Genomic DNA, 242026 nt, shown 5'->3' with positions numbered 1-242026 from the left:
TGCCTGGAGTTTGCATGTTCTGCCTGTGTGTGTGTGTTTTCTCCAGGTACTCTGGTTTCCTCCCACAATCCAAAGACATGCAGGTGGGTTAATTGTCTGTCCAAAATCAGCCCTAGTATATGAATGGGGACCTTGGATTATGGGCTTCTTGAGGGTAGGGACCAATGTGAGTGTGCAATGTACAGGGATAGGGACAATTGTAGACACTCACTCAGGATGGACTGATGTCTTTATTCAACCTTGCTAACTATGTAACCATTGCCAATATCCTGTAGTTTTTAAGATCAAAGATACAACTATGTTGGTGTCCCTTATCAATTTTACATTGTATTTTTTTTAAATGTAATTGCCTACTCCCAAACTGGCATTTTAAGTAAAACACATAGTCAAGTATTATTCTACCCTTTTTTATTTTTTGTGTATTAAAAAAAAGAAAACAAATACAATTAGACATGTTATCTGCTAACAGAACTTAACTAAAAAGTGCATTCTATGCATCCAAAAATGTAGAAAATATACCAAATCAAATCATTATTATTCAACCAAAAAATAAAATAAACGCCTCATGCATGTGTCCTGCTTCTTGATATAGGGGGTCAACAATGCCAAGAGTTGGTGAAAGCAGGGCTCCGTCGTCCGGAGATAATTCCGAAAATCATCAATTTAAATAGTTTCATGAAAAGTTTTGTTTTTTGTTTTTAATGATGGTTCTGTCCCTATTGGAGAGATATCTATTGATTCCCGTCAGCAAACCAGGCAACAATAGGTCCTAAAGAATTCCTAAGATGTCCCCACTTCATCCAGGAAAATAAAAACATTTTTTAGCTGGACTTAGGCTTTTCAGAAAAGCAATACCAGCATTGGGATGATCTGTTCTTTGTATTATCATTGTGTAGTTCTAAGTTGCAGGTTATTGGCTCTTGCATGCTGTTCCATGTGTGTGCAGAACAAGTACCCAGTGGTTGGGCGCACATTGTATGACATAGCCGGCTTGAATAGAGCTATGGGTATTTGTGTAATTCTACTGCAGGAACATAGATGTGTAGTTGATACAGTACCACTCCTGCAGAGAGCCATAGGTAACCTGACTTTTAGCTTAAAGAGGAAGTAAACCCTGATGGGTTTACTTCCTCTTTGATTCCCTGCAAAGGTAAAGAATAATGGACTACTATGCATTGCATAGTAGTCCATTATGTGTCACTTACCTGACACAGGAGCCAGCGAAATTACCGCTGTCCCCTGTAGTCCGGAGCCTCCATCTTCTTGGTGGGTCTTGCTGCTCCGGTGCTGTCATTCATCGAAGCCGCGATGACGTCACTCCCGCGCATGCGCACGGGAGCCACCATTTGCGGCATACCACCGTTGACTGCGGCGCGCTCAGTGCACCTGTAGATAGCACTGCCTGTCTTTCAGTAAATATCTCCTAAACCGTGTAGGTTTAGGAGATATTTCTTAGACCTACAGGTAAGCCTTAATCTAGGCTTACATGTAGGTCAAAGTGTGTTGTAAGGGTTTACAACCACTTTAACACTGATATGGTGAGGTGGGCATGGGCCCCTGGGACATTTGGGCACTGGTGGCTGCCCCATCCACTCATAAAGTAATTTACCACTGGGTACACATGCACAACTGTTTTATTTAAAATTAAAATAAATACTGTTAGCAGTTCATTCCTGCCCCCACAGCTTCTTACTTCTATAAATATCTTGTTGGAATATCCATCTAATTCTATAGCTCATTTTATAAACTCTTCCTTGATATCCACAAGATTTGAGAAGAGAGCAATATAATTTTCTGACGATCTTATTTTTAAGGTTTGATACGGAGACATGCAAGGAAAACATCTGAGTTGTGCTGGACAATAGACTGGGATTAATTCATAATTAGCTGAGTTTCTCTGTCTAGCGGTCAGATGTAACAATGTCCCATTTTAACATTTGAATATACACTGTACTAAACTGTACTGACACATCAGATTTGAGGCAGTGCCATGTTAGATGGCAGGGTCGGACAAGGGGTGGGTAGGAGGGACAGCTGCCCCAGGCACTGTGTTATCATGTGAGGTGGGGGGAAGGGGGCGCCACAAGGAGATGGGGGGAGGGGATTTGTGTTGGAAGGGGGAATTTGGGAGGCAACAGGGGGTAACTATTATTGTAGGAGGGAAAATTTGGGGGGAGGAAGGGTGCTAAGAGTGAGGATTTAGGGGGGTTTGTTTAGGGGGGTTTATGTAGGGGGGCGGGGGGAAGAAGATTTGTGTGAGTAGGGGTATTAGGGGGAAATTTGTGCTGGCAGGGGGGTATTTGAAGTGGGGGGATGTGTATTGGGAGGGGAAATTTTATGAGTAGAGGACTTGCGTTAGGAGGGGTGAATTTTTTTTTTGGGAGGGGGACATTTGAGCTGGGGGGATTTGGGGTATGGGAGTGCAGAGATTTGTGCTGAGGGGGGATTGCAGCAGGGGGTGGATTTGTACTGGGAGGAGGGGTAATATATGCTTAGGGGGTAAGCATGCAGATTAGTGCTATGTATGCTCGGAGTTTTTTGTGCTCATACATCTTGGTTGTGCTTGGTTGGGCTTGGCGCAGTTTGCCATGTTGGCCTTGGCTCTAGATGATCTTGTCCCATCACTGTTAGATGGTGTGCAGTGTCGTTGCTTTGTTCATGTAAAGCCTTTAGTATATTTTTAAGTCTTGTTTTTTTTCTGACCAGAACCAAAATACTACACCTTTCCACATATCCTGTAATGAATTGTAATGAAGTCCTATGACATTCTTTAGAGAGAGAAAAGAACATAGGTAGAATACATATAACTAAATGGAAACAATGTTTTAAATGTAATTATTAGTAATAAACAAAAATTACATCATGGCAATATATGGGAAAATTTTATTGCTTGGCAGAAAATCAGACACCTGCTTCTTTTCACTTGACATAGATACTATCCACTATTGGATTTATCTTCTTATTACTGCCTATAAAACAATAATTTGAAGCATTGATTCAGTACTGGGAAAGGTTTGTTCAACACCCTTGGCAAGGATGCAGAACTGAGCCCTATCCCCCACTCCTAGTGCATGCTGTAGAATGGGTGTACTGCCTTGTGCCCATTCATTGCCCCCTTGCACCAGCTATCCATAGTTGGCATTGAGTGTGCACTGCACATTTGTGGCCATTTTCTTGATTTTTACAGCTGTCAAAACAGACATAAAGCTACAGCCTACCCCAGTTTATAAACCACTGTTCTAGAGCTTGGTTGCAGGAAGGGTTACCCTCCTACTGCAGCACCCAGGGCGGCTGCCCCTCCTGCCCACACCTTGTCAAGGCCCTGCATAGATTTATCTACATTGATATTGCTGTGGCTGAGTGTACGTCAAGGCGGCTGCAGCTTAATCACAGGCTGTGTTATGGGCAAGCGCACATGGGACGGAGACACAATACCAGCTTTGGGGTCAATCATAGTCGCAACGTGAGGAGCAGAAATACAATAAACCATGTACAACAACGAGCAAATAAAAACAGAATTTGTAAGATGATTGATGAAAAGAAAAAGAATTTGTACACTACAGATATTAAAATCATGGAGCCTGCACTTAAGGTTTATTAAACCCTAACATTTTGGGACCTCATCGTATCTTCTAAATTCACAAACTGGCCAAGAACATAAAGCGGTATTAAAACTAATGTCATGACCGGTTTTCCCAGAGGAATAAACACTGAAGGTTTTTCCGACTCAAGCTCAAGCTGTCTTACGTACACACGGTCACACTAAAATCCAACCGTCAAGAACGCGGTGACGTACAACACATACGACGGGACTAGAAAAAGGAAGTTTAATACCCAGTAGCCAATAGCTTCCATCTCGTACTTACTTCAGTGCATGAGTCATTTTTGGTACGTCAGAACAGCATACAGATGAGCGATTTTCCCAATAGGAATTGGTTCCATCGGAAAAATATAGAGGATGTTCTCTTTCTAAGTCCGTCAGAATTTTCAACGTAAAAAGTCCGATGGGGCATACACACGGTCAGAATATACGATAAAAAGCTCCCGTCTGACTTTTTCTGTCTGCAAATTCCAACTGTGTGTACGGGGCATTAGAACAAACAAAAATATATGATAGTGCAGCATTACCAACCCTTAGGTCGACCATAGATCTTCTTCAATTATCTTTCCTGCAACCTGGCTGTGTTGATGGGAGAATCCCTCCCTGCCTCCTGGAACGGGAGCCATACCCACCAGGAGAACACAGTGATTACTTCTAGTGGCTATAATAGCCGCTAGCAATAATCATACATAAAATGTGACAGGCTGGTTGTACCCAAGTTGATTGATCAATCAAGTTAGGTAAATTTAGCCTGCCCATACATGATTTGAATCTTGGCCGCTCCCTGCTAAACTGGCCAAAAATCAAACGATCTATTGCCGGCTTTAGACATACTGGCTGCATTCGTTTTAGTTTTTATGTTGTTTTTTTCCTTTTAGTTTCACCTGCTGATCCAGCCAGTAAATCTGTTTTGTTTTTTCCATCTCCTTTAACAGACCAGGCTGTCCAGCAAAAGTGCCAGTAAGAAAGGCTGAGACAAGCCATCTAACATTGATAAGGGTGCTTACAATGATCACCTTTTTTTAAATTTTTAACCACCTCCGGACTGCCGAACGCCGTTATACGTCCTCACTTTGAGGACGGATATCATAACCTCCGGTATCCTCGTGTTTGGCTGGCGGTCCGCTACAAGATAAAAGTGGTCTCTGCTTATCGGAACCATCAGCAGTGGCGGAGGCGATCCGGTCCTCTCAGTGGCTGTGCATGGAGATGAGTGAAGGGAAGATGGCCTCCACCCTTCTCCATGACATTGCAGAACAGAAGCGACATCAAAACATCACTTCCGCCCATAGCTCATAAAGGGGCATTTTTTAAAATCGTTATTTTAAATGACAAATTATTTTTTTAATTTTTTTTTGCATTTTAGCGTAAATATGAGATCTGAGGTCTTTTTGACCCCAAATCTCATATTTAAGAGGTCCTGTCATGCTTTTTTACATTCTTTGTAATAGGAATAAAAGCGACACCATTTTTTGTGTAAAAATAAAAAATAAAAGGTAAAATAATTATTATTTTTTTAAATGCGTCCCATCCCACTGAGTTCACGTGCAGAAGTGAACGCATACGTGAGTAGCGCCCGCATATGAAAACGGTGGTCAAACTACACATGTGAGGTATCACCATGATCGGTAGAGCTAGAGCAATAATTCTAGCGCTAGACCTCCTCTGCAACTCAAAACATGCAACCTATAGAATTTTTTAAACGTCACCTATGGAGATTTTTAAGGGTAAAAGTTTGTCACCATTCCACGAGCGGGCACAATTTTGAAACATGACATGTTGCTTATCACTTATTTACTCTGCACATAACATTATCTTTCACAATATAAAAAAAATTGGGCTAACTTTACTGTTGTCTTATTATTAATTCAATAAAGTGTATTTTCTCCCAAAAAAAGTGCGCTTGTAAGACCGCTGAGCAAATACGGTGTGACAGAAAGTGTTGCAACGACCACCATTTTATTCTCTAGGGTGTTAGAAAAAAAGCATAATGTTTGGGGGTTCTAAGTCATTTTCTATTTAAAAAAAAAAAAAGTTTTTAACTTGTAAACAACACATCTAACAAAGTAAAACTCCTATTCCAAGAGGAAAAAAACTGTTGCTGTAACTGCTTAAAAAATGTTAGCTGGAGTTTGACTTTAACTTGTTAGTAAAGTTCATCTAAATATGCTAGGTTAGTAAATTTAACACTACCCTCTCCCCAGACTGGCATTGCTGTTGTCCAAGGGTGGCTTGGCTGCTCCTCCATCCACAATTAAATCACCCCGAAGACATAAAGTGTGTTACTGACCAGATCATCAGGTGAGAATAAAGAAGAAGAAAAAAGACAAAAATAGTTTTGGGGGGGAGGAACCAAATCCTGTTATAAAAGAGGCATTTGTATAAGGTGGTGAATGAACAGTTTGATAAGCATTCTCTGTTTTTCAGCAACCTGTTTGCCATTGGAAGATGACAAAACCCTTAAGAAAAAACCCTTTGCTGGCTACAATCGCATACATGCTTTCACCAGATGAAGCTTCTTTCTTCACTGTTCGCCCAACATCTGGATTAAGCAAAATTAATAAAATATGCCAATCTGACACCTGACTTTTGCCCTAGGTGCTCAGGCAAGAAAGACAATGCTTGTGGCAAGATCCTTGTAAAAATGATCACAAATCTGACAAGAAGAAGCTTCTATACTTTTTTGTAGCATCTTATCCTGAGATTTGGGATACTCAGCTTTCCATAAATCTCACAGAAAAGGTCACCCTCACTTAAGTGTCACGGGTGAAAGCTAAGTGTAAAGTGTAAAGGCCCGTACGCATGATCAGAAAATCGGATGCAAAATATGCCTTTCAAATCAATCGTAATCTGATGGTTAGTACACAGCTTTTGAGAGGCATTCACAACATTCATACTATATTATCCGAAAGGACAAACACAAAATGTTTTCTTGTACGATACCAGATCCTACTATTTTCATTTAAATCAGTACAGTCTTTGTCCAAAAATACAATACATACATTACATCACTTCTGCATTTTTATTCTGTCATATGAAAATTTTCTGAACTTTAGTAACCTCTTCATTTTTGATATAGAGACTAGCATGTAAAAAAATGGACGGTCATTCGCCTGATAATCTCATTGTCTGTCCGAGGTAAGTATATTTTCTGATTTTCCACCACAGATTATTTTTTACAGGTATATTATAGCAGACTAATTTCTGTTAACTGTATTATTATTATAGAAAATTAGTAGAGTGTATTGGTATTTTTTCAGCAGTTTTCATGATTAGAGAATGGACAAAAATGAATATTTATAACTTTTAAACAAAGTGAACTAAATATCTGCATGACTTTATCCAATGTACCCACAAGATGGAGACGGTGAGCTCTCTTTTACATTTGCATACAGTATGTGTATTTAGTTGTGTCAATGTGTTCCAATCTGTTAAAACCTACACATTTTAAAGTGGAGGGCCACTCTAAAAAAGAAAAATTGCATAAAAATTTTCCTAAGGTGAATTATAGGTGTATTTTAAATGATAGAGGGAGAATATCAACCAAAAATCCAGAAAAAATACATGATACAAATGTTATAAATTGAGTTGCAGTTCAGTAGCATAAATATTTGATCCCCAAGCAAAACATGACTTAGTACTTGGTGGATAAACCCTTGTTGGTCAGTCTGGTATCATGGGGTGAATGTGTCTGTTAGGTATTGGAAGGAGGCAACCAATTATCCAAAGACATTAGTGAGTACAGACTGGTGAGAGAAATCTTAGAGACTGCATACTGTTGCCATCCCTCTTATGCTAGAGTCAGCAAGTTTAAAGGGGACATTGTGTCTGGTGTCCTAAAGAGCTCAGTCTATTTAATTCCTAATTAAAGGAATTGCTCAGATTTCCAAAAGGAAGATTCATTTCCTCAGGTTGCTGCTACAAAGCTCAGTCCTTCATTTACTTGTGCAAGGACTGGGCTCATAGTTCTAAAGAAGAAAGTTCAGTGTCCTCAAACCGTTACTAATTGTTACTGGAGTACCTTACAATTACTCACTAACTATCCAAGTTTAAGTTCTCATTAAAGCATTAAAAACATACCCCTAGACTGGTTAATGAGTCTGAAGACTAATCAGAATTGTGTCCAAACAAAGAGGAATATAGGAATCCTGCTAAAATAATTATATATGGAGGACTTACCTAGTGATGCTAGGAGGGAGTAAACAAAATTGAGTATAGACAAAGGACACAAAAACAACAACAAATTACATTATCCATTCCCATGCAGAGTAACCTATCAAAATGTATTCAATAAAAACATTAGATGATCAGCTTGGAGGCACCGGGCTACCCTTTCTAAAACACTATACCACTTCCCCACCCAACATATGACCTCCCATGTACCACCCTCCCCAAAACCAACCCTATAAGAAACACCCCCACACCAAGTGTGGGTGAGCAGGGTGGGGGATGCAACCTCACAAGGAAGCTGAGCCTACCCTCTCTAATGAAAGACCCCCTATGCCTTATCAATCACCTCAACGGGAGCAGGTTGGCCCTACTGTAGATGGTGTCACACCTTAAAGCCACGGTGGGCGAATGGGGCACCTCACTACAGTGTGGTAAGACCCACCAATGCCAGACACCCACCCGCCTTAACCGCTAAAAGCAAACAACAGTGATTCATGACCCTCCAACAATCAGAGGATTGGTGCAGTTGTACATCCATAAATATCCCTGGGGATAAACTCCAAAATAAATATTACTGTGGTATCAAGTGGGTGTAGCAAACGCTACTAGTCCACTCTGAAGAATGAATCGTATGGAGCTAATAAACAGGCAGATGTTGGGAGTAACTAGTCCATGTGTAGAAATCAACAGCAATCAACAGAATATGCAGTACTGTATGGAAAGGCATATGGTAAATCCTAGTGATAGGCTTATAGGAGTACTGGGGGGACTACCACCTGATGAATACCACTGCTTGCATGTATAGGGATGGTCCCAAGTCAATTAGGTACCTCTCCACCTGTTCACAATGCAGTTGAGTGTACAGTGTCAGGTATTGTGGTGTCAGCAGTACTCACAACCCTCCGTCCATGCCTACCAGCATGTCTTTGGAGTGTTGTAGAAAACCAGAGCACCCGGAGGAAACCCAGGCAGGCACAGAGAGAACATGCATCAAATAATTAAAAAAAAAAGTCTGTATACACAGCATTCATAAACCTTTATTTTACTGATACATATAAATAAAATTTCAAACATTTAAAAATCTCATATATATACATCTATATTTTATAATATATGTAATATTTTGTGCACATAAATCTAACTGAAACATTCAGGAATAAGGTTTTTGCATAGTGATGCTTAAAAACCCATATAAAGTACATACCATAATTATAATGGTCCGGCCAGCATGTGTACTGCTAGTGGCCTCTCCTCTTCTGCAAAGGCAGAAGCTCAGGACAGAAGAGCTGCGAGGGATATTGGCCCTGTGAAAGCCACTTGGGCTGTTGCCATTATAGAGGCACTGACCATAGGAAGACAGAGCAGCCAGTTCTAATTTGCAAAACCAGGAAACATTTGTAAAATGGACCGCGGCACTCTGATGATGTCACAAAACTCGCTGCTTTATTCCACAGGGAATCACAAGATGTTGTCCCTTCCCACAATGTATAATGTGGTTCAGCCAATAGAGCTTAGTCATATTGTGTTGTATGAATAAGTGTTACATTTTGTATATTACAAAACCAGGAAATATTTGTGGTTAAAAGCAAATTGAATACAACAAACATGGCATGTGTATAAACTGAATTTCAGTATAATAATGTAAAATTTGTCAGTTACTGAACAAGCCAGCCCCCAAATGACACCACACTGGAAATGTAAAGTGAGTGCCAAGATATGGTGGAAATGGCTTTAAGCAAAGGACAAAAGTGATGATACACATTATACAAAAGCAGACAAAGGTGATGGATAGCACAGTAGCTTAGGGGTTAGCACTTCTGCCTTTAAAAAAAACAGGGTCCACAGTTCAATTCCCAATCAGCACAAGCTGCATGGAGCTTTTATGGGTTTGCACCGGGTACTCCAGTTATTCGACCACTCCAAAGGCATGCCAGTAGGCTAATTGGCTTTTCTTTCCCCCACTTCCCTCCCTTTTCTTTGCCTACCATGTCTTTTCACACCCTCCCTGCAACTACTGTCTTTCTATGTGTGTAGCTTATCCACCTAATTTGTCTTATCCCTACTTATTCAGATACAAGTCCATTGTTTGCACGTCCCCCGTAGCTGCCACGGGGGGAACCTCCTGTGGTGCATTTTGAACTGTTTGGACCTGAGGTACGGGTAAACAGCATTGCTCGTTTTTTCCCCCTATGTACATATATTTTCTTTGTTGCTAACCTAATACATTTTGTGTATTTTGTAAAATGTTTTGATATTGATCACCTGTCAATCAAATTGCAGATAATCTCCTGACGAAGTGGCATTCAGACCAATTTGATCCCCCCCCCTTTGGGGACCATTATACTAGTGATATACATGGATTGTTACCATGCATTTTAATATGTATCTGACAATATGTTGTTTTATATTCATTTTATATTAATAAACATTATTTTTTTAATCATACAATTTTAATTTATGCTGACTTAACTTGTACCGCGATAGTCCACTTCTCCCTTGCTTTGGGGGTTTGGTTGGGGACCAACCTCCTTATTTTTCTATTTCTCATGTATTGGATGATGGTTCACCCTCTTTCCCCTTCTTACTGAACTAATGGTTCTAGAGGCTATATACTTCTCCTGACTACAATGGTCATAATAAGAGAGGGTTAACATTTCCTGACTAAGGGCCCCTCCTTTACTGGAATTGACCTGTTGTCCCTGAGCCTCTGGCAGGATCCTTGATTTAAAGGTGGTGGAGCCTATGAGGCAAATGAGTTGTTGTGTACCTTGGACAGGGGGAATGTAGCAGAAGGCTGAAGTGCCTTATTCATCTTGACAATGTTTGGAAGTGTAGCACTCTCATAGTTAGGCTGTTAGATAAAGTTAGTTTTTGTCTCCTGCTGCAACCAGAGGATCAGTGATTGCTTATTTTGGTCTGCTCAGGGCTGCACTGGCTGGGAGTTTATTTGCTCCCTCCTGCCCTAGAAGAAATTTCTAGAGTTTAGGGAGGCAAAATTTAAAGGCCCAGTCTGAATATTGAGCAGGTCTGAGCCAATCCTTGTGGCGGTATGCCCAGCTGGTGGTAGAGCTGTTAAATATTTTGGAGCCTTGAGGAGGTCTTTTCTCCTTCCCTAAGGGGATGCATCACTAAGCTGAAAGGAAGAGGGAGTTGCTCACCCCTTGCACCCCTGGAACTGCGTGCTGAGCTATCTGCCAGAGACTGCACCTATGTTCAAGGGTTCCGTGAGTAGAGCCTCATATCTGTTCTGTAAGCCACTTCATGGTCCCCAGTCGTGAACCTATATACTGTCCCAGTCTAGCTTATCTGTTCTGTAAGATACTTAATGGTCCCCAGCCTTGAACCTAAAGATCGCTCCAGTCTTGCTGCATCTGACTTACCAAATATGTCATGGTGCCCAGCTGTGACTGAAAAGAAACAGTTTCCAAGCGTTTTGGAGTATTCCACACCACCCAAAATCCCTTCCCCAGTTCCTTTGAGCAATAAAATACAGAAAAAGACAAACTAGATTGATCAGAGTCAGAATGAATGAACTGTTGCTGTATACATGGCTGCCTCTGCACTGTAGTAGACAGAATCAGTTCATCTAAGCGGCTCTAAAGGGGGAATTGATATAGAAGTATACAGATATTATAGTTTGCTTATGGCTGGAGTGATTATTCAAGAGGATGCCTAACACCTGGATAGAAGTATGTAAGATAGGCTAGTAAACATTTAGGCTGCAGGCCGCTGAACAGGTGTAATTCATCAAACACTATAGTGGTGCTGGTGAAAAGGGTCATGGGTACGAAGTACAAAGTATAAAACAGGTTAGGTTGAGAAGGGAAAAAAGCCAATCTCCTGATGGTGAAGAAAAGACCCCCCTTATGGACCCCCATGTGACATGGGCCCCAATGTTCGTCTGGACTGTATTAGCCTTGACCTGAAACCACAGAAAAAGCAGGGACTTGCAATGTGAGCACCGCTAGCCACTTATGGGTTGGTGCTTTGGAGGACCAGGAGGATAGAGTAGTGTAGGGTTTTTAACCCACCATCCATACACGAGTTGGTGGACATAACAATCTGCATGGGCTAAAATGTTAGGCTCCTGGCTAGGGACCTGCTAACATCTGTACTCATGTGAGGCAGGGTCCTTAGATTGTAACTTTCTTGAGGACAGGAACTGATGTGAAAGTAAAGCATTGCATAAACGTGTACTGTACTGCTGTATTAACAGAGGTGTTAGCCAGGAAAAGCCCTATTTACTAAAGCAGGTACTTTACCCAGACAGTCAAATAGTTGCCCTGGTTAAAAGGAAAGCAACAAACAACTTTTTTAAATTAGTAAATGAGCTGTAATAGTTTAGTGGTGGATTTTGAGTGGTATTAAGGCAGGCCGTAGACAGAGCAAATTTATTTCCTGCAACCAAGGGATGCAGGAAAAACAAGTGATCGATTCCTCTATCAACACAGACAGTGTTGACAGGGGAATCCCTCCTGTCAAGCAATTGTCTTCTCTCGGGGGATAGCCAGTTATTATTGCTAGCAGCTTTAACAGCTGCTTGCAATAATCACATGTAAAATCCGGCAGGCTGGTTGTACCGAATTTGATCAATCGATCAACTTGGGTACATTTAGCCATACATGATTTGAATCTCGACCGGTTCCTTCAATCATCTATGGCTTGTTTAAGTCAACCCTTTACTGAAATATTGCGTTTAAAGTGATTAGAAAGGTAAAAAAAAACTTTCAAATGTTGTTTCCCACAGCCCCCTTAAACATTTACCTGAGCCCAATCTCAAACCAGCACTGTGCCCGTCTACAGCAGTTCTCCTCCCCGCTCTCTCCTCACAGGACATGGAGGCAGCAGCGGGAGCCACTAGTCAAATGCTAGTGCTAGTCAAATCCTATGAGGAGGGAGCAGGGGCCAGGGTCGAGCTGCGCTATGTGTGTCTGTGGACGCACACAGCTGGGCTTGAGATCAAGCTGGTACATCTGCCCCTGTAGCAAGGGGTTTGCAATGGGGTAGATAGAGAAGAGGAGGAGAAGATAGCGCCACTCCTTGTAAAACAATTGCAAAACGCAGGTAGGTATGACATGTTTATTATTGAAAAAACAACAACTTTAAGCTTTACAATCATTTTTTTTTCCAGTGGGATTGTCTTAGTTGTCTGTGTTTGAATAAACTTTTTTATTTTTATGATGCCATCCAGGTGAATTTCTAGAAAGAAGCAGCCTACAAATAAAAATAGCTTTTAACCAAGAAGTGGTGATATTGAAGGCTTTTGTGGTAGGAATTTTAAAACTTTGCCTGTAACATAGGAATGTCTTTGCCTACAATAATATTAGGGCAGTATGCCCAATGCCACCCTTGGTAGGCAAAAATGAAATCCTGTATTGCAATCACCCTGCAGGTTGTGAGGGACCAGAGAAAAGGAGGATCTGTGCTGCTCTGTGCAAAACCACTACACAGAGCAGGTAAGTATGACATGTTTGTTTTTTTAAAAGGAAAACAAAAATGATACTTTAGTTCATTTTTAAGGTTGATTTAGGTTAAAGGTTCTGTCCAGCCAAAACAAATATTCCAGTTTTTAGTAAATGTTAAATCATTTCTTACATATTATAGGAACTCTGTTAGTGACATTTGTGTGCTTGAGTTCCTTTATTGCAGCTTCCGTCCTGCCAAACAATGTACACATAAAGGGAACTCAACCCCGGAAGCTGCATCCAACAAAAGCCAAGTAGAGGTAAAAAGGACTGGTCACCAGTATTGCCTGTGGTCTCTCTACAGCTGATCTTTCCTTGCTCTGCACTGTTTGTGTACAGGCCGCCATCTTGGCAGAGGCGCTTGGCTTTTCTTTCTCATGTCAGAGGCTCTAGAAATGAAAACAGTGAGCAACACAGCAGTGACTTCAGAAAATTCTCCCTCCAGATGTGCTAACACCAATAGGAAGCAACAGTGCCTTAAAGCGGAGTTCCACCCACAAGTTAAACTTTACACGTGACAGCTTTTCGTGATAGCTTTCTAATCTCTCATGGGACATTATTTTTTCAAGTAATCGAAGGATCTTATTTGCACGGCGAATGCTGCACTTCTGCTGTACCTCGCCTCGAGGTACGTCATTTCCGGCTACTCATTGACTCCTGGGATATGAGTTTCATTAATCCCAGGAGTCAATGATCCTCCTCCGTTTGATTGTGCGCCACACTTTGGAAGATATGTGCATGCGTGAGATTGGGAGGTGCATGCTGGGGAGCCAGCGGTGTTATATTCCGGAAGAAGAGACAAGTCAGTTTTACATGACAACACTGAAAATGGGAGCACGCTCCCTGGGGAGAGCTGAGTAAGAAAAATAACATATACATTAAATAATCATATCGCTATGTATATGATTAGATGCGACCATCACATGGGGTTTAAAAAAAAAAAAAAGCTGGAACTCCATTTTAAATCTCATGCTGCAGATATATAGATGTCTGCCTGTTGGCACAGACGTGCCTAGGCACACTTACATACCAGGAAGTCATTAATATTTTTCTGAAGGAATTCAAGACAAAATGCAAACCATTCAGGTACTGCTTAGCCACAATTAACATTTCTAGATGTTCCCTATTACTGATTGAGTTCAGTTCCACTTTAGTCAAATAGAGTTAAAACCTTGTGGACTTTACTGGTACCAGAAATGGGCGGTAAAAACAAAATTGAGTAAAAAGTAATTTTATTACAAAAATGGTTTAAAAGACATTCATAAAAACATGAAATGAGTGCTAAATTGGATAATACAGGCCATACTCTCGGAGCTACAGCAATATCTAATTACCATATACTGCTAGAGGTTGACGTGTTTCACAAACACTGCTTCCTCAGGACCTCATTGTCTTGGCAGCAAAGAGCATTGGTCTATCCAAGAAAAAGAAGCACAACAATCAATAACATTTAGCTAACAAGCATCATCAGCTATATCAACATAATGTACCTATCGCTGCAGTTTAACCTATGGCTAGGCTTTGATGTACTATCTGGCACATAATAGTCGCATAATTGATAGTAAGTTTTTGTCTGGCCGGGTTATTATAATACATTTCCTCATCTAAAACCATTGTTTTACACATGCTGTTTTACAAAGAGTAGTAAAATGCTCAAATATCTTGTCACCTTCCTCAGACAGTTGTTCATGTTGGTCAGCCCCATTGTTGATATATATACCTTCTGTATCTGAATGATTAGTATCCGGAGAAATGGATACGGATTCTTATGACCCACCCCATATGACTTGGTTGTGTTGAGATGGTGTGTTGTTCTAATCTGGATATTTTTGGTACTATAGGTTGTGCTATCTATGGGAGGATTGGTTATCCGGATTTGTTGCTTGTTTTTTTATCTTGTGTTGATTTTTCCTGGGAATTACTAAGTAAGTGCTAGACTGTCTGACAGTTTCTTTCTGATGTTGGCCATGTGCTTATTGGCAGGTTAACTGTTTAACCATCTTGCTCTTCCTATGTAGGGTAATTAACCTTAACCATCCCCATCTTTAATCGGGACCTAAGGAGTGCTTGTAAGTGGACTTGATAGGTACAGTATGTTGATATAACTGATGCCTGTTATCTACATGTTATTGAATGTTGTGCTTCTTTTTCTTGGATAGGCCAATGCTCTTTGCTGCTAAGAAAATTAGGTCCCGAGGAAGCAGTGTTTGTGAAACGCGTCATCCCCTAGCAGTATATAGTAATTCGATATTGCTGTAGCTCCGAGAGTATAGCCTGTATTATCCAACTTAGCACTCATTTCATGGATGTACTGGAAATGGAGCGAGTACAAAGAAGGGCAACAAAGCTAATAAAGGGTCTGGAGGATATTAGTTATGAAGAAAGGTTACGAGCACTGAATTTATTCTCTCTGGAGAAGAGACGCTTGAGAGGGGATATGATTAAAATTTACAAATACCATACTGGTGGTGACCCCACAATAATCTTTTTTGCAGAAGGGAGACAAGACACGTGGCCACTGATTAAGATTAGAAGAAAAGAGGTTTAACCTTAAACCATGTAGAGGGTTCTTTACTGTAAGAGCATAAAGGATGTGGAATTCCTTTCCACAGGCGGTGGTCTCAGCGGGGGCATTGATAGTTTCATGAAACTATTATATAAGCATCTGAACGAACGCAACATACATGGATATACAAGGTAATACTGACATATAATCACACACATAGGTTGGACTTGATTGACTTGTGTCTTTTTTCGACCTCACCTACTATGTAACTATGTACTTATTGTTTTTATGGATGTCTTTTAAACTATTTTTGTAATAAATATACTTTTTATTCAATTTTGTTTTACCGTTCTTTTCTGGTAGCAGTAAAGTCCACAAGTTTCTAACGCTATTCTTTGACTATACTAATTACAGATGAGGTACCCATATATAGCCTGTTAAGCTTTATATTCAGTTCTACTTTAAATGTGTACTGCATAGCATACAATCATTCTTATAACAGTATACCTTTGATGTTTTTAGTTAATTTAAATCTTCAATATGTGTCATCTTTAGTTTAGCACATAATCATTAATACCAGTAATTCTATTGTTTACTAAGGCCTGACATGTCACATAATACATAATCAGGTCTGTTGAATTACAGTCATTGCCTAAGATGACTTTTTTGATTTATTTGTTGTCAACATATCTTAATCAGATCAACTCTGACATGAAACAGCACAGAAGCCCTACACGGACATTTTGTATTTCTCTATAACTTAAATCTCAGTATAAAAAGATTTGTAACTCTTCCTTTGCTGTCATTACTTCTCAAAATCAGAAGAGTAAATATAACAGGTGCGGCAATCATCATTGAAGGCACATCATGATCATCATTTTTGGGGCAGTTTTTGTTTCCCCATAGACATGCTAATCTTACACAGCCCTGCTAAAACTGCAGATGGGATGGGCAACTAATGTCTGTGGGTATCTGAAAAACACCATATAGTTCCAACCACCAAATCCATTACCGACTGCTGTTTATATGAATACTTTGTATATAAATATGGCAAATGGTTTCAAGCATAAGGGAATTCAAGAGTTTCTATAATATACAGATGCTCATTTGTGTATATTGGTAATAAAATGATTATAAAGAGTATTGCAAGAGATGCAAAGTCATTCTGCCTAAAATCAGCCGGCAAACAGAAACAGTATTTAACTTACACATAATATCCAATAAATAATACTAGATTCTTTATATTGAGTACCTGAGTGTGGGTTTGATATGAATTATTCTAATTGTGACTCTGAGAAAATATCTAAGAAACATCTAAAAGGCATTTCAGAAAATAGATCTCTACAAAGCAAACTCTGCACCAAGGATTGGTCCCAATCTGTGCGTACAATTTTTCACAGTTATATACAGTGAAATTTAGCACTGCATTATCTACAGGTATTATTATTTCCAGCTGTAGTGGTAGGAAAGCTTCTATATTACCGTTCCTCCTAACCGTTTTGGCAACCATAAAGTACACGCCCACGAGGATGCATTGATGAAGTAAAGAGCAGAGCCAAAGACAGTTGGCTCCATCGGTGATAAAGACGACAAGAAATCCCCATGACGTTGCCTTCCACAAAGTCCTCATTCATCTTTCACGTTTCTAATCTGAGATATTTCCTTCTTTATTTATATCGTTTTTTCGCCTTTTTTGAATAATAAGTGATCATGAAGACTGTGATTATGAAGATAAAACATATAAAAGCCACAAAAGCTAACAAGTATTTTCTAGTCTGAAAAAAATTACAGTCTGCACATTCAAAAATCTCTTCTATACAGGGGACAGGAGTGGCTTCGACACCTGGAAATCCATTATTGTCTATGATTTTTCTGTATAAGATCTTGGAATCTTTAGCCTCGTACTTATTTGCTACATATTTGAACAAGCCAAACTGAGGGTCCATCTTGTCGGTGAAAGCATAAGCAAAGTAGCCACGGAGATTCACTCCATCTATTAGAGTTGCTGAAAGAGATAAACATGGTATATCCATGTATTAGAATTGATTCATCTGCACGTAGTACAATATACATAAAATGTTGCTTCCATCACAATGTAGGACGACAGCATTCATGGGTCCTAACGTTCATAGATGTGTCCGTATATCTTTATAGCAATAGATTCATGTACTAGTAATGAGATGTTACAATAGTACAGGATATGATGGGGGTGGGTAAAAGATCACAAATCCACAAATATACAGCAACGTGCATAACTCCCAACTGTCCCTGGTTTGGAGCAATGTCCCTCTGTCCCTCTTTCCTTCTCATTTGTCCCTGATTTTGGTCTGATCTATACAGTTGTATATAAAATGCACTTTTTATCTTTCAAAAAGTATTTCCCAGCGCCTTTCATCGAAAATCTAAATTGTAAATTTTAAAAGCCAATATAAAGGAATAGTAGTGGTAAAAAAAAAGCCCTTGTGGGTTTAACTGATCTCTTTTTTAGGTTAATTCTCCTTTAAGGGGGCATGGCAGGGGGCTATGCCTACACACTTTTGCTAGTAGGTGTCCCTCATTCCCATCTCAAAAAGTTGGGAGGTATGCAACATGCAGCAATACCTTGTTAAAACAAAGGGTTTTAACATTCATCACACACTTTATATCTCTTCTAATGACCAGTTTTCTGGTGGCAGAATTACCACAAAGGCATAATAGGAAGATCTCTGTGGTGGCAATTTTCAAAACAGCAATATGGCCTTTCCGCAAACATACTGCTGCTTTTAAAAGAACAAATGGCACACTTATAAAGCATAGCAGAGTGTTTTGCCAATTTGCCCTCCAGTTCACTTGCTTCAATTAATAAAAGAAGAAATAAATCCGTGAGGGGGAGAGCCTGGTCACATGATCTGTCAAAGTCATGTGGCCAGCCTCTCCTCCAATCAAACAGTGCCCTTTGCAGCGACACGCAGAGAATACCCTATGGAACAATGTAAGTTTCACATTGCGTTGTGCATTTTATGGATAAGTAGCATAGATGCCAAGTGTCGTGAATTTTTTGACACAGTGTCTGTGTCCTACGTGATTCAGTACATTGAGCAGTAGATGCATATATACATATATATCCTTAAAGCTGAACTTCAGTAATTTTTTTAACTTACCATCTATTAAATCTTCTGCCCTTGTTGTTTTAACTTTGCATAGTAAAATATTTTTTTTTTCTGCCAGTAAATACCTTATACAGCCTGCTTCCTGTTTCTTGTCTGGTAAAAAGCCTAGGTCAGGCATGCCCAAAGTCTGGCCCGCGGACCAAGTGCAGCCCTTGTACCTTTTAATAAGGCCCCACTGGTAATTTGGATATATATTTCTTTTGTGGCCCCCAACGAATCCCGGGTGCTTCTCAGGACTAAGGATGAGCTTGAGCATGTTCACAACTCCACGTGCCCAATCATAGGCACTGAGACAATTCCCGGTCCGCAGCTGAAACAGATCGGGAAATGTCTTAGTGCCTGTGATTTCACTGCACACTCTCAGCTTCCTGGCGGGTTCGGGCACGTGGAGTTGTGAACATGCACAAGCTCATCCTTAGTCCTGAGCAGCGCTCAGGGATTCTTTGGGACCACAAAAGATATATATATCCAAATAACACTCCCAATCTCATCTTTAGATGACCACACACAGCCACAAAGGCAAGAGAATTCTTGTTGGGCAGTGTATTAGTGCTCGGATGAACACACTAATGCTGCGTACTCACGACCGGAATTTTCGATGTCTGGCAGACAATCCGACAGACTTTGCAGCTGAGGTCTGCTGGACTTTAAAACAAACGGACTTGGCCATACACGATCACTCCAAAAGTCAGACGGATTCAAACGTGATGACGCAGAATAAGGAAGTTCATAGCCAGTAGCTCATAACTATCCTAGCGTTGGTTTTAGTCCGTCCGTCGGACTAGCACACAGGCGAACGGATTGTCCGCTAAAAGCCAAGTCCAGGAAGGAGGAAGGGTTCTTTGAATGCGTTTTTGTTTTAATGTTTTCGTATCTTTGAAACATTGTCAGTATTATTTCTATTTTAATAAATTCATTATTAGTACGGTATCACGCTATTGTCCTCTGATTTATATGGTCCATGCTGTTATGAACTACATGAATTATTCTACACTTATGAACTAAAAATATTATAGTGCAACTATTGTTTATTGTTTATTTCAACACCATCAAATTACTGAGACTTTCACTGGTTTGCACAGTATTTGCCCTCACTATTTTTTGGGCATTCAGTATTATTACTATTGATTTTATTTTAAATTTTGTGGTGCAGTTATCTATGTTAATATAAAATATATAATAATAGTGGTTGGAGGGAAGCTTCAGAATGGAAAAGATGTTCTTATTGCAAATTATGTGAGCAGACGGCTGTACCTCTTTACATGCCAAAAATAATCCGGAGAGGCACTACAGCAGACAGTCCTCACTGAATAGAGTCTGACAATATATTAGTAAAAAAAAAATGATATGGAACTTGACAGGTGCAAATTCTTTGTACATTGACGTGCATTGATAGTCCGTTCCCCAAAAAATGGGCTGCCTAACACAGCGTATCTCAATGCTAATAAATGCATGTATAAAAGTGCCTGCGTTGTTTCATGAATGTGTATGTATCAGACATATAAAGGTTGTCTTGAATATTCCCTATTCCACACAGACTTATTCTGTACACTGCACTGTACATTCCTCTTTCCCGTGCACTGTGCTTTACATTTCACATTCACATCACTTCACTCTGTATGATGTGTTGTACTTTCTCTTTTTGGTGCTATTTATCCCCCAATCTAAAATTCTCCCTTCCCCTCATTTTCCTGCTGCTGATCTCAATTATGCATATTTTACTCACACTGATACAAATAATGTGGTTTATTTTATCTCACTGACACCAACAATGGTACCAATATGAAGCTGGGTACACACATCTGTATGTCAGTCTGTCTGACTGACTCTGTCCAAAACCAGCATCCAACCAAGTCCCGATCAGCACTCTCCGCCAATGGCGGAGAGCCACTGGCAAGTAATGCAAACATGACTTGGAAACCATTTACATTTACTTTTACTTTGCACACAGAAAAACAATACAGAAAATTCTGTTTTTTGTTTTACCTTTTAAGGCCTCATTAATATAGTGCTGCATGTAGTAGACCCGTAACTTATCTTCTAGGTGACCATCGTCAATCCCATTTGCTAGGATATATATTGGAACATCTCCATATTTGGATTTTACCCAGTTTAAGGTTTTTCTCAATCCCCATGGAACCACAGCATTATTGTGTGCTGACTGCAGAAAGGTTCTATCCATAATAAATTGCACTTCCAGACCATGGTCATATCTCGCTAGGTCCTCCACCTCCCAATGCACGAGCTCCGTTGTATAATGAGTCAAAGCAAAGAAGTCATACGTCCCTCGGATCATATGTTTCTCTTCTTTTGTAAAAGTGGGCAAGTGAAAATCGAAGACATTATGATTGTTCCTCCGGCTGTACCATTCACGCATGACTTTGGGGTAATCCCCACTGAGAAATATTGGCTCTGCTAGTCGACCAATCTCAAACTCTAAAAACCTCTCGCTGGTGTTGTTGTCATTCTTAGAAAATAGAGATGCTGGTTCTACCCAGTCTGCATGAAGAGCGATTGAAATGATCCCCTTCTGTGATTTTCTGAATTCTCGGTCATATAAATGCCACACCAATGCATGGGCCTTCAGCAGGTTGTGCCCAGCCCTTGAGGTGAGATTTCTCACGGGGGGCTCATGCATGGTTATCCACATGTTTACAAATTTTCCAAGTTCTTTAAAACAGAGTCTGGCATACTCAAGGAATGCCTGGACAGTGGTTAAATTCTCCCACGCTCCCATTTTATATAACGCAAAAGGAATTCCTTGGTGTTCAGCCATAGACTGCCATAAAGCAACTACTGGTGTAATATTGACCCGGACAAGTTCACTGAGGAAACAACGGTAGTAGTGTAGAACGGTGTGGTTAACTTGAGAAACATTCTCTTTAGAAACTACTGAGGTCCATTCCAGGGCAAAATAGAAGTGGGAGATGTGAGTTGAGCGTAGCATGGATATCTGAAGCCTAATAGATGCATAATCAGCACAATGGATTTTTCTTTTAGGAAGTTTGAGGCCTTCCACTTTTGTGAGACCATTTCCCTTTGTCCTATACATGTCCCATATGTAGACACTTGGGTCATTAAACTGGGATGGCATTGCGTCAATCTAGCAAAAGAGAGAAATAAAAAGCATTGTTAAAATTTAGTGAATCCTCATGACAAAATCCTGCCTACAGTTGCTTTAGATTAGAGATTTTCATACACTGAAACATGTAATATATCTTTTACTGTCTGATGCCTCATTGCTAGTGTTGGAAGGTGAGTGTCTGCATTGTGTGCAAATGGCTGAAATGGTTGGAAAGTATTGTCAAAATTCATCATTTTTTTCCTGCTGCTCTAGGCTGTACTCATGGGTAGTAAGAGTGAGATTGAACAGCGAATGAACCGGATAGATCTGCGTATGATGTCAGTTAACCACTGTCAGACCGGACCATTTTGCTGGCTTAAGACCAGATCACTTTTTGCGATTTGGCACTGCGTCGCTTTAACTGCCACGTGCGACGTGGCTCCCAAACAAAATTGATGTCCTTTTTTCCCACAAATAGAGCTTTCTTTTGGTGGTATTTGATCACCTCTGCGTTTTTTATTTTTTGCGCAATAAACAAAAATAGAGCGACAATTATTTTTTACTTTTTGTTATAATAAATATCCCCCAAAAATATATATATAAAAAAATTTCCCTCAGTATAGGCCGATACATATTCTTCTAGATCTTTTTGGTAAAAAAAATCGCAATAAGTGATTATTGATTGGTTTGCGCAAAAGTTATAGCGTTTACAAAATAGGGGATAGTTTTATGGCCTTTTTATTAATCTTTTTTTTTTTTTTTACTAGTAATGGCGGTGATCAGCAATTTTTATTGTGACTGCAACATTATGGCGGACACATCGGACATTTTTGACACATTTTTGGGACCATTGTCATTTATACAGCAATCACTGCTATACAAATGCAGTGATTACTGTGTAAATGACACTGGCAGTGAAGGGGTTAACCAGTGGGTGGCAGTATAGGGGTTAAGTGTTCCTAGGGGTGTGTTACTAACTGTGGGGGGCTGGGCTTTGTTTTAGTGAACACTGATCTCTGCTCCAATCACATGGAGCAGAGATCAGCGTCACTTGTTGCTAGATAGAACGCGAGCGTGCCACCGGATGGCAGGGTGGCATTTAAAACTGGGCGTACCTGTACGCCAATATGCCTGCCCGTGCCATTCTGCCGACGTACATCAGAGTGCGCCAGTCGGGAAGTGGTTAAACAAATCGACAAATTTAAAAAGGTTAGCTCCTATTTAACCATTTACTAATCTTTCAGCTTACCCTAATGAGCCCTAAGTAACGCCTTCATCTCCTTCTCCCCGAAGCTATTATTTTAATGATGATTTTTTTGTTTATTTTTATATTCCTATTATTATTATTATTAATAATAATATTTAAAAAAAATGATATTACCCTCTGACTAGCTTATTGTTTATTGTATAAGTGTACTTTGGGTTTTATATTGGTTGTACGGGTCACTTTCTGGGGCCTAGCTGTATGGGACCATTGAATATCTTTGTTATTAATCTGTTATTATACGGCTTTGTGGCTGTATTCAAAAAAGTCTCCATTTAAAATATAAATAAATATTTTTTATATATAAGCCTTTTGTGTTTTTATTGCTTTGTTTGTTACTTTTATAGTGTTGCATCAAAAAAGCACAAAATGTAAAAAATAAAAAAAACTTTAATTTATTTGTAAATAAATTTGCAATGCTTTATACCAGGATCATATTTTGGTGTAATTTTACAAATAAATATTTTAAACAAATTATAAAAAAAAAGTTCACTTCGTATCTACCATGAGACAATTTTTTAACACTGATTAAAGTTGAACATTTTTAAGTTTGTTTGTTTTTTTATTTTGTTACGATTTTTGTCTATGGATTGCTTAAAGCGGGAGTCCGCCGGGACTCCGCGTTTTTTTTTTTTTAAAAGCCAGCAGCTACAAATACTGCAGCTGCTGACTTTTAAAATAGTGACACTTACCTGTCCAGCGCGCCCGCGATGTCGGCACCCGAAGCCGATCTCTTGATCGTCTCTCGGGTGCTGCCGCCGCCATCTTGGGTATGGGAATCAGGAAGTGGAGCCTTTCGGCTTCATTTGCCGGTTCCCTACTGCGCATGCGCGAGTCCCGCTGCGCAATGAGGATGGACCCGCTGCCTCTGGGATCTGTGTGTTTCCCAGCAGGCAGCGGGGGACTTTCGGAAAGGGGCGTAATCTACGCCCCTTTCCGCAGAGAGCTATCCCGGAAGTGGGTGCAGATACCTGTACTGCACAGGTATCTGCACCCCCCTCCCCCATGAAAGGTGCCAATTGTGGCGCCGGAGGGGGGGAGGGTTCCGATGAGCAGAAGGTCCACTTTAGGGTGGACCTCCGCTTTAAAGAAATAAATTTATTTTTTAAATGAAAGCCTTTTTTGTCCTTAAATTATATATGTATTACTTTGTTATCTTAAGTAATGAAATAAACAGGCCCATTGCAGAAATAAAAAAACTGCCCTGGTCCATAGGCTAATGGCTGACAAAGCTTTTCTAGAACACAATGGGGGTTATTTACTAAAGGCAAATCCACTTTGCACTACAAGTGCGCTGAAAGTGACCTTGGAAGTAAAGTCGCTGTAGATCTGAGGGGGACATGCAAGGAAAATAAAAAACAGCATTTTAGCTTGCACATGATTGGATGATAAAATCAGCAGAGCTTCCACCCATTTCAGATCTACCCCTTAGATTTAAAGCGACTGCACTTCCAAGTGCACTTGTACTGCAAAGTGGAGTTGCCTTTAGTAAATAATCCCCAATTAATTAATTTAAGAAACAGCACATTAGTAGTTGGATGGTTTTCTGTCAATGAAGCTTTGGACTGAACTGTGCAGTAAGATATGCAAAAGAAGCCTAACGCTCCACCTGCTTTCTTAAAAAATAATCGGAAATATTTTATATTAACCATAATAAAAAAACACAGTTTATTTTTTTGTCCCCGACTATATTAACTGCTTTCTGACCAGCCCCCACAGTTTTACTGCGGCAGAATGGCACAGGTGGGCGAAGCGTCGCCATGTTGCATCACTTCGCCCCGTGGCCACTAGGGGCGCGCGTGTGCTGCCAGAGGCGCACGCGCTTATCGCCCCCGAAGCTGATGTGAGTGCCCAGCGGGCAAAATTATTAAACACACAGATCCCAGTTCTCTGAGGGGAGAAGAGACAGAGCGTCTGATCGTCTGTTCATCATCTGTCATCTCCCCTAGTGAGTCCCCACCCCTCTTCAGTTAGAACACACATGAGGGAACACAATTAACCCCTTGATTGCCCCCTAGTATTAACCCCTTCCCTGCCAGTGCCATTTTTACAGTAATCAATGCATTTTTATAGCACTGATCGCTGTATAAATGCCAATGGTCCCAAAAATTTGTCAAAAGTGTCCGATGTGTCCACCATAATGTCGCAGTCTGGATAAAAATCGCAGAGAGCCGCCATTACTAGTTAAAAAAATAAAATAATAAGAAAAAGGCTATAACTCTATCCCCCTATTTTGCAGATGCTATATCTTTTGCGCAAACCAATCAATATATGCTTATTGTGTTTTTTTGTTTTTTTTTAACAAAAATATGTAGAAGAATATATATTGGCCTAAACTGAGAAACAATGTACTTAAAAAAAAAAATGGGGATATTTAGCAAAAAGTCCAAAATATAGTGTTTTTTTCAAAATTGTCGCTCTTTTTTTGTTTATAGCACAGAAAAAAAACGCAGAGATGATCAAATACCAGCAAAAGAAAGCTCTATTTGTGGGGAAAAAAGGACATCAATTTTGGTGCAGCGTTACACGCAATTGTCAGTTAAAGCGACGCAGTGCCGAATCGCAAAAAATGGCCTGGCCGTTCAGCAGCCAAATCTTCCGGGGCTTAAGCAGTTAAATAAAGAAATAAGCAATCCATGCCTATTTTGTGGATCTGCTGCTTTACTCTTCTGCCATGTCATTTTGCCGTGAAATGTTTTTGGTTGTATTGTAAACCTTGCTAATAAAAAAATTCAAAAGAAAAAAAAGAAATCTATACATTCTTTGTAAGAACAGGATTTCCCTTTGTTCATTTGAGTACTGTACTCTGTGCATGTACTTTAAAATCTTCTCAAATCTTCTCAAACCATTGAATTGACTTAGAAGCAGAATCTGTATCTCTGTGCAATTAGCAGACCCAATGAAGTTACAATTCCTAATCAGTAGCATTTTTGAAGCTGTAAACCCGATAATCGAATTAAAATAGTAATACCTTATTATTACTATTTTATTTCGTAACTAATATGAAAACACTTTTATATATTAACTGGTATAGAAAAATTGTCTTTTTTTTATTGTTAAAGGTCCTTTCATTTGCAAGGCAGCAGCTGGTTGGGACATAAATAATCAATCATTGATTAGTTTACGTGTATTTATAACATTTCCATGGTTTAGTCGTCTCCCATAACACAAAATACAACATACAGTACATAGCTAAACAAACAGCATTCCAGAGTAAAGAGTGGCATTTTTTGAACTGCGTGAGCACTTTGATCAAATGGAAAATAGTACTAATTATTATTATAACGAGAACCAGTTTAAAAGGTCAGGCATTTGACAAGGTAGCAAGACGCCAGGTGACCTCCAACCCCAGATTTTCTGAAGAGTCATGAACAACCTAATGAAAACAGAACTAAAGTCAAAACCTTTTTCATTTTGGATAAAGTAAGGGAGGGCTATGCCCCCTGTCAGGCTTTTTGTCATCCATGTCCCATCAGGGAGATTTCCCAGCACTTCCTGGCCAATAGCCAAATCTAGAATGAAAGGAAATCCTTCCAAAGTGAGGGAATCTCTGGTTGTCACCAGGGTCACCAGAACGAGTGTCCCCAATTCTCCTCAATTACTGTTCTAGTGACAGACAAAAATTTGGGATTTTCTTTCACTTTCGATGATAATTGTAAATAGGACAATTAGAGAGGGTGAATCTACCTGGCAGGACGCAGACAGCGATAAAAAACAGACAGGTGTTCTAATCCATTTCCACTCCATTCGAATCGAAAAAAAAGTGTTGATTAAGTTATAAGTTAGACTAAGCAAAATAAAAGACAAATATAAATTGATAACAAATAATTTTGTTTAATTTAACCACCTCGCGCCCGCCCTATAGCCGAATGACGGCCGTAGAGCAAGCGCGTTCGTCCGGCAGGCCGTCCCTGGACGTCCTAATGTTTACTTCCGCAATGCACGCCGCCGCGGGCGTGCATCGCGGAAGTTCTGTGTTTGCTGTGTCCCCCGGGGACAGGCAAACACAGATCGCTGTAAACGGCCAATCACAGCGGCCGTTTACAGCGTGATCGGCGTGTCCAATGGGAGATGATCTCATATGTAAACATATGAGATCATCTCTCAGCGCCGCTCTCCCTCCTCACACAGACAGTGTGAGAGGGGAGAGATGAACGGCTGCAGCGGCAGCCGTTCTGCCTTGAGTTGATAAAAAAAAAAGTAAAAAAAAAGTGCCATCCTCCCCCAGCAGTGCCATCCTCCCCCAGCAGTGCCATCCGCCCCAGTGCCATCTGCCCCAGTGCCATCCACCCCAGTGCCATCCACCCCAGTGCTACCTGCCCCCAGTGCCATCCACCCCAGTGCTACCTGCCCCCAGTGCTACCTGCCCCCAGTGCCACCTGTTGTCAGTGCCATTTGTCCCCAGTGCCATCTGTCATCAGTGCCACGTATAAGTGCCATCTGTCATCAGTGCCACATGTCATCAGTGCCACATAGTGCCATCTGTCATCAGTGCCACGTATTAGTGCCATCTGTCATCAGTGCCATGTATCAGTGCCATTTGTCATCAGTGCCACCTGTCAGTGTCACGGGCCATCTGTTGTCAGTGTCACGTGTCATCAATGCCACTTATCAGTGCCATCTGTCATCAGTGTCACGCGTCATCGGTGCCATGTATTAGTGCCATCTGTCATCGGTGGCACGTATTAGTGCCACGTATTAGTGCCATCTGTCATCAGTGTCATGTATTAGTGACACGTGTCTTCAGTGCCACGTATAAGTGCCACGTGTCATCAGTGCCACATATTAGTGCCATCTGTCACCAGTGCCACGTGTCATCAGTGCCACATATAAGTGTCATCATTGCCACGTATCAGTGCCATCTGTCATCAGTGTCACGTGTCATTGTCCTGGTGCTTCAAAAGTGTAATAAATAGTCAACAAGTTAGATGTGTAATTTATGTTCCTAGAACACATGATGGCGCTACCTGCATGTTGGGCCTCTCTATGTGGCCAGGCTGTGAAAAAGTCCCACACATGTGAGAGAAATTTTGTGGAGAAAAAACATTTTTTAAATCTTAATTTTGCAAAGAATTGTGGGAAAAAAATGACAACATCAAAAAGCTCACTATGCCTCTTACTAAATACCTTGGAATGTCTACTTTCCAAAAAGGGGTCATTTGGGGGGTATTTGTACTTTCCTGACTTGTTCGGGTCTCAAGAAGCGAGATAGGCCACCAGTACATCAGATGTGATCAATTTTGTGCGATTCGCACCACAGCTTGTAGACTCTCTAACTTTCACAAAGACCAAATAATATCCACTAATTTGGGTTATTTTTACCAAAGATATGTAGCAGTATAAATTGTGGCCAAAATTTATGAAGAAAAATTAATAATTTGCATAATTCTGTCACAGAAACAAAGAAATATGCGTTTTTTTTCAAAATTTTCGGTCTTTTTTCATTTATAGCGCAAAAAATAAAAACCCCAGCAGTGATCAAATACCACCAAAAGAAAGCTCTATTTGTGGGAAAAAAAGGACAAAAGATTCATTTGGGTACAGTATTGCATGACTGAGTAATTGTCATTCAAAATGTGAGAGCACCGAAAGCTGAAAATTGGTCTGGGCAGGAAGGGTGTATAAGTGCCCAGTAAGCAAGTGGTTAAAAAGAAATGACTTACATTTATTCTGCATGCAGTAATTCCCCATGCAAAATTGCAGGGAAACGTTCCTTGGATTGGCTGATATTCTGGCTGTGGAGGGAATCCATTTTTCTTAATCAGCTGCTTATAAAACAAGGCAGAGGATTTAGGTAGCAGCTTTTTGTTATGACTTCTAAAGTCCACATAGAACAATCCACGTCGAATCATGTACCCTCTATGCCACTCAAATCCATCCATTAGAGCCCAGGCTGTGTAGCCAATGACATTCACTCCATCTGTCCTGATGGCTGAAAAATAATAAAGGAAGAAAATACCATCTTAATTTCAACAATCAAGTTTTCTCTTAATAGTAATAAATACTGACATTTTATTTTTTAAGACGCACATTTAGTGTAAAAAAAATGTAATAATACACCTATAACATACATTGAATTACAGTTTTTTTCACGTGAAAAATGTTTTTGATTTTTTAAATATTTTTAGATGAAATAGCTTTGGTCTGGATTCCCCGCTCACCATTCTAGCCTATTAGTGCTTCCCCAGAAGTGGTTCACCAAGAGGAGACTGCCTCTATTTACATCGGTACATGGGTACGCAAGTAATGAGTGCTTCTGGTCAACAGAGTGCATTAGAAGGTTGGAGGTGTAAGACTGGAAACCCCATTCCAAGCTCACAATTGGATACCACTTTTTTCTCTACGAGTGGAGAGCTTTATTAAACACCTGTATATAATCCAACCCCATTTCAGATTTTAGCAATTTGTAACCAGAGCAAGATGCCATCTTGAAGGAATTGCACCAACAGCTTCAACTCTTAGAACTACGGGGTTAATTTACTAAAGGCAACTAGACTGTGACTGTCACTTTGCAAAGTGGAGTTGCAGTCTGCAAGTGCAATTGCCCCAGAGCTTAATAAATGAGCCAAAGCTTTACTTTGCAAAGAATATATATCCAATCACATACAAGGAAAATTAAAAAAAATGAATTTTTGCTTGCACATGATTGGATGATGTAAGTCAGCAGAGCTCCAGATCCTTTACTAAGCTCTGGAGCAACTGCTCTTGCAGCGTGCGTGCAACCGCACTTTGAAAAGTGCACAGTCTTTTTGCTTTAAGTAAATCAACCCTATTGTGTTATATTCATTATAGCATAGAGTGGGGTTGATTTACTAAAGGCAAATAGACAATGGGGTTGATTTACTAAAACCGGAGAGTGCAAACTCTGGTGCAGCTGTGCATAGAAACCAATCAGCTTTAAGGTTTTTTTTTCAAAGTTTCATCGAACAAGCTGAATTTAGAAGCTGATTGGCTACCATGCACAGCTGCACCAGAGTTTGCACTCTCCAGTTTTAGTAAATCAACCCCTGTGCACTTTACATGTCCAGTTGCAACCCGCGAGGGCATTTAATTCAGAGCTTAGCAAATGAGGTGAGACTTCACTTTGCAAAGAATAACCAATCACATGCAAGGAAACAGCATTTTTGGATGTTGGCAGCCAGAAGAGCTTCCCCCCATTTACTAAGCTCTGGAGAAAATGGCCAAGTGCACAGTCTATTTGCCTTTGGTAAATCAACCCCAATATATTCAGACAAATATTTCTATTTAACTTGGTTCTATAAAAGTTATCTGCCAGTATGGTTGCCACCTTTTCTTCAGGCCAAACCCGAACTCTTTGGCGGCCTGTGACACCTTTGGGTGCCCCAAGGAGAGTAGTAACGTGGCATGCATAGCAAAATGTAGGTGTGGCCAAATTGAACTTGCTGACATCATCACCCTGCCCCCTCCCCCCAGAGTAATGCGGAACCTGCCCCTAGACAGCCACCCACAGCTCCTGGATGGCAACAGATTTGTGTGCGACTGGCTTGGTTACTTGGGGAGTCATCGCTCGGTCTGAATAATGTGTCTGGATTTCAGTCCACCTGAAACCTTGACACATGATTCAAAACCCGGATTGTCCAGGTGAATCTCGGACAGGTGGCAACCCTACCTGCCAGACATGGAAGCTTGTCAAAGTGTATAGATAAACATACATTTTTTTGTTTTGTCTGGATAGCAAAGGAAAGGGTTAAACCCCCTACAAGGTTATTTTTTTGGTCATCTGTGTCCCACTGGAGATGTTTCCTTTCACTTCCTGTCTTGGAGACATAACAAGACATCTCCCTCTCCCTACTGGAGAGGAGCCATTTTCCTGCTTGCAAACTTCTGCATTCTTTTTTTAACTTGAGTCCATGTGAGTGCCAATCTTTTACCTTTAATAAACATCTTGTATGTAAGCTTACTACACCATGACAGGACTTTAGTTCTTATCTTGGGATATATGTCTTTGGGAGACTACTTGTGACCGTTTCTGCTTGGAAGAGATTTAGCCAAGCCTGCCAATTAACCTCCCTGGCGGTATGATTCATTCTGGTTTTAGGTGCTGAAAGCGGTACAATTATTTTGCATGCATATTTGCCGTTTTATATTGTAGTCCTGTAATTCTTAGGAATATCTCACTTAAATCTGTTCAAACCAGCAGTCTAGCAGACATCCCGGGTATGATAAAGTTTATAATATAATAAAGAATAATAAAAATTATTCAATAATGTAATCAAATCCTAAAACACTGAAAAAGGGAGACTTTCTGGTTGCTATGGACAATCTCCAAATTTCAGGCAGAAAAAACAGTATTTATAATATAAAAGAGCATGCAGGGCACTGCACAGACCACTAGGGACAAATGGTGTGTGTAATTTTTTAACCACTTCCCACCCGGCCAATGCATATATACGGCCGGGTGGGAGCCGTCTACTCCTGATAGGACGTTCAGGAACGTCATTCAGGAGTAGCGGGATTGCGCGCGCGCGTGCCCGCGCAGCGGCGCGATCCCGATGTGCTCGTGTCACCCGGACACGGCACATCTCAGATCGGCAGGAGGGCTCTGTGATTGGCCCTCCTGATCACATGACGGCCGTGTCCAATCACGGCCGTCATGTGATGTAAACAAACAGCCGGTTGCTAGGCAATCGGCTCTCCTCTCCTCACACGGAAGTCACCGCTGAGGAGAGGAGAGCAGAACGCTGCAGTCGGCTGATGATCAGTGAGTATGGGCTGCTTTTTACAGCTTTTTACTCACTGATCATCAGTGTAGTGTAAACACACAACACACCACACAGTACAAACACAGTCCCCACATATGTCCCCAAAACACACATGTCCCCAAAACATACATGTCCCCAAATAATAAAAACACATGTCCCTAATAATAAAAACATGTCCCCCACATATGTCCCACTAAAATCACATGTCCCAATGATTATCTGCACACATATGTACGTGATCACCTGCACACATATGTACATGATCATTTGCGTACATATGTCCGTGATCACACAAACCAATTATTATACACTTAACGGAATTTTTTTTACCAAAAACATGTAGCAGAATACATTTTGGCTTAAATTTATGACAAAATTTGATTTTATTGGATTTCTTTTCAAATAGAAAAAAGAAAATATTGTTTTTTTTCCAAATTTCCGCTTTTTTTGCGCTTATATCGCAAAAAAAAAAAAACGGAGTCGTGAATAAATACCACCAAAATAAAGCTCTATTTGTGCGAACAAAATGATAACAATTTCATTTGGGTACAGTGTAGCATGACCGCGCAATTGTCACTGAAAGCGCTAGAGCGCTGAAAGCTGAAAATTGGGCTGGGAAGGAAGGGGGTGAAAGTGCCCTGTATTGTACTGGTTAATATAGTACTGTAATCTGTAAGATTACAGTACTGTGTGTGTTTTGTGTGTTTTTACTTTTTTGAATTTGGCGCCGATCTCCCCTCCCGTGTGCCGTAACGTCACAGGGAACGGAACGGAGCTCGGCGGCATTCGGGCACTGTGTGAATCGAGCAGAGGTCAGCTCGATCACACAGCGCGGAGGACATCACTGGATCCAGGGGACAAGGTAAGTAACTCTCCCTGTGTCCTCCCTGCATCCAGCGTTGCGATCCCGAGTCTGGCTCTGGGTTACCGCTTATGTTAGTAAAATCCCAACCTGAGCCAGACTCGGGATTACCGCCAGGGAGGTTAATGAACTTGACTGTTTGTGAGCCATACTTGAAACCTTTGTTTGCGTGTTTTGACCTCCTGTAATAGGGATCAATTTTATCTGGTAAGAGGTTGTGTGTGCTACTGCAGGAGGTGGGTCACATTTTGATCTTATCGATCACTGCATGTGGATAAGGAATGAACTTTATACTCACATTGGTGTAATTTTACTTAGTAGAGCTACACTTTTTCATTTTTTTTCAAATTTGAATGACAGTTGTACAGTGCCTTGAAAAAGTATTCATACCCGTTGAAATTTTCCACATTTTGTCATGTTACAACCAAAAACGTGGCACAAGTGAAAGGAAAATGATAAATAATTTTCAAAATTGTTTGCAAATAAATATCTGAAAAGTGTGGGAGCACTCTGATACCCCTAACTAAAATCTAGTGGAACCAATCGCCTTCAGAAGTCACCTACTTAGTAGAGTTCACCTGTGTGTAGTTTAATGTCAGTATAAATACAGCTGTTCTGTGAAGGTTTGTTAGAGAACCTTAGGCAGGCCATACATGGGTCGAATTTCGAAATAATTTTCTTTTGAAAATCTCCCTCATCAATAGCGACTTAAAAATCCTTACCAAACTCCTTGCAAATCGTCTAGTTTACTTCATTAACCGATATGTTCATAAGGATCAAGTGGGGTTCATCCCAGGCAGACAGGGCCCTGATCAGATCAGAAGAGCCATAGACATAGTCTCCATCCTAAAGACAAACTGGCCAAATCAGGCATGCTTTTATCACTGGACCTTCAAAAGGCCTTCGATTCGGTCTCCTGGCCATACATCTTTACAATCCTTGAACGTTGGGGCTTTGGCGACAAATTTATGGGCCTGTTCTGAGTTCTTTATTCAAATCCTAAAGCCTATATTAGGCTTCAAGGCCACTACTCCAAACCAATACATATAGCCAAAGGCACCAGACAAGGCTTTATCTCCGCTAATCTTTGCAATAGCAATTGAGACACTAGCCATCTCCATTCACCGGGACCCCAACATACAAGGCATCAATTTGGCTCTCAGGTTCACAAATGTGGCCTGTTTGCAGACGACAAACACTAATGCCTAGTCATGGATTCCTATCTTGGGGAAAAAGACATATGGTCATTTCCGTCCCTCTCCTTACATTCACACCTAGGGGTCGGTGGTTAAGTTCCTCCTCTCGGGCACAGCTAGACATGTGCATTTCATTTCGTTCCGAATCAAAATTCGGATGAATTTTCATTATTCGGACATTCGGATGCATCCGAATTACAATGCTAACGAATTCAAACGAAATTCGAATCAAATTCGAAAAATGACATTTTGCGACACGACTTTGGGGTCATGTATCTCAGGGCCACTTATAGCTAGAAACCCCAAATTTGGTATGGTGACCAAGTTGTGGATTGTCCACTTGCCACGTCACCTGCCACCAAGCGACCCCAGATATGGGCAATATGAAAGTACTTTTCTGCAGCAGAGAATGACATTTTGCGACCCGAATTTGGGGCCACATATCTCGGGGTCACTTATAGCTAGAAACACCAAATTTGGTATGCAAACACAATAGACTAGCACTACAACATATCCAAATTTGGGGTTTCTAGTACCAAGTGACCCCGAGTTACGGGGCCCCAAAGTCGGGTCGCAAAATGTCATTCTCTGCTGCAGAAAAGTGCTTGACATTTTGTGACCCGACTTTGGGGCCCCATAACTCGGGGTCACTATGTTGTAGTGCTAGTTCTGCTGTGTTTGCATACTAGACATGTGCATTTCGTTTCGTTCCGAATCAAAATTCGGACGAATTTTCATTATTCAGACATTCGGATGCATCCGAATTACCGAATTACAATGCTAACGAATTCAAATGAAATTCGAATCAAATTAGAAAAATTAAATTTTTCGACCCGAATTTGGGGCCACGTATCTCGGGGCCACTTGCAACTAGAAACCCCAAATTTAGTATGCAAACACAGTAGAACTAGCACTACAAACTCTCCAAATTTGGAGTTTCTAGCTCCAAGTGCCCCGAGTTACGAGGCCCCAAAGTCGGGTCGCAAAATGTCAAGCATTTTTCTGCAGCAGAGAATGACATTTTGTGACCCGACTTTGGGGCCAGGTATCTCGGGGTCACTTATAGCTAGAAACCGCAAATTTGGTATGCGAACACAATAGAACTAGCACTACAGCATCTCCAAATTTGGGGTTTCTAGCACCAAGTGACCCCGAGATACATGGACCTAAATTCGGGTTGCAAAATATTTTTGAATCCGGTTGAAATAGTTTCCAATGCAGTTGAAATAATTTCGAATCATGTTGAAATCATTTCGAATGCAGTAGAAATATTTTCGAATTTGGTTGAAATATTTTCGAAATGATTTCAACATGATTCGAAATTATTTCAACTGCATTGGAATCTATTTCAACTGGATTCGAAAATATTTTGCGACCCAACGTTAGGGCCATGTATCTTGGGGTCACTTGGTGCTAGAAACCCCAAATTTGGAGATGTTGTAGTGCTAGGTCTACTGTGCTTGCATACCTAATTTGGGGTTTCTAGCTATAAGTGGCCCCGAGATACATGGCCCCAAAGTCAGGTCGCAAAATTCTCATCTGCAGAAATGTACTTGGCATATTGCCCATATCTGGGGTCACTTGGTGGCAGGTGACGTGGCAAGTGGAAAATCCACAACTTGGCCATGTGGCACTCATGGCCAGCCACGTGGCACTCGTGGCAGGTCATGCGGCACTCGTGGCAGGTCACGTGGCACTCGTGGCCGACCATGTGGCACTCGTGGCAGGTCACGTGGCACTTGTGGCAGGTGTTGTGGCAAGTGGACATTACACAACTTGTGGCAGGTGACGTGGCAAGTGGACAATACACAACTTGTGGTAGGTGATGTGACAAGTGGACAAATACAATACACAACTTGTGGCAAGTGGACAATGACACATCAAACCCCAAATTTGGAGATGTTGTAGTGCTAGTTCTATTGTGTTTGTATACCAAATTTGGTGTTTCTAGCTATAAGTGACCCCGAGATACGTGGCCCCAAAGTCGAGTCACAAAATGTCATTCTCTGCTGCAGAAAAATGCTTGACATTTTGCGACCCGACTTTGGGGCCCCGTAACTCGCGGTCACTTAGAGCTAGAAACCCCAAATTTGGAGATGTTGTAGTGCAGAATAGAATATAGATACTATCTATTTCATTTTTAATTTCTTTTGCAGATTACTATTTGTTACTATTAGACTATTAGCATCTATTTCATTTTTTGCAGATCTCCTGCAGACTATTGGTATCTATTTTGTTTTCAACATGATTTCAACATGATTCGAAATTATTTCAACTGCATTGGAAATTATTTCAACCGGATTCGAAAATATTTTGCAACCCGACTTTAGGGCCATGTATCTCGGGGTCACTTGGTGCTAGAAACCCCAAATTTGGAGATGTTGTAGTGTTGTGTTTGCATACCAAAATTGGGGTTTCTAGCTCTAAGTGACCCCGAGTTACGGGGCCCCAAAGTCGGGTCTCAAAATGTCAAGCACTTTTCTGCAGCAGAGAATGACATTTTGTGACCCGACTTTGGGGCCACGTATCTCGGGGTCACTTATAGCTAGAAACCCCAAATTAGGTATGCAAACACAGTAGACCTAGCACTACATCTCCAAATTTGGGGTTTCTATCACCAAGTGACCCCGAGATACATGGCCCTAAATTTGGGTCACAAAATATTTTCGAATCCGGTTGAAATAGTTTCCAATGCAGTTGAAATAATTTCGAATCATGTTGAAATCATTTCGAATCCGGTAGAAATATTTTCGAATTTGGTTGAAATATTTTCGAATGCGATCGATTTTTCGAATTCAGTAGAAAACTAAATGAAATCCAAAAATGAATTAAACTAATTTAACTAATATAACTAAACGAAATTAATTAATTAACGAATTAAAACGAAACAAAACTAAACAAATTTTTTCCTTTTGCACATGTCTATTGCATACCAAATTTGGGGTTCCTAGCTATAAGTGGCCCTGATATACGTGGCCCCAAAGTCGGGTCGCAAAATGTCATTCTCTTCTGCAGAAAAGTAATATAAATGAAATAAGATGTGTGTGTTTTTTTGCACTGGCACACTGCAAGTATGAGAAGTTGATGTGACAGATGTATATAAGTAAGTAACTAACCATCTTCCAAGATTTCTAATTCAAATAGAAAAGATTAGAAAAAAATATAATTTAATAGAATAAAATAGAAAGAATATACAACAATCTGAAATTCAAATTTCAAATAGAATAATTTTGAATTTCAAATAGTATGAATTCAAAATTTTTAATTAATTAATTTTAAATTTGGATAGAAAAGATTATAATAAAATAGAAAATAGACTAGAAAAATGATAGAACAGAACAGAATAGAATATATTATATTTTATTCTGTTCTGTTCTATTGTTTTTCTAGTCTATTCTTTTATATTCTATTAAAATCTTTTCTATTAAAATCAAAATCATTATATACTAAATTCGAATTTCAGAAGACGGTGGTTTTATAATATATATATATATATATATTTCTTTCCGACATTCGAATTTCATATAGAATGAATTTGAATTTGAATAGAAAAGATTAGAATGGAAATAGAGAATAGACTAGAAAAACAATAGAACAGAATAGAATATAGATACTATCTATTTCATTTTTAATTTCTTTTGAAGATTACTATTTGTTTCCATAAGATCTCCTGCAGACTATTAGCATCTATTTAATTTTTTTGCAGATCTCCTTCATTCTATACAAAATTCAAATGTCAGAAATATATATATAACCATCTTCTGAAATTCGAATTTAGTATATAATGATTTCGATTTTAATAGAAAAGTTTTTAATAGAATATAAAAGAATAGACTAGAAAAACAATAGAACAGAACAGAATAAAATATAATATATTCTATTCTGTTCTGTTCTATCGTTTTTCTAGTCTAATTTCTATTTTATTATAATCTTTTCTATCCAAATTTAAAATGAATTCATTTAAAAATTTGAATTCATACTATTCGAAATTTATTCTATTCAAATTTGAATTTCAGAAGATGGTTGTATATTCTTTCTATTTTATTCTATTCTATTATTTTTTTCTATTCTGTTCTAATCTTTTCGATTTGAATTAGAAATTTTGGAAGATGGTTAGTTACTTATACTTACTTATATATATCTGTCACATCAACTTTTCGTACTTGCAGTGTACCAGTGCAAAAAAAAACACACACATCTTATTTCATTTATATTTATGGTATACATGAAGTTGTCAGCATGCCTGATTGAAGAAGTCACAGATGTCGATCGCAAGGCAAGTGCATATGCTGTATGTCATTGTCCACTTGCCAAAAGTTGTGTATTGTATTTGTCCACTTGCCACGTCACCTGCCACAAGTTGTGTATTGTCCACTTGCCACGTCACCTGCAACAAGTTGTGTATTGTCCACTTGCCACGACACCTGCCAGGAGTGCCACGTGGCTGGTCACGAGTGCCACGTGGCCTGACACGTGTGCCACGTGACCTGCCAAGAGTGCCACGTGGCCTGACACGAGTGCCACATGACCTGACACAAATTCCATGTGACCAAGTTGTGGATTGTCCACTTGCCACGTCATCTGCCACCAAGCGACCCCAGATATGGGCAATATGAAAGTACTTTTCTGCAGCAGAGAATGACATTTTGCGACCCGAATTTGGGGCCACATATCTCGGGGTCACTTATAGCTAGAAACACCAAATTTGGTATGCAAACACAATAGACTAGCACTACAACATATCCAAATTTGGGGTTTCTAGTACCAAGTGACCCCGAGTTACGGGGCCCCAAAGTCGGGTCGCAAAATGTCATTCTCTGCTGCAGAAAAGTGCTTGACATTTTGTGACCCGACTTTGGGGCCCCATAACTCGGGGTCACTATGTTGTAGTGCTAGTTCTGCTGTGTTCGCATACTAGACATGTGCATTTCGTTTCATTCCGAATCAAAATTCGGACGAATTTTCATTATTCAGACATTCGGATGCATCCGAATTACCGAATTACAATGCTAACGAATTCAAACGAAATTCGAATCAAATTCGAAAAATTACATTTTTCGACCCGAATTTGGGGCCACGTATCTTGGGGCCACTTGCAGCTAGAAACCCCAAATTTAGTATGCAAACACAGTAGAACTAGCACTACAACCTCTCCAAATTTGGGGTTTCTAGCTCCAAGTGCCCTGAGTTACGAGGCCCCAAAGTCGGGTCGCAAAATGTCAAGCATTTTTCTGCAGCAGAGAATGACATTTTGTGACTCGACTTTGGGGCCACGTATCTCGGGGTCACTTATAGCTAGAAACCGCAAATTTGGTATGCAAACACAATAGAACTAGCACTACAGCATCTCCAAATTTGGGGTTTCTAGCACCAAGTGACCCCGAGATACATGGCCCGAAATTCGGGTTGCAAAATATTTTTGAATCCGGTTGAAATAGTTTCCAATGCAGTTGAAATAATTTCGAATCATGTTGAAATCATTTCGAATGCAGTAGAAATATTTTCGAATTTGGTTGAAATATTTTCGAAATGATTTCAACATGATTCGAAATTATTTCAACTGCATTGGAATCTATTTCAACTGGATTCGAAAATATTTTGCGACCCAAAGTTAGGGCCATGTATCTCGGGGGTCACTTGGTACTAGAAACCCCAAATTTGGAGATGTTGTAGTGCTAGGTCTACTGTGTTTGCATACCTAATTTGGGGTTTCTAGCTATAAGTGGCCCCGAGATACATGGCCCCAAAGTCAGGTCGCAAAATTCATTCGCTGCTGCAGAAAAGTACTTGGCATATTGCCCATATCTGGGGTCACTTGGTGGCAGGTGACGTGGCAAGTAGACAATCCACAACTTGGCCATGTGGCACTCATGGCCAGCCACATGGCACTCGTGGCAGGTCATGTGGCACTCGTGGCAGGTCACGTGGCACTTGTGGCCGACCATGTGGCACTCGTGGCAGGTCACGTGGCACTTGTGGCAGGTGTTGTGGCAAGTGGACAATACACAACTTGTGGCAGGTGACGTGGCAAGTGGACAATACACAACTTGTGGTAGGTGACGTGACAAGTGGACAAATACAATACACAACTTGTGGCAAGTGGACAATGACACATCAAACCCCAAATTTGGAGATGTTGTAGTGCTAGTTCTATTGTGTTTGTATACCAAATTTGGTGTTTCTAGCTATAAGTGACCCCGAGATACGTGGCCCCAAAGTCGTGTCACAAAATGTCATTCTCTGCTGCAGAAAAATGCTTGACATTTTGCGACCCGACTTTGGGGCCCCGTAACTCTGGGTCACTTAGAGCTAGAAACCCCAAATTTGGAGATGTTGTAGTGCAGAATAGAATATAGATACTATCTATTTCATTTTTAATTTCTTTTGCAGATTACCATTTGTTACTATTAGACTATTAGCATCTATTTCATTTTTTGCAGATCTCCTGCAGACTATTGGTATCTATTTCGTTTTCTCACCAGATCTTCTGCAGACTATTAGCATCTATTTCTTTTTTTAGTGTTGAAAATATATTTATTGAACATTTCAAGTAAAAACAATAATAGACAGTAACCTTCATGAAGCAAATACAAGCAGGAACAGTAACAGGACTACATTTATGAATGGACGGCTAACGACTATCAACCACAGTCGGCCCCGTCGGAAAGTTTGGAAAACAGGGAAAACAGCCTGTTCCCGATCCACAAGGCCACAGTAGGGAAAAAATACTCATGGGTTACTACATGAGACAACGTGTAATTAGCATTACGAAGAAGACAGAAAGAAAGAGAGAAAAGAAAGGGAAGAGAGGAGCAAAAGAAAGAGGAACAGAGTGATACAGGGAAAAATGAATATCAAGATGAGAGGAGAGGGAAAAGGGGGGAAGGGGGAGGGATACGGGTAGGGGGGGGGAAGGGTAGGAGAGAGCCCACAGCGTCCTTATGCATTCAAAATTTGTTCCATTAAGGTGTCAGAGGAAGAGAAGCGGAGCCAGATCGACCATTGAGATATAAACTTGGTGTAAGTGTCATTGTCCAGTGCCAACATCTCCTCCATTCTCATGGTGTCATTCATAATGGATACCCACCGTGACAATGGGGGGGTAGTCGTCGTCTTCCAATAAGCAGGTATCAGCTGCCTAGCAGAGGACATAAAAAAACGAAGCAATCTTTGTCTCTGCGATTTAATAGACCCGGGCAATATTGAGAGTAATGCAATTTTCGGAGAGATAGGAACTGGAGTATCAGCTAGAAGATTATAACATTCAAAAACCTGTGTCCAGAAGGGGCGGATCCTCTCACAGTCCCACCAGACATGTAGATAGGTTCCGACTGAGGCTTCACAGCGCCAGCAGGTGGCTGGCGTAGACGGGAAGATTTTGTGTAAAGTAGCAGGGTCTCTGTACCATCTGGACAGCAGCTTATAGTTCTTCTCTTGAGAGTAGCAGGAGATGGTCGACTTGTGTGTGAAGTGGAAAGAAGTTTGCCAGTCCGGCACAGTGATGTCTTCACCCAAATCCGCAGACCACAGCCTAGTATAAGGTGGGAGCTGATCATGCGCTAAAGTCTGTAGTAAGTTATATAAGGAGGATAGCAGGTGTTTGGGGGCTTCTGGGAGCGAGCACAACACCTCAAAGTCGGTAAGCTTGCGGTGTATTTGAGAGGAGGAGTGTAGGCGTTTGGTAAATGCGGACACCTGTAGGGCCGTGAGCCAATCTCCAGAGTCTGCCAGGGGGACCGGGGTCCCCTGAGAGGGATGCACAAATGTGTGAGCTTGCGGCCACTCCGCACGCCGAAAGGGTCCTAGGGAGGCTGCCCCTGTACTTTGTGGTAAAGCAGGATGGTCAAAGAGGGACGTCAGGGGGCCCGGATCAGAGGAAAGGGTGGTGTTTAGCCCTGTCTTATACCATAATTTCAAGGAGGCCAAGGTCAATGGGGATAAGGATGTCATACTAGAGTAGTCCTGATTGTATCCCCATAGAAGAGCTCGGAGATCCACAGGAGAAAGGTCCTGTTCAACGGCCACCGAGGCCTTGCAAGGAGGACGGGGGAACCATTCTATGATGCGAGTCATATGAGCAGCTGCATGGTAAGTCTCAAAGTCAGGGAGGCCTGTTCCCCCCATAGTCTTCGGGAGTGTAAGCAGTTTAAATTTAACTCTGGGGAGGCCCCTGTTCCACATGAATCTGATGGCTATCGAACGCAGGGAGATGAAAAATGATTTGGGGACTTGGATGGGGATGGTTTGAAATAAATACAGGAGCTTGGGCAGGATGTCCATCTTTAGGATATTAATCCTTCCGAACCAGGGCAAGGGAGACCCCCCCCATTCCTCAAGGTCCTTCCGTATACGGTTAAGCAGGGGAATATAGTTCAGGGAAAACAGGTTAGCTAGGTTGGAGGGTATAATAACCCCTAGATAAGAAATCCCCTTGGTCTGCCATTTAAATGAGAAATTGGATTTTAGAAGGGACAGTGTGGAGGGGGTGAGGGATATGTTAAGGGCTTCAGTCTTAGTAATGTTGATCTTGAAGTTACTATGGGTACCAAAACGTTTAAATTCTCTGAGTAGGGATGGTAGGGAGGTGTGCGGATTCTGAAGGTACACAAGGAGGTCATCAGCATACAGGGAAAGTTTGTGATGCGCAGACGGAGTGTGGATACCTAGAATGGAGGGGTTTTGTCGTATGGCACAGGCTAAATGTTCAATAATAATGACAAAGAGGAGGGGGGACAGGGGGCAGCCCTGGCGGGTACCGTTTGCAATGTCAAAGGGCGCTGATGTGGTACCGTTGACTAGGACCGTAGCCGAGGGTCGTGAATATAGGGACATAACTTTAGAGATGAAGGGAGTTCCGATGCCAAGTTGTTGTAGAGACAGCTGTAGGAACCTCCAGCTGACCCTATCGAAGGCCTTTTCAGCGTCAAAAGATAAAAGGCAAGCTTTCAGGCCTTTACGTTGGATCAGGGAGATAAGATGTATCGTCTTGGAGGTGTTGTCCCTCGCTTCTCTGCCAGGGACAAAACCCACTTGATCGTTGTGAATAATTTTAGGCAATAAAGGGGACAGACGGGTAGCCAGAACTTTCGCAAATAGCTTAATATCTATGTTGAGCAGGGATATGGGTCGATAGCTGCTGCATTGGGATGGGTCCTTGCCTGGTTTAGGGATAATAGAGATGTTGGCAGATAAAGATTCCTTGGAGGGGAGGTTAAGACTGTCTACCGAATTAAAGGCCTTTGTCAGAAGGGGTGCAAGTTGTGGGGCAAATGTCTTGTAGAACCGGGGTGTAAAGCCGTCAGGACCCGGGCATTTGCCCACTTTAAGGGCTTTGATGGCCTGCAGAAATTCAGAAGTAGTTAGGGGCTCATCTAGGGATGTCGCGTCTGCATCATCAATAGTGGGTAGAGCAGTTTCCATAATATAATCCTGTGTGGGGTCGGGAGAGGGGGGGGACCGATCGGAGGGGTTTGCACGCGGGAGGTTATAAAGCTGTGAATAATATTGCCGGAAGGATTCAGATATCCCGGAGGTGTTAAACGTTTTCCTAAGGTCCGATTGGACGATAAAGGGGATAGAATGTCTTGGGGGTCTAGGGTGAATAGTTCTGGCCAGGTGTTTACCACATTTATTCGCCAGGGAGTAGAAGTGATTCCGCGCTTTATCCCGGGCAATGAGGGAGTGCGCGTCTAAGAGCTGTAGCAAGTCTCTGCGGGCGTTGGAAAGCCGGACAAAAACCGTAGGGTCCAGGTCTTTTTTATGAAGGGATTCAAGGTCCGCTATGGTAGAAAGGAGTTTGCGTATATCATGAGCGCGGGCCTTCTTAAGGCGGGAGCCGTGTTGTATGAGGGTACCCCGGATCACACATTTGAGTGTGTCCCACTGGTTCAAAGGGGAGGTTGTGTCCGCGGAGTGGTCACCTATGAAATTTTTAATGACTTTGGAGACATCCGCCACGCACACGGTGTCCCGCAGCAGATTGTCATTAAGCCTCCAGCTCGCCCCCCGGCGGGCAACAGGGGGGCGGACTAGAGTCAGATAGACGGGGGCATGATCGGACCATAGGAGGTTACCGATCGCCGTTTGGAGAGGCGTGTCTAGAAGTGATTGCGATATGAGAAAGTGGTCCAATCTACTGTAGGAGTTGTGTGAGACTGAAAAATAACTGTAATCCCTTTCCGTGGGATGCTGGACTCGCCAGGCATCCACCAGATGGGAGGAATGGAGGAGTGATTTAATACGTGTCAAGGTGGAGCAAGGTACAGAAGACTTACCCGAGGATGTGTCTGCGGATGGGGAGAGGGCAACATTGAGATCACCTCCAACAATAAAAGCCGACCCTCCAAAGGAGGATAGTCTGGTGAGGACTGAAGAGAGGAACCGAGCCTGGCCCACGTTCGGCACGTAAACGTTAGCTACTGTAAAGAGAAAATCGTTTAGTTTCAATTTCAAAAATACATAGCGGCCTGAATCGTCTATGAGAGAGTCCAGGACCTCCGGGTTAAAAGATTTATGAAAGGCAACAGACACCCCCTTGGATTTGGCCTGCGGATTAACACTGTGGAACCATTGAGGGTAGTACCTATTGCGCAGTGCCGGAATAGCTCCAGCTCGAAAATGTGTTTCCTGGAGCAACAGAATTTTCGCGTGCTTTTTGTGAAAATGGTAAAGTGTCTGGCTCCGCTTCTCGGGAGTGTTGAAACCCCTACAATTAAAGGAAGCAAAAGTTATCGAATCGTCACTAGCCATGGGGGATCATTAGGGTGGAGCTCGGGATCAATAGGATAAGTGACACTATGGGCAAACCCCATTGGGGTAAGGAACAGGAATAGAGGATGTACAGGGGAGGTAATGGAGGGGGGGAGGGGTGGGAGGGTAAAGGCAGAGAGAAGGTGAAGGGGAGAAGAGAAGAAAGAATAGAGAGAAAGAACAGTATGACAACCTTGCATAAGTAGTAACAACAGTGGCAGGTATGGTAACCCGTTCCCAGCACAATAAGCAGGGGGACATGAAACAGGGCATTTAGAAACATCAGTGATAGGAGACGGGCCCAGTAGGTCAGGCAGAAAAGAGGAGTAGGCAAGAAAAGTAAAATAAAAATAAAAATAAAAAAGGCCACTAGGTGGCTCCAAAAGGCAAACATTACAAAGAAAAGAAGCCTGTCATAAAGGCACAAATCAGTGCATCGCACAGTGATCATAGGATCACCGTGGGGCGCACAAAAGAGAAAAAAAAAAAAAAAAAAAAAAACCCGTAAAGGGGGGGGGGGGGTAGTGTGGGATAAAAACACAGAGTCGGGCAGCTCCCAGCACCCCGGCCCCATGGGTAAACCAGTATCAGTTGCGACCTAAAGAGTAAACTAAAGAACATAGTAAGCATAAACATCTTAGTGGTCATCAATAAATGCAATTGTAAACCGGCATAAAATAGAGAACATCTATGAGTCATAGGGGGAAGAACATGCAATAGGCCCAACAAAGGGATCAGATTAAACAAAACAATAATCATAAAGTATGTCAAGGGCAACACGGAGGGGACCGTTGTATACAGTGGGTTGCAAAGACAAGTCTTGAGATCAGTCCAGGAACTATCAGCACAACGGATAACCCCAACTATAGGGAAAGGGGGGAGGGGAACACAGCAACGGGGGTTGTAAAAGATATGCAAAAAACCTGTAAACAAAAGGGTTAATCAACATGTGAGATATTCGACCCATACGGGTCCAAGGCCATCACAGGGGAAGGCCCCAGCGGCGGGAGGAGAAAACAGGCCCGGGGGGCCCACTGGATCGGGTCAGTCGTTGGGATCCTGAAGCTGCGGGGACCGAGTGGTGCGCTTGCGTCCTTGCTTCTGCCATTGCGGGGTGAAGGGTAGACCTGGAGTGGTCGGTGCAAACGGCCAGTCAGGCAGGGCAACTTGGGGCAGTTCAAGCGTACTAAGAAATGTAGGCAGGTCCCCCAACGTACGAAATACAGCGGTTTTACCCGCGTGGTGCACTCGAAGATGGAACGGGAAACGCCATTGGTATTTGATCTGTCTTGCTTGCAGGAGTTGCGTGAGGGGTCGTAGGGATTTCCGCAAAGCCAGTGTTTGGCGAGAGAGATCAGGAAGGAGCATGATGGGTGCGTCATTAAAGAGGATCGACTGCTGCGTGCTGGCGGCCCTCATAATGTTCTCCTTTATTTTGTAGAAATGGACACGGCACAACGTGTCACGAATGAAGGAGGGGTCAGGGGTACGGGGACCCGATGTACGGTGCACCCGGTCCAATTCGATCGGGTCATCCTTGGGTCGTTGGAGCAGTTGGTTGAAGATAGTCGTCACAGCTGCAGGCAGGTTTTTGGGGTCAACCGACTCGGGTATCCCCCGTATACGGATGTTGTTGCGGCGACTGCGATTTTCGAGGTCGTCCTGTTGGTATGAGAGCTGCTGAAGCAGGACAGTGTGGGTATTGAGGATCCGATCATGTGATTGTACAGTGTCCCGCAGGCTATCTACTGTGCTATCCACATCATCAAAGCGCACCCCCACATCTTTTCTCAAGTCAGAGATTTCCTTGCGGTATGTTTCCTCGATCCGGAGTACACAGTGTTCAAAGTCAGCTTTGGTGGGTAGAGACCTCATGTAGCTGTGCAGAGATCTAATCTGCGATTCCATGTCCCATCCATCCCCCGATCCTAGGGAGGCATTAGAGCGGCTTCTGGTAAGCCTGGGGGAGAGGGCAGTGTCCTCAGAGTGTGAGAGCAGGCTGTGGGGACGCACCTGAGACTGCAGAGCTGATTCAGAGCGTGCCGGGGATGGAGGGGCCGGCGTCCCTTTGGATGCCGGTCGGTGCTGAGAGGACGACCGTCCATGGCCAAAATAATCATCGAGATCCCCTCCCGGGTGACGGTTATTGCCACTCTTGTGTGCTTTGGGCTTGTCTTTCCCCATGGTGCTGTGTATAGTCCGGTTTACTGTCCGAAAGAAGGGCCGGGGGAGCCAGGAGCTGAGTATAGGCCCGACCTACCTCTCCATACGTGGGGGCAGGTCCTTAGAGGTGAAAGTCCAGATCATTCAGGGGGGCTTGCATATAAAGCAGAACGTGGTTCTATAGGTACAATCTTGAGATAGATCAAGGTGACCCCCGCCGTAGCAATTCTGTGGGGTATAGTGGCTGATTATCTGAGAGGATTAAAGGATCATCCAGGTAGAAGGAATGTAAAGTGGTCAGTCAGTCCCCTGCTGCAGTAGAGTAAATGAATAGACAAGGGAGCCAGAGCAGAGTCTGTGTGCAGAGGGCTGCAGGGGATGCCTGGAGTAGTGGACCAGGAGAGCAGGCTGGGGTCACAATCAAAGGTGGATGGGGGACCACAAGCAGAGAGATAAGTCTACTAAAGCAATCCTCCGTGAGGGGGGGTATTCAAGCAGGCAGACCGCAGATGCGAGCCAAAACATCCGCGGAGCACGTTTCTGGGCAGCAGTTGCAGGAAACCCTGGGGATCCTCAGGCCTCAGTAGGCCGCATTAGGCCGGGGCCGGCCGCGGGCCCCCCGAGGGCCGCGGAAGCTCGAAACCACCCCAAATAGGATCCGGGCGGGGGGGGGAGACAACTGGAGGGGACCGATGACAGCCCCTTACCTCACCCGCCGGCGTGGCTCCGATGGCTTCAGGCGATCCCGGAGGCCCAAGATGGCGGCGGCCGGCGGAGAAACTAGTGGCAGGTCCGGGCGGCTGGAGGCCTCAATTCCGAGGGAAAATCGTCCAGGACCCCGTGGCGGCACAGCGCGGACCGGGCGCAACAATTTTCTGGGCAGATTGTGCTCGTTGGCAGGTGGATGGCGACGGATTGCTCCGTGACCGGCGGGAGCTCCTTAACTACACGTCCGCCGCCATTCGCGTCAGGCCACGCTCTATTTCTTTTTTTAGCAGATCTCCTGTAGACTATTAACAGCCATTTCACTTTTTTTGCAGATCTCCTGCAGACTGTTAGAATCAATTTCATTTTTTTTTGCAGATTACTATTTATTTCCATCAGATCTCCTGCAGTATATTAACATCTATTTCATTTTTCTTTTGCAGATCTCCTGCAGACTATTAGCATCTATTTCATTTTCTTTTCTTATTTTGCATTAGAGCAGCCATTTCCTTTATTTCAGCAGATCTCCTGCAGACTATTAGCATCTATTTCATTTATGAATGGAGGAACGGCATGAGGAAGAGACAACAAGAAAGACATCACCGCTTATATCTCTATACACAGGGAAATGGCTGCTAATAGTCGGCAGGAGACCATCAAAAAATAAATAGATGCTTATAGTCTGCAGATCTGATGAGAAAATTAAATAGATACTAATAGTCTGCAGGAGATCTGCAAAAAAATATATATAAATGCTAATAGTCTGCAGGAGATCTGATGGAAATTAATAGTAATCTGCAAAAAAATGAAATAGATGCTAATAGTCTGCAGGAGATCTGCTGAACTAAAGGAAATGGCTGTTCTAATGCAAAAAATAAAAATGAAATAGATGCTAATAGTCTGCAGGAGATCTGCAAAAAATGAAATAGATGTTAATATACTGCAGGAGATCTGATGGAAATAAATAGTAATCTAAAAAAAAAAAAAATTAAATTGATTCTAACAGTCTGCAGGAGATCTGCAAAAAAAGAAGTGAAATGGCTGTTAATAGTCTACAGGAGATCTGCTAAAAAAAGAAATAGATGCTAATAGTCTACATGAGATCTGGTGAGAAAACAAAATAGATACTAATAGTCTGCAGGAGATCTGCAAAAAAAATGAAATAGATGCTAATAGTCTGCAGGAGATCTGTTGAAAAATGAAATAGATGCTAATAGTCTGCAGGAGATCTTGTTAAAACAAATGGTAATCTGCAAAAAAATGTAAAATGAAATAGATAGTATCTATATTCTATTCTGTTCTATTGTTCTAGTCTATTCTCTATTTCTATTCTAATCTTTCTTATTCAAATTCCAATTCATTCTATACGAAATTCGAATTTAGTATATAATGATTTCGATTTTAATAGAAAACATTTTAATAGAATATAAAAGAATAGACTAGAAAAATAGTAGAACAGAACAGAATAAAGTATAATATATTCTATTCTGTTCTGTTCTATTGTTTTTCTAGTCTATTTTCTATTTTATTATCATCTTTTCTATCCAAATTTAAAATTCAAATTTCAGAAGATGGTTGTATATTCTTTCTATTTTAGTCTATTAAATTATATATATTATATATATATTTTTTTTATTCTGTTCTAATTTTTTCTATTTGAATTAGAAATTTTGGAAGATGGTTAGTTACTCACTTATATATATATCTGTCACATCAACTTTTCATACTTGTCATTGTCCACTTGCCACAAGTTGTGTATTGTATTTGTCCACTTGCCACGTCACCTACCACAAGTTGTGTATTGTCCACTTGCCACGTGACCTGCCACAAGTGCCACTTGACCTGCCACGAGTGCCACGTGACCTGCCACGAGTGCCACATGGTCGGCCACGAGTGCCACGTGACCTGCCACGAGTGCCACATGACCTGCCACGAGTGCCATGTGGCCGGTCACAAGTGCCACATGGCCAAGTTGTGGATTGTCCACTTGCCACGTCACCTGCCACCAAGTGACCCCAGATATGGGCAATATGCCAAGTACTTTTCTGCAGCAGAGAATGAATTTTGCTAAATGACTTTGGGGCCACGTATCTCGGGGCCACTTATAGCTAGAAACCCCAAATTAGGTATGCAAACACAGTAGACCTAGCACTACAACATCTCCAAATTTGGGGTTTCTAGCACCAAGTGACCCCGAGACACATGGCCCTAAAGTCGGGTCGCAAAATATTTTCGAATCCGGTTGAAATAGATTCCAATGCAGTTGAAATAATTTCGAATCATGTTGAAATCATTTCGAAAATATTTCAACCAAATTGGAAACTATTTCAACCGGATTCGAAAATATTTGGTGTCGTGGCAAGTGGACAATACACAACTTGTGGTAGGTGATGTGGCAAGTGGACAATAGACAACTTGTGGTAGGTGACGTGGCAAGTGGACAAATAAAAATACACAACTTGTGGCAAGTGGACAATGACACATCAAACCCCAAATTTGGAGATGTTGTAGTGCTAGTTCTATTGTGTTTGTATACCAAATTTGGTGTTTCTAGCTATAAGTGACCCCGAGATACGTGGCCCCAAAGTCGAGTCACAAAATGTCATTCTCTGCTGCAGAAAAATGCTTGACATTTTGCGACCCGACTTTGGGGCTCCGTAACTCGGGGTCACTTGGAGCTAGAAACCCCAAATTTGGAGATGTTGTAGTGCAGAATAGAATATAGATACTATCTATTTCATTTTTAATTTCTTTTGCAGATTACTATTTGTTACTATTAGACTATTAGCATCTATTTCATTTTTTGCAGATCTCCTGCAGACTATTGGTATCTATTTTGTTTTCAACATGATTTCAACATGATTCGAAATTATTTATTTATTTATTATTTCAACTGCATTGGAAATTATTTCAACCGGATTCTAAAATATTTTGCAACCCGACTTTAGGGCCATGTATCTCGGGGTCACTTGGTGCTAGAAACCCCAAATTTGGAGATGTTGTAGTGCTAGAACACAGAACACAGCAGAGCTTCCCCTAGCGTACTGTGGAGGAGGATTCATCCAGTAACAGCACCAGCGAAAGGGAACAGTGATTTGACTATCAAACGGAGGACAATAATAATTATGGATGTAAGTGAGACTTTTATTAATTGTATAAAATAAATGCCCTTTTTACTGATTTGGCGCTTTTCTATATATTCCTTTACCAAGCATTCAACAGTCTGTTGTTCCATGTCCCTCCACAACTCCTGCGCGGTGTGGGGTTTTTCCCCCAAACAGGAAAGTTTTAAAACTGCCTGCTGTCGTTTACCCCTGGCTGTGCTGAAGTTGGTGGTGAAGGTGTTACGCTGACCAGATGAGGAGGCGGTAGAGGATGAGGAAGCGGAGTAGGAGTTAGCAACAGGAGGCAAACTGAAGTGTCCTGCAATCCTCATGGTGGAATAACATGCGCCAAACTGCTATCCGCCTCAGGCCCAGCCGCCACTGCATTTACCCAGTGTGCTGTTAGGGAGATATAATGTCCCTGACCGTGCTTACTGGTCCACTTATCCGTAGTTAGGTGGACCTTGCCACAGATGGCGTTGCGCAGTGCACACCTGATTTTGTCCCCCAGTTGGTTGTGCAGGAAATGGATGGCTCACCTGAAAAAGTAGTGGCGGCTGGGCACGACATACTGTGGGACAGCCACTGCCATCAGGCTTTTAAAACTCTGCATCTCCACCAGACGGAATGACAGCATTTCAAAGTCCAGGAATTTTGAAATGCTGGTATTCAGGGCCAGGGATCGCGGGTGGGTAGGGGGGTACTTCCTCTTCCGCTCCGGTGTTTGGGAGATAGAGAGCTGAACGCTTCCATGGGATATTGTGGAGATGGTTGGTGACCCAGGTGGTAGTGTTGCTGGCAGATCCTCTGTTTGTGGGTTGGCAGGTGCCACTGTCACTACAGAGGTGGATGAAGAGGCCGAGACTGCAGCAGAAGAGGAAGCAGGGGGAGCCAGAGACCTTTCTTGGTTTTTGAGGGGTCTACTCCACTGCAGCTCGTGCTTTGCACTTAGATGCCTGGTCATGCAGGTTGTGCTCAGGTTGAGAACGTTTATGCCTCGCTTCAGGCTCTGATTGCACAGCGTGCAACCCACTCGTGTCTTGTCATCAGCACATAGTCTGAAGAACTGCCATGCTAGGGGACGGACGCTCCACTTTTGCACCCTGCTCCCTCTTCTGCTGTGCTGGTGGCTCTGTGCAACCACCGCCTCTTCCTCCAAACTACACAGGTCACCTGCATGATGTTGATTCCATGTGGGGTCGAGGACCTCATCGTCCTCCACATCATTTTCCACCCAGTCTTCACCCCTGCCCTCCTTGAGGGTCCGCACAATTGCAAAAGTAGCAGCAGTTGGCACCTGTGTTTCGTCATCATCCGAGACGTGCTGCGATGGTCCTCCCATGTACTCATCTTCAAACATAAGTGGTTGGGCATCAGTGCACTCAATCTCTTCCACTTCAGGGGCAGGGCTAGGTGGATGGTCCTGGAAAACCCTGCTAACAGAGTCATCAAAAAGGAGAAGAGACTGCTGCATGATTTGGGGCTCAGACTGCTTGGCTGATTTGCAAGGGGGTGAGGTGAAAGACTAATGGGCATCGGCTGCAGGGGCCAACTCTGATCTTTCAGCAGTAGACTGGGTGGGAGACAATGTGAAGGAACTGGAGGCACTGTCAGCAACCCAATCTACTATCGCCTGTACTTGTCCTGGCCTCAACATTCGTAGAGCCGCATTAGGCCCAACCAAATACCGCTGCAGGCTCTGTCGCCTACCTGAGGAAGGTGTTTCACTTGTGCGTGTAGCTGGCACAGATCGACCACATCCTCTCCCTGCAACAGGAGCTCCACCAGCAGCACCACGACCAGGGCCATGTCCCTTAGTTGACGTTCTCTTCATATTTCTCAAATTGAGGATCTTGCCCTAAATGGGTGTTTTTTGAATAGCAGAATAGAGCAACAGTATCTAAGCAGTGTATCTCACACGTACAGTACAGATATGAAGAAAATGCTATTCAAACAAAAACATTTTTTGCCCTAAATTTTTTTTTTTTTTTAATAGCACAATAGAAGAACAGTATCTAAAGTGTGTATCTCACACATACAGATATGCAGAAAACACTCTAAAATATATTTTTTGCCCTAAATGTTTTTTTTTAGAATAGCAGAATAGAGAAACAGTATCTAAAAGGTGTATCTCACAGTAACATATGCAGTGCTGGTGCACTGAGCGTGCATAAAATTCCCGCCGACTCCAACCTAACTAACAGACGGATAAAAGTTATATTTTCTCTGGCACTGGGCTCAGGGCAGTGTAAAAATATTGTGCACTGCACCCACACAACTAAATAAAGGTAGATTGTTGAGTAATTAGATTTCTGAAGCAGGACTCCTATCTAATTCTCTCCCTCAAAACAGCAGCAGCAACCTTTCCCTACACTATCTATCTTTTCTCTGGCACTGGGCTCAGGGCAGTGTAAAAAGATTGTGCACTGCACCCACACAAGAAAATCAAGGAAGATCGCTGAGTAATTACATTTCTGAAGCAGGACTCCTATCTAATTCTCTCCCTCAAACCAGCAGCAGCAGTCTTTCCCTACACTGTCTAAAGCAGAGTGACGTGCTGTGCTGTGTGCCTCTAGCTTATATAGAGGCTGGGTCACATGCTGCACTGGCCATGGCTGTGATGGCTTCTAAGGGCACACAAGTTAAATTAATGTTAATTGGCTGCCCTGCAGCTGTTAAAAAAGCGCCATTACATTACCGAACACTGAACCCCAACCCGAACATACAGTAAATTGTTCGGGTTCGGGTCAGGGACCCAAAAACCCAAAAGTCCGGTACGAACCCGAACTTTACAGTTCGGGTTCGCTCAACCCTAATGAGGAGGATAGAAAGGAGGAAAAGTATAAAAATTTGAAGATGAAAGAGGACAGAAAGAAGCAGCTGAAGTAGTGCACAGAGAAGAGGGAGGAGGACAGAAAGGAGGAGGACCCAAAGGGCCTCTACCAAGAAGATAGTGACCTGTGCTACACATAGACTCTTGTTCATTCATAAACCGAAGCATAGTAAACACAGTTTACAGAGTAGTGTGGGGGGGAGTTGGGCACACACGGGGGCCCAGGAAGCAGGGGGGAATTTGATAGTGATCAGTGTAGCTGGTGGGGGAAATAGCTGTAATAGATTTATTTTGACTTTGCAGCAGCTGAAAGCCAGTAGGAGGGAGGAGGGGAATGCTGACTATCAGCTGCTGCAGTGAAAGCCACAAAAGATCAGTTCCAGATCTTTAGCCCACCCACTGTACTGATCACCAGCTCCAGGAGAAAGGGTGAACTACAGAGGCCCTCCATGCACCTGGGCAGCACCCAAGGGTGCCTGTACGATAATGGGAAAGGGAAGAAAGGGAAGAGGGGCAGCAACATCTGATAAGGGGGTTAGGAATGAAGGATCAGTAAAGGGGAGCAGCAGAGGATACATTGTTGCTGCTCCCCCCACTACTTACACCCTCATCAGATGCTTCTACCTACAGATACATCATCACTATTCCCAACCACTCCTTACCCTGCGTTAAATGTTTCTGGGGTAGCAGCTCCATCTGATCTAGAGCTGAGCAGTGGAGGAAAGGGTGGGTGGGGGGGCAGCAACATCTGATGAGGGGGTTAGGAATGGGAGGTCATATATGCACACCCTCCCAAATCAATGCTGCCCCTATCTCACCGTTTTAATGCAGTGGCAGTATGGAAAGTGATTAAAAAAAACATTAAATTGCTTGAAAAATGAGGGGGGCCTCCTAGAGCATTCAGTGGTGTGCTCTGAGATCGCTGTGTCCCTCGGACACAGCTGATCATAGAGTAGGTTACAGGGTCAAAATTGGCCCTGTACAATGCAATTGCTATGTTTAAGGCTGCGTGCATTCCTGCAGCCTTTGAGCTGTTTCCCTTCACAGCAATTAACTGTGAAGCAATATAGATTGCTTGCTACTCCTTTAACCCCTTGGACCCTGCACAAGCATCCCTATTCACTTGAATGGGTCAGGACTGGCAGATGCTATGCCTGCCAGAAGTGACAGCGGTTGAATTCTTGCCATTGCCATTGCCATTCTTGCCATTCTTGCAAAGCGAAGCATCGCAGCCGCAGCATATATACACAATTGGCTGCTGCCTCTGCAGCTAAAGGGGTAGCTTGGGTAAAACCTTGCGTTTGAGCCATGGTTTTACCACCCCCTACCCTTACATGTGAACAAGCCCTAATAGTGCAGCCAGTCATAGTGTCCATAAATGTTTTAGGTAACCAGGAAATTAATTGTGTAATGCTCCTAGCCTGAAGATGCCCCTGGATTTTGGGACCATCTTATGTGACTATGACTTATGTTGCATTTTGCAGAGAAGAGTAGGGACTGGCCAGAAAGGGATTACTTTGACACAGTTGGCCAACTTAAACGTGTATTGAGATGTATGTGAACAAAAATCCTTGTTTTTGTGCAAAATTTGCTAAAAAGGGTATGAAGCAGTGTGCAGAGGGTCCATTCAGAAATTTTAGTGATAAGATGTGGTCACAACCCTTTAGCACCTGATGAGTTATATATATATGTATATGATATTGGTATTTGAGGACAAGTATATATTTTTTCTATTGCATAGCAGGTCAGTGACCTGACCTGAAACCTGTAGCTCTTCTACAAGTCGTGTCTATTTTCCCCATATTGACATGCATTTTGCAGAGTAGGGACTTGCCAGAGAGAGATTGCTTTGATGTAGTTGGCCAGTTTATACATGTATTGCAATGTAATGTGAGCAAAAAAATCCTGTTTTTGTGCAAAGTTTGCTAGGAAGGGTAGATAAACAGGGAGTATTCAGTATTCGGAAATATTCAGAATTTTTTGCTTCAATGAACAGAAGATTTTATGGTATGTACAAACATCTAGCTTTCTTTTTTAAATTCATTGAAGGATACATTCATATATTCATCCAGATCAGGGACATCCTAAAACAGTGCCAGGGATAAGGGTGGGTCAGAACAAGTGACCAATGGGCAGGAACCATACCCAACAGAAATACCCAACACCTCCTTCACATCTCATGTGTTGTATATATGAAGCTGTTTAGGATCTGAACACTCATATCTCCATTTCTTCTGCATGGTGCTGGTAGGTAACTGAAAAAAGGGCAGAGATGCTTGAAGTTGCTATATTAATGACCATAAATTTAAGGTTAGTGAGCCCCTGAGAGTTATAAAATGTTACTCTTCATACAGGATCACAGTATTTATGTACTATTTTATTAGGCATAGAAGAAATATACGTTTAGATTTTGTATGTGTTTGTCATTGGCTCCCACTGCTGTCAATCAAATCCAGTGACACAGGAGTCAGGGGGCTGGGCAGAGTTCTGCTGTCTGCGTCAATGGACGCAGCAGCAGGATTTGGGAGCGTGCCTGGACGAGTGCCCCTCTGGTAATCGGCTCTCTTAGGGGGCACTCGAGAATAGAAAAAAAATAAAAAACCTTTTCAATTACTTTAAGTTAAAAAACCTTTTACCTTTACAACCACTTTAGGAACAAAGCAAATTTGTTCCAAGATCATACGCAGTAAAGTCTGTACAATCTGGACATTTATGCTGAGCCAAAAACTTTTTTCTAGCACTGGCCAGAGTTACAGCTGCTGTTTGGGGTGAGGGGAAATGTGCAATAGGGACACAGACAGGATGAGAAAGTTTACAAGAGTTCTAGCGTGAGGAAAGTCTGACTGGCCGCACTTCCAAAAAATCACTTTTATTGATGTAGAAAATTCACAATGACAATCCACAATGCATAAATGAGGGATACATAGCTAATGCGTTTCACACCTTTGCTTCTCCTGGAAATGGGAAGAGGTCTGACAGAGACTGCACTGTTGCCCCTCACTGTTTAAGAATCAGTTCACGCTGGGACGACTTGTCAGGCGACTTAGCCGCCTGACAAGTCACGTCCTGTTCTGTACAATGGAACCGTTCTAATCGGAGCGACACAAGTCGCTCCGACTTAGAAAAAGGTTCCTGTACGACATTGGGGGCGACTTCAGGTGACTTGTATTAACTTCTATAGAGAAGTCGCTTTGCAAGTTGCCGCAGCGGTCGTGTCCAAGTTGCCTGAGGCAGTCGCTCTGCAAGTCGTGCTGCCTCAGTGTCAACCGGACCTAAGTCTTCTTTTGACTAAATATTTAATTTGGAACAAGCTGGTTTAAGCACAATATATGCTGCAGGTGTGTCTCCCCTATTCCCACCGCCACTGTACACTGATGGGTGCTGGGGGCCCTGTATATCACCCTGTTGCATGCATGCATATTTGAGCTGCAATGTCGCAGTCCTGCTAAAAATAAATAATAAAAATGCCATAAATATATCCCCTATTTTGTAGACGCTAAAACTTTTACGCAAACCAATCATATACGCTTCTTGCGATTTTTTTTTAACCAAAAATATGTTGAAGAATACATATCGGCCTTAAGTGATTAAGACATTATTTTTTGGATATTTAATATAGCAAAAAGTAAAAAATATTGTTTTTTTTCTTCTTTTTTTTAAATTGCCCGTCTTTTTTTGTTTAAAGCTCAAAAAAAAATAAAAATTCAGAGGTGATCAAATACCACCAAAAGAAAGCTCTATTTGTGGGAAAAAATTACGTCAATTTTGTTTGGGTACAGCGCCACATGACCGCGCACTTGTCAGTTAGCGACGTAGTGTTGTATCGCAAAAAATGGCCTAGTCGTTAGGGGGAAAATCCTTCCAGTCCTCAAATGGTTAAACAAACTAAACTATCCTAAATATACCTAAACACACCACATACCACCCTATGATGCATATACCAAGTGATGTTGTAAGTAATGTAGGTTTTTTTCATCCATTGTGGTATAACAGCAGCCCATTCATAACATATGGACTGCCTTAACGCAACTCACAATAATGCATGCTATAATCTGCAGTAACAACCTGCATTAACATACTGGAATGGAACACTTAAACATGAATGGGCCTTTTCTGCCAAAATAAATTTGCTTATTATTGTGGTGGGGAGATCATCCTAAATTAAAGTTCAGGCTACCATATAACCTACAGCTGACTTTGGGCCATAGGAAATCTTTGTGTTTGGGACGATGCACACCTCTAGTAGGTAGCTGGAGTCAGTGTTAATTTCGTCGACTAAAACCTACTAAAACATTTTAGTCAACTAACTTAATACCATTTCAGTTGAATAAAATATGACTAAAACTAAAACAATTGAGATGACTAAAATACAACTAAAATGAAAATGGTATTTTAGTCAAAAGACTAAGATGGGACTAAAACTAAAATGCCATTTTAGTCAAAAGACTTTTGCCCTGTACACACGATCGGATTTTCTGACAACAAATGTTAGATGTGAGCTTGTTGGCTGAAATTCCGACCGCGTATATGTTCCATTGAACATTTGTTGCCAGACTTTCCACCAACAAATATTAGCTAGCAGGTTCTTAATTTTTCTGGCAACAAAACTTTGTTGTCGGAATTTCCGATCGTGTGTACACAAGTCCGTCGTACAAAAGTTCACGCATGCTCGGAATCAAGCAGAAGGAGCCGCACTGGCTATTGAACTTCCTTTTTCTCAGCTCATCATACGTCTTGTACCTCACCGCGTTCCCATGTTCGTAATTATTGACCAACATTTGTGTGACCTTGTGTATGCAAGACAAGTTGGAGCCAACAACCTTCGTACAAAATTCAGCAGTTTTGTTGTCGGAAAGTCCGATCGTGTGTACGGGGGATAAGACTAAAACTAAATCGAAATTTGCTGTCAAAGTTAACACTGGTCCGTAGTGCATGTTCATACCTCAATACCATAAATAATAACATATTCGATTTTTCACTCCAGCAGTATATAATGAGTTTGGAAATTGTAGAGAAATGCTTAAATAATGCATTACAATTTAACTCTACCCGTTAGATTTTAGTTAACTATAATGTACTGGAGATTTAGTCAACTAAATACGACTAAGACTAAAACAATTGCAGAAGACTAAAATGGGAGTAAAACTAAAATGCCATTTTTGTTCTAAGACTAAAACTAAAAATAGTCCTAAGCCAAAATTAACACTGGCTGGAGTGTACCTTGGAGTGTAGCAATAAAGTATAAAACTAACATATGCAGCACTCAGCTAACAGCAGACAGCATAAACTGTGATTGCATATCTTTCTTTTCACGATCTGTCAGTGCAGTGCATCTCAGAGCCCTCCTCCAGCACTATCTACAATAAGTATACTCTGTGGCTGAATCCCACAGTACAATTTCCACTGTCTCAGCAACCTATCACCCAGCCACAGCATTGCTACATGGAAAGCATGGGAAATAGTAACAGCATACTCTATGTTGGCCAATTGTCCATTTTTATTTTATTTTTTAGATCTCACCTTAAAAATTAACTAATAGGCATCCAATAAGTCTTAAGTTAAAACTCCAGAAAACCTCTAATAAAATTATCGGTTTGGAAAATGTATTTTTATTACTTTATTTAACGTTACCCTTTAGCGTTTCCATGACAAACTTCTTGAGATAATACATAAACTTTGCATCCTCTTGCTTTGTGATTTCAGCAAGGAGCCAACCATTCTCCACAATAAATATCGGCGGTTGGTTGTATTCCATATTTATCCAATATAAAAGCCTCCGAAGGTTAAGAGATTCCGCCTGCCGGAACATCATGTCCACATCCAGCAGCTGGAAACTTAAGGCTGGCCCAAAGGAAAGGGCGAAGAAATCGGCCGTCCCTTTATTGAACTTCTTCTCCTTCTCTGTGAACTCAGGCAGTAAAGAGGAAAGGTTGCTCTTCATTGACAGAGGATAATCCCCATCGAGAAATATTGGTTTTGCAAACCATCCCAGTACAAAATCTAAGGATTTCCGACATTGGCGGACATTATCTTCTGTTATGTTGTCTTTGTCTGGGTCTATCCAATGAGAAGAAAGTGCAATTGACACCAGACCTTTTTGCGTGGAACGGAATTCTTTGTTGTAGAGATGCCACGCACGGGCATGAGCCTGTTATAAAAAGAGATATATTTTGTAATTAGATTCCGCAATTGCTATCTTAGGCGTCAAGTTCCTTATTTATCACAGTCTATTAGTGGTAAAGGAAAAAGGCAACAACCCACCATGGTTTATCATAATCATGCATAGCACAGGGTTTAAAGGAAACGCATATTTAAAGTTGACATAAAAAAAATATTGATATAATGGATGTTTTTTTCTCCCGTACTTCAACAATGCACTGTTAAATTTAAACTGTAACTCCTCTTTTGTTGAGAAAAAAAAACATCCCCCTCTGGATGTTCTATGTACATTGCAAGGATTTAAAAAAAAAAATTTCTTTACTTTTTGCTATAATAAATATCCCCCAAAAATATATGAAAAAAAATTTTTTTTCCTCAGTTTAGGCCGATACGTATTCTTCTACATATTTTTGGTAAGCAAAATAGCAATAAGCGTTTATTGATTGGTTTGTGCAAAAGTTATAGTGTCTACAAAATAGGGGATAGTTTTATGGCATTTTTATTATTAATTATTATTTTTACTAGTAATGGCGGTGATCATCGATTTTTATCGGGCCTGCGACATTATGGCAAACACGTCAGACACTTTTGGCGTGATTTTGGGACCATTCACATTTATACAGCGATCAGTGCAATTAAAAATGCATTGATTACTGTGTAAATGTGACTGTCAGTGAAGGGGTTAATTACTAGGTGGCGCTGTAGGGGTTAAGTCTGTCCTAGGGAGTGCTTCTTATGGCGCGCACACACATAGCAGACTATCTGGCGGACTTAGTCTGGCGGACTTTCCGCCGGACTGTCCGCCGGACTTTCCGAACGAGCTACCTGCCCACACACGGCACTTTTGCGGCGGACTAATACGGCGTACTAAGTCCGCCGGACTATCCGCCGTACTTTTGAAATGAACGGACTCGCCCACACACGCGGAGGAAATTCCGCTCATTTTGAGTGCGGCCCCCCTTCCCCAAGGCACCCCCCTCATGTTGAGGGCATGCGGCCTAGTATGCTCGCTCATCCCCACACCCTTTCCTGGCCTGCTGGGTAGCGTGCTCGGATAAGGGTCTGATATGGACCTGGGGGGTACCCCCACGCCGATTTTTTGGCGTAGGGATTCCCCTTTAAATCCATACCAGGTGACGGGGCCAGCAACGCCTCCTTAGCTGGCCCCGGCTACCTGGAGAGGAAAAGTCCATTCATTTCAAAAGTATGGCACACTGGCACACACAAGGCCATACTGTCCGCCGAAATGCGAGTCCAGTGGACAGATTGGAGTGCAAAAATACTGTCTTAGTCCGCCGGACTTTTGGGTAAAAAAAGTCCGCCGGAGCCTACACACGACCGGATTGTCCGGCGGACTTGAGTCCGCCGGACTTTTCCACCAGATTGTTTGATCGTGTGTACGAGGCATAACTGTGGGGTGGAGGGGGCTGTGTGTGACATGACACTGATCACTGCTCCTGATCACAGGGAGCGGGGATCAGTGTCAGTGTTATTAGGCAGAACGGGGAAATGCTTGTTTACATAAGCATTTCCCCGTTCTTGCTCTCCGAGAGACGATCGTGGGTATCCCTGCGGACATCGAGTCCGTGGGACACGCGCTCACGGAGCTCCCGGCAGGCACACGTGCCCGCAAGCTGCCTCTTAAAGGGCAACGTACAGGTACGTGATTCTGCCTGTACGTGCCCTTCTGCTGAAGTATATCTGCACGAGGCAGTCGGAAAGCGGTTAACAAACGCTGTTACAAATTTCTACCTTTTGTTATTCTGAACAAATTGCTGTTTGCCTGTGTTCAAGTGCAGAGTAAATCTAATGGGAGATACTTTATAATTATAAAGCAGCTGCCTCAACTGCAGGGCTCTAATAAGGAAAGTGGCAGGGTCTGCGTCCCTTTAGACTTTCTCTTTGGGTGTATCCCACTAAAAATTAAATTTTTGTTGCATGGAATGCCAAAAATCGGACTTGAATCCTAGTGCAGAATTCTGGAAAAATCAGTAAGCCAATCACATGAAATTACATTTTCTGGGGATGTCATGTACACTGTGTAGAGCAGTGGTTCTCAACCTCAGTCCTCAAGTACCCTCTACGGGCCATGTTTTGGGAACTTTCTTTAAATAAAATAGCTCTTATCAATACCATGTCATTGATATTGATTTAAAGCAGCTGTGCAAAGTAAAGGTAAAATTGAAAACATGGCCCGCTAGGGGTACTTCAGGGCTGAGGTTCGAGAACCCCTGGTGTAGAGAACACCTCCAGGTAGCCATATTGCATTTAATTTAACAGAAAATTACAGCACTGCAGATTGAAAAGGAAAGCTAATTTTTAATAACATTCAATTACAATATGACTTGAGTCGCAATTGTATACGCTATATAGTATTTTTTTTATTTCTTTTGCTATTTTTTTTCCAACGGAAAAGGAGTTACTCTTTAAATGCTGAATAACCCCATTTATATACACATGTATTTATTCCATAAGAATGCCTTTGCATGCATGGAGTGACTGTGGCAGCATTCTTATCTTACCGTGTATAACAGTAAACAATTATATTCTTGGCTGGAAATGGAAACCTTGCTTTAGCAAACGCAGCTTTATCCTGCCAGGAATGCTTAAATCCCAGTTCCAGTTAATTATTATTATTATTTTTTAAATACACAGCTAAGCATTGGTTAAAATAAAAAAATAAAACATGTAGCTTTTTGTTCACATCTTTTCTGGAGCTGGCCCTTTGAAGACTCACTGCTTCGTGGTGCTCTTCCAGGTGAATGAAACTATCTGTGGGCCTAGTGAGTCTTGAACCTGCCCCCTCGGGCCACATCATCCTATTGCCCCAGGCAATCATAATGTTTGTGTGGCTCTCTGTATTACTTTTTTTTAAAGTCTGTACCTTTTGCCATACCCGATCAAGTAGACATTCTTGATTGTGGTGGAGATTGGATTAAGATCCTACTCCATTTATGAGCAAAGAGGGTTCCTTGGGACCCTACCCTTACCCTTTTACTTTGGCCTAAATACTTTCACTCCCCCTTGTCTTAATTTTTTTGTATTTTGGAGGTATTTCCTCCCAATAAATCCCCTTAAGTGATTGATCAATGTGGTCACTTCTGGGTGGATTGAGTAACCATTGGCCCTTGTTGTCATTTCTTTCAGTACCCTTGTAATTAAGGATACTATTTAATCTTTGTGATGAGGGTTGATCAAAATGTGATCCCCCCACACTTTTCTTGGATGGCCAGACTCTTTTTCCCTCAATCATAGGAGTAAGTTACAATAATTCATCCACTAATTTTTTAAGTGTTTATTTAAAATTCATTAACTTATAATTCTTTTACATTCACTCAATCTCCACCATAGGCATATTAGCTTTGGATTTCCCATGTAATTTTCTTTTCTGGCTATCACATCCTTCACGCTTATTGACCTTTCACAAATTATTTGGTTTTTATACAACCACTTTAACACTAGGTTTTTTTTTTCTCCCCTACACTTTATCACTCTTGACATTTTCTGTGTCATCACTCACCACTCTACTGTTAGAGTTGAAAGTTAAGGCCAATTTTAGCTTATTTACATCAGTCATCACATTTCTAATTTAATATTATTATGAATGTAATATATATTTTTTATATATATTTAATTACCATAGTATATAATAGATCACTGTAGCAGTGTCTGACCGTTCAATATATAAATTGAATAAACTATAATTGATATGGGTTTGCCCATGAGCTAAAGCTCTGGTAATTGCCGTAGGTTCTGGCCCCGCCCCCTCTGGGACGCTTTGGTGGACCCTTGTCCTCCTCTTGGTGTTTCATTGTGGCATGGGGGAGCGCAGAATTATCTGACATCTGTGTGGGGAGGTTCTGACCGAGGGGTATCTCCAAATGCAGTGTTAATTATGTGCAACGTGTTACCAAACATTTTTGCATATATTATATCTTGTTTTTACATACATTTGATACATTATTATAAATTTTCTTTTTTTTTTTAGCAAACTCATCCTCTGAAGAGACCCCAAACACCATGGGTCGAAACGCATCAGGCTGTTATGCAATAGTCATTATTATATTCTGTGTGTCAGGAACGGTGTTGTTGCTGGGGTCGCCTGCTGGTGTCACTGTTTCTTTTGCCATCAAAGGTTGCAGTTCTGGTGGTCACCAGCGGGTGTCCCCCAGCAAACAGACATTCTAATAATCCAGCTGCACCTGAAGTGGTATGGCTTGGAAGTATATAAGCCCGCCCTTCACTGAGGCTCATTGCTTCAGAATCCTTCCTGCTAGCCTTGTCCCTGCCTGACCTGTTGCCTGAGACCTGTTCCTGATTTGCTTCCTGATTTGCTTCCTGATTTGCTTCCTGTCCTGGACTCTGTTCCCTATACCTGTGACTTGTCCCCTGATTCCTGCCTTGGCTCCCCTTACTTCCGCTTCCTCCACCTGGCCTCCTGTTTCCCTTGTCTCTCATCCCTGCCTTGTTATATATGTGTTCCCTTTCCATGTATATAGTTAGTTAGTTAGTTTAGGGTTTTGGGGTTTGCTGTGTATTATTTGTGTTCTTGCTTGTTTATGGTTTGCTGTGTATTATTTGTGCTCTTGCTTGTTTATGGTTGCTGTGTATTATTTGTGTTCTTGCTTGTTTATGGTTTGCTGTGTTTGGTTTGCACGTGTGTCTTTTTCCTTAATAAATATTTATATCTTCACTTACCTTTCGAGCCTCATTCCTTAGTGCAGCCCATTGATCTGCTTACTTTGTGCTGGATGCCTGTGTTAGGCATCCCTTCCATGACAGAATTCTGAAGCCATACTAACAGATCGGCTGCACTTGGGAATAGGATCTGGACACTTGCTATTGCCAAGAAAAATGCATCTGGAAGATATCCTGTATCTTTCGCTTCTGGCAACAGATGACAGAGATTTTTGTCATCAGACATTAGGTGAATACACTAGAGAGCAACTGCTGGAATGTATCCGTATAGCCCATGTTTTTGTTGATCAGGGCAGTTTTCTGTTTGAGGATGTGCAGCCATTGATTCGGATCTGTACAGAGTTGGCCCTGTCTGATGTCCCTAGTGGAGGTGATGACTATACACCCCCTTTTAGTGCAGCTCAGGTAGAGTCTTTGGTGTGGCTATTGGAAGATGACTCGGCCTTTTTCTTTGAGCAGTACTCAGCTTGTCCTCAACAGGTGCTTCTCCGGAGGCCACTCCTTAGGGGGGGGAACTGTCAGGAACGGTGTTGTTGCTGGGGTCGCCTGCTGGTGTCACTGTTTCTTTTGCCATCAAAGGTTGCAGTTCTGGTGGTCACCAGCGGGTGTCCCCCAGCAAACAGACATTCTAATAATCCAGTTGCACCTGAAGTGGTATGGCTTGGAAGTATATAAGCCCGCCCTTCACTGAGGCTCATTGCTTCAGAATCCTTCCTGCTAGCCTTGTCCCTGCCTGACCTGTTGCCTGAGACCTGTTCCTGATTTGCTTCCTGATTTGCTTCCTGTCCTGGACTCTGTTCCCTATACCTGTGACTTGTCCCCTGATTCCTGCCTTGGCTCCCCTTACTTCCGCTTCCTCCACCTGGCCTCCTGTTTCCCTTGTCTCTCATCCCTGCCTTGATATATATGTGTTCCCTTTCCATGTATATAGTTAGTTAGTTAGTTTAGGGTTTTGGGGTTTGCTGTGTATTATTTGTGTTCTTGCTTGTTTATGGTTTGCTGTGTATTATTTGTGCTCTTGCTTGTTTATGGTTTGCTGTGTATTATTTGTGTTCTTGCTTGTTTATGGTTTGCTGTGTTTGTTTGGTTTGCACGTGTGTCTTTTTCCTTAATAAATATTTATATCTTCACTTACCTTTCGAGCCTCATTCCTTAGTGCAGCCCATTGATCTGCTTACTTTGTGCTGGATGCCTGTGTTAGGCATCCCTTCCATGACACTGTGTATAACCCTTATGTTTGCTACCTCTTGTATTTGGCATGGGTACATCCCCATTCAAGCTCATATTTTGACACTCATGTAATAACCCAACCTATCTTCCAATAAAGATTTGTGTTCTTTACTCAATGGTTATTTTTCTTATCATCTATATATAGCTGCCGAAACCCCCCCCCCCCCCCCCCCCGGGACTGTTTCCATTTTTTCTGCCCATATTGGGGTGAGCAGCACCTGTATCTCTCCCTAGTGTGTCTTCCCTTTGCTCTGTATTACTAACTACCTCCCACAGCTGGGGTAAGGGGGCAGGAACAGAATTTGCTAAACAATCCAGTGTGAGCATGACCTTCATTGAAAACAGTGAAATTTCAATGTCAAGGGATCAGTAGATCGAGAGGTATTAGTAGCTGACTTTGTATTCAAATCATAACTCCTATATAAGTGATTGTTTTCCTATACATCTCCAAGCTCTGTTGTTGATCTTAAATACTATGTGAAATGTACAAAAATGGATTGGCGACCATACTTGGCCCAGATTGACCCATACCAGTATATCCATACCCCATCCATATAATGATTGGCATTCCTTTTTTATGCAATCCCTGTGAGCACCATCTGCACAGTGTTGGGCATCATACATCTGACAATTTTTTTACTCATTCCACTGGTCTATGGGCATTGTTCATTGTCATTTGATATTCCAGCTGCGGACAAAATGCAGTGGGGCACGTTCTTGTGGGACAACCACTATTCTATTTGACATAGCCATACATCACCATTGTACCTTGCTCTCACCCTTCCCTGAAGAAGGTATTTATCTATATTCCAAAGCATGTCATGAATTCCTACTTTGGTCTGGTCTCCACATACATGAGACCAACCTCGGGTTCCAAACATGAGCTTAGGGTACTGTACCTCTATTACTGTATGGGGATTTTGAAATGTTCTTAAATTTGTACCTGTGATTTTAATCACTGTTTTATTACACTTGAATAAAATGTATTGATTATACATTGTATCTTACTACCTCTGTCACTTACTGCCTTTAAAGTTCCAATGGGTTTTTTTCTCTTGTTTCACATTTAGCAGTTAGGGATGTGGCAGTTAGTCTTCAGACTTACACACTAAACTAAACTGTTTGTATCTTAAATACTATGGGTGACTTCAATAAGCAACAAGGGGCTCTAATGGCACCAGGGTGTAGCTCAAATTTCACAGTTAAAATCAAGATTTGCGCATTACTTCTGCTGCCTATATATCTGAATAAACTGATCATCCTGACATGACATTTTTACTGAAAGTGACACTAAAATCTGTTTAAAAAAATCTATTCAAGAAGGTATTCTCAACTTGAAAAGGTACCTTTACCTTATATTCTCAGCTTCCTCCAAATCCCGAACTTCCTTTTTGTTGCTGCTGTGATCTGACTTCCTGTTAGCCCTTGTACACACGGTCGGACATTCCGACAACCAAATCCATTGGATTTTGTCCGAAACTGGTGTTGCATACACACGGTCGGACAAAGTTGTCGGACAATCCGATCATTCAGAACCTGATGACATTATGTCGTTACGATGGGACTACGTTCAGGTTAGTAGCCTATAGCTTTGGTCTAGGAATTTGATCTGAGCATGCGTGGCACTTTGTTCGATCGGAATGCTCTACAAACGATTGGACAAAGTCCGATCGGATCATGTTGTCGGAAAATTTTATAGCCCAGCTCTAAAACTTTGTCGGTCGGATATTCCGACGGAAACAGTCCAATGGAGCCCACACACAGTCGGATTATCCGACAACGCGGTTCGATCGGACATTTTCCATCGGAATGTTCCGACCGTGTGTACAAGGGCTTAGAGAGTGGCTACGTCCATTCTCCCACTGTATTTAGGATGGTAGCCACCCTTTCTGGTTTGCTCTTGAGATAGGCTATGGGATTTATAGTGTGCATAGAGCAGTGCACATCACTGCACTGCCAATTCCAAACAAACAGAAATGGAGGGAAGTAGGAGTGAAAGCAGAAAAGCACAGTAGGAAATTATTTATTGAATAAAGGATTACTGGGCCATTAAAGTGGTTGTAAAGGCAGAAGGTTTTTTTTTCACCTTAATGCACTCTATGCATTAAGATAAAAAAAATCTATGTGCAGCAGCCCCCTTAATACTTACCTGAGCCCCATCTCCATCCAGCGATGTAGCACGAGAGTCTTGGCTGCCCGGGACTCTCCCTCCTCATTGGCTGAGAAAGCAACGGGCATCATTGGCTCCCACTGCTGTCAATCAAAGTCTGCAAGCCTTTCTTTCTGTTCTCTCTGTGAGCCAAATAGAAAGAGAAGGGAGTGGGGCCAGGCCATGGCTCTGTTTCTGAATGGACACATGGATTTGTTACTCGGCTCAGGTGCCCCCATACAGTGGCGTCAGGAGGGGGGCTAACTGGGGCTATAGCCCCGAGTGGGCCCCCAAATAGCCTCGGGTCTCGTATTGCCCATTCAAAATTATTAGCCCTGAGTCCCAAGGCCTGGGGTTGGCCGGGAACTTGGGGGGCTACATACCTCAGCATTGTAAACATCTATTCAGCACATCCAGTGATTGGTGTGCAAGCCAGGGGTGTACAGCCGCAAGGAGAGTGAGAATGAATGGAGCTGTCAAATCGAAGATCTGATGTTGGGGATGGGCGGGGCTGATATGTAGGGCTCATTTTTAGAAAGCCTGTGCATAGACAAGCAGCTGGCATGTATACATTGCTGGCCAGGGAGGAAGGTGGCAGGGGCAGGACCAATTGTATCTACTGTATGTGTACCCACAGCGTGTATAAGTCAGGTTTATTATAATTCAGGTGTATTATACACCGCTGAGGGTGTACATGCAGTAGTTACAATTGGTCCTGCCCCCTGCCACCTTCCTCCCTGTCCTGACGATATAGCGCATGTGCATGTAAATACACTAGCGTCTGTGAGAAATCTTGGTCAGCTTGACATGGCACCGCTCTCGGTTTTTCACATTGGCGTCTATGGGAAACCTTGGTCAGCCTGACATGGCACTGCTCCCTTTTTTTAACATTGGTGTCTATGGGAGACCTTGGTCAGACTAACATAGCACTGCTCCCAGTTTTTAACAATGGCGTCTATGGGAAATGTTGGTAAGTTTGACATGGCACTGCTCCCAGTTTTTAACATTTAATATTGGTGTCTATGGGAAATCTTGGTCAGCTTGACATGGTACTGCTCCCGAACCATAAGTGACAGGGACACCAAACTTGGGGAGCATGTTAAAGGGACCCAGGAATTTGTAATGGGAGATTACCTAAGCATGCTGGCTGACCCCAAAATCTGACATGTTGTAGTCCTAGGTCCCCTCTCAGTGCTCCCCAAGTTGTCCATGTCACTTATAGGACAGAGGGGCGGGGGGGGCTGTGTAATGCAAAAGGGGTCCAAAGGTGTGTGGCGGGGGTGCTGTGTAATGTAAAGGGGTCCAGAGGTTTGGGTGGGCCCTGTGTAATGTAAAGGGATCCAGAAGTGTGGGGGGCCCTGTGTAATGTAAAGGGATCCAGAAGTGTGGAGCTGTGTAATGTAAAGGGGTCCAGAGGTGTTGGGGGGCACTGTGTAATGTAAAGGAGTCCAGAGGTGTGGGGGCCTTGTGTAATGCAAAGGGGACCAGAGGTGAGGGGGTCAGAGCCGCAACCGGGGGCGCTGCTGACTCCCCCTGCCGACTGCTGCGGTATGTCTCAGGATGGAGAGCGAGGAAAGGGGCCAGTAAATATGTCATTTACCGGCCCCTTCCTCTTTTAAAAGTGTGAGTGATCTGTACTGATCACTCACTGTTTATTAAAAAATTAAGCATGGTAAACTGTGTTGTGAATGAACAGGAATCTGATCAGTACAGAGTACTTCCCATTCATTTAGTCGAGGCTGCAGAGAAAGGAATCGAGGAACCAGTGTCCTCAATTTCTTTCTCTGTCTGTTTAGACCCCTGATATTTCACCAAATCTCCCCAACAGGCTCCATAAAAATTTAAAAAAAACAAAACATATTGTGAAAATAATAAAAAATAAAAATAATAAAAATAAAAAAAACTACTTACGCCGTCCACTGCCCTATCGTCACCGTTCACTGCTCTACTGACACCATTCACTGCTCTAGTGACTGACACCATCCACTGCCTTACTGATGGCAACCTCTGCCCTACTGACACAATCAACTGTCCCACTGACACCGTCCACTGCTCTAACAACATCCACTGATCTACTACTGACACCATCCACTGATCTACATATACACTGTCCACTGCGCTACTGACACCAAACTCTCCCTTACTGACACCGTCCACTGCTCTACTTACACTGTCCACTGGTCTTCTGATACCATTCCCTGCCTTTTTTTTACACCAACCTCTGCCCTACTGACATTGTCCACTACTGTTCTGACACCATCCACTGACCTACTGACACCATCCACTGCCCTACTGATAACATTCTCTCCCCTACTGACACCTTCCACTGCTCTACTGACACCATCCACTGCTACACTGATACCGTGCACTGCCCTACTGACAACAACCTCTCCCGACACGCTGTCCCCTGATCTACTAAGTGACACTGTAAACTCATAAGATAAGTGAAGTTAATATTTTTACAGTGACATTTGGTTTAGTTATCGTAGTATATTTTATAAGAATGCTTTTGTTTTACATAACCATGCCTCTTTAAGCCCCTCCAATTTTAAACTCAATTTGGTACGCTAGGCACGCCACATTGCTGCTCTCCTTGGGGCACCTAAAGGTGTCCCAGGTCTTTTATAATCCTATAGTGTATACTACAAAAAAATAAAAATTGGTGTGTGTCGCTAAAATGTTCGAGATTGGCTTGACACAGCCACACCAGAAAAAATCAGCAGTGCTTTATGTGGAGGTTTCAAGCGTCACCCCCACAGCGGATTGGGAGGGGCACTACTGAGAAGGAAGAAGAGCACACAGAAGCAGGACTTAATAAAGACCAGCTTCTTGGCTTTCTTCTTTCTTGGTGGTGCCCATCCCAATCTGCTACAGTAAGGCTTGAAATCACTATTACCAAAACTTTTAATAATATTACCATCCTATGGCTTATATACTGTATTTATTATGCTTCCCTCTCTGGGCAGGGGTCTGGGAGTATATGGATGGAGAACTTCTCTCTGGGATGGGGGTGCCAAACTGAGTCCCCAAGGTGAAAGAAAGTCTAGCTTGGTGGGGGGCGCTATGTAATCCAAAGGAGTCCAGAGGTGTCGCCAGGCACCCGCGATCGCTCGTGACAGAACAAGAACCAGGATCTGTGTATGTAAACACACAAATCCTGGTTCATTCAGGGGAGAGGAGACAGATCGTGTGTTCATACTAAGTATGAACACCGATCTGTCTCCTCCTCTAGCCAGTCCCAGCCTCCCTACAGTTAGGACACACCTAGGGAACACAGTTAACTCCTTGACCGTCCCCTAGTGTTAAGCCCTTCTCTGCCAGTGACATTTATTCAGTAATCCACAAATATGCAGAAGAATACATATCGGCCTAAACTGAGGGAAAAAATATATATATATTTTTTAAACTCTGGATATTTATTATAGCAAAAACTAGATAGAAAATTGCTGTTTTTTTTTTTTGTTTATAGCGAAAAATAAAAACCACAGAAGTGATCAAATACCACCAAAAGAAAGCTTTATTTGTGGGGGAAAAAGGACATAAATTTTGTTTGGGTTGCATCGTCGCATGACCGCGCAATTGTCAGGTAAAGCGACGCTGTGCAGTATTGCAAAAAATGGCCTGGCCAAGAAGGGGGCAAATCCTTCCGGGGCTGAAGTGGTTAATCCAGCGCCGGGTAAAGCTCCCCAGAGCTGATCTTCCAATTAGCAACACGCCTGCCAGCTTTCTGTGGCGAAACTCAACAGGAGGGAGGGGCCAGGAGCACGAAGAGGGACCCGAGAAGAGGAGGATCCAGGCTGCTCTGCAAAACCACTGCAACAGAGCAGGTAAATATAACATATTTGTTATTTTTAACTAAAAAACGAAGACTTTACAATCATTTTAAGTAGGTGATGTGCAAGGATAATTTTTTGGGGAATAAGGATATCCTTTAGCCCTCATTCACATTGAGGCTTTAAAATTGTACAACATCACTTGAGACTGCACAATTTCAAAGCCGCATGTTAGTGTGCGTTCAGGTGCCGCTTGGCTTACATCTGTGTGTACTCATGTAGATGTCTATGCAACTCGCACCTGAAATTACCAAAAGTAGTACAGGAACTCAAATTGGCGCAGCACCTGAAAGTTGGCGCCGCACCAATTTGCACAGTTCCATTGCTGAAAATAGGGTCTGAGTTGTCATGTGATTTAGACCTGTCAAATCGTATGGCAAGTCCCACCGGTGTGAATGGGGGCTTAATGTCATTTGAAGATAAACTCAGCTTTTGCATCCTATAATCATATGCCCAGTTTCAATTGCCTGTGTTTATAGCATTATAAGCTTAATGTAAATTGGTTTTGGTTTTGTGGCATAAATTTTAATCCTGAGATGGGAGGGGGTTGTGAGGTAGTATCAAATGGTATGGTATTAACATGATAATTAAAACAAGTTTCCAAAGATTGTACTCCAAGAACAATAAAACAAATGTTTACAAAAATACTAAATTTGTGTTGCGCAACTGGATGCCTAAATCTTTATATACAGTGTGTCTCACAAAAGCAAATTTCAGTAGAGCTCAGTATAACATTAACCTGATAAATAGAAATGAGTCCAGAACACATTTTGATTTAGTTTTCTACAAGGTTGCTGTTCAAAGGGCATCATGTCTTTGACACAAAGCCAACTGTTTTTGTATCTGTTACAAACGGCATGGCATTATGTCTTCAAACTTTTGTAGTTGTCTAGACGGTGTCAGAAACATTGAAGAAAAAGTTGAGGCTGAAATCTCCCAGAACTGAGCAGTGTTAATTTTGTCAATGAAAATGTTTTAGTCAAAGTTTTCATCAGCGGCAATTTTACAGTAACGAAAACAAAATGAAAAGTACAGTACATTTTCGTCCACTGAGGAAAACTGACCAAAACACAAATCCGTTTTTGTTAACAAAACAAAACGGGACAAAAATGTGAGGCAGGGACGTTTTCACTCATGAACTAACTTCTGTTTTTTCACCGAGCTCTGTCTGCTTTCGCAATCCGCTCCCAGCAAGCAAGCCCGTTCGACTGTATACATTATGATGACTGCCAGAGACCAGAGAGAGCAGCACTGTGCATTACAGGACAGCCAGGCCTCCCAAGTCCTGACGAGACTCTGTTCCCCTCCCGGGTCTTGAATCACGCGATGACTAGTGATGGACGAACTTCCGACGGGACGTTTCGCCAACGCGAACTGCGAACGCGGCCAAAAGTTCGATAACCCCAAAGGTCGCGGCGGACCCCATTGACTTTAATGGCAGGCGAACCTTAAAAACCTCCAGGTCATATTTTCAGCCACAAAATACTTACTAGCTGTGCACACATAGTGCCACAACATGGACACTGACATAACAAAAGTATTAAGTGAATCTGGGATCGACAACGTCAAGCATTATTTTTATAAATTTTGACAATTCAGGAGTGCATGAAGGCCATGGAGGAGAGGCAAGGTCAGGCCAGGCTATGAAGGGGGTGCAGGAGATTATCAGTGCCACAGTCAGGGCAGCGCAGTCCTGTGCCAGTGTCCCAGTGTGCAAACCTGTGGTTGAGCCCCTCCCTCTGCCTGGCCCTTACCCCCACCTATGCAGGGCTCCACTGCAGTGGTCCGGAAGTGCCAATCCAGTGCTGATCCTCAGCCATGGTGCTGCCACTGCCTGCTGATTGGCTTCTCTGCTGCTATCTCCCTCACTGTCTGAAACCAGCACCATGATAGAGACTGAGCACTGACACCAGCGCCGTGATAGAGAGCACTGACACCAGCACTGTGATAGAGAGCACTGACACCAGCACCGAGATAGAGAGCACTGACACCAGCACTGAGATAGAGTGCAGTGACATCAGCACCGAGATAGAGAGCACTGAAACCAGCACCGTGATAGAGAGCACTGACACCAGCACCGAGATAGGGAGCACTGACACCAGCACCATGATAGAGAGCACTGACACCAGCACCGTGAGAGCACTGGCACCAGCACCATGATAGAGAGCACTCAGACCACACCAGCACCGTGATAGAGAGCACTGACACCAGCACCGAGATAGAGAGCACTGACACCAGCACCATGATAGAGAGCACTGACACCAGCACTGAGATAGAGAGCACTGACACCAGCTCTGTGAGAGCACTGACACCAGCAGCGAGATAGAGAGCACTGGCACCAGCAATGTAATAGAGAGCACTGACACCAGCACCGAGATAGAGAGCACTGGCACCAGCACCATGATAGAGAGCACTGACACCAGCACTGATACCAGCAACTCGCTGCCGGACCCAAAAATATGACACCGCTCAACCTCTTCAAACAGGAGGGCACAGGCATATAGTACGGTGTGCTTTTTTTGTACAAGGAAGTGAGCCAAAGGTAGAAAAAAGGTCCGTGTGTTAGATTAAATAAATCATTTATAGAGTTATGCATATACATGGTCTACTGGTCACATGTGTTGAATTCCTTCGAGATCCATGCCTCATTAATTTTTATAAATGTGAGGTAGTCAACACTGTCGTGAGCTAGGCGAGTGCGCTTATCGGTCACGACCCTCTCCGCTGCGCTGAACATCCTTTTGGACAGGACAATGGATGAGGGGCAAGCCAACAGTTCCATTGCAAATTGGGCAAGCTCTGGCCAGAGGTCAAGCCTGCCCACCCAGTAGTCCAGGGGTTCATCACTTCTCAGAGCATCCACATCGGCCGTTAACCCGATATAGTCGGATACCTGTCGGTCTAGGCATTCCCTGATGCTGGATCCGGATGAGACCTGTTGATGGGTCGGCTGAAAGAGTGACCTCATATCAAAAGTCACCAACACATCTTCAAACTGCCCTCTTCTTGCAGGCGCTTTTGGATTGGTACCCGCAACTCTTTCTCTTGGAGTGGGAATTCCTCCTCTGCCAGCGCACGCAAAAGCAGAATGCAGCATTTCTCGAAGCAAGGCCTGTAAGTGCTCCATTCTGACAGCCCTCTGTGATGGTGGTAACATTTCCACCATTTTGTGTTTGTACCCGGGGTCTAAGTAGGTTGCCACCCAGTACTGGTCCTTGACCTTTATGCTTTTTATACGGGGGTCCCTGTTAAAACACTGGAGCATGAAGGCCCCCATTTGCACTAAACTGGAAGCGGTGTGGTGGCCTGGCTCCTGCTCCTCATCCAGGATAATGTCGTCCTCCTCGTTCTCCTCTCCCCATCCACGCACAACAACAGGGATCCCAGAAAGGTTTAAAGCATGCTCTTGCTCCTCCTCATCTGCCCTGGCACCATCCTCCTCTGACTCCTCTTCAAACTTCTCTTGTCTCAGATAGAGTAGCCCCCCTGGGAATTCATCCAGCATTGCGACTTCCTCATCTTCCTGCTCCTCCGCGGCTTGATCAATGACACGACGCAATGCACGCTCCATAAAGAAGGCTTAAGGTACAATGTCACTGATGGTGCCATGTCTGCGACTGACCAGTTTGGTGATCTCATCAAATGGCCGCAGAAGTCTGCATGTGTCGCGCATGAGCAGCCACTGGCATGGTGAAAAAAACCAAGCTCCCAGAACCTGTTCTGCCTCAGAGTTTGTACAGGTAGTCGTTAACTTCACGTTTCTGCTGGAGCAGCCTATCAAGCATATAGAAGGTTGAGTTCCATCGCATTGGGCAATCGCAAATAAGACGTCTGACAGGCAGATTGTGTTGCCGCTGAATGTCAGCAAGGCGAGCCATGGCTGTATAAGATCTTCTGAAATGCCTGCTGCAAGATGTCCTGGACCCCAGGGTATTTGACAACGAATCGCTGCACGACCAAGTTTAAGACATGTGACATGCATGGCACGTGTGTAATTTTGCCCTGTTTCAATGTGCTAAGCAGATTAGCACCGTTGTAGCACACCACTTTACCAACTGTCAAATTAAGCGGTGTTAGCCACTGACCTGCCTGTGAACACAAAGCTGAAAAGAGTGCAGGGCCAGTGTGGCTCTTGGCTTCCAGGCACAACAGATGCAGCACAGCATGGCAACGTCTCACCTGGCATGTCAAATAGGTTCTGGGGATCTTGGGCGGCGCAGCGGAAAAGACGCTAGCAGCGGAAAAGGAGGAGTCAGCTGAGGAGGAGAGGGAGGAGGATGGAGTAGGAGGAGGAGAAGAAGAGCCAGGCCTGCATGCAATCCGTGGCGGTAAAACCAAATCTACACAGGTGCCACGGGTTACATGCTTGACAGCCGTCAGAAGGTTCACCCAGTGGGCAGTAAAAGTTATATACCTTCCCTGCCCTTGTTTGCTAGACCACGTGTCTGTGGTCAGATGTATCTTGGCACCAACACTGTGTGCCAGAGATACATTCACTTGCCGCTGAACATGGCCATATAGCTCTGGGATGCCCTTCTGTGAGAAATACTTCCTTCCTGGGACCTTCTATTGTGGTGTTCCAATGGCCACAAATTTTCGAAAGGCCTCCGAGTCCACCAGTTTATATGGCAGTAGTTGGCGGGCTATCAGTTCTGACAAGCCAGCCATCAACCGTTGGGCAAGAGGGTTATCTGGCATCATCATTTTTTTTTAAGCTCGAACATTTGGCCCACGGAAGCCTGCCTTTTTCCAGAAAAACGTGAGGGCGGCATGATGGAAGGTGGAGTGGAGGACAATTATGAGGAGAGAGGAGAAGGAGAAGTAGAATACGAGGCTGGACGATGAGAGCCTGGAGTGTGGCTTAGTGGGTTCCGTAGCTCCCACTGGGCTCGGTGATGGCAGCTCATGTGCCTTCTTAAGGCGGTCATCCCTAGGTGAGTGTTGGGCTTACCGCGACTTATGCTTTGACTGCAAAGATTGCAAATGGCAACACTATTGTCAGCAGCGGACACGTTAAAAAAAAAACACACTGCGGAGCCATGTGCCGGCGTCCTGGGAGCACCAGATGTGACCGTACATGGTTGATGCCTTGCTCCTGATACATTAGCAGTCTGCTTTGTCCCTCCTGTGCAATCTAAGTTCCGCCTGCTTCTCCTCCCTATCTGCTGGTCCATATCTCCCTCTGAACTCCCCTCCTCTTCCTTTCTTGTAGGCACCCACGTGACATAACTAGACACGTCATCATCGACGTCACCTTCCCCACCGCTATAATTAGAGATCTCCGAGTAGGCAGCAACACCGGGGACCAACCTCCTCCTTGGGCTGATCTGGGTACTGTCGTCAGACTGCTGAGTGGCGGTTGTTGCTACCTCCTCTTCCTGATCCATTGCCAAGAGTGGCTGCGGATCGGCAATGTCTTGTGATGGATCAGAAAATAATTCCTGTGACTCAAGCGGAGGGTAGGAGGGTATATGGTGGTGGTGGTGGTGGTGTTGGTGGTAGTGTATTTGGGGGTGCACACAGCAGAGAGTGAAGAAGAGGGTGGAGATCGAGAGGATGAGGAGGAGCAGAAGAGTAAGCCCCTGTACACACGGTCGGAGATTTCCACAACCAAATCCGTCGGATTTTGCCCGTCGGATTTTGTCAGTCGGATCTTGTCCGAAACTGTTGCATACACACGGTCGGACAAAGTTGGCGAAAAATCCGATCTTTCAGAACGTGATGACGTAATTTCGTTATGATGGGACTACATTCAGGCTAGTAGCCAATAGCTTTGATCTAAGCATGCGTGGCACTTGGTCCGATCAAAATTCTCTACACATGATCGGAGTATGTCCGATCGGCCCAGTTGGTCGGGAAATACTTCCAACATGTTGGAAAATTGGGTCCGACGGATATTCAGACAAAATCAGTCCGATGCATACCACACACAGTCGGATTATCCGACGACACGGTCCGATAGGACACATTCCGACAGATTCTCCGACCGTGTGTACAAGGGCTAAGGCTGAGTGAGCCACTCAACCAAGTCTGGTGCATCCTTCGACATAATCGAACGCACCTTCTGCAATTTGCCACTTTGGCTCAAGCCTGTTGCTCCTGCCATACCCCTACCACTGCTGCGGAAGGGCCTGACTCTTCCTCTGCCTGTCATTTTTTAAATGACCCTGTGACAAAAGTCTCTAGAGAAGTGCAGTATGTATGTGGAAGAAGGTATATAACACCCCGCTTCAATCGGTCGTTTTGGGGGCCACTGGTCTATCACACCAGTTATAATACTTTTTTTTTATTGCGTTTGTCACTCTTTGTAGTATCGCTGCAGAACCGCTCAGCAGTCACAATGCTGCACAGTGGAAATGCACTATACTATGCTTTCTATATTTGCAAGTATTTAATAAGTGTATTACACCCCTATATACTGCACACCAAATAGTACACCTATACCAGTCCTTAAAATTACCTTTGTGGACCTAATAGTAGCTAGGAAGTAGCTAGTGAATTGCAGACTGTCCCTGCTCCAAACACCAAACTGTCCCTCCCTACACTGAGCAACGACAGCTGCAGAATCGGTCAGCAGAACAGCAGTGCAGTGCACTATAATATGCTTTCTATATTTGAAAGAAAGTATTTTATACGTGTACAACCCTATATACTGTACACCTATACCCGTCCTTAAAAGGACCTTTGTGGACCTAGTAGCTAGTGATTTGTAGACTGTCCCTGCTACAAAACACCAAACTGTCCCTCAGTCCCTACACTGATAAAAGACAGCTGCAGAATTGGTCAGCACTCAGCAGCACAGCAGTCAGCAGTGCACCATAATATACTTTGTATATTTGAAAGAAAGTATATTATACGTGTACAACCCTATATACTGTACACCTATACCAGTCCTTAAAAGGACCTTTGTGGACCTAATAGTAATAGCTAGTGATTAAACTGACTGTTCCTGCTCCACACAGCGTCCTTTCCCTACACTGACAAAAGACAGAATGTAAAATGGCCGCCAGATCGGGTCTATTTATAAGGTAGGGGGTATGTCCAATTGTCCATGCGCTGAAATGTCTCAATTGGCTGTCCTGTACCCCATGATGGATGTGTCATGGGTCAAAGTTCTTCACAATGTAAACGCATATGTCCGCCGCGCGAACAGCACCAGAAGTCCGCCGGTTGGCGAATCGCAAACTACCAAAATTCGCCGTAAACCGACCACCGGGCGAACTGCAAGGCCATCTCTAGCGATGACCACCAGGCGCCCAGGGCAGAGAGTAGAGCAGACTATGAGTGTGTAGTACATTACATTACAGCAGGCCTGAGACCTTCCCTCAGACCACCATCTCTCCAGAGCACCGTGTGTGTGCATTACAGGCCTTCTCTGACCACTGGCAGTGGCATCCAGGGCACTGTGCATTACAGGCTATCCCTCAGACCACCATCCATCACTGTGGAGCATTACAGACCTCCTCAGACCAGTGACCACTGGCAGTGCACTGCATGGTTGGCACTGGCATCATCACAATCACGCAAAGAGTTTTTAATTTTTTTGTATTTTGTGCTATTTTTACTTTACATAACGACTAGATCTGTGTCTGTAGTGCATGTTCACATCTTAATACCATAAATAATAACATATTCAATTTTTCACTCCAGCAGTATTTAATGAATTTGTAAATTGTAGCGAAATGCTTAAATAATGCATTACAATTTAAAGTGGAAGTAAACCCATTGATTTAAACAGTTTAAAAAAACGGCATGCCGGGAATGCTAACTGCACATTGGCTGTGCTCTCAACCAAACTGTCAAACCACCCAATGGCTGGTGTCATAACGGATCACATGTGCAGCACCGTGGCAGCTGAAGATTAAACAGAGGCAAAGATGGCAGCTTCCGTGGATGAAAACGATAGGGGAGTTTACTTCCACTTTAACTACACCCATTCGATTTTAGACGACTAAAATTCGTTTTAGTCTACCAAAATGTACTGGAGATACAGTCAACTAAGACTAAAACACTTGCAGAAGACTAAAATGTGACTAAAACTAAAATGTCATTTAAGTTTTTAAGACTAAGAGCCCTTTCACAGGTTTTAGCAGTGCTTTACCACTGTTATAGCAGCACTTTTCGGCTGCTAGCGAGGCGCTTTTAAATCCCGCAAGCAGCTGAAGAAAGGGTTAATAGTACCCCTGTTGCAGCACTGCAGAAGCACTTTGCAAGCACTTCGGCAGTGCTTCCCAATCATTTCAATGGGCAGGGGTGGTGCAGTGGTGTATACACTGCTCCCGCACCGCCCAAAGATGTGTATATGGAATTGTATTTTTATTTTTGGTTGAATCTTCAATCCGAAGGTACCTGGTAACCAATGTATGGGCTCATTTAAGAGAATTGTACTAAGTGATCTTAAGAAGTTAGAAAAGAGAAAGTCCAAGAATCGAAATATAAGGAAACTCATTAAAGTGGTTGTAAACCCTTTACAATGACTTTAAACTACAGGCAAACCTATAATTAGGCTTACCTGTAGCTGCACTGGCTATCTCCTAAACCTGCAAGGTTTAGGATATATCCCTGTATTTGCATGTGCCGACGTCATGCGGCACATGCGCACTTAAGCCAACTGAAGCAATGGCACGTACGTGCCGCTGCTTCAGTTGTACTGTGCCATTCCTGGTGGCTCCCGCGCATTCGCAGGAGTGACGTCACAGTGATTGGCCGGAGCCGCGATAACTGGAAGTAACCTCTGGAATAGATGTCGCCGGCTGGAGGGGAAGACAAGGACGTCTGCAGGGGCTTCGTTCTTCGGTAAGTAATTCATAATGAGCTAGTATGCTATGCATACTAGCTCATTATGCCTTTATCTCGCAGGATGTTTTTTTTTATAAAGAGGGTTTGCAACCACTTTAAGAATATAGGAAAATAAAGAGATGTGGTTATATGTTCGGCAGATAAGGGGGCGGATTAGTTATTCTAAGTAAAGATGAATAAGAGGAAGAAATGGAAAATCTGCTTAAAGTGGAGAACACCTATAAGAAATTAAAAGGCAACCCTAAACAACAGTATGAAAAAAAGTAAAAAAAAAATAATTGTGACTAAAGGAAGAGATATAGGAATTTGGAACAAAAAAGAGACAAAGTATTCGATCCCGGGATCTGCAAGAACACCGGTGATATACTATTTACCGAAAATTCACAAAATAATTGAGAAACCTCCAGGCAGACCTATTATAAGTGTAATCAATTCAATTTTTTCCAGATTAGGAGAATATTTAGACCAGTTTTTGAAACTCCTGGTATTGAAAGGGAAAACATACCTCAGGGACAGTGTCCAACTGATAAACAAACTTCAGAATGTTACAGGGGCTGCAAACTGTCTCCTTGCTACTATAGATGTTAATTCCCAATGCACTAGTATAGTACAAGAGGATGGTTTAAAAAGAGCAGAGAAAGCATTACAAGAAAATACTGGACTCAGGCAAGAACAGATTGGTTTTATCCTTGAAGGTCTCAAAATGGCAACGGAAAGCAACAATATTTGGTACAAAAAGAGCTATTATGTCCAGAAGAAGGGTGTGGCCATGGGGGCACGTTATGCCCCTAGCATGGCCAACCTCTTTATGAACATGTGGGAAGAAAAATATATCTATAGAAAAATGCGTTCAGAAATCAAATTCTATCGGAGGTATAAAGACGATGTGATTATATTGTGGGAAGGGACGACCGAATCCTTCCAAAAATTTCTGAGTGAAATTAACCAGAATAAGTATGGGATCTCTTTTACCGGTAACAGTGATCAACAGAAGATAGATTATCTAGATTTACAAATTTTCAAGAGGAATGATGAGTTACAAACTCAAACATTCTTCAAACCGACAGACCGTAACGGTTACATACCGATCACAAGTTGTCATCACCCACAATGGAAAGAAAATGTTCCCAAGGGTCAGCTGATGAGACTACAGAGAAACTGTAGAAGATTTTGATGTACAAGCTAACACATTAATTGAAAAATTTGAAGATAAGGGTTACCGGAGAGAGACCTTGATGAATCTGAAGACTGAAGTAATAAATATGAACCAAAATGTTTTATTGACGAAGAAGAATAAGAAAGAGAATTCCCACATGGATGTAGCCTTTGTTACTGGTTTTAATAGCCAATGGCAATCGATTGAATATATTATCAGGAAATATTAGCCTATTCTCAAATCCGATAGGGTTTTCTCTAAAGTCTTTCCCAAGAAACCTAAATTTGTATATAAAAAAGGTCTGACTCTCAGAGATCAACTTGTTCATAACGTTATTGACCCTCCAAAAAACAATTATTCTGTGAAATGAAAGGGTTTTACAAATGACAAAAATGCCTACCTTGCAGTGTAAGCAAGAAGCAACCAAGGGAGAAAGAATCATTCAGGTTTAGGATAAAGACTATCAAATTAGGGAGCACGCATGTGACATATGTCATTGAATGTCCCTGCCGCTCACAGTATGTAGGCAGGACCACCAGACCTCTTTGTGTAAGGTGCAGAGAACGCATTAATAATATAAAGAATGGTTTCCCTAAACATAATCTGTCAAGGCATTTTAAGGAGGTACACCAAAGTGACCCCGCAGGTTTGATTTTTTTTATGGGATAGATTTAATTAAGGATCACTGGAGGGGATGATAACAAAAGGATACGGAAATCACAAAATGAGACGAAATGGATATATCGATTGGGGCCTTTAGTGCCTGGGGGGCTTAATGTTGACATTGACATTGACATTGACATTGACATTTTTTTATTAAATTTTTTGTAGTTTCTTGATTTAAGTCTTTTAATATCAGATCTCCTTTTAGGATAATACATGATCCTCCACTAGTTAGAGAGTTAGTTAATGGTGGGTTATTATGAGTGAGTTGTGATCAGCATTGACACCCCTAGAATAGTTTGGTTCACTTGCATTTATTATAGCTGATCATCACATTACTAGAATACCTTGGCTTATGTGTATACATATTATATGTATTTTTTATACTCATATTAATAATATTTTTTTTATCATGTTCCGGATTTTTATATACTTATATATTTTTTTTAGGTAATTACGAAGTAAATATAATTTATATGATTGTAATCTCTTAAGAATATAACCCTATATACTCTCTTGATATATTCAATCAAATAATGTTCATCTCGTTTAAAATAACGTTTTTTAAATTATGTTTTTATATGTTTGGTTTTACCTTGTAATATCTGGCTTGCAATGTGGTGAGTGGAGTTGTACTGCTGCATGTAATATTAACCTAGACCATTATGGGGAAATGCCGGTTTTCTTACACATTTGGCTGTCTGTGAGGCTTAATTGTCGGTAGGATTATAATGTACATGGTTAATCTCTCAGGAGTAATATCAATCCTTCATTGGATTCTATGTGGTAACTTACGATTTACAATACAAACCCTTGGTTTGGTAATTGTTAGTTACAGGATTTAGCCAAATTGGAAACAGTTGTGGCGGTACCTCCACTCGCTATATAATGACGTGGGGTGTACCAAGATAACTAAGCCTCAGACGACATCCAATTACGAAACGTATAAGGCGGGATTTTGTACACGTCAACGTAATTTCCGGAAACTTCAGTTTTTCTAGTCGTGGTCTGTGGAATGCACGCTGCCCAGACCCAGGAAATTGCCTGTATGCTCATATGAATCGGGATAATTGGAGCCCCTTCTTTTTATGGAAAGATTCCTTACTCTTGGCAAATAAATTTAAATTTTCAGATTTGCAATACGAGTGCCCGCTTTTATTAATTTCATATGGATATAAAATTGCATAAAATACGCCACGGAGCAGGCGTTCATACTGATTTTTGAGACACCAGAATCGGAGGCTTATCTGACTACATGCTCTTTACCCCTGCAAGAGTAGGAGTTTCTGGTGAGTGCATTTACCTAAGGAGGAGCACAGAAAAGTCACCTCACTTATTTTCTGCACAGAAGTTGTGATAAATTGTATCACTTGTAAATCAGGACAAGTCACTTTGTGGGAATATGGGCATTTGGAATCTATTTCTCTACCCCTTAGCTCACTCTCTGTCTTCTCATGTATCACTAATTTACTATCAGATATATCAGTCTGGATGTCACACCACCACCACTCAATCTATCGAAAACTGAATTTCCTCCCCCATATGCCCCTTCCCCTGATCTCTCTTTCAAAATCGATGGCACAACTAACTATAAGCCCATCCCTGCACGCCAAGGTTCTAGGTGTAGTCCTGGACTCTGAACAGTCCTTTAAGCAACACGTCCAATCACTGTCCAAATCCTGCCGCCTCAACCTCCACAACATCTCCAAAATACGCCCCTTTCTAACCAATGACACAACAAAGAACTTAATTCACTCGCTGGTCATCTCTCGCCTCGACTACTGCAACTCCCTTCTCATTGGCTAACCTTTGCATAGTCTATCACCTCTTCAATCCATCATGAATGCTCCTGCCAGACTCATCCACCTTACCAATTGCTTTGTGTCTGCTACTCCTCTCTGTCAATCCCCCCACTGGCTTCCGCTCAGCCAAAGAATTAAATTCAAAACACTAAAAACTATGTACAAAGCCATCCACGATTTAGCCCCCAGCTACATCACTAGAATAGTCTCTAAATACCAACCTACTTATTCTCTTCATTCCTCTCAAGACCTTCTGCTCTCTTGCTTCCTCATCACCTTCCCCATGCTCGCCTCCAGGACTTTTCCAAAGCCTCTCCAATCCTATGCAACGCCTTGCCCCAATCTGTCCACTTATCGCCTACTTTATTAGCTTTTAGATGATCCCTGAAAACCCTGCCTCTTCAGAGAAGCCTACCCTACCCACACTTAAAGCGGAGGTCCACCCTAAAGTGGACTTCCGCTCATCGGAACCCTCCCCCCCTCCGGCGCCACAATTGGCACCTTTCAGGGGGGAGGGGGGTGCAGATACCTGTACAGTACAGGTATTCTGCACCCACTTCCGGGATAGCTCTCTGCGGAAAGGGGCGTAGATTACGCCCCTTTCCGCAAGTGCCCGCCCCTTTCCGCAAGTGCCCCGCTGCCTGCTGGGAAACACACAGATCCCAGAGGCAGCGGGGACCATCCTCATTGTGCAGCGCGATTCGCGCATGCGCAGTAGGGAACCGGGAAATTAAGCCGAAAGGCTCCATTTCCTGATTCCCATACCCAAGATGGCGGCGGCAGCACCTTACAGACGATCTAGAGATCGGCTTCGGGTGCCGACATCGCCGGCGCGCTGGACAGGTAAGTGTCACTATTTTAAAAGTCAGCAGCTGCAGTATTTGTAGCTGCTGGCTTTTAAAAAAAAAAAAAAAACGCGGAGTCCCGGTGGACTCCCGCTTTAACAACTGTTTTTTTAATTTTCTCCATCATCTCATCCCCCACAGTTATTACCTTTTGTTTCAACTTGACCCTCCCTTATAGATTGTAAGCTCTAATGAGCAGGGCCCTTTGATACCGCCTGCATTGATTTGTATTGTAAGTGTACTGTCTGCCCTCATGTTTTAAAGCGCTGCGCAAACTGTTGGCGCTATAAAAATCCTGTGTAATAATAATAATAATAATTTGATGTGGATAGATTTTTATTTTTATTTAATATTTTTTCAGAAGTAGACTCAATATTGATTTAATTTACTATTATTATTTTTATACATTTATATTCTAGATTACGAGCAATAGTTTACAAGACCAAACTCTTCCCAGTCATTCCTTGATTGCGAGCATACTGTTTGTACTTTTGACTTTTGTGTGATGATTTCTGTACTGACCATCCGAAAATCAGATGTTGAGTATGCATCCGACAAAAATTTCATAGCCTGCACATCCAGATTTTGTCTGATGGAAAAGTCAAATCAGCTTTCAAAAGCACTGCACCAATAACCCGAAAATCCGCAGACACCACGTCTTACGAATTTACCCTTCTGATTTTCGTAACGTGTGTACGAGGCCTTAGACTGGGATGCCATTAAAGCTCATGTGCGTGTAAAGGCAGCTGTCCCAATACTTCTGGTATATAAATATATATACATATGCATGTGTGTTTGAGCTTTGGGGTGCAGACCCTAATGCAATAGTCTGTGCATGTCTATGCATGCAGCCCATCTTTCTTCAAGTGCCTCCTTATTGTGCATCTTGAAATGTGCCACACCATGTTTTCAGAGTGTCCTGTATTTCACCTGAAGTTATTTGTGGGTTTTTCTTTGCATCCCGAACAATTTTCCTGGCAGTTGTTGCTGACATTTTAGTTGCTCTACCTTACAGTGGTTTGGTTTCAACAGAATCCCTCATTTTCCACTTCTTGATTAGAGTTTGAACACTGATGATTGGCATTCTCAATTCCTTGGATATCTTTTTAGATCCCTTTCCTTTTTTATACAGTTCAACTACCTTTTCCCGTAGATCCTTTGACAATTCTTTTTCTTTCCCCATGACTCAGAATCCAGAAACGTCAGCGTAGCACTGGATAAAAGATGCAAGGGTCTTTCAGGAGTCCAGAAACTCCATTGAACTTTTATACACACACAAATTACAAGCAAACAGATCACAGGTGAGGATGGTTATCTTTAATAGCCATTCAAACCCATTTATATCCACTTGTGTGCATGTTATCAGGCCAAAATCACCAGGGTATGTAAACTTTTGATCAGGGTCATTTGGGTAGTTTCTATTGTCATTATGATTTAAAAAGTGTAAACACAGTTGATTGATAATAAATGGCTTCAGCCAAACACTAACCATGAGTGAAAGAAAAGTTTTTGTGTTATCATCCATATTCTCTGAAAAATAGCCAAGAAATCATAAATTCTGCCAGGGTATGTAAACTTATGAGCACAACTGTACTTTAACCACTTGCTTACTTGGCACTTTCACCCCCTTCCTGACCAGGCCAATATTCAGCCTTCATCACTATGAATGACAATTTCGTGGTCATGCAACACTGTACTCATATGACATTTTTATAATTTTTAGTTTAGACAAATAGAGCTTTCTTTTGGTGGTATTTAATCACCACTGGGTTTTTTTATTTTTTTGCTAAAAAAAACAGAAGCTTTTCCTGAGCTTCTGTTATATAATTTTGCAAATAAGTAATTTTTCTCCTTCGCTGATATGCACTGATTAATCTGCACTAATGGGCACCGATAGGCTACACTGATGGGCACTGATAAGGTGGCACTGATGGGGCTGCACGGATATGCGACACTGATAGGCAGCACTGACGAGAAAGAACTGATGGGCGCTGATGGACAAAATTGATGGCACTGATTGCCACTGATGGGGCTGCAATGATATGTGGCACTGATGAAGAAGCACTGATGAGCAGCACTGAAGGGCAGCATTGATGGCACTGATAAGTTCCTTGATTATCTGTGAGCATGTCCCCTGTCAGGATTGCCAGTTACTGTCTCTCCTCTCCTCACGCTGTGACAGCCCATAACTAGCAATTCTATTTACACTGTGATCAGCTGTGGTTGGACACAGCTGATGACGTGGTAAAGAGCTGCTTTGATTGGCCCTTTACCACAATCTGTGATCGGCTGTGTCCAAGGAACACAGCGATCACAGAACACGCTGGATGCCCTGCTTAGGGGGTACATGAGGGGCGTTGCTCCAGGGAGGACTCCCCCTGGAACAACAGCTGGCTATGGCGTGGTTAGGAAGTGGTTAATTAGGGGCATGGCATTCATAAAGTGAGTGTAGTTTAACCACTTGAGCCCCGGACCATTTTGCTGGCCAAAGACCAGACCACTTTTTGAGATTTGGCACTGCGTCGCTTTAACTGACAATTACGCGGTCATGCGACTTGGCTCCCAAACAAAATTGACGTCCTTTTTTTCCCACAAATAGAGCTTTCTTTTGGTGGTATTTGATCACCCCTGCGTTTTTTATTTTTTGCGCTATAAACAAAAATAGAGCGACAATTTTGAAAAAAACGCATTATTTTTTACTTTATGTTATAATAAATATCCCCAAAAAATATATAAAAAAACATTTTTTTCCCTCAGTTTAGGCCGATACGTATTCTTCTACATATTTTTGGTAAAAAAATCGCAATAAGCGATTATTGATTAGTTTGCCCAAAAGTTATAGCGTTTACAAAATAGGGGATAGTTTTATGGCATTTTCATTCATATTTTTTTTTACTAGTAATGGCGGCGATCAGTGATTTTTATTGTGACTGCGACTTTATAGCGGACACATCGGACATTTTTGACACATTTGTGGGACCATTGTCATTTATACAGCAATCACTGCTATACAAATGCAGTGATTCCTGTTTAAATGGCACTGGCAGTGAAGGGGTTAACCAGTGGGTGGCAGTGTAGGGGTTAAGTGTTCCTAGGAGTGTGCTACTAACTGTGGGGGGCTGGGCTTTCATTTAGTGAACACTGATCTCTGCTCCAATCACATGGAGCAGAGATCAGCGTCACTTGTTGCTAGGCAGAACGGGGAGATGCTGTTTACAATGGCATCTCTCCGTTCAGCCGCCCCGTGAGACGATCGCAGGTATGCGCCCGGCGATCGAGTCCGCGGGACCTGCGACCAGACTCACGGGGGTCCAGTGAGGGGTCGCGATGGCAGGGCAGCATTAAAGATTGGACGTACCTGTACGCCAATATGCCTGCCCGTGCCATTCTGCCGATGTACATCAGCCTGCACTGGTCGGGAACTGGTTAACCAGAGGTGTATTGTTTCCCTTTCATACAATTGAATGTTAAAATACTTTACATACAGACAGATTTATTATTAAAAGAACAGAAACACAGCCAAGAAAGTATTGTTCATTAGTAAAATTATTTATGTATTTATTTAGCTAGCTACAACTTTGTCTATTTATTGTGCAGCTGCCCGACAGCTCCTGCAAAGAATACAGTGATAAATACCAAGCAGACTGCAAATACATTTAGCATAAAATATTTAAAAATATCTATTTTTTTCATGAGATTGCAGACTGCCACTGCCCAAAACCAAACAATGTTCCCCAAATACAACCATAAATAAAGACAGTACACACTTGAATAATGGCGATATAATTGCTGTGGCACTTCAATGGTTTTAAAGTGATGTTAAAATCTTAGTTTTTTTGTTTAAAAATAACAAACGTGTTATGCTTACCTGCTCTGTGTAGTGGTTTTGCACAGAACGGCCTGGATCCTCTTCTTCTCAGGTCCCTCGCTGGCATTCCTTGTCCCTCCCTCTTGCCAAGTGCCCCCACAACAAGCAGCTTGCTATGGGGGCATCTGAGCCAAGCCGCTGCTCTGTGTGTCCATTCAGACTCGGAGCTGCGGCACAGCCCTGTCTGCTTTCTCTCAACTCTCTGTCTCAGCCAATAAGGTGGGAGAGTCCCGGGCAGTCGAGACTCTCATGCACCATTGCTGGATCAAGATGGGGCTCGGGTAAGTATTAGGGGGCTAAGGGGGCTGCTTCACACAGAGGTGCTCAGGAGGAAGTCGCTGTACTATCCAATGTTAGTACAGCAATCTCCCCGCTGAGCTATTGTGTTCTGACACACTCCTTAACCCTGCATTCTGGTTTTGGAGATATTTACTGTATACGCCGCCGATTATGTCATTGGCGCATGTGCTCTGAAGGAACAACCGCCCTTGCTGTTTCTTCAGAGCCCTGTGCCGTGACCCACGTAACCTGCGTGCATGCACAGGAGTGACATCATCCCAGTTTTGGCCACTCACAGCACCGTAGCCAGGGAACCTGGAAGAAACACTGGGGAAGGAGTCAGCCGTCTCAGCAGTGTGTGCAGGCACCACTGGAGGGCTTCGTTCTAAGGTACAGTAAGTATTTCATAATGAATTAATATGCGATGTATACTAGCTCATTATGCCTTTGTCTTACAGTTTTTTTGCTTTGTTTTTTTTGGGGGGGTTTACAACCTCTTTAACCCTTTGATTGCCCCTGATGTTAACCTCTTCCTGGCCAGTCTCATTAGTACAGTGACAGTGCATATTTTTAGCACTGATCACTGTATTAGTGTCACTGGTTCCCAAAAAGTGCGTTAGGTGTCTGATTTGTCCGCCGGTCTCAGTCATGCTGATCGCCGCTTTTACTAGTAAAAATAAATAAATAAAAATTCCATAAATATATCCCATAGTTTGTAGATGCTATAACTTTTGTGCAATCCAATCTATATATGCTTATTGAGTTTTTTATTATTTTTTTGGGATATGTTTTAGAGCAGAAAGTAAAAAATATTGTTTTATTTTTCAAAATTGTCTGTCTTTTTCTGTTTGTAGCGCATAAAATAAGAAACACAGAGGTGATCAAATACCACCAAAAGAAAGCTCTGTTTGTGGGGAAAAAATACATACATTTTATTTGGGTACAGCGTGGCATAACCGCGCAATTGCCAGGTAAAGTAATGCAGTGCCATATCTTAATATTCCGGAGGTGAAGTGGATTTGACAACTCATGTATATGTATTTTATGTGCATTTATGGGCTGTTAAGGTTATACTTAAACAACCCTGTCAGCCGCCTAATGCCACGTACACACGATCAGACATTCCAACAACAAAATCCATGGGATGTTTTCCGATGGATGTTGGCTCAAACTTGTCTTTCGTACACACGATCAAACAATGTTGTTGGAAATTCCGAACATCAAGAGCGCGGTGACGCACGGCGAGCCGAGAAAATTTAAGTTCAATAGCCAGTGCGGATCTTCTGCTTGATTCTGAGCATACGTAGAACTTTGTGCTTCGGAATTGTGTATACACGATCAGAATTTACGACAACGGATTTTGTTGATGGAAAATTGGAGAACCAGATATCAAATTTTGTGCGACAGAAATTCCGATGGAAAATGTCCGATGGAGCCTACACACGGTCGGAATTTCCAACAAAAACCTCCCATCGAACATTTTCAGTTGGAAAATCCAACCGTGTGTATGGGGCATAATAGATTCAAGAAGAATTGAACTATTATTGTTAACTCTCGACCCCCCAGCCTACTTTCCCCTGCAATGCTGCAGCCTCTAGCAAAGTCCTCAGCATTAGACAATTCCACTACAGGGCATATCAGTAATGTAGGGATCAAAATCACAGTGTACAGAAGAGAACACAGATATCTGACCCTCCAGTAAGTGTCAAATGTTGAAGATTCTGATGGAGGCTGTAGCTCTGAAACAAAGCACATTTTAATTTGTAGAGCTGTATGGAAATTGACTGGGTCGCTTTAAGACTTCTGAATATAATGACATATGTCATATTAAGAAACACAAAAAATCACTTGCATGAAACACTTAGCACCATCAAGAAATAGCAAGAAGAGGTAATAAAGCCATAACTTTGACCTAATTTTGAAGCCACACAATAATAAATGGTAAGGGCATAAAAACATCAATAAAAAGCCTAAATGAAGATAAATTCTGAACAAATGGCAGATAATGTAGATACTGTATGCATGATACAGTACAATTGATGTCAAATGTCAGACAAAATTTTGAGAATTACACATTTTATACATACTACATTCACCAGTGAAAGTTGCTATCACTGTTAACCAAAAAAATCACATAATGTACAATAGAGCTTTAGAATTAGCTTTTGACCTTGCCAGTGAGCTGGCTCTGTCAAAGTGGCATTCCCACATTGTGTAGATGACGATCATATAAATAAAGTGTCATGATTTCTCTATATATCAGGGATTTATGCAGGAAGATCTGATACCATCTATTCCAGCATGCTCTCTTATCTCTGGATTATGTATTCATATTTTTATTTAGCAGTTTTAGAAAATTCCACAACTCCTCACTTTAGTTTGCAGTGACTATGCTGAAGCAGGGTCAGGAAATCGCAAAGAGACTTGAAAACTCAAGATAAATAGGAAGCCAGCTGGTGATCAGCCAAAATAAAAATACCAGTTTTTGATGGGCTTAGCCTTTTCTGCCAAATCCTTTTCTAGCTATGGATAGAGAGAAAGGGGGGGGGGACCCCATTAGTTATTCATTCCTGCCTTTGTCCCCACTAGGGAAATTCACACTTTCTAATTGTCTCGGTGACCATTGTCAGTGCAACTGTAATGCCGTGTACACACCATTGGAATTCCGGCCAGAAAAAGACAGATGAGAGATTTTCATCGGAAAATGCGACCGTGTGTATGCTCCATCTGAATTTAGCTGTCTGAATTTCCGCCAGCCAAAAATTGATAGCATGTTCTCAATTTTCCAGACGGAAAAACTTTCTGTAATCTGTAATTCCGATCGTGTGTATGCAATTCCGACATGCCAAAAATCACACATGCTCAGATTCAACTACGAGACAGAAGCTATTGGCTACTGGCTAATGAAATTCCTTTTTCTAGTCACGTCGTACGCGTTGTACGTCACCACGTTATTAATGATCGGAATTTGATGTGACCGTGTGTAGGCAAGACAGCTTGAGCCGAATTCCATCGGAATTCCGTCAAGAAAACCATCAGAGCTTTTCCCGACGAGAATTCCGATCGTGTGTACGTGGCATAAGTGAAGAAATATCCGAAAGGTTGAGGGGGTCACCAGAACAGAACATGAACAGAGGAAAACTTTCCAATGAGGACACTTGTTTTGGTGACAACTGTTTAAGATAATATATCCTTGCTTTGGAGAGATTTCCCCTTAGGACTATTTCTAATGGGTGGCATAAGGATGGTAAAAACAGGTGCTTGATCAGTGTTTCTACCCCCCCCCCCCCATCCTGCCCCCTCCACCCTGACCAGCCAATGAAATCCTAACATCACAGCCAGATAGTGTAGTACACATGTCACTGCTGTAATTCTTTTCTTCACAGCTGCAGAAGATTTAACTCTATATGCAGAGTTTGACAGGTGGCATCGCTTGTCAAGTTCGCCCTTTGAGGTCAATGCGACCAAGAGGCAAGCCAGCTGCTTGGTATTTCAATAACAAAAAACCCTTGGGATTTAAAAAAAAAAAACATTCAGAAAGTGGCAGGATCATTTCCGCCCGCTGTCAGGTTATGTCAGACATAGTGGTGCCCACTCATGCAGGGCGCAGGGGCACCGCCCCCCTAAATCCATGTGTCCAGCCCCTAATCTACATGCAGGGCAGTTGTATGGATACCAATGTTTTTTTTTTTTTCATTTTTAGAAGAACATGATTGGCTTCAAAAAGGGTGGGCTCGGGGGGGCGCAGAGGACTGTGCCCAGAGCACACCCAGTTGTGTGATATTAGCAAATTATTATTCACTAATGTCTTCCTGTTTCTTCTTCCAGCCAATCAGGAAGTGGGTCTTGGGACCCAATTGGCTGAAATTCCTAAGACCCGATTGGCCGCAGGTCCAAAGTCCTGATTAGCCAGGAGGAGACGCAGGGGGGAAGCTGCCACCTGGATGGGGTAAGTGCAGGGGCTGGTGGGGGGCCAGGCGGGCGATGGGCCAACGATGCAGCATTTGAGAGAGTGGCGGGGGGGTTGGTTGGCTGGCTGGCTGGCTGGGGGGGTGGTTGGCTGGCTGGGGAGGCCATGCCAGGCTGGGGAAAGATCATGACCCTATGGTTGGGATTGCCCCAGGAGCCTGGGCCTGGCACCTGGCTGAACCCCTCAATGAGCCACTGAGAGCCTGAGCGTGGAGGGGGGCAGAGCAGACAGCGGTGTATTATAGTCACAAGCTCTCTCCTCATGAGAAGCTCTGAGAACCAAGCGATCAGCTGTGTTTGATTTCTCAGTTCTCAGTCATAGATGCAGCAGGAGACAGATGCAGCATCGGACTGATGCCGCATCCACCTAGGTAATTATGATTTTTTTTTTTTTAAAACAACCCATACATCTCTTTTAAGGAGAGGAATTATATTCAGTAGTAACTTAAACAGGAAGTAGCAAGCTGGGAAGTGGCACAATGTCTGCTCAAATACATATTCTAAAACATGCCTCTTACAGTACGCTGCCTTTTTTCTTAAGTGGAGATTTCCCGACATATACATGCCCATAAGGTAATCTTGGCACATGATGAAAGGTATCTTGTTTATAAAACATTGTAACCAGACTCAACTTGTTTATTGATTGTGTTCGTGGAAAATAATAAAAATTGAATTAATCGCATTAGCATACTTATGGTGGAATGTGTTAAAACTCTTGCATTATTGCACTGTGCAAGGCTGCCTTTTCAGATTAACTAGATAAGTAAATGATCAAATCAGCCAAGCACAAGGGTTGTTATTTAAAATTAGAAAAAGAGAACAAAATGAGGCTTTCACAACTGTTTAAAGCTTTAAAGTGAATTTTGGCCGTCCTAAGGAAATTCAACTATTTACATATCCATTACATCAGGGGTTGGCAATCCACGGTCCGGCCCATCGGTGCCTGTGATTAATACATGGGCAACTGGCCCGTGGACATTTTTGCCACTGTCCTCTTCATTGGACAGTGGCGAGCGGCCGGTATCACAGGGCTGGATGAGGGCGAGAACCGATGGAGTTAACTCTTTACATTAAACAGCTAGTGATTGGTTGAGATCCTAGCAACCAATCACCAGCCTGTTAATGTGAAAAGTTAACTTCAGCAGTTCCCACCCCCATTCAGACCAGTGATACCAATCTTTGCTCTGCTGTACACCTGTGTAAGGTAGGAAAGCTCTATCTACACAGTGTGTATTTGTGTGTGTGTGTGGGGGGGTGGGATTCAAGGGGGCAGAGGACACTACAGTGGAGGGGGGTGCAAGGGACAGAACACACTGCTTTGGGGGGCACAAACTTGCTATGGGGAGGGGGGCATAAGACACTATAGGAGTGATGTTAAGGGGGACAAAGGGCACTGCTATAGGGGTACAGAGCACACTGCAATAAGGGGGAACCCTATTAGGGACCCCTTCTCCCCTGGGGACAAGGACCCTTTCTCACCTCAGGACAGGGACCCTTTCTCACCTGGGGACAATGACCCCTTCTCACCTGGGGACAGGGACCCCAGCTTCCCTAGGAAGAGAGACCCCATCTCCCCTGCAGACAGTCCCCATCTCCCCTGCAGACAGTGATCCCTTCTCACTTGGGGACAGGGAACCCATCACCCCTGGGAACAGGGCCCCCATCTCTCCTAGGGATGGGAACAGGGACCCCATCTCTCCTAAGGACAGGAACCCATTTTCCCTAGGGAAAGGAACCCCATCTCCAGACCATGCTGCCTGGCAGGGCTGGCACCTTGGGTGCCAGGATGGAGGAGGGGGCAGTAAAATCCGAATCCCCAGCCACATGCTCCCTGAGGGTGAACTGGCTTTGTATTAGTGAAGCACCTTAAAGTGAGGTAAACCTGTACTGGTATTATTACTATGCTAGGATTATTATTATCTTCATTTATTAGCAGGTGAATACGGCTCTCCACGTATTTACATACATTGAATCCGGCCCTTAAGTGGAAAAAGGTTGCTGACCTCTGCATTACATGCAGTAAACTGGCTTTAAAACAAGCCCTTGCTGCCCCCTTAAGCTGCAGACACTAAGGTTCAATTCATCCAAGTTCACAGCAGAAGCATTGAAATCACTGTAAAATACAATGATATTCTCGCGCTACCAAATGTGTGCGTTTTTAAACAATATGCTGCAACACTGAAGGAAATATCAGAACCCAGGGAATATATAAAGTGAAGGTAGTGCTGCGCTATGAACCTAAATACTGTTTGTAATAAAGTGCAAAGGTGTTCAATGAAAGAGGCAATGTTCAAAGGTCAATATATATCCAGTCCTAGGCAGTATAAAAATGTGTCGCATTCCCTGCGATTTCTTCGGATAAAACAATAAAAGTGTATCAATAAGACAATAAAAGTACATCAAACACTCAAATGATTCAACGTAGAACAGTTATAGGAAATATATCCATAGGAAATCGCATGCACTGCGACTTCTTCGGATAAAACAATAAAAGTGTATCAATAAGACAATAAAAGTATATCAAACACTCAAAAAATTATTCGTAGAACAGTGATAGGAAATATATCCATATGGTGTGCACATGAAGTGAAAAAACGGTGCTCAAAAAGAAGGTGCACTACTATTGCAATAAATCCTGAAGGAATAGGTAAAATCCTAAAAGGCATATAAAAGCATACAAAAAAGTTTCCTCCATATAGGTACAGTGGTGTGAAAAAGCGTTTGCCCCCTTCCTCATTTCCTGTTCCTTTGCATGTTTGTCACACTTAAGTGTTTCGGAACATCAAACCAATTTAAACAATAGTCAAGGACAACACAAGTAAACACAAAATGCAATTTGTAAATAAAGGTGTTTATTATTAAAGGTAAAAAAAAATCCAAACCATCATGGCCCTGTGTGAAAAAGTGATTGCCCCCTAAACCTAATAACTGGTTGGACCACCCTTAGCAGCAACAACTGCAACCAAGCGTTTGCGATAACGTGCAATGAGGCTTTTACAGCGTCCTGGAGGAATTTTGGCCCACTCATGTTTGCAGAATTGTCCTAATTCAGTTACATTAGAGGGTTTTCGAGCATGAACGGCCTTTTTAAGGTCATACCACAACATCTCAATAGGATTCAGGTCAGGACTTTGGCTAGGCCACTCCAAAGTCTTCATTTTGTTTTTCTTCAGCCATTCGGTGGTGGACTTGCTGGTGTGTTTAGGATCATTGTCCTGCTGCAGAACCCAACTTCGTTTCAGCTTGAGTACACGAACAGATGGTCGGACATTCTCCTTCAGGATCTCTTGGTAGACAGCAGAATTCATAGTTCCTTTTATCACGGCAAGTCTTCCAGGTCCTGAAGCAGCAAAACAGCCCCAGACCATCACACTACCACCACCATATTTTACTGTTGGTATAATGTTCTTTTTATGAAATGCAGTGTTCCTTCTACGCCAGATATACTTGGACACACACCTTCCAAAGAGTTCCACTTTTGTCTCATCGGTCCACAGAATGTTGTCCCAAAAGTCTTGGGGATCATCAAGATGTGTTGTGGAGAAATTGAGACGAGCTTTGATGTTCTTTTTGCTCAGCAGTGGTTTTCTCCTTGGAACTCTGCCATGCAGGCCATTTTTGCCCAGTCTTTTCCTGATGATGGAGGCATGAACGCTGACCTTAACTGAGGCAAGTGAGACCTGCAGTTCCTTGGACGTTGTTGTGGGGTCTTTTGTGACCTCTTGGATGAGTCGTCGCTGCGCTCTTGGGGTAATTTTGGGCGGCCGGCCACTCCTGGGAAGGTTCACCACTGTTCCATGTCTTCGCCATTTGTGGATAATGGCTCTCACTGTGGTTCGCTGGATTCCCAAAGCTTTGGAAATGGCTTTATAACCCTTTCCAGACTGATAGATCTCAATTACTTTCTTTCTCAATTGTTCCTGAATTTCTTTGGGTCTCGGCATGATGTGTAGCTTTTAAGGATCTTCTGGTGGACCTTACTGTGTCAAGCAGCTCCTATTTAAGTGATGCCTTGATTGTGAACAGGTGTGGCAATAATCAGGCCTGGGTGTGGCTAGAAAAATTGAACTCAGGTGTGGACAACCACAGTTATAGTATGTTTTAACAAGGGGGGCAATCACTTTTTCACACAGGGCCATGATGGTTTGGATTTTTTTTCACCTTTAATAATAAACACCTTCATTTACAAATTGCATTTTGTGTTTACTTGTGTTGTCCTTGACTATTGTTTAAATTGGTTTGATGTTCCGAAACACTTAAGTGTGACAAACATGCAAAGAAACAGGAAATGAGGAAGGGGGCAAACACTTTTTCACACCACTGTATATACTGCAAATGTTCTTATAGGTGAAAGTAAAAAAGTAGTTGTAGTGTCCATATAAGGTGCAAGGTAGATAAGTGGCTGTATATTAGCAGTGTCCGCATAAAATGACAAAGTGCTGGTGACAATCATCTGGCATAAACTGCTGATGATAGGTGACTTCCTGGTTCCTGTGCAGAGTAACGTATAGATGTACCCTTACCTTACCGCTGTAAGGTAACAGCATGTGGGTATATCTCAATGTGTTTCTTGGCAGCCTCCCAGTGTGACGTATCCGGCTCCACTGATGCGTGTCTCTAATCTGGAATCAGAGTCTCCCTATTGTCCCTGGTGTGTTCGCATCCAATGAACCTCTCAATGGGGCATAGGAGGATGTCAAGAGGGATGCACAATAGTGTAGTATTTCCAAATGTTTATTGACAAAACAGTAAAAGTAAAATCAAGGTACTCACAATAAGAAGTATCAAGCAGGCATATAACAAACGAGCTGCGAGCTCGCCCACGTCACTTCCGGTGCCTCATGTTTCTGTGCTTCGTGAACACGAGGCACTGGAAGTATACACCTGAAGCTACCCCTTATTGCTGGTGTTGTTCTGTTTCTGTAACACAGGCATCTGCAGCATTTACAGTGGGTGTAGTGTGCCTCCTGCACAGTATACACCTGAAGCTACCCCTTATTACTGGTGTTTTTCCGTTTCTGTAACATAGGCATCTGCAGCATTTACAGTGGGTGTAGTGTGCCTCCTGCACAGTATACACCTGAAGCTACCCCTTATTGCTGGTGTTGTTCTGTTTCTATACCACTGGCATCTGCAGCAGTTACAGTCAATGTATTGGGCCACCTGCACAGTATACACCTGAAGCTACCCCCAATTGCTGGTGTTGTTCCGTTTCTATACCACAGGCATCTGGAGCAGTTACAGTCTGTGTATTGTGCCACCTGCACAGTATACACCTGAAGCTACCCCCAATTGCCGGTGTTGTTCCCTTTATATACCACAGGCATCTGGCACAGTTACAGTCGGTGTATTGGGCCTCCTGCACAGTATACACCTGAAGCTACCCCCAATTGCTGGTGTTCTCATCTCCCTGCAGGCCATTAGTATGTCTGGAAGGCCAACAAGGAGAGGCAGACAGTCACAAGCCAATAAAAGAGGGCAAGCAGGCTCTGTGTCTAGAGGCAACAGTGCTGGTCGTGGACGCGGTGCATCTTCATCAGCACGTGGCCATGGGACACGCTTGTCCTTATTCTCGGCAGCTGGAGGTGTTGAGCCGCAACATGCCGAAGACTTGGTAGAGTGTATGACCAAGCCCTCCTTGTCCTCATCATCCTCTCTTACCCAGGCTCAGGGTACTGGCAAAGCAGCTGCCAATGAGTTCTCTTCCCTCGTCTCAAAGGCATCAGTCACTCTTTCCCTAGACTCACCAAGTCCTCCTGAGGAGTCCCCGAAACTGTTTGAGCACAGGGTTGGGTGCATGCTCTAGGAGGATCCCCAACATTTTGAAGGCTCTGATGATGATACCCAGCTAGATGAAGGCAGTAGCGTGAGCCCAGAGAGAGGGGATGCTCAAGAAGGACAGCAATCTGGCAGTCATGTTCCACCAGCTGCAGCATTCTGCCAGGTTTGGAGGAAGAGGAGGAGGCACATCTCCAACGAGGCAGGATGCCCTCCGGGGGCCAGCTAAAGGGCAGCACACCGACTGAATCACACCGCAGAGCTCCGCCTGTGCAGGGCGCTGCCTCTGCGCGTTATTCCAAAAGTTCTTTGGTGTGGGCTTTTTTTTGAGACGAGTGCATTAGATCGCACTGCTGCTATTTGCAACATATGTCTCAAGCGTATCTTGCGTGGCCAAAACATCAGCCGCTTGGGCACCACATGCTTGACCAGACATATGTTGACCTGCCATGCAGCTCATTGGCAAGCGTACCTTAAAGACCCACACCAAAGAACAAAGCGGACCTCTCCTTGCTCCTCATCAGCTGGGATCTCCAACCCCACTATACCTTCAGTCCTCTCTGAAACCTGCACTGAGAGGAATGAAGGTGTAGAATTAGGTGTGTCACATCCAAGTACTTGCGGGCACTCGGCTAGCAGTACACTGACATCCGATTGTACCAGGCAAATTTTCCTGCCCCAGCTGCTGGACCGTCAAAAGAAGTTCACTCCCAGCCATCCACATGCCCAGCGGTTGAATGCTAGCTTGGTTAACTTGCTTTTCAGTTGGTAGTCTCGGCCCCCTTCCATGAGTTTGTGCAATGTGCGGTTCCTCAGTGGCAGGTTCCCAAACACCACTTTTTCTCAGGGAAGGCGATTCCGGCTCTCTACCGGCATGTGGAAGGCAATGTCCATGCCTCGCTGGACAAGGCGGTCAGCGGTAAGGTGCATATTACCGCTGACTCATGGTCCAGCAGGCATGGACAGGGACGTTACCTATCTTTCACGGCGCATTAGGTCACTCTTCTGGCAGCTGGGAAGGATGCAGGACAAGGTGCAGTAGTGTTGAAGGTTGTTCCGCCACCACACCTCCAAAATGCTACTACTGGTTGTGACACACTTCTCTCCTCCACCCCCTCCTCTTCTTCCTCCATGGCCTCTTCCCATGCTTTGTCCCCGGAACCAGCGGTGCTACATAGGCGTTCAAGGGGCTATGCAAGTACACAGGCAAAAAGATGCCATGCCGTGCTTGCGCTGGTGTGTTTGGGGGACAGGAGCCACACTGGGGCAGATATTTTGTCAGCTCTGCAGGGGCAGGCCGAGAGGTGGTTGACACCACGCCAGCTTAAGCCAGGAATGGTGGTTTGCGACAATGGCACCAACCTCCTCTCCGCCCTCCGACAGGGACAACTGACCCATGTGCCCTGTGTGGCTCACGTCCTTAACCTGGTGGTGCAGCAGTTCTTGGGCAGGTACCCGGGCTTACAGGATGTCCTGAGGCAGGCCAGGAAAGTCTGTGTGCATTTCCGCCGATCATATAATGGCAGTGCTCGGCTGGCTGTGCTCCAAAAGGAGGGATGCATGCACTGTCCTGTCACCATTTGAGGAGGCCACAAGGATGGTGAGCAGTGACAGTGCATGCATCAGTGACACTGTACCTCTTGTCCACCTGTTGGAGCATATGCTGCGTGGAATAATGGACTGGGCACTTGAGGCAGAACAGAGGCAGGAAGAGGAGGACTTCCTTGCCTCTCAAGGTCCCCTTTATCCAGACAGTGTTCCTGCTGTCCCACCCATCACACAGGAAGAGGACGAGGAGGAGGATTGTGTCAGCATGGAGGTGGAGCCTGGCACTCAGCATCAGCAGAAGCAGTCTTTTAGGGATGATTTACAGTCCCAAGAAACCCGTGGACTTGTACGTGGCTGGGAGGTGGCTGCGGATCATGTCGTCCTTAGTGACCCAGAGCACTCCGGACCGAATGCCTCAGCTAACCTATGCTGCATAGCCTCCCTGGTCCTGCAAAGCCTGCGGAAGGATCCTCGTATTATTCGGATCAAGGAGAGGGATCATTACTGGCTGGCAACTCTCCTTGATCCATAGTACAAGGGTAAGATTGCGGACCTTATCTTGACGTTGCAGAGGGAGCAGAGGATGAGACATCTCCGGGAGGCCTTGCAGAAAGATCTGTGCAACGTGTTCCCAGAGACTGGGAGGTTACAAACTCCTGGTCCTGGACACTGTGTTGCTGAGGCTTCAGTCAGTCACAGAAGGAACAGTGGAGAAGGTGGCCGTCTGACCAATGCCTTCAGAAATTTTTTTAGTCTGCAACCCCAAGGTATGATCGGTTCCAGCAACCATCGCCAACGTCTGATTTACATGGTGCAGGAATACCTAGGGCAAGGTCAGACTTGGACACCTTTCCCACTGAAAATCCTCTGGCTTACTGGGTCTTGAGGAGGGATTACTGGCCAGAGCTTGCACAGTATGCAATTGAGCTACTGGCCTGTCCTGCATCCAGCTTTCTTTCGGAACGCACATTCAGTGCTGCTGGAGGCTTTGTAACCGATCACAGGGTGCGCCTGTCCCCCGACTCGGTTGACCTTCATAAAGATGAATCAGTCTTGGATCGCCACCAGCTACCAAGCACCTGAAGCTGATGTAACCGAATAATTTATTTTGAAATGTCACATCCCTTCAAGACTGCCTATGATGATGCTGAGTGACTGTCCTGTTATGTTGACTGACTATCCTCTTCCTCCTCAATGATCCTGCTGATAGCTTGGAAGAACATTTTTGGCTCTGGGTGCCCAATTTTTCAGCCCCTGTTTAACAGGGACGTGTAATTACAATTTTTCATGCAATGATTTGCAGCAGAGCTCATTCCTGCACTCCAAGTAGAGTATCTGGGAGAGGTTGCAGTGTCGTGGCACCAGCACCAGTGCCTAAGGCCCAATTTTTGAGGTCCCTGTTTAACAGGAGCATGTAATTACAATTTTTGATGCAATGCTTTGCAGCAGGGCTCATTCTTGCACTCCAACTAGAGTATCTGGGAGAGGTTGCAGTGTCGTGGCACCAGCACCAGTGCCTAAGGCCCAATTTTTCAGTCCCTGTTTAACAGGGGCATGTAATTACAATTTTTCATGCAATGATTTGCAGCAGAGCTCATTCCTGCACTCCAACTAGAGTATCTGGGAGAGGTTGCAGTGTCGTGGCACCAGCACCAGTGCCTAAGGCCCAATTTTTCAGTCCCTGTTTAAAAGGAGCATGTAATTACAATTTCTGATGCAATGCTTTGCAGCAGGGCTCATTCCTGTACTCCAACTAGAGTATCTGGGAGAGGTTGCAGTGTCGTGGCACCAGCACCAGTGCCTAAGGCCCAATTATTCAGTCCCTGTTTAACAGGGGCATGTAATTACAATTTTTCATGCAATGATTTGCAGCAGAGCTCATTCCTGCACTCCAACTAGAGTATCTGGGAGAGGTTGCAGTGTCGTGGCACCAGCACCAGTGCCTAAGGCCCAATTTTTCAGTCCCTGTTTAACAGGAGCATGTAATTACAATTTTTGATGCAATGCTTTGCAGCAGGGCTCATTCCTGCACTCTAACTAGAGTATCTGGGAGAGGTTGAAGTGTCGTGGCACCAGTGCCTAAGGCCCAATGTTTCTGCCCCTGTTTAACAGGGACATGTAATTACAATTTTTGATGCAATGCTTTGCAGCAGGGCTCATTCCTGCACTCCAACTAGAGTATCTGGGAGAGGTTGCAGTGTCGTGGTACCAGTGCCTAAGGCCCAATTTTTCTGCCCCTGTTTAACAGGGGCATGTAATTACAATTTTTTATGCAATTGTTTGCAGCAGGGCTCATTCCTGTTCTCCAACTAGAGTTTCTGCTTCTGTTTAACAGCTGCATGTAATTACAATTCTTGATATAATATTTCATAGCAGAGCCCATTCCTGCACCCACCAAGAGTAACTGTGAGGACTTACAGTGTTGTGGCACCACCACCACCACCACCACAACCACCAAAGGCCCAATTTTTCCTACCACTGTTCAACAATGGCATGTAATTATAATTCTTGATATAATAGTTCACAGCAGGGTGCTCCAGAGCTCCAGAGCCCACCAAGAGTCGCTTTGAGGGCTTACAGTGTTAACTTGTGGCAACACGAACACCTTAGGGCCAAATCTCTGCAGAGCATATAGGGCAGGCTCCTACTTTCAAACATCCAACTTACAAACGTCCAGGGGTCAAGTCCTGGGGAAAAAAAGTGGGGGAACTCCCACCCAGGATCCACTCGCCCACCAAAAAAAAAAAATAATACGCTCATATGCACAGATGCTTCAAAAGTGGTATTTTTCATCCAATTTTCGTATTGTGTGTATGAAGCTTAACTGTTAGTACATAAAAAAAAACAATCCTCAATAAACATAAATATGGTAATTCTCTGAATAATCAGCATTCATTCAATTGTGCTGCCATGCAAATGTGAACATCATGTTCCGATCTTTATTGGGGAATTTTATTTTGTATATAGTTTATGTGGTGAGTTTACACTTTTCATTGAACAGAGTTTGGATAACACAGGGTTAAATGGAAAGGTCATAAATTAACTGCACATTATCTGGACAGAATGCTTTGGGAGATAGTGATGTGTTCCTGCTTAGAAGATGTATGTTAGCTTGGGGGGCTGAAAACTATGCAGGGCAAGAGAATATGTGTAAATTCCATTATATATCAAGAGATCTTACTCCAGCGTTTCAACTAACCCAGAGGACGACTGTTTGGTTGAAACACGTCGGGTGGACCCCCTTACAGACATCACTACTTTCTGATCATGTTATTACGATTGAACCAAATGTGAGTGTCATTTTATTATTATTTTTTAATAAATTGGATGTTAAAACGGTATCACGCTATGCTAGTTTTCTACTTCCATGGTCTTTGATACCTGAGCCCCCATTTTCGTGGGATGAGCACTATAGGAGAATCGCTACGGATGATTTCACGACCTGAAGACTTGCTAGAGATTACACACTAGAAGTATGATTGTCTGGTTTGTTAACCTACAGGCCCATATGACTCGAGAGGCGTAAGCCTTCCTCTGAGTCCACGTCATTTGGTAAGCCTCCTCTCCCCTTTCTTATCACGGTAGGGGTTGGTGGTATTATTCTACACATCAGAAGTTGAATTTCACCTTTTTTACGTCACCTCAAGTTTGGAATTGTGATTGATATTACACATTTCAAGGACTGTTAGACGTTCACTTGATGGACTGTATATGTATAATTAATTTTATTTATTTTAACCTTTTGTGTGGATGAGGTCCATGCACTCTTTCACTTGGGAGTAAGATCTCTTGATATATAACGGAATTTACACATATTCTCTTCTTGTTTTGAAGTGTATGTAACTTTCTTTGCTTGAATTAGTGTCTTACTGGTTCATGTGGTTTGTTGCCACCTAAGCGCCACACTTTTTTGTTTTAATTACATTAAAACCGCAAGCAGTTTTAAATGACTTTTTTTTTCTGTTAAATGTCATTTTGTGTAGGGACTGTTCTAAACACGGGAAACATGTGCCACTTCACAGGCATACTATTGACACCCCCAGGCACGATATTTAAAGGGATATTTCACTTTTTTTTCCACTTTAATTGTCACTGAAATCAGTGCTCCCGAAAAATTGGGCGTTTTAAAAAAAAAATTGCATTGATCCATATCCCCAAACCCTTTTTAGGACAATATCTTGCATATTAGCCTTTAAAACTAGCACTTTTTATTTCGAACGTTCGAGTCCCATAGACTTTAATGGGGTTCTAAAGTTCGTATGAATTTTCGGTCCGTTTCGAAGGTTCTGGTGTGAACCGAACCAGGGGGTGTTCGGCTCAACCTTAGTTGTCAGATGGAGATCACTTTGTCTGAAAGATCTGGCTTCTTTCAATGCCATATGCTGAAACACAGAGTTCAAGCATCTGGCATATTGCTGCCACTCTGCATGTCACTGCCACCGGGGAGACTGTGGGAGACATTTGTCTGCCAGGGATAGAACCTTCAGAAGAAGGACTATCTCTTGAAACAGACAAATGATAGCCATAGCTTGAACACATTCACAGGAAGTTTATAAAAGGAGTCTACAGGATAAGCAGAGCACAATGTGAGGAAAAATGAACAAAATATGGGGAAACCTGTGTTTTTTAAGAAAACAAAATGTTGTTTTGTGAGAGTATAGCTGGATAGGATTGGTCATCTGTTCTTTGCCTCGACCTCCTCAAGCACCTCAACTCTAATGCAACAGGTTGAATGTACAAACATACAATATTACAGAGGATCAATAAAAGTAATACTTAGTACCCAGTAGTAGTGCTATCTCTAAGAATACAGACACCAAACCAAGTAGAAAATGCAAACTTAATATACTGTCACTCAGTATGGTTGGAAAGTAGGCAAGCATAAAATGGATTAACAACGGTAGTAACACAATTTAGTATACAAAGGGGGCTATTTACTAAAGGAAAATACACCTTGTACTGCAAGAGCACTTGGAAGTGCAGTTGCTGTAGATCTGAGGTAAACATGCAAGGAAAATAAAAAAACAGCATTTTAGCTTGCACATGATTGGATGATAAAATCAGCAGAGCTTCCCCTCATTTCAGATCTACCCCTCAGATTTACAGCGACTGCACTTCAAAGTGCATTTTCAAGCGCACTTGCAATGCACTTGTAGTGCAAAGTGGATTTGCCTTTCATAAATAACCCCCAAAGTGATTACCAATAAGGACTAGGCATAAGATGACATTTAGTGCTCAGATCAGCATAAACAATGGCACTGCATCACTTTAACTAACAATTGCGCGGTTGTGCAACTTTCTCCCAAACAAAATAGACGTCCTTTTTTTCCCACAAATAGAGCTTTCTTTTGGTGGTATTTGATCACCTATAATCCAACTGGATACACAAAGTAGTGGTGATATGTACATGTAGCACTGATATTTTTGCCTACTAATGCTTTAATATGTAAACCTATGGACAATGTTATAACTTAGTATTTGGCGCCATCTAGTGGCCAAAAACAGGAAATGGACTTGGATGATTTTCCTTCTTTTATTGCACTAGAATTATAACAGGAAGTGACTGTTATTTACATCTTGGCTGTGACCTTTCTATCCAGAATGCCAGGTGACCTACCCATGGTCACCCTGTACTGAACTGCATGCTAGGTAGGATATAAAAGGGCCCTGCATGGGCCTTCTTAGGTGTCTTCTGGTCTCCTCTTCTGGACGCATGGCCTGCCTATGAGGACCTGTGAGGAGGTCCCCAGAAAGCACAGCCTATAGCCACTGCGGAGCGCAGCACATACAGACTATGCTATTCACCTCATTGCCGGAGGGACTGAGTGACCGGATTGGGAAGGATCCAGAGACACCTGTTGGAGCCATCAGAGGGAGTGCATTCTGCAGTACAGAGCGGTGTGACGGAGCTGTTTGGCTAGAAGCAAGACACAGTGCACCGGAGCGGAACTATTGCATTTCATCAGATCCAGTTGGTGAGCGGGCTGTGGCCCACAGTTTATTATGCACTTGCATACAGTTAGACTTCTATACAGAGGTGCTGGGACCTGTAGTCCCACGGTGGAGGATCTAACAAAGACTGACATTAGGGAGGTCTAAAGCCTACTCCTCATTGCACTTTAGTACTGTGTCATACCAGAGGTAATAACCATTGGAGTACCTCCAGAAACAGTTCCAGGATCCCTTCTACGTTAACCCTTATTATTTCACTTTGTTGGATTACAAATCACTAAAGGCCTTTATAGCTAGCAGAAGAAAGAAGATCAAAGACTGTGAGGGTTATTTACTAAAGGAAAATCCACTTTGCACTACAAGTGCACTTGAAAGTAAAATAAAGTAAAAAACAGCATTTTAGCTTGCACATGATTAGATGATAAAATCAGTAGAGCTTCCACTGATTTCAGATATACCCCTTAGATTTAGAGCGCCTTCACTTCCAAGTGCACTTTCAGTGCACTTTCAAGTGCAAGTGCAGTGCAAAGTGGATTTGCCTTTTGTAAATAACCCCGTGTGTTATTGCAAGGCCTTGCACTTAGAACATAAAGTAGGGGAAGCTCCCTTGTATTTGTGCTATATTTATCTGTTGTTTAGAGTCACTGTATTGCTCTTATCAGAATCTGGAAGCCCCCTTTAACCACTTGCTTACTGGGCACTTAAACCCCCCTCAGTCCCAGACCAATTTTCAGCTTTCAGCGCTGATGCACTTTGAATGATAATTGCGCGGGCATACAACACTGTACCCAAATGAAATTTTTATCATTTTTTTCCCACAAATAGAGCTTTCTTTTGGTGGTATTTAGTTACAGCTCGGAGTTTTATTTTTTGCTAAACAAACAAAAAAAGATGCAAAAAAAAAATCATGTTTTAATAGTTTGTTATAAAATTTTGCAAACGGGTCATTTTTCTCCTTCATTGAAGTGCACTGATAAGGCGGCACTGATAGGCTGCATTGGTGGGCACTGATGGGCTGCATTGGTGGGCACTGATAGGCTGCATTGGTGGGCACTGATAGGCTGCACTGGTGGGCACTGATAGGCATAGTTAAGGCGGCACTAATAGGCACAGATAAGGCGGCACCGATGGGCACAGATAAGGCGGCACTGATGGGCAAAGATGGGCACAGATAAGATGGCACGGATGGGTGGCACGGATAAGTGGCACGGATGGGTGGCACGGATGGGCACTGATAGGTACCACAGATAGATGGGACTGATGGGCACTGATAGGTGGCACTGATAGGTGGCTCTGATAGGTGGCACTGCTGGGCACTGATGGGTGGCACTGCTGGGCACTGATGGGCGGCACTGCTGGGCACTGATGGGCGGCACTGGGGTGCAGCACCTTTGAGGCAGATTGGGTGGCACTGTGGGTGGCACTGTGGGTGGCACTGTGGGTGGCACTGTGGGCACTATGGGCACAGACGGGGGGCACTTACTTTTACTTTTAGTTATACTTCAGGATGGCACTGCGGGAGGCAGGTGGGCACTGGCAGGTGGCATGTGGTGCCTTGCATTGCTGGCCGTGATCGGGACTGACAGCGCTGTCAGTCCCGATCACGGCCCTCCGCTGTCAGCGCGAGGAGGAATAATAGCCGATTACCGGCTCCGTTCTATCACATGATCAGCTGTCATTGGCTGACAGCTGATCACGTGATAAGGGGTCGGGATCGACCCCTTGCACGGATCGGTGATCAGGCGAGTCTCATAGACTCGCCGATCACAGAGCGCGCGGCGCACGCGCCCCTCAGGGGGCGCGCAGGCCGCTCGTAACCGGGACGACGTCAATAGACGTAGTCCCGGAAATCTAGGTCCGCGCTAATGCCGTCATTCGGCAATAGCGCGGTACCCAAGTGGTTAACAAAGGGACCCCCAGATCATGGCCTCCCCCCCATGTGAAAAGGTAACAGGGTACAAATGTACCCCTACCATTTCACAAAAAAAGTGTGAAAATTGTAAAAATTACATGACACGGCTTGGGGACAAATCCTTTATTTAAAAAAAAAAAATATGGGGAGCCTCACATGGAGGCGGGTCGGTCGTGGTTTTTTTTTCAGTCTGCTGGCGGAGCAAGAGAATAAGAAGTCTTCGTGGGACAGGTTTATTTTTTTATTTTTTAATAAAGGACTTGTCCCCAAGCCATGTCATGTAATTTTTACCATTTTCACACTTTTTTTTTTAAATGTTAGGGGTACATTTGTACCTGTTATCATTTCACACAGAGGGGAGGCAGATTCCGATAAGCCCCCCACCTGCAGACCCCTACAACCACCGGGCAAGGATTGTGGGTATGAGGCCCTTGTCCCCATCAACATGGAGACACGGTGCTTTGGCTACCCCAAAGCACCCTCCCCATGTTGAGGGTATGTGGCCTGGTATGGTTCAGGAGGGGGGGCTCTCTCTCATCCCCCCTCATTTTCTGCGGCCTGCCAGGTTGCCTGCTCAGATAAGGGTCTGGTATGGATTTTTGGTGGGACCCCACACCATTTTTTTTTAAATTTGGCGTGGGGTTCCCCTTAAAATCCATACCAGACCTGAAGGGTAGGGATGAGCCGAACACCCCCCGGTTCGGTTCGCACCAGAACTTGCGAACGACCCCCGCGTTCGGTACGAACGTTAGAACCCCATTGAAGTCTATGGGACTCGAACGTTCGAATTGGAAAGTGCTAATTTTAACGGCTAATATGCAAGATAGTGTCCTAAAAAGGGTTTGGCGACCTGCCTCCTGCCTCAGGGGACATGGGTCACTGCAAAAAAAAGTTTTAAAAACTACCGTTTTGGCGGGAGCACTGATTTTAATGACGATTAAAGTGAAAAAAAAAAAGTGAAATATTCCTTTAAATATGGTGCCTGGTGGGTGTCTGTAGTATGCCTGTGAAGTGCCACGTGTTTCCCGTGTTTAGAACAGTCCCTGCACAAAATGACATTAAGCGGAAATAACACCATTTAAAACTGCTTGCGGTTTTAATGTTATATCTGGTTCCTGCAATATGGTTGAAAATCATTCAGAAAAATGGCATGGGTAGCCCTCCCTGCCCATTACCAGCCTATTTGGGTCTTGTACGCATATTAAGGGGAACCTGTACCCATATTAAAAAAAGGAAATGCGTGTGGCCCCCAGGCCCTATATACTCAGAACAGAAGTATACAGGCGGTGCAAACAAGACAGGGACTGTGTAGGTTTGTTGTGTTAAGTTGAATCTGTTTGTAATTTTCAACTGGTACATTTTTAAAGTGTAGCTCCAGTCAAAAAAAATATTTTTAAGCTTTTTGGAAAACATAGGGAAGGGTTATCACCCCTGTATAATTTGTTTTGTCGTCCATCTTTTTTCATCTCACTTGCTGTTGTCTCCTTCCGTTTGCAAGTAGGAGATGTTTGTAAATTGGATGTTTGAAAGTAGGGGCCTGCCCTATATGCTCTGCAGAAATGGCAGAACAAGGTGTTGGTTTTGCAACAACATTGTAAGCCCTCAAAGTGACTCTTGGTGGGCGCTGGAGCGCCCTGCTGTGAACGATTATATCAAGAATTGTAATTACATGCCATTGTTGAACAGTGGTAGAAAAATTGACCTTTGGTGGTTGTGGTGCTGGTGCCACAACACTATAAGTCCTCACAGTTACTCTGGGTGGGCACAGGAAGGGGCCCTCCTGTGAAATATTATATCAAGAATTGTAATTACATGTCCCTGTTAAACAGGGGCAGAAAAATTGGGCCTTAGGCACTGGTGCCATCACACTGCAACCTCTGCCATACACTCTAGTTTTATTGCAGGAATTAGCCCTGCTGCAAAGCATTGCATCAAAAATTGTACTTAAACGCCCCTGTTAAACAGGGGCAGAAAAATTGGGCCTTAGGCACTGGTGCCATCACACTGCAACCTCTGCCATATACTCTAGTTTTATTGCAGGAATTAGCCCTGCTGCAAAGCATTGCATCAAAAATTGTACTTAAACGCCCCTGTTAAACAGGGGCAGAAAAATTGGGCCTTAGGCACTGGTGCCATCACACTGCAACCTCTGCCATATACTCTAGTTTTATTGCAGGAATTAGCCCTGCTGCAAAGCATTGCATCAAAAATTGTACTTAAACGCCCCTGTTAAACAGGGGCAGAAAAATTGGGCTGCTGGCATCACCCAGAACCAAAAATGTTCTTCCAACATATCAGCGGAGGAGGAAGAGGATAGACAATCAACATAACAGGACAGTCACTCAGCATCAGCATAGGCAGTCTTGAAGGGATGTGGTATTTCAAAAAAAATTATTCGGTTACATCAGCTTCAGGTGCTTGGTAGCTGTGGGTGATCCAAGACTGATTCATCTTGATGAAGGTCAGTCGATCAACTGATTCGGTGGACAGGCGCACCCTGTGATCGGTAACGAAGCCACCAGCAGCACTGAAGGTGCGTTCCGAAAGAACGCTGGATGCAGGACAGGCCAGTAGCTCAATTGCATACTGTGCAAGCTCTGGCCAGTGATCCATCCTCAAGACCCAGTAAGCCAGAGGATTTTCAGTGGGAAAGGTGTCCAAGTCTGACCTTGCCCCTAGGTATTCCTGCACCATGTAAATTAGACGCTGGCGATGGGTGCTGGAACCAATCATACCTTGGGGCTGCGGACTAAAAAATTGTCTGAAAGCATCAGTCAGACGGCCACCTTCTCCACCGCTCCTTCTGACTGATGCCTCAGCAACACGTTGTCCAGGACCAGGAGTTTGTGACCTCCCAGTCTCTGGGAACGCGTTGCACAGAGCTTTCTGCAAGGCCTCCCGGAGATGTCTCATCCTCTGCTCCCTCTGCGATGGCAAGATAAGGTCGGCAACCTTACCCTTGTACCGTGGATCAAGGAGAGTGGCCAGCCAGTAATGGTCCCTCTCCTTGATCCGAAGAATACGAGGATCCTTCCGCAGGCTTTGCAGGATCAGGGAGGCCATGCAGCGTAGGTTAGCTGAGGCATTCGGTCCGGAGTCCTCTGGGTCACTAAGGACAACATGATCCGCAGCTACCTCCTCCCAGCCACGTACAAGTCCACGTGTTTCTTGGGACTGTAAATCATCCCTATAAGACTGCTGCTGCTGATGCTGAGTGCCAGCCTCCACCTCCATGCTGACACAATCATCCTCCTCCTCCTCTTCCTCCTCCTCACCCTCTTCCTGTGTGATGGGTGGCACAGCAGGAACACTGTCTGGATAAAGGGGGCCTTGAGAGGCAAGGAAGTCCTCCTCTTCCTGCCTCTGTTCTGCCTCAAGTGCCCTGTCCATTATTCCACGCAGCATATGCTCCAAGAGGTGGACAAGAGGTATAGTGTCACTGATGCATGCACTGTCACTGCTCACCATCCTTGTGGCCTCCTCAAACGGTGACAGGACAGTGCATGCATCCCTGATCATGCCCCACTGGCGTGGTGAAAAAAAACCAAGCTCCCCTGACCCTGTCCTGGTGCCGTAGTCGCACAGGTACTCATTGATGGCCCTCTGCTGCGTGTGCAGCCGCTGCAGCATGGCCAATGTTGAGTTCCATCTGGTGGGCATGTCACATATAAGGCGGTTCTTGGGCAGGTTCAACTCCTTTTGGAGCTCAGCCAGCCGAGCACAGGCATTAAATGATCGGCGGAAATGCACACAGACTCTCCTGGCCTGTTTCAGGACATCCTGTAAGCCGGGGTACCTGCCCAAGAACCGCTGCACCACCAGGTTAAGGACGTGAGCTACACAGGGCACATGGGTCAGTTGTCCCTGTCGGAGGGCGGAGAGGAGGTTGGTGCCATTGTCGCAAACCACCATTCCTGGCTTAAGCTGGCGTGGCATCAACCACCTCTCGGCCTGCCCCTGCAGAGCTGACAAGACATCCGCCCCAGTGTGGCTCCTGTCCCCCAAACAAACCAGCGCAAGCACGGCATGGCATCGTTTTGCCTGCGTACTTGCGTAGCCCCTGCAACGCCTACGGAGCACCGCTGGTTCTGAGGACAGAGCACTGGAAGAGGCCATGGAGGAAGAAGAAGAGGAGGGGGTGGAGGAGAGAGGTGTGTCACAACCAATAGTAGCATTTTGGAGGCGTGGTGGCGGAACAACCTCCAACACTACTGCACCTTGTCCTGCATCCTTCCCAGCAGCCAGGAGAGTGACCCAATGGGCCGTGAAAGACAGGTAACGTCCCTGTCCATGCCTGCTGGACCATGAGTCAGCGGTAATATGCACCTTACCGCTGACCGCCCTGTCCAGCGAGGCAAGGACATTGCCTTCCACATGCCGGTAGAGAGCCGGAATCGCCTTCCGTGAGAAAAAGTGGCATTTGGGGACCTGCCACTGAGGAACCGCACATTGTACAAACTCACGGAAGGGGGCCGAGTCTACCAACTGAAAAGGCAGCAGTTGAAGTGCTAGCAATTTAGCCAAGCTAGCATTCAACCGCTGGGCATGTGGATGGCTGGGAGTAAATTTCTTCCGCCGGTCCAGCAGCTGGGGCAGGGACATTTGTCTGCTATAATCGGACGTGGATGTACCACTAGCAGAGTTCCCGGAAGCACTTGGCTGTGACACACCTAATTCTACACCTTCATTCCTCTCAGAGCAGGTTTCAGAGAGGACTGAAGGTCTAGTGGGGTTGGAGATGCCAGCTGATGAGGAGCAAGGAGAGGTCCGCTTTGTTCTTTGGTGTGGGCCTTTGAGGTATGCTTGCCAACGAGCTGCATGGCAGGTCAACATATGTCTGGTCAAGCATGTGGTGCCCAAGCGGCTGATGTTTTGGCCACGTGAGATACGCTTGAGACATATGTTGCAAATAGCAGCGGTGCGATCTGATGCACTCGTCTCAAAAAAGGCCCACACCAAAGAACTTTTAGAATAACGCGTAGAGGAAGCGCTCTGCGCAGAGGAAGCGCTCTGCGCAGGCGGAGCTCTGCGGTGTGATTCAGTCGGTGTGCTGCCCCTAAGCTGGCCCCCGGAGGGCATCCTGCCTCGTTGGACATGTGCCTCCTCCTCCTCCCTCCTTCCAGGCACCCACGTGGAGTCAGTGCCCTCATCATCCCCTCCCTCTTCATCGCTGTAGCAAACCTGGCAGTATGCTGCAGCTTGTGGAACATGACTGCCAGATTGCTGTCCTTCTTGAGCATCCCCTCTCTCTGTGCTCACTCTACTGCCTTCCTCTAGCTGAGTGTCATCATCAGAGCCCACCAAACACTGGGCATCCTCCTGGAGCATGTACCCAACACTGTGCTCAAAGAGTTCAGGAGACTCCTCAGGAGGACGTGGTGGGTCTAGGGAAGGAGTCACTGATGATGACATTGAAAGGAGGGACGACGATGTGTTGGCAGCTGCTTTTCTACTACCCTGAGACTGGGTGAGAGAGGATGAGGAGGATGAAGAGGGCTTGGTCATCCACTCTACCAAGTCGTTGGCATGTTGCGGTTCAACATGTCCAGCTGCAGAAAAGAAGGACAAGCATGTCCCATGGCCACGTGCTGATGACAATGCACCGCGTCCACGACCAGCACTGTTGTCTCTAGACACAGAGCCTGCTTGCCCTCTTTTATCGGCTCGCGCCTGTCTGCCTCTCCTTGCTGGCCTTCCAGACATGGTAATGGCCTGAAGGGAGTTGGGTAAAACAGTAGTTGGGTAGTTTATATTGTGCTGGAGGCACACAACACCCACTAACTCCTGCAGATGCCTTTTTTATAGAACAGCAGAGTTAAAGGGGTATATACAGATGTATACTGTGCTGTGCTGGAGGCACGTACAACTTCCAATAACTCCCGCAGATGCCAATCGGGCCCAAATAGAGAACAGCTATGTAGGTGGATAATAGCGGTATGTACTGGGTACAGAGCAGGCACACAGCACGCACTATCTCCTGAGTGACACTACTGACTGCAAGCTCTATTGTTAAAGATGGACCACTAGCTATATAGGTGAGGTGAATATCACTGTGTATACTGCGGTCAGGGCACGCAGACAATAACAAGAAAACAGCAGAGTTAAAGGGGTATATACAGATGTATACTGTGCTGTGCTGGAAGCACACACAACTTCCAATAACTCCCGCAGATGCCAATCGGGCCCAAATAGAGAACAGCTATGTAGGTGGATAATAGCGGTATGTACTGGGTACAGAGCAGGCACACAGCACGCACTATCTCCTGAGTGACACTACTGACTGCAAGCTCTATTGTTAAAGATGGACCACTAGCTATATAGGTGAGGTCAATATCACGGTGTATACTGCGGTCAGGGCACGCAGACAATAACCAGAAAACAGCAGAGTTAAAGGGGTATATACAGATGTATACTGTGCTGTGCTGGAGGCACACACAACTTCCAATAACTCCCGCAGATGCCAATCGGGCCCAAATAGAGAACAGCTATGTAGGTGGATAATAGCGGTATGTACTGGGTACAGAGCAGGCACACAGCACGCACTATCTCCTGAGTGACACTACTGACTGCAAGCTCTATTGTTAAAGATGGACCACTAGCTATATAGGTGAGGTGAATATCACGGTGTATACTGCGGTCAGGGCACGCAGACAATAACCAGAAAACAGCAGAGTTAAAGGGGTATATACAGATGTATACTGTGCTGTGCTGGAGGCACACACAACTTCCAATAACTCCCGCAGATGCCAATCGGGCCCAAATAGAGAACAGCTATGTAGGTGGATAATAGCGGTATGTACTGGGTACAGAGCAGGCACACAGCACGCACTATCTCCTGAGTGACACTACTGACTGCAAGCTCTATTGTTAAAGATGGACCACTAGCTATATAGGTGAGGTGAATATCACGGTGTATACTGCGGTCAGGGCACGCAGACAATAACAAGAAAACAGCAGAGTTAAAGGGGTATATACAGATGTATACTGTGCTGTGCTGGAAGCACACACAACTTCCAATAACTCCCGCAGATGCCAATCGGGCCCAAATAGAGAACAGCTATGTAGGTGGATAATAGCGGTATGTACTGGGTACAGAGCAGGCACACAGCACGCACTATCTCCTGAGTGACACTACTGACTGCAAGCTCTATTGTTAAAGATGGACCACTAGCTATATAGGTGAGGTGAATATCACGGTGTATACTGCGGTCAGGGCACGCAGACAATAACAAGAAAACAGCAGAGTTAAAGGGGTATATACAGATGTATACTGTGCTGTGCTGGAAGCACACACAACTTCCAATAACTCCCGCAGATGCCAATCGGGCCCAAATAGAGAACAGCTATGTAGGTGGATAATAGCGGTATGTACTGGGTACAGAGCAGGCACACAGCACGCACTATCTCCTGAGTGACACTACTGACTGCAAGCTCTATTGTTAAAGATGGACCACTAGCTATATAGGTGAGGTGAATATCACGGTGTATACTGCGGTCAGGGCACGCAGACAATAACCAGAAAACAGCAGAGTTAAAGGGGTATATACAGATGTATACTGTGCTGTGCTGGAGGCACACACAACTTCCAATAACTCCCGCAGATGCCAATCGGGCCCAAATAGAGAACAGCTATGTAGGTGGATAATAGCGGTATGTACTGGGTACAGAGCAGGCACACAGCACGCACTATCTCCTGAGTGACACTACTGACTGCAAGCTCTATTGTTAAAGATGGACCACTAGCTATATAGGTGAGGTGAATATCACGGTGTATACTGCGGTCAGGGCACGCAGACAATAACCAGAAAACAGCAGAGTTAAAGGGGTATATACAGATGTATACTGTGCTGTGCTGGAGGCACACACAACTTCCAATAACTCCCGCAGATGCCAATCGGGCCCAAATAGAGAACAGCTATGTAGGTGGATAATAGCGGTATGTACTGGGTACAGAGCAGGCACACAGCACGCACTATCTCCTGAGTGACACTACTGACTGCAAGCTCTATTGTTAAAGATGGACCACTAGCTATATAGGTGAGGTGAATATCACGGTGTATACTGCGGTCAGGGCACGCAGACAATAACCAGAAAACAGCAGAGTTAAAGGGGTATATACAGATGTATACTGTGCTGTGCTGGAGGCACACACAACTTCCAATAACTCCAGCAAATGACAATCGGGCTCAAATAGAGAACAGCTATGTAGGTGTATATAGTGGTATGTACTGGGTACAGAGCACGCAGACAGCACACACTAACACTACTGACTGCAAGCTCTATTATTAAAGCTAGATCACTAGCTATATAGGTGAGGTGAATATAGTGGTGTATACTGCGGTCAGGGCACAGACAGTAACCACTACACAAGAGCAAAATAGTAAATCAGCCAAAAACGATTGGTGTGTAACTGTGTTGAAGGTACACAGAACACCCACTGCTTCAGATGCTAACAAACACTACACGAGGCCGCCTGAAAGGCAGCTTTATATAGTGTGGGGCGTGCACTACACAGCCTGAGCTATGATTGGCCACAGGCAGGATGCCTGTGGCCAACCATTGCTCTCCTCGCTACTGGCGCTGCGATTGGCCAAGCATGCGGGGTCACAGTGCATGCTTGGCCAATCGTGAGACAGCAATGCATTGCGCCATCGCAATGCATTGTGGGCCACACGAATTTTGCCGCGAACGGCCCAAACGTTCGGAATTCGGCGAACGCACGAACGACCGATGTTCGAGTCGAACATGCGTTCGACTCGAACACGAAGCTCATCCCTACTGAAGGGTCTGGTATGGATTTTGAGGGGGACCCCCATGCATTTTTTTTTCATTTTGGCGCGGGGTTCCCCTTAATATTAATACCAGACCTAAAGGGCCTGGTAATGGACTTTGGGGGAAACCCATGCCGTTTTTTTCCAATTACTTTTATGTGTATTGCTAGGACCGACACTTTGTTATAGCCGTGAGTACTTTTAACCACTTCAATACAATGCACTTTCGCCCCTTCCTGCCCAGGACAAGTTTCAGCTTTCAGCACTGTCGCATTTTGAATGGCAATTACGAGGTCATACAACACTGTACCGAAACTAAATTTTTATAATTTTCTTCCCACAAATAGAGCTTTCTTTTGGTGGTATTTAATCCCCACTGGGGTTTTTATTTTTTGCTAAACAAGCTAAAATAGCCATTTTGAAAAAAAAAATCTTCTTTGTTTTCGGTTATTACATTTTGTTTTCTCCTTCCCAGACGGACACTGATGAGGCGGCACTGATGGGCACTGATAAGGAGGCACCAATGGGCAGCACTGATGAGGAGCCACTGATATGTAGAATTGATGGGCACTGATAGGTGGCACTGATATACAGCACTGATGGGCACCAATAGGCGACACTGATATGCAGCACTGATGGACACTGATAGGCGGCACTGATGGGCACTCACAGGCGGCTGTGATGGGCACTGACAGGCAGCTGTGATGGGCACTGACAGGCAGCTGTGCTTGGCACTGATAGGTGGTACTGATTGGCACTGACAGGTGGCACTGATGGGCAGGTACTGATTAGTTACTGAATGGTGTAAGTGATGGGCACTGAAATAGGCAATGATTGGCACTGTGGTGGGCTCTGATTAGCACTGTGGTGGGTACTGATTGGCACTTTATTGGGCACACACAGGGGGTTATGATGGGGCACTGACTGCGCACTGATTGGCAGCTTTTAATTACATCTGATGGGGCTGTGCTGATAATCAATGTGCTGATTATCAGCGCAGACCCCCCCTCTGACAGGGAGAGCCGCTGATCGGCTCCAATTGGCTTTGCCTGTCAGCGCGAACCAAGGAATGTCGTTTACCAGCACTTCCTGGTTCACGCTGTGATCAGCTGTGATTAGTCACAGCTGATCACGAGGTAAAAAGCCTCTGACAGAGGCTTCTTATCACAATCGGAGATGCGGCATGTCAGATTGAAACGCTGCACTCCCGATCGTCGTGATGCGTGCCCCCATGGGCGCGTGCCAGCATGTTATCCTGCTGGACATCATATGACACCCAGGCAGGATAACAGAACCACTTCCCGGATGTCAATCTGCTATTGACCGGGCGGGAAGTGGTTAAATTACTTTTTTTACTTTAAAAATGACACTTTGTGCAGGAACTGTTGTAAACACGGGAAACATGCGCCCCTTTACAGGCATACTATAGACACCCCCAGATATGAAAATGAAAGGAATATTTAACTTTTAATGTTTCACTTTAAGCATTATTAAAATCACTGCTCCCGAAAAAAACTGCCATTTTTAAAACTTTTTTTGTATTGATGCATGTCCCCTGCGGCAGGACCCAGGTCCCCAAACATGTTTTATGACAATAACTTGCATATAAGCCTTTAAAATTAGCATTTTTCATTTTTCGTGTTCATGTCCCATAGACTTTAACAGTGTTCGCACGTTCAAACTAATTTTTTGCCTGTTCACATGTTCTGCTGCGAACCGAACCGGGGGGTGTTAGGCTCATCCCTAGAAACCAGCTTCCAAGTTTTTTTGTCCAAGCATAATTAAAAAAGCTAAAATTAGAAGCTGATTGGTTACTGTACACAGCTGCACCAGATTCTGAGTGTTATAGTTTTAGCAACTTTCCCCCATTATGTCACACCTACCCCCTGCTGTCCTCCAGCAATCATAGATCCAGAATTCTGTCACTGCTCCACCTGCTTCTTCAGGTTCCAAAAAAGATCCCCTTTGACCATTTGACAGGGGACTTCCATCTGACAGCCTTACAGACCACTTCTGCCAGCACTTTGGGATCACTTTTGATATCCCTTCAGGGGGGGAAAGATCTGAAGCCACATAAGCCTGCTTAATGGCCTGGACTATCAATAAGGAGAGAACCCTTGGCGAGGCTTCCTGACCTCTCCTAGAACCTTCAGGTAAGATGAACAAATTCTCAACCAATCTGAACCCCTCTGTTTTCTGCAGATATGTGGAAATGACCTGGAACAGCTCTACCCTAGCCCAATCTTCCTGCACTGATATACCCTGAGTTTTAGTTAAGTAGTGTAGAACTACTTCCCAGTTGAATTGAAAGGTACAAAAGACCTTCATGAGAAAAGATGGCACTGGATGCAAAATCACCTTGTCCTGAAAAATCTCACAACATGGAGGCCTGTAAGAAAAAGCCTTGATTTCTGTCACCTGCCTGGCGAAGACACTGCTGTTAAGGACAACAAGATGCTTTCATCTCTCCAAAAAGGGTCATTCATCAATGCTACAAAAGGAAAGCCCGATTTAACAGGAAGCCTTACCTTTGAGACTACCCTCAAAAATTCTGCCACCAAAGTATCCTACACGCATTGAACCTCTGTTAGCGCTGAGAGAACGGAAACCTGCACATCGACTGAGCTGTAATTCAAACCCTTGTCTAGGGCAGACTGTAAAAACTCTAAACGATAATTCAGAGAGGGAGATTCAGGATTGAAATCCTTAAATGCTGCCACTTCAAATAACTTTTTCCACACCCTTTAATATGTTGTATTTGTGGAGAACCTTCAAAACCTGAGTAGAGTGTTCTGGACATCTTCTACTACCCTCAACTCGGTTAACCGTTCAAGATCTTGGCCGTCAAACTGAGATGTGTCAGATTGGGGTGATATTTGCAGCCCTGGAGGAGATCTCTGGACTGCAAAATGATGTTGGAGGAGCTAATGACATATGCTTTAACAGCAGGAACCATGGCTGGTTGGGCCAGAAGGGAGCAATTACAATGGGCTGAGGGTTAGAGATGTCAGCGAGAAATTATACACCAGTTGAAAATCTCAGCACCAGGCTAGCACATTTTGGTCCCCTGCCTCTGGAAGAAAGTAGCTGGAGAAGAACACTGGTAGATGGGCATCGTCATCAAGTACCCCACTCTGCAAACAGATGCCGGAGATATCTCCCATTCAGCATCCATTCATTCTGATGCTAAAAACATTGGCTCATATCATCCACCAGTGAATTCTCTACTCCTGAAAGGTAAGAAGCTGTCAGTGACAAAAGATTTTTCTCTGACCAATGAAAATTTAGTGACACAATCTTCAGAACGAGCAGGCTTCTTTTTCCTCCTGGACTCGATACTGCTGTCTTGTTGTCTATCTGTACATTTATATGGTGGCAAAGGAGAGTAGCAAAGGTTTTCAATGCCTCCCCTGTCGCCAGTAACTCTTGGCAATTTGAGGAATGAGGAACACTTCCTCTCCATCTTCCTTGGGCAAACTGATCTGCGCAATGTGCCCCCAACCCAACAGTAGTAAGTATGGTCACTTCTGTGGCAGAAAGCGGCAATCCCTGACTCAAGTTAACTGTGCTCTTTCACCAAGTCAATGCTTGTATTACAAATTGGAGTAAAATTAGCTCCTGGCTCAGTGGCTGTCTGTTCCACTGCTAAAGAAACGTAAAGTGGAGGTGCCTAAGATGCACTGAGCCTAGGCCACTGTAGGAACAGTTGAGTTCACCAGCCAGAAATCTTCACACAACATCTTGCTGAAACCTGAAACAGAATGATCCATCTTCAGAGACTGGACTGTCTTCAGACATCAAGAGGGATATATGCTCCCTCTTAATGTCGAAAGTCACGCCTAAATACACCAACCTCTGAGAGAGAGACAACTGGCTTTTGTTGATATTGATTATCCAAAGCTCTACAGCATCTTTAGAGCCTTTGCTTAATGGGTCATCAACTTCTGCTCGGAATCTGCTAGAAGTAGGACATTGTCCAGATAATGGTAAAATCTTAAATCCTCCATCTGAAGCAATCACAGACAATAACAGCCAGAAGGAGCTTCGAGAATGTATAAGGGGCAGTACTGAGACCATCAGGAGACACACAAACTTGTACTGAGCTTCCCTGACAGCAATTCTAATATACTGATGAAATGCTGGATGAATTGGAACATGGAGGTATGCTTCTGATAGATCTATGGATAGCATCCAGTTCAAAGGATGGACTATTAAGATGATGGTTAGAAAAGATTTAATTTGAAACGTTAACAAAAAATATGTGAAAAGTTGCGCTACAAGTGAGTCAAAGTAAAATCGAGTACAAATCAGCAGCTAGCATCAACAACGTGATAAGTTGCTTAAGAAGAAAAAGAAAATATAAAATGCAGCACTTTTGAAACCTCAGCACCCCAGGATCACCTATGGGAGTGGACGTTCAACTAGTGAGTCAAAAATAGTGAAAACGGTGATATGCAAATAAACACTGAGAGTAATATGTGCATAAATACTGACAAGAAGACTCATATGTGTGTGACATAAACGCATGGGAAAATCACACGTGCAAGTGATATACAAATGAAAAATATAAATAATAATAAATCTATGGTAAACAAAGACCACATCTGATGCCACGTATACACAATTGGAATACTTGACGGAAAAGCTCTGATGGTTTTCCCGATTGAATTCCGACGGAATTCGGCTCAAGCTGTCTTGCCTACACATGGCCACATCAAATTCCGATCGTTTATAACGCGGTGATGTACATCACGTACGGCGTGACTAGAAAAAGGAAGTTCAATAGCCAGTAGCCAATAGTCTCGTAGTTGAATCTGAGCATGTCTGATTTTTGGCGTGTCGGAATTGCATACACACGATCGGAATTACTGATAGAAAGTTTTTCCGTCTGGAAAATTGAGAACATGCTATCAATTTTTGGCCGGCGGAAATTCGGACAGCTAAATTCTGATGGAGCATACACACGGTCGCATTTTCCAATGAAAAGCTCTCATCTGTCTTTTTCTGGCCGGAATTCCGATCGTGTGTACGCGGCATAAGAGTTCCTCTGTGGTGCTGGATAGTCTATTCAGCAATTTTTTTTTTTTTAATGTTTCTTCTGGTGTTGACAAATATGAGGAAGTGGACTTCTCCATGTAGTAACCACAGGTGTGTATATGGGACAACAGAGGGAATGGATACTCTTACCCTAAAATGTGGAAACACGAACAGTACGGCAGTGGGTCAAACGGGCATCAAACAGTCGTCTCCAGCAGACTTTTGATGAACAAGTTTACATAGTCCACTTAGACCTAGACTCATGAAAAAAGAGACAATCTTGCTCCCCCTGTAGAATATGGTCAAGTAGACCTTCAGAAGGACCTGCCTTCGGGCGTGGATCACTGAGAAGACTTCTGGTTCTTGCCTGAAGGCTGATAACTTCTTGCCAGCTACTCGGTGTATGGCTTCCTCAAAGGTCTTGTCAAACAGGACTTTGCCAACATAAGGAACCAAGCTCAAACCCTGCTTTGATGCACTGTCTGCTGTGCAATGCTTGAGTCACTGAGCCCTCTTGGCCACCAATAAATGAGCCATACCCTGGTTGATAATCGGATGAGGTTCACTGCTGCCTCAACTACAAAATCTGCCACTGACTTCAGCTTCCCCATTGCCGAAAGGAAAGACTTCTGCCAACCCTCCATCTCCACTGATTCACATAATAGCACATAGGCCCCCATTGCCCTGGCTATCAATGTTAAATCACTGGCTTACAAGCTGCCCCAGCTGTGAGTTGGATTCTCTTCAACTCTACATCTAACCTTCTATCCATTACATCATAGAATGCAACCAAATCATCAAGGGGTAACGTGACATGCTGCACCAGTCTCTGAAGAGGTGCATCCACTCTCAGTGCTCTATCCCATGTGCTGGAATCTTCAGAAAAGGGAGGACAGAGCTTGAACAGCATGTTTTAGAGACATGCTTTCTTGTTCGGCCTTGACCACTCTTCTTCCATCATTTCTTCCATTTCAAACATCACAGGGAAGGTAGGCATAACATTTTTCAAATTAGGGAAACATTTTGTTATTTTATGCAGAGGTTTAGATGGTTCCTACTCCCAGGAAATCTCCTTTTTCACCGCTGTTATAAAAGATGGCACTGAAGAAAAATCAGAACCATAAGAATCGCTCTGATCCTCCTTATCTGAAGAAGACGTCTCCCTCTGGGCAGGGTCCGGAGAGGAAGAAATATCCTGCACCTTAGCTGAACTATTTGGTCTTTTTGAACATTCTGATTATGCTGAGATGTCCTTTAAGCTTTCAGACACTGACTGGAGTATGAAATCTATGGGGGAGAAAGTACAAAGGCGCCATTTTAAGTGCAGTATAGCAAAGAGTTTTAATGAGCAAAATGTGCATACATACTCACAAGAGTAGATTTAAAACAGGCATGTCAAATGTGGATAGACAAAAAGTCTAGGAAGGAAGTTTTTATTTTTATTATGGATACATCCTTATTCTAATATATATCCTTCATGCTTGTGCATACGTAGTGATGTTAGTATGGGCGTTATGCACTAGCCTCAAATAAGGAAAAAGCAGCTACATAAAAATGTGAAGAACATATAAAACATAAATGTTATGCCGCATACACACGACCGGACTTTTCGATGGACTAGGTCCGACGGTCTTCCCGACGGACTTTCAGCGGAGGTCCGACGGACTTTCCGAACTAACTCACTTGGCCACATACGAACGGACTAAGTCCGGTTGAAAGTCTGTTCATTTTGAACGTGATGACGTAAATGGGACTAAACAAGGAAGTTCAATAGTCAGTAGTCAATAGCTGCCCTAGCGTCATATTTTGGTCCGTCGGACTAGCACACAGATGAATGTATTTTTTGACCGGACTCGAAAGATATGAAACATGTTTTATTTCTAGGTATGTCGGACTAGCCCACACACGAGTAAACACAAAATATAGTTTTTAAATGATAGTTTAATTTATTAAGGCAAAAAAGGTGTCCAAACCCGCATGGCTTATGTGAAAAAGTAATTGCCCCCTAAACCTAATAACTGGTTGTGCCACCCTTGGCGGCAACAACTGCAATCAAGTGTTTGCAATAACTGCCAATGAGTCTTTTACATTGCTGTGGAGCAATTTTGGCCCACTCTTTGCAGAATTGTTTTAATTCAGCCACATTGGAGGGTTTTACAGAATGAGCAGCCAGTGTAAGGTCAAAATACAGCATCTCAGTTGGATTTAGGCCCTGGCTTTGACTAGGCCTCTCCAAAACCTAAATTTTGCTTTGTTTGAACCGTCTGGAGGTGGACTTGCTGTTGTGTATCGACTCGGTGTCCTGCTGCATAACCCAAGTGCACTTGAGGTTGAGGTCACGAAATGATGGTCAAACATTCTTCTTTAGGATTTTCTGGTAGAGCTCAGAATTAATGTTTCCATCAATTTTACGCTACCACCACCATGTCTGACTGTTGGTATGATGTTCTTGTTATGAAATGCTGTATTCGTTTTATGCCATATGTAACTGGATGCACACCTTCCAAAAAGTAGCATTTTTGTCTCATCAGTCCACATAATATTTTCCTAAAAGTCTTGGGGATAATTAGGATGTTTTTTGGTAAATGTGAGATGAGCCTTTGTGTTCTTTTTGGTCAGCAGTGGCTTTGGCCTTGGAACTCTCCCATGGATGCTGTTTTTGCCCAGTCTCTTTCTTATTGTTGAATCATGAACAATGATCTTACCTGAGACAAGTGAGGCCTGCAGTTCTTTAGATGTTGTTCTGTTTTCTCCTGGGTGACCTCCTGGATGAGTCATCATCATGCTCTTGGAGTAATTTTTGTAGGTCGGCCACTCCTGGGAAGATTCACCAGTGTTCCAAGTTATCTCCATTTGTGGATAATGGCTCTCACCGTGATTCACTGGAGTTACAAAGCCTAATGCCACGTACACACGACCGGACTTTCCAGCAGACTAGGTCCGAAGGGATTAGTCCGTCGGACAATCAGATCGTGTGTGGACTAGTCCGATAGTTTTTTTCGAAAAATAAATCCGACAGACCTAGAAATAGAACATGTTTGAAATCTATCTGACTGACTCAACTCCGACAGACTAAAATCAGGAAAACCGTTTGTCTGTGTGCTGGTTCGACGGACCAAATACAACGCAAGGGAAACTATTGGCTACTGAACTTCCTTGTTTAGTCCAGTTTACGTCATCACATTTAAAACGAACTGACTTACTAACATACTTAGTTTGTTCGGAAAGTCCGTCGGAACTCCGCTGAAAGTCCATCGGGAAGACCGTTGCACCTAGTCTGCTGGAAAGTCCGGTCGTGTGTAAGTGGCATTAGAAATGGCTTTGAAACCCTTCCTAGACCAATACATGTACATTACTTTGTTTCTAATCTGTTCTTGATTTTTTTAGATTGTGGCATGATGTATGGCTTTTTGTGATCTGTTAGCATGCTTCACTTTGTCAGACAGCTTCTTGTTCTTTTTACCAGCACTGTATATATATATATATATATATATATATATATATATATATATATTGTGGCAGCAGGCAGGTAAAATCACCTGGTTGTATCCAGGATGGAAAATATGTATGCCTTAGATTCAGGCTTTATGCGGACTTGTACTACTAGAGGGGAGTGCTGGGAGTCCTATAGGGGAAGAGTTAATGAGCCCAGCTGAAATAAGTGGGCTCATTAAGACCTCTACAAAAAAAAACAGCATGCTAAGGGAGATGCTCCATCCTGGAACCAGTTTTGTGTTTGTATAGACTGGGGAGTGTGACACCTGTTCTGTGTGGTGAGTTAACGCCTGTGTGGCAAACCTCTACAACAGAGACAGGGACTGGTGCAGCACAAGGCTGCACTCAGTTGTTAGACAGGGAATCTATGTGTATAATTAGAGGTCAAGCTGACCAGGATTTATTTTCATGTTTTTATTTTGTTTGGCTGTTATATTTTTCACTGCATGTAGCATAAATAAACCGCACCTTTTGTTTTTTCTGCCTACAACGCTGTCTGCTGTGCCTGATTTTGTGTTGTGAACCCATCCAGGGGGTCACACACACCCACTGCCGAGCTAACCCCTCACAGTTGGTGGAGAATTTGGGCAGTTTTTTTTGTTTTTTTTTAAGGCCAGCATGGAGGAGATACTGAGACAGCTGGCTCTAGCAAATGCAAATCAGCAGCAAACAAATGCGGGTTTACAAAAGAGCCTTGCAGCCCAGCAGCAGGCAAATGCAAATCAGCAGCAGACAAATGCAACTTTGCAGCAGAGTCTGGAAGCTCAGCAGAAAGCTCACCAGCAGAGTCTGGAAGCTCAGCAGAAAGCTCACCTGCAGAGTCTGGAAGCTCAGCAACAAGCCCAGCAGCAATCTGAAGCCTGCTTCATAGACCTGTTGCAGAAGCAAGAGCAGAGTTTTCAACAGCAAATAGAAACATTAATACAGCAACGTCCGCAGACCAATGAAGCAAGTGGTTACACTAATACCGCATCCTTTGGTGTGAGCCGTTTACTGACAAAAATGACTGGAGAAGATGATCCGGAGGTGTTTTTGACCACATTTGAAAGGACTGCTGAAAGGGAAAAGTGGCCTAAGGAGCAGTGGGCTGGATTGGTGGCCCCTCTGTTAACTGGGGAATCGCAGAAAGCTTATTATGACCTAGAGCCTGACTAAGCAAAAGACTATGGGGTGCTAAAAACAGAAATATTGGCACGGCTGGGTGTCACCCTGGCCGTCCGGGCTCAGCGTGTGCATAATTGGACTTTTCAGGTTGGAAAACCCCCCAGGTCTCAAATGTATGATCTCATTCACCTGAGCAGGAAGTGGCTGCAGCCAGAGACTTTGACCGCACCAAACATTGTGAAACGTGTTGTTATGGATCGTTTCCTGAGAGCTCTTCCTACTGCCATCCAAAAATGGGTAAGCCATGGAGACCCAGAAAATGCAGATAAACTTGTGGATCTGGTTGAGAGGTACTTGGCTACAGAGAACCTGATCACCTCTTCCAGGGACTCACAGACTTTCCACCCTAAGACCAGATCATCCCCAGTGGCGGGTAAGATGACTCGAAGGAGTGAGGGTAGAGAGAGTCAGAGGGTGGGAGTTCTACCTAAGGTCTGGCGGGAGCAGCCCGGGAAGCCCAGGCTGCAAGAGGCAGCGAAAAAGATTATTTGCTACCTCTGCCGGCAAGAGGGACATATTGCAGCCAATTGCCCAGTTGTGGATGAGCCTATGCAATGTGACTTTATAAGGGAGAGACGTCAGTCGCTGTTTGCGACAGTGGCATGCACTGCCATTCGGGGACCTGAGAAACATTTATGTAAAATGTGTATTAATGGTAGAAATGTTGATGTGTTGCTGGATTTAGGTAGCCTGGTAACATTGATAAAAGCTGAACTAGTTACTACAGAGGTCTCTGGGAAGAACAGGGTGGCTGTTATTTGTGTGCATGGGGACACCCGAGAGTATCCTGTAACTTCAGTGTTTTTTGAGACCCCCAAAGGTAACCTCTCTCATCAGGTGGGGTTAGTGTCTCACTTACCACATGATGCTATTGTGGGAAAGGATTTAACAAAATTCTGGGAACTCTGGGATTGTCCTGAGCCCCCCCACTGGTGCCCCTATAGACCAGGAAGATGACCAGAATTCCTCTGGGAGTGGTGAGGACGCTCCTGAATTTCCCTTGTCGGTATTGGCAAGTGAAACTCGAGAAACTGGGGAGGAGCCAACATCCTCAGATGAAAACATGCCGTCTGTGAAGTTTTCGGATCTTGAGGTTCCCAGGGAAAATTTTGCCACAGAACAGTTAAAAGACCCCACCCTAATAAAGGCACGGGAAAATGTGGTGAAAATAGATGGCGAGTTAGTGAACCCAGATAAGACTTGCACTTACCCGTACTTCACTATGGAAAGGGACCTGCTGTATCGAGTAGCTCAAAGGGCAGAAGAAACCATTGAGCAATTTGTGGTGCCCAAACCTTACAGGAAGTTGGTGTTAGAATTGGCCCATGGGCACATTCTGGGAGGTCATCTGGGGACCGAGAAAACCAGAGAGAGGATATTGCAGAGATTCTATTGGCCTGGGGTCATGAAGGAAACAGAAAATTATTGTTCCTCCTGCCCTGTGTGTCAGAAGTCGGCACCTATGCCACATTTCCGTAACCCGCTGGTACCTCTTCCTATCATTGAGGTCCCCTTTGAGAGGATTGCAATGGATTTGGTAGGTCCGATAATGAAGTCCGCTAGGGGGCATCAGTACATTTTGGTTATATTGGACTATGCCACCCGTTATCCGGAAGCAATTCCTCTTCGAAATACCTCGGCCAAAACCATAGCCAAAGAGCTGTCTCTTGTTTTTAGCCGCGTGTGTATTTGTAAGGAACTGCTTAAGGACCAAGGTACACCCTTTATGTCCCGTGTTATGAAAAAACTATGCAAGCTGTTCAAAGTGACACAATTGCGTACATCTGTGTATCACCCCCAAACAGATGGGTTGGTTGAAAGATTCAACAAAACCCTAAAACAAATGTTAAAGAAGGTGGTGGATAGAGATGGAAAGAATTGGGACTGTTTAATACCCTATCTGATGTTTGCCATTAGGGAGGTACCCCAATCCTCTACGGGTTTCTCACCCTTCGAGTTGCTCTATGGGAGACACCCAAGAGGGCTGCTGGTTATCGCCAAGGAAACTTGGGAAAATGAGAGTTCTCCTCACAGGAGTGTGATTGAACATGTCGCCCTGATGCAAGATAGAATTGCACAGGTAATGCCAATCGTAAAGGAACATTTGACCCAAGCGCAGTTAGTACAGCAGAGAGTGTACGACCGTGGGGCCAAGACCCGTACTTTTTCCCCGGGGGATAGGGTCTTGGTGCTAGTCCCTACGGTTGAAAGCAAATTTCTGGCCAAATGGCAAGGTCCATACGAAGTAATTGAAAAAATTAGTGAGGTGAACTACAGGGTTAGAGAGCCAGGAAGGCGAAAGCCGGAACAGATCTATCACGTCAATCTGCTGAAAGCCTGGAGGGATAAGGAGTCCCTAGTCGCAGAGACTTTGTCACAAGCCCAGTCTGATTGCTTAGTTCCTGAGGTTGGAATAGCAGTCACCTTATCGAAACCCCAACAACAGGAGGTTAAAGAGTTTGTACTTCGTAATAAAGAGATTTTCTCTGAGCGGCCGGGACAAACATCTGGCGTAGAGCATGACATTATCACCCCGCCAGGAGAAAGGGTAAAACTAAAACCTTATAGAATAACAGAGGCCCGGCGGGAGGCAATACGTGGGGAGGTTCAAAGGATGCTGGAATTGGGTGTGATAGAGGAGTCCCAGAGTGACTGGTCCAGTCCTATCGTACTAGTGCCCAAACCTGATGGGAGCTGGCGGTTTTGTAACGATTTTCGACAATTGAATAAAGTTACAAAATTTGACACCTACCCCATGCCGCGTATAGATGAGTTGATTGACCGGCTGGGAACAGCCCGATATATGACAACTCTTGATCTCACCAAAGGGTATTGGCAAATTCCCCTGGCCGAGTCGGCCAAGGAGAAAACTGCGTTTGTAACCCCAGATGGGGCATTCCAATATAAGAGAATGCCGTTTGGGTTACAGAATGCACCGGCAACATTCCAGTGGAAAATGGTTAAGATTCTGAGGCCCCATCAGAAATATGCTGCAGCTTACCTGGATGATGTGATTATCCATAGCACAGACTGGGTCTCACATTTGCCAAAAGTACAAGCAGTCCTAGACTCTATCCGGGAAGCTGGATTTACGGCCAATCCAAAGAAGTGTACCATTGGACAGGAGGAGGCCAAATATCTTGGGTACACTATTGGGAGGGGGGTGATAAAACCCCAAGTCAATAAAGTCGAGGCCATACAGTGTTGGCCACGTCCCAACAGCAAGAAACAAGGTATGAGCCTTTCTGGGAATCGCTGGCTATTATCGACGAGTCATTCCCCATTTTGCTTCTCAGGCTGTGCCCCTCACCAACCTGACAAAAGGGAAAGAGTCTGTCATGGTTAAATGGTCCCCAGAGGCTGAAGAAGCATTTCAGTCCTTAAAATTAGCCTTATGTAGCCAGCCAGTGTTGTACTCACCAGACTTCTCTAAGGACTTCGTTGTACAAACTGATGCATCAGACGTTGGGCTAGGAGCAGTGTTATCCCAGGTCTGGAACGGGGAAGAGCACCCAGTCATTTACCTCAGCAGGAAGTTGAAGTCCCATGAGGTAAATTACGCCACGATTGAGAAGGAATGTTTAGCAGTGAAGTGGGCTCTAGATTCCCTTCGGTACCATCTGCTAGGTAGGCACTTTGACCTGGTGACTGATCACGCTCCTTTAAAGTGGATGGCTCAAAAAAAGGAGACCAATAGAAGGGTAAATAGGTGGTTCCTGGTCCTACAGGAATTTAACTTTACAGTTAAGCATCGCCCTGGTGTTAAAAGGGGGAATGTGGATGCTTTGTCTCGGATACATGCGTGTCTGACTGCTTGTGTTACAACCCCAAGGTTGAAACAAGAGGGTGGGGGGGGGGGGTATGTGGCAGCAGGCAGGTAAAATCACCTGGTTGTATCCAGGATGGAAAATATGTATGCCCTAGATTCAGGCTTTATGCGGACTTGTACAACTAGAGGGGAGTTCTGGGAGTCCTATAGGGGAAGAGTTAATGAGCCCAGCTGAAGTAAGTGGGCTCATTAAGACCTCTACAAAAAACTCCAGCATGCTAAGGGAGATGCTCCATCCTGGAACCAGTTTTGTGTTTGTATAGACTGGGGAGTGTGACACCTGTTCTGTGCGGTGAGTTAACGCCTGTGTGGCAAACCTCTACAACAGAGACAGGGACTGGTGCAGCACAAGGCTGCACTCAGTTGTTAGACAGGGAATCTATGTGTGTAATTAGAGGTCAAGCTGACCAGGATTTATTTTCATGTTTTTTTTTTTTTGGCTGTTATATTTTTCACTGCATGTAGCATAAATAAACCGCACCTTTTGATTTTTCCACCTACAACGCTGTCTGCTGTGCCTGATTTTGTGTTGTGAACCCATCCAGGGGGTCACACACACCCGCTGCTGAGCTAACCCCTCACAATATATATATATATATGTATATATATATATATATATATATATATATATATATATATATATATATATATATATATATATATATATATATATATATATGTATGTATGTATATATATATATATATATATATATATATATATATATATATATACACACACAGTATATCTTTTTTTTCTGTGTTTATTATGGTTTCCTGTTATATGGAATGCCATATTATGTCCTAGCTACTTCTAGTTGTTCTTTATGTTTTCACAGAGATACACCCTGGAAAATAGCTTTAAGGCAGAAGTTTATTGCTGTCTGTAGTGGGAAAAGCAACAGGAAGCGACAGTAGTTCTAACAGCAAGTGATTGCACTAGTGGCAGATACCATAACAAGGTCCATCTGCAGTTTACCGCCTGAAAACAGTGTAATTAAATCATTTTATTTGTCCAAATGACCTCGAACATATGTAATAAAAGCTGTTTATACCACTATACCATAGCTAGTTCACGACTCAGACAGCCAGCAAGATCTGTCTTTCTGTGTTACTCATCCACTTTTCTTTTAAAGCTGAACAGGCGGCAGATATTAAAAACACAAATTTATGTAGCAATATATTATTTTTTGTTCATTAAATTTCATTAAGGTACTGGGAGAAGGTGGAACCACGCTGATCACCTTATTTATCTGTTGCTAAACCTTTACTGTCTAATCCACCCCCATCAAATCATTCTCTGCAGCTATTACCTTTTATACCACCACGCCCTCCCTTTAGAATGTAAGCTCTACGAGCAGGGCCCTCCTGTACCTTTTGTATTGTACTGTAATTGTGTTGTCCCCCCTATACATTGTAAAGCACTGCGTAAACTGTTGGCGCTATATAAATCGTGAATAATAATAATAATCACAGACTGGGGAGGTAACTATAAACTATGTTGCTTGAAGTGTTATTTAAGGAAACATTAAAAAAATAAAAATAAATAACAAACATGTCATATCTGCTCTGTGTAATGGGTTTGCACAGAGCATCCCTGATCCTCCTTTTCAGGGGTCCCCCGTCTGTGTTTCTGGCCCCTTCTTCTCATTGAGTGCCCCCAGAGCTTGCAATGGGGGCACCTGAGCAGGCTTGTGTCCATTCAAACACAGAGCCACAACTGGGCACTGCCCCCTCTTTCTCCTCATTGGCTCACTGGCCGTAACTGACAGCAGTGGGAGCCAATGAGGAGGTAAAGTCTCCAGAGAGCCAAGGCTCTCGTGCACATTAAACGATTGCAATGGAGCTCAGGTAAGTATTAGCCCTTGTACACACGGTCGGACATTCCGACAACAAAATCCGTCAGATTTTGTCCGACGGATTTTGTCCGAAACTTGTGTTGCATACACATGGTCGGACAAAGTTGTCGGAAAATCCAATTGTAAGTAACGTGATGACGTTATTTTGTTACGATAGGACTACATTCAGGCTAGTAGCCAATAGCTTTGGTCTAGGAATTTGATCTGAGCATGCGTGGCACTTTGTCCGATCTGAATTTTCTACACACAATCGGACAAAGTCCGATCGAATCATGTTGTCGGAAAGTTTTATAGCCCAGCTCTAAAACTTTGTCTGTTGGATATTCCAACAGAAACAGTCCGATGGAGCCCACACAGTCGGATTATCCAACAACACGGTCTGTTTGGACATTTTCCGTCGGAATATCCGACCTTGTGTACAAGGGCTTAGGGGGGCTGGGGGCGCTGCTGCAGACAGAAGGTTTTTTACCTTCATGTATAGAATGCATGAAGGTAAAACACCTTGAGTCTTTAGAACTACTTTAATTCTAGCTGACAAGATCCTGTTCCTTTAAGGCATGCTGTATAGCACAGTGCTCGTGCTATATAAGTTTGCCCTTCCTATATTGTAAAATAGCTGGTTGATGCTGCCAGTTCCTGTATCCCCCTGTCTGTACTGACCACGGTAATCATGGCTGCTGATCCATTATTACTGTGGTCATATATGGTATAGAACAAAGGGAAGGGGATTATTTTGGTGCCAGCAATATTATTATTATTACAGTGATTAAAAACATTTAGCACATTATGTTAAACCACATACAAGTTGGAGCACTTTACAATATTCTGTTGACCAAAAGAGAGGATGATACATATGAGCAGCCGGTCAATCCTTCCCTACTAGTTTTGCCAAGGCATTGGCTTCATCAGGGGAATAGAATATAACAGAAAAAGTAGCTCCTGGCAGCCCAATGCGACAAGGTCAGTGCGCTAAGATGTCACAGGGCAGCAGCCCAACACTGCAAAGTAATTGGCTGCAGAGGGCCAAAGGCAGGCCTGATAAGAGCAGAAACAGATGATCTAACGTAACAGTGCATTCCATTGAAGGTCTATATACGCTGTTGCTAATTTTTCTGTTATATTGCTGAATAACTTGAATCAGAGAGAGGTTCTGGCGATCAGGATACTCGAACAATAGCAATAATAACAGAAGGACAGCTTCTCACTAATATTTTCTAAGCAGCCTTTCCTGGAAGTAAGAGGGGATGGCCAGTATATCTAGGACTCTAAAGGAGCAGTCCTAGTATCATATTCAGTGAACTTTGACTGCACAGGACTACTGCACTGATGAAAGCAATCTGCTCTGAAAATAAGCAACCGGTGTTTTGGTCGGCCTGTGTGGGGCACACTTAGTGGACTTTGCTAAGTATTGGATTACAGCGCTTACGATATGCCCACTGAGCGAGTTCTGAACGGCTGGATTCTTCTATTCCAAAAGAGAATCAGACAATGGTTTCTGACATACAGCCATCTGCAGGAGTTAGTGGGAGTTGTGTGCCTCCAGCACAGCACAGTATACACCTGTATCTACCATTTATTGCTGGTGTTCTATAATAAAGGCATCTGCAGGAGTTAGTGGGTGTTTTGTGCCTCCAGCACAGCACAGTATACATCTGTATCTACCCTTTAATCGCTGGTGTTCTATAATAAAGGCATCTGCAGGAGTTAGTGGGTGTTGTGTGCCTCCAGCACAGCACAATATACACCTGTATCTACCCTTTATTGCTGGTGTTCTCTAATACAGCCATCTGCAGGAGTTAGTGGGTGTTGTGTGCCTCCAGCGCAGTATACACCTGTATCTACCCTTTATTGCTGGTGTTCTATCATACAGGCATCTGCAGGAATTAGTGGGTGTTGTTTGCCTCCAGCACAATATACTCTACCCAATTGCTGGTTTTCCCATCTCCCTCCAGGCCATTACCATGTCTGGAAGGCCAACAAGGAGAGGCAGACAGGCACTGGCCAATAGAAGAGGGCAAGCAGGCTCTGTGTCTAGAGACAACAGTGCTGGTCATGGGACACGCTTCTTATTTTCGGCAGCTGGACATGTTGAGTCACATCATGCCAAAGACTTGGTAGAGTGGATGACTAAGCCCTCTTCATCCTCCTCATCCTCTCTCACGCAGGCTCAGGGTACTAGCAAAGCAGCTGCTAATGCATCCTCTTCCCTCGTCTCAATGCCATCATCAGTCACTTCTTCCCTAGACCCACCATGTCCTCCTGAGGAGTCCCCCGAACAGTTTGAGCACAGTGTTGGGTATATGCTCCACGAGGATGCCCAGTGTTTTGAAGGCTCTGATGATGATACTCAGCTAGAGGAAGGCAGTAGCGTGAGTGCAGAGAGAGGGGATGCTCAAGAAGGACAGCAATCTGGCAGTCATGTTCCACAAGCTGCAGCATACTGACAGGTTTGCTCCAGTGATTAAGAGGGAGGGGATGATGAGGTCACTGACTCCACGTAGGAGAGAGAAGGCACATCTCCAACGAGGCAGGATGCCCTCTGGGGGCCAGCTTAGGGACAGCACACCGACTGAATCACACCGCAGAGCTCCGCCTGTCCAGGGCGCTGCGTCTGCGCGTAATTCCAAAAGTTCTTTGGTGTGGGCTTTTTTGAGACAAGTGCATCAGATCGCACCGCTGCTATTTGCAACATATATCTCCAGTGTATCTCGCGTGGCCAAAACATCAGCCGCTTGGGCACCACATGCTTGACTAGACATATGTTGACCTGCCATGCATCTCGTTGGCAAGCGTACCTTAAAGACCCACACCAAAGAACAAAGCGGACCTCTCCTTGCTCCTCATCAGATGGGATCTCCAACCCCACTAGACCTTCAGTCCTCTCTAAAATCTGCACTGAGAGGAATGAATGTGTAGAATTAGGTGTGTCACAGCCAAGTGTTTGCGGGCACTCTGCTAGCAGTACACCCACATCTGATTGTAGCAGGCAAATTTCCCAGCCCCAGCTGCTGGACCGTAGAAAGAAGTTCACTCCCAGCCATCAACATGCCCAGCATGGCTAAAATGCTAGCACTTCAACTGCTGCCTTTTCAGTTGGTAGACTCGGCCCCTTTCCGTGAGTTTGTGCAATGTGCGATTCCTCAGTGGCAGGTCCCCAAACGCCACTTTTTCTCATGGAAGGCGATTCCGGCTTTCTACCGGCATGTGGAAGGCAATGTCTTTGCCTCGCTGGACAGGGCGGTCAGCGGTAAGGTGCATATTACTGCTGACTCATGGTCCAGCAGGCATGGACAGGGATGTTACCTGTCTTTCACGGCCCATTGGGTCACTCTTCTGGCAGCTGGGAAGGATACAGGACAAGGTGCAGTAGTGTTGGAGGTTGTTCCACCACCACACCTCCAAAATGCTACTACTGGTTGTGACACACGTCTCTCCTCCACCCTCTCCTCTTCTTCTTCCTCCATGGCCTCTTCCAGTGCTCTGTCCTCGGAACCAGCGGTGCTCCGTAGGCATTCAAGGGGCTACGCAAGTACACAGGCAAAAAGATGCCATGCTGTGCTTGCGCTGGTTTGTTTGGGGGACAGGAGCCACACTGGGGCAGATATTTTGTCAGCTCTGCAGGGGCAGGCCGAGAGGTGGTTGACACCATGCCAGCTTAAGCCAGGAATGGTGGTTTGCAACAATGGCACCAACCTCCTCTCCGCCCTCCGACAGGGACAACTGACCCATGTGCCCTGTGTTGCTCATGTCCTTAACCTGGTGGTGAAGCGGTTCTTGGGCAGATACCCAGGCTTACAGGATGTCCTGAAGCAGGCTAGGAAAGTCTGTGTGCATTTCTGCTGATCATTTAATGCCAGTGCTCGGCTGGCTGTGCTCCAAAAGGAGTTGAACCTGCCCAAGAACCGCCTTATATGTGACATGCCCACCAGGTGGAACTCAACGTTGACCATGCTGCAGCAGCAGCAGAGGGCCATCAATGAGTACTTGTGCGACTACAGCACCAGGACAGGGTCAGGGGAGCTGAGTTTTTTTCTCACCACGCCAGTGGGGCATGATCAGGGATGCATGCACTGTCCTGTCACTGTCTGAGGAGGCCACAAGGATGGTGAGCAGTGACAGTGCATGCATCAGTGACACTGTACCTCTTGTCCACCTGTTGGAGCATACGCTGTGTGGAATAATGGACAGGGCACTTGAGGCACTTGAGGCAGAACAGAGGCAGGAAGAAGAGGACTTCCTTGCCTCTCAAGGCCCCCTTTATCCAGACAGTGTTCCTGCTGTCCCACCCATCACACAGGAAGAGGATGAGGAGGAGGATGATTGTATCAGCATGGAGGTGGAGCCTGGCACTCAGCATCAGCAGCAGCAGTCTTTTAGGGATGATTTACAGTCCCAAGAAACCCGTGCACTTCTATGTGGCAGGGAGGAGGTGGCTGCGGATCATGTTGTCCTTAGTGACCCAGAGGACTCCGGACCGAATGCCTCAGCTAACCTACGCTGCATGGCCTCCCTGATCCTGCAAAGCCTGCGGAAGGATCCTCGTATTCTTCGGATCAAGGAGAGGGACCATTACTGGCTGGCCACTCTCCTTGATCCACGGTACAAGGGTAAGGTTGCGGACCTTATCTTGCCGTCGCAGAGGGAGCAGAGGATGAGACATCTCCAGGAGGCCTTGCAGAAAGGTCTGTGCAACGCATTCCCAGAGACTGGGAGGTTACAAACTCCTGTTGCTGAGGCTTCAGTCAGAAGGAGCAGTGGAGAAGGTGGCCGTCTGACCGATGCCTTCAGACAATTTTTTAGTCCGCAGCCCCAAGGTATGATCGGTTCCAGCAACCATCGCCAGCGTCTGATTTACATGTTGCAGGAATACCTAGGGGCAAGGTCAGACTTGGACAGCTTTCCCACCGAAAATCCACGGGGTTACTGGGTCTTGAGGATGGATCACTGACCAGAGCTTGCACAGTATGCAATTGAGCTACTGGCCTGTCCTGCATCCAGTGTATTTTCGGAACGCACCTTCAGTGCTGCTGGTGGCTTTGCAACTGATCACAGGGTGCACCTGTCCACCGACTCGGTTGATTGACTGACCTTCATAAAGATGAATCAGTCTTGGATCACCACCAGCTACCAAGCACCTGCAGCTGATGTAACCAAATATTTTTTTTGAAATAACACATCCTCTTCCTCCTCCGCTGATATCTTGGAAGAACATTTTTGGTTCTGGGTGTTTAACAGGGGCGTGTAATTACAGTTTTTGATGCAATGCTTTGCAGCAGGGCTCATTCCTGCACTACAAATAGAGTATATGGGAGAGGTTGCATTGTCGTGGCACCAGCACCAGTGCCTAAGGCCCAATTTTTCAGCCCCTGTTTAACAGGGGCATGTAATTACAATTTTTGATGCAATGCTTTGCAGCCGGGCTCATTTCTGCACTACAAATAGAGTATATGGGAGAGGTTGCAGTGTCATGGCACTAGCACCAGTGCCTAAGGCTCAATTTTTCAGCCCCAGTTTAACAGGGGCATGTAATTACAATTTTTGATGCAATGCTTTCCAGCAGGGCTCATTCCTGCACTCCAAATAGAGTATATGGAAGAGGTTGCAGTGTCATGGCACCAGCATCAGTGCCTAAGGCCCAATATTTCAGCCCCTGTTTAAGAGGGGCATGTAATTACAATTTTTGATGCAATGTTTTGCAGCAGGGCTCATTCCTGCATTCCAACTAGAATATATTGTAGAGGTTGCAGCGTATAGGCCCAATTTTTCTGCCCCTGTTTAACAGGGGCATGTAATACAATTTTTGATGCAATGCTTTGCAGCAGGGCTCATTCCTGCACTCCAACTAGAGTATCTGGGAGAGGTTGCAGTGTTGTGGCACCAGCAAGCAGTGCCTAAGGCCCAATTTTTCAGCCCCTGTTTAACAGGGGCATGTAATTACAATTCTTGATATAATATTTCACAGCAGGGCCAGTTCCTGTGCCCACCGAGGGTAACTGTGAGGACTTATAGTGTTGTGGCACCAGCACCACCACCACAACCACCAAAGGCCCAATTTTTCTACCACTGTTTAACAATGGCATGTAATTACAATTCTTTATATAATCGTTCACAGCAGGGTGCTCCAGCGCCCACTAAGAGTCGCTTTGAGGGCTTACAGTGTTGTGGCAACACCAACACTTTAGGCCCCCATTTCTGCAGAGCATATAGGGCAGGTCCCTACTTTCAAACATCCAACTTACAAACGTCTCCTACTTGCAAACGGAAGGAGACAACAGGAAGTGAGATGAAAAAAGACGGACGGCAAAAACAATTATACAGGGGTGATAACCCTTCCCAATGTTTTCCTAAAAGCTTAAAAATAGATTTTTTGACTGGAGCTACACTTTAAAAATGTACCAGTTCAAAATTAAAAACAGATTCTACTTAACCAGGGGTCAAGTCCTGGGGAAAAAAGTGTAGGAACTCCCACCCAAGATCTACTCCCCCACCAAAATAAATAAATGATACGCTCGTGTAGCTGCCATAACCCGTTGCAGGGCGGGTTGGCCTGCTCCTCCGCGCCTAGGGGTTCCCAGGGTTGATACCCAACGACTTGTACACTGACACAGATAAAGTCCTTTCAAAAGGTTTTATTTTGCAGTAGAACTCTCACAAAACACAGTCTCTTTGGGAACAGAGGGTACGGGTGAAGAACTCAGGTACCTTGAACTGCAGGTTTAACAAAGTCTCTACTTCCACCCAGAGAGTAGCCACTCACAGCTGGGTACTTCAAGGCTGAACAGACCTCTAGCCAGAGGTCATGGCAGTCAGCACATTGACTCAAAACTTGAACAATCAACTGAAGATGAACAGGAACCGTTTTCCAACTGTACCTGGAACGTTTCCGGCTTCCTTTGAGGTACTGGAAAAGTGTGGACTCGTCAATGTCCTTCCCAACTCAGTAACCAGGCACTTCTCAGGATACCACTTGCCGACCCTCCTCCGAAGAGTCCTCCCCCGGTCACTTGTATGAGCTGTGGTGCCCCTCCAAGCCGAGAGCACACCCAGACACTTTGAATCCTCCCTCTGTTACTGCGCTTCGGTCCAGCAGGTTCCGAGACTCGGGAACAGACGGATCCCTACCCCAGACCAGTCGGGTCTATCAGAGGCCACTGACAGGAACATGCTGCGGGATGTCGAACACCGACTGACCGCGACCCCTCACGGAGCTACCCCAGTCCTGGAACCAGAACAGACCACATAGGTCTCACGAACAACTCCGGGACCCCGAACACGTGACCCACACCTGCTTAAGTACCCAGCGGACCCAGCACTCCCGCTAATTGGCTCAGGGAGGGCCATACCTAAACATCCAACCAGGCCTGGTTCTAGCCTGTCATGTGCACCTCGCCGTTCACATGACCAGGCAGAACATCAATCATGGCCTGGCCAGACTGGTGTTAAGGCTTACCTACATAATTAACCCTCAGTACCGTAGGATCCTGAAGCAAAAACTAAATTTACAATGCATGTGACATTTGATCCCAAATGTCATCCGCTACACTCATATGCACGAACGCTTGGTATTTTTCATCCAATGTTCGTATTGTGTGTATGAAGCTTAACTGTTAGTACATAAAAACAATCCTCAATAAACATAAATACGGCAATTCTCTGAATAATCAGCATTCATTCAATTGTGCTTCCATGCAAATGTTAACATCATGTTTTGATCTTTATTGGGGAATTTTATTTTGTATATAGAGTGTTTATGTGGCGAGTTTACACTTTTCATTGAACAGAGTTTGGATAACATGGGGTTAAACGGAAAGGTCATAAATTAACTGCACATTATCTGGACAGAATGCTTGGGGAGATGTGTTCCTGATTAGGAGATGTATGTTAGCTGGGGGGTGCAAACTCTGCAGGGCTCCAACACACACTTGCTGCTATTCCAACCCTTCACATATTTCCACACAAACTTTCCTCCTGGCATTAAACTTTGCCAGGTATTGTGCTCAGCTTCCCACCCCAAACTGATGTTCCTCCGTCAGCTCACCTCTCTCCCTGCATGTCCTGTGAGCAGAATAGCTGATCTACCCGTCAGCTAGACCTAGACCTGATCTACCCGTCAGCTAGCTGTGATTGACAGGTAGATCGAAGCGGATGCTGTCATGGGGCCCCCAACTGGCAATGCCTGTGTCGGCAGCTACTGGTGTAGCACCTGCCACACAGCACGCATACTTCAAAGTCTTGCAGGACACAGCTGCTAATGGGAATTGAGTTCCCGTTGTGGAAAAAGTACAGGAACTCCGTTCCCATGCGTTCCCGCAGGACTTGAGCGCTGTACTTAACACAACAAACCTACACAGTCCCTGTCTTGTTTGCACCGCCTGTATACTCCTGTTCTGAATATATAGGGCCTGGGGGCCCCACGCCTTTCATTTTTTTAATATGGGTACGGGGTTCCCCTTAATATCTGTACAAGACCCAAAGGGGCTGGTAATGGGCAGGGGGGCTACCTATGCCATTTTTCTCAATGATTCTCATCCATATTGCCAGAACCAGATATTACATTAAAACCGCAAGCAGTTTTAAACGACTTTTTTTCCATTAAATGTCATTTTGTGCAGGGACTGTTGTAAACACGGGAAACACATGGAACTTCACAGGCGTACTATAAACACCCCCCAGGCATGATATTTAAAGGAATATTTCACTTTTTTTCACTTTAATCGTCATTAAAACCAGTGCTCCCGAAAAAAATGTCAGTTTTTAAAAACATTTTAGGCATTGACACATGTCCCCTGGGGCAGGAGCCAGGTCCCCAAACCCTTTTTAGGACAATAACTTGCACATTAGCCATTAAAATTAGCACTTTTTATTTCGAAAATTCGAGTTCCCTAGACTTCAATTTGGTTCTAAAGTTCGCACAAATTTTCGGTCCGTTTAAAAGTTCTGGTGCGAACCGAGGGGTTTTCGGCTCAACCCTACTTCTAGCACTTGCACACCAAAGAGTGCACAGCAAGGTCTTTACTCACAATAGATCTGTCTGACACCCAACTTCCACAGATAGTTCCTTTAATGAGGGAGACAAAAGATCCTTCTCCAGACCAGGACTTTAGGACAATGCCATCTAGCAAATAATCCATTAGCTGTCTTCTCCAGGTCCTCAGCCCAGCACCTGCTATGGCCCAAACTGCATTTTCTTGTCTCACTAGCTATTTCCCAGGGGCAACAGCCGCAGGAGAACTGGAACCCTCCCTGGAGAGGAAAGAGCACCCTGGAAAGGCCTCCAAAACCTTTATCACCCCCCTAGCAATCTTCTGGATGCCTCCTTCCAGGGATTGGCTGGGGCATGAAACATATTCATGCTGGTCTTTTGACTCTCCCTGCCCTCTATTCTGGAAGCTTCGTCCAGGAGCAGGTGGAGGAAATCAAACCACAAAAGTACACCTCCTGCACAAACACGTAGTGTCCCAGTAAGCCTTGCTGTCTTTTTGGACTGGGGATGTCCAGCCTAGCGCATTATCCCACAACATTTATTGAAAAGCAGTTGTTTAAAATTATACTTACAAATAAGTGAATTAAAATCTTTCATCAAGCTACTCATTTGTAGCTCCTTTGTCCATAACACAGTTCACTTCAATGTCCAGGGGGGCCTCAGTAGGGTCCTTACTGGCTGGCACATTTCGAAGGACACACCTTATTCCTCAGAGCCAAACTATACAAGTTTCTTCAGCTAAATATTTAAACTATGCAGACATCTTGAGAACCCCAAGCACCACCTCCAGGATTGATGAGGACTTTGGAGTGAACTGTGCCTTGGACTACAGGGCTACAAATGGGTAACTTGATAAGCAATTTTAATTTACTTGTTTGTGAGTGTAATACCCTCTAGTGTGCTAGGGTTGCTGTTGCAGGTTTGTTAGTTTAGAATGGTTACTGTAGGAACATTTATTGTAGATCAGGACTAAGCCTGAGCTAGTAATTTGAATCAGGGTTCAGTGCATCAGGGTTGGATGACTCATCCTAGCAGCCTCTCCGTTACCTCCCCCTGTTTTCTGGGTAATTGGAGAATGTTCCAGACATAGTGGGGGGAGGCTAGGATGTACTGCTTGGAATATTTATGAGGACCTCAGCAAATCCCCAGCATAAATAGGCATGAGTCATGCCAGCAGAGGGAGTCAGGTGGAAGGTGGAGATGGGGTACTGAGGAGGCTGTTGGTGGCCCTTGAGGGTGCCCCCTAGTCTAGGGGGAGACCTTGTACCGGGGCTCAGGTGCTGGACGGATACTGCTATAACACATGGAGGAAGCCCTGGCTGGAGACACGGGAGCAAGGAGAGAGGAAAGCACGAACAGGTCAGAACTACTGGGAGATCTTCTGAGAGTCAGCCAGGTGGGCTGGCTGGTGAGTGTTTGTCTGGAGGACTGTGGAGAGAAGTTAGCCTGGAGGGCTAGTGAAAGGGGCAGCTGCAGTAAGCTGGGTTGGCAGTGCCTAAAAAGGTGGTGCTGTGATCAGTAGCCACATGAGTGATACAAGCTGGACACTGTTTCTTTGCTACACATACAGGGGGCCAAGGGTTCCTGCCTGTAATGGGCCAATTCTTAAAATCTGACTGAGAGCCTATCAGATCTTCACAGTGATACAGCAGAGATCTGCAAGCAGGTGAGTGCGGGTGGAAGAAGTGGAACTGAATATAGAGACTGTATATAGGAAGAGTTGTCCTCGAAGTCTGTTGTTGAGGTCAATAAGCATCCCATAACCTCCCATCCCTATCTGAGTTATTACCCTCATAAAACAAAAACAAAGTCACGGACTGTCCTCTGACTCTGAGTGGCGGTTAAAATTCAGTGTGCCTGGCTGTACAGGGTGGGGGGGATCCCAGTTCATCTGTGGCTCTTAAGGGGGTGCACGACATGAATACATTTTAAACAACTGCTTTTCAATAAATGTTATAAGATAATGCACTAGGCAGGTGCGCCCTCTTTTGTTCGCGTTTTGTATGAGATATCAAACACCCAGCTTGCTTGGAAACCCTGACCACACAAAACGTATAGATCACTGCTTCACTGACTGCAGTGAAGCAAAAATAAATAAATAAATTAATTTAGCCTAGCAGCTTAACTAGAGGAGGGCTGTTTTTTTTATATTAAGGCCGTACTTCTCCTTTAAATAAGTTGTAATGAACAAAAAGGTGTACTTCCAATTCAAACTACATAAGATAAAACAGATAAATAATATTCAATTGCAAGCAGTTTTATGACAGGAAACAACAAACCTGTATGTATATGTAATAAAATAATGTCTAACTAGTGTCACAATAAATGCAAGCACAGAGGCCTATTATTCAGGGAATCATCAATGCACCTTGCCAAGAAAAGGGGCACACAAAGTTCTGCAGTAAACACTAGTTAAGTTTTTGCTGACAACTATTGAGTCTCCTTATTATCAGTAAATTCCCCAATCTTAACCTGAAGATATTCATCCAAAGCCATAGGAACTTTGTTCACATTAAAAATGCTTGACTAGTTCTGAATTACAAAGTTCATATTAAAGGTTCTCTGTCTTACTTCACAAAACTGTAAAAACAAGAATACAGTGATATAATCATGTGAAAATATCCCATCAGTCTAGAATTGAACAATGATAACTAAAATGATCTTATGCCACGTACACACGACCGGACTTTTTGACAGCAAAGGTCCGACGGAACTAGGGTCGGACAATTTGATTGTGTGTGGGCTCCATCGGACCTTTGCTTTAGAAATAGAACATGTTTTACATTTTCCCACCGGAACTCCGCCGGACAGAGAAATCCATTCGTCTGTATGCTAGTCCGATGGACAAAAACCGACGCTAGGGCAGCTATTGGTTACTGGCTATGAACTTCTTTATTCTAGTCCAGTCGTACGTCATCACGTTCGAATACGTCGGACTTTGGTGTGATTGTGTGTGGCCAAGTCCGTTCATTCAGAAAGTCATTGTACTGGGGCTCCCAATTATTCATATATTGTACCTTTTTTTTTTTTTTTTTGGGACATGGATGATAATATATGCCCCCCCACTCTTTATATTAATTACGAGCTGTATGGATGTATTAATTATGAGCAGCTTTTTTTCCCCTCCTCCCCTTTTTTTTCTCTATATCAGCTTGGTAACTAAATGGCCAATGGTTTGTTCATATGCCTGTAGACTCCCATCTCCCTGCCTTGCTCTTGGGTCCCCGGAGGTCTGCTGGGATCTGGGTTTCTACCCCTCTGCTCCTTCATCCCCTCTCGTGTTTGGGTAGGTACGGTTTGGCAACCCATGGGCACCAGCATGCGTTTATGCATTTTAACACCATAGCTGATGTTTTTCTATCTTGTTTTTTGTGTTTTTATTGATTACTTATGTATTTAAAAAATTGTTTTAATTGTTTACTGATTTGTATATGTATATATTTTGTAGCGCGAATCGCTCCTAAAGAAGCACTAAACTAGCGCGGAACATGTCGAGCTATCTTGCTAATTAAAAATACGGACCCACATACCTGACACCACTCTCTGGGACTCTGAATATTTTTCTACTACTGGAGACCAAACCAATGGCTTTGTATTGTTAACTATTGTATTATATACTTTACTGGAGAATATCAGTGGTCAGGCAATATGGGTCAAGCAACACTATGTTTTATTCAAATAATTGCTGTACCTATGTGACTGTTTTATGTGTATGACATTTTTGATAATTTAAATAATAAAATATTTCTAATACTTTTTAGATTGAATTTAGATTCAATCTAAAAAGTATTAGAAATATTTTATTATTTAAATTATCAAAAATGTCATACACATAAAACAGTCACATAGGTTGCTTGACCCATATGTTGCTTGACCCATATGTGCCGTATAAAGTCCACCCAATATTAGTATTTTTTCCTCATTCAGAAAGTCAGTCGGAACTCCGCCGAAAGTCCATCGTAAAGACCGTCGGACCTAGTCCCTCGAAAAGTCCGGTCGTGTGTACGCGGTATTAGTCATAGTTAAACAACACATGTTCCCTATACAGTATATGTTGTGAATCATTAAACGTTTTGAGAACCATTGTTACTATGGGTCTACGGTTCTCAGCTTTAATTGCCAGTTTTCAGAAATTTATAATGATTCACAAGAAAAGGCCTAAACTTAAAGGGGTTGTAAAGTCAGGAGTTTTTTTTTTTTTTATCTTAATGCATTGTACAGTATGCATTCAAATAAAAAGCCTTCTGTGGTCAGCACCCCCTAATACTTACCTGAGCCCCTCTCTGCCCAGCGATGTCCACGAGTGTCTCGGCCATCTGGGACTCTCCCTCCTGATTGGCTGAGACACAGCAGTGGTGCCATTGGCTCCAGCTGCTGTCAATCAAAGTGAGTTAGCCAATCAGGAGAGCGAGGGGATTGGACCGAACCGCGGCTCCGTGTCTGAATGTGCATAGGGAGCTGCGATTCTGCTCAGCTGCCCCCATAGCAAGCTGCTTTCTGACGGGGCACTCAACAGGAGGGAGAGGCCAGGAGCACAGAAGAGGGACCGGAGAAGAGGAGGATACGGGCTGCTCTGTGCAAATCCACTGCACAGAGTAGGTATGTATAACATGTTTGCTATTTTTATAGAAAAAATGAACAAGACTTTACATTCACTTTAAAGGCAAATTGCAATGGACAAGCGCTCCTTTGAGATCTATGAGTCCCACTTCCAGGGTGACATATGTTTTTAAACTTATGTTTTAGCAATTGATTTATTTACTATTTTTTTATTTTTTTTTGACAAATAAACATTTAATTAATATATGACAAAGTGTTTTCAGAAAACTATGGTCTATTTGAAAAGACAGCACAGCAGCAGCTACTTTTCTGAAGACTCTAATTGAAACCTTAGACAGGCCCCATCCAATAAGTGAGAAGTCACTGAGGTAAGTCATTCTCTTGTGTATGTAATCTGCAGTTTAAGCTATTGAGGTCACTAAACGGGCCCAAAGCCAATGTCACTCCCTTTAATGCCAAAACTATCCACTTTGCTTACCTTATCATTTATTAGACTGTTACCCTTTCTTCTTGATTTAGCTGTAGACTCTCATCGCATGATTCTTGCTGTGCAACCATCCTCTAATGTTTTATTGTGTGTGTAAGGCGCGCCCCTCTTGATTAGCCCGGGCTGGACTTTAGTGACCACTGGAAAGCCCTTTCAATCGATTGGGTAAAATCAGACAATCACACGAGTTGAGGATTATCGTGACTACGAGTTCTTTATTTCCTGTATACTACTTTTTATGTGCTTCAAATTGCATTGTCAGCCAATCAGATTTAGACAAGACATTCAAGACATTTGACCAATCATGAAACATTAACATCTAGTGCGTCATACAGTTAGTGGACTTTTTTAGGGGAATTCTGATCAAAAGTCTCCAGACATACAGACATATATTTATATAAATGACCTTAAGAAATCATCTATAATTAAACCACATAGCGTCATTTCACCTTATGAATATTTCCTACTTCCTATAAATTCTAACAGCTAGCTCTGACCACAAATGCATCCTGTTTCTTGCAGACTTCAGAAGTAACTTGCAAAGCATGGTGTTTCACTAAATATCTGTACAAGCAGCTAAATGTAATAAGCGAGTTTAAACTTAAAGGGTGACTCTCCCTACCCTTACAGTGTGGAAGTAAAGCTGCAGTGGCATCGGAGAGGGGGCAATGCTTGAAAACAGAAGACATCTGTCCGACAATTCTTTCCTTTTAGAATCATGGCTTTTAGAAATGAAATATCCTGGCAGTTGTTGAAATGTAGCTGAGCAAGGTGCTCAGGTGAATCCACATGCACATGTATAGGGACTACATTATCAGTGGTTGCCCAGTGGTCAAAAATGGGCAGTGCAAGATCTGGAAACAGAGGTGGAGGAGATGGCAGTGGATGGGGACAGAATAGTGAAGCCTTTTTTCCTTATTGAGCAGAGTAAGGGAAGGTCATAACCCCTGTATGTTTTTATTTATTTATTTTTTGCCATCTGTGTCCTGTTAGGGAGATTTTTCTGCATGGAAAATAGCCAAAACCAGAAGTCTGTCCAAAGTGAGGGAATCACTGGTTGTCACCAGAGTCACCAGAACTAATGCCCCTATTAAATTTCCCCTTTCTATTGATAACCAAAATTTGTGATCTTTTACTCTCACTTTTGTTAGTAAACATAAGCCGGACACATACAGAGGGTGACTCTACCTAACAGGGGTACACACAGCAATGAAAACATAACAATGTTTCTAATCTCTCACTACTCCATCTAAAACAAAATGGAGTTTCCTTTAAAGTGGAGTTCCACCCAAAAATGGAACTTCCGCTTTAAGTGATGGTGACCCCCTGGCATGCCACATTTGGCATGTAATTTTTTTTTGGGGGGGGGGGGGAGCGGATGCCTTCCTTTTCGAGGCATTAAGCTCCCACTTCCTCCTGGGGCACCGTGGAGCCAGAAGTTCACCTCGCCCCCCTCTCTCCCTGCAATCTTCTGTGACACATCACAGGTCCCAGAAGATTGCCCGGCCATTCACAGTGTGCAGCGCGACTTGTGCATGCACAGTGCGTGCCTGGTTGTGAAGCCACAGCCAGGCACCCACAGTAAGACTGCCGGTGCCACAGAGATGAGGTTGAGAGGATTAGGGCTTCTTCGCCCTCATCGCTGGACCGTGGGACAGATGAGAGTCCAATTATTAAAAGTCAGCACCTACACTTTTTGTAGCTGCTGACTTTTAAATGGGTGGAACTCTGCTTTAATTCTAACTTCACTAGGATATTTCTCCTCATACCACTCCCATACCATTTTTTCCTCATACCGTTCCAATCTGAACCATCCTGGGGTACTGCCGGCAGCTTGGGGTGCTGAGAGGTACAGATAGGGGGTGAAGCTCCCTGGTATGGCACACCGCCTTCCTTCTGCGCCACCCGCCCTTCCCCCACGCCCGGACATGTATCTGCTGGACCCTGCACCATCCCAGATGGAGCAGAGGACCACCAGAGGAAGACAGTGTACCGGATCTCCCTGACCCTGGTGAAGAATGAGCTGGCGTATGGGGAGAGCCGGCTGAAGCAATGTCCAGAAGAGGAGGAGAGGAGGATGGCGGAGGAGGAGAGGAGACTGACACCTTCCTCCTGTGCCCCAAACTATGGAAAACGCGGCACAGACAAGATCCCAGCACAACCCTCCTCCCGGCAGAGAGTAGGGAAACCAGTGATCGAGGCTGCGCCTTAGGTGGCAGTGCATCCTAGGCGGCTGCCTAGACTGCCTAGTGGTAGTGCCAGCCCTGCACCCCCTGCCTTGCCCCCTTAATGGAGAATTATACAAAATAAATTATTAGTTAAACTCACAAGTGCTTATTTTTTAAATCTACTATTCCTTTATACCAGCTTTTGCAATTTACAAATGCAGCAATTTTTAAATTAGATGAAAAGTTTAGCACTGTGAAACACTTTTTGAAAGAGAAAAAGTGAATTTTTTTATACAACTACAGTGGGTAAAATAAGTATTGAACCAACACAACCATTTTTCTAGGTAAATATATTTCTAAAGGTGCTATTGACATTTTCACCACATGTCGGGAACAACCCATGTAATCCATACATACAAAGATACCAAAACAAACAAGTTCAGAAATTAAGCTATGTGCAATAAAATGGAATGAAACAGGGGGAAAATATTGAATACATGAAGAAAGGAAGGTGCAAAAAGGCATAGAAAGCCAAGACACCAGCTAAAATCTATCAGTAATTAAAAAGCAATCCCGCCCCTTGTCAGTGCAAATTAATATCAGCTGGTTAAGTCTCAACTGATGGCTTATAAAAGGGTGTCTCATTACCAAGGTGTCACACAAGAAACATCTTATGACGGGTAAAAGCAAAGAGTTTTCTCAAGACCTTTGCAATCTTATTATTGCAAAACGTACTGATGGTATAGGTTACAGAAGGATTTCTAAACTTCTGAATGTTCCAGTAAGCACTGTTGGGGTCATAATCTGGACGTAGAAAGAACTTAATTTTACCATAAACCAGGCCAGGTGCTCCTTGCAAGACTTCTGACAGAGGAGTGAAAAAAGCTTGTTTCAAAGAAAACAATAAGTAATACATTCAATCACCATGGCCTGTATGCAAGCTCACCACGCAAGACTCCATTGTTCCAGAAAAAGCATGTTGAAGCCCGTTTAAAGTTTGCTGCACAACATTTAGACAAGCCTGTGAAATATTGGGAAAATATAGTCTGGTCAGATGAGACCAAAATTGAACTTTTGGGTGCCATAATACACACCATGTTTGGAGGTGGGAACGTCGTGGTGTGGGGCTGTTTTTCAGCATACGGTACTGGCAAACTTCATATCATTGAAGGAAGAAAGAATGTAAAAGTGTACCAAGACATTTTTGATAAAAATCTATTACCATCTACCAGGATGATGAAGATGAAACGAGGGTGGACATTTCAGCAAGACAATGATCCCAAACACAAAGCCAAGGAAACCTTCAATTGATTTCAAAGAAAGAAAATAAAGCTGCTAGAATGGCCCAGCCAATCACCTGGCTCGAGTCCAATAGAAAATCTATGGAAAGAACTAAAGATCAGAGTTCATAGAATAGGCCCACAGAACCTTCAAGACTGTTTGTGTGGAAGAATGGGTCAAAATTACACGTGAGCAATGCATGTGACTAGTTTCTCCATACAGGAGGCATCTTGAAGCTGTCATTACCAGCAAAGGATTTTGTAAGAAGTATTAAATAGGTTTCAGTTAGCATGGTCAATACTTTTTTCCTGTGTCATTCCATTTTATTACACATAACTTAATTTCTGAACTTGTTTGTTTTGGTTTCTTTGTATGTATGGTTTGTATGAGTTGTTAGACCCCATTCACACCTGAGCGTTTTGTAGCTTGAAGCCTGAAGCTACAAAACGCTAGAGGGGAAAAAATCTATTATTCTCAATGGAGATGGTTCACATCTCCACTCCATGTCGCCTGAAGTCGAACGCCTGAAGCTCAAACAAGTTCCGGACCCTTTTTTGTTGCTTGAATTGAGCAGATTTGGGTGTTTTTCTTCTTTTAACATTGGTGACCTTTTGCCCTGCAAAAAACCCAGCAAAATTGCTGTAAATTCATGCGATTTTCTGCTTGAAAACACTACGCTCAGGTGTGAATGCAGCCTTACCGACATGTGGTGAAAATGTCATGTCTAGAAAAATGGTGACATGCTCAATACTTATTTTACCCACTGTATATAGATCAGACCAAAATGAGAGACAAATGAGGAATGATGGACAGAGGAACATTGTTCCAAATTAGGGACAGTCGGTCAAAATCAGGGACAGTTGGAAGCTATGGATCACTGCTCCACTGACTGCAGTGAAGCCAAAAACTAAATTTAGCTTAGCAGCCTAATGCCCCTTTCACATGGGGCAGACTCTGCCAGGAGTCCACCTGCTCTTCAGGGAATCTGTCCACTGATCCCAGCTTAGCAGGCGGATGGCTTGTCCCTACAGAAACAACGCCCTGTTTTCTACTGCCGGGTGGATGTAAACGGACTACCTGTCTGTTTATACCTAATGGCCACCTGATCCAATCTGCTAGATAGATGGGGAATGGATCCCCAGCTGTCTGTTTTTAGTGGATAGGATCAGATGTTGGCAGGTGTCAACAGACATGCGCCACTCATGCCATAGAGGACAATGGATGGTTCGCTTGGGTGCCCCTAAAAAACTCACATGCGGACCTGTCCACCCATGTGAAAAGGGCCTAATCAGAAGAGGGTACTAGAGTAACACCTACAGGCACCTCTCAGAGAATAAAGTACCACCCCCCCCCCCCCCCCCCCCGACAATGTCTCCATCAGTTTCTCTTTTCAGTATAAAGAAACCATCTTTGTTCAGGTATTAGCAAGGGTAAGTATGTTCTTTCTGCACTGTGATGCTTGATCAGAGATGACAGACTCATATACTTCCTTGTGCATGAGCAGTTCCCAAATGTCTGACAGACCAGCCCTCTATTCCAGCCTCTGACAAAGTAACAATATTACAGTCTGAATGCTGGGGGAGAAGAGACTGGGAAAATACTTCCTTCTGTCTGCAGCAGACTAATGGCATTATCTCAGCCTTGGCAAAATCACCGGACTAGAGCTCAAGGATTGCTTTTTAATGACAGCCTTCTATGGATTATAGTGCTGTTGTGAAGTCAGGAAATTATTTATGCAGACTTGCAAGCAAACCAAAAGGTCCGCTTTATCTTATGTTTGGTTAAAAAAGGCTGAGATTCTTAATGTTAAAATGCTCACGTGTATTAGTATCAAATGTTCCTGGTAACTGCTCTATATGTAAGGTTGGAGGGGATTATTCATCATTTCCAGGGTTTGCCCATATTTGGGGCTATATCACAGTCTGAAGCAGATCATTAGCAAGGACACTCTTGTAGATGAATAAGGGAAGCTGGAAAAGCTGTGGGCAAGTGCCTTGATAGGAGTGTGTTTTGTCATGTGATTTGATCAAATTGCATGACAAGCTGCATCCTATTGTCCACAATGGAAACTCAAATCTACGTTACACCAATTTTGAAAATAGTTGTTCCTGCACTACTTTTTGCAAGTTTAGGTGCAACTTACATAGACAACTGTGCATGAAGTCACAGGTGCGACTTCCAAGTCGCCCCTGAAGTTGCACTGACCTTTGACTTTGAAATCATGTGGCTTCAAGTGAAGTCTGGCGATTTCAAAGTGTAACCGAAGACTAAGAAAAAATCCTCAGAAAGCAAGAAGCCCAGCACCCCTGAAATGTATATCTGTGGGATCAGCTCCCGTAAAAGTGCTTAAATATTTGGTTCTCAGTTAGAAAGGATGACAGTATTCTAAACAGAATATAAATGATTAGCTCTTCTCAACTTTCCTCTTTTCAGGAGCAATTGGAATAGTATCCTTACCAATAAGCAATAACGTGGTTGTGTATGGTCCTAAACACCCAGGAATTGTTTAGTATTAGCTGGGCATTTTTCAGTGGGAATGTGGGGGAATGCAGTTTGGGCGTACCTCTTGCACTGAATGTATGTAATGGCAAAGGGTACTGGGGTATGCTGGTAGGAATCTATTTTTGTGTGGGGGTCTTGCTGGTGGGGGGGGGGGATTGTTGAGGAAGAGGTCTATTGTTGCTGGCTGCTGTTGTTGCTGCTGGGGGTCTATTGTTGCAGAGGTGGTATTTTGTGATGGTCGGTCCATTGTTGCTGGGGGTTACTGTTGTGAGGTGGATCTATTGTTGCTGAGGGGTCTGTTGTTGCTGGGGTGGGTCCAGTGTTGCTGGGATGTCAATTATCGCCGGGGGATCTATTGTTGGTGTGGGTGATTTACTGGCATGGAAAAGGGGGTTTGGGACTTTATATGAAGCATGCGGCCAAAATGAACAACATGAACAGAGAGCTCCAATTGCACATCGACGCTACGCTTTCAGCGTTTTACATATCACATTAGTCCTTACGTCATGACGTTTTTGCTGATTATCCATCTAGGCAGCTCTTGATGGGGGAAGTTTGGCGCCATATGCCGAGCGGTCATCTTGCTCAGGTGTGGGCGCCTTCTCCCCCAAATTAGCTACCCATGTGAGGTTGGCGGTCACCCATTGGCCACACTAGCGTATTCTTACTCCCTCCATATGGAATACACAGGTCCCTGCTGAGCGGTATGTCTATGGCCACTAAGAACCAGTTAGGTCACACAGGAGCACATGTTATACCAAGGTAATAATAATCTGTTGTCAGTTTCAATTAGATTGTTTTTTAACATCATTAGTCTCATGGCTTGGCTGCTAGTGCATTTCTCAATATTATTGCACTATTATTTATATTTTGCACCATCACATTTTCAAATCTTATGTCCATACCTCTTTCTTGTTATCACGCTGTTAATATCTTGTACTATTCATGTTACCTATGTTTTATTTATTACTATATGATTGTTATGTCTAATAAACCTTAATATCATGCTACACTATGTGATTGGGGTATCTACTAATATATACCCACCAGTCACTCTCTGTTCATGCTTCATATAAAGTCCCAAACCCCCTTTTCCATGTCAACCCAACAGGGATAGAGGCATTTTACGGTGGATGCCCTGGCTTCATATAAAATCCCAAATCCACCCACCCTCTTTTTTCATGTGATTTACTGTTGCTGGAGGATCTATTGTTGCTGGAATGGGGTATATTGTTGCTGGGGTGGGTATAGTGTTGCTGGGGTAGGTCTACTGTTGCTGGGGGTATCTATTATTGCTGGAGAATATATTGTTGTTGGGGAGGATTTAATTTTGCTGGGTGGACCTATTGTTCCTGAGGTGGGGTCTATTGTTGCTGGCTGCAGAGGATCTATTTTACTGCCTTTCTTGTTATCATTAACAAATTCTATACAAATTACTTAGCACCACAGCATTATACTTGGTTCTGTATTCTCTAAAAGGGCTGGTACTGGGAGGTGGGTAGGGGGCAGGACCAAGGCACGGTGCCTCTGGGGTGGGTAGGGGGCGGGGGCAGAGTGACTCGGAAGGGGGGAGTTCCTGCATCTATTCTCTGAGAAAAAAGCCCTGAATATTAGTATGTAAATGACATTTCACACATCATCAGACTCATTTACAAAGATTCAAGCAGCTGTATAGAAGCCCTTAAAGCACCCGTCAGTATGCTGGCTGTAGCTTTAATCAAGCTTTAGCAGTTTTGAAAGCTTTAAAACAGAAATACTCTAATAAAGTTTAAATTGTATGCCTATCCAATTCCCATGTATAAACTAACATATGGGGCTGGGGATGCCAAAGGAGGTTTGACAACATTTGACAACATTTGGTCCCCTTGGCTAGAATAGTATTATATACCTACACGTTTACCCACATATGCTACTATTGGCTATAAGGTTGATTGTTATATTTGTGGCTATGTGTTTTATGTGTTCTTAGAATCAAAACTTTTTTAGACTTGTGACCATTGATGTACCTTTCTCCAGGTCTATCAATGCACTATAATGTATGGACATAAGTTCATTTGTTTTGTGCTCTGTATGTTTCTGTGCTGTATTTGTTTCTTTTGCTTTTTCTTTTTTTTTGCATGTCAAAAAGAAAAAAAAAACAATATAAACCCAATGCATACAGTAACCCCTGGCACTCACTTTTCTCTGGCAGCTGGCACACCTGAGTGCCCCAAAACTAGGTCCTACTCACAATATCCTAGGGCAGTGATGGCGAACCTTGGCAACCCAACACTCTGCAGTGTACATGAGCATCATAGGAAATATAGTTTCAAAACATCTGGGGTGCCAAGGTTCGCCATCACTGTCCTAGGGGCTGTGTGCCACCCAGCTTCCACACAACACTCTTAGGCGAGGAAGATAAAAGATCTTTCTCCAGACCAGGACTCCAGAGCAATGCCTATAGCAGCCCTTTTCAGACCCAAACAGCAATTCTAATCACACTCTAGCTGCCTCCCAAGGGGCAGCAGCCCCAGTAGAAATGGACCCCTGCCAGAAGAGGAATGAACACTCTGGAAAGGCCTCCCAAACATTTATCACCTTCCTAACCACCTTCTGGTTGCCTCATTCCACGGATTAGCTGGGACATGATAATAAAATAAATTGGCTTTATGTGTTGTTAGAACTGATACCTTTATAGACTTGTGACAACTGATGTACCTTTCTCCAGGTCTGATGATGCACTATAATGTGTGGACATAAGTTCATTTGTTTTGTGCGCTTTACATTTCTGAGCTATACTTGTTACTTATTTTATTTTTACGTGTCAAAAAGAAAAAAATCTGTAAAAATGTACCCCTTTAAAAAAATGGTATGCCCACCAAAAAATTTTTCTTTTTTTTTGGATAGCGAAAGGATTAGCAGTCCTGTTGGTTTTTTTCTGCAGATAGCATGCATGCATGGGCAGTAAAGGTCTGGAGAAAGTCCAGCGTATCATGCCGGAACTTGCCAGAATGGAGGGCTCCCACACGCATGCGCGGGAGTGACATCATCGCGGCTCTGGCCACTCAAAGAGCACAGCCACTCAGCGCACAGCGCGGCTACTCACAGCGCACAGCGCGGCCACTCACAGCACACAGCACGGCCACTCACAGCACACGCAGAGGGAAAATGTCAGCTCTCTCAGTGGTGACAGGGGGGTTCGTTCTAAGGTAAGTATTTCATAGTGAGCTAGTATGCAGTGCATGCTAGCTCATTATGGCTTTGACATACAGGTTTTGTTTTTTTGTTTTTTGTCTTTTTGGGCATACAACCGCTTTAAATATCATTGATTTAATAATATTCAGTCAGCCACTGGGTGCAAAGAAATCAAGTCACTTTCTTGCTAGAAATACATCAAACTTTGGATGGTGAGTTGCTGACATCTGATACACTTCTATGGGTATTGCTTGTACCATATTCAGTCCTCAACTCTCAAGCTGTTACATCCCTAATATTAAAGAGGATATTCACCCTAGAAAAAATAAATAAAAGTTAGCAGCTGCAAATAATGGAGCTGCTGAACACTAAAGTGGGGTACACACTATAAGAAAATCGGACGAATGATCATCCAATTTCCCTAGTTTCACATCAAGTCGGAACTGAGGAAGGAAATAATGTACAAAAATTCTCGTATGAAAAGGCTTTTTTTTTGTTGTTCATTGTTTCTGATCATACGCAGTCTTTCTTTTTTTGATTTTTCTTGTACAAAAACGGCACACATTAAATGAAAATCATTTGTTCTGTTTCCATATGAGAATAGTTTGTTCCTTCGGAAAGTCCGAATCGGCCGTTGAAAGTCGTGTACACACTTTCAGAAAATCGTATGATTGTCCCTTGGACAAAAATATTCATCTGATTTTCTTAAGGTGTTTTCAAGCCTTTACATACCCAGGGATCCAATGGCTGTGACCCTTTGCACTGCATTGTGTGAATAGTCCTGTTGCCTTCTGGTACCTGTGACATGTCCCAGAAGGCTGCGCCCAAAGGGGGGGGGGGGGGCAAACTTCCACTTAGATCGCCTAGGCAAAGTGCGAGTGGGTACCTATAAATAATAGGTACTCACTCCCCCAAAAAAATTTGAATGTGCCAAATATGGTAGGGGAAAGGGAGACGAGGGCATAAAGGTGAACTTCCTCTTTAGGGCGAAGTTCTGCTTTAAGGTCAGATTCTAACATATGCCATCTCAGTCTGGTTTTAAAATTTAAAAATATTGTGTATGTACTATTTCCTCAAAAAAAAAAGCCTAAATAAGATAAGTCAATTCAAACATTCTCAATGGGTTCCTCAGGTTCACCAGAGCTAGCTATAGGATTCCTTGACTTTTGATTGATTAACCTCCCATCTTATGGTGTCTTCATAATTCCAGGGCCAATGCCACTTGGAAGAGCTGGCAGCATCATACCAGTGATCTTCTTATCTGTCTTGCCCTCTGAAGAGTGATCCAGCTTGCTTTTCAGGGTGTATAATTCTTGCTGCTCTGCAAAGCAAAGCATCTTGACGGCTGCAAGTATACAACCTCATCTGGCTGACATTGCAGCTTAAGCGGGGAGGTCAGGAGCAGTGAAAATATGGCTCAACTGCATTTTTTTTTAAATTCCCTCCCAAACTTAGGTTGAGGGTGGCATTTTAAAGAGGAAGTAAACCCTGATGGGTTTTACGTCCTCTTTATTTCCCTGCAAAGGTAAAGCATAATGGACTACTATGCATCGCATAGTAGCCCATTATGTGTCACTTACCTGACACAGGAGCCAGCGAAGTCGCGCTGTCCCCTGTAGTCCGCCGCATCCATCTTGCTTGTGGCGTCTCGCAGCTCCGCCGCTGTCATTCGGCGAAGCCGCGATGACGTCACTCCCGCGCATGCGCACGGGAGTCGACAAATGCGGCAGCTCCATTTTTGGAACTGCCGCGTTCAGTGCGCCTGCGCGCCGCTGTCTACGGCGCATGCGCCGTAGACAGCGGTGCCTGTCTTCAGGCAAATATCTCCTAAACCGTATAGGTTTAGGAGATATTGCTTGGACCTACAGGTAAGCCTTAATCTAGGCTTACCTGTAGGTCAAAGTGGTTTGTAAGGGTTTACAACCACTTTAAGTAGCTTACTGATTAATTAGCTTACTGTTTATGTTTATGTTGGCTGTTCCTTAGCTATGTTAATTATCTGTTTACAGTTTGCATAAAGTGATCAAATTCTTACGCGCAATTGTCATTCAAAGTGCGACAGTGCTGAAAGCTCAAAATTGGTCTGGGCAGGAAGGTGTTTAAGTGCCCTGTATTGAAGTGGTTAATATAGGCTTACCTGTAGGTAAAAGTGGTTGTATAGAGTTTACAACCACTTTAAGCGCCACTGTAAGGGTTGTTGGTTTTTTTTTTGGTACTGACCAGAATTTTCCAATAGATCACCAATGAATTGGTTTTAGTAAGTGTTCCCCAAGAACTGATAATTATTTAATGCGGTCCTCTGCAATGAACAGTTTGACAATGACTTGGTAAGTGTATAAATAAATAAGAAAATTGGTAAATTGGTACATACATAAAATAATATGATAAGAAAACTGGTAAGTGGCTATACTGCTGACAATTTATGTCTATTTTATCTGGAAATGGGAACTTAATTTGCCCTACACCACATCTATTCAACGGGTGCATGATTAGATCACATCCAGTACATGGACAGGAGAGATAAAACATTCAATAATGTAACATATTTTAAAGTTAATGTAAAAGGTAACATTATTTTTATTGGAATATATAAATATGCACAGAAATACACACCTCTGACACCTTACCTTAATGAGATTGTGTCCAGCTCTGAACCCAAGCAGTTTATTTCCTTTGATGCCAGGGGGTAATTTACCAGTGGAATACCCATGCCATGCCACCACATAAGGGTTGTCAATGGTAATCCAGTACTTGACATCCTTTCCAAAGAGCTTGAAGCATGCCCTGGCATAGGCTTGGAAGATGTCCACCATGGACTCATTAAGCCATCCACCATAGAGGTCCTGCAGCCTCTGAGGTAAGTCCCAGTGGTGGAGGGTGACCACCGGCTCTATGCCCACCTCCTTCAGCCTGTCAATGAGTGCTCGGTAATAGGAGTGCCCTGCCTGGCTGTGCCCATCTTCTGTCCCATTAGGGAATAGCCGGGACCAGGAGATGGAGAACCTGTAATGGGATACCCCCAGCATCTGGAGAGCCGCTGTGTCCCTGAACAGGTTGTTGTAGCTGTCACTGGCCACATCTCCAGTGGATCGTCCTTCTTTGTGGCAGTAGGTGTCCCAGATGGATGGTGCCCTACCACCCTGCTGCCAGCCACCCTCTACCTGGTAAGCAGCTGTGCCCACAGACCACATGAAGCCTGGGGGGAAGGTGTCATAGAGGAACAGGTTATCCTTAGGGTAAGGGAGATTGGAAAACCTTTCCCATACATTCTCTGCATTCCCATGCCAGACACAGAGCCCACAGCAGCATGCCAGCCACAGGACTAGTGCCCTGACACCTGTCATATTCCAGGAGTGCCTATGCTTCTGCCACGATCCAAATGGATATATCAGACTGCCAACCATGAGCTGCGATCAGTCCCGTATAGCAGGGAGGGACTGGCCATTAATAATTAGCCAGGAGCTCTGCAAGTGCAGATTGTGCTGTGCCTGCGCTGTGCTGCTGATCTGTGAGTATCACTTCTCCCTCCTCCTCCTCCTCCCCAATGCCATATATACAGGGGCACCCAGGACTGGACAGGGGCAAGGTGCTGCAGGGACTGGCAGAGGACAGGTACACATTATTGTATCATATCAAATCATTTCCAACTTCTCAGACCACTCAGAGCAATAATTATGCCTTTCATAGTTTTCCTTCTGAGTTGGATTGCAATGTTTATATGATAGTACAGCTTATATAATAAATTATATATATATATATATATATATATATATATATATATATATATATATATATATATACACACAAATTATACACACACACACTGACCAGCCATAACATTTATGTTGGAGTTAGATTGCAGTGTATATATTATAGTAAAGCTCATATAAAATAATAAATTATATATATATAGATAGATAGATAGATAGATAAACTGTACTATCATATACAGTATACACTGCAATCCAACTCAGAAGGAAAATTATGATTGATATTATTGCTCTGAGAGGACTGAGATTGTGTCTGGAAATGATTTGATATGATACAATAATGTGTACCTGTTCTCTACCAGCCTCAGTCTGCAGCACCTTGCCCTTGTCCAGTCTTGGGTGCCCACGCAAATCCTTATGCTTGCAACTTTTTTCTGCTTTCAACAAATAAACTTCAGTGACAACCTGTTCACTTGCTGCCTAATATATCCCAACCACTTTCACAAGGCATTGGCATTTACCTGTCAGTGGTCATAAATATATTTTTAAATATAAATATTAAATACGTAGATAGATAGATAGATAGATAGATAGATAGATAGATAGATAGATAGATAGATAGATATTAGAACAAATTATATACAGTATCTCACAAAACTGAGTACACCCCTCACATTTTTGTAAATATTTTATTCTATCTTTTCATGTGACAACACTGAAGAAATGACACTTTGCTACAATGTAAATTAGTGAGTGTACAGCTTGTATAACAGTGTAAATTTGCTGTCCCCTCAAAATAACTCAACACACAGCGATTCATGCTAAACTGCTGGCAACAAAAAGTCAGTACACCCCTAAGTGAAAATGTCCAAATTGGGCCCAATGCAACACTGTACCCAAATTAAATTGTTATAATTTTTCCCACAAATAAAGCTCCTTTTGGTGGTATTTAATCACCACTGGATTTTTTTTTTTACTATACAAACAAATAAATAATGAAAAATTTGAGAAAAACATGTTTTTCTTAGTTTCTGTCACAAAATTTTGCATAATCTTTCTTCATAAACTTAGGCCACAATGTAGTCTGCTACATTTCTTTGGTAAACATAGCCCAAATCAGTGAATATTATTTAGCCTGTGTGAAAGTTATAAAGTCTACAAACTATACAAACTAACTGTATATATTTGAAAACTGATCAATCCTGATGTACTGATGGCCTATCTTGAGGCCTTAAAATGCCAGGACAGTACAAATACCCCTCAAATTACCCCTTTTTGGAAAGTGGATAGTCCAAGGTATTTTGTAAGAGGCATGGCAAGTTCTTTGAAGTTGTAATTTTTTGTCACAATTTTTTGGAAAATTAAGAAATTAAATAAAATTTGTTTTCACAACTTTTACATTTTTTTTCTTTTGCATACGGTCACGAGTGCAGTACAGCATCATCATATGACTAGTGTGGTGGTGATCAGGGATACTGATTGATGACAGTATGTAAATAATAAATAAATGAAATCATTTTCATTGTAATTTTTAAAACATATTTTTTTCTTTTTCTCATTTTTTTTTCTCTTTTTTTACAATTTTCCTTACATACCCCATCAGAGTAGTTTAGTGTCGGTATAGTGGCACTGTATTACTCTGGGGTAATGATGCTGTGATTGGCCCAGGTACCATGTGATCATTGGTGACAAATAACAGACAACACGCAGTAGTACACAATGATGTCATGAATGGTTTTCATTCATGACTGTTTACTAGGTATCATGTGATTGCACAGTGATCCCCTAGTATCTGGGTCACTCACAGCGGCCCGATACCGCGCTCCGCAATCGCGCTGCTACGCATCCCAGTGGATGTGCCAGTGCATATGAGCAGGGCGATGTATAGGTACATCATGGTGCCTACTACAGCCACCATATATATATTTTAAAACAGTGCCTCATTGCACTTTAAATTTATTTAGAATAGCTTGCAAGCTGCCCATCGAGCCCCCTAGTCTAAAGAAACAACTAGAAAACAATTGTTTTTAGGTAATCTGTGTGAATGGGAACACATAACAAACATTTAGTGGGGGGGGGGGGGTATTAAATTTTACTAAAAAGTGTGAATAATTATCAAATAAACTTTTATTACAATACTTCTCTGCCCATCCTGCTCTGCTTCATTGTGACTGATAGTTACTAAGGGACAGAAAAAGGTGTAGGGGGCCCAGCTTACTACCCACCCAGGAGCAGCAGTGATATCTGCAGCCCTTATTCTTACAATCCAGTCCTTTGGCAGATGCACTGTTCCCTGTCCTTTTAAAATGAACAGTGAAGTGGCTTTATTGGTTGGTATTTAATATAGGTGAGGTGCAGGTTTTGAAAGGACCAAGTTATGGTAAAGAGACCCATGCAAGCATAAGCAACATGAAGAATAACTGTAATACATAGACTTCTATACGTGTTACATTTTTTGCATACTATGATTAAATAGTCACAAAAGGGAACTACAGGGTGTGACATGGAACAATACAGAAGCAATGTGGCAGAGATGATTCCTCTTGGAAAAATTAAGTCTACAATGGCCAGTCACTGTAACTATTTGCATTCCAGTTAAGATTTTGATAACCAAAGAGTTTGGACCAGAGTCAAAAAATCTGGGAGCCTAGATTTCCAAAATTACAATGAACATTACTGAGAACAGGTCCTCTTTGATGAAGTCTTCTACCTTCAGAGAGAATGTTGAAACTCTGACTGCATGTTTTCTGCTGCTGACTGGCAGGTCTTACCACAGAGGTTACCCAGTTAGCAGTTATAGTGGTTATACTGGTCCCAACAGCTCCAAGGTATCCACTATAGAAGGTACTGCTTAGTTTTCTATGTCAAAATGCACCCTAGCTTCAGAGACCATTTGCCTCCTGGAAAACCATTGTCTCTCCAGTGGCACTATTTAGTATTCCCCTTTGGACCTGAGGGGAGGTAAAGAACAGAGGAGTTGGATCAGCACACACACACAGAAAAAGTGTGGGCTATGATTTGGCAAGAGAGAGGGGGAACTGTGGATGAAATATAGAATCAACTTTTCCTGGAGTGGTTAAAATCCCAAGGAAAATCAAAGGCATGCTGTAAGAAAATAATTTATGAAAAGCAAAAGGTTGCAAGTATGCATTGAAAATACTAAGTTTTTCTGTGTTTTTACCTGCAATTTGTTTAAGTTGGTGACAGAGATCCTACCACTTCTGGACCAGCGATGTACTTGTGCGTTGCTGGACTTTGGGTGATTATACCAGGATTATGCCTGCACTTGCAGGCATCACCCAGGTACTGTTTTTGAAAGCCGGTGTTAGGCTCTGTAGCAGGCCCTAGCTAGGTGCTAGTGTACATAGTGACCTCGGGTGCTGGAGGGACCCTCTTCAACTCACGGAGGATATTTTTCCTGGAGGGACAGGAGCAAGGAGAGAACAGCAAGAGCAGGTCAGCACATCCAGGAGTTCTCCAGTAGTCAGCTGGGAGGGCTGGTGAGTGAGCAGTCTAGGAGGGCTGTGGAGTAGTAGCCAGAAGGGCTAGTGAAAGGGGCGGTTGCAGCCAGGAGGGCTGGCAGTGCTTGAAAAGGTGGTGCTGGGATCAATATCCACAGGAATAGAAGCTGAACACTGACTTTTGCTACACATTTAAAGGGACCTCGGGTTCCTGCCTATAACAGACTGTTGCTCTAGGATCGGACTGAGTACTGTGTCAGGATCATCTTTTTTTCAAGTGTACCAGTGGAGTTCTGCAAGCAAGTGTGCTGGAGGAGCAGAGGAGTATATAAAGACTGTATATAGGAAAGTTGTCCCTGATGTTGTCTGAAGTCAAGTGGGAATCCCATAATGCCCCTACTCCCCATACAAGTTTTATCCCCTCAATAAAATACAAAAAAAAGTGCCGGACTGTTTTCTGACTCTGGGAGACTCTGGGAAATTCATTGTGCCTGGCTATGTAGGGTGGGAGATCCCATTTCACCTGCAGCTCCTACATGAGGTGCTCTACATTTCTCTTGCAAAAGCAATCCTAGTGGCTAACTAGCTGATGTACTGCTTTTGCAAGCAGTGGGAGGGGATGTCCTCGCTGTTTTCAGTGGCTCTCTCTGGCTCTTCCGTCCCAAACGGAGACCTGAGCGACCGGCTGACTCATCCGCCAGCCAGTCAGACAGCCGAATGAAGCTGGTGCCGATTTTGATCTGCTCTCCACTATGGTAACCTGACCTGACATCACTTCCGGATTACCCGAATGTCAATGGTGCCATTTAAAAAAAAAATGAAAGCATTAAAAAAACACTGATTTAGTTATTTTGAATGCTTTTTTTTGAAGGGCAGAGGAGGGATTTGGGGGCCTTATAGACCCCAGGTCTCGCCATAAAAAGTATCTGTAACATGTATATTGCTGTCACAAGCATGTTTATATTCCCTGTGACCGCAATAAAAGTGATTAAAAAAAATAAAAGCGGCAGTGTACAAAAAAAAAAATAAAAAAAAAATGAAGAATTAAAAAAAAATGAAAGTGCCCCCTTTGCTCACATGCAAAGTCGCACACGCATGTCGGGCCCACATGCATGAAAACAGGGATCATCCCACACATGTGAAGTATCACTGCAAACATCTGATCATGGGCAGTTATTCTAGCACTAGCCCTCCTTTGTACATCTAGAATGGTAAACTGTAAAAGATTTTAAATTGTTGCCTATGGATAGTTAAGCCGCGTACACACGGGCGGACTGTATGGCCTACTTAGTCCGTCGAAACACATTTCAGCGGACAGTCCGCTCGTGTGTGGCCTTCAGCTGACTTTTTCAGCGTGCAGTCTGGCGTACTAAGTATTTCGGAATTTCCGTAATATTGTCCGTCATACTTTGGTTTCAGCGGACAATCCGCTCGTGTGTGGGCTAGTTCGACGGACTAAGAATGGCGCATGCTCAGAAAGGATTTACACGGCGGAAGGTTGCATTGCTGTGTATTGGACTTCCTATTTCTAGTCCCGTCGTACGTGCTGTACACGTCATCGCGCAAGCTTTCGATGGACTGTTTGTGCATCCGTGTGTGGTCAAGTCCGTTCATTCGAAAGTATGACGGACTGTCCGTCGGATTGTATGACGGACTAAGTAGGCCATACAATCCGCCCGTGTGTACGCGGCTTTACATTTACGCCGTATGTTGCCGTTGCTCAAGCATGCGCAGTTTTAAATTGTGACATGTTTGGTATCTATTTACTCAGTGTAATATTATTGTGACAAACCCAACTGGGACAGATGCTTTTTGAGGGGACTAGGGGAAGGCTTCCTACCCACTGATTATGGCCTATGGAGGAGACCAGGGATTTTGTCTGCTTCTTCGATTCAGATCATGGTGAAGAGCTCAGTTCAGCCTTTGATCCCATGGAGAGAGCAAATCATTCTCTAATGATGTACAACAATGTGATGAACGCTGAGAGCGAGGGTTGGATTAAGTCTTTGAATGAGGACAATAAAGCTTCCCTTCTGGAGTGGATGGAAAGGTGTAATATTAATCTTGTACAGGTTAATGGTCAGTGGAAATATGGTGGCCCTCCTGCAGACTGAGAAGCCCCTCCACTTGGGACAGAAATATTTATCAACAATATCCCTCAAGAAAGTTATGAAGATAAAAAGAATTCCACTTTTTAAGACTGCTGGAACACTGTATGAGTTTTTCTCTCATACACTGTTGTAGACTGGTGCCGGACAGTCTGAGGTGGTATGGGATCCCTGAATAATTAAAGCATTTTTTGAGTGGGCAGTGACCTGAGTCACCTAGCCTTGTCTAGGTGACTGATTGTTAAAGTGGGATTCCACTCTTTTTTTATTTTTTTCTTACCTGTCTCACTGGTGGGCGAGTGCTACCTTCGATTGGCATCCACGTCCGGCGTTTATTTGACCCCCGGCGCGACAAATCTTTTCCTCAGGATGATTTATAAAAACCTGCTCTGGTGTTTTCCATTTTAACTGTGGGCGTCTGAAGCCCACAGGCATTTACTTCCTGGTATATGATGACGTCTGGCTCCCAGCATGCTCCGCTCCATCTTGCACATGCTCAGTGAGAGCAGTGACAAGGAAAGAAAAACTTTCATTGTCCCCCATGGATTCTTGGGAAATTTCCCAGGGACCATTGCGAGGACGATAGCCACGCCTACTCCCACGGGAGGACAACCCGGAAGTCAGCTGAAACATCAGAAATAAAAGGTAAGTAAATAATATTTTTTTTTTTCAGGGTTCGTTTAGGTAAGTATGCTATCTGTTGATTTTAATAACATGAACTTTCATTTTTAGGTACCAAACCACTTTAAAGAGGAAGTAAACCCTGATGAGTTTACTTCCTCTTTTTTTCCCTGCAAAGGCAAAGCATAATGGACTACTATGCATCGCATAGTAGCCCATTATGTGTCACTTACCTGACACAGGAGCCAGCGAAGTCGCGCTGTCCCCTGTAGTCCGCCGCATCCATCTTGCTTGTGGCGTCTCGCAGCTCCGCCGCTGTCATTCGGCGAAGCCGCGATGACGTCACTCCCGCGCATGCGCATGGGAGTCGACAAATGCGGCAGCTCCATTTTTGGAACTGCCGCGTTCAGTGCGCCTGCGCGCCGCTGTCTACGGCGCATGCGTCGTAGACAGCGGTGCCTGTCTTCAGGCAAATATCTCCTAAACCGTATAGGTTTAGGAGATATTGCTTGGACCTACAGGTAAGCCTTAATCTAGGCTTACATCTAGGTCAAAGTGGTTTGTAAGGGTTTACAACCACTTTAAGTAGCTTACTGATTAATTAGCTTACTGTTTATGTTTATGTTGGCTGTTCCTTAGCTATGTTAATTATCTGTTTACAGTTTGCATAATGTGATCAAACTCTTACCTGATTTTGTGTCAGTTCCAGTTTGCACCTAAGCTAGTATCGTCTAGGTATTGGGTGCAATATTCAGCTATAATACCTGGTTCCTGGTTCCAGATTGGAGGAAGCTGTATCTTGACAGAGGCACCCAAGCTGGGTGCCAGGTGGTCAGTCTCAATCAGGTTAGGTTATGTATTGTGTTTTGTTTTTTTGCATTAAAATTTAAAAAAAGTTTATATTTTACAATTAATTACATTTGAAAAAACGCTGCGCAAATATCGCGTAATATGAAACAAATTGTAACAACCACCATTTTATTCTTTAGGGCAATGATTCTCAACCAGGGTTTTGTGGAACCCTAGGGTTCCTCCAGAAGTTGCTAGGGGTTCCTTCAGCATTTTGCAATTTCTGCCTCTCAGTACTGATTGTTACATGTAAAACAAAACGTGCCAGAAAAGGCCTTGTCTGAAAGTGGTTATAGAGCACATGCTTTAGGAAGTGCACTTCCAATGACCATATGAAGAGCTGCAAATGAGCTGTGGCTGCAGTGGATCACAGAGGGGTGAGATAAGGTAAGTTGAGTGAAAATTGTGAGTGCACATATTGTTTTCATGTGTTTTGTTTTAATCTCATGTTGAATGCGTTGACACAACAGTCTGTCTTTTTGTGTTGTTTAGTGTACTTGGTATGTTCCCCTGCCCCCCCTTCTATTTCATAATTTCATCTCTATTTCTTCATTTCATCTCTAGTTAATACAACTTGACATGTCCAGCTTCTGACTCAGTCTAGAGTCACTTTTGAAGCAGAGATGGGGCGTATAAAAGTCATTTTCTTCTTACACTTCAAAAGGCTGCATAAATATCATCTGAACCACATTAACTAAGTAAAATTGTTTTTGATTCAACCTCTGTGTCTTATTATTGCTCATGCACACTGGACGTTTTTAGCTTGGTCATTAGGAGCATCTGGTATTTTTTTTAAACACCCCTGCATGTTAGCTTATGTGTTTATGCAAACTAAGCCCTTGTACACACGGTCGGAGATTCCGACGGAATGTGTCCTATCGTACTGTTTTGTCGTATATTCCCACTGTGTGTGGTCTCCATCGGACTGTTTCCGTCGGAATATCCGACGGACCAACTTTTCCAACTTGCCAGTAAAATTTTCAGACAAAATGCTCTGATCGGACATACTCCGATCATGTGTAGCCTACTCCGACGGACAAAGTGCCACGCATGCTCAGATCAAATTCCTAGACCAAAGCTATTGGCTACTAGCCTGAACATAGTCCCGTCGTAACGAAATAAGTCATCACGTTATGTACAATCGGATTTTCTGACAACTTTGTCCAACCGTGTGTATGCAACAGTTTCGGACAAAATCCAACGGATTTGGTTGTCAGAATGTCCGACCGTGTGTACAAGGGCATAGGCTTTTAGAGGTGTTTAGAAGCAGGGGTGTTTAGAGTCACACTGGCAGTGCATACAGAAACAGTAGCATCTTGGCAGAAAAAATACTTAACGCATGTAAACGTGTCTAAAGGTGCATTTAGCGCCTAAGCATTAATTCACTTAAATAATTCAATTATTATTCTGGCCAATGAAATGAATTAAAGCCTGAGCACTTGACATGCCTAAATGCATTACAGACCTGTAAAAGCGTCAAGCGTTTCTTCTGCAAAAACACTGCTGCCAGGAGGAAAGGCATATAGGAGAAATGGCAAAACATTCTGTGCACATGAGGACTAAAGAGTTAAGCTGCTTGTGGATTCTGTCACGTCAGCAAAAGGCCATACTGCATTCACAGACTGGGTCTAGAACATGGATGTTCAACCTGTGGCCTTCAGCTGTTGCTGAACTACAAGTTCCAAGAGGCATTGCAAGACTGACAGTTATAAGCTTGACTCCCAAAGGCAGATGCATGATGGAACTTGTAGTTCAGCAGCAGCTGGAGGGCCTCAGGTTGCGCACCCATGGTCTAGGACAGCCATTCTCAAACTTTTTAGCCCAGGGTAACCCTTAAAATAATTTTCAGGTCTTAAGGAACCCATGATCAAAACCCATTCATTGGTGTTCAGTGGAAACAATGCCCCTTACTTTGGTGGTCAGTGTAAGAATAGCCCCCTTACAGAGAGATATAAAGATCATTGGAGTCATACCACTGGCTCCTCCAAGTGGCATTGGCTCAGAATTATGTGGGCACCATCAAACAGGAGGTAAATCAGCCACAGCTCAGGGAACCCCTAGCCACCTCTGGAGGAACCTTAGGGTTCCACAGAACCCTGGTTGAGAATGGCTGGTCTAGGAGATATGGCATTGCATTTATCGGCATTTGAAACAAAACTGCAAAACTGTCCTATTTCAAACACAAAGTCAACAAAACAAGCTTGCATTTTTAACTATCACTGTTCACCTGTTGTGAGTGCCAAAGAGCAGCGGGGATTATTGTGATGTGTGTACCCCAAAATTGGCTCAAGAATATATATATACCAAACATCACCAAACGTAGACATGTTTTTTTTTTTTTTAACTATCTACAATTACAGGCTGGAGAGTCTGGTAGGTTACTTTTTTGCATTTACTAATACCAGGGCTGCCATAATATATTTACTGTCTAGCACCTAGCCCTGTCGAAAAAATACTTGCAAATACCGAAGCTCCACACATCTAGAATAAACCTATTTAGGTGGCACATTCTGATCTACTAAAGACCCTCACACTTTGTTGAGGCATTCTTGACTGTGAACAACTGATTTGGCTGACCATTTTTATATTTGGGGGTCTCAAAGAAATACAAGAATCACCTTAGGACTGCAATTCTAAAAACATTTGTGCCACCACTGATTATGAATGAACATATTAATCAATTTCACATGGACTGGACTTCAGTTCAGACCTGTTGGGTCACAAACACATTGATTGTAAGGGGTTGATTTACTAAAAAAGGAGCGTGCAAAATGTGGTGCAGCTCTGCATAGAAACCAATCAGCTTCCAGGTTTTATTGTCATAGCTAACGTGAACAAGCTGACGTTAGAAGCTGCTAAAAATAGCTCCTGAAAAAAGCGGCTCCATTCACTCCCTCTGGCTTTCACAGTGGAGCGGTGCGCTGGCAGGGCGTCAGAAAAAGTCCTGTGAGCAGCTTCTCTGGAGCAGTGAAGGAGCGGTGAACTACCCGCTCCACCACTGCTCCTCCCCATTGAAACCAATGGGGCAGCGCTGCTATACCGCCAGCAAAACGGCACTAAGCCACTAAGAGCCCTTTCACATTGTACCGCCTTGGGCATCAGCGGTAAAGCGGCGCTATTTTTAGCAGCGCTATTCGACCGCTAGTTGGCCTGTGTAACCCCCCGCTAGCAGCCAAAAAGGGGTTAAATCTACCGCAGAAGCGTTTTGCCGGCGGTATAGCAGCGCTGCCACATTGATTTCAATGTGGAGGAGCGGTGAGTTCACCACACCTTCACCGCTCCAAAGAAGCTGCTGGCAGGACTTTTTCTGACGCTCTGCCAGCACACCGTTCCATTGTGAATGCCCTCGGGTTTTCACACTGGAGTAAATGGAGACATTTTTTTCAGGGGCTATGTAGGCGCTATTTTTAGCACTGTAGTGCCTGAAAAATGCCTCCAGTGTGTAAGGGGTGTAAAAATAGCGGCGCTTTACCACTGACGCCCTAGGCAGCACAGTGTAAAAGGGATCTTATTGATACATCATTTAAATTGCCTAGAGTTATTACTTAAAGTGGTTGTAAACCCTTACAAACCACTTTGACCTACAGGTAAGCCTAGATTAAGGCTTACCTGTAGGTCCAAGAAATATCTCCTAAACCTATACGGTTTAGGAGATATTTGCCCGAAGACAGGCACCGCTGTCTACGACACCGCGGCACGCAGGCGCACTGAGCGCGGCGTTTCCAACAATGGAGCTGCCGCGCGTGTCGGCTCCCGTGCGCATGCGCGGGAGTGACGTCATCACGGCTCCGCCAAATGACAGCGGCAGAGCTGCGAGACCCCACCGAAAAGATGGATGCGCCGGACTACAGGGGACAGCGGTGACATCGCTGGCTCCTGTGTCAGGTAAGTGACACATAATGGGCTACTATGCGATGCATAGTAGTCCATTATGCTTTGCCTTTGCAGGGAATGAAAGAGGAAGTAAACCCATCAGGGTTTACTTCCTCTTTAAAATGCATGTAAACCCAAAATACATTTTGGGTTGTATGTTTGGCACCAACACCATACCTAAAATTAACCATGGCACCATGTCTCAATAAAAAGAACCTCAGTGGACCGATTTTCATCCTCCATATCCAGCACTTTACAAGATTGCTATCTAGAGTTAAGACATGGTCACACTGTAACGTGCGGGTCAGGTGACTGAATTGCTTGGTGTACACACTTTATGCCAGGCTCTACACTACAATTACCCGTTCATAAAATTCGCTTGGTTGAGCAATCACTCAGAAAATGTATAAACACAAGCAGAAAAGAATTCAGGTGAGATCAAGTTCCATAGTAACAGCATGAATCACATCACAATAAACTGAAGTATATACCAAGCAATCACACTCTCCAAGGATGTCTGTATGAAAAGGGATCTAATCACAACATTTTTGTAGCTTACTCGCTCTACGCCAATAGGAAGAGGCAGTGCCAGTAGGAAGGATCAGCGCTCTGTGCCAGTTGAAAGGATTAGAGCTCTGGGCCAGTAGGAAGGGTCAGCACTCTGCTCCAGTAGGAAGGGTCAGCACTCTGCTCCAGTAGGAAGGGTCAGTAGGAAGGATCAGTGCCCTGCACCAGTAGGAAGAGTCAGTGCTCTGCACGAGTAGGATGGGCCAGTGCTCTGCGACCAGTAGAAAGGGTCAGCAATCTGCACCAGTAGGAAGGGTCAATAGGAAGGGTCAGCTCCTTGTGCCTGTAGGAAGAGTCAGCACTCTGCGCCAATAGGAAGGGTCAGTGCTCTGCGCCAGTAGGAAGGGTCAGCAATCTGCGCCAGTCGGAAGGGTCAGCTCCTTGTGCCTGTTGGAAGAGTCAGCGCTCTGCGCCAGTAGGAAGGGTCAGTGCTGCGTCAGTAGGAAGGGTCAGCGCTCTGTGCCAGTAGGAAGGGTCAGTGCTCTGCACGAGTAGGATGGGCCAATGCTCTGTAGGAAGGGTCAGCAATCTGCACCAGTAGGAAGGTTCAGTAGGAAGGGTCTGTGCCTCTAGGAAGAGTCTGTGCTCTGCGCCAGTAGGAAGGGTCAGTGCTCTGCACCAGTAGGAAGAGTCAATGCTCTGCACAAGTAGGAAGGGCGAGCACTCTGGGCCAATAAGAAGGGTCAGCACTCCGAGACAGTAGGAAGGGTCAGCATGCATACATTATACAACTTTCCTTTAGACTTACCAAAACCATATAGTATGAGGGCAAACCTAGACACTGTCAATTTGTAAACAATCACACAGGCCCTTGCACTACATAATTGAAGGTACTGTACATCTAAAACAAATTGAATGAGAAATTTGTATAATATATTGCCAGCTTTACATTACCATCATATCAGGGGGAGAATGCAGTTGAACTAAATATAATCTAAACATACATGAAAGTATGGCAGGACACATAATTTGGAACTTGAGATTGTGATTGTCCGCTTTAGGATGCCTACATGCATATAATTTATAATTAATTTCATTAGTTTGAAGTACAACTTCAGGCAACAATAATGGATCCCTATTTATGCAAGCTACTCTAAGCCCTTGTACACACGGTCGGAGATTCCGACAACCAAATCCGTCGTATTTTGTCCGTCAGATTTTGTTTGACGGATCTTGTCCGAAACTGTTACATACACACGGTTGGACAAAGTTGTCGGAAAATGCGATCTTTCAGAACGTGATGACGTAATTTCGTTACGATGGGACTACGTTCAGGCTAGTAGCCAATAGCTTTGATGTAGGAATTTGATCTGAGCATGCGTGGCACTTTGTCTGATCGGAATTCTCTACACATGATCGGAGTATGTCCGATCGGAGCAGTTTGAAAATATTTCCAGCAAGTTGGAAAATTTGGTCCAACGGATATTCCGACGAAAACAGTCCGATGCATACCACACACAGTCGGAATATCCGTCAAACCGCTCCGATCGGACACATTCCGACGGAATCTCCGACCGTGTGTACAAGGGCTTACAGCTACAAGCATCTCCCCTGTTCAGAACAGGCAGTAATAAAGGTTTGGCAGAACCCAACTGCCATCCCCAACACTCACCCTATCATACTGAAAGGTGCAATAGACTATTTGATACTGTGCATACAGACTTAAGACATTGAGACAGAAAGCAGTATGTAAGCACAAAATGAAGTGTAGCCCCCACGGTCAGAGACAAGAGGCACTAAGTGATAACAAGCTTAATTAAAAAAAATATCCACGTATATATTAAGCAAAGTATTGAGGCTGTGTACAGACCCACCATGAACAACCAAAGGTATTAGCTTATTTGCCCTTCAAATCTGGAACATCACCTTCCCACTTTTTTCTGTATTTTGCAATTGAAAGGGGCCTGTTAGGGAACACTTCTTTATATGTTTCGAATAGAGATTTACACCGAGTAGCATCTAGCAATAGACTTTCAAGAGCGTAGGGCTGAGTCACAAGATCAGGGGAACAAAACTGACTGACAAATACATGTCTTGACTGTAAGTATCGAAAAAAGTACCAATTTGGGAGGGCAAATTTATCTTTTGGTCAAAAGTCAATAATTATTTTGGAGAAATTATGTCACCTATAGTCTTAATTTCTTTGCCTGCCCATAGCACTATGTCAGGAATACCCATTAGGTGAGAGTAACAGGGGTTCATCTGTAGAAGAGAAAAGGGTGAAACACTAGTGCCACTCCCTGAGAATATCTTTTGGGCCAGTCCCTAGGCTCTCATTGCCATTTTCATCGGTCCTATAATTTGATGTGGTGCCTGAGGCCCTACAACCGCAGCATCAATATCATCACCTATTAACCATCTGTGTGCAAAGAACAATTGAGCTGTAAGATAGTATTTGTATAGGTCAGGGAACGCCAACCCTTCTTTCTCTGCAAGTTCCTTATGTGCCTTAATTTCTATTTGTGGGTGAGATGATGGCCAGAGGAAAGAATAAATAAATCCATTAACCTTCCAGAAAAGTGAATGAGGGACCCAGATTGGTACAGGCCCCAGAAAATATAAGAAAACTGGTAAGATCCTCATTTTAATAAGGTTTATTTTGCCAAGAAGAGACAGAGCTAAATTCCTCCAGGCATCTATTTTTTGACGTAGCTTAACTAAAAAGGGCAGAAGATTTAAAGTCATATAATCCAAAACTCTGGCCTCAATGTGCACCCTTAGATATGCCATATTGGAAGCCCACTTATATGGAAGATTCGTGTCTGCATATGTTGAGGCATCATTGTCTAGTGGCAAAATAGATGGTTTAGTCCAACTGATTTTCAGGCCCAAAGTAAAGTAAATGTGTCCAGAATCTCAAAGACCACCCTCAGGGATGAACCTGGATCACTTAAAAAAGGGAAGGAGATCATTCACATATAGGGCCAGACATTCCCTAATGTCCCCCACCTCCAGCACTCACACCTCATTCGAAGAATGTAGCACAATCGCTATAGGTTTCATGACCGGGGCTAACAGGAAAGACGTCAGAAATCGGTAGTTCATGGGTGTTCATATAGTATAGAAATTCAACACAAAAGCCTGAAGACCAGATGTCTGAGCACCCGATGCAGAAATGTCCCTAGCTCCTGTACTGTCATATGTGGTCTGAATATGGGAGCCTTTGAAAATTAGTATTTGTAGATTTAGGTGGCATAAACCCTGTTTAGTCTATATTTATCAGCAATGCAATGACCCGAGATAACTGGGTAGCTAATATTTTAGTTAAAGCTTTTAGATCCATGTTAGAGAGCGATTGGGCTGTATGAGGAGTATTCTGTAAGGTCTTTGTCCGCTTAAGGTATGAGAACCACATAGGCCTCTAGCATTAAGGTAGGGAGAGGGAATGAGTCTAGACAGTGTAATCGTTGATATAATCTGAGGATCAAAAGTTCTGTATTAAACTTATACCAGTCATCTGGCAACCCATCAGGATCAATGGATTTGTGCAGGGGAAAATACCTAATTGCCTTATCAATCTCCTCCAGGGAAATGTCAGCTTCTACATTTGCCCTGTCTTTCTCTAACAGTGAAGGAAGAGGGAATGAAAATAAGAGTGAATCTAATGCCTCTTTGTTGTAGGTAGGAATCGGGACATACAGAAGGCTGTGATATTGTACAAATGCCTCCATTATAGCCTTTGGGTTAGAGGACAGTTCACCAGCCGAAGCTCTAATGCATGGAATGTTAGTTTGAGCGCTTTGATCAGCCACCAATAAGGCTAACAATTTACTATTTTTGACACCCTGCATAAAAAGTGACTCGGCCCTCCTGGTACAGGAAGTATTATTATTATTATACAGGATTTATATAGCGCCAAAAGTTTGCGCAGCGCTTTACAACATGAGGGCAGACATTACACTTACAATACAAATCAATACAGGAGGGACTAGAGGGACCTGCTCGTTAGAGCTTACAATCTAGAAGGGAGGGTAAAGTTGAAACAAAAAGTTAATAACTGTGGGGGATGAGCTGATGGAGAAAATGAAAATACAGTTGTTAGGTGTGGGTAGGATAAGCTTCTCTGAAGAGAAGGGTTTTCAGGGATTGCCTAAAAGCACAGTGGCTGCGTTTGATGGGCATAGTGGTTGCATTTGACGAGCACAGTGAGGCTGGAATTGATGGGGGGGTTTCAGTATTTTTCAGTTTGTTTGCGCCCCCCCCCTCAAAAAAATATTTTTAGCACCAGCCGCCACTGCTGATGAGATTACATTCATTGGCAAGGTGATCTATTTTCACCATCAGTGCAGCATTGCAGCCCGCAATAGCATCAAAGATGAGCGTGGTGAATGCCTCTGTGCCTTGGTCATCAGGAGAGGAAGGTGCTACTTCTTGTGAGCCAGGCAATGCGCTCTCGCTGGGCAGATCAGGTAATTGTGCTGCCTGAAGTGCTGCCCAAGATGGCGGGGCAGAGCACATGGGCCAGCCTCTCACTGGTCTTTGAGGCTGCTGGACTTTAGCTGACATTCTGACTTCCCTGACTGACATGTTCTGCATCTGGAGCACTCCCTGCAATGGTTCCAATCACCTCGACCTTGGTCTAGCAACAGGATGAGCTGTAAACAGTGCTTTGAAGCAAGATGGCAAAGGAGCTTACTAACCAAGCAGTTGCTCCGATTTACATCCCAGCCGTACCCCCACAGCAACATAATCTTAACCATTTAACTTGAACTGCCTACATCCATCTTTCTTTCTACCAGCACACAGTTCATCCCATCTACCTACATCCCCCTTACTATCAGTTCAAATAATATCCTGTATTCTTGCAGCTTCCTTACTATCCGGACAAAGTCTATGCCATCCACCGACAGCTCCCTTACTACCAGTACACATTCCATCCCCATCAGTCTGCAACTGGCTTACTACCAGAACATAGACTATTCAATCTAATCAAATCATTGGCTACTCTATATTTTGTAAAATGCTGATTTCTGTTGAGGTATCCTTAAATAGCATAAAAATCCCAAATCTTCACCCTTATTCTCCTGTGCCAACTTTGACAGCTGCCAATGCCTATTTGCAGGCCTCTGTTGAAACATCCCAGACCTCTACTCTGTCTTAATTCACCTACCACCAGCACAAACTCTATCTAATCCATCTGCAACCTCCTTACTACCAGCACTAATTATTTATCTATCTATCTATCTATCTATCTATCTATCTATCTATCTATCTATCTATCTATCTACCTATCTAAAGTTAAGGTGTTTGGTGAAAAAAAACTGTTTGTACATGCCTTCTTTATCATAGATCCATTTAAGTAAACATTTTCCTTTTTGTGCAGAACAAGCAGTGCAATTAATGCCATATGTGATTAGTTTTAGAAACTGCCAATGTCACTGATTTGATTTCGGCACATGGGAAAAGGAGAGAATGAACAGACTAACGTTTTGTTAAGTGGTCATTTATTTTCTTCTACTCAGCATGTGACATCTTTGGACTGTCTTTGAGCAAGGAAAAGAAAATTGAGTATTGTCCGTGATACTTTTTTTTATTTGCACTAACATACAATTTTTCAGGACAAGCTTTCGGGGTATGTCCCCTTCTTCAAGGCAAGCAGTACTGATTTACAAATTTTTAAGCTGAATGTAAAAAATAAAATTGTATGTTAGTACAAATAAAAAAAGTATCATGGACAGTACTCAATTTTCTCTGTCACAATTGCACTAATATGGCTACAATCACATTAAGCAAGGAAAAGAGAAATTATGCTCTGAAAAGGCATCTCCTGCGAATAAAGAGTTTAAAAGACCCCTTTACTAGTTCCTGTATGTCAGTTAGATTATGTGTATCTGGCCTGCAAAGTAAATCTCAGTTTCAACTCCCCCTAATTATGAGTAGAGTGGATTTGCTGAAATTAACAATTTTTTATTATACTGACTTGGTATAACTGTACCCAAGAGGAGAACCAATTTATGCACCCCTAACAAATAAATATTCTCTACCTCCATTGGTCCTGGGTTTTATCCTGCCTATTGGCCACTATGTGGGTATGCGGGAGCCTCAGTTACTCACTTTTATTGAATGTTGGAATACTGACTTATGATGTCACTGTCCCTTTCTTGTATAAGTATTTCTCTTGTTCAATAAAAAGATATTAAACAAAAAAAATTCTACCCAACAAGGGTACCTGGACACAGACTAAACAGGTGTCTCACCAAGATCAACAGGTGAAATAACTGCCTGTCCAAACATATTTCCATCATATGACAACCCACTTGCTTACAAGTTAAAATCTGTATTTTTTGACAGAGACTTACTTAGAACCACCCAAACATTATATATATATATATATATATATATATATATATATATATTTTTTTTTTTAGCAGAGACCCTAGATAATAAAATGGTGATCGTTGCAATATTTTATGTCACATAGTATTTGTGCAGCGCTTTTTCAAACGCAATTTTTGGGGAAAAAATACACTTTCAGGAATAAAAAAATAAATAAACAGTAAAGCTATCCCAATCTTTTTGTAAAATGTGAAAGATGATGTTACACCGAGTTAATAGATACCTAGCATGTCATGCTTTGAAATTGTGACAAACTACGGTACCTAAAAATCTCCATAGATGACGATTTAAAAAAATGTAACGGTTACCAGGTTAGAGTTACAGAGGAGGTCTTTTGCTATAATTATTGCTCTCGCGCTAAAGATCGCGGCAATACCTCACATGTGTGATTTGAACACCGTTTACATATGTGGGTGTGACTTACGCATGCGTTTTCTCTGCTGCGTGAGTTCGTGGGGACGGGGTCACTTTCCCAACCAGCCTCTGCAGTTGTACTGCGGCAGGTTGGCTCCCCAGGATGAACCAACGTAACTGTATGTCGGTTTGCCTTCTGACCACTAGGGGGCAGGTGCACGCTGCTGGAGCCGATGCGCCTGCCCAGTGGTCGAGATGACCGTCGGACATACGGGATCACTCCACACAGAGACAGAATGGAGACCTGTCAATGTAACCAGACAGATCTTCGTGTTGTCAGGGTCGAGGAGAGCGATCTGTTGTTCATACTAAGTATGAACAAAGACTGGTCTCCTCATCCAGTCAGTCTCCTCCCCTCCTAGGGAACACGGCTAACCTCTTGATCACCCCTAGTGTTAACCCCTTCCCTGCCAGTGACATTTACACAGTAATCAGTGCATTTGTATAGCATTGTATCGATGTATAAATGCCAATGGTCCCAAAAATGGGTCATAAGTGTCCAATCTGTCATAATCCGCCATAATATCGCAGTCCCGATAAAAATAAATGATCACTACCATTACTAGTAAAAAATAATAATAATAAAAATGCCATAAATATTTCCCCCATTTTGTAGATGTTATAACTTTTGTGCAAACCAGTTGTAGCGGCGGGCTCCTGAAGAGCACGCGCTATGTTTTTCAAAGTAAAAATTTTACCCAAACTACAGTTTGGTTTGGGTCTATTTGCCTAAATTAGACTTCTGTGTTAGTTTGACTGGGCTGTGAGATGTTCAGCCTGGCCACAGGTTGTGTATGTAGTTGTGTATTTACATATTTAGATATGTTTTTATTCTGATCTATGGTGTGCCTCTATGGGAAGATCTGCTTTACTTCCTGTCTTGTAAGCACAACAGGAAACAAGAAGAAAGCTCTACAACAAAAAAAACTCCTTTTAGACATTTGTCGTGGAAGAAGTTCCCCTAGTGGGAGATTTTTCCTCTATTCTTGTTCTGGTGACAATTTAGATTTACCCTTACCTTCATTCCGATGACAACAGTCACCAGAACAGAGTCCTTTGTGGGAATGCAGGAAACAATAAATATTGTCTGGGCTTCTGATTCTTCCCTTATCCCCATAATCCATGTAACTCCATGGATAGCAAGCCCCATGCAAGTAACAATTTGTAAATGGTAAAACCAATTTAAAATCAATCACGCTTTTCCAACAGAAATTACATTAGTAGCCTGTCTCGGTGATGCACTGCAGATAATAGATTGAGGCTGCTATTGAGAAAAAGGCAAACAGCAACAAGCATTTATTTACTTTTATTAAATAATGTAGAAGGTCATTTATAAAAGAAAGACATGAAAATGCTTCCCTTAACATGGCTTTTTGAAAGCAGACAAATGTAAAGAAAGGCATGTAAATATTTTTATTAATTCTTAGAAGAAACCACATAAATCAAAAGCAATGTCTGATGAGATTATGATTTGTACAGTATTTGTTCATATTGTGATTATGAAACTGATATATAATGTTGGGTAGCTTAAAAAAAAATGTGGTATGCCGAGATTCTGAAAATTTTAATCTGCTAATGATATACTGACAAACAAATGAGAAATGATCAAACAATGGTAGATATCTCTCCCTCAGCGCTCACGGTAAAGATACAATATCTACAAAAGCTGCTACTATAATAGGAAAACAATATATCAAAAAAAGTGTCCAAATATAAATATTTAAAACACTAATAGCGCTTATAAAATCCAAGAGTCTTTGGACTTTATGCACAGTCCACTTTTGATAAAATAGGAAGCAAAAACTTTAAAAAGAGATTAAAGGTGATCCACTCCAGAAGAAAAGAATTAGAGGTAAGTTATAATTAATTGATCCAGACGATTAACCATCTCCGCAACACTTGTATGACAATCCCCCAAAGGAAGCTCACTTACCAGATAGTATATCCAGTAATATCTGGTAAGTGAGCTTCCTTTGGGGGATTGTCATACAAGTGTCACGGAGATGGTTAATCAACTGGATCAATGAATTATAACTTACCTCTAATTCTTTTTTTCTGGAGCGGATCACCTTTAATCTCTTTTTTACATTTTTGCTTCCTATTTTATCAAAAGTGGACTGTGCATCATGTCCAAAGACTCTTGGATATTATAAGCACTATTAGTGTTTTAAATATTTATATTTGGACACATTTTTTGCTAATGATATATAACACTTGTAGAGACCTTAAGCTAAAGTATGGGTTGATTCGATATCTGCCTGGCATGAAGACTCATGTTCTTCTAGCACTGAAACTACAATGAAGGGTTAAACCAGATTATACAAAAAGCAAAGATATATGATGTATACAGATTTAGTTTAAAGGAAAAACTCCGCTTTCATCAAAACATGATATATAAAGTTTGGTACACAAACATAGTTACATAGTTAGGTTGAAAAAGACACAAGTTCCGTCAAGTTCAACTAAGAAAATAAAATACAATCCCATATACACAAACCTATACCCACAGTTGATCCAGAGGAAGGCAAAAAACCCCAGCAAAGCATGATCCAATTTGCGTCAGCAGGGGAAAAAATTCCTTCCTGATCCCCCGAGAGGCAATCAGATTTTCCCTGGATCAACTTTACCTATAAATGTTAATACCGAGTTATAAACAATTTTATATTCAAATAGTTCAAATGTTGCTTCCTCAAATTGGGCAACTTGACACGTTCTGTACATGGTGTACAAAACTCCCCCAGAAATCATATTTCCTGCTTGTATGATTGATTATCTCTCTGCTCTTCCCATAATCCTATACTGAGCAAGTACAAATTCAGACACTTACACAAGTTTAATTGTAGATTAACATTTTCTTAGAATCATTCATGCCTTCTGAGATGTAGACAAGGCAGCTTTGGTGGTTATAATGGATGCTGGCACTCATATTTAGCAAATAAATTTTTTTTTTGAGAAAAGTATTATTGTTCTGGTAACCATGGTCATAGACATGTGACGCCCAGAATTAATGGTCAGGAAGCCATAAATCTGAAACATTGTCTAATATATCTGCTTAAAAAAGCAACTACTCATCTCTTATGAACTAATACACATTACCTAATACATTTAGCCTACTGTGTTTTAATATTTAGATACTTGATAGAAACATTTCAGAAGCTGAATGAGTTCATAGCATCCAACTGCCCCTTATTCATATCCTTCTGTCCCTCTTTCATTCTCAGTTGTCCCTATTTTTGATCTGATATATAGATCAAAAAAAAAAAAAAAAAAGCATTATTTAACCTCTTGCCGACCGGCTCACGCCGACATACGTCGGCAGAATGGCACGGGTGCGCAAAACCACGTACCCGTACGTCACTCCGTCATCGCCGGCAAGCGAGTGCATGTCACGGAAGTGTGCCGCGGATCTCGCGGCCTCGATGTTCACCGGTGGCCCGCGACCGTGGCACGGAGAGGCAGAACGGGGAGATGCCTATGTAAGCATTTCCCTGTTCTGCCTAGCAACATGACAGGGATCTACTGCTCCCAGTGATCAGGAGCAGTGATCTCTGTCATGTTGTAGTGAGCCCACCCCCCTTACAGTTAGAACACATTGAGGGAACACACTTAACCCCTTGATAGCTCCCAGTGTTTAACCCCTTCCATGCCAGTGACATTTACACAGTAATCATTGCATTTTTATGGTACTAATCGCTGTATATATGCCAATGGTCCCAAAATAGTGTCAAAAGTTTCTGATCTGTTTGCTGCATTGTCGCAGTCATGATAAAAATCGCAGATCGCCGCGATTACTAATAAAATAAATTCATAATAAAAATGCCATAAATCTATCTCCTATTTTGTAGACACTATAACTTTTGCGCAAAGCAATCAGTATATGCTTATTGCGATTTTTTTACCAAAAATATGTAGAAGAATACATATTGGCCTAAACTGTGGAAAAAATTTGTTTTTTTATATTTTTTGGGGGGCATTTAATATAGCAAAAAATAAAAATTATTGCTTTTTTTTCAAAATTGTTTTGTTTATAGCTCAAAAAATTAAAACTGCAGAGGTGATCAAATACCACCAAAAGAAAGCTCTGTTTGTGAGGAAAAAAGGATGTCAATTTTGTTGGTGTACAATGTGCAATTGTCAGTTAAAGCGATGCAGTGTTGTATCGCAAAAAAGGGCTTGGTTAAAAAAGGGGTAAATCCTTCCGGGGCTGAAGTAGTTTACTACCAAAAATTGTTATACTACACTAAACCTTTTATCCTAGCTCTAAATGATTGCCTTTGCTATTTAAAAAGGCCAGTACAAAGGAAATTTAGTGGGGAGAGTAGCAGTCTGTAAATTACTGTACTATTATTGCTATGTATAGATGTAGCCAGGAGCTGGATATCTATTTATTCCTGCAATCAGAAGAGGCTTTGTGGTATTGTTTCAGAGGAAGCTGTTTCCCTCTAGTGTTCCAGTGGGGGATGTCTTGTTACTTTCTAAATCAGAGACAAGTCAGAGCAAAGCATCTTGGGACATGTAGTCCATACAGATAGAAGTCACCCTCTGGCTGAATTATGTGAAACTACAACTAAGAGCAGACTGCTGGGAGGGACTATAAGAGAACAGGCTTGGGGCCTGGCAAGCTCTCTTGGGACCGGCGTGGATCTGCATGCAGGTAATCTGTTACAGGGTGAGCTGCAGCTGTTTTGCAGCCTGCTCTGGTGGATTTACCCAGTGGAAATCTGAAAGGACACTTGCGGACAGTTTCCCTTTACTGTGCGGCGTCGGGCTGGTGGCTGCTCTTGTTCCATCCACCCAGCAGGGATATTGGATTTGTGTAAGCTGTGGCGCAGTGCGTCAGAGGCGGGAGGTCATCCCTTGAGCCACATTCCTGAGAGATCATCATCATCATCATCTTCATCCTTATCATCATCATCAATCTCTTCTGTTCCAGTGTGGTGAGTGGGTGATAGCCCAGTCTGATAAAGTAGATATTTGCCAGCACACCATGGATCAACACAAAGTAGCTTCCAAATGGATTATGTATTGCATGATCAAAACACAAGGAGAGTGCAAGGTTTCCCCTTTGTCAGGCATTGGACGCTACTTTGTGTTGATCCATGGTATGCTGGCAAATATCTACTTTGTGAATTGAACCAGTATCCAGCTGGTTGTTTTTGCACCACCCAAACTTTGAGAGCTTATCCAGGAGCGTGTGCGATGGGAATATGACGTATAGCCCAGTCTGTGTCTAGATATCTCTATTTCCTGCCCCCATTACTATCTTCAGTCTAAAGATCTGTTCCAGCATATCATAGACACTATACACAGACATCTATGCCATCCGATGTTCTGCTGTTGCTTGTAGTTCCACAGAGCTTAACATCTTTAAGTCAGTGATCACTGTGAATTCAATTACAGTTCTGATTTGCACATGAATATTGTCTCCTGGTTATATAGCATCTATTGGAACAGCTATTCTGCTTTACCAATCAATACTCTTTGCATGCAATTAAACACCTGGGAGCTAGCTGTAGATTAACGGGATTGGCACACAGCATCACTGGACTAATTTCACTTCCATCTCCACATCGGGGAATTATGACAACATGATCTGATTGGACTTTGTCCGGTCGTTTGTAGAGAATTCCGGTCGGACAAAGTGCCACGCATGCTCAGATCAAATTACGAGACCAAATCTATTGGCTACTAGCCTGAACGTAGTCCCGTCGTAACGAAATAATGTCATCACGTTACGAACCAACAAATTTTCCGACAACTTTGTCCGAACGTGTGTATGCAACAGTTTTGGACAAAATCCGACGGATTTTGTTGTCGGAATGTCCGACTGTGTGTACAAGGACTTAAAGCTGCATTTCATCAAGAACTGTGTAAGCCCTTGTACACACGGTCGGACATTCCGACAACAAAATCTGTCGGATTTTGTCCCAAACTGGTTTTGCATACACATGGTCGGACAAAGTTGTTGGAAAATCAGATCGTTCAGGCTAGTAGCCAATAGCTTTGGTCTAGGAATTTGATCTGAGCGTGCGTGGCACTTTGTCCGATCAGAATTCTTTACAAACGATCGGACAAAGTCCGATCGGATCATGTTGTCGGAAAATTTTTATATCCAGCTCTCAAACTTTGTTGGTCGGACATTCTGACGGAAAACGTCCGATGAAGCCAACACGGTCTGATCGGACATTTTCCATCTTTACAATATAAAAGGAGACAATACAGTTACAATAAAATACAAAAGGATTAAGAGTGCCCTGCTTAGAAGAGCTTACAATCTAATAGGGTGGGGCAGGTGGTACAAAAGGTTATAACTGTGGGGAATGAGCTGATGGAAGTGGTAGGAGATTATTTGGAGACATGATAGGCTTCCCAGAAGAGATGAGTTTTCAGGGATCGCCTGAAGGTAGCCAGAGTAGGGGATAGGCGGACCAGTGGAGGTAGCAAGTTCCAGAAGATGGGAGAGGCTCTGGAGAAATCCTGGAGACGAGCATGGGAGGAGGAGATGAGAGAGCTTGAGAGTAGGAGGTCTTGAGAAGAGCGGAGGGGATGATTTGGGTGATATTTGGAGATAAGATTGGTGATGTAGCTCGGGCAGAGTTGTGAATGGCTTTCTATGTTGTGGTTAGTATTTTGAATTTAATTTGCTGGGTGATTGGGAGCCAATGTAGGGATTGGAGGAGAGGATTGGCAGACACTGAGCAGTTGGTAAGGTGGATAAGTCTGGCAGCAGCATTCATGATGGACTGAAGAGGGGATAGCCTATGGAGAGGCAGGCCAATGAGAAGGGTGTTGCAATAGTCATGGCGAGAGATAACAAGGGAGTGAATGAGGAGCTTGGTGGTTTCATTTGTTAAAAAGGGGAGAACTGAAGAGATGTTACGGAGGTGAATTCTACAAACTTTTGACAACTTTTGACTTGGGGCTGAAATGACAAGTCAGAGTCTAGGATTACATCTAGTACTTTGGCATGAGGGGAGGGCCTGATGGTTGCATTGTTTATTTTGATGGAAAAGTCATTGAGGGAGGCATGGGCAGGGGGAATATTAATAGCTCAGTTTTAGAGAGATTTAGTTTAAGGAAGTGGTGTGACATCCATGGTGATGTGTCAGTTAGCAAGTTAGTAATGCGAGAGGAGAGTGAAGGAGTGAGGTGAGGAGTAGACAGATTTGGGTGTCATCGGCGTATAAGTCGTATTGAAAGCCATGGGCGGTTATCAAGTGACCAACGGAGGAGGTGTAGATAGAGAAGAGAAGGGGTCCAACAACAGAGCCTTGGGGGACCCCCACAGAAAGGGGCAATGGAGAGGAGGAGACAGAGTTGTAGGTGACACTGAAGGAGCTCTGTGGTAGTTTATTGAGAAGGAGCGGGTGGTCAACAGTATCAAAGGCAGCAGCGAGGTCAAGTAGTAGGAGTATGGAGTATTGGCTGTTGGTTTTAACAGTTATTAAATTGTTAGTGAGTTTTAGTAAGGCAGTTTCCATGAAGTGCTGCGAGCGAAAGCCAGACTGTAATGGGTCAAGAAGGTTATTTTCAGCTAAGACAGTTATAGACTAAGCGGTCTAGAATTTTAGAAGTGAATGGTAGCAATGTGATGGGTCTTAAGTTGTTCAGGTTGGTTGGTGGGATCCAGTGAGGGCTTTTTAAGTATGGGAGTGATCTGCGCATGTTTTAGAGGAGAGGGGAAGGTGCCACTAGAGAGGGAGAGATTGAAGATGTGAGTGAGGGAGCATAGGATAGAATAAGAGGTTGACCTTAGTAGTTGTGAGGGAACAGGATCCAAGGGACAATTGGTTATACGGGCATCTGAGAAAAGTTTTGTAACCTCTTCAGTAGTAGCCAATTCAAAAGAGAAGAGTGCTGAATGCTCTGTTAGGCCAGGTATGTTGGGTGGGGAAGATGTGCACACAGTGGAGTTGTCCTCACGAATTGCATCAGTCTTGACTTTGAACTAATTGGCAATCTCTCGGGTAGTGAGTGAGTTAGTGGGTAGAGAGGGTAGGGTGACGAAGCCTTAAAGGTTGAGAAGAGCTGTCAGGGACTGGGTGACAAAGTATTAATAAGAGAAACAAAGTAGGCTTGTTTGACAGCATGGAGGCAGTAATTGTATTTTAGAAGGGCAGATTTATATAGGGTGAAGTCTTGCATGCATTTGGTTTTACGCCACAGTCAATGTCTCTTGAGATTTTTAGTGTTGTCAGTTTGCCAGGGTTGTAACGGTTAGGGCCTGATTCCGTGTGTGGTTAGAGGAGCAAGTGCATCTACTGATGATGAGAGAAAACTGTTGTAGACAGAGGTCGCAAGGTCATGACAGGACAGGGGAGAGATTATGTCATATAGGTGGTCAGTAGCAGAATAGAGAAGAGAAGGGTTAAGGTGCTGAAGGTTCCTACAAGTAATTGTTTACTGCTTGGAGGGATGAGTGGTTGGAGGCAAGGATACAGTGAAACTATTGAGGTTGTGATCAGAGAGAGGAAAGGGGGTGTTTGTGAGGTTGCCAGGGTTGCAGAGATGGGAGAATACATCAGGGTATTACCATTGGAGTGAGTCTAAGTATGTGTCCATTGTGTTAGGTCAAAAGATGAGGTTAAGTTGAGAAGTTTAGCTGTAGTTGGGCTGTTAACATTGACAGGAATGTTGAAGTCACCAAGAATAATCGTGGGTATTTCAGAGGAGGGAAAGTAGGGTAGCCAGGCAGCAAAGTCATCAAGAAAGCGCGACACCGCTACAGGAGGCTGATAAATTGCTGCAATTCTCAGAGAAATAGGAGAAAAGAGACGAATACAGTGCATCTCAAAAGAAGAGAGGGAAAGAGAGGGAGGGATGGGAAGGACTTGGACAGTGTATTGTGGGGATAGAAGGAATCCAACTCCACCTCCTTTCTGTTCATTGGGTCTGGGGGAGTGAGTCTAATGGAGACCACCATGGGAGAGGGCAAATTTTGAAACCAGGTTTCAGTTATGGCGAGTATGTTAAAGCCATGAGAGATGAAGAGGTCATGTACAGATGTAAGCTTGTTACAGATGGAGCAGGCATTCCAAAGGGCGCAATAGATAGGTGGGCTGCTTTGAGGAAGCAGGGAGATAGAAACTAAATTAAGTGGATTGCTGTGGTTGCCAGAGAGGAAAGGATATTGGAGATGTGGCTTACAGTTTGAAATTGGCAGACTAGGATTAGGAGAACTGTCACCTGAGACTAGGAGAAGGAGGAGGGTGAGGAACGCAAGATGGCAGTAGGATGTGTATGAGCACACGTGTCTAGTGGCCCTGGAGTAGAGCGTACAGATGGATCGACATTTACCTGTAAGAAAGCAGAGGAGAAGACATTATCAGAATTTATAACTGCAACAGTGAAACTGCACATCACTTGTGACAGAGCCATGATGTCTGCGCCTTGTCCATGCCCATTTTTAACTAAGGCCCATTGTTAGTTCATATATAAAAAGTTATAAATGACATTCCTACAAACATTCTCAACTATAAGACTTATTTGGAACCAGCTGAAATTACTGAATGTGTTTCAATGGAAAATACTACTAAGTTAATTGTACTAATATATGTTATTTATAGTTGTCTTTACCCATCAGCGTGATATTATTTGAAATAGCTACTTACAAATGTACCAAGCTCTGTACAACGTGACCTGATCAACCTATCTTTTCCTATAGGTCAAATATAAAGGCTCTCAGTGTCCAAAAATGTGAACCGTTTCACCTCTTTCATTTGCCTAAAAGTACTAAACCTACAACTTTAGATTTTCTCATGAGATAATCAGGTTATTTTTAGATGTCTGGAACAAATGGTGGCTTTATTTACGGTAGGTTAACGAGTTCAAATTTAATGATCACGTGCAAATACCTGAATGGCAAGGAGATGGAAAATGAGAAGTAAATGTAGCTTTCCTTTCACTTAATTTTACCTTGTACTTTACCTTGTACTTTACTAGTCATAAAACAGATTCTGTTCTGTTAATGCCGGCCACAGGAGAAACACTAGGGATAGAAGACTAATACTATAACTTTTTACCACAAGTGAGTAGTACTGATGGCCTTCCTTACTTATTTACAAGCTGGAATTTAATTACCAATTTTCAAAAAATTTGCCCAGTGCAAAATATATTTTGCTCAAATGCTCTGTTGGCATTCAGCTTCACATTAGGGGCAAAGGCCCTTTTTCAGGAACCATTGATATTCATCTTGGCAGCACTCCGGCGCCATACCTTTCTCTATCAAAACCAGTATTGATGTCCCCAAGGTCAGCTGATGTTGGATGCTAGAATGACCAGTGATATCACTTCTGTCACAACATTTTCCCATAATTCCCTATATCCAGATGTACTGGGTATTGCCAGCTGCAGGGAAAAAAAGGAGTAGGGGAGGAACTGGCAAGAGTGAGGGCGTGAGACTAGATAGACCAGAGGCCATATTACACTTCAGGACCCCACACACATCTTCAGAAGGACTGTGTCTCACTTCAGCTGGTGAAATACTCTGTGCTTACCTGTCCCGACACATGACCAAAAGTTATTTTGAGAAAGTAGCATCAAGCAGTCACTTACTCCACCAGCTTGTCTTGACTCACTTTACAATACCATTACTGTGTTCCGCCCACAGGCAAAGAGGGAAGCCACCACCATACCTCACTTTGCAAGGTCTTGCAAACCATAACTCCCAGACTTGGAGTCTGGAGACCACGAAGTGAGGTGTGTGAAGTATTAAGCTGCCCCCTCACTACCAGAACCTGTCACCCCCTCTTCTCTCAGCTGGCTGCTATTCCTTCTCTATAAACTCTATTCACAACATAAATATTGATATTTGTGACTCCTTTAGTTCTTAACCCAAAAATTAAAGTGTATGTTACCCTAAATATTTTTTTCTATGTGTGTTTTTGCGTGTGTATTTAATAAATCATAGTCTCTATAATTTTCATGTAGTTTGTGCTTCTTAAGTACTTAGTTGATCCTGACAGTCACCTTCCATGACCACACAAAGCACAGAAGCTGATCTGAGTTAGCGTCATTAATTTGTATCTTTTGAATGGCCATTTAGAGCTACATTATTTATACTTTGCATAATGTTATGTTTACATTGTTTTTTGTCAGCTCCTGTACTTAACATTGAAGACAAGAAAGTGGATCCTGAAGAATCTCCTTTCAATCGAAACTCGTCAATCCACCTATCTTTTTTCAGAAATCCATATATACATGTACCCAGCTTGATTGGATGGTAGCTGATAAAAATTTGTTTTTTATAATGGGATAATTTAATGTATTAACAAATGTGTATTTTTATTGGTACTTTTTGGTTATTTTTCTGGCACATATAAATCCCCATTTCTTGCCTTTTCTATTTGGAACAGTGTGAGTTTATTATTTATTATATTATTTGTACCTAGGGGAGGGTGCTTAGCTATTTTGATACAAAGGTACCCCATCTATTGTGCATTTATTTAAACCTAGTATTAGTTAGGAATGCCATTTTGCGTGATGGAGTCAGGTAATCGCTTTGCTTCTCTCTTGCTGCTTCCTGACTATTCTTGTTCGCTATTTTAGTTTGATGTAGCTGAGACCAAGCATGATGAAAGCATAGCAATACATCTGGTTATTTGATTTAATCTAACAGCGTTGTTAATAACTACACTACTCTAATGACGCGTACACACGACCGGACTTTCCGGCAGAAAAGGTCAGATGGAATCATTCCGTCGGATATTATGATCGTGTGTGGGTTTAATCTGACTTTTTTCTTCAAAAATTCAGACGGACCTAGAAATAGAACATGTTTAAAATCTGTCAGTTGGAATCAATTTCTATAGAGAAAACCGTTCATCTGTATGCTGGTCCGACAGACCAAATACGACGCAAGGGCAGCTATTGGCTACTGGCTATTGAACTTCCTTTTCTAGTCACGTCGTACATCATCACGTTCAAAGTGAACGGACTTTGGTCCGTTTGTGTGTGGGCAAGTTCGTTCAGTCGGAAGTCCGTCAGAACTCCGTCAGGAAGACTGTCAGACCTTCTCTGGCGTAATGTCCTGTCGTGTGTACGCAGCATAACTCCTTCTCTGTTTCTTGGTATAGCCTCTGTTCTTGGCATCCTTCTCTTTTATATCCATAGCCATGATCAGATTTTCTGATTTGATCTTACTTCCATGCAGTGAACACTCAAATCTAGATTTTGACTCCCAATCCTACTTTCTTTTACAAAAGTTTTATTGGAAAATTGAATACAGCAAAAATGTACAAGTATATGATGGTTACAGTGAACATAGAACAAGAGGAAAATCCTGATGACGGGATATTATATGTATAATGCAGTACACATTTGTACAAATATTTAGAATAAAAAAAGGGGGAAAGAAAAAGCACCAACAGTTGTGATATTTCCTAATGATGTGATATTTGTTGTGTACAAGCTTGCGGATAAGAAAAAAGTCTGTCACTTTTAGCTGTCCCATATCACTACGACCAACAGTATTGAATTGGCTCCTTTACAGCTGGAGTCTTAGCCCCTGTACACACGGTCGGAGATTTCCACAACCAAATCCATAGGATTTTGCCCGTCGGATTTTGTCCGTCGGATCTTGTCCGAAACTGTTGCATACACATGGTCGGACAAAGTTGGCGAAAAAATACGATCTTTCAGAACGTGATGACGTAATTTCGATGGGACTACATTCAGGCTAGTAGCCAATAGCTTTGATGTAGGAATTTGATCTGAGCATGCGTGGCACTTGGTCCGATCAAAATTCTCTACACATGATCGGAGTATGTCCGATCGGCCCAGTTGGTCGGGAAATATTTCCAACATGTTGGAAAATTGGGTCCGACGGATATTCCGACGGAATCAGTCCGATCTATACCACACACAGTCGGATTTTCCGACAACACAGTCCGATAGCACACATCCCGACGGATTCTCCGACCATGTGTACAAGGGCTTAGAATGAAATATACAAAAAGGACAGAAGAGAGGAAGGTAGATTGCTAGCAAAGGGTAGAGAGAAAGCTTAGGAAGTAGGAAAGAGAGGGAAGGGGAAGAGAGGGGGGAGAGTCCATCCCAGGGGGGTTGGGGGGTGCATACCATTTAGACCATTAGATTGATAGGAGCAGATTGTTAGATCTGAGTGGCTGAGTATATAATATCCAGGGTTGCCAAACTCTAAGGAATTTACTGTGCGTATCGGAAACCAGAGACGTTCGTTTTTCATTAAACATTATATCATTCATACTTTTTTTTACTGCCTCAAAACTAAGTACCAGAGTTTTCCAAGACTGCGTGATAGTGAGTTTCATTGCATTAAAAAGATGTTGAGCTAGTTGACGTTCCGGGCGGAGGAGCTGAGGGATGGGTTTATATAGCAGGGCTTCGTATGGGTCTCTTTTCAGATTAGAGTGGAACATATTCCGTAAAAGAGTATAGACCCTGACCCAAAGTCTACAGGCCTTTGGACATGTCCACCAAATATGGGCCATTGAGCCTATTGATGAGCAACCCCTGTAACAATGAGGCAAGTAGGAAGGGATGAATCGTACTAGCCTTTCAGGCATATAATACCACCTATAAAAGACCTTATATGCATTTTCAAGAATAAGGACATTCCTTGAGCTTTTTGTGAGGGATATCGTCATAGTCTGCCAGTCTTCTAGGTCCAGCTGTTTCCCTAGATCTTTCTCCCATTGGAGGTGATATTTTCGCACTGGGGGTTTTCTAATGGATATGATGGAGGAATAAAGTAGGGATATTACCCCCGTGGAGTGAGGACTAGCCCTGCAAATTCTTTCAAAGGGAGTCAAGGTGTAAGGAGTAGGCTGGGCCCGAATGAGTTATTGAAGAAAATGTTTTATTTGTAGATAGCTATAGTGTTCCCGAAGAGGAATATTATGAGAGGATCTAAGCATTTCAAATGTGACTATTCTTGTGGGGGTGAACAGGGAATAGACATCTGTGAATCCATTATCCGCCCACTAAGAGAATTGTCTAGGATTATCACTGCTAGGGGGAAATAGTGGGCAATGGGCAAGGCGCAATAATGGCATGTGGGGCGATAGAAGGCCAGCTGAGTATTTTACCGAGTCCCATAAGCGTAGAGAGTGGGCCAAGCATGGACCAAATCTATTTGGACGTTTTGAAAGAGGGAGCCAGGGTACAGAGGATATTGTTATAGGGTGTGAGTAGACCAAGTCAATAGTGGCCCATAGTGGCATTTGATGATTGTCATGAAGGCAAGTTAATGGGGGTGATACTCGCCGCTGTGTAATATGCCTGTAGATTTGGGACCGAGAGTCCCCCATTGATCCATCGGGCATACAATATCTGCTTATTAATTCGGGGGCGAGTGGAGCCCCATATAAATTTGTGGAGTTTGCGTTGCTGAATTCGTAGTACGTAAGAGGCTACTGGGCCAGGTAGTACCCAAAAATAGTACAGTCATTTTGGGAGGTATGACATATACGGATCGCAAGATAATGGGCAATGGGACCAGGAGGATAACATTACAGTAAGTTTTCCAAAGAGAGGGAGGAAGTTAGCCTGATACAGACCGTCATATTTAGGAGTGATGTGAATGCCTAAGTAGGGTAGTGAGGGGAGCCATTTAAACAGGAAGTGTTCTTTTATAGAGGATAATTCTGAAGGGGAAAGATTCACTGACATTGCTTTAGATTTGGTGGGATTAACCCGTAAACCTGAGAGGGATGCAAAGGTCTCCAGAAGGGAGAACAGGTTAGGTAGTGAGATTCTAGAGGATGTCATTGTCAGTAGGATATCATCCGCAAATAGGGAGATTTTGTGTGCAACGCCTGCCACTTCGATGCCTTTTATATCCGGAGGTGAACGAATCGCCTCCGCTAGCGGCTCCATTACCAGGACGAATAAGAGCAGTGAAAGTGGGCAGCCCTGCCGAGTGGCCCTCTGTATAGGAAAAATAGGGGATTCAAATCCATAATATTTCATTTTTGCTTGAGGGGTGTCGTACAGTGCCGCCAACAATCGCAAATACTAAGTGGCAAAGCCATAATGGCGGAGTACTGCCATAAGGTTTGGCCAGGACAATGTGTCGAAGGCCTTGTTCACATCCAGCGACAAAAGCATAGTTTCCAGGGAGCGGCTATGTGCAAGGTGCTGTAGTTGTATAATTCTCAGGATGGCATCCCCAGCCTCCAATCCTACTTTCAATGTCACTACAGAGTCCAAATTTAACTAAGGTCACCCTGTTAAAGAATATGCTGTATACATACCTTTTGCTTGCCTGTCTTTTTTTTTTTTTTTAATTATTAATCTTTATTAAATTTTCACATTTATACAGACCATATTTTAAAATAACATTGCCAGGATTCAAATACATCTTTCTTCCATTCCAAAGTCTGAGTTTTAAAGTTCTAGGAAGGGAAGGGGGACATGAAAATACATCCACACATCTCATATAATTAACAAGCCAAGAAAACAATATCTAAACAATACCATATCCCCCCTTATCCTTCCACAACTATTTTTGCAATTCCTACATTTTTTCTACTAATATAACCCCTCCCCTCCCTCCCACCCTTTCTATCAACCCCACCCCCCCTCCCCTCCCCTCCTATATATATATTGGTGCTTTTATCCTACAGTATATCATAAATGTGTTATGATGATTCCCGTACCTTTAATGTACACTACCCTACTCCTTCCCCTTACCCATCCCCCCTCCCCCTCCCCTCTTCCCTTTCCTATCATGGTTTAAACTGGGGTATGCATCACTTCTATCCACTCTCGCCAGTTCCTATTAAACTCTTTTAGGTTATTTCGTTTTGCATATACTGCCCTCTCCTTACATAGATATTCATTTACCGCCCTTATCCAATCCTCTACTGTGGGGGCTAGCTTTGATTGCCATCTCCTAGCTATCATCCTTCTAGCTTGAAATAAACATCTTAGGATTACCGTTGTTATTCCCTTCCTCTCTACTTCCTCCTTTCTATAACCTAAAATACACACTATGGGATTTAATTCTATTGCCGTCCCAAAGGCCCTACTTATTATCTTTACCACTCCTTCCCAGTATCTAAATAATTTGGGACATTTCCAAAGCATGTGCATTAAATTCCCTGACCCCCCACACCTGGGGCAGCAGTCATCTGTTCTCTTACCAAATTTAAATAATTTCTGGGGAGTATAGTATGCTCTATTAATTACCATCAAGTGGGAAATCCTCTGGGGAGGAGAGACCGAGACCTTTGGGCATGCCGCTAGGATATTTTTCCACTGTGCTCGTGTTATATTACCTAGGTCTTGCTCCCATTTCTCCTTCTCAACCCTCCCTTTCCTCTCACTGTTAATCTGTTCACCCAACTGGGCATAGAATTTAGATATTAATCCTTTAGTGGGTCCTGCTTGTGCTACTGGGTATAGCAAGGGCAGTTCCTCCCATGTTAGTAACAGGTTTCCAAACTGGGTCCTTAAAGCGTGCCTCACTTGTATATAGGCATAAAATGAGTTTTGTGATATCTTAAATTCTCTTTGCAGTTGGTCGAAAGATTTAATACCCCTGCCGCCATATAGATGGCTAAGCTTTACAATGCCACATTTTTCCCAGTCTACAATTTTTCCAACCCGCCATATTTCCTGTAGCTTCTTATTGTTCCATAGAGGCGTATACTTTGTTATTTCACTATATCCCATTTTTTTTTTAACTATATCCCATAACTTTAACATCATTTTTACTGTAGGGCATCTACACTGGAATGAGTCCGCTTCCAGGGTCTCAATCAGGGTGCTATGTGGGGAGCCTGTTAATACTAATCTCCCATTTGGGGTTCCTCCGTTCTTCTCATCGATCCCCCCTAGCTGTTGTAATTGGGACGCCCAAAAATAGCACTCCGGATAAGGGACCGCGAATCCTCCTTCCTCTCCCGGTAGCTGAAGCATCCGCAATCTCAATCTTGCCTGTCCTCCCCTCCATATTAACTCCCTAAACAACATCTCAATTTTATTAAACCAACTTCTGTTAATCCATATTGGGGCATTATGTAATATGTATAAAAGTTGGGGCATCCATATCATTTTTATCAGATTGCATCTGCCAGCCACCGAGAGAGGCATTCGTTTCCATATAGCAATTTTTTGTTTAAACTTAGCCAATAATGGGACTAAGTTATGACTTATATATTGCTTAGGATCCCTTGACAAGGTTACTCCCAGATATTTCAACTTATCCACTATTGGCATTTGGGGGGTTCCCAGGGCCGTTTGCTGACCAATTGGGTCCAAAGGAAGACATTCCGATTTTTCCCAATTTATCTCCAGCCCTGTGAAGCCTCCAAACCCTTGCACCAGTCCCATTGCCCTTGGTAGTGAGTATCTCATATCCCCTAGAAACAATAGGATATCGTCTGCATAAAGTGAGATTTTTTCCTCTCCAGTTTTTCTTACAAAACCGACAATATCCCGGTTTGCTCTAATTGCACATGCCAAGGGCTCTATAGCCAATGCAAAGAGCAGGGGTGATAATGGGCACCCCTGCCTCGTCCCTCTCCCCAACTCTATTTTCCCGGATAACTCATTATTAATTTTTAGTCTCGCACTAGGTTTGTCATATAGCATCCTAATCCATCCTATGAAGGAAGGACCCAGGCCAAATTTCTCCAGAACTTTCCATATATATCCCCATTCTACGCTATCAAATGCTTTCCTTACATCCAATGCCACTACTGCACCCGGAGTATCGTTATCCATTGGGACCTGCAAATTCAAAAAGGCTCTTCTAATATTTATACTCGTTGACCTGTTAGCTATAAACCCTGTTTGGTCCATATGGACCAATCTTGCTATGACTCGATTAAGCCTAATCCCTAATACCTTGGCCAGTATCTTTGTATCGGTACACAGGAGAGAAATTGGCCTATACGCTGCAACATCTAGGGCGTCTTTCCCTTCTTTGTACAACAGGGTTATAACCGCCTCCATCATTGATGGAGGCAATTTACCCTCCCCATATGCTCCTCTTAACATCTCCAGGAGTTCAGGAAGCAGTATCTCGCCAAAATTTTTATAGACTTCAATCGGTAGTCCATCCGGCCCAGGCGATTTCTGATTTGGCATACTCGCAACTGCTTCCTGAAGTTCTTTCAAAGTTATTGGGGCTTCCAGTTCCTCTCTTTCTTCTTGTTTCAAACATGGTACCTCTAGTTGACCTAAGAATGTTTCCATTTGCTCATCCATCCCCACTTTCTGCGCAGTATATAGGTTTTTATAATATCCTTCAAATGCTTGGCAAATACTCCCTGTTTCTGTTATAACCTTTCCCTCAGATATCCTAATTGCCGAGATTGAGGAAGGACCCGAGTTATTCTTCACCAGTTGTGCCAACATTTTTCCCACGCTTTCCCCTTCAGCGAAGGAGGCTTGACGTTGGAACATATGCTGAGTCTCTGCTTTCTTCAGAGTTAATAACCTAAGTTCTTCTTGTTTATCTAACCAGATTTTTTCTTTGCCCTGCGTGGGGTCGCTAATAAAATCTCTTTCAGCCTCTAACACTTCTCTCCCTATTTGTACCTCCTGTTCCCTAGACTTTCTGTTTATTTTTGCTATTGATTGGATCATAAGGCCCCTTAAAAAAGCTTTCAGAGTATCCCAGAGGATCCCTGATGTTACTGTACCCCGGTTATTTTTTAGAAATTCTTTTAATTCCCACTGGATTCTCTCAGGGCGTTCTTCTGTCTCTTTTTTTATCAGTTCTAACCAGAGCGGGTTCACTTTCCACAACCTCTGTACCTTACGTTCTCTCATTTTTAATACTGCTGTCACTGGGGAATGATCTGAAATCCCCCTGGGCTGATATTCAACCTTTTCCACCATTTGTAAGGCCAGGTCATTCCCCAGTATCATATCAATCCTGGATAACGTAGTATGCGTGGACGAGTAACAACTATACTGCCGAGCTCCCGGGTTCCCAGTTCTCCATAAATCCCGTAATCCTACTTCTTCCAGGTACTGTCCCAACCTCCCCTGCCAAGCTGGTTCCGCCAGTATTTTTTCTGGGAATCTATCAATTTTAATATCCAATACCGTGTTGAAATCCCCTACTATTATTATAGGAACACCATCTATCCCCACTAAAAATTCCTGTAATTTAAAAAGCACTTCCATTTTAAATGGTGGAGGGATGTAGATGTTTGCCAGCATACATTCTCTATTTTCAATTAGGCACTGTAAGAAAATGTATCTGCCTTTTTCATCCAAGCTGACCCGTTTACATACAAAATTCACCCCCGTTTTTACCAAGACACTCACCCCTCTGCTATATGTCGAATAAACAGAATGATATTGTAATTGATATTTTCTGCTCTGCAACCGGTATATTGTATCTCTATTTAAATGGGTCTCCTGTAGGCAGAGCAGCTCTACTCCACATCCCTCCAGCAAGGATAACACAGCTTTTTGTTTCAGCTGCGTCCCCAGACCCCTCACATTCCAGGAGCCTATCTTAATTTTACCGTCCTGCATAGCCATAGACAAATAAAAGGAGAGAGAAAAAAAAAGAAAAACCTAAGGCAGGAAAGAGAGAGAGCGAAATAACCAGTCTACTGAGGACACTATTGAGAACCATTTGTCTCCCAGTACCCACCAACTCCCCCCTAACTTCTTTTATTACCTTATACCGCACTCCCCCAATATTACTCCCTTGTGTAATAACAAATTTATTAGGCGTCACCATTAACTCATATATTATGTGTCTTTGGATATAAATTATACTATATAATTGTTTATTACCATTTTCCCCCTTGTGACCAATATATTTTCCTTGTTTTTACCACCCCAAATTTTACCACCCCCCAATTTGTGTCCTTTTTTGATTTGAGTTATTTCCTGTGCTCCATTTATTAGTGCATTCATATATTTTTTTTTTTTCCCCTTCAACCTCCCCCCTATTTTCCCTACTGCACCCACCCCCTCTCCCCCCTTTCTACCTCCCTCCCACCCCTCCCCCACCTTCCTAGGTGTTACCCTAGGGGCTATTAGTGACCTTATACCACTCTCTTCACAACCTATTTACCACCCTCACCTAGTACGCTCGCCGTGTGTTACCTCCCTCCCACCCCCCCTCCCATACAGACACACACAAACAACAAAAAAAAAAAAAAAAACAAGAACACACATACTTCATCCCCCCTTCTCTTTCTATCTTCCTATCCCACTCAGTACTAGAAACCCCAACAACTACAACTTTTCTTTATTTTCTTCTATCCATTTTTCCACTTCCATTGGGGAACAAAAAACCTGAGTATGCCCTAGTGCGTTAATCCGTAGCTTTGCAGGATAAAGAAGCGCATACGGCACCCTGAGCTTCTGTAACCTGCGTTTCACCTGGAGGAACTCTACCCTTTTTCTCTGAAGTTCTGGGGAAAAATCAGAATATAATGAAATTCTAACACCCTTATACAATACATTCCCCATTTCCCTTGCCTTCCGTAATAACACCACTTTATCTTTATAATTCAGTAATTTCATTAGTAATGGCCTAGGACGGCCCCCCTCCAATGGTGCTCTAAAGGGTACCCTATGCGCCCTCTCTATTGAGAACGCTGTTGAAAAAACATCCCTCCCAAACAGTTCAACCAGAAGATGCTCCATAAATTCAGCAGGGTTTACACCCTCACTTTTTTCCTGAAGCCCCACTACTCGCACATTGTCCCTCCTGAGCCTATTTTCCATTTCGTCCATTCTTGTTCTATATCCACCGAACTGCTCCTTCAGGCTTTCTATTTCTTTAATTAGGAATGTTGTGTCGTCTTCTAATCTGCTAGTCCTTATCTCAAGTTCTGTCGTCCTTTCCACCACTTTCTGTAGGTCTTGCCTTACCACCATTAGATCTTCCTTCACTCCCTTCATTTGATTACAGAGTTCTTTCAGTGAGATGTTACATGCGTTTACGGCCAATAACACGTCCTTAATTGTTGGCTCTTTTTCTAACGGAGGAGAGTCACCTGTTGTGATCTCCATATTCTGTTCCCCTGCACCCGCTTTTTTATTAACTGAACATTTGGCCACTGCTCCAGCCTGCGTATTAATGTTAATGTTCGACTGACCCATGCTTTTCCTTTCAGACATTTCTCCATGCTGCCCCTTTGTCTGCCCTTTTTTTGGAGGGGTCTGCGATGACTGTACAGGGTTATGAGCAAATTGTTCTAATTTAGCTGCTGTGGCAGACTGTTGCGAACTTTTTTCCCCTCTTTCCTTTGCAGAACGCAGGTGCTGCATCTTACTTTCCTTTTCTCGCCCCTTTCCTCAGAACAGTCCTGGTTATATCGTATTTTAATATATTTTTAACTTTTTAACCCAGCCGCCCATCGCTCAGTTGATCGCTTGATCGCTTAGTGCAATATTAGCCGTATCTTATAACCAGTTCTCCAGTATTCACTTCATGTATCACCAAAACTTCCTGTTTTTATGCTTCACAGCGGACATTTATTTGCATGCACTTGTTCAAATACCGTTCAACCAGTTGATTTTTAGAACAGCCACCATCCCTCAGTTAATCAGTTAATGCGATACTGATCTTGTCTTATAGCCAGTCCACAAGCACTCAATTCAAATATCACAGACTTCCTGGTTCGCTGCTTACAGACGTTCGTTTTTACAGCAGGTACTTCTTTGCATATACTACCTGGGTTATCATTCATTCGTCTTAGAGCACAAAACGAGGCAATTCAAATATCACAGACTTCCTGGTTCGCTGCTTACAGACGTTCGTTTTTACAGCAGGTACTTCTTTGCATATACTACCTGGGTTATCATTCATTCGTCTTAGAGCACAAAACGAAGCAATAAGTTCCAGAGAACAAGAGCTATAAGTCCTTCTCACCCCCGGCCAGCGCCCTCTTGTTTACTTGTTACCAGTTCTCGGGCATCGCTATGTCCACAACTTGCTCTGCCAGACCTCCACCTGCTATGCCCCTCACACCTCCGACTTCTTCCCCCCCCCCGCAATCCTGCCGCTTACCTCCTTCCTCCTGTCGCGGCTTACTGGAGAGCGGGAGAGCCTCTTGGTGTCCACTGTGTGCGGCGTCTCTCGGCAGGGTTCAAAAGCGTTCGGCTTGGTCGGGGGTACTCGTGCTTCTTCGGCCGTGCTCGCTGGGGTTCGGGACCCGGAAGTAAGCGTGAATCTCCAAGAACTCGGCACAATAGTACAGTGATGCGCTGTCACTCCTCCTCCCGTCCAGCTTCGATGAACAGCTCCAGCCCACCTCACGCTGCGTCCGGCCGTAGCACTAAGCGCTCCACACTCTCGTCATGGGGGTCTGGGAGAGAGTCACACACGGCGTCTCACATCTCTCACTCACTCCATCTTGCACATCCGGTCACGCCCCCCCCCCGCTGCAGAGGCAAACTCTACCTGCTTGCCTGTCTTTAATGCCTAGCCATAGAAGGCATCCGACACTTTGGAATGTGTCAAAAACATGTTCTCCCACTCACTGCACATTGTAGTTTCTTTTGTTTAGCTCAAATGTCACTACAGGAAATACTGTATGTAGAAGCAAAGATGTAATAATTGAAAATGAATTATATACTATATCTACTGTCATATTTCTCCCCTCCTCTCAGAAGGAAGGGTTCAAATGTATCTGTCTTTTCTCCTAGAATGCAGAGCTGCAGTATAGACCCAATGCTATTTGCCTTGCAGCCAAGAGGTTGAATTGTTTGGGAATAGGAAACTCACTGGCCCCTTTCATGTGAGGGTAACTAAAAGAACTAGTACCAAAACACACATGCATTCTAGCACATTGGTTTATTCTTTTGGTCACACCGGACAGATCTAAGAAGGGAGGGTTCAATGAAAGACCATTACATCCCAGGGAGAGGACTATGACACTTTTGCTGTGCTCTATAAGAAATTATACTGTATTACACAGTAAAAAAAAATATTCATTCCTTTTACTACCCTTTCCAGCAGTGGTGCGGGCCAAGTATACCACTGTAAAGTGATTGAATACCTAGAATTGGCACCTTATGAATGAGGAATATGCAAATGAAGCTGCCCCTTGAAGGTGACAGTCACAAAAAAGTTGGAAAAATATATAAGGTGGCACTAAGCATATACGTGAATATATAGTATATATCATAAACCAAAATCATGAACATATATCACTACAAAAAAACATATATTGTTGAACATATAGCAAGCTAAAAAGTCCATTAGTGATAGTGTTCCCAACAACCAAAAATTGCTTTTAAATTAAGCTTCTAGTTCTTCCACAACAGGTGCTCAATGTTAAGGTGGCAACTCACCACAGGTGTTTGACCACTTTTTAAGGTGGGTAAAATTGCACATTTGGAATAACAAATTGATTCCCATTGCTATGAAGCTAGGGCATAAAAATTGACTCCACCGGAGATGAGAGAGAAATCTCACATGTTTAATAAAACGTAAAAGCAATGCCAAAGTAGTACGTTTCACTCACATGTAAAAGTGCCTGCCTAGCACTAGGGAAAGCAGCTTGTGTGGATCTGGCTGGTTCCTAACACAGTAGCATGCATTACGCGTCCTGTTCTTAGGGGTAAAGCCTGGTGTGGGGTGACAAATCAGGACCCAGAAGTGACGAATTCTCTGCTTCAACATACGCGTCACTGTAAATGGTGTCTTCAGAAAGTGACCTCATGCCTCTTCTAGCTTGCTCATACACGTATGGAATGGTTGCAATTGGCGAGACTCCTCCAAAATGGAGGAGAGGACAAATCTGCAGTGCAAATTTTTCCTCTAGAGATGCCAATCCGCACACTCTGTCAACACCATTATAAAATAGCTAACCATTTAGAATTTACATAAATGTTAACCACTTTAAGACCAGGCTTCTTTTTTAGATGTGGTGTTTACAAGTTAAACATTTTTTTTTTTTGCTAGAAAATGACTCCAAACATAATACATTTTTTTTCTAACACCCTAGAGAATAAAATGGTGGTCATTGCAATACTTTCTGTCACACCGCATTTACGCAGAAGTCTTACAAGTACACTTTTTTTTTTTTTAAATACACTTTTTTGAATTAAAAAATAAGACAACAGTAAAGTTAGCCCAATTTTTATTTTTATATTGTGAAAGATAATGTTATGCCGAGTAAATTGATACCCAACATGTCACGCTTCAAAATAGCGCCCGTTCGTGAAATGGCGCCAAATTTTTACCCTTAAAAATCTCCATAGGCGACATTTAAAAAATTGTACCGGTTGCATGTTTTGTGTTACAGAGGAGGTCTAGGACTAGAATTATTGCTCTCACTCACTCTATCTCAAATGTGTGGTTTGAACACCGTTTTCATATGCGGGGGTTACTCACATATGAGTTTGCTTCTGTACGTGAGCTCGGCGGGATGGGGCACGTTTAAAATATTTTTTTTTTCCTTATTTATTTTACTTTTTACTTTTTATTTTTACGCTGTTTAAAAAAAAAAAAAAAAATCTGTCACTTTTTATTCCTATTATAAGAAAAGTAAACGTCCCTTGTAATAGAAAAAAAGCATGAAAGGACCTCTTAAATATGAGATATGGGGTCAAAAAGACCTCAGATCTCATATTTACACTAAAATGCAATATAAAAAGAAATAAAAATTTTGTAATTAAAAAAAAAAAAAATGCCCCTTTAAGAGCTATGGGCAGAAGTGACATTTTGACGTCGCTTCCGCCCTGCAGTGTCATGGAGACGGGTGGGGGCCATCTTCCCCTCACTTGTGTCCATGTCAGCCCAGGGGACAGACACGATCGCCTCCGCCGCTGCCCACGGCTCCAATAGGGGAAACGATAGCCATCCCCAGAGTAGGGACGTACATCAGCGCGCGGCAGTCCGGAAGTGGTTAACAAACATAATTCCAATGTTAATGGAACAATGATCCTGTCACATATATATGTGAATAAACAAATTTTAATAAACTAATTTGACATACCACAGAGGGGAATTTTTCTGATCAGTGCCATCTTGTGGATGCTAATCTAATAGTATTGGAAATCATGGAAAGCCTCATGTGAATATGAAGGTATGTTTGTGGACAAATAAAAAAACAAGTATGCAAAATATTATTAAAATTATTATATTAAAAATATTATATAAAAAATGTAGGAAGCCAATATATGGTAAAAATGCTGCAGTAGCTAGTATATAGAAAAAGGGGGAAAAACAAGTAATACATTAGATATTCCCCATATGTAGAGAAGCCAATTACACAGAAAAAAATTGAAACATTGATAATCAGGAAACATTTCAAATCAATATCAATGTTGAGTCCCATTGGTTGAAGACATTGGAGTCCGTATATATACTGAGTCTCCATTTGGGACACTTTTTTGGTCATGTCTGTATCTCTCCAATGGGGCAGATCTTATCAATACCCCAAAACAGGGAGGGATCCTTGTTGTGCACAAGCCTGAAATGGTTGGACACACTGTGGTATTTGTACACTTTCTTTATGTTGTCTATGTGTTTCCCCACCTGTTTGGCCATGGTTCTGGTGGTCCTACCCACATATTGAAAATTACATGGACACATTAGCAAATACGTGACATATCTGGTGTCACTGGTGATCAGTTGTCTAATCTCATATTCATGCCCTATCACCACTGAGGGAAAAACAGAAGTTTTCCTAGTTTTGTCCCAAGTGGTTCTGCATACCTTACATCTTCTACATTTGTAAAATCCTGTTCTATCCAAAAAGGTGGGTGGTCTTTTAGGAGGCTGAATTAATTTTTTTTCTATCATATTGCACAACCCTGGGGCCCTCCTATAGATAAACTTAGGTTTGCTGGGAAGAATCATGTATAATCTTTCTGCAAAATTGGCCAGTGTGTTTTGAATATATTTTCTACTGTTTTATATTGAAGGTAAAAACCTGAGATGTACTCAAGGTTGTACTGGTCCCCCCCAGGTTCTTTAATTTTGGGTTTTAAAAGAGTGGGACGGATATTGTTCCACCCATACTTTCTCCCCTTTTAACTGATCCCGGCTTCAGAACGGCGATACTTCAACACTACAATTGCTACTTGCTTCGCTGGTTGCTCCCCCCCACTCACAGATTGCGCCCCAAAAGGGTGAGTGATCGGGGACCAACCCCCCTACAACACCTTTATATAAGACATGTTTTGAATTAATTTCTATATAACTCTCCTATCTGGTTGAGTTCAAAACTGCATCTGTTTACTTATCTATAAACTGTTATATATATTCGTCTGATGTTCTTTTATGTTTTGATTGATTATTAATTCAATGCATTGAAGATGTATATTGCTTTGCCTCATGCTTGAATTATATTCTGTATTTTGTTATATGCATACCTATATATTATCCCAATATCACATTTATCCTACCTAATAAAATGTGATTGTCTAGGGGAAAAAAAAAAAAAGAGTGGGACGGTCAATTTGCCTGACTTGTTCTCTCTTATATTCCAGTTATCGTTTGCTGTATCCTTTCTCCATAAATCTGCCTTATAAACATGTTAGTCTGGGCCATATAATCTTCCTCTTTTGCACAATTACGTTTGATTCTGAGAACTTGGCCCTCGGGAACTGCTCTCACCCAGTTTGTGTGGTGACAACTACAAGTGGAGATGTACCCGTTCCGATCGGTATCTTTGAAATGGGTACCAATGAGTCCCAATCCAAATCCTTTATTATAGATCTCTAGATCCAAAAATGTAATACAAGAGGGAAGGCACATGCTGGTAAATTTTATACAATACTTATTATGATTCATATATTGTAGAAACACTTCTAGTTGTTCTTGTGATCTCTCCCATACAATGAATACATTATGTATGTATCGTAGGGTCTGTAGCTGCTGACTTTTAGCATAAGGACACTTACCTGTCCAGGGATCCCACACTGTTGGCACCCCAAGACAATTCTTCAATCAGCTTTGGGTGCAGGTGCTGGCATCTGTAGTAAGGGAAACAGGCCTGTTTCCTATTGTGCATGCATGAGTGGTGCTGCACTTTCTGAATGGTCCCGTTGTCTTCTGGGACCTGTGTGCACCCAGAAGGCAGCGGGGGGGAGGGGCCGGAAATGTCATAGATCGGCAATCTTACCCAGAAGTGGGAGCAGGTACCTGTCAAAATCGGGTACCCACTTCCCCCTCCCCCCAAAAAAGTGCCAAATGTGACAGTGGAGGGGGGGGGGGCAAAACAAACAAGCAGAGCTTCCCCTCTTGGGTGGAGCTCCACTTTAAAGTGATATGAAAGCCTTGTTTTTATATAAAAAAATAGCAAACATGTAAACATGTCATACTTACCTGCTCTGTGAGGTGGTTTTTCCACAGAGCAGCCCAGATCTTCCCCTTCTTGGGTCCCTCTCTGGCACTCCTGGCCCCTCCCTCCTGCCCAGTGCCCTCACAGCAAGCAGCTTGCTATGGGGGCACCAGAGCCGAGCCGCTGTTCTATGTGTCCATTCAGACACGGAGCAAAAGAATGTCACCAGAACATCCAACAATCTCCAGAGTGGGTCCAAAGCTTTATTCAATGATCACATTGTTACAGCAGATTGCAATGTTTTGGAGCCATCTAGTACCCCTACATCAGGCATGTGAGGACAGAGCCGCCCGGCGTCTCAGCCGTGGCTCAGCCCCCTCTCTTTTTTTATTGGCTCACCGACTTTAATTAACAACAACCCAATTGCACCCGCTGCTGTCTCATCAATGAGGAAGGAGATTCCCAGACAGCCGAGGCTCTCATGCAACATCGCTGGATCGAGATAGGGGTCAAGTTTGAACACAAACAGAAACTTCTGGCACCGGAATGTGAAGATTTACTCTACTATAGAATGTACATACAGGGTAACAAATGACACCATGAAACTACATGATCAATATATAGATTATGCAAGTGAAAAAACACAAGGTGCAGGTAGTAAGGTTTAAAAATCCTTTAGCTCACATTTTCACTCCTCCAGTTTACTGAATACTGCACGGGGACTGAGAGCAAAATGAAAGCCACATCTTAACAAAACAGAACTGACATGAAAGTGAGTCACTGAATAAAGTAATTTGTTTATAACTTTGTAGACATTATTAGAACAGCACAATGCTTTTATTCTGCACAGTTACATCAAGGGCAAACAATTAGTCATTTCCACAAAACCTCATCTCATGCCCCCATGGATGTATGATGAAAATGATATAAATCAGAATAATCCAAATGTAACTTTCCATAACATTATGTTGGCTAACAATTCACAGTGGACTTCATGACTAGAGATGGCCTTGCGGTTCGCCCGGCGGTCAGTTCCTGGTGAATTTTGCTTGTTCGCGATTCACCAAACCAGCGGACTTCTGCCGCTGTTCGTGGTAGCCATATTTGTTTACATTGTGAAGAACTTTGACCCATGACACATCCATCATGGGGTACAGGACAGCCAATTGAGACATTTCAGTACATGGACAAATGGACCTACCCCCTACCTTATAAATAGACCTGATCTGACGGACATTTTACATTCTGTCTTTTGTCAGTGAAGGGAAAGGACGCTGTGTGGAGCAGGGACAGTCAGTCTATCACTAGCTATTACTATTAGGTCCACAAAAGTCCTTTTAAGGACTGGTATAGGTGTACAGTATATAGGATTGTAATACACCTATAATATACTTTCTTTCATGTATATTATGGTGCACTGCTGACTGCTGTGCTGCTGAGTGCTTGCTGACCGATTCTGCAGCTGTCTTTTATCAGTGTAGGGAGGGACAGTTTGGTGTTTGGAGCAGGGACAGTCTGCAAATCACTAGCTACTAGGTCCACAAAGGTCCTTTTAAGGACTGGTATAGGTGTACAGTATATAGGCTTGTACACGTATAATATACTTTCTTTCAAATATAGAAAGCATATTATACTTGATTGCTGTGCTGCTGAGCTGATTGCTGACCGATTCTGCAGCTGTCTTTTATCAGTGTAGGGACAGTCTGCAAATCACTAGCTACTAGGTCCACAAAGGTCCTTTTAAGGACTGGTATAGGTGTACAGGGTAACAAATGACACCATGAAACTACATGATTAATATATAGATTATGCAAGTGAAAAACACAAGGTGCAGGTAGTAAGGTTTAAAAAGCATTTAAGCTCACATTTTCACTCCTCCAGTTTACTGAATACTGCACAGGGGACTGAGAGCAAAATGAAAGCCATATCTTAAAAACACAGAACTGACAAAATGAAAGTGAGTCACTGAATAAAGTAATTTGTTTATAACTTTGTAGACATTATTAGAACAGCACAATGCTTTTATTCTGCACAGTTACATCAAGGGCAAACAATTAGTCATTTCCAGAAAACCTCATCTCATGCCCCCATGGATGATGTATGATGAAAATGATATAAATCAGAATAATGCAAATGTAACTTTCCAGAACATGTTGGCTAACAATTCACAGTGGACTTCATGACTAGAGATGGCCTTGCTGTTCGCCCGGCGGTCGGTTCGCGGCCAATTTTGCTTGTTCATGATTCGCCAAACTGGCGGACTTCTGGCGCTGTTTATGGCGGCCATATTTGTTTACATTGTGAAGAACTTTGACCCATGACACATCCATCATGGGGTACAGGACAGCCAAATGAGACATTTCAGCACATGGACAATTGGACCTACCCCCTACCTTATAAATAGACCTGATCTGGTGGCCATTTTACATTCTGTCTTTTGTCACTGTAGGGAAAGGACGCTGTGTGGAGCAGGGACAGTCAGTCTATCAATAGCTATTACTATTAGGTCCACAAAAGTCCTTTTAAGGACTGGTATAGGTGTACAATATATAGGGTTGTAATACACCTATAATATACTTTCTTTCAAGTATATTATGGTGCACTGCTGACTGCTGTGCTGCTGAGTGCTTGCTGACCGATTCTGCGGCTGTCTTATCAGTGTAGGAAGGGACAGTTTGGTGTTTGGAGCAGGGATAGTCTGCAAATCACTAGCTACTAGGTCCACAAAGGTCCTTTTAAGGACTGGTATAGGGGTACAGTATATAGGGTTGTACACATATAATATACTTTCTTTCAAATATAGAAAGCATATTATACTTGACTGCTGTGCTGCTGAGCTGAGTGCTGACCGATTCTGCAGCTGTCTTTTATCAGTGTAGGGACTGAGGGACAGTCTGCAAATCCCTAGCTACTAGGTCCACAAAGGTCCTTTTAAGGACTGATATAGGTGTACAGTATATAGGGTTGTACACGTATAATCTACTTTCTTTCAAATATAGAAAGCATATTATACTTGACTGCTGTGCTGCTGAGCTGATTGCTGACTGATTCTGCAGCTGTCTTTTATCAGTGTAGGGACTGATGGACAGTTTGGTGTTTGGAGCAGGGACAGTCTGCAAATCACTAGCTACTAGGTCCACAAAGGTCCTTTTATAGGTGTACAGTATATAGGGTTGTACACATATAATATACTTTCTTTCAAATATAGAAAGCATATTATAGTGCACTGCATGCAGTGCTGCTAACCGATTCTGCAGCTGTCGTTTCTCAGTGTAGGGAGGGACAGTTTGGTGTTTGGAGCAGGGACAGTCTGCAATTCACTAGCTATTAGCTAGCTACTATTAGGTCCACAAAGGTCCTTTTAAGGACTGGTATAGGTGTACTATTTGGTGTGCAGTACATAGGGGTGTAATACATGTATAAAACACTTGCACATGTAGAAAGCATAGTATAGTGCATTTCCACTGTTCAGCATTGTGACTGCTGAGCGGTTCTACAGTGATACTAGAAAGAGTGACATACGCAATAAAAAAAAAAATATTATAACTGGTGTGATAGACCAGTGGCCCCCAAAAACGACAGATTGAAGCGGGGTGTTATATACCTTCTTCCATATACATACTGCACTTCTCTAGAGACTTTTGTCACAGGATCATTTAAAAAATGACAGGCCGAGGAAGAGGCAAGCCCTTCCGCAGGGGTGGTAGGGGTAGGGCAGGAGCAACAGGCTTGAGCCAAAGTGGAAAATTGCAGAAGGTGCGTGCGATTATGTCAAAGGACGCACCAGACTTGGTTGAGTGGCTCACTCAGCCTTACTCTCCTGCACCCTCCTCATCCTCTCGATCTGCACCCTCTTCTTCACTCTCTGCGGTGTGCACCTCCAAAGACACTACCACCAACACCACCACCAACCCCATATACCCTCCGTTGAGTCACAGGAATTATTTTCCGATCCGTCACAAGACATTGCCGATGCGCAGCCACTCTTGGCATTGGATCAGGAAGAGGAGGTAGCAACAACAGCCACTCAGCAGTCTGACAACAGTACCCAGATCAGCCCAAGGAGGAGGTTGGTCACCGGTGTTGCTGCCTACTCCAAGATCTCTAATTATAGTGGTGGGGAAGGTGACGTCGATGATGACGTGTCTAGTGATGTCACGTGGGTGCCCACAAGAGAGGAAGAGGAGGGGAGTTCAGAGGGTGATATGGACCAGCAGATAGGGAGGAGAAGCAGGCGGAACTTAGATTGCACAGGAGGGACAAAGCAGACTGCTAATGTATCAGGAGCGAGGCATCAACCATGTATGGTCACATCTGGCGCTAACAGGATGTCAGCACATGGCTCCGCAGTGTGGGCTTTTTTTAACATGTCCGCTGCTGACAATAGTGTTGCCATCTGCAGTCTTTGCCGTCAACACATAAGTCATGGTAAGCCCAACACTCACCTAGGGACGACCGCCTTAAGAAGGCACATGAGCTGCCATCACAGAGCCCAGTGGGAGCAACGGAACCCACAAAGCCACACTCCAGGCTCTCACCGTCCAGCCTCGTCTTCTACTTCTCCTTCTCCTCTCTCCTCACAATTGTCCTCCACTCCACCTTCCATAATGCCATCCTCACATTTTTGTGGAAAAGGGCAGGCTTCCGTGGGCCAAATGTTCGAGCGTAAAAAAAAATTATGCCGGATAACCTTCTTGTCCAACGGTTGACGGCTGGCTTGTCAGAACTGATAGTCCGCCAACTACTGCCATATAAACTGGTGGACTCGGAGGCCCTTCAAAAATTTGTGGCCATTGGAACACCACAATGGAAGGTCCCAGGAAGGAAGTATTTCTCACAGAAGGGCATCCCAGAGCTATATGGCCACGTTCAGCGGCAAGTGAATGTATCTCTGGCACACAGTGTCGGTAGACACAAGATACATCTGACCACAGACACGTGGTCTAGAAAACACCGACAGGGAAGGTATATAACTTTTACCCGTGGCACCCATGTAGATTTGGTTTTACCGCCATGGATTGCATGCAGGCCTGGCTCTTCTTCTACTCCTCCTACTCCATCCTCCTCCCTCTCCTCCTCGGCTGACTCCTCCTTTTCTGCTGCTAGCGTCTCTTCCGCTGCGCCGACCAAGATCCCCAGAACCTATTAGACATGCCAGGTGAGACGTTGCCATGCTGTGCTGCGTCTGTTGTGCCTGGAAGCCAAGAGACACACTGGCCCTGCACTCCTTTCAGCTTTGTGTTCACAGGCAGATCAGTGGCTAACACCCCTCAATTTGACAGTTGGTAAAGTGGTGTGTGACAACGGTGCCAATCTGCTTAGCGCATTGAAACAGGGCAAAATTACACACGTGCCATGCATGGCACACGTCTTAAACTTGGTCGTGCAGCGATTCGTTGTCAAATACCATGGGGTCCAGGACATCTTGCGGCAGGCAAGGAAAATCTCGGCCCATTTCAGAAGATCTTACACGGCCATGGCTCGCCTTGCTGACATTCAGCGGCGACACAATCTGCCGGTTAGACATCTTATTTGCGATAGCCCGACGCGATGGAACTCAAACTTCTATATGCTTGATAGGCTGCTCCAGCAGAAGCGTGCAGTTAACGACTATCTGTACGAACTCTGCGGCAGAACAGGTTCTGGGGAGCTTGGTTTTTTTCACCGCGCCAATGGCTGCTCATGCGCAACGCATGCAGACTTCTGCAGCCATTTGATGAGATCACCAAATTGGTCAGTCGCAGCCATGGCGCCATCAGTGACATCGTACCTTATGCCTTCTTTATGGAGCGTGCATTGCATCGTGCCATTGATCAAGCCGTGGAGGAGCAGGAGCAGGATGATGAGGTAGTTGCAATGCTGGATGAATTCCCAGGGGGGCTACTCTATCTGAGACAAGTCAACAACAGGAGTCTGAAGAGGAGTCAGAGGAGAATGGTGCTGGGGCAGATGAGGAGGAGCAAGAAGAGCATGCTTTAAACCTTTCTGGGATCCCTGTTGTTGTGCGTGGATGGGGAGAGGAGAACAAGGAGGACGACATTATCCTGGATGATGAGCAGGAGCCAGGCCACCACACCGCTTCCAGTTTAGTGCAAATGGGGGCCTTCATGCTCCATTGTTTTAACAGGGACTCCCATATAAAAAGCATAAAGGTCAAGGACTAGTACTGGGTGACAACGTACTTAGACCGCCGGTACAAACACAAAATGGCGGAAATGTTACCACCATCACAGAGGGCTATCAGAATGGAGCACTTACAGACCTTGCTTCGAGAAATGCTGCATTCTGCTTTTGCGTGCGCTGGCAGAGGAAGAATTCCCACTCCCAGAGAAAGAGTTGCGGGTACCAATCCAACAGCGCCTGCAAGAAGAGGGCGGTTTGAAGATGTGTTGGTGACTTCTGATATGAGGTCATTCTTTCAGCTGACCCATCGACAGGTGTCATCCAGATCCGGCTTTAGGGAATGCCTAGACTGGCAGGTGTCTGACTACATCAGGTTAACGGCTGATTTGGACGCTTCTGAGATGAACCCCTGGACTACTGGGTGGGCAGGCTTGACCTCTGGCCAGAGCTTGCCCAATTTGCAATGGAACAGTTGGCTAGTCCTGTCCTAAAGGACGTTCAGCGCAGCAGGGGGGATCGTGACCGATAAGCGCACTCGCCTAGCTCACGACAGTGTTGACTACCTCACATTTATTAAAATGAATGAGGCATGGATCTCGGAGGAATTCAACACATGTGACCAGTAGACTACGTATATGCATAACTCTATAAAAGATTTATTTAATCGAGCACACTGACCTTTTTTCTACCTTTGGCTCACTTCCTTGTACAAAAAAAGCACACCGTACTATATGCCCGTATCCTCCTATTTGAAGAGGTTGAGTGGTGTCATATTTTTGGGTCCCGCAGCGAGTTGCTGGTATCAGTGCTGCTGTCAGTGCTCTCTATCTCGGTGCTGGTGTGGTGTCAGTGCTCTCTATCTCGGTGCTGGTGTCAGCGCTCTCTATCTCGGTGCTGGTGTGGTCTCAGTGCTCTCTATCATGGTGCTGGTGTCAGTACTCACTATCACGGTGCTGGTGTGGTGTCAGTGCTCTCTATCTCGGTGCTGGTGTCAGTGCTCTCTCTCTATCTTGGTGCTGGTGTCAGTGCTCTATATCTCGGTGCTGGTGTCAGTGCTCTCTCTCTATCTCAGTGCTGGTGTGGTGTCAGTGCTCTCTATCTCAGTGCTGGCATGGTCTCAGTGCTCTCTATCACGGTGCTGGTGTCAGTGCTCTCTATCATGGTGCTGGTGTCAGTGCTCTCTATCTCGGTGCTGGTGTCAGTGCTCTCTATCACGGTGCTGGTGTCAGTGCTCTCTATCACGGTACTGGTGTCAGTGCTTTCTATCACGGTGCTGGTGTGGTGTCAGTGCTCTCTATCTCGGTGCCGGTGTCAGTGCCCTCTATCTCGGTGCTGGTGTGGTCTCAGTGCTCTCTATCACGGTGCTGGTGTCAGTGCTCTCTATCACTGTGCTGGTGTCGTGTCAGTGCTCTCTATCTCGGTGCTGGCGTCAGTGCTCACTCTCTATCTTGGTGCTGGTGTCAGTGCTCAGTCTCTATCGCGGTGCTGGTTTCAGTGAGGGAGATAGCAGCAGAGAAGCCAGAGAAGCCAATCAGCAGGCAGTGCCAGCAGTGCCAGCACCATGGCTGAGGATCAGCACTGGACTGGCACCTCCAGACCACCGCAGTGGAGCCCTACATAGGTGGGGGTAAGGGCCTAGCAGAGGGAGGGGCTCAAGCACAGGTTGGCACAGTGGGACACTGGCACAGGACTGCGCTGCCCTGACTGTGGCACTGATCATCTCCTGCACCCCCTTCATAGTCTGCCCTGATCTTGCCTCTCCTCCATGGCCTTCATGCGCTCCTGAATTGTCAAAATTTCACAGATAAAAAAAGAATGCTTGTCGTTGTCGATCCCAGATTCACTTAATACTTTTATTATGTCAGTGTCCATGTTGTGGTACTATGTGTGCACAGCTAGTAAGTATTTTGTGGCTGAAAATATGACCTGGAGGTTTTTAAGGTTCGCTTGCCATTAAAGTCAACGGGGTCCGCCGCGAACTTTGCGGTTCGTAAACTTTTGGCCGCGTTCACGGTTCGCGTAACGTCCCGTCGGAAGTTCGTCCATCACTATTCATGACTCACGGCTTAATTGTTGGAAGGGTGGCTGGCTTTATTGCAGTATTTTGACAGCCAGTGGGGCCAGCTGTCAGAATGAAATAGCTGCAGCAAGATACTTGTCCATTTACACTATATAGCATGGAGGGAAGAACAGGTTAGATTTTTTTGTTCAGCCCACGGGCCCACAGTAACTGCACAGTCCACAGATCAAACCATGGCCTGGAAGCCTGGAGCTAGCATACCCGTTTGCTTTTGTGGTGAATGAGGCTTTTTGCCTTGATGAACATTTAATGCAGCCTTTTTTGCAACAGGGACTCAGCCAGTTAAAAATATCATTGAACTATAGGCTCTGCTGTGCATGTAGAATGATTGAGTGAATCTCTGGGATCCTTGTAAACAAATGGCGTGAATTGCAGACATCTATGCAGATGACTCCAGAGAACACCATGTCATATATACAACCTGTGTTCTCCAGAACTATGTGAGGGAGAGGGATGGCTATATCTTTGAGGACAATGGAACCTGCCCAACAGCTGGAATAGGGGGATCTTGACAGGCCTCACTATTTGCGAACAAATGGCTGAATATTTTATGTCACCTACAGGTGAGATTTCGTGGCAGGAATAAAAGTGTAACAGTATATCATTCAACAACATTTGTAACCTTTCTGCTCTTTTCTTGTTGTGCTTTTTGTTATTTACATATTGTTTGGGATCATACTTTCAACATAAATTTAAACTTATACATTTAAAAGGCATTTTCCAATTCAGGTATGCTTTGTGTCTAATTTTTTTTTTTTGTTATGAATTTGGTGTAGTGAGCAATTTTAAAGTAAACTATGATAAACCCAAACTTCTGAATATCTCTTTTCCCCTATCAACTTTGGCCTGTGTGAAGTCGAATTTTGCATTTAAAAAGCAGCAATAGGCCATTAAATACCTGGGTGGGGGGGCGTGACCGGAAGTTGAGGCGAATGGACGCTTAGGTTGTTCGCTCTCCAACCAGCCTAGCTACAACGGCGCCTTGAGGGACAATCCACCGCCATCCGATGGGTAGATCGAGGGCTACCCGATCTGCCTCCTCCAGGGGACCCTCCGCGGCCCCTCCGGGTCCTGTGGCAGGCCTTCGGGCGTTCTTTTCCCCCACGGATCTCCCGGCCGGCGGGCCTCTCAAGATGGCGCCGGCCGCAGCTGCGGAGACATCCCGGGCCTCATCTCCGGCACCAAGCATGCAGATTGCCCGCCCTACGGGTCCCGAGGAAGCCAGAACGCCACCCGGTTCCAGCGGTCCGGTCCGGCCATCGGGAGGGGTGAGTGCACGTTCGCCCCCGGCCCCGTCCCGTGCCGCCGGACTAGGCCTGAAGCCTGCCACGCCACCATCGGAGCCCAGCAGACGCATGTCCGGCCCCCCGCAGGCCTCGGAGCAAGGTACGGCCGCCAGGGACCAGGTACTTCATCGATGGGGCCAGGAGCCCCCCGCACACTCTGCTGCGAGCCGGACCCGGGACAATGGGGGTGGATGGGGGGACGCAGGAGGCTGCATGGAGCCCGGAAGGCCCCAGACTCCCTTGGGCAGCAGATCCCCTCCCCCCCCGACCGGCACACAGTGCTCACTGGCACTACCCCGGCTGCTCAGGGCGTTGTCTGATCCCCTCCTCTCCACAAGCTCGGTGGGGTCCCCCCCATCCCTGGATGACAATGACTTTCCTGCCCTCCCTCCACCAAGGGAACCGCTGTCCCACTCACATCAGGGGCGCGGGGGAGTGGGGGGGCCCCGCTTAAGCCCGGAGGCACGATCACCTCCACCCAAGTCTCCGAGACTGGCCTCGTCATGGGCCCTCGGCCCGCAACATCCCCGCAGGGGCTCCCTGACACCCACTGACTATGCCACGGAGTGTGGGGAGGAAGACCGGAGCTGTCCGGCCCCCTTGCCTGCCTGGGAGGGGGTGTGGGGTCTGCCTGCCGAACCTGTCCCTACTACGCGGGCGAGCGGGTCCGGGAGTTTCGGGCCTGCACCGCCGCCCCATCAGCAACCAGCCGGAGGCGACGTGGGAGGCTCATCCCAGCCGCCCATACATCCGCATTGGCAACATTACCTACAAGCAATCCCTACCAAAGAAGATTTTAAGCAATTGATAGAAGATGTCAAGTCTACCTGTAGAGAGGAAATACAAATGCTACACACCGGTCTCAGGCACCTGGCCGACCGGGTGGAGATGGCTGAGGAGGAGATTCAAGAGACAAAGATAGCGATCCACCAGACCCAAACGCAGGGGGCCGACAACCGCGTGCTCCTGAGAGATATGCAACGCCATGTGGAAGACCTGGATAACAGGGGGCGCAGGCATAACATAAGAGTGAGGGGGATACCGGAGGCGGAAGGCCCGGAAGATCTACAATTTATTCTGCAGGAAATATTTAATGAACTGCTTGGGGAACCCCCTACCAAGTTTATTGAGATGGACAGAGCGCACCGAGCCTTGCGCCCCAAAAGCGCAACATCTAGTCCCAGGGACGTTATTTGCAGACTCACCTCGTTCCATCTCAAGGAGGACATAATGAGACAGGCACGCCTGGCTCGGGAGGTGACCTTCCGGAATACGCCAGTTCAACTCTTTCCGGACCTCTCTTGGCTCACGCTACAGAAACGCAGAATTCTCCAGCCGCTCCTCCGCACCCTCCAAGAAGCTGCTATCCCTTACCGTTGGGGATTCCCATTTTCTCTCACGGCTAAACATCAAGGCAAGACGGCCTCCTTGCGGTTCCCTGAAGACCTCCACGCCTTCTGTGAAGATCTGGGCGTCCGCCCGCCCCAGCTGCCGGACTGGGACCTAGTGGCTACTCAGCCTGCTCCCCCGACATTGTGGCAGAAGGTCCCCTCCCGCCAACGGCCTCGAAACAGGGAAGCACCGAAAAAATCTGCTCGTCAAGGACATGGCTGAAAGATGGTGCAGTAACTCTTTTTTCATAATTTTTTCCCCCTTTTTTGACCATTCCGTTTGCCCGTGAGGCGAAAGGGAATAAGGCCCGTTTTGTTTGTTGGTTGGCCTTTGGACCGTTGTCTGGACAGTACGTTCCTGCCCGTATGCACTGACCCCTGAGTTCATTTTTTGTCCCTCTTGGTGCCCTTTTATTGATGTGTCACAATTAGGCTGGTACGAATTGGAGACCCGAGTTAGTGGGATCCCTGATACCTTTGAGTCACCCCCCCCTCCCCCGGATGCGTGGGCAATGTATCCGGGACTCTAGGAGATGTCTGGCGATTGGTATCGCGTTTGCATCTCCCCTGCTCCCCCCCGTTCTTACCCGTCCACTTCATTTGCAGAGTCAGACGGGGGGAGCTGGACTCCCAGGCGGCCGCCGGGCCCGACCTTCGGGTTCGGGTTCTGGTGGCCCCCTGGGAATCCGACCAGACCTGAGCGCCAAGCCTGTTCATGGTCTTAAGTGGTTGTCCGCTTGGTTGTATTACAATTATCTGCTTAATATGTGTTCTTTTGTTTGCTGCTCTAACCTTTTTTTCTTTTCTCTTTCTCTATCTCTCTTCCTCCCCTCCCCCTCCCTACCCTTTCACCGTGTGGGAATCTGTGGCTGTCAAGCGGTATCCTGTCGGACCCTCCTACTGGAACGAGTATGCTCCTGGCGGTCGTCAAGAACGGCGGTGACCGGGTAAGAACTAGCTTCCACATCCCCTCCCCCTCCGACAAGACTGATGGCTAAAATTTTGTCTTTAAATGTTCACGGCTTAAACTCAAACAAGAAGCGGCATCTGGCACTGAGGGAATTTCGGCAGTCAGGTGCTGACATAGTCCTGGTTCAGGAAACACATTTCGATAAGGGGGGTTCTTTTGCTTTTGCCTCTAGATACTTCCCTCTTGCTTATCTATCTTCAGGGTCTCATAAGAGAGCGGGCGTGGCTATCCTGATACGTCAAGGGGTCCCATTTGCCTACCTTGATCACTACAGTGACCCCGGGGGTGGATTCCTGATACTTAAAGGCACATGGAGATCCCATCCGATCACCCTGTGTTCCCTTTACGCCCCGAATACTCATCAACACAGCTTTCTCTCTAAACTTTTCCTGCGATTATTTAAATCGGACCACGGTTATTTAGTGGTGGGGGGTGACTTTAACTTGGCCCATTCAGCTACAGTGGACCGCTTGGCAGCGGCGCCCCGGCCGCCCTCGGCTAAAGCACTTAGAGACTCCAAACTTTTTCGCCAACTGACCCGGCGATATGCTCTGTTCGACGCCTGGCGTGCCCTCCATCCGGTAGACCGGCAATATACCTATTTTTCGGCCCCTCACCAACTGCATACCCGTATAGATTATTTTTTCACTAACAACGTTACACTGAGGAAGGTCCGGAGTGCCCGGGTCCTGCCAATTTCTTGGTCGGATCATGCCCCGATACTACTAACACTGGACCTCGGTGCCCCGGTGACTAGGCCCTATAATTGGAAGCTGAACACTTTCCTCTTGCAACACTCTCCTTCCCAAGCAGAACTGGTCTCGACCTTGAAATATTATTTTGCTGAAAATGCAACACCCGATGTATCCCTCCCCACGTTGTGGGAGGCTCACAAAGCGGTCATCCGCGGTAAGTGTATGGCTCTTTCTTCTGCAATGAAGAAAGATGTCGAGGCCACTAAGCTGCGAACGGAAGGGGAGCTCGGGCAATTGGAACGGGCTATGCAAGCCTCCCCCTCATTGCGCATCCTCCGCAAGATAACGAAGCTCCGTATGGTGCTCCGGGATCTGGCACTTCGCCGGGTGGAGAAGACCCTCCTGAGGATTAGGCAGACATTTTATGACAGGGGCAACAAAGCGCACTCCCTTTTAGCGAGGAAACTTAGAGATAAACACCTCCAGTCCACCCCACATCAGATTAAGACTAAGGCCAATGTTGTGGTCTCCCACCCTAAGGAGGTGGTTGACACATTTGCAAGCTTCTACGAGGAGCTGTACAACAGCCGTGACATCCCTAGTGATCCCTTGCCAGCTGAGCTCGCCCAACGCATGAACCGCTATCTAACAGACAGCGGGATCCCCTGCCTTCGAGCCCAGGACCTAGCCTCCTTGAACAAACCCATTTCAGAGGAGGAGATAGAAGTGACCATCAAGTCGTTGCCAGCTAGTAAATCTCCGGGCCCAGATGGCCTGCCCTATGAATATTATAAATCGTTCCTGCCCCTATTGCTCCCGTACATGAGCAGACTATTTAATGCGTTCCTGCAGCAGACCCCGGTCCCTCCGGATATGCAGCGCTCCTTTCTTACTCTGATTCCTAAACCGGATAAGGACCCCATCCTGTGTGCCAACTACAGGCCTATTGCGCTCTTGAATGCGGACCTAAAAATCTTTACAAAACTCCTGTCCCTGCGGCTCAATGAGGTCCTCCCCTCCCTCGTACATAAAGATCAGGTGGGGTTTGTCCCCCTTCGTCAGGCAGGTGATAACACCAGGAAGGTTATAGATTTGGTCGACGTGGCGAACAGGGGGGGCATCCCGTCTCTACTCCTGAGTCTGGATGCGGAAAAAGCCTTTGATAGACTGGGGTGGCCCTTCCTGTTCGCCACGCTGACACACATGGGGATGAGGGGACCATTCCTGCAGGCTATACGGCACCTTTACTCTACTCCGACCTCGCAAGTTAAGACCCCCTTTGCTACCTCCTCGACCTTCTCTATTTCTAATGGCACACGCCAGGGATGCCCCCTCTCGCCCTTATTGTTTGCTCTATGCGTGGAACCCCTGGCGGCATCCATTAGGCGGAACCAGGACATTAGGGGCATCCCGGTCAGAGATAGGGAATTCAAGGTTTCGCTGTTTGCGGACGATGTGATCCTTACCCTGACCCAGCCTCTGGTTTCCCTGCCCAACTTACACAAAGAGCTCGACCGCTACAGTGCCCTATCGGGTTATAAAATCAATGCCTCAAAATCAGAAGCTCTCCCAGTAAACATCCCACCCCTGGAGGTGGATCGTCTGCGATCTGCTTTCCCATACCATTGAAAAACCTCCTCATTGAAATATCTGGGGATACATATTACCCCAACATTTCCTTCCCTATACCAGGCGAACTTCCCGCCCCTGTATGGCACCATCAGGCAACTGCTTTCCCGGTGGCGGAAACATCAGCTTTCCCTTTTTGGTAGGATAGCGTCAGTGAAAATGACGATCCTTCCGAAACTCCTTTACCTCTTCCAGACCCTTCCTATCCCCATACCTTACCATCATCTGAAAAAATTGCAGGCGGACCTCCTCAATTTTGTGTGGAACTACAAACGCCATAGAATCCCCTGTTCTGTCATGACTGCTTCCCGCTCAGGTGGGGGTCTGGCGTTTCCGGACCTCATCAAGTACTATCAAGCAGCCCAGCTCCGCGCAGTGGCCTCCTGGTTTACCCAGCGGTCGTACAATAGATGGACGGAAATAGAGAAACTCTGGTTGGCCCCGGCGCATCCTAATAGCATGCTCTGGAGCGCGGCAGCTTCGATCCCTCGGGCCCAACTGTTGGGGACTATGTCACATCTGCAGGGCCTATGGCGTAAGCTCTCTAAAGTCCACGAGCTATCCTCGGCTGGGTCGCTCCTGACGTCCTTTCTATATCACCCTAAAGTGCCAGATAGCCTGACATATCCGATGTCGCACCCGTGGTCGTCCCGGAATCTTTTCCATCTGGGCAACCTGGTGGATCCTAGGTCGCGGAGGCTGTTGTCTTATGCCGACCTTCAATCTAAATTTGATCTCCCACGACAGAGTTTTTATAGTTATTTACAGATACGACATTTCGCCCAGACCATATCTTCTGACCTGCGCTTTTCTCCTCCCTCCGCATTTGAGACTGTGATCCTAGCGGGCTTGGCCCAAAGGGGATTGATATCAACCATCTATAAAATAATCAACGCTCCCCCTAAAGCTTCGAAAGGCAACCATACCTATATGCATAAGTGGGAGGAGGCGTTGGGTGAGGAGATTACGGAGGAGCAATGGCAGTTGATATGGTCCCAGGCCTCGAAAAGCTCTATGTGCACACTGTACCGGGAGAATGCATATAAAATTTTATTTTTTTGGTATATGACCCCGGACGTTTTACACGCCATTTATCCCGCTTCATCCGACAGATGCTGGAGATGCCAGGCCCACAGGGGAACACTGTTCCACATCTACTGGCAGTGCCCCCTCGTGGTTCCCTTCTGGGAAGAGGTCCAGCGCCTCTTGACGACTGTACTAGATCAGCATGTGACACTAGACCCTAAGACTTTCCTCCTGGGCATCCCCTTTCCCAAATTGACAAAGTCCCGAAAGAAACTGTCGAGACATATCCTGACAGCGGCGAGGTGTCTCATTGCCCTGCATTGGAAAAAAGTACAGCCTCCCACCCAGGACGCGCTCCATACTAGAATCAGAGACGTGGAATTGATGGAGAGGATGACCGCCAGGATACAGGACCGGATGGAGGCTCATGACGTGGTCTGGAGCCCATGGAAATTACGGGAAGACCAGCTGTGATTCGCTGCCGAGACCGCACACGGTGCTTACCCCCCCCCCTTCCCTCACCCACCCTCCCCCCTATCTCTTGTCCCCCTTCTGTCTCCTTAATGTCCTGTCTCCTTTTTCTTCTCCCTTCTATCGCCTAACCCTTTGCTTTTGATCACCCCCATGTTCTTTTCTTCACTTCACTCCTATCTCCTTTTCCTTTCCTTCTAGCCTCTTTTACCTCTTTTGTTTTAGTTTCCTAGTGCTTTAAGGTTCCTTTAAGAAGAAGCTTTGTTAACAGCATCTAAAGGGAACAATCTGAAATGTTTGTAGCTCTAAGCACATAGATATTGGGATCTCTCGCTGGTTAATGTGACGGTTGTCGCCATACCCTGCACCCAGTGTTGGCCCGGTTGATCGGGGGGGAGTCTATTTGGCCAGGTCTATGCCGGCTCCAGAGGGCTCCCTGTGGATCGAAGGGCGGAAGGTCCCATAGTATGCTCATTGTCTTTCTTGTGGAACTATTCGGATGTAATGCAACATGATGTGTAATGCATTGTTGGAAACAATAAAAAGTTATTTGATAAAAAAAAAAATACCTGGGTGTACAAATCCCACAATCTCTACCTATGGTGGCTGACCTCTATTATACATCACTTCTGTGAATTGTCCAAACATTTGTCTTTACGCAAATGACAAACCGCATATTTCCTGGTTTGGTCATATAAATGTCATAAAAATGAATATTTTACCTAAATTGTTGTATACTTTTCAGGCCATCCCTGTGGCACCTCCACTGGAGTTTTTCCCTTCCATTAACAAGGCTATACTTGCTTTCATTTGGTGACGTAAGAGACTAAGGATTTGACAAACTGTCTTATCCTTACCAAAAAACAAGGGCAGAGAAGCCCTACCTCTTAATCTCCTTATACTTCTATGTTGCCTTGTTGATCAGGATACTAGATTGGTACCATGGCAGATCCACTAAATTATTATTTCTATTTGGTAGAAACTGACCTTATGCCCGTAGATCTTATCTCCTTATCTTGGACAAACCCCACTGACCAACCTTCTAAGGACCACCTACCGACTCTTACCATGGCCACTACAGGTATGGGACACTAACCTACAAAAAGGCCTTCTCTCTTCTAGGCTGAGCCCTATGACCCCATTATTATTAGTGCATCCTACCCTCCAGCGTTTAACCGCTCGCACTTTTTGACCAGGAAAAGATGTGACAACCCCCCTCTCCGTCTTATCCTACAAAGAGAAAAACTGATTACTCTTTCCCAGATACTCATGTCTTGTTACATTCCTGCAAGTGCCTGGCTTTAACATACCCAACTTACACACTATCTGGGAACCTTACATCCCATGGACTCCCTGACTAGATTGTACCTTGATTTGAGTTGTTGCTTTCCTAGTCCACTAGACCAAAACCAAATTCTATTAAAAGAACCCTACCCGGATCCTCCTTCCTTTACACTGTACTGAAATGGGAATAGGAACTGGCTGTTACAGCCGATGAAATGGTTTGGAACAAGAAACTAGCTTTAGCTTATAAAACTTCAATATCATCACATGCCCTAGAATTAAATTATAAGATATTGTCCAGATGGTATTGCTGCCCTTTTATCCTACCCAAAATCAATCCATCAAATCTTGATACCTGTTAGAGGTGTATTGCGGCACTTCCTTAAAGCAGCACACTCTCTCTTTCTGTTAAACTTTTGCTACAATGGTTATTACCATTGGTGGTTTGTTCACTGATACTTTCAGCCCTGTACATGGGTGAATTCTGTATTGCAGTTATTGTATACCACGATTTCAGTGAAATCCAAATGACTGGTCAGATTAATTAGGCTGTTTCGGTAGGGTACCCTATTGTCAATAAACCTAAATTTCGATAAGAATGAATGCTAAAAAAAAATCTCAAAGTGTATAAAAATCTTTTAACTCACTAGTGTTTGTACATTCTGTTTTTACCATGATTCCTAGTCTGGATTCAGTTGTGCAGCAATATCCTTTCAGATTTGGACCTCTTGTTGTGCTGTGCCCAGGATCATAGGGCTCCGTATGTTCTTAGACCTTTGCGATCAAGGTTCCCATGTCCAGCCAATCTGAAGCGGCCTTCATTTTGGTAGAGCTGTGCCATGTGAGCAATAAACTTCACACACTCAACAACAACACTCCATTATAGAAAGCAAAAGAATATTAACCACTTCAGTCCCGGAAGATTTTCCCCCTTAATTACCAGGCCATTTTTTGCAATACTGCACTGCGTCATGCTAATGCTGTACTCAAACAAAATTGACACCCTTTTTTCACACAAGTAGACCTTTTTTTGTGGTATTTGATCACCTCTGTGGTTTTTATTTGTTGTGCTATAAACACAAAAAGAGAGACAATTTTAAAAAAATATATATTTTTTTTACTTTTTGCTATAATAAATATCCCAAAATTAAAAAAAAAATAATAAAAATGTCTTCATTAGTTTAGGCCAATATGTAGTCTTCTACGTATTTTTGGTAAAAAAATTGCAATAAGCGTATATTGATTGGTTTGAGCAAAGTTTATAGCGTCTACAAAATAGGGAATAGATTTCTGGCATTTTTTGTATTTTTTTTTACTAATAATGGTGGCGATCTGTGATTTTTAGCGGGACTGCGATATTGCAGCGGACAGATCTGACACTTTTGACACTTTTTTGGGCTCTATGCCATTTATACAGCAATCAGTGCTATACAAATGCACTGATTCCTGTGTAAATGACACTGGCAGTGAAGGGGTTAACCACTAGGTGGCAGTGTAGGGGTTAAGTGTGTCCTGGGGCATGTTTCTAACTGTGGGGGGGCGTGGCTGTGTGTGAAATGTCACTGATCTCTGCTCCATTCACAGGGAGCAGAGATCAGTGACACTGCCACTAGGCAGAACAGGGAGATGCTTGTTTACATTAGCATCTCCCCGTTCTTCCTCCCCGTGAGACGATCGCGGGTATCCCTGCGGCGATCGAGTCCGCAGGACCACAAACCGACTCACGGAGGTCCTGGCCAGCGGGTGCAAGCGATGGCATGGCGGCAAATTTAAAGGGACGTACAGGTACGCCCATTTGCCTGTCCATGCCATTCTGCCGACATACATTGGCGTGCACCGGTCGGGAAGTGGTTAATTATTTTTATCACTATTGCACTCGTGCACTTTACATTGTGATTGTATATGTTTAATCACTCCACTAGCGCTGTTAATATTTGTCGACTTACTCCATAAGGTTTTAGCACCTTTGCTAATAGCAGCTGGGGTTTACATTTTTTGTTTTCATTTTATTTCACTTTTATTCCACTAGCGCTAGTTCTAATTTTGTTTATATATGCATGTACGTTGACTGTTGGAATGAATGTGTGGATGTAAATGATTGCGAGGAATGCGTGTAAGTAAATTAATGTGTGGAAGCTGGTTAATTGGAATGCATTGCAGAGTGTTGGAATGAATGAATGGGACTTGAAAGGAGGGGGGGTATCCTGGAAACCTGAGGGAACTGTATTGGTGGAATAATGGTCTTGTTGATATGAGGATGGAGGAGGGGGATAATAGCTGGGTGGGTAATGTGGAAGTGTAGGGAGCAGGTGGTGGTGTGAATGTGTATGCTGATGGTGGAGTATAGTGATAAGGTGTGGGATGAGGAGGACTTGTACTGTAATGACTTGTTGATGGGACAGGTGGGAGTTGGGAGTGTGTGGTTTTGGGAATGAATGATGTAACGGTGTTCAGAATCAGCATTGCTCTAAGCATTCCTACCTGGCTATATTGGGGGACGTGCATTACGAACTCGTTCAAGCTTTTCAGAAATAAAATGCTCGGGCCATCCTCAGTTCTTTTGGAGAAGTCATCCATTAAGTCAACCAGCTGATTTAATCTGTCCTGCCCCCTGCCTTGAGAGGGCCTTGCCAACGAACTTCAGCCTGAGGGATGACCACTTCAGCCCGAGGGGTGACTACGTTAGCCCGAGGGGTCACTTATTCCCCAGAAGAAGACATTGACATGTTGTCAGAATTCTCTAGTGGCATGTGAGGCATTGCCTGGTTGGCTTCTTCATCAGGGCTCTCATCATGGCATTCTGGAGCAGGAGCAGCTGCCGTATCCCATGAACTTTGGGTAAGTAAAAAAAAAAAGAAGCATGATTTAGAATGTCTATATACTTTATATGTCATGCTTTCAAAGGAGAATGACTTACCAGCTCATTTCTAGAACTGGCCAACTGCTTTGCGTGAATGTAGAGAGGGGGTTCATCTACAACCTGTCTACTTTTAAATTCTCTCACTTGCCTTTGGTTTGCTTTCAAACAAAAGGTGTTTTTTGCACAGCGCCATCAATCCTAATATGCAGAACGCCATATGTGCAGTGAAGGCAGCGTACATCTTGCACAATTTTGTAAAGCAGCGGTATGGCGTTTGCTTTAAAGATGTCTTAATGCACCCTATGCAGAGGGCTCAATGGAGCGGGACCCGTGGGAGTACAATTGACACCCATATTCAGGATGAGTTCGCCACATTTTTCATGACAGCTGGACAAGTTCCATGGCAAATGGAAGCCATTGAAAATGTATAATATGCCAATTTCAAATACATTTGAAAAAAAGGACTTCCAATACTATTTTCCTGTAATGCTGTGAATAATAAAGTTTTTATATTGACTTCTGTGTTATGTGTTTTTTATGTCAACTTACTCTTCATTTTTTGGATCAGTCTTTTTGACAATGTGATTTCCCCACAGGTCTCACACCCGCACTGCGATTTCACATGCGTGGAGGGCACCCACATGCATGTAAAAGTGCAAGTCTGGACCTGCAATGAAAGTGCATGGTCTTTTTTGGTCATGAGATTTCCCTGCATGTTGCACACCCACACTGTGATTTCACATGCATTCTGAATGGCACCAATATGCATGTAAAATTGCAGTGTGGGACCCATGCACAGTGTCACCAATTTTGGAGTGCTGTAGTGCATTTCTCTCCTCCTCATGTTACACTACATGGCTACATTACTGGCACATGTCTGAAAAAAGTTCAGCTTCACAACAGTACAATACAAGCAGCAGAACTACAGGAAATACATGACCTGTGAGCAGATAGCAAAGGCAAAACATGGCTGCAGAACACATAGCAAACTTACCTTTATCATGCTTTTGTGTTTTTGTCAATCATTTTGGATGACATTTCCTCCCATGCTCTGGTTTTGAAGTTCTGATTTTTGTACTGTGGGTGCTTTGCGACATAAACACAGGGTTGTCCCCACACCAAAGCGATGAAGCTCTCTGATTCAAACAGGAGACTGCTGTCCTCTAACTTGCTTACTTTGTGCTTGAAAAAGGGGTGTGAGTTACAGGTGGTGGAGACAACTGTTGGGCTGAAAAACACCGGTAAAACGATCATGAGGCTCTATTCGAGTGTTTCCATTCATTCCTGTGGGACCAAAAACACTTGCAATCTGCCAAAAAGAAGCTCATGTAATTCTTCGAGCTTCATGCGTTTTGCTTCAGGCGACAGAATGCTCAGAATGCTGAGATGTGAACAGGGGCCATTGAAATAAATGGGATTTTGCTTGTTGGGCTCTTTGAAACTTTTGAGATGGGTGTTTTTTACGAGCAGAAACACGATCAGGTGTGAATGCAGCCTATGCAAGTATATGCCACTTATGAGTGGAACTGCCCGTACATGAGACCTTTCTTGAATTGTAGAAATAAATAAAGGATAAAAAATAAAAAAAAGAAGACATTGCAGAAAGGTCCTTTGGATTATCATAAGGTGTACCAGGTCACCTGAATATGTGTTACATTGACACTTGTTAACACACAGTGCATTTGTGTTGTATTGAAAAAAGTACTACGTGCTCTTTTGTACCATCCAAATTCATTGGTTTTTGTGTGTTCATGTGCTGGGAATTCATTAAAAAAAAACATTACCTATGGTGTAAAAGGGTCCTAAATCTTTCTCCCTCTTGGCCATGCTTCTGCAGTTAACCTTTGCAGTTAACAGAATTCTAGGGAGGCCATCACTTTTTTGTTGCATGCTAGTCTCATGTCAAAAGCGAAGAGGTTACTCACCATATGAAAATTCACATAGGACAGAATACAACTTCAAAAGTGACATTGTATTGAATAGTTTTGTATGCGTTCTTTCGTTTCTGAGCATGTGTAGTCTCGCTTTTACGTTTTTTTTTCATACAAAAACAGTACTAATTAAATGAAAATTGGACATTGAGTTCAGGTATGACAAACATTTTATAGTCTGCACATTCAGCTTTTTTCTGACTAAAAAACGGAATTGGCTGTTGAAAGAACCATACTAATGATCCGAAAATCGGCTGATTGTTAGTTGGACGAAATTTTACTTCTGATTTTCGGATCGTGTGTACGGGCCTTTACCAAACAGACAACTCAATCAAACAGCTCTTCTCCCAATGTAGACTTCCTGACTCAGCCCATGACCTGAACCAGGTAAATGTCCAGCTACGTTTTTTTTTACGTTTTTGATAGATCAGGAAAGGTTTATTTTTTTCTGCTATCTGTTTCCATTAGAGAGATTAACGCCAAAATCTTCTACAAGGCACAGACAGAAATTAAATAAAAAAAAACAAAGCTGACAGGGGTTCTAGCCTATTTTTAAAAAAATTGTGTTACTCATGGAGATTTTTTCTCAACATTTGTCTGGTCACACTGTAGTCACCTTGGCAAAACATCTCTTTAATGAAGCCCTGCCTGGCATTAAAAATGTGACAGAGGTTCTAATCCTTTCTTACTGTATCCAAAATGAAAAAAAACACGATAGGGGTGAACATACACATTAATACGTACAGAATTTGGCCCTACATAGACTAATTACCACACACATCATCCATTAGATAAAACAGAAAATAGTTATCTTCTATCATTTTTTTCTTTCAGGATCTTTGCCAGAAACAGTACAATAATTACATAAATGTATTTCTTTTTTGCATAGAAATTGAGCAATTTTAGTTAATGGTTAATGTTTATTACTTTTTTCCATTCTGGTAATATAGTTTATGTGATATAAAAAAACAATTAAGTCATGTAAGCTCTACATGAATTAGGTTTTGAAACTTTGAACTGCTGTGGATTCTGTGCCGTTGCTGACTATGGTAGGTCTATTTCCCATCCATTTCTGCATTTTTTCCTATCAATTCAGGTGGTTAAGAAACCTGCATTCATGTTTTATTTATTATTTATTCCACAAAATTTATGAAAAGGAAGTATACAGTTCATTAAATTGTATGCACATAAATATATATATATATATATATATATATATATATATATATATATATATATATATATTCATATATTTATAAAAAGTGGCACATACTTTAAAATGCTTTCATGCATGCCCTCAACTTCTGAAAATTAATCAGTGGAGTGTCACTTCTATCAACTTGCTATTGGTCAGTTAGGCTGCCTATCACAATAATAGACTAATGGCGAGAAGAAGAGGACAACAGAGGGCGGGCCATCGTGTTGACTTCACTAAAGTCGATATCTGCATAACTGATCATTCTGCATTTTAAGACTTCCAGGACATTACTGAAGATATATACGGGTACATAAAGTCCGCCTCTTTAGTAATCTCTACAGACATATGAATTCAAGTCAAATTTCTTCATGTAGTCTATTTAACACCCAAGAGGAATCCTAAAATAGAGGCCAGTAATACTGATCTTTGTAATTTCAAACTTTTTGGCAGGATTCTTTCTTTATGATTAATGTAACGTAAACTTAATACTTTTATGCAATATTTTAGTTCAGTTCACTCCAATATCCATAATCCTCTTTATCTGACTTCCATTTCTCTTAGCTCTTCCTTTTAATTATTAGTCAATTTCATCTTTGGTCTTTGGTCTGCTCCTCATCTTTCTTCCTACTAGTTTTCCCCTATAAAATTCTCTGTGCCTGGATGGCCAAATTATCCATTTAAATAGGATCTACTTTGCTACTGAGGGACCATGTGGTGACGCTTACCTTCGGGCATGAGAAGGGGAAACTCGGGATCGCACTGCAAGTGGCAGTCGGCTCAGAACATCCCGCCGTCTCCACGAGACTCACGTGTGTCACACCGCTTCAACATGGTGTCCCAGACTGAAGCTCCGGAGCCATCCCACATGGGCACTGGTCAGTTTGAGGCTCTTATGCAAGCTGCAATGGGCTTGTCTATAGCTCGGGAATGTAAAAACGATCAGATTGCAGTTGAGGAAACAGAAGGAACAGTCAGAAAACGGAACAATGATGACAGACCCCGTTGACATTAATAGATGCTTTGCTGACTTCTATTCCAAACTGTACTCATCCAAAATGGGGTACTCGGATGGCGAGTTATCTGAGTTCCTTGATGAAGTAGGGTTCCCGACTCTTGCCCCAGATGCAAGGGAGGCCCTAGATAAACCGTTTACGCTGGAGGAGATACAGTTGGCAATGGGCTCCCTGCAGGTGGGTAAGAATCTGGGTATGGATGGTTTTCCGCCCGAGTTTTACAAGCAATACATGGAGGAGGTAACACAGAGACTACATAACATGTTTGCTAAGATGTTAAGAAAGGGTGCCCTTCCCCCATCTTTTCCACAAGCCATAATTGTGGTGATACCCAAGCCTGGGAAAGACTCCCAACTATGCTCATCTTACAGACCTATTTCACTCCTTAATTCAGATGCCAAAATATTGATCAAAATCCTTGCTAGACGTCTTAATGAAGTTATACTTACCCTAATTCACGAGGACCAGTCAGGCATTATGCCCAGGAAGGGCACAGATATTAATCTTCAGAGACTGTATGCGGTCTTGACCTCGAGGGTTGGAGACATAGATCATGCGGTTGTGGCCTCCCTGGATGCAGAGAAAGCTTTCGATTTGGTTGAGTGGAATTATCTATGGGAGGTCCTCCGCAGATTTGGCTTTGGCCCCGTCTTCATCTCCTGGGTTGAGGCTGTGTACAGATCTCCGACAGGTAATATCCTCTCCCCACCTTTCCCTCTGAAAAGGGGAACGAGACAGGGCTGCCCTCTGTCACTGGGGCTCTTTGCTCTTGCGATAGAACCCATGGCTTTTATTTTCAGGTCTACTCCCTCAATAAAAGGTATAGCAATAGGTCCCCTCCAAGAAAAGGTGTCATTATACGCAGATGACACCTTCCTTTACCTTAGAGATGATGGCAACTCCCTACAGCAGGCACTTGAGATGATAGACAGGCTTTACTCAGGAGTACGCATAAATTGGGGAAAGTCTGTCCTTTTTCCACTCCACTCTGGAAGTGCCCCTCTGACCACAGATGGGCAGTTCAAACGTGTGTCCCAGTTCAGATACCTGGGAGTGGAGATACATAGAGACCTCAGCAGGTTTATTGGCCTTAACTTAGCCCCAGTAGTTTCTCAGGTAACACAACGTTGCACAGCATTGAGGTCTCTTCCTCTGACCCCTGTAGGCTGAGTGAATCTGGTCACGATGTCCATCCTCCCTATATTCAGTTATCTGTTTAGACAGACGCCTGTTCCCATACCTACCTCTTTCTTTCGAAAGCTAGGCAGCATCATTATTTCCTTTATCTGGAACGGAAAAGTCCCTAGAATAGCAAAAAACACTCTACAGCTCCCGGTTACACTAGGGGGTTTGGCGCTTCCAAGCCTATTGAAATATTACTGGGCAGCGATTTTAGTGACACTTAAGTGGTGGCTGGCGGAGGAACCTTCAAATCCGGCACCCACTGTCGAGGCTACGCTGCTGGGCTTCTACTCTGAGCTGAGAAACCTCATACACAGAGGCCCCCATTCTAACCCCAATATAACCCCCCCTATGAAGACGACTCTTAAATTGTGGCACATAGAAAATGGGAAAATTGGGAAACCCAATACATGGTTTCCCACAACACCACTCTAGGGAATGCGAAACTCCCACACTTCCAATCCATTCCAGACCCCATAATGTGGGCTAGATATGGGGTAAGGACCCTAGGGGATATAATATCCCAGGGACAGCTGATATCATTTGACACCCTGAAGAGTGACAAAAGTCTCCCAAAACCGGATGCTCTTCAGGTACCTCCAGGTACGGCATGCTTTCCGCTCCAAATTCCCCAACCAAATTACCCTACAGATGTAAGACTTGGAAAACGAACTTTGATCCTCAGACAGTAGCAAAATGCTCTCTAACATATATAATAGACTAGCCCTGCTGGACACGTCTAAGGTTTCTAACCTGTTTACATGCTGGCGGAGGGACATCCCCGAATTGACTGATGATAACTGAGAGGAAGGGATGCAACAGTACCTTACCCTGACTATCTCATCTCGGAATAGATTCACCCAACTGAAATTTCTACATCGGGCTTACTATTCCCCGGTATGTCTAGCGAAAATATATACAGAAAAGATGACTAACTGTCCCAAATGTGGCTCAGAGGGCGCAGACTTTTTCCACACGGTGTGTGGTCCTGTCCAAAAATAAGGGACTTCTGGATGGAGGTCCTGAACGATATAAATTCTATAGGGAAGTTGGACGTCCCAAACAGTCCCATCCCCCTCTTTCTGGGCATCTGTGATAATCTGGAGGCCCCCCCAAAGGAAGAAATTATTTGTGTTTTACTCAGTACTGTATGCTAGGAAGGCAATCCTCTTCCACTGGATCCCAGCTCAACCCCCTACTAGGAAAATATGGCGTCCACTCGTAATTGCAGCGTTACCGCTTTATAAATTAACCAGTTCCCCACCAGCTCACGCCGATGTACGTCGGCAGAATGGCACGGGTAGGCATATTGGCGTACCGGTACGTCCAATCTTTAATGCCGCCCTGCCATAGCGAGCGCGCGGCTGGCGTGCTCGTGATGGCAGAGAGCCATGTGATTGGAGCAGAGATCAGTGTTCACTAAATGAAAGCCCAGCCCCCAACAGTTAGTAACACATGCCTAGGAACACTTAACCCCTACACTGCCACCCACTGGTTAACCCCTTCACTGCCAGTGTCATTTACACAGGAATCACTGCATTTGTATAGCAGTGATTGCTGTATAAATGACAATGGTCCCAAAAATGTGTCAAAATGTCCGATGTGTCCACCATAATGTCGCAGTCACAATAAAAATTGCTGATTGCCGCCATTAATAGTAAAAAAAAAAATTATTAATAAAAATGCCATAAAACTATCCCTATTTTGTACGCTATAACTTTTGCGCAAACCAATCAATAATCGCTTATTGCAATTTTTTTAACCAAAAATATGTAGAAGAATACGTATTGACCTAAACTTAGGGAAAAAATGTTTTTATATATATTTTTGGGGGATATTTATTATAACAAAAAGTAAAAAATAATGCGTTTTTTTCTAAATTGTCGCTCTATTTTTGTTTATAGCGCAAAAAATAAAAACCGCAGGGGTGATCAAATACCACCAAAAGAAAGCTCTATTTGTGGGAAAAAAAGGACGTCAATTTTGTTTGGGAGCCACGTCGCAGACCGCGCAATTGTCAGATAAAGCGATGCAGTGCCGAATCGCAAAAAGTGGTCTGGTCTTTGGCCAGGAAACTGGTCCAGGGCTGAAGTGGTTAACATACATGGGGAGGAACTGGCCAAAGAAATTTGATAAAATATGGGCAGACTGGGTTGCAGCCAGCTAGACATCTGACCCTGGCGTAGCAACTATGAGAATCCCATGGGAGATTACAAGACCTGTAATAAAATCCCTTAACCCCTGGACCCCCACCCCCCCACCAAGTAGACAGATCCGTTCCTTGAGTAGATAAGTTACAAAGGTAATGTAGGCCCGGACCGTTCCTCCCCTTCAATAGTTCCTGGGTTTTATATTCGGGCCCTGCCTTCTATACATTACCGTATTTATCGGCGCATAACACGCACCCCAAGTTTAGGAGGGAAGTTTAAGGAAAAAAACTTTCATTTAAATGCCTATCAATGCAGCCTTATCAATGTCCATCTGCAGCCTTGCCCATCCATCTCCAGTTTTGTCCAGTGTAATTTGCAGCCTTGTCATTTGTAGCTTTGTCATTGCAGTCTTGAAGTTTAAAAATGGCGCCGTGGAGATACAGAGTCCTGTGTATCTCGGCGGCTCTCGGGTCCTCTCGCAGTCCCGAGTGGAGCCAAGAGTAACCTGGTGTACTCGGCTCGGCTTACAGTCACGCCCAGTCCCTGTATTATGTCCATCATAGGGCGGGACTGGGAGTGACTGTGAGTGGAGTGCTTGTTTAAAAAATTAATAAACTTTATGTTAAAAAAAATAATTCTTCCTCTGTATATTCCTCTGGATTTTCATCATATCTTAGCACATGCTTATTTTCAGGTGCTGTAATTGGTTGTTCATCTGCCTTCATTATTGATTACCTGTTTATAAACTTCACTAAAATTCTGTGCATTGCTCATGCTCCCTTACTGCTCTATTCAGCCGCTGAGACAGAAAGCATTGAAGTCCCTGGAGTAGGTTCACACGTGCTGTCACAAGTAACAACTTAGAAGCACCAGCATTTCCTTTGGCTTTTGGTGCTGAATGGAGAGGTGGGGGTCAAAGGAAAGGTATGTATTTGCCACTGGGTATTGGGGGAAAAAAACTGTTTATTTGCCCTATATTTTGACATAAATAGTATGCTCCTGTTTCAGTCCTCTATTAGTAAATTCTTTGGTCAGATTGTACTGTATACATATTTTCCTTTTTGTGTCTTTAAAGCCACATTCACACTATCACATTTTCTGCTGAGTTTTTCCAAAACCATATAATATGAAGTCATACCTTAGGAGTTTCAATGTGTATGCAAGCAGGCAGGCCTTTGCACTACATTGTTTCGGTAAATCTGAAGACAAAAACCAGCAAGAAATCTGATAGTGTGTATGGGCTTAAGACTAACTTCAATTAAAGGAACATTAAACAATATTCTTATTCTCCAAATATAATCCATACACATCCACAACTTAACCTATCATTTTCCCGCTCACTTCCATGTTTTTGGAACAAGAAATGCACGTTAGTTGTAGTCATGTGCACTGTTCTAGGCATCAAGGGAGGGTGGCTATGTTTCTACATACAGTGGGACCATGGAGAATAAATGTAGCTACCCTCTAACAGGACTGGCTAGCCCATGTAGAAGGATAGCAAGACCTCCAAGTCCCCACAGGAAACACAAAGCTCTGATCTCAAGCGGTTCTTCCAATCTGCTAGACTTGACACAGAGCTAGTAACAGACTACAACATGGTAACCACAAGACGACAAGCAGCTAGCACTGACAGTGACAGGACATTACCCTGCTATAGAAAAGAAGGTGAAGGCCAGAGAACTAACTCTAAATGCCCCATGCAGGTCTCGGTTTAATGATTCCACAATCTTCCACCCCAATGCTTTCTGGGCCTTGGGTGAACTGCTATCACTCACGTGTCATGAGTTTAGAGAAATTGTCACTACCTTTTGGTCAGACCTGGACTCTCTGGCACTACACATGGAGGATAACGGCAGTGGCTGTCTCGCAGAGCTGTGATTGATCGTGGTATCCCTGCTATCTGTTGGATATAAATCCTTTCCATCATACCAACCATCTGGAGATACCGCTGTATACCTCTGGATAAAGGCCCTAGCTGGGTGTTTAGCCACAAGCTTATCTAGCTTGCCCTGTGGTAAGCGTGCATTTTGTGTGGTGTTGGCACATTGTTTGTGGTGGAGGAATTTGTCACTGATTATTACCTATTCATGCACAACTGTGTCTACGGACTTTACTTAACCACTTCAATACAGGGCACTTAAACACCTTCCTGCCCTGACCAATTTTGAGCTTTCAGCGCTGTCGCACTTTGAATGACAATTGTGCGGTCATGCTACACTGTACCCAAATGAAATTTTTATCATTTTTTTCGCACAAATAGAGCTTTCTTTTGGTGGTATTTGATCACCTCTACGGTTTTTATTTTTTGCGCTACAAATAAAAAAATACCGAAAATTTTGAAAAAAATAATGTTTTTTTTTGTTTCAGTTTCAAAACTTTGTAAATAAGTACGTTTTCTCCTTCACTGATGGGCACTGATGGGGCTACACTGATGGGCACTGATAAGGCGGCACTGATGGGCACCAATGAAGTGGCACTGATGAGGTGGCATTGATGGACACTGATAGGCGGCACGGATGGGCGACACAGATGGGCGACACAGATGGGCGACACGGATGGACACTGATAGGTGGCACAAATTGGCACTGATAGCTGGCATGGATTGGCATGGATGTGTGGCACAGATGGGCATGGATAGGCGGCACAGATGGGCATGGGTGGGCACTGATAGGCAGCACAGGTGGGCACTCATAGGTGGCACAGGGGGGCACTCATAGGTGGCACAGGTGGGCACTCATAACAGGTGGGCACTCATAGGCGGCACAGATGGGCACTCATAGGCGGCATTGTTGTTATACTGTACTAATGGATGCCAATCAGTGCCAAACAATAATGCATGCCAATCAGTGATGCCCATTGTGGGCACTGATTGACATCCATTATGGGCACTGATTGGCATCCATTGTGCTGACTATTGGCATCCCTGGTGGTCTAGGGAGGATTACCTTTTCCCTGGTGGTCTGGTGGCGTCCCTGGTGGTCCAGTGTGGGTATCCTCGGGGGGGGGGGTGTGCTGATAATCGATCAGCACAGACCCCCCTGTCAGAGGAGCAGCCGATCGGCTCTCCTCTACTTGCGTCTGACAGACGCGAGTGAGGAAAAGCCGATCACCGGCTCTTCCCATTTACACTGTGATCAGCCGTGATTGGACACGGCTGATCACGTGGTAAAGAATCTCCGTCGGAGACTCTTTACCGAGATTGTAGTTGCCGGGTGTCAGACTGACACCCCGCAACAACGATCGCCGCGATGCGCGCCCCCACGCAGCGGCTCATAATCCTGATCACGTCATATGACGTCCGGTCAGGATTATGAAACCACTTTGCCACCGTCAATTTGTAATAGGGCGGGCGGCAAGTGGTTAATATTATAATACTTCATATACTTAATATACTAATATTTTTTCTCATATTTACTTATGATTAAGGATGAGCCGAACACCCCCTGGTTCGGTTTGCACCAGAACCTGCGAACAGACCTAAACTTCGTGTGAACTTTAGAACCCTATTAAAGTCTATGGGACTCGAACATTCAAAATCATAAGTGCTAATTTTAAAGGCTAATATGTAAGTTATTGCCCTAAAAAGTGTTTGGGGACCTGGGTCCTGCCCCAGGGGACATGTATCCATTCAAACAAAAGTTTTAAAAACGTCAGTTTTTTCAGGAGCAGTGATTTTAATAATGCTTAAAGTGAAACAATAAAAGTGTAATATTCCTTTAAATTTCATACCTGGGGGGTGTGTAAAGTATGCCTGTAAAGGGGCACATGTTTCCTGTGCTTAGAACTGTCCCTGCACAAAGTGTCATTTCTGCAGGAAAAAATGTCATTTAAAAGCACTCAAGGCTATAATGAATTGTCGGCTCCCAGTAATACAGAGAACAGTCATTGAAAGTCATTGATAAAAAAAAAGAAATGTGTGGGGTTCCCCCAAATTCAATTACCAGGCCCTTCAGCTCTGGTATGGATATTAAGGGGAACCCTGCATCAAATGAAAAAAAAAATTACATGGATTTTTCCCCGACGAGAGAGACCCCCCACCTCTCCTGAACCGTACCAGGCCACATCTCCTCAACATTGGGAGGATGCTTTGGGGGTCTGTGACCCCTCAAAGCACCATGTCCCCATGTTTATGGGGACAAGGGCCTCATCCCCACAACCCTGGCCAGTGGTTGTGGAGGTCTGCGGGTGGGGGGCTTATCAGAATCTGGAAGTCCCCTTTAACAAGGGGACCCCCAGATCCCGGCCCCCCCTGTTTGAAATGGTAAGGGGGTACAAAAGTACCTCTACCATTTCACAATGAAAGTGTAAAAAATTGTTAAAAAACACACACACACCATTGGAAAAAGGCCTTTATTAAAATAAAAAATAAAATAAAAAAAATTCCAGCAGGTTTCCGTTACATCTGAGGGGGGTGGGGTCACCGGCACGTCACTGGGGAAGCCTGGCTTTCCCTTTGCGTCAGAGGGCGGCGGAGTCAGGTGACGAGTGGCCCCGTCCTCCTCAGCTAAGACGTGTCAGGCTACTGGGATTCCCGCAGTGTTTCCGGTGGACACAGGATGGATGCGCTGCACTGGACCATCGGGAGAGATCACCCATTGCTGGACCCTGGAGAAGAGATCAGATCACCCATCGCTGGACCCCGGAGAAGAGATCAGCCATTGCTGGATAGCAAGAGTGGATTACCACCGCTGGAATCTTTTTTTTTTTTTAATAAAGGACTTTTCCCAACGGTGTGTGTGTGTTTTTTTAACAATTTTTTACACTTTCTTTGTGAAATGGTAGGGGTACTTTTGTAACCCCTTACCATTTCAAACAGGTTCTGATAAGCCCCCCACCCGCAGACCCCCACAACCACCAGCCAGGGTTGTGGGGAGGAGGCCTTGTCCCCATCAACATGGGGAAATTGGGCTTTGAGGGGTCACAGATCCCCAAAGTATCCTCCCAATGTTGAGGGCATGAGGCCTTGTACGGTTCAGGAGGGGGGGCACTCTCTCTCCCCCCCTCTTTTCCTGTGGCAGGTTGCGTGCTCGGGTAAAGGGTCTGGTATGGATTTTTAGAGGGAACTTTTTTTTTTTTTTGGCGTGGAGTTCCCCTTAATATCCATACCAGACCTGAAGGGCCTGGTAATTGAATTTGGGGGAACCCCACGCTTTTTTTTTAATCAATGACTTTCAGTGACTTATCTCTGTATTATGGGGAGCCGACAGTTCATTATAGCCGCGAGTGCTTTTAAATTACTTTTTTTCCTACAGAAATGACACTTTGTGCAGGGACAGTTCTAAGCACGGGAAACATGCGCCCCTTTACAGGCATAATATACACACCCCCCAGATACGAAATTTAAAGGAATATTTGACTTTTATTGTTTCACTTTAAGCATTGTTAAAATCACTGCTCCCGAAAAAACTGACGTTTTTAAAACTTTTGGGGCAGGACACAGGTCCCCAAACACTTTTTATGACAAAAACTTGCATATAAGCCTTTAAAATTAGCACTTTAGATTTCTCCCATATACTTTGTCACAAGGGTGTTCTGTTTCGAATTTTCCACGAACACCCCAAATTGTTCACTGTTCGGCGAACAGGCAATGTTCGAGTCGAACATGAGTTCGACTCGAACTCGAAGCTCATCCCTACTTATGATACTCACTTTGGGACTTTTTTAGTATCAACATTGTTATACCGACAGTATAACCATACATCAAGTTTCATATACTGGTTGTTTTTCACATTTTCTATTTATTTATATATGTGTGTATATGCATATGGTTTAGCACTGCTACATTGACTTTTCTGATTTATCTAGTGTGTATCTCACTTATAGTGGCTGCTCATTTCGATTTTTCTTTTTCATTATTAGGGGGTTTCCTTGTAGTAGCGCTGTATTTTTTTTCACTGTCTTAATACACATGGAGGGTACCCTCAAGCGGAAACTAGCTAATGTGAAGCGGAAGATTAATCAGGTGGACTTTAGAGTCTCAGGGCTGCAATCCTCTCATGCACAAATATAAATGAGTTTGGCAGCCCTGGAGAAGGGTCATGCATCCCAAGCTCAAGCACTGACCCAGCTTCGGTTCAAGGTAGATGATGTGGAGAACCACAGTAGGCATAATAATGTCTGTATCCCTGAAACAAATGGTCCAGACCTCAGAGACACAGTCAGGTGATAAGATTCTTAATAGGTATGTGTCAATCCCTGTAGACCTGGATCAGGTCCACAGAGTGGTGGGACCATGAGCCCCTTACACTAATTCCGCCCTGTGGCAATATCCTGTGCCGCATTCACTTTTTTGTGCTCAAAGAAGAAGTCCTCAGAAAGGCATGTTAAAAGATGTCCATCAAATCTGCAATATTAAAATTAAAAACGGCTAATGCCACCTATCCCTGGGCACACTATTTTCATCTATAGGTAAGGACGGAAGCCTGTTAAACCAGCTTTAGGAGTTGTTCTCCTTTCTTGACATTGAAGTTGTTGCCCTCCCTGACTGGCTGGCGCTTCCCCCTGGCCCAGTGTCCCCCCCACCAAGAGGACCTTGTCCACAACTCTAGAAGAGCCACCACCCTAGACAGCCGCAGAGAGCTCAGAGCCAGGGCCCAATTGCCCATCTCGGTAAGGCTGCTACTGCCTTGGCTCTGTCTGTGGGACATGACAAGGTTGTGCAAGTATTGTGCTGATAAAGTTTGATGTGCTGCTTCCGCAAAGTAAATAATGCTTGGGACACCATTGATCCTGACTAAATGTTTAACTCCATTTGCAGAAATGCAGCCCCAAACTTGCAAAGAACCTCGACCATGCTTTACTGTTGCCTGAAGACACTCATTATTGTACTGTTCTCCAGCTGTTTGGTGAACAAACTGCCTCCTGTTGCAGTCAAATATTTCAAAGCACTTACTGCTCTTTTTCTGTATTCCAGTTCCTATGTTTTCACGCGTAGTCGAGTCGCTTAGACTTATTTCCACTTGGCTTTTTGGCTTTAATTCTTCCACAAATACCCCATCTGGTCAGACTTCACCGGACAGTAGAAGGTTGTACCTGGGTCCAGCTGGTTTTCGCCAGTCCTATGTTGATGGCACTGCTAAAAATCTTCTGATGTCGAAGGGAAGTAAGCATGATGTGTCTTTCAAGCATTAACCATGCCTTGTCCTCCTTATAGCAGTTTTACTGCTACAGGGTGGCAGTAATAAATAGCATTGCCCTGGTCTAGAAGGAGGTTGTGACACAGAATTCTCAACCGGATGGGTTGAGAGGCTCCAGGGAGCTTGTAACATGAAGAGAAAACTGGCCTTTCAGGTTCCTCAGTGTTTTGAAAAGTCCACTTTGGGACCTGGAGCTCAGGTATTTCTGAGAGGTCTGGGTGGGATGAAATCCCTAGTCCTGGGTCCTGATTTTGAGAACAGCCAGCATACTAATTGGTCAGGTGTGTGCTGGTCTTTTAGTAACAACCTGACCATGGTTCTGGGCTCCAGCCGGCACATAGGAAGTCTGAGCACCTGGAGTCAGGAGGGCTCCACGTGGGAGCCAGTACAGCAAGAGGCTGCTAGCTGTGTGCACCAAGTTGGTCGGTGAAACAGTCTGTACGAGACAGACAAGGGCCTGGTATGTAAGGCCAGTACAGCAGTGCTGCAAGTGAGAGCCATCTAGGCTGAATGCCATTTGGTTTATGGGAAAAGGAATACTGAAACCCGGGCGAGGGAAACCTATGTTTGTTGAAATTGCTTTTAATAAAAATGGACAAACAAAGCCCTTAAAAAGAAGAAACAGCGAGTGGCGGTGTTCTTAAAGCTCTACATTTGATGCTAGTCCTTTACAATATATATATATATATATATATATATATTTATATACAGTTGTGCTCATAAGTTTGCATACCCTGGCAGAATTTCTGATTTCTTGGCCATTTGTCAGAGAATATGAATGATAACACAAAAACTTTTTTTCACTCATGGTTAGTGTTTGGCTGAAGCCATTTATTATCAATCAACTGTGTTTACTCTTTTTAAATCACAATAAGCACAGAAACTACCCAAATGACCCTGATCAAAAGTTTACATACCCCATGTATTGCCCCCTTTAACATCAATGACATCTTGAAGTCTTTTGTGGCATTTGTGGATGAGGCTCTTTATCTTCTCAGATGGTAAAGCTGCCCATTCCTCTTGGCAAAAAGCCTCCAGTACCTGAAACTTCTTGGGCTGTCTTGCATGAGCAGCACATTTGAGATCTCCCCAGAGTGGCTCAATGACATTGAGGTCAGGAGACTGAGATAGCCACTCCAGAACCTTCACTTTATTCTGCTGTAGCCAATCACAGGTCAACTTAGCCATATGTTTTGGATCATTGTCATGTTGGAATGTACCTCCCATGCACAGCATCCTGGCTGATGAATGCAAATGTTCCTCCAGTATTTTTTGATACTATAGCGCTATAACATACTGCATTCAACTTGCCATCAATTTTGACCAAATTTCATATGTCTTTGTAGCTCACACATCCCCAAAACATCAGCCTTTCCACCTCCGTGTTTCACAGTAGGAATGGTGTACCTTTCATCATATGCCTTATTGACTCCTCTACAAATGTAGTGTTTATGGTTATAGCCAAAAAGCTAAATTTTGGCCCCATCACACCAAATTACTTTGTGCCAGAAGGGTTGAGGCTTGTCGCTGTGCTGTTTGGCATATTGTAAGCTGCATACTTTGTGGCATTTGCGTAGTAACGGCTTTCTTCTGTTGACTTGACCATGCAGCCCATCCTCCTTCAAGTGCCTCCTTATTGTGCATCTTGAAACAGCCACACCACATGTTTTCAGAGAGTCTTGTATTTCACCTGAAGTTATTTTGGGGTTTTTCTTTGCATCTTGAACAATTTTCCTGGCAGTTGTGGCTGGAATTTTAGTTGGTCTACCTGACCGTGGTTTGGTTTCAACAGAACCCCTAATTTTCCACTTCTTGATTAGAGTTTGAACACTGCTGATTGGCATTCTCAATTCATTGATATCTTTTTATATCCCTGTCCTGTTTTATACAGTTCAACTACCTTTTCCCGCAGATCCTTTGACAATTCTTTTGTTTTCCCCATGATTCAGAATACAGAAAGGTCAGTGCAGCACTGGATGAAAGAGGCAAGGGTCTGTCAGGGGTCCAGAAACTCATTGGCCTTTTTTACACACACACTAATTACAAGCAAACAGATCACAGGTGAGGATGATTACCTTTAATAGCCGTTCAAACCCCTTTGTGTCAACTTGTGTGCATGATATCAGGCCAAAATCTGTAGATTCTGTTGTCATTATGATTTAAAAAGAGTAAACACAGTTGATTGATAATAAATAGCTTCAGACAAACACTAGCCATGAGTGAAAGAAAAGTGTTTGTGTTATCACTCATATTCTCTGAAAAATGGCCAAGAAATCATAATTTCTGCCAGGGTATGAGCACCTGGATATGAGCACTTGTGAGCAACACTATATATATATATATATATATATATATATATATATTCACAAATTAAGAGTGTCACCTCTGATAAGTATTGTTTATAATCAGTACCATCATCCACAAGTCATTATGTCGAGCAAAAAAGAAAAAATCCCTTTGGGGTAAGGGTACCCAGAATAGCTGCATGTACTGATTCTAAAGGTAACTCCCCCCAAAAAGGATTTTTTTTTGAAAATTGGACTATACCGGTACTATCCGAAAAAGAACAAATGAACATTTAAAATATCATCCTGTTTAATAAACATATAAAGAATACAAAAGACAGACAACACCTATATTAAAATACAGATTATGCATATCACAGTAATAGCGTCTTTAACTCACACCTGACCTGTGTAATCCATTCTCCTGAAGTCTGGTGTGAGCTGATTCTTTTGTTCCCTTTTTATGGAATAATTACTATTGCAGGTATGACAACGCAGTTTAGCTGGCTGTATTGAATGCCATTCTTTCTCTCTGAACCAGCCCAGTGGAAGTGTTCTCCTGCTGTGAATTCTGGGAGGTGGTATTTAAGGTACTGACATCAGGTGTTTCGGGGTTCCGATCCAGAAGATATTTTCTGTCTGTTTGGTCATGGTCCTCCTGGCCAGCCCTCAT

The 242026-nt window shown here is 43.7% G+C and overlaps 1 protein-coding gene across 1 annotated transcript; it reads right to left on the bottom strand.

Moving 5' to 3' along the window:
- Positions 1 to 12836: 12836 nt before the first annotated feature.
- Positions 12837 to 159002, bottom strand: KL (klotho). Its single transcript, XM_077484115.1, has 5 exons — positions 158129 to 159002; positions 59186 to 59702; positions 28883 to 29151; positions 20878 to 21994; positions 12837 to 17747 (listed from the first exon to the last, which is right to left on the bottom strand). Exons 1-5 carry the CDS (start codon positions 158903 to 158905, stop codon positions 17410 to 17412), a joined length of 3018 nt encoding a protein of 1005 aa, XP_077340241.1. The 5' UTR covers positions 158906 to 159002; the 3' UTR covers positions 12837 to 17409.
- Positions 159003 to 242026: the final 83024 nt, after the last annotated feature.

Source organism: Lithobates pipiens, unplaced genomic scaffold (genome assembly GCF_037356315.1).
Source record: "Lithobates pipiens isolate NorthernLeopardFrog02 unplaced genomic scaffold, aLitPip1_a1.2 Scaffold_16, whole genome shotgun sequence".
In the NCBI taxonomy this organism is placed as follows: domain Eukaryota; kingdom Metazoa; phylum Chordata; class Amphibia; order Anura; family Ranidae; genus Lithobates; species Lithobates pipiens.
This window is presented reverse-complemented; position numbering and strand designations above follow the sequence as displayed.

Excerpts from the sequence above, each read along its gene's own strand:
- KL (XM_077484115.1), bottom strand. The coding sequence starts at position 158,905 with ATGGTTGGCAGTCTGATATATCCATTTGGATCGTGGCAGAAGCATAGG. Across the intron at positions 29,152-59,185 it reads TGTCATGGAAACGCTAAAGG|CCATCAGGACAGATGGAGTG; the intron begins GTAACGTTAAAT and ends ATTATTTTTCAG. Across the intron at positions 21,995-28,882 it reads TTACTGCATGCAGAATAAAT|ATTGACGCAATGCCATCCCA; the intron begins GTAAGTCATTTC and ends CTCTTTTGCTAG.